The sequence below is a fragment of the Ranitomeya variabilis genome, chromosome 1 (assembly GCF_051348905.1).
Source record: "Ranitomeya variabilis isolate aRanVar5 chromosome 1, aRanVar5.hap1, whole genome shotgun sequence".
In the NCBI taxonomy this organism is placed as follows: Eukaryota; Metazoa; Chordata; class Amphibia; order Anura; family Dendrobatidae; genus Ranitomeya; species Ranitomeya variabilis.
In genome coordinates this window covers 681555205-681843562 of record NC_135232.1, presented here as the reverse complement: position 1 = coordinate 681843562, position 288358 = coordinate 681555205, and the positions used below count along the sequence as shown (strand labels likewise).

Genomic DNA, 288358 nt, shown 5'->3' with positions numbered 1-288358 from the left:
ATTTTCTATTGGACTTGGCAGATTGGCTGCTGGGTTGCCATGGCTTCTTGTCAATCAGTGTCAGCCTTTGCCAATCAAAGGAGAGGGAGAGGGAGATGTTCCAGCACCTCCCAGTGCAGCGCAGGGAATGCACATCACCTCCATGCTGGCTGCTCGGCCCGTCTCTGCGACCCACACACACACATTGTATATGGAGAGAAGATTAGACAAAAACACCCAGAGCATTTCCCAACTGGCATCCAATTAGAGAGGTGACTGTACAGATCCAAGTCCTGAGGATGCAGTGACACTGGATGCTTCATGTAACCCTATGCCTCATCCTGCGCTGTAAGGAAGTGCTACAACGCAGGCTTGGAAGAGTTAATCTGCGATCGCCCACGGCATATATATATCCCTTACTGATACATTGTCATCGCGTAAATATTTATCAGACTCATGTTCAAAATGTGCAGCAAAAAAAAGCAAAACCGAGAAGAGCTGCAGAGGGTGAGAAGTCATTTGTAGGTCATCGTGCACAGAGAGGAGCAGGCAGGAATCAGACCCTTTAACCCTTCCTTATACTGCCTGACACATTATTATTATTATTATTATTATTTATTTATATAGCACCATTGGTTCCAATGCTGTACATGAGAAGGGGTTACATACAAATTACAGATATCACTTACAGTAAGCAAAGTAACAATGACAGACTGATACAGAGGGGTGAGGACCCTGCTTTTGCGGGCTTACATTCTAAATCAAAGGGATATTATATTAACCATTTCTGCGTAAATAAAGGCCATCATCCAGCCATGTGAACATGTGAAGGCTGGATATTCTTTACACGGTCTATTTGTAATTATGCTCATATTCATCCATATCCCCACAGAGCAGCCTATGCTTTATTGTCGCGATTGCTAAGATGATGTCAAGTCTTGTGTATGGTTAAGAGCTGTAACAAGTCTAGAAGCATCTCTCTTCTTCATTGCTACATCCCGACCTACAAAAGGAAAAGGGAGGGATCTCAGGCTATATTATTATTATTGTTATTAGTAGCATCCGATATGCATTAGGCTGCTTGGGGTTTTTTTTTTTTCAAATGCATTATGTCAAGAATATTCTTCATTCTGTCTGGTAGGTCTGGGCTTTTTTTTCCCCCCATAAAGATAAAACAACTGAAAACAATTGCTGATAAGAGAAGAGATGAAGAAGAGAATCATCTATCCTCCCCCTCATCTCTCGGTCTCCCTTTCGCTGTGGATGAAGCAGCATTAAGCAGTGAGGTATGCAAGCGTCTTTTATTTAGTATCAAGAACAATTTGTCTTTTGCTCGTGAAGATTTGGTAAATAAGAAGGCAGATAGATACCGCAGATGGTTGGAGGTGTCGGGTCGGATTAGGATACGCCTCAGTACAGTGCTAAGCTCATTCTGACGGAAAACCCTGATATTATTTTCACAGATCCACGCAGTTCACTTGAAAAAAAACCCTCCGAGCCATTTACATCATTTATGGGAGGCTCAGAGCTGGCGGGATGAGAAGGCTTTCAGTACTGCTCATTTTCATAGAATCAGACAGCAAAACCACAAGATCCCAGCCGGATTTCATATTAATTATTGAATCAAGGATCTCCTCTTAACCTTTGTAGCAAGCAGACTTATTATTTGTCTCATATTGAAGGGGGGATATTATATGTTAATGAAGCTGGGGGGGGGGGATTATCTATCTATCTATCTATCTATCTATCTATCTATCTATCTATCTATCTATCCCATATCTACCTACCTATCCCATATCTATCTATCTATCTATCTATCTATCTATCTATCTATCTATCTATCTCTCTATCTCTCTCTCTCTCTCTCTCTCTCTCTCTCTATCTCTCTATCTACCCTTTAATTATATAGATACTTGGATAGATATAACTGTGTATATACATAAAGTAATAAGGTAATAGAACAATTTCCCAAACACAAAATTCACCTTTTTGTATACTGTGTGAACATTAATTATATGTAGCCGAAAATTCACATTTAATCATATCCTTAGATAAGTGTACGTGCGGCTTCTTAGTAATCGATATCCTTGTACTTTGTTGCAAAATCCGATGCGGTAACTGGATTAAAAATAAAATCAGTGGAGAAGTAAAGTACAATACTACCGAATTGTGCATATTTTTAGTGGATGCCTTGGATATTTCAATCCACATCATGCCCATATTATTTTGCTATATCTGGGCTTAGATATTGCGATTCTTATAGATGCATGTAAGAAACTGCATGTGCAACAGAGAAGCGTTATTTTTTTTATAAGCCTTCCTAGGTGACCTGATTAAATACTGCACATTTCGGGACATTGCTTGTTAGAGGGCATAACACATAATGATAGTGACTGATTTGCTGATATGATTAGAGAATATATTTGCTGCAGAAATGAGATTTCTTTAATTGAGTCCTTATTGCTCCTCTAATTCTGCACAATTCTACTATAACTTCTGCATAACAGGACACAGACGGTGAGCAGAGCTAAGGATTCGCCGTATTTCGTTTTATTTGCCACTAAATCTAGTGATGGCATTGCTCTAAGAAATGATACATAACTTTAATGCCAAAAAAAAATAATATTTCTATTGTATACATTTGGTTTTTTTTTAGGTTTAGGCTATTTGTTTAAACCAGAGTTAATAACAAAAGAGCGATTTTTTTTTTTTTTTAACTTATGCCATAAATATATTTAGAGTGGTTATTTTGTTTCCTATACACTGGGGTAGAGTTTTATAGTTTATGCCAGGAACAACATGTTAAGCCCAAGAATGTAAAAATCAATAAAAATATGTATAAATATATATTGCAGCTATATGAAAATAACATTAGATTTCAGGAGGTGAGACATTAGCAATCAGGTTTACAATGGTGCAAAGTGCAAGGCTGCAATTCCATTCAATGGCCACAGGTTGTCTGGATTTGTTAAACTGCTGTGCCAGAGAATCAGTGACCTCTCTGCTGTATGTGAGGATGGTAAATGTAGGGCAGGACACAACACTGGGTTGGCAAAGGTCCACTTAGTTTCTTTGGATGGTTGCTGAAATGCTAGGTCAGACTATTACGTCTATAAATTACAATTATCCAGCTAATCTTTCCTTTTCCATCCCTATATAGCTAAGAAGATTTATTTCACACTTAGAACCTCAAGGCACAGACAATTCTTTACATCATTGTGGATTGTACATAGATAAATAACAAAAAAAAGTAGAATGCCAATTTCTAACATATTTTCTATAGTCTGCACATATGCACCGCTGACAACTAATCTGAATAGTCTCAAACTAACTTATGTGTTTATAAACATTTTTTTATTTTGTGTATTTTTCTAAATTAGTGGAAACAAATAACTTAAAATAAATAGTTACATATTGTTTTATCTCTCAGCATTAATCTGCACATTCTTAGGCCTAATAAGTTCAGAATTAAATTTATATTTTGAAAGCTACTTGAATGAATAACCATAGATATAATTAGCAAGTAAAATAACATAAATGTGGCATTTTATAGTGCAAATAAGATGTCACGTGTATCATAATAAAAAAGTATAAACTTGAGTACCCAAGCCCATCTACTTAAAACCTCTGAGTAAGTGCAAGGGGGAATAAATGCATTCATTGCCTATGAAAAGCATACAATCATTTTATACACAAACAACAACACAATGGCGGGTGCACATTTTCATAATTTTTATTTATTTATTCATTTAATTACTTGGCATACCTTAAGCAAGACATGGAAGGGAAAACCTAAAATGTCTCCACTTTTACCCTATAAAACTGGTGCTTAGTAAGAAGACAAACACTTTGCAGCTATGACTCACTGAACACCTTGAACGTTAAAATACATTTTCCGTTGATTTGCCTGCAAATAATATTTGTACAATCACCACATTCTGATGCCAGTACCTGAGGATTACTCACAGATGAGATGGCATTTGGAAATCATGTTTTTTGGGCTCTGCAGACACTTAGGATGCCGTCACACTAGCAGTATTTGGTCAGTATTTTACATCAGTATTTGTAAGCTAAAACCAGGAGTAGGTGATAAATACAGAAGTGGTGCATATGTTTCTATTATACTTTTCCTCTAATTGTTCCACTCCTGGTTTTGGCTTACAAATACTGATGTAAAAAACTGACCAAATACTGCTAGTGTGATGGCAGCCTTAGAGAACAATTAATCATGGAAGATTTCAGCTCTAAAGTCAGCAGAGTTCTGAATGCAGCACTCGACTATGCATGCAAAAGCCAGGCCTACTGTATCCTTATTGTTTTAGGACAGCTATGTGTATATGCTGCTATAGAGATTATGTATAGAGGCAGCAGTCTGTATATTCTATGCACAGACTATGGCTGTGCTATTATATACTGTAGTATATGAGATCTATGCAACAGTGGATATAAATAGTCTATTTATCATCTATTTATCTATGTATCACAACTTGTAGAAAAGTTTCCCCGTGTCACTTTCTATAGGGGAAAATAGAAGCTACTGATATTCCCATGCTCTCATGAATACTTACAATTGCATGTTGCTATTGAGATGCTTGCATTATTTTCAGATTGTAATGTTCATGTAAAAACACAAATGAATAAGAATAGCCTCAGCCCTGTGGTGTTACAGCATTAGCCCATGTTCAATATCTGGTCAGTATTTTACATCAGTATTTGTAAGCCAAAACCAATTAGAAACACGTCACCACTTTTGTATTACTCACCCCCTCCTGGTTCTGGCTTACAAATACTGATGTAAAATACTGACCAAATATTGACTGTGTGAACGTGGCCTTAAATTGCACCTATGATAACCATTTTATATACTGTATGGAGAAATTAGAGTGACTTTACAATACAAGTTACTTAATGTACATTTGCAATTATCGTACATTGTAATCTGTGTTATATCCCAGAGCTACATTCACAGTTCAGCTGGATGTTTTTGGAAGTTGGTGAACCACAGTACTGAAATGGGAGGGAACCACTACAGTAGGAATATTTGGACTTGGTGCCTACAGAATTTTACTTAACCTCTTTATCTCTATTTGGTGTCCAAAATGGCGTACCTGACAAAGCTTGTGCTAAACACACATTGGGATCCTACACATAAGTTCAGTTTAACAATTTGGTAGATAATTATTGCTGTGATTTTTGGACATTTGCATTGTAGATAAAGGTGTACTTTATGGAATTTAGGACTAATTAGCCCCCATAATGTATTTACTGTGGATATTGATTAATTTACTATGACGTCTTATTCTGTATCCTGCACTGTCTGATATCTTATTTTTAATGTCATGTTTTTCCATTTTTTTTTGCAAAATAAAAATGGCTGAAGCGTTATGCCTTGTATATATGATTACCTATGGTTTCATTGTCATATTATAGGTTTAGTGACTTTATTGCTTGGTTCCCTAACCTAGGTTTGGGTGATGTTGTCCTATCCACTCTGCAGTCTTAAAATGTCACCTCCACCTTTAAGATGTTTTTATAAAATAGGGTAAGCAAGGGCTCACGCAGTTCACTGCTCAAAAGACTATTCATTTATAATACATAATAGTGACTGGAGAATAGGGTGAATAAGGGTCCAAAAAGTCAGAACTAAAGATTAACTACTGATTGGTGGTCACTTAATAGCCTGTTTAATAACCCATTCTGCGGCACATAGGCTGCCAATGTTCTCGGAAGCCCAGGTCCTGTTTACACATGACGATGCATTGCTGGGAAAGATGATTCCTAGGGCAAACCAAAAAATCATTTTAGCCAACAAATGAATGTTTGGCTCGTTCTTCGGCAACTAATTTATGTTCAATCACCCAACAAGGCCATGTATGACGGTACATGGATTAAGAAATTAAAAGCACCATATTCACCTCTAGAATACAATTGGACATGTTTATCAATACTGTCATATTCTTAGTGCAAAATTAGACTACAGAATCTTAAATTGAGAACTTAGGGAGCATTATCACGTTCAGTGGGATATTGAAAGGGCATTATTACTCATGGGTTATAATTAATTGTTAAGAGGGCACTGAGGGGGAATTAATATCCATTAGGGGTTCTCAGAGAATAATTGTGTAAAGTGGGCTCTTAAGGTGCATTAATACTTATAGGAGCATTTGGGGTATTATAACTATTAAGGGGGCACACATGGGACAATATTACTTTTTTTTTTGGGGGGGGGGCAAAAAGAGGGCACTAATACTTTGTAGAGTACTCACAGGTGGCATTAATATTTTCTAATGAGGTGTTTTTTGCCTATATAGAGGGCATTATTGCCATGTAAGGGGTATAGTGGTGGGCATTATTGCTACGTGGGGCAGTAAGAGGAGCACTGTTTCCGCACAGCAGGTGCAGTAACAGGGAGATATGGGCCAAAAGCAGGCTCAGCATTGGGATGTCAGCAGAAAAGTGAATAGTTTATGCAGGTTTGCAGTAGATGGGGGTGTTCTAAATGTGAGTAGTCACATATGTCTTTGCGGTAAACTCTGCAGACGAGTTGTAGATGGAAGAGAAGATGGGTCCATGAGGACTGGGCTACAGCACCTATGAGAAAATGTTAAAACATAACTTTTACCGTACAATTAAAACATGGTAAGAAAAAGCAAAAAAAGATTACAAAGATTAAGGATCCATTATCTTACACGTTTCGGGTTAGCAACTCTTATTCATACAGTAGATGCTAAACCTAAACGTGGAAGTTTATTGATACTTAATCTTTTTTGTGTTTTTGTTTTTTTTTTCTTACTATGTTTTTAATTGTATAGGAAAAGTTATGTTTTAACATTTTTTCATTGGTCCTGGAGCCCAGTTCTCATGGACCCTTCTTCCATTTCTGGCCTGGATACCGGGCTGGTGTATTCCTACAAACCCCGACCAAACAAGATCTACCAGGGTTACTATGTGAATACAAGTGGTTTTCACACTGAATTGTCCTCCCTGGAAGGTGATTACCCTTTTTTCCTTCCCTACATAGCTGGAAGAAGTCGTCATGTTGGTTTCAGCCAAAAGTAAAAGACCGGGAAAAATGAAGGACCTCATTAGGAAGAACATCAGATGTAAGCCATTATACATAAAACCATATTGTAATCTCTCATATTGTCTGCAAGACTGGTATCTACCACTGTATGGTTACTTGTGTGGCAGTGGTCTTTGTATAGTGGTTTGTATTCAGTAATCTGCTGAGGTGCCCACTATAACCATGGAGTGCTTCCGCTTTTGTAAACTCGGTTACCTAGATTAAGGTCCACTCAGATGTGTTTTGCCACTACTGTGCTAAAGCCCTAGTTAGGCTAAGTTCACATTAGCATTCGGGGGCTTTGCAGAGGGCTGCGTACGTCCTCCGCTAAGCCCCGCCTACTTCCGCATATGTCTGCATGGGTCCTGCGTACCCATCTTTAACATTGGGTACGCAGGACACGCGGATGTATGCAGATTCATTGTTTTGACTCGCCCACCGACCGCACAGGAATGCAACAAGTTGCGTTTTGTGCAGAAGAAGGGTGCATCAAAACGACGTATCCGCATACATCTGCATGTCCTGCGTACCCAATGTTAAAGATAGGTACACAGGACGCATGCAGAAGTATGTGGAAGTAGGCAGAGCTTAGCGGAGAACGTACGCAGCCCTCTGCAAAGCCCCCGAACGCTAAACTACTACCCTCATCCACAAAGCACTCCATGGCTCAGCACCACCCTACATCTCCTCTCTGGTCTCAGTCTACCACCCTACCCGTGCCCTCCGCTCCGCTAATGACCTCAGGTTAGCATCCTCAATAATCAGAACCTCCCATTCCCGTCTCCAAGACTTTACACGTGCTGCGCCGATTCTTTGGAATGCACTACCTAGGTTAATACGATTAATCCCCAATCCCCACAGTTTTAAGCGTGCCCTAAAAACTCATTTGTTCAGACTGGCCTACCACCTCAACGCATTAACCTAACTATCCCTGTGTGGCCTATTAAAAATAGAAAAAAAAAAAAACACATAATCAGGTTCCTCTCATCATGTTCTCATACACTTTATGCAGTTAATAGCCTCTGTGTCTGTACTGCTACACACTTAGGCTGTTAACTGGTTCATGCAGCTTTACATGAACACCCGAGCCTTACACTATGGCTGGTCCGAATAACTAAAGCAATTGTTACCATCCACCTCTCGTGTCTCCCCTTTTCCTCATAGTTTGTAAGCTTGCGAGCAGGGCCCTCATTCCTCCTGGTATCTATTTTGAACTGTGATTTCTGTTATGCTGTAATGTCTATTGTCTGTACAAGTGCCCTCTATAAGTTGTAAAGCGCTGTGGAATATGTTGGCGCTATATAAATAAAAATTATTATTATTATTATTATAATGTGAACCCGTCCTTACTCCTCAGACTCACATACAACCAGAAAATCCTGTCCAAGGGGAAAATATATTACAACTAATAGTCCAGTGTTTATTCTATTCCAGGTAGCATGATAATTATGTAGTACATATTTATATCCGCAGGCTTTGTTATAAGAATTAGTGAGATCTAAATTCCCTTTTTATTCATTGCCCCCATAGAAAAGTAATAAGTCAGTGTGAGTTGATCACATCATTAAATAAATATGCAGGCCCTATTATAATCTCCATTATCGCATTGTCTGCAGAATTGAAGCACAAATCCTTGATCATTATTAGTCTGAAAAGCCAGATAATTTTGACTTTTTTTTGTTTGTTATAAACCTGACACCATTTTTTCTTGCTTAAAAACAGCCCTGACTTCCCCTAAGCGCTGCCAATACTTCCCTTAATGCATTCACTAACTCAATACAAGGTGTGCATTAAATGATTTAAAGCTTGCCCCTTTTCCTTGTAAATGATAAATGCTTTTAATGCAGAGCATGAATGTTTTAATAAAAAAAAAATCTGGTCTGTGCTTTTAAAATTCCAAAAAGGCACCTTTAATCCTCATGTTTTTAACTTTCATTATGCCGCACACTCTTTTTTTTTATCAAGCAGAATAAATATATTTTAGTAGTGTGTGCTAATGGAAGCATCAATACATGGGATAATGCGCGCTGAGGAAAATACTACAAAACATGCCAGAAACTTATCAGATTAGGGGTCAATCAAGTAAGCTAATTAAAGAGAATGACTGAGCCGAAAATATAACTATACAAAAACATGAAAGGGCATTGTTTTATAAGTATCTGAAGAAATATGCAACTAGAAAGACAATGCTGCTAAACAATGCTTCCTCCTTGTTCTTCTAGCATTCAGGGAATCTGTGCCAACAGGGTGTGAACTGCCCGCGTGATCCATGAAATGTCCAGGGACAAGGTTAGAGAGTCTTTAAATCAAATCCCGTGTTCAGGCTTCGTTTTACAATAGATGTTCATGTTGCAGAACATGTGTAATCTGCTATGTGATGAAAAATCAGCGGGTAACTATTATTTGCTGACAGCGGTCAAGCATTCACAGATAATGCATTACGTTTACACAACTCTGGGTTTATGTGCTATCTAAAATCATGGTTTTTATATGTTGTGTGGTAATGGATGCTCTTCCTGTCGTGTTACCTACATCAGGGGCGGACGCAGACAGAAGAGGACAGGGCCCCTGTGCAAGAACAATATATAGGCCCTATACAGACCACAAGATCATCATTTTACACAATACCACATTCTGTGGAGATGCTAGTGGCCCCCTGACCTCCTGGGGCCCTGGGCAGCCCTGACCCGCATGTTTAATGATGAATACATTGGCAATTAAATAATATTGAAGCAGATCATTGGAAAACATACCGTATAAAGTATTAAGGGTTAGTTGCTTAAAAGGAGTCTGTCACCACATTTGACCTATCTAAAGTATTAATATGTCCATACTGGTTATAAACTGCTGAAAAGAGTCCTACCAGTGTGCCTTATATCAGATGCCTTTTTGTTGAGAAATCATCTTTTATCTGTCATACTCATGGATTCAATCCCTTGAGTTTGTGTCAGAGGTGTAGCTAGGGTTTTGGTTCAAGGAGGTCGACACTTCTGAGTGGGCCACTAACCAGGTAACCTTGATTACAACTGGGTGACCCACCCTAATAGTGGAGGAGAACCTCAGCATATGACTGCACTGTTGCTGAAAATAATCTCTATAAAGAGTCAAGACCAATATTGATATTACTGCCATATGGTCAGTAGTAGATACCAGTTCTACAGAACATATAAGAGATCACAGCACAGTTACAGATAATGACTTACAGCTGATGTCCTTTCTGATGAAGTAGTTCACTTTTCCCATCTTTTCCATCTGGCCCAGACCGACGTGACAACTTCTTCCAGTCAGGATTCAGCTGCAGAGAATACACCAAAGACACATTTCACATCTCACATTTACAGCCATCACCATCTATTCCCAACCTGCACAAACTCCTCATACTGCTGATATCCCAATGCTGAGCAGCTGCTGCCGTATGTGTCCCTATTACTGCACCTGATACCCAATACTGAGCCGCTGCTGCCGTATGTGTCCCTATTACTGCACCTGCTGTGCGGTTCTCTGTGCCATCTAAATTCTACAGCAACCCTCTAGAATATAGTAATGCTGTATGCAAGTGCCCTAGAAAACAGTGCCCACATTTTGTCCCCTAGAAAGTAATAATGCCCTCTGTGTGACCCTTTGATAGTCACAGTAACCTGAGTTCACCTTTAACAATAAGTGTCCACTTTGCATTTAATAATGTCCCGAGTCTCCCCCTGTACTGCTCCCCTATACACATTATGATACTCTCTTATACACAGTCTAATGCCCCGTCACTGTATATATACTGACCCCTTAGTATCCCCCAAACTGTTTGATAGCACCAACACTGTAATCTCCACACCGTATGATGGCCCCCTAGATAGCCTCCATATAGTATAATGCACTATACAATCCTCAATATAGTCCTCAATATAGTATAATGCACTCCCCATAGACCTCCATATTGTATAATACACCCCTCCATAGGCAGACTCTATAGTATAATGCACTTCCTATAGGCAGACTCTATATAGTATAATGCACCCCCATAGGCAGACTCTATAGTATAATGCAGCCCTTAATATAATGCACCCCTCCATAGGCAGACTCTATAGTATAATGCACTTCCTATAGGCAGACTCTATATAGTATAATGCACCCCCATAGGCAGACTCTATAGTATAATGCAGCCCTTAATATAATGCACCCCACATAGACAGACTCTATAGCATAATGCACCCCATAGGCAGGCTCAATAGCATAATGCAGCCCCTAATATAATGCATCCCCATAGGCAGACTCTACAGCATAATGCACCTCTCCTCCTTGTTCCTCCAATGCTCTGAGTGCCCGCACATCTCCAGACCACAGACGCCGAGTAGTGATGTTATCGCAGCCCCCTGTCACTGTTGACGTCGATGACATCAGACGCTGAGAGGGGGATGATGGGAGAGGGAGCGATAACGCTCCTTCTCTCATCAATGCGGTCAGCTGTATCAGCATCCAGCCGATACAGTTGATCTTGCAACAATGGGCGGGGGTCAAATGCTGGCACCGGGTCCACCGCCTGCTCAGGGGCCCAAAGCGGCCGGGTGGCTGAGCAGGGAGATCGATTCTCTCTGCTCTGCCGCAGAATGTAACTGTATCGGCGTGCTGCACACACCAATAAAGTTACAGTAGCATAGCTCCAGGTAAGCCCCCTCAGAGCACAGGGCCCAGGGTGACCGCCACCTCTGCCCCCGGTAGCTGCGCTACTGGTGTGTGTTCTGTAGTCGTCTTTGCTTTCTGCCGAGCCACATGAGTCGCACCTTTTCTCTTGGTGCTTGGGTTCTGTTTTCTGGCTGCAGTCTGCTTAGCTTAACACAGATATTTTCATTTGTGTGCCTATCACCTTTTGGCTGCAGCTTTATAGTATGTCCCCCTACTGGCGTTTCCTGCTGGTGCTAGATTCATTTGGATGTTCTGACATTCTGTTGGTGTTTGAAGCCCTTTTCTGTTTCTTTGATATACTTTGCACCTATCTTCTGTTTATCATTAGGAAGTAGGCAGTATATTTGTTAACAGTACTTGCTTTATTCTTTGTTTGGTATTTTGTTATTTACTTTCCTCAGTTTGAGATCTTTCCTTTGTTTAGCACACTTCTCTTTTTATAGGTAATTCACACTCTGCTATGTCCTACAGTTCTTTAGGAGGAACGTGAAACAACTCTTTGGCCTTTTAGGCAGTTTAGGCCAGAGTTGCCATCTACTATTATGTGGGTGGGTCTATCTCTGCACCTGCAGGAACCACTAGGGACTACGAAGTCGGGATATCTAGTCTGTAAAGGAAACAGCAGGGTCAGTTGCAGGTTTTAGTGTATAGCCTATTTTCCCAAATGAGTTGCTACACAGGCAGAGCTATACTAGGAGCTGTTCGGAGCATTCAGGGTGAGCCGCCGTCGAGTGGGCCGCCAGCCATTGTGTTCTCAGGGTGCCACCCTCCTCGGTCAGGTAGGGACAGAACAGGGTCAGGGTAGGACTTTCATCAGTCTGAACAGGGATCTGTCAAGTTCAGGAATTTGTGACCCTGGTTTGTACATATCCTTGTGCAGTCATAACATTATCACATTGGGTAAATGAGCTCTTTCAGGCTATGGGGAGGATGGGGAGAGATTATTTTAAACAAAATAGAAGTTGCCAGTGTGTTGTAAGGGTGTGGACTTTACTGTTGCGTTCCTGCCCTAGAAGACATCAATGTGAATATTGTCATGCGTTTTATATATATGTATATATATATATATATATATATATATATACATATATATATATATATATATATATATATATATATATATATATATATATATATATATATATATATATATATACATATATATAGTGATATAATGTGAATTGTCATATAAATGTTATGCATAATGTGATTAGTGTATAGTGCAGAATACGTATACGGCAAGGCATAGATTAGGATTTAGAACAGAAGATAGTAACTGTAGTTAGATAATGACAATAGGGTAGATACAGTCAATATTTGGGACTAGCCCATAGTGGTAGGGGCTATTGCCAGTAAAAAGGACATTACTTCCTGTCTGAAGACAGTTCGTTAGCTAGAGTGATAAGGTCAAGTTAAAGGTGCAGTGGGCTGATAGTGGAAGCGAGTATTGTTCTGGGTGGTACAAGGTCTTACAAGAATACAGGTGCTATGGCGAGCACCTCAACCCTTTCCGTACAGAGAATGTTGGACGGGGAAGTACATGTGGGAAAGGTAACGGATCTCGGGTGTACTGCGGAACTGGACTGGGACTGACAAAATCAGTAAATGTAGGGATAGTCCAGCTAGAAGAGAAATAAATGCTGGAACTGTTCTGTACTATGGAAACAAGAAATGGAGAGTGTTGTGCCTGATACTGCGTGTTACAATCTGATGCACTTTAACTGTTGGGTAAACTTCTGTGTGTTGAAACAAACTGCGTGTGTGCTGATCTATGTGCAGCAGCTTCTGAAGGTGAAGACCTGGAGACTAGGGATGAGCAGTCCTGTGGATGTTTGGTTTCTGGTACCCAACCCAAATTTTATTTCAAAGTTCGGTTTGGGGACCAGAACTGTACCCGAACTTCAATCAAAACCTGAACCCCATTAAAAACAATGGGGAACCAAACTTTTGAGCTGGAAAATGCTCTTTTTCTCTGCAACGGACTTTACTCGGAACTCTGAACATCGCAACGGAGAAGTCTGTGTTTGTCAATTAGCACCAGTTACTAACTGTTCGGTACAAACCCTGAATTTTTAAGCTCTGGTTCACTCATCTCTACTAGAGACAGCTAAGGCCTGTGACCTACAAGTGAGTGTAATGCACGCTACACGTGACGTCACATTTGAACTAGGACATGATTTTTCTATAAAGTGCCAGGGCAACATGGAGCAGCAGCTTACCTACGACTACCGCTCTCTGGCACTGTACAGTGCGACAAGTAACTAATACAGAACAGGATAACTGAAATTTGTCTTCTTGCAAACACATTTTATGCTTCTCTCTGAGCTCTGCTGTACTGCAACAATATTGCAACCCTGTCTGCCTGTGAGAAGGAAGCTGAGAAGAACCTGCAGATGTGTCAGGTATAATCAAACACAGCTCTGCAGAACATCAGGAGAGCAGAGAGAGCACATCACACTGGTAATGCCCCTTTTCATGTAAAATATGTCACGCTCACGCCCTGACTGGTGGGCGTGAGCTCGGGGGGTTTGTGGCCCCACTGTGCCACAAACCAGACTACCCTGGAAGGGGCGTGACTATGACAGCTGCCTGGGTCTTCACTGGAGCCTCTGATGGTGAGGTCAGGCTTGTGCAGCAGGCAGCTGCCAGGTGCTACTCTAGGGTGGTGTCTGGCTGTGGCTGCTGATCCCACCTGGAGAACAGGAACACTAGGACAGGTGCGGGCATCAGGCAGGACTGGCAGAAGAGCACGGCTGAATCTCAGACGAGTAGGCTGGCACGGCTGAGACACAGGGCTGGGAGAGACATGGCAGAGAACAAAGGGCTGGCAGAAAACACAGGGCTGGCAGGCACGGCAGAGAACACAGGGCTGGTTGGTGTGGTGTATGAAGGAACAGGTAAGGAGTAGGACCTGTTCACACTGGAGGTGCAGGTGCGGAAACAAGCCAGAAGGAAAGGAGAATGAGGGAACAGGTTGGGACCTGTTCACACAGAAGATGCAGGTACGGAAACAAGCAGAAAAAAATGAAGTATGAAGGAACAGGTTGGAACCTGTTTACACAGGAGATGCAGGTACAGAAATAAGCAGGAAGGAATGGAGTGAGAAGGAACAGGTTGAGACCTGTTCACACAGGAAGAGAATGGCAAGGCTGCGGATAGGAGCAGAAGAGCAGCAAGAGATAGCGCAGCAACAAAAGCTAAGCAGAGCAGAACCACAAGGAATGTGGAGAGGAGCTGCAGCAAGAGGTTTCTGCAGCAGCAAAGCAGAGCAGAACAGCAAAGAATGTGGAGAGGAGCTACAGCAAGAGAATACTGCAGCAGCAGGAGCGGAGCAGAGTAGAACGGAGCAGAACCGCAGGAGTGCGGAGCAGAGGTAAAGCCACAAAGGTACAGAGCAGGCAGAGCCGCAAGAGTGCGGAGCATAAGCAGACTGAGAACACAAGGAAAGACACAGCAGGGAAGGAAGCCACAGACAAGGAGACCGAGATAAGACTAAGTTCAGACAAGGTAATGGAACAAGACAAGGAACACGAACAAAGACACAGGGACGAGGATATTCTGCCTCCTGGAGGGCGGACAACAAGATCAAGGCAAGAACACAGAGAAAAGCCTCTAGAGAGGGAGTAACACAGAGCAAGGCCTGGCAAACTCAGAAGCTAAACACAAACTGAGCTAACACATTGCACAGGCCCAGTCCACTGGGTGGAGCTGCACTAAATACTGGAGGCCTCCTGGCAATTGGTCAGGAACAGATTAGACAGATGCACCTGATTCCTATAAGAACCAGAGAGTTCAGGCGCCGCCCCCCTATGCACACAGCCAGGAAGCATGCAGAGAGCAGAGACACAGAACATGGAGCTGGCGAGAAACAGAAACCGCAACATGACCTGGAGCAATGGGTAAGATAGTGTGAGAGATGAGAGGCCATGTCGTGATGCCAGCAGAGTTGTTACAGTACCCCCCCCTTTACAGCCCCTCCTCTTCAAGCCTGCCAGAATAACTTGTAGAAGAAGGATAGGAGCACACATAGGCAGAGTCATCACAGCATTCCTCTGGTAGAATGAGGTAGATGAGACATTGGAGATCTCAGGTTGCCCAGTCTCTGAGTCCAGCAAGATCAGCTTCCCACACTGAAGATGCAAGGACCAGGACTTCTTTCACCTGGTTAACTGAAAGCAGGGACTTGGAAGCTTCTGATTTGACCTCAACATAATCCTCTTTGGAAACTGAAGACACCTTCACTGGAACCAACTTAAGCCCATCATCAGAAGAAAATTGAACCTCCTCCTTTAGACTGGTGAAAAGAAGAGATGAGAACCCTTCTGTCTTGGGATCTTCACCCAATAGCCAGATGGAAGCTGGAGGCATACATACAGGAAACATCTTCAGCCTGGTACCCTGAAAAAGCTGGACCTCCTCTTCCAGATTAGAGGATGAGTAAATGTCTTAGTATCAAGTAGCCACTTGGTAGCAGAAGGCATACATTCAGGAAGCCCCATCAGCCTGTTACTCTGACAAAACTGGACCATCTCTTCCTCTGGATTGGTGAAGAACTGAGATACAAGAGCTTCTGCTTCAAATTCTTCATTCACCTGCCACATGGAGTCTAAAGGCATCTTTACAGGAAGCATCTTCTGCCCATAGTTCAGAGAAAAACTTTTAAGTGACAGGGATGTTCCTGGGAACAGGTCACTGGTATTGTCACTGGAGGTTTGCGGAGAGGACGCCACTGCTTCCTTTACTTCAGTGAGGTCAGCACACTGGAACATGGAGCTGGCGAGACACAGAATATGGAGCTGGCCAGAAACAGAAACCGCAACATGACCTGGAGCAATGGGTAAGATATTGTGAGAGATGAGAGGCCATGTCGTGATGCCAGCAGAGTTGTTAGAAAATAATCTCTGGAGGCAGACTTATCTTCTAAGCAGCGTCTTCCCCAGAACCCGGAAGAGGTCATTTACACACGTGGTCAAAATTGATCTTTATAAGATCTAGAATGCTACAAAGACCCATATATCTTACCAACATGCAGGTGGGGGCTAAGTCCAAGTTTTGCATCGGGCCTCATTGAACTACAGTTAAAGGGTATCTGTCACCACATTTGACCTATCTAAACTATTAGGGTATGTGCACACGTTTATTTAATAAACTGAGCAGAGCATGATGCCCCAAAAGAACCAATAACCACAACACAACATGACAACTATTGTGCAAACTAGAAATTTTATTGACAAATGCAAAAATACTAAAAACAACACAGATATATGAGGGTATGGTGTATGACTACTATGAACACCATCAGGAACACGCATAAGTGCAAAAGTCACAAGGGTACAATTGTAAAGCCCTATGGCATGGTAATACAAGTAACGTTTGCAGTATAATGCACCATGTGGAAATACCACGGAGGGGGGGAGAGTGGGCACTATATTGTGTCAAATGACCAATAACTTAATGCAGGAAAATCCCACCATGCCTAACACCCGCCCCTATTGCAACTGCCCGAGAATAAATATATAGTAACTAAACCATGAACTGCCAGCTGAGCTTACCCATGTATGCGATGTCCTGTGTATGGTGTCCAAAGAAAAATGCCCCGACGCACGTTTCGCGATTGTCGCTTCTTCGGGAGGCACACGTTGCGGATTCTCTGTGGATCCGCAGCGTTTTTTGCAGTGCAGAAACGCTGCAGATCCGCAATTGATTTACAGTACAATGTAAATCAATGAGAAAAATAAAATGCTGTGCACACGTTGCGGAAAATCCGCTGCGGAAACGCTGCGGTTTAACAGAACTAGCATGTCACTTCTTTTTTGTGAATCTGCAGCGGTTTTTGTACCCATTCCATTATAGAAAACCGCAGGGGTAAAAAACACAGCAAATCCGCAAGAAAACCACAGCAAAAACGCACAAAAAAACACTGCGGAACCGCACAAAAAACTGCAGGTGCGTTTTCTGCTAGGAGAGGCAGAATCCGCACCAGAAATTCCTAAGCCTAATCCGCAACTTGTGCACATAGCCTTAATATAGGCATGCAGATTATAGAATGCTGAAAAATCATTCCTGTATGCATTATATCAGATGCCTTGTTGCTGATAAATCATCTTTTATCACTGTACAGTATATACACACGTGGTCAAAATTGTTGGTATCCCTCGTTTAATGACAGAAAAACCCTTTAACTGTAGTCCGATGAGGCCCAATGCAAAATTTGGACCTGGCCCCCACCTGCATGTTGGTAAGATAGATGGGTCTTTGTAGCATTCTAGATCCTATAAAGACATATGCATTCACCTCTTGTGTAGTAATATCCTCCGTCCTGGCACCTTCTTGTAATAATCTCCCCCATCCTGGGCCCCAAGCTACAAAATTTTCCCTCCTCCTGGGCCACTTTCTGATATAATGTGCTCATCCTGGCATAATGTCCCCCATTCTGGTATAATGTCCCCATTCTGGTATAATGTTCTGTATTCTGGTATAATGTTCACCATCCTGGTATAATGTCTCCATTCTGATAAAATGTCCCCATCCTGGTATAATGTCCCCATTCTGGTATAATGTTCCCATTCTGGTATAATGTGTAAATACAGAAGGGGGAAACAGAGCACACAATATGGTGATACCCTATGAAGGAATAGTAGGAGAGTGCTGGTTATGTTCATCTGATGGGGTTGTGACAGGCACAACTCCTATGTAAGCATGAAGAAAAATAGCTGCTGCTGCCTTGTGCTGGTGGATAAATCCTCTAGGAGATATTGGATCCAGTTGGATGGACACGTAGGTGGGCTGAGCTGCTGGAATGACTCAATTCTTCAGAAATGATGATGAGGAAAAGGCTTTTTATTCACAACGCTTTCCAACACCGTTCCAGTGTCTTTTTCAAGTAGAAAAAAACAAATTACATTTTTAGCCCGCCTATGTGTTCATCCAACTTTTTCCATTCTGGTATAATATCTTCCATCCTGGTATAATGTCCCTATTCTGGCATAATGTCCCCATCATGGTATAATATCTTGAAATCCAGCACATTTTTAAACTAAGAAATTATTCTACAAGTCATTGGCAAACTGACGTCTGCTACCTGCCTCTGATTGGCTGGTGGCGTGAATTGCAATGCAGGGAGCCGGTGGGTCTCTGTGCCACAATATGTTACATGAATGAGCGTCTGAGGATGCACATCCAGGGTGAAATTGGTGTCAGCGGGCCCCTATTACCCACTGGTCCAGTCATGGTCGCACCTTCTGTGACCGCAATTGTTATGCCCCTTTTACAGGTACATTCCCTTTATGTATGCCTGCTATTAACCTCCTGCAGCAAAAATCCCACAGCAAAATCTGCAGTGGTCAGGCTGCACATTTCACCCTTTGCATTGCTTTTCAAGTCCATCTCACCTGTCAATTTATCCTATAGATATCCTCTATAGTGTGCGCAGAGAATATCACTGCGATTTTCTAGCCATAAAATCTGTTGCCTTTGCGCCAGTGGAAAGGTACCACTAAAGCGGCTGGCCAGGCTTTTCATTAAAGTTTTCATTCACTGTTTGAGACTGCAGACTTGTGAATCCTCTCAGCACGCTGGTGCTAGCAGCTAGACTGGGTGGTCAAACGACCACAAGTATACAATATGCATATTCCCGGCTACATTCTGACTAGTCTTGAGTGGTTTTGCTCAATATACAGTAAGTGAATTGAGCGAGGCCGCTAGTAGGAAAAAATACCTGAACGCCTCGTGTTTGGCCACCAGTTAGGCTATGGTCACATGTCGAGTAATCATCAATTAGAATGGATCCAGCAGCAATTGCGAGCAAAACAAATTGTGCAGATACAACTTTTTGGTCCAGTTAAAAAAATTAACTGATTTAATCTGTATCCGTTTTTTTGTTGGCATTGAAGTCTATGGAAAACTGATCCAGTAAGCAAAAAACAGATCCTTTTCATATGAAAGAAAAACTGATGGCTATTTAACTGATCAGTTTTCTATAGACTTCAATGTTAAAATAAAGAATTTAGTTGAAATCATTTTTTTTAGCTGGATGAAAAAGTTGTGTCTGCACAACTTTTTTGCTAACGGATTTATGCTGGATCCATTCTAATGTGAACTAAGCCTTAAAAGGTCCTGCAGGAATAAATGTGTCACGGGTGTGTCAGAGGCTGCAGACAGTCACACTGCATCTGACTGCAGAAGGTCTCTGCATCTGGCTTTGCAGACACCTTGTTAACCCTTCTGACTCTTTGACCCAGTGGCAACCTTTCTCAGGGTCTAATTGACACACCTGGACCTGGGTGTTATAGACTCCAAGCCTGCTGCTGGGAGTTGCCAGTGATATTTCCATTTCCCCCTGTTGAGGCTTGGAGCTATAGCAGTCGGCTACCTTCCTCTTGGTGACCAGAAAAATGCCCACAGGAAAAAATGCCCGCAGGAAAATTGCCCACAGGAAAATTGCCCACACGGAAAATTGCCCACACGGAAAATTGCCCACACGGAAAATTGCCAATTGCAGCATCACAAAGTTTCAGATCCATGATATTTGAGGTGCAAGGTGAAGAATGCCCACAGAAAATTGCCCACAGGCTGAATCAGGCCATGTTCACACGATCCTTTTTTTTATCCTTTTTTTTTCAGGTCCCGATTTGGAAAACCCGCAGTGCAAAACTGCACTGCTGATTTTCCTGCAGTTTCTTCTGCAGATTCCTCTGCGGGTTTTCAACAGCACTTTCCTATTGGTGCCTGTTGAAAACAGGAGCTGAATCCGCAGAAAGAAGTGACATGGTACTTCTTTTTTTCTGCAGGCAAATCCGCGCGGATTTGCCTGAGAAAAAAAGGATAGTGGGCACAGCGGTTTTTGTTTTCCATAGGGTAACATTGTACTGTACCCTGCATGGAAAAAGGATGCGGATCTGCAGCCTGAAAAGCGCTACGGAACAGCAGCAAAAAAAGGATCGTGTGAACATAGCCTCATAGGTTAAATGCTCTGTAGGACAGGGGGATAGTATATGCATGTATACATGAGATGCTCTGCAGGGCAGAAGAATAATATATAATAGGTGAGATGCTCTGCAGGACAGAGAATAGCAAAGACCTATAGGTTAAATGCTCTGCAGGACAGGAGGATAGTATATGCATGTATACATGAGATGCTCTGCAGGGCAGAAGAATAATATAGAATTGTAGGTGAGATGCTCTGCGGGACAGAGAATAGCAAAGAGATATAGGTTAAATGCTCTACAGGACAGGGGGATATTATGTAGGTATACGTGAGATGCTCTGCAGGGCAGAATAATAATATAGAATTGTAGGTGAGATGCTCTGCAGGACAGAATAGCAAAGATATATAGGTTAAATGCTCTGCAGGACAGGGGGATATTATGCAGGTATACGTGAGATGCTCTGCAGGGCAGGAGAATAATATAGAATTATAGGTGAGATGCTCTGCAGGACAGAGAATAGCAAAGAGATATAGGTTAAATGCTCTGCAGGTCAAGGGGATATTATGCAGGTATACGTGAGATGCTCTGCAGGGCAGAAGAATAATAAAGAATTATAGGTGAGTTGCTCTGCAGGACAGAGAATAGCAAAGATCATAGGTTAAATGCTCTGCAGGACAGGGGGATAGTATGCAGGTATACGTGAGATGCTCTGCAGAACAGAGAATAGTATAGAATTATAGGTGAGATGCTCTGCAGCACTGAAGAATGTCGGCAAATATTGCCCACATAAAAAATTAACAACAAGATTATTAAGAACAGTTTATTAAGGTGTTTTAATAACAACAACTTAAGTTTATTAAACAATCATTGCATACCTGCAAATAATTAGCTGCCGGGTGATTGTCCTTGACTTCCATGGGCTCCATTAAAATACAATACAGCACAACACAGGCAGCAAAGAAAATGCAGAATGGATTTCAACAAAGGTCTCTGGGCCCAGTTTACTTCTCCAGGTTCTACAGGTTCGGTTCACCCATCCCTAGTCCCAGAGTACGGATTCTGTTGTTAGGAGTTGTCATTCCACTGTTCTAACAATAATTCTACTCTCATTGTGGTGTGTGTGGGCCTAGAGACCCTTAGGCTATGTTCACACGCTGCGGATTTTGCTGCGGATCCGCAGCGTTTCCGCAGCGGTTTCCCATGCGTTTACAGTACAATGTACTGTACAATGCACATGCTGCAGAAAAAAATTTGCGGAAACGCAGCGGTTTACATTCCGCAGCAAGTCAATTCTTTGTGCGGAATCCGCAGTGGTTTTACACCTGCTCCATAATAGTAAACCGCAGGTGTAAAACCGCAGTGGAATCTGCGCAAGAACCGCAGTAATTCCGCAGTAAATCCGCAATAAATCCGCAGGAAAAATGCGCAGTTATTGCCCTGCGGATTTATCAAATCCGCTGCAGAAAAATCCACAGATGATCATTCTACGTGTGCACATACCCTTTTTCAAATCCACTCTGCATTTCCTTCCATCCTATGCCTGCCTGCACCTGCAGTATATGTGTATGATACATAACTAGGTAGGGTCTGTTTACTCTTACTCTTGGTAGCCATAAGTGGACAGGGAAGGAAGTGCATGCCCCAGATTCACTGCCACTGAAGTCAATGGGAGAGCGGAGCTGCTATGGCACTTCTGCTCTTCTGACAGATTCTGACAGAATCTCACCTTTCTGCGGTGCCTTCTGGGCTTCCAGGACCATCTATCTCAGCCAGCAGCACCCTGCTTTTGGTGGGCTCCCACTGAGATGATAATGTATTAGATCTGACCTGCAGTCCCATGTAACTCCACAGATAATAGAGTGATTCTTTTGTGAGTACTGATAGCAGTGATGGCTCCTCTGGATCACACTGCTGCTGGTTCTGCATGTGCTGCTGCTCTGGGCTGGTGGGAGGAGTAAGGCAGAATCAGTGAGAGATGAGAGCAGACTAGATCTGTCTATTGCTGAGAATGACAGACTGCTACAAACCACAGATCTTCAGCATGTTTGCAGTTTTGCACTAGGTCAGCTGTAAATCACAAGTTGATCACATATCATGTGAACATCTGTTATGATCCTTAGTGGCTGAGGATCACAGAATGAACTAGCTAAGTTACTGAACATAGAACGAGCTCTAGGGAGGTGGTAACTGGACTGACCGCAAAACCTGATCCTAACCAAACACACTGAAGGTAGCCGGTGAACGTGCCTAAATTCCTGGACGTCTCGAAGCAGCCTGAGAAACTTGCTACCCCTATAGAGAAAGTAAGACCTCACTTGCCTCAGAGAAATGACCCCAAAGATATAGTAAGCCCCCAACAAATATTAACGGTGAGGTAAGGGGAAAATACAAAATGTAGAAATGAAAACAGATTCAGCAAATGAGGCCCACTAATACTAGATAGCAGAAGACAGGCAGGGAACTGTGCGGTCAGTAAAAAACCCTATACAAAATATCCACGCTGAGAATACAAGAACCCCCACACCAACTAACGGTGTGAGGGGAGAAACTCAGCCCCCTAGAGCTACCAGCAAGCAAGGAAATCACATATTAGCAAGCTGGACAAGGACAAGTAAATAACCAAACAGAAAACTTAGCTTCTCTTGGAGAGACTGATAGCGAAGGAATTCAGGAGGATCAAGATAGCACTGAATACATTGACAGCAGGCAAACACTGAAAGTCCAGGTGAGCTAAATAGGAAACCAGCTAACAGATAACGAGACAGCTGATCCGCCTCAGACCTGCAGAAAGACACAAAGAGCCACCAGAGGGAGCCCAAAGACAGCACTCACACAGTACCACTTGTGACCACAAGAGGGAGCCCAAAAACAGAGTTCACAACAGTACCCCCCCCCCTTGAGGAGGGGTCACCGAACCCTCATCAAAACCCCCAGGGCGATCAGGATGAGCCACATGGAAGGCATGAACCAAATCGGCCGCATGAACATCAGAGGCGACAACCCAGGAATTATCCTCCTGACCATAGCCCTTCCACTTAACCAAATACTGAAGCCTCCGTCTAGAAATACGAGAATCCAAGATCTTCTCCACCACGTACTCCAATTCGCCCTCAACCAGCACCGGGGCAGGGGGCTCAACAGAAGGAACCACAGGCACCACATACCTCCGCAACAAAGACCTATGGAACACGTTATGAATGGCAAACGATGCTGGGAGGTCCAAACGAAATGACACCGGGTTAAGGATTTCCAAAATCTTATAAGGACCGATGAAGCGAGGCTTGAACTTAGGAGAGGAGACCTTCATAGGAACATACAGAGAAGACAGCCATACCAAATCCCCAACACGAAGTCGGGGACCCACACCGCGACGGCGGTTGGCAAAGCGCTGAGCCTTCTCCTGTGACAACTTCAAATTGTCCACCACATGGTTCCAAATCTGCTGCAACCTATCCACCACAGAATCCACCCCAGGACAGTCAGAAGGCTCAACCTGACCCGAGGAAAAACGAGGATGGAAACCAGAATTGCAGAAAAAAGGCGAAACCAAAGTAGCACAACTAGCCCGATTATTAAGGGCAAACTCGGCCAATGGCAAAAAAGTCACCCAATCATCCTGATCAGCAGAAACAAAACATCTCAAATAAGTTTCCAAGGTCTGATTAGTTCGCTCGGTTTGGCCATTCGTCTGAGGATGGAAGGCCGACGAAAAAGACAAATCAATGCCCATCTTAGCACAAAAGATCCGCCAAAATCTGGACACAAACTGGGATCCTCTGTCAGACACAATATTTTCAGGGATGCCGTGCAAGCGAACCACATTCTGAAAAAATAGAGGAACCAAATCGGAGGAGGAAGGCAACTTAGGCAAGGGCACCAAATGGACCATTTTGGAAAAACGATCACACACCATCCAGATAACAGACATTCTCTGAGAGACTGGAAGATCCGAAATAAAATCCATGGAAATGTGCATCCAAGGCCTCTTCGGGACAGGCAAAGGCAAAAGCAAACCGCTGGCACGAGAACAGCAAGGCTTAGCCCGAGCAGAAATCCCACAGGACTGCACAAAGGAACGCACATCCCGCGACAAGGAAGGCCACCAGAAGGACCTAGCCACCAAATCTCTGGTACCAAAAATCCCAGGATGGCCTGCCAACACCGAAGAATGAACCTCGGAAATAACTCTGCTGGTCCATCTATCTGGGATAAACAGTCTCTCTGGTGGGCAACGGTCAGGTCTATCCGCCTGAAATTTCTGCAGCACTCGTCGCAAATCTGGGGAAATGGCAGACAAAATCACTCCCTCTCTGAGGATATCAGCCGGCTCTGAAACTCCCGGAGAGTCAGGCACAAAACTCCTAGAAAGAGCGTCAGCCTTCACGTTCTTCGAACCAGGCAGGTACGAGACCACGAAATCGAAACGGGAGAAAAACAACGACCAACGAGCCTGTCTAGGATTCAGCCGCTTGGCAGACTCGAGATAAATCAGATTTTTGTGATCAGTCAAGACCACCACACGATGCTTAGCTCCCTCGAGCCAATGTCGCCACTCCTCAAATGCCCACTTCATAGCCAACAACTCCCGATTACCAACATCATAATTCCACTCGGCAGGCGAAAACTTTCTTGAAAAGGAAGCACAAGGTTTCATCACAGAACAATCAGAGCTTCTCTGTGACAAAACAGCCCCTGCTCCAATCTCAGAAGCATCAACCTCGACCTGAAAAGGAAGAGAGACATCAGGCTGACACAAAACTGGAGCCGAAGAAAACCGGCGCTTCAGCTCCCGAAAGGCTTCCACGGCCGCAGGAGACCAATTAGTCACATCAGAACCTTTCTTGGTCAAATCCGTCAAGGGTTTAACCACGCCAGAAAAATTAGCAATGAAGCGACGGTAAAAATTAGCAAAACCCAAGAACTTCTGAAGACTCTTAACAGATGTAGGCTGAGTCCAGTCATGAATAGCCTGGACCTTGACTGGGTCCATCTCAATAGTAGAAGGAGAAAAAATAAAACCCAAAAAGGAAACCTTCTGTACTCCGAAGAGACATTTTGAGCCCTTCACAAATAAGGCATTAGCACGCAGGACCTGAAATACCATCCTGACCTGCTTCACATGGGACTCCCAGTCCTCAGAAAAGACCAAAATGTCATCCAGATACACAATCATAAATTTATCCAGATATTCTCGGAAGATGTCATGCATGAAGGACTGGAACACAGAAGGAGCATTAGAGAGTCCAAAAGGCATCACCAAGTACTCAAAATGGCCGTCGGGTGTATTAAATGCTGTTTTCCATTCATCCCCCTGCTTAATACGCACAAGGTTATACGCACCACGAAGATCTATCTTGGTGAACCAACTGGACCCCTTAATCCGAGCAAACAGATCAGATAATAATGGCAAAGGATACTGAAATTTGACCGTGATTTTATTTAGAAGACGATAATCTATACAAGGTCTCAGAGAACCATCCTTTTTGGCCACAAAAAAGAATCCTGCACCAAGAGGGGAGGAGGACGGGCGAATATGTCCCTTCTCTAAAGACTCCTTTATATAACTCCGCATCGCGGCATGTTCTGGTACAGACAAATTAAAAAGTCGTCCCTTAGGGAACTTACTACCAGGAATCAAATTTATAGCACAATCACAATCCCTGTGAGGAGGCAGGGCACCAGATCTGGGCTCATCAAATACATCCTGGTAGTCCGACAAAAACTCAGGAACCTCAGAAGGGGTGGAAGAAGCAATTGACACCAAAGGAGCATCGCCATGAATCCCCTGGCAACCCCAACTTGAAACAGACATAGCTTTCCAATCCAGAACTGGATTATGGGCCTGCAGCCATGGTAGACCCAAAACGACAACATCATGCAAATTATGCAGCACAAGAAAGCGAATCACCTCCTGATGTACAGGAGTCATGCACATGGTCACTTGAATCCAATACTGAGGCTTATTCTCAGCCAATGGTGTAGCATCAATTCCCCTCAGTGGAATAGGGAATTCTAAAGGCTCCAGAACAAAACCACAGCGCCTGGCAAACGACAAATCCATCAGGTTCAGGGCAGCACCTGAATCCACAAAAGCCATAACCGAGTAGGATGACAAAGAACAAATTAAAGTAACAGACAAAATGAATTTTGGCTGTATAGTACCAACAGTGACAGATTTAGCGATTTTTTTTACGCGCTTAGAGCATGCTGAGATAACATGAGTTGAATCACCACAGTAAAAGCACAACCCATTTTGACGTCTATGATTTTGCCGCTCAATTCTGGTCAGAATTCGGTCACATTGCATAGACTCAGGTCTCTGTTCAGAAAACACCGCCAGATGGTGCGCAGATTTGCACTCCCGCAAACGCCGATCAATCTGAATGGCCAAAGCCATTGAGTCATTCAGACTTGCAAGCGTGGGGAACCCCACCATAACATTCTTAATGGCTTCAGAAAGACCTTCTCTGAAATTTGCAGCCAGGGCACACTCATTCCATTGAGTAAGCACCGACCATTTCCGAAATTTTTGACAATACACCTCAGCTTCATCCTGGCCCTGAGAGAGAGCCAGCAAGGCCTTTTCTGCCTGGTTCTCAAGATTAGGTTCCTCATAAAGCAAACCAAGCGCCAGAAAAAATGCATCCACATTCAGCAATGCAGGATCTCCTGGCGCCAGGGAGAAAGCCCAATCTTGAGGGTCGCCACGTAACAGGGAGATAACAATTCTAACTTGCTGAGCGGAATCACCAGAGGAACGAGGTCTCAAAGAAATAAATAATTTACAATTATTCTTAAAATTCAGAAACCTAGATCTATCTCCAGAAAACAACTCAGGAATAGGTACTTTTGGCTCAGACATAGGACTGTGAACAACAAAATCCTGAATGCTTTGCACCCTTGCAGCAAGATGATCCACACTAGAAGTCAGACTCTGAATATCCATGTCTGCAGCTGAACTCAAAGCCACCCAGAGATTAAGGGGATGAGAGAAGCTGGACAGACTGCAGCAAAGGGAGAGGGAAAAAAAAAAAAAAATTGTACTCAGGGCTTCTTTATCCCACTTCTGCGATGCATTAAACACTTTATGGCCTGCTGTACTGTTATGATCCTTAGTGGCTGAGGATCACAGAATGAACTAGCTAAGTTACTGAACATAGAACAAGCTCTAGGGAGGTGGTAACTGGACTGACCGCAAAACCTGATCCTAACCAAACACACTGAAGGTAGCCGGTGAACGTGCCTAAATTCCTGGACGTCTCGACGCAGCCTGAGAAACTTGCTACCCCTATAGAGAAAGTAAGACCTCACTTGCCTCAGAGAAATGACCCCAAAGATATAGTAAGCCCCCAACAAATATTAACGGTGAGGTAAGGGGAAAATACAAAACGTAGAAATGAAAACAGATTCAGCAAATGAGGCCCACTAATACTAGATAGCAGAAGACAGGCAGGGAACTGTGCGGTCAGTAAAAAACCCTATACAAAATATCCACGCTGAGAATACAAGAACCCCCACACCAACTAATGGTGTGAGGGGAGAAACCCAGCCCCCTAGAGCTACCAGCAAGTAAGGAAATCACATATTAGCAAGCTGGACAAGGACAAGTAAATAACCAAACAGAAAACTTAGCTTCTCTTGGAGAGACTGATAGTGAAGGAATTCAGGAGGATCAAGATAGCACTGAATACATTGACAGCAGGCAAACACTGAAAGTCCAGGTGAGCTAAATAGGAAACCAGCTAACAGATAACGAGACAGCTGATCCGCCTCAGACCTGCAGAAAGACACAAAGAGCCACCAGAGGGAGCCCAAAGACAGCACTCACACAGTACCACTTGTGACCACAAGAGGGAGCCCAAAAACAGAGTTCACAATAAACATCCTCACCTTTCACCTCAAATATCATAGATCTGAAACTTTGTGATGCTGCAATTGGCAATTTTCCGTGTGGGCAATTTTCCGTGTGGGCAATTTTCTGTGTGGGCAAATTTCTGTATAGGCAATTTTCCATGTGGGGAATGTTCCGTGTGGGCAATTTTCCGTGTGGGCAATTTTCCTGTGGGCATTTTTCCTGTGGGCAATTTTCCTGTGGGCAATTTTCCTGTGGACAATTTTCAGGGAACCCTTCCTCTTTGGTGCTGCTGTAGGACATCTGTGTTCCATCTCTGAGTCTTTTCAAGATAAGTGTTCCCGTTTTGTCTTCCCCAGCTGTCTTTAGTGGTAGTGGGGAATGACTAGTGTGTACCCTGTCTTTCCCTATGCAGGGCTTATCACCAGAGTAAGCCAGGGATTTGGCTCCTGCTCGGTGATAGGTGCATTACCTATGTAGGGACGTTTAGGGCAGACAGGGTGAAGTTAGATCTGCCTAGGGGTCTCTACTCCCCCCTTCCCTAGTGTTGGGTTCCCCTCCCCTTATCACTTTGTGTTGCACTTAGTCCTTCCTACACTGTGCATGACCAAATGCAGGTACGGACTGGGGCTGAAATTCAGTCCTGGCATTTGAAATCACACAGGCCCATGGTGTCCTTGTCCCCAAGCACCAGATGGGATATATTACTAATATTATCCTGGATGGAGGAAAGGAAGATATACTACAAGGCCAATATTTCTAATGATACCTCCGTCACAGCTATTAACAGTATGGGTGTCTCGAGAACACCGATTCTGTGAACAACATAGCAGACAAGGTGGCCCACAACCAGACAGGCCCTTCTGGCATTTGCCAGAATTGCCAGATGGCCAGTCCGGCCCTGACCAAATGCGTCTGTTTGAAACCTAATACAACATCCATGAGCAAACCCGCATTTGTTACATCTTCATACAATGCAACCTTTATTAGGAGCCATCATCCATTACGTAAAGTTTAACAAATTTCTATTTTAGCATTTAGACATTTTAGTTTATACACTTCAAACTCTACAATTACCTTTTTTTTAACTGGAACCTAGAATATGCAAAATATGAGCATGGTAAAGGCTATTTTATATGGATCCATTAGGCAGTATTCACATCATGTTCTGCTCTCCGCTGAGTGTTGTGTCTCAGATTTCCAGTTGAATGGCAGGAATACGGTACTCAAACGTTGCCACCGATGTGGCCATTCACGTGAATGAGGCAAATCGGAATCTAAAATCTGAATTGTTGTACTTCAGTTTACCTCCTTTACGGCAGCGTCCGTCTGTTTTGCTGGGTGCAATAGCATAGTCTACACTATGCACATGGTGTGTCTTCATGCATCTCTCACCTCAATGCATGCTGTATAGCTTCTAATAGGGAATATACAGTTCTTCATGTGGCCCTATACAGTGGCACGCAGAGTGTTTAAGACTCTAAAACATAAATTTAGGGACTTGGTGCCACTGATGAAGTCTTGCCCTGTGCATAAGGCTTAAACAGAACCTGTCATGTGCCCAAATGCTGTTAACTTACAGATATGGGGTTAATTTACAGGATGATAGCTATCCCACCACCTTAAGAAAAGCGCAGATTTCAGGAGAAAATGAACTTTACTCCTCCCGGTGGCCGCGCTTTCGGTACAGCAGCTGTACAGTCATTGGCAGACACAGACAGAAAAGGGCCTCTGTGCAAGAACAATATATTGCACCTGGAGGTATAAATGGGCCCCTTTACTTCTTGGGCCCCTGTGCAGCCATACAGGTTGCAACAATGATATGTCCGCCCTTGGGTACAGTTATTAACCTGCAGATTGATCCCGCATCTGTAGGGTAACAGCGTTTGAGGACATGACAGGTTCCCTTTAAGTTTGTGTTTTTGAATTTATTAAAAATATTATCATTATTTTTCAGTCATTAAAGGAACGTGCTAAAGTGTGAACCTCATCTCACAAATTGAAGCATTCCCAACATCAAATTAGAAAACCTGCTCCATGTATAAATGTATTAAAACTCAATGTGTTTTTCCACTGTGGGTCCAGAAGACAAGCTTCACCCTGCGTAATAAAGTAAGTGCTCCAGCTCTGGATGCATCGGTTCAGATTTCATTATAGATGGAGGAAAAGCAAACAGTGAGAAACATATTATGCTGGAAATAATGCAACAAAAACAGCACTGGGAGCTGTCCATGAGACCCGATAGCTCCAGATGGCTCTTCCCTCTTCTTGACAATGCAGCCGCAGAAACAGAAAAAAAAACAAGTAAGATGAAGCCAAAAGTTATAAAACTGAAGGAGCAGAACGGCCGTCACGTGGATTATAACCATACCATGCTTTTGATCAAAACTCACTAATCAGAACACTTGTAGGTTTACTCTAGTTCACTCACTTGGAACTCTGGAGCTTAGTATTGGGGTCCATCTCATTAAAGTTTCAGTAAACCTGTTTCCTCGAGAAATGCTATTTACCTCCAGATATGGGTTAATCTGACAATAAGCAGTGTTTGAACCCTGTGTAGCCAGCTGACTGGGAGACGGAGACAGAGAGAAAATTATGTTATACTCTCCCTACCACCTCTCCTTTCCAGTCATCAGGATGGTGAACGGAATTGGTTACAGTCATCACTCACTACACAGTGAGTGCCACTGTATTCACTCCCCGGCACTTTGATTGATAGCCCACAGTGCAGATCTGGCTGTCACTCAAAGTGTCAGAGAGTGAATACAGCTGCTCTCATTGCCGATGACATGCTGATTGACAGCCGGCTCAATACTACCTAACTGCAGTGAGGCAGCTGTAAATCAGCACGACATCGGTAGTGATGTCCCGTTAAGAAAGCAGAGCAGAGCTGCTTTCTTAACGTGAGAGTCACTGCCAGAGCCGAGAGAGATCATCACAGTACATCAGACAGGTATAAGCTGTCCTGTGTGTGTACATTAGGAATAACACTATTTCTGGCCATTATATAACTTGCATCCTGTATTTTTTACAAGTTTTCTCCTATGCAGGTTGCATCTGTAATTGTCTGTAGTCTCTGAGCTGGTGGATAGAGACTAGGGATCCCTGCTCTTCTTTCTCTGTAGTATACAGATAGAAGTAGTTGCAGCATGAAAGACATTACACATCAGTACTGAGCAGTGAATCTGTGAATCCAGCACTGAATTGAAATGCATTTGTCAGAAGCTGCTGTCAGGCAGCAACAGGCTCTTCCCTCTGAGCTTTTCAGCTCACTGGACAGTTCCTTGCTAAATCAGATACTGGTACCTGTGTTGTTCCTGATGGTCTCCACCCCGAGTTCCTGATTGGCTCAACCCTGTGATCTCCTGATTGTTCATCCTACTTACACCTGTCACTGCACTTCCTTCCTTGCAAGATTATTGAACTTCCAGCATTTAGTCTAGCTTATTTCCACCTGCTGCTTTTCATCAAGATTCTACTGCTGCTCTGTGTACCCACCTCTGGCTATCTTCTGACTACGATACCTGCCTATCCTCCCAACTACACTGCTGCTCCATGTACCAACCTCTGGTTATCTCCAGACTACAATTCCTGCTTATCCTCCCAACTTCACTGCTGCTCCGTGTACCAACCTCTGGCGATTCCCTAGCTATGCTACCTGCTGGTACTCCGGATAGTGGTTGCCATATCACTACTCTAACTCAGGTCAGCCCATAACAGCTGCAGCATAATCTGCCTGTAGACCCTCCCAATGCTGAGGGCTCATCGCTTCTTCTCCCTCCTATGTGCGCTATAGGATTTAGAGGGAATACGTCAGCAGGTTTTTGCTTTGTAATTTGACAGCAGCATGAGGTTATGACACAGACCCTGATTCTAGTGATGTATCACTTTGTTTACCGGGAGCAGCTGTTTTCTCTGCAGATCATAGTGTTAACAAGTGGAGAAAATAAAGCGGATTTCTGTGATGAGATATATTACAAAGTTTCTTACATTCACTTGTAGTGTTGGTTTATGATAAGTTTGTTGAAACAAAAGTGACCATTTACAGACTTTTTGCATCTGTCAGCAAAATATTACCGTAAAATACCATAGTGCAATAAGGTAGTGTAACACCTACGGTTATGTATCACAGACTTGCGAACAGGTGGCACTTTATGGTGCATGCTACTTTCATGAAACGCTGTATTCTCCTCCTTAAAGGGGTAATTTCATCTCCAAGACCCTACCCCAATATGTAGTAGGTGTCAGAATAATATTAGCAAATACCTCCAATTAGAAATGTAGTATAGTTTTTCTGATTCACTATGTCTCTTCCCTCATGTGCAGGCATTGCAGGATCTTAGGTATCCATGGTTACGACCACAGATATACAATAGCGACAGTCAGCTAGTTGCTAATGGTCGTAACCGTGGATACCTAAGGTCCTGCAATACCCTGCTTGTGAGGAAAGACACAGCGAATCAGAAAAACTATACTACTTTTCTAATTGGAGGTTTTTGCTAATATTATTATTACACCTAGCACATACGGGATAGGATCTTAGAGATGGGAATACCCCTTTAAACCCTATTTTATCTAGAAAACAATACTTTTATGGCACCCACATCCTCAAAAGTGCCATGTACATGAGCCCTTATCTATATATATAAAATCGTCTAAGGGGCACTTCCGTCTGTTTGTCTGTCTGTCTGTCTGTCACGGAAATTCCAAGTCGCTGATTGGTCGCGGCCAGCCGGCCGTGACCAATCAGCGACGGGCACAGTCCGGCCACGAAATGGCCGCTCCCTACTCCCCTGCAGTCAATGCCCCCTCCATACTCCCCTCCCAGTCAGCGCCCGCCGCCCACATAGCATTTTAGCAGTCCGTTAAACTGACTGCGTTACATCGCAGCATAACGCGGTGTAACGCAGTCTGTTAACGCTGCTATTAACACTGTGTGACCAACTTTTTACTATTGATGCTGCCTATGCAGCATGAATAGTAAAAAGATATAATGTTAAAAAATATTAAAAAAAATTAAAAATGATACTATTCTCACCTTCCGCCGTCCACCAATGCGCGCGAGCGGCGAGGCTGCCGCCGGTCTCGCGAGACCGCTAAGTCATCTGGGTAATTTCGCAATGCATCTCTGGGAACGGAAGCTGGCGGCAGCCTCGCACACATCGGGACAACTTCGGTGGACGCCGGAGGGTGAGTATATAACTATTTTTTATTTTATTTATTTATTTTTTTTAACAGAGATCTGGTGCCCACACTGCTGTATACTACGTGGGCTGTGTTATATACTGCGTGACTGATATATACTACGTGGGCAGTGTTATATACTGCATGGGCTGTGTTATTTACTGCATGGGCTGTGCTATATACTACGTGGCTGCTATATACTACGTTGCTGCTATATACCACGTGGCTGTGCTATATACTATGTGGCTGCTATATACACTATGTGGCTGCTGTATACATTATGTGGCTGCTATATACTACGTGGCTCTGCTATATACTATGTGGCTCTGCTATATACTACGTGGCTGTCTGTGTTATATAGTACGTGGGCTGTGTTAAATACTACGTGGCTGTGCTATATACTATGCGGCTCTGCTATATACTACGTGGCTGTCTGTGTTATATAGTACATGGGCTGTTATATACTACATGGCTGTGCTATATACTACGTGGCTGTGCAATATACTACGTGGCTGTGCAATATACTACATGGCTGCTATATACTACGTGGCTGTGCTATATACTACGAGGCTGTGCTATATACTACGAGGCTGTGCTATATACTACGGGCTGTGCTATATACTATGGGCTGTGCTATATACTACGTGGCTGCTATATACTACGTGGCTGTGCTATATACTACGTGGCTACTATATACTACGTGGCTGTGCTATATACTACTTGGCTGTGCTATATACTATGTGGCTGTGCTATATACTACATACTATGTGGTTGTGCTATATCCTGCACCCGAACCCCCAACATCCAGCGCCCCGAACCCCCAACATCCTGCCACCAATCAGCGACACAGTCCAGCTGCGAATTGACTTGGGATTTAAACCATGCTTCGCTGATTGGTCGCGCACGGCCGGCCGCGACCAATAAGCGATATTGGCGCGGTATTTAAACACTGCTTCGGTCATTGGTTGTGCCCGGCCGGCCACGACCAATCAACGATATTGGCGCGGGATTTAAACACCGCTTCAGTGATTGGTAGCTCACGGCTGGCCGCGACCAATCAGCGATATTGGCGCGGTATTTAAACACCGCTTCGGTCATTGGTCGTGCTCGGCCGGCCGCGACCAATCAGCGACAGGCGCAGTCCGGCCGCGAATTGGTGCCAGATTTGAACCACGCTTCGCTGATCGGCCAGACGGGCGTGACCAATCAGCGATATTGGCACGGAATTTAACCCCCACTCACAGCGCGACGTACATACATACATATTCTAGGATACCCGATGCGTTAGAATCGGGCCACCATCTAGTTTTAATATAATACTCTGTTCACACAACTATTTCTCTTCTCAAAACAGCCAGCACCACAGCAGAACATAGCAGTCCCACACTGTAAGTCATCAGAGTCCACTGGATGTCATTGGTATCCATCTGTTCATAATGGAAGTTATCTATATATATAATTGTCTAAGGGTTTTTCCGTCTGTCTGTCTGTCTGTCTTTCTGTCTGTCCTGGAAATCCCGCGTCTCTGATTGGTCGAGGCCGCCAGGCCTCGACCAAACAGGTACGGGCACAGCATGGCGACGATGATGTCATAATGGAAATCCCGCGTCTGATTGGTCGAGGCCGCCAGGCCTCGACCAATCAGCGACGGGCACAGTATCGACGTAGATGTCATAATGGTTGCCATGGCGACAATGATGTCATAAAGGTTGCCTCGACCAATCAGCGACGGGCACAGTCTGCCGCGAATTCTGGTATCATCATTGTCCATATACTACGGGGACTAATGGATCCAGGCGGGTATATCTGGATCCACCAGGCGGGATTTCCATTATGACATCATCATCGCCATGCTGTGCCCGTCGCTGATTGGTTGAGGCCTGGCGGCCTCGACCAATCAGAGACGCAGGATTTCCAGGACAGACAGACAGACAGACAGACGGAAAAACCCTTAGACAATTATATATATAGAGTCACCAGACATGAACATCATTGAGCATGTTTGGGGTAGGATGAAAGAGGAAACTTGGAAGACAAGACCAAAGAATCTAGAAGAACTCTGGGAGGCAGTCTGGCCCGATTCTAACGCATCGGGTATTCTAGAATATGCATGTCCCCGTAGTATGTGATTCGCGGCAGACTGTGCCCGTCGCTGATTGGTCGAGGCAACCTTTATGACATCATCGTCGCCATGGCAACCATTATGACATCTAAGTCGATACTGTGCCCGTCGCTGATTGGTCGAGGCGAATTCGCGGCAGACTGTGCCCGTCGCTGATTGGTCGAGGCAATCTTTATGACATCATCATCGCCATGGCAACCATTATGACATCTACTTTGATACTGTGCCCGTCTCTGATTGGTCGAGGCCGCCAGGCCTGGCGGCCTCAACCAATCAGAGACGGGCACAGCATGGCGACGATGATGTCATAATGGAAATCCCGCGTCTCTGATTGGTCGAGGCCGCCAGGCCTCGACCAATCAGCGACGGGCACAGTCTGCCGCGAATCACATACTACGGGGACAAGCATATTCTAGAATACCCGATGCGTTAGAATCGGGCCACAGTCTGCATGTGACAGGCACAGTCTGCCGCGAATTCTGGAATCATCATTGTCCATATACTCGCAGGCCTGGACAATGCAAACAGGAGCCTGGATCCACTTGCTTGCAGTGGTGGTGAGGCGGCAGCTCTGGTGGTGGTGAGGCGGCAGCTCTGGTGGTGGTGGTGAGGTGGCAGCTCTGGTGGTGGTGAGGCGGCAGCTCTGGTGGTGGTGAGATGGCAGCTCTGGTGTTGGTGAGGCGGCAGCTCGGGTGGTTGGTGAGGTGGCAGCTCTGGTGGTGGTGAGGTGGCAGCTCTGGTGGTGGTGAGACGGCAGCTCGGGTGGTTGGTGAGGCGGCAGCTCGAGTGGTGGTGAGGCGGCAGCTCACGTGGTTGGTGAGGCGGAAGCTCTGGTGGTGGTGAGATGGCAGCTCAATTTGGTTGGTGAGGCGGCAGCTCGGGTGGTTGGTGATGCAGCAGCTCTGGCAGTGGCGACACGGCAGCTCGATGTCATAAAGATTGCCTCGACCAATCAGCGACGGGCACAGTCTGCCGCGAATTCGCCTCGACCAATCAGCGACGGGCACAGTATCGACGTAGATGTCATAATGGTTGCCATGGCGACGATGATGTCATAAAGGTTGCCTCGACCAATCAGCGACGGGGACAGTCTGCCGCGAATTCTGGAATCATCATTGTCCATATACTACGGGGACATGCATATTCTAGAATACCCAATGCGTTAGAATCGGGCCAGACTGCCTCCCAGAGTTCTTCTAGATTCTTTGGTTTTGTCTTCCAAGTTTCCTCTTTCATCCTACCCCAAACATGCTCAATGATGCTCATGTCTGGTGACTCTATATATATAATTGTCTAAGGGTTTTTCCGTCTGTCTGTCTGTCTGTCTGTCTGTCTGTCTGTCCTGGAAATCCTGCGTCTCTGATTGGTCGAGGCCGCCAGGCCTCAACCAATCAGCGACGGGCACAGCATGGCGACGATGATGTCATAATGGAAATCCCGCCTGGTGGATCCAGATATACCCGCCTGGATCCATTAGTCCCCGTAGTATATGGACAATGATGAAACATTATGTTTTGGGGGTGTTTCTCTGCTAAGGGCACAGGACTACATCACCACATCAATGGGAGAATCAATGGAGCCAAGTACTGTAAAATCCTGAGTGACAATCTCCTTCCCTCCGTCAGGACATTAAAAATGGGTCATGGCTGGGTCTTCCAGCAATACAATGACCCAAAACATACAGCCAAGGCAACAAAGGAGTGGCTCAAAAAGAAACACATTAAGGTCGGAGTGACATAGCCAGTCTCCAGACCTTAATCCCATAGAAAACTTATGGAGAGAGTTGAAGCTCTAAGTTGCCAAGTGACAGCCTCAAAATCTTAATGATTTAGAGATGATCTGCAAAGAGGAGTGAACCAAAATTCCTCCTGGCTTGCTCCATACTGTATATTGGCCGCACATGATGCTCCACACTGTATAATGGCCACACATAGCTACTCCTACACACGCGGCTATGCTCCGTACACTTTGCACACACGGCTCCGCTCCATACACCTTGCACACACACGGCTCCGCTCCATACACCTCGCACACACACGGCTCCGCTCCATACACCTCACGCACACACATGGCTCCGCTCCATACACCTCGTGCACACACATGGCTCCGCTCAATACACCTCACACACACACGGCTCCGCTCCATACACCTCACGCACACACACGGCTCTGCTCCATACACCTCATACACACACGGCTCTGCTACATCCACACTGTACACCTCCTGACCCCACACAAGGCGTTACTTACCTTATCCTGCTGCTGCAGCACCATGTAGCAAGTTGGCAACAAGCAAAGGCAGCCGAGTCCTGCAATCCACGGAGGTCCCGATCATGTGACCAGTGACTCCTCCCCTCCTGTGACCTCATCACAGGTCCTGTGCACAGAAAGCAGGCAGCCATACGGAAGGGTAAGGGCCCGGGGCATGGCTTATAAGGGGGCGTGTCGGCTGGTTCTCCTGCTGTCTGTGGGATCAGAGCGTCCCGTGCTGGACAGCGGGGCAAAGGCTGAAAACCGGGACAGTCCCGCACAATGAGGGACGGTTGGGAGCTATGTAACAATAAGTACCCACTTTACATTTAATACTGTCACGAGTCTGCCCCCTGTACAGCTCAGCCAACCCTAACCACAAGCAATCATGACCACAATACAGCAAAGCTCAGACATAGGTTGATACTAGCGCATGGCCGTGCGGTCATGCAAACCTTTAATAGCTGCAGCAGACAAAGACCTTCCTAGTGGTCCAATAGGAGCTGCTACAGGACCTGAGCATGTGACCCCAGACCTCCAATGAGAGGTCTTCACTTGGGCATGCTCCGAAGGAGAAAAGCAGGAATTAGTCCCAGAAGCGTCTGCTCGCCGCTGACCAGTGCTGGCTGCAATGGCTGAGCCTGGAAGGGTAGCAGTAACCAAGCGCATAGTTTCTGCCTGAGCCAGACGCTGGGACCGACGTCTCCACTGCAGCTGGAGAAGAATGGGGGACCTCAGCGGAGGTGGTTCGAGATTCCCCCTGTGCAGTGGCAGGAACTCGAGACATAACACTCTGTAGTAAAAGGCAGCACCCCATAGGCAGACCATGTAGGATAAGGACGCACCCCACAGGCAGACCCTGTAGTATAAGGCAGCACCCCCATAGGCAGACCCTGTAGTATAAGACAGCACCCCCATAGGCAGACCCTGTAGTATAAGACAGCATCCCCATAGGCAGACCCTGTAATATAAGGCAGCACCCTATAAGAAGACCCTGTGGTATAAGGCTGCACCCCTAGAGGCAGACCCTGTAGTATAAGACAGCACCCCCATAGGCAGACCCTGTAATATAAGGCAGCACCCCATAGGCAGACCCTGTAGTATATGGCAGCACCCTATAGGCAGACCCTGTAGTTTAAGGCAGCACCCCACAGGCAGACCCTGTAGTATATTACAGCACCCCATAGGCAGACCCTGTAGTATAAGCCAGCACCCCACAGGCAGATCCTGTAGTATAAGCCAGCACCCCACAGGCAGACCCTGTAGTATAAGACAGCACCCCCATAGGCAGACCCTGTAGTATAAGGCAGCACCCCCATAGGCAGACCCTGTACTATAAGGCAGCACCCCACAGGCAGACCCTGTAGTATAAGACAGCACCCCCATAGGCAGACCCTGTAGTATAAGGCAGCACCCCCATAGGCAGACCCTGTACTATAAGGCAGCACCCCACAGGCAGACCCTGTAGTAAAAGACAGCACCCCCATAGGCAGACTCTGTAATCTAAGGCATCACCCCATAGGCAGACCCTCTAGTATAAGGCATCACCCCATAAGCAGACCCTGTAGTAAAAGGCTTCCTGGTTCCTCCGCAGCTCTGAGCGCCCGCTGTTATGATCCTTAGTGGTTGAGGATCACAAAATACTCCAGCTAAGTAACAACACATAGGACAAGCTCTAGGGAGGTGGTAAACTGGACTGACCGCAAATCTGAACCTATCCAACACACTAGAGGTAGCCGGTGAACGTGACTAAAATCCTAGACGTCTTGAGCCAGCCTGAGGAACTAACTACCCCTAGAGAGAAAGAAAGACCTCACTTGCCTCCAGAGAAATAATCCCCAAAGATATAGAAGCCCCCAACAAATAATAACGGTGAGGTAAGAGGAAGGCACATACACAGGGGTGAAAGCAGATTCAGCAAATGAGGCCCACTAATACTAGATAGCAGAAAATAGAAAAGGGGTCTGTGCGGTCAGTAAAAAACCCTTACAAAATATCCACACTGAGATTTCAAGAACCCCCGCACCAACTAACGGTGTGGGGGGAGAAACTCAGTCCCCTAGAGCAACCAGCAAGCGAGGAAATCACATTTTAGCAAGCTGGACAAGAAACATGATGAATGCTGATAATCAAAAAATAAACAAACAAAAACTTAGCTTGTCTTGGAGAGACTGGGAGCAAGGTAGCCACAAGGAATCTGAAGAGCACTGAATACATTGAGAGCAGGCAAGGAACTGAGTATCCAGGTGAGCTAAATAGGAAACCAACCAAGGATAACGAACCAGCTGATGCTGCCAACCTGCAGAAAGACAACACTACACAGTACCGCTTGTGACCACTAGAGGGAGCCCAAAAATAGAGTTCACAACAGTACCCCCCCCTTGAGGAGGGGTCACCGAACCCTCATCAAGACCCCCAGGGCGATCAGGATGAGCCGCGTGGAAGGCACGAACCAAATCGGCCGCATGAACATCAGAGGCGACAACCCAGGAATTATCCTCCTGACCATAGCCCTTCCACTTAACCAAATACTGAAGCCTCCGTCTAGAGATACGAGAATCCAAAACCTTCTCCACCACGTACTCCAATTCGCCCTCGACCACCACCGGAGCAGGAGGCTCAACAGAAGGAACCACAGGTACCACATACCTCCGCAACAAAGACCTATGGAACACATTATGAATGGCAAACGATGCTGGGAGATCCAAACGAAAAGACACCGGGTTAAGGATTTCCAAGATCTTATAAGGACCGATGAAGCGAGGCTTGAATTTAGGAGAGGAGACCTTCATAGGAACATACCGAGAAGACAGCCACACCAAATCCCCAACACGAAGTCGGGGACCCACACCGCGGCGGCGGTTGGCAAAGTGCTGAGCCTTCTCCTGTGACAACCTCAAATTGTCCACCACATGGTTCCAAATCTGCTGCAACCTATCCACCACAGAATCCACCCCAGGACAGTCAGAAGGCTCAACCTGACCCGAGGAAAAACGAGGATGGAAACCAGAATTGCAGAAAAAAGGCGAAACCAAAGTAGCAGAACTAGCCTGATTATTAAGGGCAAACTCGGCCAATGGCAAAAAAGTCACCCAATCATCCTGATCAGCAGAAACAAAATATCTCAAATAAGTTTCCAACGTCTGATTAGTTCGCTCGGTTTGGCCATTAGTCTGAGGATGGAAGGCCGACGAAAAAGACAAATCAATGCCCATCTTAGCACAAAAAGTCCGCCAAAACCTGGACACAAACTGGGATCCTCTATCAGACACAATATTTTCAGGAATGCCGTGCAAGCGAACCACATTCTGAAAAAATAGAGGAACCAAATCGGAGGAAGAAGGCAACTTAGGCAAGGGCACCAAATGGACCATCTTGGAAAAACGATCACACACCACCCAGATGACAGACATTTTCTGAGATACTGGAAGATCCGAAATAAAATCCATGGAAATGTGCGTCCAAGGCCTTTTCGGAATAGGCAAAGGCAAAAGCAAACCGCTGGCACGAGAACAGCAAGGCTTAGCCCGAGCACAAATCCCACAAGACTGCACAAAGGAACGCACATCCCGCGACAAGGAAGGCCACCAGAAGGACCTAGCCACCAAATCTCTGGTACCAAAAATCCCAGGATGACCCGCCAACACCGAAGAATGAACCTCGGAAATAACTCTGCTGGTCCATCTATCCGGGACAAACAGTCTCTCTGGTGGACAACGGTCAGGTCCATCCGCCTGAAATTTCTGCAGCACTCGTCGCAAATCTGGGGAAATGGCAGACAAAATCACTCCCTCTCTGAGAATACCAGCCGGCTCAGAAACTCCCGGAGAGTCAGGCACAAAACTCCTAGAAAGTGCATCAGCTTTCACGTTCTTCGAACCAGGCAGGTATGAGACCACGAAGTTGAAACGGGAGAAAAACAATGACCAACGAGCCTGTCTAGGATTCAGGCGCTTGGCAGATTCAAGGTAAATCACATTTTTGTGATCAGTCAAGACCACCACACGATGTTTAGCTCCTTCGAGCCAATGTCGCCACTCCTCAAATGCCCACTTCATAGCCAACAACTCCCGATTACCAACATCATAATTCCGCTCGGCAGGTGAAAACTTTCTTGAAAAGAAAGCACATGGCTTCATCACAGAGCCATCAGAGCTTCTCTGCGACAAAACAGCCCCTGCTCCAATCTCAGAAGCATCAACCTCGACCTGGAAGGGGAGAGAGACATCTGGCTGACATAAGACTGGAGCTGAAGAAAACCGGTGCTTCAGCTCCCTAAAGGCCTCCACGGCCGCAGAAGACCAATTAGTCACATCAGAACCCTTCTTGGTCAAATCCGTCAAAGGTTTAACCACGCTAGAAAAATTAGCGATGAAACGACGGTAAAAATTAGCAAAACCCAAGAACTTCTGAAGACTCTTAACAGACGTGGGCTGAGTCCAGTCATAAATAGCCTGGACCTTGACTGGGTCCATCTCCACAGTAGAAGGAGAAAAAATAAAACCCAAAAAGGAGACCTTCTGTACTCCGAAGAGGCATTTTGAGCCCTTCACAAATAAAGCATTAGCACGCAGGACCTGAAACACCATCCTGACCTGCTTCACATGGGACTCCCAATCATCAGAAAAGACCAAAATGTCATCCAGATAAACAATCATAAATTTATCCAGATATTCTCGGAAGATGTCATGCATGAAGGACTGAAACACAGAAGGAGCATTAGAGAGTCCAAAAGGCATCACCAAGTACTCAAAATGGCCTTCAGGCGTATTAAATGCTGTTTTCCATTCATCTCCCTGCTTAATGCGCACAAGGTTATACGCACCACGGAGATCTATCTTGGTGAACCAACTGGCACCCTTAATCCGAGCAAACAAATCAGACAATAGTGGTAAAGGATACTGAAATTTGACTGTGATTTTATTCAGAAGACGATAATCTATACAAGGTCTCAAAGAACCGTCCTTCTTGGCCACAAAAAAAAATCCTGCACCAAGAGGGGAAGAGGATGGGCGAATATGTCCCTTCTCCAAAGACTCCTTTATACAGTATAACTCCGCATCGCGGCATGCTCTGGTATAGACAGATTAAAAAGTCGTCCCTTAGGGAATTTACTACCAGGAATTAAATTTATAGCACAGTCACAATCCCTATGAGGGGGCAGGGCACTGGACCTGGGCTCATCAAATACATCCTGGTAGTCAGACAAAAACTCTGGGACCTCAGAAGGAGTGGAAGAAGCAATAGACACCAACGGAGCATCGCCATGAATTCCCTGACAACCCCAACTTGACACAGACATAGCTTTCCAATCTAAAACTGGATTATGAGCCTGCAGCCATGGCAGACCCAAAACGACAACATCATGCAAATTATGCAGAACAAGAAAGCGAATCACCTCCTGATGTACGGGAGTCATGCACATGGTCATTTGCGTCCAATACTGAGGCTTATTCTCAGCCAATGGCGTAGCATCAATTCCCCTCAGAGGAATAGGAAATTCCAAAGGCTCCAGGACAAAACCACAGCGCCTGGCAAACGACAAATCCATCAGATTCAGGGCAGCACCCGAATCCACAAAAGCCATAACCGGGTAGGACGACAAAGAACAAATCAAAGTAACAGACAAAATAAATTTAGGCTGCATAGTACCAATGGTGACAGGTTTAGTGATTTTTTTTAAGCGTTTAGAGCATGCTGAGATAACATGAGTAGAATCACCACAGTAAAAGCACAACCCATTTTGACGTCTATGACTTTGTCGCTCAATTCTGGTCAGAGTTCGGTCACATTGCATAGACTCAGGTCTCTGTTCGGAAAATACCGCCAAAGGATGAGCAGATTTGCGCTCCCGCAAACGCCGATCAACCTGAATGGCTAAAGCCATAGAATCACTCAGACTAGTAGGGGTGGGAAACCCCACCATAACATTCTTAACGGCCTCAGAAAGACCTTCTCTGAAATTTGCAGCCAGGGCACACTCATTCCTTTGAGTAAGCACCGACCATTTCCGAAATTTTTGACAATACACCTCTGCTTCATCCTGACCTTGAGAGATAGCCAGCAACGCTTTTTCTGCCTGATTCTCAAGATTAGGCTCCTCATAAAGCAGTCCAAGAGCCAGAAAAAATGCATCTACATTAAGCAATGCAGGATCTCCTGGCGCCAGAAAGAAAGCCCAATCTTGAGGGTCGCCACGCAACAAGGAGATAACAATTTTAACTTGCTGAGCGGAATCACCAGAGGAACGATGTCTCAGAGATAGAAATAACTTACAATTATTCTTAAAATTTAGAAACCTAGATCTATCTCCAGAAAACAACTCAGGAATGGGTATCTTTGGTTCTGACATAGGGCTATGAATAACAAAATCCTGAATACTTTGCACCCGTGCAGCAAGATGATCCACACTAGAAGCCAGAGTCTGAACATTCATGTCTGCAGCTGAGCTCAAAACCACCCAGAGTTCAAGGGGATGAAAGAAGCTAAACAGACTGCAGCAAAGGAAAAGCGGGAGGAAAAAAAAAAAAAATGTACTCAGGTCTTCTTTTTAGCCCACTTCTGCGATGCATTAAACACTTTTTGGCCTGCTCTACTGTTATGATCCTTAGTGGTTGAGGATCACAAAATACTCCAGCTAAGTAACAACACATAGGACAAGCTCTAGGGAGGTGGTAAACTGGACTGACCGCAAATCTGAACCTATCCAACACACTAGAGGTAGCCGGTGAACGTGACTAAAATCCTAGACGTCTCGAGCCAGCCTGAGGAACTAACTACCCCTAGAGAGAAAGAAAGACCTCACTTGCCTCCAGAGAAATAATCCCCAAAGATATAGAAGCCCCCAACAAATAATAACGGTGAGGTAAGAGGAAGGCACATACACAGGGGTGAAAGCAGATTCAGCAAATGAGGCCCACTAATACTAGATAGCAGAAAATAGAAAAGGGGTCTGTGCGGTCAGTAAAAAACCCTTACAAAATATCCACACTGAGATTTCAAGAACCCCCGCACCAACTAACGGTGTGGGGGGAGAAACTCAGTCCCCTAGAGCAACCAGCAAGCGAGGAAATCACAGTTTAGCAAGCTGGACAAGAAACATGATGAATGCTGATAATCAAAAAATAAACAAACAAAAACTTAGCTTGTCTTGGAGAGACTGGGAGCAAGGTAGTCACAAGGAATCTGAAGAGCACTGAATACATTGAGAGCAGGCAAGGAACTGAGTATCCAGGTGAGCTAAATAGGAAACCAACCAAGGATAACGAACCAGCTGATGCTGCCAACCTGCAGAAAGACAACACTACACAGTACCGCTTGTGACCACTAGAGGGAGCCCAAAAATAGAGTTCACAACAGCCCGCTCATCTCCTGACAGTGGGCGCCGGGCAGTGATGTCATAGTCCTCCATATAGTATAATGCACCCCATAGCCCTCCATATTGTATACTACTCTCCCCATAGTCCTCCAAATAGTATAGTGCACTCCCCATATTGCTCCACATAGTATAATGTACTCCCCATTGTCCTACATACAGTATACTGCACTTCCCTTAGACCTCAATATAGTGTAAAGCACTCCCCATAGTCCTTTACATAGTATAATGTACTCCCCATTGTCCTCCTTATCGTATACTGCACTCCCCATAGTCCTCCATATAGTGTAAAGCAATCCTCCATATAGTATTCTGCTCTCCCCATTGCACTCCCTGAAGTGCTCCATATAGTATAATGCACCCCCAGTTGTAACACATTACCAGACTTTTATTCACTGAAAGCAAGTAGAGATCTTGAAGACCAAAAGGAGTAGATGCACAAGAATATTACAGGCCAGGGATGTTTTTTTTAAATGGAAATGGATCCAGAGCAGGCTATTTTTCCCCCAGTTGAGGAACAGAGCTAGGCACTTAAAAGGGTCGTCTACTTTATTTTTTTTTCATAAAAATGTGTTGGGGTTATGATTTTGTGTCACTTACGAATATACAAGTATTACAGATTCTCTTCCTTTGTCTTGTTAGTGACGCCATCTTTGCAGACTACACAGCTCTCTTGTCCACAAAATGGCTGCCGATAGAAGAGCTTGTGAAGAGACCTGACCATTTGCCTCCTCCAATGGAAAAACGTTTCCATGTGCAGAGCTATTCCATTGGAGGATGCTGATGGTAAGGTCCGGTCACATGTTCCTTCATCACCTGCCATTTTGTAGGTAGGAGAGCTGTGCAGTCTGTGTGGAAAGCTGCATTAAGTAGAGAAGGAAGGAAAATCTGAACTAATGATATATTAGTAGGTGTCATAAAATCATGTCCCCGACGCATCTGCTGAGATAAGGATAAAATAGACGACCCCTTTTAAGATTGGCATTGGCCTTTTCCAAGTTGATAGTCACACACCAGCCACTGAATGGGCTAAGAAATTTCAGTTTATGAGGTGTAGAGCAGTCGACAAAGAATTTATGGTCCATTTCGGCCATTAAAACAGACCTTTTAAAATTATTTTCTGCCTGATCCGGGTTGCAAACTCAGCATCTGCAGTGGGCACTGATTATTTTGGAGTGTCAGATAACCGACTTGGAGGTAAGCTAAAAAAAATAAAAATAAAAAAATAGCCAAGGGATGTATAACGTGTCCTGTCACCGAGTCCCTATGGATTTGGGGACTGTGCGACAGTAATTGAATAGTTCAGTTGTGATCGGCCTCTTACTGCAATTCTCATGGTGGACACAGGAGGGAGCACTTTCATTCCAACTTACTGAACCATCCCTGTTCTTGATTTTACTGCATGCCATGTTTCCCGCCTTTTTCGTTACCTCAGAGGAATCAGCACCCGGTTTATCCTCCACATCTGTGTAAATATGAAGTAACAAAAAAAGTGGCAGCCTGTATAATACACACAGTGAAGAGATTATTGGTTATGATGAGGTCGATATGGCAATATTATGGGGCCACCATCTTTTTTTTTTTTTTTTTGGGAGGATAGGGACATCGAAAAGGGACATAATGAAATAACATATGGCACCCCCTATTGTTTATTGGCGTGTGCCACTTTCTATTTCCTCTTTCAGACTGGCATACTGCACTCTGCCGCACCAGTCTTAAAGGGGTTGTCCCCATCTGACTTTGGGAGCAAAGAGATGTGACTACTGGCTGAGGGATATAGATGCCAAGCTAATTAATGGTACCAGTGCACAATACTCCCTAGGCATTGCTTGATTGCCTCGATAACTGTACCAACCAGTGTGCAGTTGTGTTGGTCAACATGGCATTCTTATTTGCTGGCCAGTGGCGGTCCTATCACCATCCTTTAAAATGGGGACTGCGTTTCCATTATTTAGGGTGCTCTATGGTCAAAACAGCACAGCTAGCCCTCTACAACTTGTGTTGTGAAACTACAAGTGACGGCATGTTCTGTTTATCTCAGGCATGCTGGGAGCTGTAGTTCTGCTGTGTGTATAATATATATATATATATATATATATATATATATATATATATATATATACATACACACACTAGAAATAGGCCCAATGCTATTGCATCGGGAGTGAAATGAACATCTGTGTATCCTTAGTGGTGCTAACAGGAGCAGTGGACATGTGTCACACCTTCACATCAGCGCCAAATCTGGCGCAAATCCCACTCGGCAACGCTCATTGGCTCAGCCGGCGGGGGATTTGAATGAGCCAATGTGCCATGCCAAGGGCTTGTCTCACTTTCTATGTTCAGGGAGCACCATTCTTCAGCCCCCCCACCCCCTGGCTTCCTGAAGATCGTCAGGTGGGCCCTGCGGCATGGCTGTGCTGTCAGTCTGAACTGTGCGCTCTCGGGGGCTGTGAGCACAGACCCCTTTGCCTTTGTTTTTGTGAACGGAGAGTTTGAATAAAAAGTAGCTTTTTTTATTTTGGGCTGTTTTATCCACTTAATAAGACAAAATAACACCTATATAAACCTAAAATAACACCTAAAATAACACCGTAATACAAACCTGGTAAAATATGACAAATTTGATGTGTTTTTTGACTATTGGGTGTGCACCAAATTTCATCTTTTTTATGGCAGCATTCTCTGGCGTTACGTCAATAATTGATTCCCACACAGTCTTTTTTGCATAACCCTTGTTTTGTCCGAGGTACCGGTTTGGAAATTCTGCTCTAAATTTGAGATTTTAGACCAGTTATTTTGGTTCATTGATTAAGCTGCAAGATTTTTTCCTTTAAGCACATTGCTAAGGGACTTGTCCACAACATGGACAATTCTTTTATGAATCAGCAGATGATGTTATTTAATGCCCGAGTTACTCGGAACAAGGTAAATGCTGATCCTAATCCTTATAGTAAACATTAAACACCGGAGGTTTCCGAAGATACTTCTTTGTTGCATTTACCCTTAAGCGCTGCAAACAAACACTGCAAAAACTCCGACACATTTTATATGAATATGTATATGATTATATTTTATTTTTCAATTGAAACAATTTTTTTGTTGCCCATTGACCCTTTTCATATTTTTGCAGATTTCTTGATGTCATTTAATGGTTCATTCTGTCCAAAATGAATGAAGTGGACTTCAGCGATTTTGACAAGTTTCTGTTAGAACTAGGTATGCGCTTTATGTGACGTCCGTGCACATCTCAATTTTCTTCTCTTCTAATACCCGTCCTTAGTCTTTCAGAACGAGCAAGAATCTGAGAATAAGAGAACAACCAAGGAACTAATTCAACGTAAGTTTCAATAATTGCGAATAACTAGTACTAGCAACATTCATCTTGGTGCGATTTGCAAACTCACCTATTTATGTACGCCATTAGCTGTATTTGCTCCTTTACTACTACTGCAAAAATACATCAGAAAATGACCCGATTAATAAGAAGTATAAATAAATGTCTCGGGAGACTATTGGAAGATTTATTCTTTGACACTATTTATATTTAGTAAAAGTTTGCCCAATCTTACAGAAAATAATTAGCATTGTAAGGGTATGTTTCCACGTTCAGGAAACGCTTCGTGTTTGACGCTGAATTGAGCCGCAGCGTCAAACACACAACGTCCAGATGTTACAGCATAGTGGAGGGGATTTCATGAAATCCCGTCTCCACTATGCATTAAAAGACGCAGGCGGCAGACCCACGGATACCGACATGCGGCGCGTCTTTTAAGAACACAGCATGTCCTTACAATGAGCAAAACACGCACCCCTTAGGGTATGTTTCCACCTTCAGGATGGCCGGCGGTTTGGACGGAGCGGCAAACACACTCCGCCCTAAGCCCCGCCCCCTTCTGTGACGCGATGATGCCGGATGTGTTCATTGCACACATCCGGCATCATCGCACCCACAGATAGGGCCCTGTGATATAGCGGCGTCGCAGCAAGGTACACGGACATACTGCGATCTTAAAAGACGCTCAGCATGTCCGGAATCGCAGGGCCGCCGGGTGCGTGTTACCACGCATAGTGGAGATGGGATTTGATAAAATCCCCTCCACTATGCTGTAACATCTGGACGCTGCGTGTTTGACGCTGCGGCTCTGCGCAGCGTCAAACACGCAGCGTTTCCTGCACGTGGACACATACCCTTAGGGTATGTGCACACGATGCAGATTTAGTGCAGAATTAGTGCAGTTCTGCAGCAGATTTTTCTGCTGCAGAAACGCTGCAGAACTGCACTGTGATTTACAGTACAATGTAAATCAATGTGAAAAAAAAAAAGCTGTGCACATGGTGCAGAAAAATCCACGCAGAAACGCTGCAGATTTCAAAGAAGTGCATGTCACTTCTTTTGTGCAGTTCTGCAGCGTTTCTGCACCCCTCCATTAATAGAAATCCACAGTGGTAAAATCTGCACAAAAACTGCACACAAAACGCATCAATTCCGCACAAAAAACGCATAAAATACGCACCTGCGGATTCTGCCAGGAGATGCAGATTTAGTGCAGAAAATTCTGCTTCACATTTCCTACGTGTGCACATAGCCTTAGGGTGGATTCATATTGACAGTTGGTGTATTCACCACTTAAATACCCACAGCAAAAAGTCTTGCTTGCAAATTTACCACAAAATGCTACAGAATTAACAAGGATGAAATCCACTGCAATTCTGCAGCATTTCAATATCAAATCCACATGGAAGACAAAAACAGATTTTGCAACTTTGCAATGGATTTGTTAAGGTACGTGTCCAAGTTCAGGATGGCCAGCGGTTTGGACGGAGTGGCAAACCCGCTTCACCCAAAGCTCCGCCCCCTTTTGCAGACGCGATGATGCCGGATGTGTTCATTGCACACATCCGGAATCATCGCACCTCACACGTAGGGCCCTGTGTTTTACCTTGCGGCGGCGCAGCGGCGCCGCAAGGTAAACGGACATGCTGCGATCTAAAAAGACGGAATCGCAGGGCCGCCGGATGCGTGTTACCACGCATATTGGAGACGGGATTTCATAAAATCCTCTCCACTATGCTGTAACATCTGGATGCTGCGTGTTTGACGCTGCGGCTCTACGCAGCGTCAAACACGCAGCGTTTCCTGAACGTGGAAACATACCCTAAGGGGTGGCAAAATTACAGCCTGTGTAAATTCACCCTTATGGCTCATATCCATCACCGTTAAAAAAACGACAACAAAAAATGTTCAATTTTGGTCCAGAAAAGTGGGACAAGTGTCATGCGATTTTCATTCCAGTACATTCTTATTTTTAATGCCTAGCATCAGATTTACATTCGATTTACATGTGACTGAGATCCGATTGCAATGCAGTTTTAACATTAGCTTTTACATGGATCAATTCTCTATGTCCCGGAATTTTCACATACGGTAGTTTTCCAAAGAAATATTCTTCAAGATTATATATATATTTAAGAATATTTCCTTGGAAAACTATGTGCAAATTACGGTTCATAGAGAATTGCTCTATGTAAAAGCTAATGTTAAAATTGCATATTTATAGAGAGAGGGAAATAGATAGATACAGAAAGATAGCTATAAATATATGAGTGAGATATATAATGAATGCTTTGCATGTCTAGTTTACTGTTCATGTATTATCACCAAATAAATTATTTTCTGAAAAAAATGGTGTGGGGTCCCCCAACATTTAATTAACCAGCAGACGGAAAGTGGACAGCTGGAGGCAGATGTTTATCGCCTGGGAAGGGAGTAATACCCATGGAGCTTCTCAGGCTATTAATATGAGCTCACAGCTGTATACTTAGCTTTTACTGGTTATTAAAATGGGGGACTCCCCAAAAAAATTACATATGGTCCCCTTATAATTAATAACAGGAAAGGCTAGGCAGACACCTGCAGGCTAATATTAATAGCCTAGGAAGGGGCCATGGATATTAGCCCCCTCCCAGACTAAAAACTTCATCTTTCAGGCACCCCAGAAATTTCGCATCCATAAGATGCAGGGAAAGAGGGAAGAGCAATGCTAAGTGCCAGAATTGGAGCATCTTATGGATGCCCCATTTCTAGGGTGGCTGAGAGCTGATGTTTTTAGTCTTGGGGGGGCAATATTCATGACCCCTTCCTAGGCTATTAATATCAGCCTGCAGCTGTCTGGCTAGCCTTTACTGGTTATTAATTATAAGGGGACCCTACATCATTTTTTTGGGGGGTCCCACATTTTAATTACCAGAAAACCCTAAGTATACAGCTGTGAGCTGATATTAATAGCCTGTGAAGCTCCATGGGTATTACCCACTTCCCCGGATATAAACATCTGCCCCCAGCTGTCCACTTTCTCTCTGCTGGTTAATAAAATCTAGGGGGATCCCACGTCATTTTTTTCAGAAAATAGTTTATTTATTAAAAAAATACAAGTCCAGTAAGCTTCACAAGCACTGTACTAATTATATATGTGACTAACATATTTATATTTATTTATCCTATGTGTATATATCTATTCTATCTATTCTATTTTGTCGGGGCACACTGATTTTACTGTACGCGGCTGCTGAAATGTCGGGTATTCAAGGACATGGGTGGGTAAAAATCAGGCTGCATTCACATGGTCCGAGTGCCGTGTGATTTTTTTTTTCTCACACCCAATGACATGCATTGATGAGTCTCATCCGAGATACAAGGACAATCGCAGCATGCTGTGATTTTTTTCTCAGTCCTATTTCAGCTGAGAAAAAAAATCACAGATGAGCAGAGAATCATAGATTTTTTTATTGGATTGCACTCGCCTGTTTTACTCGCAGATGAGTATGAGCTCTTAAAGAGAATCTTTCACCGGGTTTTTGCTACCCCATCAGAGAGCAGCATGAGTTCAGGACAGAGACCCTGATTTCAGCGATGTAGATCTTGCTGGGCTGCTTGCTGCAGTTTTTATAAAATCACTGTTTTATCTGCTGCAGATCTAGCAGTTCTCTGAATAACCCCGTCCACACCACTGATTGGCTATTGACTATGTACACTGTGCATAGACAGAAAGCTGCCAATCATTGGTTGGTGTGGGGTTTACAGACCTCATGAACATGGAGGACTACATGGCAGCCAGTTTTCTAGTCCTCCAGTGATAATCTCATGCTGATAAAACAGTGATTTTATCAAATTTACAGCAAGTAGCTCAGAAATTCATACATTACTGGGTCTACAGGGTCTCTTGATAATAGGGGATAATATACTGATCTTTGGGGGTCTGACTGCTGGGACCACAACTGATCCTGACAATGGGGCTCCTTTCAATAGAACGGTGTTTCAGCAGGCACACCGACAGATCTTTTTTTTTTTTTTATTCTCTATGGGACTTCCTGAGATACTGTAACTAAGTACTGCGCTTATCTTAGCAAAAGAGTCTGTTCTCAACATTGGTGGGGATCCTGATAGTGAAAACCCCAGCAATCAATAAGTTTTCCCATATTCTATCGAGAGGGGATAACTTTGTCCCAGTGGTCAGAGCCCCGTGATCAGTAAATTACACTTTATCCTGTGACTAGTTGATAACTTACCAGTCAGGTACAAAGTTAAAACCCTTTCATTGTCAGTAAACGCTTCTTAGTGTAGATGCTACATTTCCAAAATTCACCCTTATCACTGTATTTTTTTCTTACAGGATATAGAGCTAAAATTTTACATGAAAAAGAACAAGTTTTAGTCTTGAAAAAGGAAATAAGTTTAAGCGATGAAGTTATTTTGGATTTACAAAGATATGAAAGAAACAGTGACAGCCTTATGATGTAAGTACAGCAAAATATATTTCACTGCATAAAAAGGACTCTAATATACCCTCAGCTCGGTATATGGCTACTGTAGGGATTGTACTCACTCAGGTGCATCAGGAGGAAAACAGGAGGCAAGTTCCTTTCAAAGTCCATATGGGTTTATTTGTTTCATAACCCCGGAAGCACCAACAGAAAGGAAAACCAGCCTTTAGGGCAGGCAAAAACAAAGCATCAGTGTCCATAGCACAGTCCTCTAGCTCCTCTGAGAGGTATGTGGGAGTTCCTGCTCTCTCAAGACACCAACAGCCACTAACAATACACATGGTCAGGTCACATGATCCTGACCTCACACAGGTCCTGGCAGGATCCTGCTCCCTCATTCTTGTGAGCACACAGGCTGGGGTAATGTCCATCACTCAGGTTAGATCTGGAGCCACATACACAGAAAGACTTCTCCCTCTCTGCACACAGACAATGGAGGTCTCCACGCCTCCAGCCACAGCCCCTGTGCTAAACAGTCTCCAATACATAAGCTGTAACCACACCCAAAGAGGAATTATATGGGTAGCCAGAACCGCCCATCTCTCATAGCTACCCGTAACCCGGACCCAGGTGCACTAAACGACATTTTAGTGCTCTCGTGCACTAAAACAAAATACTCAGGGTTGCATCGCAGGGAGCAGCCATCTCTGTGACACATACCTCCCATCGATTATACGGCCATTAGCCTCCTTTAAACTACCCATACAACTGGGTTTCCATCATTACGTCTTCACTGGTCGCATCTCTGTGTTGTAGGTTTTGTCCCCCACAATCTGGGTTATCCTCCTTAATGTGCACAACTTACACTGAGGTTACATTGCACACACTATTAGAAGGGTTTCTTTATAATAAGCCGTTTACAAAATGCATCCCTTCTGGAACCTGAGCAAGACAGAACAGGTCCTCCAAAGCAAGAAACGTTTTTGGTTACCTGTCTTCATTCCAGCCAAGAGATGAGGATCTTAAATAGAGAATTTCCCATAACCCCTTTAATTAGTGATGAGCAAACTGTTTTACACTATCCAGGTTCTGTGTCCAGAACTCCATGAGAGCCTGCTCAGGGCACTGTAAACTCCCATATCCGGCCCTCATGATGTCATGATGTCACAGGAGCTTTATAAATGTAAGAGACACATAGGATGTCGGCATTAGAGTGCCAGTTGAGGTAATTCGCTCTGCTCTGGTCCAAATGCCATGGAAGACTGAAGTGTACATTGGATCAGTGTAATGAAAATCTTTTTGTTCATTTCTAATTTTAAACCATCAATATTTTTTTATTTGCATGTTGCAGGAAACAAGAGAAAACCCTTCAAACAATAGAAGAGCATACAAACTACATCTGCAGATAATGTCTTAGATTGGATATAGACCAAAGAACCCAATTCTGCAAAACGACAGTGCTAATTTTAAAATCCTTAAAAATTAAAATTCTGTATTTTGTCTTATTGTCTCAGATGCACATCAACATCTGCAATGCTTAAACAAGAGGAAGAATGTCTGAAAATCCAGTTGGAAAATGCTTTAAAAATATCAGAAAATGATAAGTATGGAGATTCAATGTATAATCTTATTGTACATTCACAACACATTTGTAGATTATGAATGGCAGGTCAAGGTCCATCTACTGTATGCCTCACACGCCTTTTTTCGTGCACATGCATGTGACAGAGATCTTGGCATTGTTTTCTCTTTCTTGCACATCCATGCGGTCCCACAAATTGCTATATTAAAGGGGTTGTCTAGGACTATGCACATCCTACTTTGTATGGACTTCCTGCTCAGTCTGGAATGAGCAGTCATTGCTGCCGCTAGTACTTGGCTGCAATGATCGCACATCTGTCAGCATGCAACAGAAAGTATAGAACCAGTCACTGTGCTTCCTGCTGGATCCTGAAGGACATGTGATAATTGCAACCAATCACATATTGGAAGTACAGAGACCAGCGGGAAACCCAGGCAACATTGGAATGGGAGCAGAAGGGGATCAGTATTTTAATACTTTTCAAGATTTTGAAAAGTTTTTTTTATATTTTGTAAAAACTGGAAACTGGAAAGAAAGGAGTTTTCTGGTCTTTTTTTTTTACATTGAAGTTAATATAGCGGATATAAAGGGAATGTTTTACATTTGCATCTACAGGTCCTTCTCAAAAAATTAGCATATAGTGTTAAATTTCATTATTTACCATAATGTAATGATTACAATTAAACTTTCATATACTATAGATTCATTATCCACCAACTGAAATTTGTCAGGTCTTTTATTGTTTTAATACTGATGATTTTGGCATACAACTCCTGATAACCCAAAAAACCTGTCTCAATAAATTAGCATATTTCACCCGACCAATCAAATAAAAGTGTTTTTTAATACCAAACAAAAAAACCATCAAATAATAATGTTCAGTTATGCACTCAATACTTGGTCGGGAATCCTTTGGCAGAAATGACTGCTTCAATGCGGCGTGGCATGGAGGCAATCAGCCTGTGACACTGCTGAGATGTTATGGAGGCCCAGGATGCTTCAATAGCGGCCTTAAGCTCATCCAGAGTGTTGGGTCTTGCGTCTCTCAACTTTCTCTTCACAATATCCCACAGATTCTCTATGGGGTTCAGGTCAGGAGAGTTGGCAGGCCAATTGAGCACAGTAATACCATGGTCAGTAAACCATTTACCAGTGGTTTTGGCACTGTGAGCAGGTGCCAGGTCGTGCTGAAAAATGAAATCTTCATCTCCATAAAGCATTTCAGCCGATGGAAGCATGAAGTGCTCCAAAATCTCCTGATAGCTAGCTGCATTGACCCTGCCCTTGATGAAACACAGTGGACCAACACCAGCAGCTGACATGGCACCCCACACCATCACTGACTGTGGGTACTTGACACTGGACTTCAGGCATTTTGGCATTTCCTTCTCCCCAGTCTTCCTCCAGACTTTGGCACCTTGATTTCCGAATGACATGCAAAATTTGCTTTCATCAGAAAAAAGTACTTGGGACCACTTAGCAACAGTCCAGTGCTGCTTCTCTGTAGCCCAGGTCAGGCGCTTCTGCCGCTGTTTATGGTTCAAAAGTGGCTTTACCTGGGGAATGCGGCACCTGTAGCCCATTTCCTGCACACGCCTGTGCACGGTGGCTCTGGATGTTTCCACACCAGACTCAGTCCACTGCTTCCTCAGGTTCCGGTCACCTCTTCTCGTTGTACAGCGTTTTCTGCCACATTGTTTCCTTCCAACAGACTTACCATTGAGGTGCCTTGATACAGCACTCTGGGAACAGCCTATTTGTTGAGAAATTTCTTTCTGGGTCTTACCCTCTTGCTTGAGGGTGTCAATGATGGCCTTCTTGACATCTGTCAGGTCGCTAGTCTTACCCATGATGGGGGTTTTGAGTAATGAACCAGGCAGGGAGTTTTTAAAAGCCTCAGGTATCTTTTGCATGTGTTTAGAGTTAATTAGTTGATTCAGAAGATTAGGGTAATAGGTCATTTAGAGAACCTTTTCTTGATATGCTAATTTATTGAGACAGGTTTTTTGGGTTATCAGGAGTTGTATGCCAAAATCATCAGTATTAAAACAATAAAAGACCTGACAAATTTCAGTTGGTGGATAATGAATCTATAGTATATGAAAGTTTAATTGTAATCATTACATTATGGTAAATAATGAAATTTAACACTATATGCTAATTTTTTGAGAAGGACCTGTATTATCTATTCTGTTTAAAGAAAATGGACACCTTTGTGGACAATATTTTTTTTAATCTAAATTGCATATAATTGGAGCTAAAAATCATTTTTGCAGTTGGATTTCGTTAAAAAATTTGCACCACTGGCTTTTAAAAGCTCTTTATTTCCTTGCTCGTGGCTGTCTGCAGAAAGAATTAACTCAGAGTCTCACAGTTAGCTCATTTTGTCATGAGAGTATGTCTTTTTTTTTTAGCTCCTCTTTGCTAATTTATGATCACATTAAATGGAATCTGTCACCCCAAAAATCGTATATGAGCTAAGGACACTGGCATCAGGGGCTTATCTTACCGCATTCTGTAATGCTGTAGATAAGCCCCCGATGTAACCTGAAAGAGAAGAAAAACAAGTTAGATTATACTCACCCAGGGGCGGTCTGCTGCGGTCCGGTACGATGGGTGTCGCGGTCCGAGTCCGGCGCCTCCTGTCTTCATACGATGACGTCCTCTTCTTGTCTTCCTGCCACGGCTCCGGCACAGGCGTACTTTATCTGCCCTGTTGAGGGCAGAGCAAACTACTGCAGTGCGCAGGTGCCGGGCCTCTCTGACCTTTTCCGGCACCTGCGCACTGCAGTACTTTGCTCTGCCATCAACAGGGCAGATAAAGTACGCCTGCACAGGAGCCGCGGCAGGAAGAGAAGAAGAGGACATCATTGTATGAAGATAGGAGGTGCCGGACCAGGACCGCAACGCCCATCGGACCCGAATCGAACCAGGACCGCCCCTGGGTGAGTATAATATAACTTGTTTTTCTTACCTTTCAGGTTACATCGGGGGCTTATCTGCAGCATTACAGAATGCTGTAGATAAGCCCCTGATGCCGGTGGCCTTAGCTCATATACGATTTTTGAGGTGACAGATTCCCTTCAAAGTTCATAAAATCTATCATTAGGTCTATGGACCTAAATCAGCACAAGAGGACTTAAGGAAAAGAGTTAGGTCAGTTTCACATATTCGACTGTCGAGTTCAATGTATGGATCACAATGTAAGGTCCTGGCCGCAAGTCTCGTGACTCACCCCAGCCTAAAGGAAAGGTCACACGGATGTATAACTCGGACGAGGATCGCCACGCAATGCTCTGACTGGCCGTTGGCTCAACTGACCTAAGCATGGTAGCATGTATTTCTATGCAGTTCTCATTCTTTGGTCGGTAAAGCCAATAGCCAGGCCATGCATGGACCATAAAAATAAAATGTGTGAAATCTTCCCTACAAACGGTTCCCTGAAAAATGCCCACAGGAAAATTGCCCACATGAAAAATGCCCACAGAAAAAATGCCACCAGAAAATTGCCCACACAGAAAAATGCCCACACGGAAAATTCCCCACATAAAAAATTGCCCACACGGAAAATTGCCCACACGGAAAATTCCCCACATGGAAAATTGCCCACACGGAAAATTGCCCACATGGAAAATTGCCAATTGCAGCATCACAAAGTTTCAGATCTATAATATTTGAGGTGAAAGGTGAGGATGTTCACATGATATGTGATCAACTTTTGATTTACAGCTGACCTAGTGCAAAACTGCAAGCATGCTGAAGATCTGTGGTTTGTAGCAGTCTGTCATTATCAGCAATAGATAGATCTAGTCTGCTCTCATCTCTCACTGATTCTGCCTTACTCCTCCCACCAGCCCAGAATAGCAGCACATGCAGAACCAGCAGCAGTGTGATCCAGAGGAGCCATCACTGCTATCAGTACTCACAAAAGAATCACTCTATTATCTGTGGAGTTACATGGGACTGCAGGTCAGATCTAATACATTATCATCTCAGTGGGAGCCCACCAAAAGCAGGGTGCTGCTGGCTGAGATAGATGGTCCTGGAAGCCCAGAAGGCACCGCAGAAAGGTGAGATTCTGTCAGAGGAGCGGAAGTGCCATAGCAGCTCCGCTCTCCCATTGACTTCAGTGGCAGTGAATCTGGTGCCTGCACTTCCTTCCCTATCCACTTATGACTACCAAGAGTAAGAGTGAACAGACCCTACCTAGTTATGTATCATATACATATACTGCAGGTGCAGGCAGGCATAGGATGGAAGAAAATGCAGAGTGGATTTTAGTAAGGGTATGTGCACAGATAGAATGGTCCTCTGCGTATTTTTTCCTGCGGATTTACTGCGGAATTACCGCGGTTTTTGTGCGGATTCCACTGCGGTTTTACACCTGCGGTTTTCTATTATGGAGCAGGTGTAAAACCGCTGCGGATTCCGCACAAAGAATTGACATGCTGCGGAATGTAAACCGCTGCGTTTCCGCGCGTTTTTTTCCGCAGCATGTGCATTGTACAGTACATTGTACTGTAAACGCATGGGAAACCGCTGCGGACTCGCAGCTGTGGAAACGCTGCGGATCCGCAGCAAAATCCGCAACGTGTGAACATAGCCTAAGGGTCTCTAGGCCCAGACACACCACAATGAGAGTAGAATTATTGTTAGCACAGTGGAATGACAACTCCTAAGAACAGAATCCGTACTCTGGGACTAGGGATGAGTGAACCGAACCTGTAGAATCTGCATTTTCTTTGCTGCCTGTGTTGTGCTGTATTGTATTTCAATGGAGCCCATGGAAGTCAAGGACAATCACCCGGCAGCTAATTATTTGCAGGTGTGCAATGATTGTTTAATAAACTTAAGTTATTGTTGTTATTACAACTCCTTAATAAACTGTTCTTAATAAACTTATTGGTAGTTTTTTATGTGGGCAATTTTTGCCGACATTCCACTGTGCTACAGAGCATCTCACCTATAATTCTATATTATTCTTCTGCCCTGCAGAGCATCTTACGTATACCTGCATACTATCCCCCTGTCCGGCAGAGAATTTAACCTATATCTCTTTGCTATTCTCTGTCCTGCAGAGCATCTCACCTATAATTATATATTATTCTTCTGCCTGCAGAGCATCTCATGTATACATGCATATACTATCCCCCTGTCCTGCAGAGCATTTAACCTATATCTCTTTGCTATTCTCTGTCCTGCAGAGCATCTCACCTATAATTATATATTATTCTTCTGCCCTGCAGAGCATCTCATGTATACATGCATATACTATCCCCCTGTCCTGCAGAGCATTTAACCTATATCTCTTTGCTATTCTCTGTCCTGCAGAGCATCTCACCTATAATTATATATTATTCTTCTGCCCTGCAGAGCATCTCATGTATACATGCATATACTATCCCCCTGTCCTGCAGAGCATTTAACCTATATCTCTTTGCTATTCTCTGTCCTGCAGAGCATCTCATCTATAATTATATATTATTCTTCTGCCCTGCAGAGCATCTCATGTATACATGCATATACTATCCCCCTGTCCTGCAGAGCATTTAACCTATATCTCTTTGCTATTCTCTGTCCTGCAGAGCATCTCACCTATAATTATATATTATTCTTCTGCCCTGCAGAGCATCTCATGTATACATGCATATACTATCCCCCTGTCCTGCAGAGCATTTAACCTATATCTCTTTGCTATTCTCTGTCCTGCAGAGCATCTCACCTATAATTATATATTATTCTTCTGCCCTGCAGAGCATCTCATGTATACATGCATATACTATCCCCCTGTCCTGCAGAGCATTTAACCTATATCTCTTTGCTATTCTCTGTCCTGCAGAGCATCTCACCTATAATTATATATTATTCTTCTGCCCTGCAGAGCATCTCATGTATACATGCATATACTATCCCCCTGTCCTGCAGAGCATTTAACCTATATCTCTTTGCTATTCTCTGTCCTGCAGAGCATCTCACCTATAATTATATATTATACTTCTGCCCTGCAGAGCATCTCATGTATACATGCATATACTATCCCCCTATTCTGCAGAGCATTTAACCTATATCTCTTTGCTATTCTCTGTCCTGCAGAGCATCTCACCTATCATTATATATTATTCTTCTGCCCTGCAGAGCATCTCATGTATACATGCATATACTATCCCCCTGTCCTGCAGAGCATTTAACCTATATCTCTTTGCTATTCTCTGTCCTGCAGAGCATCTCACCTATAATTATATATTATTCTTCTGCCCTGCAGAGCATCTCATGTATACATGCATATACTATCCCCCTGTCCTGCAGAGCATTTAACCTATATATCTTTGCTATTCTCTGTCCTGCATAGCATCTCACCTATAATTATATACAGGTCCTTCTCAAAAAATTAGCATATAGTGTTAAATTTCATTATTTACCATAATGTAATGATTACAATTAAACTTTCCTATATTATAGATTCATTATCCACCAACTGAAATTTGTCAGGTCTTTTATTGTTTTAATACTGATGATTTTGGCCTACAACTCCTGATAACCCAAAAAACCTGTCTCAATAAATTAGCATATCAAGAAAAGGTTCTCTAAACGACCTATTACCCTAATCTTCTGAATCAACTAATTAACTCTAAACACATGCAAAAGATACCTGAGGCTTTTAAAAACTCCCTGCCTGGTTCATTACTCAAAACCCCCATCATGGGTAAGACTAGCGACCTGACAGATGTCAAGAAGGCCATCATTGACACCCTCAAGCAAGAGGGTAAGACCCAGAAAGAAATTTCTCAACAAATAGGCTGTTCCCAGAGTGCTGTATCAAGGCACCTCAATGGTAAGTCTGTTGGAAGGAAACAATGTGGCAGAAAACGCTGTACAACGAGAAGAGGTGACCGGACCCTGAGGAAGATTGTGGAGAAGGACCGATTCCAGACCTTGGGGAACCTGAGGAAGCAGTGGACTGAGTCTGGTGTGGAAACATCCAGAGCCACCGTGCACAGGCGTGTGCAGGAAATGGGCTACAGGTGCCGCATTCCCCAGGTAAAGCCACTTTTGAACCATAAACAGCGGCAGAAGCGCCTGACCTGGGCTACAGAGAAGCAGCACTGGACTGTTGCTAAGTGGTCCCAAGTACTTTTTTCTGATGAAAGCAAATTTTGCATGTCATTCGGAAATCAAGGTGCCAGAGTCTGGAGGAAGACTGGGGAGAAGGAAATGCCAAAATGCCTGAAGTCCAGTGTCAAGTACCCAGTCAGTGATGGTGTGGGGTGCCATGTCAGCTGCTGGTGTTGGTCCACTGTGTTTCATCAAGGGCAGGGTCAATGCAGCTAGCTATCAGGAGATTTTGGAGCACTTCATGCTTCCATCGGCTGAAATGCTTTATGGAGATGAAGATTTCATTTTTCAGCACGACCTGGCACCTGCTCACAGTGCCAAAACCACTGGTAAATGGTTTACTGACCATGGTATTACTGTGCTCAATTGGCCTGCCAACTCTCCTGACCTGAACCCCATAGAGAATCTGTGGGATATTGTGAAGAGAAAGTTTAGAGACGCAAGACCCAACACTCTGGATGAGCTTAAGGCCGCTATTGAAGCATCCTGGGCCTCCATAACATCTCAGCAGTGTCACAGGCTGATTGCCTCCATTCCACGCCGCATTGAAGCAGTCATTTCTGCCAAAGGATTCCCGACCAAGTATTGAGTGCATAACTGAACATTATTATTTGATGGTTTTTTTGTTTGTTATTAAAAAACACTTTTATTTGATTGGACGGTTGAAATATGCTAATTTATTGAGACAGGTTTTTTGGGTTATCAGGAGTTGTAGGCCAAAATCATCAGTATTAAAACAATAAAAGACCTGACAAATTTCAGTTGGTGGATAATGAATCTATAATATATGAAAGTTTAATTGTAATCATTACATTATGGTAAATAATGAAATTTAACACTATATGCTAATTTTTTGAGAAGGACCTGTATTATTATTCTGCCCTGCAGAGCATCTCATGTATACATGCATATACTATCCCCCTGTCCTGCAGAGCATTTAACCTATATCTCTTTGCTATTCTCTGTCCTGAAGAGCATCTCACCTATAATTATATATTCTTCTGCCCTGCAGAGCATCTCATGTATACATGCATATACTATCCCCCTGTCCTACAGAGCATGTAACCTATAATTAAGCCTGTGGGCAATTTTCTGTGGGCCTTTTCTTCACCTTGCACCTCAAATATCATGGATCTGAAACTTTGTGATGCTGCAATTGGCAATTTTCTGTGTGGGCAATTTTCCGTGAGGCAATTTCCATGTGGGCAATTTTCCATGTGGGCAATTTTCCGTGTGGGCAATTTTCCGTGTGGGCAATTTTCCGTGTGGGCAAATTTCCGTGTGGGCAATTTTCTGTGTGGGCATTTTTCTGTGTGGGCATTTTTCCTGTGGGCATTTTTCATGTGGGCATTTTTCATGTGGGCATTTTCCTGTGGGCATTTTTCTGGTCACCAAATGGATCTATTAAAACCAGAAAGGAATTTCTGATGTTAACACAGACTAATAGATAATTATGATTGTTAGTTTGGAAATGTTTGTGACATGAACATACGCAATTTGACATATACTGTATATGCGCTGATGAGCAAGAGGATATATATTTCCCTAAAAATCAATTTTTATTTTAATGAAAACTGTAAAAAAAAAAACTATTCCCAGTGTAACATACAATAGTATAAAAAGGAAGGTCATCACCTAAGGAACAATTGTGTCCTTATACAAGTTGGGAAAGACCACTCAAAAAGATATTTCAAAGAAATAGGAATTAGTGGATGGTTTCCGTGCTGCTGAAAGTATTGAGATGAATATCCCGTTAAAAGTTGAAAAGGTGGTGGTTTATTCGACACGTGTCAAAGTACAGAGTTACTTCTTCCTCAGGAATGACCGCATCCTCGATGCATGTGGTCATTCCTGAGGTAGAAGTCTGTACTTTGAAACGCGTCGAATAAACCACCACCATTTCAACTTTCACAGGGATAAACGTCTCAATACTTTCAGTGGCGCGCAAACCGTCCACTAATTTTTTTTTCTTTCGTTGTTTAATGGTCACTTGCTGACCTGTAGATATGCTGCAGCTGACGTCTAACATTACATGCCTTCCTAGTGGATTAATCAGGCTAGTTTAATCTGAGCAAAAGCTTATTGTATCTCTCCGATAAGACCCTATTTTTGTGCTGATTTCTCCTGCATCACGTTTAAAAAGATAATGTAGACAGATATCATACTTAGCTTACCAATCTAGATAAGAATTAGTCCTAGTACTCCCTAACTTATAACCTAATGTAGTACTACCTGACAGCGGAGGCACACGTTGCAGATTTGTCTGCAGTATTTTCTGCACTGAATCTGCATCTCTTGGCAGAAAACGCAGGTAAAAATCTGCAAATTTTTTATACGTTTTTGGTGCTTTTTTTAATGCGGATTTCATGCGGATTTGTATGCGTTTTTGTAGGCTAAATAAAAATCTATTATTTAACAAAAAAAAAGAATTGTGTTGTCATTTCTTGTCCAACCTCTTCATTTACATACTTCATTGAAGAATAATGTTTACACACACAGCTAGATAGAAGATAGATAATAGATAGATAGATGATAGATAGATAGATCTATAGATACATCGACAGTGAGAATCTGGAATTGCTTGCCTGAGGAGGTGGTGATGGCGAACTCAGTTGAGGGGTTCAAGAGAGGCCTGGATGTCTTCCTGGAGCAGAACAATATTGTATCATACAATTATTAGGTTCTGTAGAAGGACGTAGATCTGGGGATTTATTATGATGGAATATAGGCTGAACTGGATGGACAAATGTCTTTTTTCGGCCTTACTAACTATGTAACTATGTAACTATAGATAGATCTATCTATCATCTATCTATTACTGTATTTATCTATCTATAGATCTATCAATCAATCTATAGATCTACAGTACAGACCAAAAGTTTGGACACACCTCATTTAAAGGGCCACTGTCACCCCCCCCCAGCCGTTAGAAACTAAAAGAGCCACCTTGTGCAGCAGTAATGCTGCAGTCTAACAAGGTGGCTCTTTTAGTTTTTGATTCATTTATTACCTCAATAAAGCGTTTTAAAAATTGGCCACAAATACCAGATATTGTATCTGGAGGCGGTCCGAATCGTCCTCTATCAATCTCCCAACTGCCGTCACTCTTCTCTTCAGGGGCGATGGTCGCCGCCCCCTGAGCGCTGTTGCTTCTTAAATCCGGCGCCTGCGCTGTGCGTGCCTGCCTGGGGCCCGCACTGTGTTATTCATTATGCACAGTGCGGGGCTGGGGTTCCTGGGCATGCGCACTGCGCTTGTCAGACGCTCCCCGGTCCCCCACCTTCCAGCATTGCCGGAATATACAGGTTTCATTGCCGACGTTTTGAACAGCCACAAAGAACAACGCTGAGAGGCGGGGGACCGGGGGAGCATCTAACAAGCGCAGTGCGCATGCCCAGGAACCCCAGCCCCGCACTGTGCATAATGAATAAAACAGTGCGGGGCGGGGATTCAGGAACAGGGTGGCCGCACTGCCCGCACAGGCGCAGTCAGGCACCCTGCGTCTGAGCTGTGACTGACAATGAAGACTGCGCCTGCCCCAGGCAGGCACGCACAGCGCAGGCGCCGGATTTAAGAAGCAACAGCGTGAAGGGGGCGGCGACCATCGCCCCTGAAGAGAAGAGTGACGGCAGTTGGGAGATTGATAGAGGACGATTCGGACCGCCTCCAGATACAATATCTGGTAATTGTGGCCAATTTTTAAAACGCTTTATTGAGGTAATAAATGAATCAAAAACTAAAAGAGCCACCTTGTTAGACTGCAGCATTACTGCTGCACAAGGTGGCTCTTTTAGTTTATAACGGCTGGGGGGGGGGTGACAGTGGCCCTTTAAAGATTTTTCTGTATTTTCATAACTATGAAAATTGTACATTCACACTGAAGGCATCAAAACTATGAATTAACACATGTGGAATTATATACTTAACAAAAAAGTGTGAAACAACTGAAGTTATGTCTTATATTCTAGGTTCTTCAAAGTAGCCACCTTTTGCTTTGATGACTGCTTTGAACACTCTTGGCATTCTCTTGATGAGCTTCAAGAAGTAGTCACTAGGAATGGTTTTCAATTCACAGGTGTGCCCTGTCAGCTTTAATAAGTGGGATTTCTTGCCTTATGAATGGGGTTGGGACCATCAGTTGTGTTATGCAGAAGTCTGGTGGATACACAGCTGATAGTCCTACTGAATAGACTGTTAGAATTTGTATTATGGCAAGAAAAAAGCAGCTAAGTAAAGAAAAACGAGTGGCCATCATTACTTTAAGAAATGAAGGTCAGTCTGAAAAGTTGGGAAAACTTTGAAAGTGTCCCCAGGTGTAGTGGCAAAAACCATCAAGCGCTACAAAGAAACTGGCTCACATGAGGACCGCCCCAGGAAAGGAAGACCAAGAGTCACCTCTGCTTCTGAGGATAAGTTTATCCGAGTCACCAGCCTCAGAAATCGCAGGTTAACAGCAGCTCAGATTAGAGCCCAGGTCAATGCCACACAGAGTTCTAGCAGCAGACACATCTCTACAACAACTGTTAAGAGAAGACTTTGTGCAGCAGGCCTTCATGGTAAAATAGCTGCATGGCTACCACTGCATCTTGCAGCAGCATGCTATTCCATCCGGTTTGCGTTTAGTTGGACCATAATTTATTTTTCAACAGGACAATGACCCCAAACACACCTCCAGGCGGTGTAAGAGCTATCTGACCAAGAAGGAGAGTGATGGGGTGCTACGCCAGATGACCTGGCCTCCACAGTCACCAGACCTGAACCCAATCGAGATGGTTTGGGGTGAGCTGGACCACAGAGTGAAGGCAAAAGGGCCAACAAGTGCTAAGCATCTCTGGGAACTCCTTCAAGATTGTTGGAAGACCATTCCTGGTGACTACCTCTTGAAGCTCATCAAGAGAATGCCAAGAGTGTGCAAAGCAGTCATCAAAGCAAAAAGTGGCTACTTTGAAGAACCTAGAATATAAGACATAATTTCAGTTGTTTCACACTTTTTTGTTAAGTATATAATTCCACATGTGTTAGTTCATAGTTTTGTTGCCTTCAGTGTGAATTTACAATTTTCATAGCCATGAAAATACAGAAAAATCTTTAAATGAGAAGGTGTGTCCAAACTTTTGGTCTGTACTGTATCTATCTATCTATTGATACAGTGCCTTGCAAAAGTATTCGGCCCTCTGGAACTTTTCAACCTTTTCCCACATATCATGCTTCAAACATATTGTAAAACAATGGAGAGACAAAGAGCGCAATAGGATCTTATCCACGTTACACAGAGGAGAATATACACCAAATTTGCTCACCTGGTTAGGATGAGATTAGAGCATGTAGATAGCGGCTGCTGCAGATCCACAGGTCTTCACCGACCAGAGAAAATAATGTCTTCAAAGGTAAATTTGTAGTTAAAATTCTGCGCTGCCGCTAAGATGAATTTCAGGAGAGTATAGTTGATTCACAGTGGCTTTATTCAATGCTTTTCAGGGGTCTCATGCCCCCTTCATCAGGTATTTCCTGATGAAGGGGGCATGAGACCCCTGAAACGCGTTGAATAAAAGCACTGTGAATCAACTATACTCTCCTGAAATTCATCTTAGCGGCAGCGCAGAATTTTAACTACAAATTTACCTTTGAAGACATGCTTCAAACATAAAGATACCAAATGTCAATTTTTGGTGAAGAATCAACAACAAGTGGAACACAATTGTGAAGTTGAACAAAATTTATTGGTTACTAGCTGTACTACCCGGCTTCGCCCGGGTTAATGACTGCTGTTAGCAAAATAGAATGTGTTAACAAAAATTTATTCTGCACACAAAAACCACAAAACAAATAGATAGAAATGTAATTATTAAAAGGCAAAAACCAAGCTAATAGAAGAATTTCACAACATATATTAGCTTTGTGATACTGAGAATGTCTTTGTTGCCTATATTAACCAATCAGAGCTCAGGTTAATTAACTGTAGCAAAATAGAAGCTGAGCTGTGATTGGTTGCTATTGGCAGCCTGATAAATCCCCAGCCAACAGGAAGCCCTCCCCCCTGGCAGTATATATTAGCTCACACATACACATAATAGACAGGTCATGTGACTGACAGCTGCCGTATTTCCTATATGGTACATTTGTTGCTCTTGTAGTTTGTCTGCTTATTAATCAGATTTTTATTTTTGAAGGACAATACCAGACTTGTGTGTGTTTTAGGGCGAGTTTCATGTGTCAAGTTGTGTGTGTTGAGTTGCGTGTGGCGACATGCATGTAGCGACTTTTGTGAGATGAGTTTTGTGTGGCGACATGCGTGTAGCAACATTTTGTGTGTCGAGTTGCATGTGACAGGTTAGTGTAGCAAGTTGTGTGCAGCAAGATTTGTGCATGGCGAGTTTTGCGCGTGGCAAGTTTCATGTGTGGTGCCTTTTGAGTATGTGCAAGTTTTGTGTGAGGCAACTTTTGCATGTGGTGCAACTTTTGTACATGTGGCAATTTTTCTGTGTGTGCAAGTTTTGCATGAGGTGAGTTTTCCATGAGGTGAGTTTTGCGCGTTGCGAGTTTTGAGTGGTGACTTTTGTGTTTCGACTTTTATGTGGCGAGGTTGGTGTGTGTGTGGTGAATTGTGTGCTGAGGGTCGTATATGTGTTCAAGCACGTGGTAGTGTGTGGTGCATTTTGTGTTTGTGTTCATATCCCCGTGTGTGGTGAGTATCCCATGTCAGGGCCCCACCTTAGCAACTGTACGGTATATACTCTTTGTCGCCATCGCTCTCATTCTTTAAGTCCTCATTGTTCACATCTGGCAGCTGTCAATTTTCCTCCAACACTTTTCCCTTCACTTTTTCCCCATTATGTAGATAGGGGCAAAATTGTTTGGTGAATTGGAACGCGCGGGGTTAAAATTTCACCTCACAACATAGCCTATGACGCTCCCGGGGTCCAGACGTGTGACTGTGCAAAATTTTGTGGCTGTAGCTGCGACGGTGCAGATGCCAATCCCGGACATACACACATACATACATACACACATTCAGCTTTATATATTAGATATACCTGTATGTAATCTCCTGTATATAGTATATATCTGTGTGTCATCTCCTCCTGTATATAGTATATACCTGTATGTCATCTCCTCCTATACATAGCATATACCTGTATGTCATCTCCTCCTGTATATACTATATACCTGTAGGTAATCTGCTCCTGTATATAGTATATACCTGTGTGTCATCTCCTCCTGTATGTAGTATGTACCTGCATGTCATCTCCTCCTCTATATAGTATATACCTGTGTGTCATCTCTCCTGTATATAGTATATATCTGTGTGTCATCTCCTCCTGTATATAGTATATACCTGTGTGTCATCTCCCCTGTAAATAGTATATACCTGTGTGTCATCTCCTCCTGTATATAGTATATAGCTGTATGTCATCTCCTCCTGTATTAGCCCTCGTTCACACGTTATTTGGTCAGTATTTTTACCTCAGTATTTTTAAGCTAAAATGGCAGCCTGATAAATCCCCAGCCAACAGTAAGCCCACCCCCTGGCAGTATATATTAGCTCACACATACACATAATAGACTGGTCATGTGACTGACAGCTGCCGGATTCCTATATGGTACATTTGTTGCTCTTGTAGTTTGTCTGCTTATTAATCAGATTTTTATTTTTGAAGGATAATACCAGACTTGTGTGTGTTTTAGGGCGAGTTTCGTGTGTCAAGTTGTGTGTGTTGAGTTGCGTGTGGCGACATGCATGTAGGGACTTTTGTGAGATGAGTTTTGTGTGGCGACATGCGTGTAGCAACTTTTTGTGTGTCGAGTTGCATGTGACAGGTTAGTGTAGCAAGTTGTGTGCAGCAAGTTTTGCGCATGGCGAGTTTTGCGCGTGGCGAGTTTTATGTGTGGTGCCTTTTGAGTATGTGCAAGTTTTGTGTGAGGCAACTTTTGCATGTGTTGCAACTTTTGTGCATGTGGCAATTTTTCTGCGTGTGCAAGATTTGCGTGTGGCGAGTTTTCCATGAGGTGAGTTTTGCACGTGTGGTGAGTTTTGCATGTGGAGAGTTTTGCGCGTGGCGAGTTTTGAGCGGCGACTTTTGTGTTTCTACTTTTATGTGGCGAGGTTGGTGTATGTGTGGTGAAATGTGCGCTGAGGGTGGTATATGTGTTTGAGCACATGGTAGTCTGTGGCGCATTTTGTGTGTGTGTTCATATCCCCGTGGTGGTGTGGCGATTATCCCATGTTGGGGCACCACCTTAGCAACTGTACAGTATATACTCTTTGGCGCCATCGCTGTCATTCTTTAAGTCCCCCTTGTTCACATCTGGCAGCTGTTAATTTGCCTCCAACACTTTTCCTTTCATTTTTTCCCCATTATGAAGATAGGGGCAAAATTGTTTGGTGAATTGGAAAGCGCGGGGTTAAAATTTCACCTCACAACATAGCTTTGACGCTCTCGGGGCCCAGACGTGTGACTGTGCAAAATTTTGTGCCTGTAGCTGCGACGCCTCCAACACTTTTCCTTTCACTTTTTCCCCATTATGTAGATAGGGGCAAAATTGTTTGGTGAATTGGAAAGCACGGGGTTAAAATTTCACCTCACAACATAGCCTATGACGCTCTCGGGGTCCAGACGTGTGACTGTGCAAAATTTTGTGGCTGTAGCTGCGACGGTTCAGATGCCAATCCCGGACATACATACATACATACATACATACACACACACACACATTCAGCTTTATATATTAGATTTTAAACTTTTGCGGAAATTCAAAAACTGAAAAGTAGAGCGTGCAATATTATTCAGCCCCTTTACTTTCAGTGCAGCAAACTCACTCCAGAAGTTCATTGTGAATCTCTGAATGATCCGATGTTGTCCTAAATGCCTAATGATGATAAATATAATCATCCTCTGTGTAATCAAGTCTCCGTATAAATGCACCTGCTCTGTGACAGTCTCAGGGTTCTGTTTGAAGCACGGAGAGCATCATGAAGACCAAAGAACACAACAGGCATGTCCATGATACTGTTGTGGAGAAGTTTAAATCCGGATTTGGATACAAAATGATTACCAAAACTTTAAACATTCCATGGAGCAATGTGCAAGTGCAGCGCCCCAGAGTCCTGGTCGTTGCAGTACTGTGGCTCCGCCACTATGGGGAGCTACGGTGCGTCCGATGGCACTGAAGGAGTTCATCTGATCAGGTATCACAGACACCAATACATTTCACAGCTGGGCCTCCGGGGGGAGCTAAGGGTTCTATTCATTAGGCCACTCCCCACCATAGTGGGTAAACTGGGGGTCAGGCAGGAAGTTAGATCAGAAAGCTGACTGGATTGGACGAAGCAACACCTGGTGGCAGAGGGTGTTGTGGAGGAAGAGACAGTAGGGTCTCTGTTAGGGGTGGGATCCTGACAGAGGCTTGGCAACTTGAAAGAACGTAACGGGTCCGCGCCAGCTCCGGGAAGCGGCGGGGCCCAAGAAAGGACTAGAAGCGAGATAGATTATGCTGAGTGAGAAATGAGATCAAGAAATAGGAGAATACCAGTAGGGGTCATGCTGTAAGACCGGAGCAACACCCTACTGAGGCGCATTACCGGTGGCCGGAACGCCGAGGGAGTATTATAACAATCAGCTTCAAGCAATACTCTAAACAGCGGCAGGACAGTCAGTTTAAGGCGGGCTGTCTAACACATATCACCTATGAAGTCTTGGGGGGCAACCTGTGGAGAGGGGCGACTCTAGGGTCCCGGAAGAGCTCCGAGCCTACCCGTCAAACGGGTGCCGTTCCAACCAGAATATCAGGGAGGGACGGAGGATTAGAAGAACATAATTTAATCGAGTTGTGAGGGAACTTAAGAAACAGACACAACGGTTGTGGGGACTTTCCGTAAGCACAGCAGGGAAGGACCGCAACACATAGCGCTAGTAGGAAGGCACCGATTTCCACCTGTGAAGGGAACTCTGGAGGTGCCATTGGACCGGCCGGACTTGCGCAGCCTGGTGAACCGTATTCCGGACTGAGGACCCAGAGATCTTCAGTAAAGAGGTAAAGAGACTGCAACCTGGTGTCCTCGTTATTTACTGCACCGCACCACCACAGCCTCACTACTACTACAGTGTCACCCCCCCACTACCGTCATCTACATCTATCATTCACTGTGCGCCCCACGGCAGGGTCACGGACCGGGGCCTAGCCGCCGTGACAACCCCCAGAGCAGAGACTCAGAGGCCCGGTACCGGGTACCCCTCGGCCCTGCGGCGGTGGGGGCGCTACAACTTGGCGTCACGAACAGGATCTACTTAAGCCTGAAGAATCAGGTCATGTGTGCCTAGGAACTGTGATTTATCGTGCTTTGACTGTACTTTGCTGCAAAGACTGTGCTGCGCCATTTACCGCCAAAAGTTCGCGCCAAAAACCGCCGCCATTGCAGCGTCACAGGGAACGCAGAGGAAGAAGAGGGGCGCGCCATGGGAGGAGATTACCAAAGCGGCGCCAGAAGTAGCGACCGCCTCCTCCAATTCCTGCTGCGAGATGACGACCTGCCCAGCAGCAGAGGAGAACTGCCCCCTGACTTGCGACGGCGGGAACGAGGTGAAGGAGGAGCTCGACCTTGGAGAAATGGCAGAGTCAGATGCAGGCAGTGCCGCCGAATGTCAGACAGCGACGATGAACAACGGCGAGGTGATCCCGGCGTGTCCTCACCCATTGGAGGAGGACCCGCGTTCGCCGCAGTGGAAGGACCTGAGTTCCTTGGGGCCGGTGGCGGGGCCGAGCCTGCCTATCTCGACCTCGGAACTAGCTGAAGAGGAACTATGGGGAGCGGAGCCGTATCCGGAGGCTGCCGAGGAGGAGTCGCGGTCCGGGCTGCAGCCGACTCCAGCGTCCTCGTCAATGGGACGGACCAACATCGGTGGAATCACATCAGACGCAGGTATAGAAAGCGTCCCCGCTCCCCTGACCGACCCCGATCCTGCGATCGATCCTCGCCCCCACAATAGCCGTTTCCTCTTGGCGGGGCTAGGGGTACTATCCCCCGGCGCAGTGGGAAGACTGATACCTCTGCCACCGACCCAGACGGGGGAGTTCGTAGATGTGAGTCCGGAGGGAGTCATTCTCCGGTGGGAGGCCCCCCGAATTGGGTTGGATGGAGTCCGACGAGAAGGTCACACCGTTGCCGTGCTGAATTGGGAACAATATAGGCGGTACTTGATCCTACAATGGAAGGACTGGAAAGAGAGGGAACAAACTACCGCCGCATCAGCCGTGGGCCAAGGGCTGAAGCCTGCACGGCCGGAAGATGTTCACCGTCAGCTGATGTCTGGCAGTCTACAGAAAGAATAAACCTCGATACCATGAATCTGTAAATAGTTACTGTTTCTTGTTGTTCTGCTAAACCCGTTCAGGGTAAACTCTTAAAGGGATCCCTTTGTTGACCCGGGATCCCTATTGTTTCCGGTTGTTTTCTATTTTTTCTACGTTATTTAAAAACTACTGAAATCATGAACAGTGCATGATCCGAACTTCTTGTATATAGTTTGCACCTTATTAAAGGCGCTCCCTACTGGTTTTACTTAAAGAAGGACTCTTTGCGAAGATACCGCATTGGAACCTTTGCTGAGTATGGACTGGTAGCTTAAGAAGATACGCTACCTCCCAGAGACTTGGTCCCCTCTTAAAGGGGATGTTCATTTGCCGCACTTCGATAGTAATATTGCTTAAGACAAGTAGCAATAATGTTGATGAGAGAAAAGTGATGATAATGTTTGTACGAGAAAGTTATATGTGTTTAATTAGTTAAATGTGAAGAAATACTGATGATGTGCTCTGAGAAGTAAAAGGTGAAAGAAAGAAGAAGGATGCAGTGGACCCGTAGAGATAGACGTGGTGTCCAGCATGCATGAAAGGAAGAAAGATAATGAGAAGGCTTAATGTTCGATAGAAAATGTTTTGGTAATGCTGATAGAAAGTTAGGATAGAAGGTAAACCCTGAGTCCTCATAGGAGTCATGTAGAGATGACTTAGTGCTCTTGAACTGAAAGTAATGTTATGTTCTATACTGTGTATAGTAGTTGAAAAGGCAGTAGGCCCTGGCTGAACAGGGCGGTCCTGTAACAGAAAGGAGAGGCAGTAGGTCTGGTGCCGATAGGACAGGCGGTCCTGCAGATTTAAAGAAGGAGAATGAGAAAGTTAAAGTGCCTTATAATGTGATTATAGGAAGGTCTTTAGTGGATTTAGAGTGTGAGTCCTTAAAGGCAATGTTAAATTATTGTTCAACAATTTTGCACTTAGTAGAATACCCGGTTGGGTAACAGGAGTTATTTATAGCCTGTAATTTATAATGTTAACCATATTTGTAACGTTCAAGTGTTCTTACCTCCCATAAAGGGAAGCCTGTTCAAGTATACTTATTGTTATTACACTCAACGAAACTGTATGTCTTTTTGCTAACTTGTATTGTTGTTTTCTTCCCAGTCCCGGAGTACTGTGTTTAACCAGGGGTGAGTGCAGCGCCCCAGAGTCCTGGTCGTTGCAGTACTGTGGCTCCGCCACTATGTGGAGCTACGGTGCGTCCGATGGCACTGAAGGAGTTCATCTGATCAGGTATCACAGACACCAATACATTTCACAGCTGGGCCTCCGGGGGGAGCTAAGGGTTCTATTCATTAGGCCACTCCCCACCATAGTGGGTAAACTGGGGGTCAGGCAGGAAGTTAGATCAGAAAGCTGACTGGATTGGACGAAGCAACACCTGGTGGCAGAGGGTGTTGTGGAGGAAGAGACAGTAGGGTCTCTGTCAGGGGTGGGATCCTGACAGAGGCTTGGCAACTTGAAAGAACGTAACGGGTCCGCGCCAGCTCCGGGAAGCGGCGGGGCCCAAGAAAGGACTAGAAGCGAGATAGATTGTGCTGAGTGAGAAACGAGATCAAGCAATAGGAGAATACCAGTAGGGGTCATGCTGTAAGACCGGAGCAACACCCTACTGAGGCGCATTACCGGTGGCCGGAACGCCGAGGGAGTATTATAACAATCAGCTTCAAGCAATACTCTAAACAGCGGCAGGACAGTCAGTTTAAGGCGGGCTGTCTAACACATATCACCTATGAAGTCTTGGGGGGCAACCTGTGGAGAGGGGCGACTCTAGGGTCCCGGAAGAGCTCCGAGCCTACCCGTCAAACGGGTGCCGTTCCAACCAGAATATCAGGGAGGGACGGAGGATTAGAAGAACATCATTTAATCGAGTTGTGAGGGAACTTAAGAAACAGACACAACGGTTGTGGGGACTTTCTGTAAGCACAGCAGGGAAGGACCGCAACACATAGCGCTAGTAGGAAGGTACCGATTTCCACCTGTGAAGGGAACTCTGGAGGTGCCATTGGACCGGCCGGACTTGCGCAGCCTGGGGAACCGTATTCCGGACTGAGGACCCAGAGATCTTCAGTAAAGAGGTAAAGAGACTGCAACCTGGTGTCCTCGTTATTTACTGCACCGCACCACCACAGCCTCACTACTACTACAGTGTCACCCCCCCACTACCGTCATCTACATCTATCATTCACTGTGCGCCCCACGGCAGGGTCACGGACCGGGGCCTAGCCGCCGTGACAACCCCCAGAGCAGAGACTCAGAGGCCCGGTACCGGGTACCCCTCGGCCCTGCGGCGGTGGGGGCGCTACACAAGCAATCATATTGAAATGGAAGAAGTATCATACCACTGCAAATCTACCAAGACCCTCTAAACTTTCATCTCAAACAAGGAGAAGACTGATCAGAGATGCAGCCAAGAGGCCCATGATCACTCTGGATGAACTGCAGAGATCTACAGCTGAGGTGGGACAGTCTGTCCATAGGACAACAATCAGTCGTACACTGTACAAATCTGGCCTTTATAGAAGAGTTGCAAGAAGAAAGCCATTTCTCAAAGATATCCATAAAAAGTGTAATTTAAAGTTTGCAACAAGCCACCTGAGAGACAAACCAAACATGTGGAAGAAGTGGCTCTGGTCAGATGAAACCAAAATCGAACATTTTGGCAACAATGCCAAACGATATGTTTGGTGTAAAGGCAACACAGCTCATCACCCTGAACACACCATCCCCACTGTCAAACATGGTGGCGGCAGCATCATGGTTTGGGCCTGCTTTTCTTCAGCAGGGACAGGGAAGATGGTTAAAATTGATGGAAAGATGGATGGAGCCAAATACAGGACCGTTCTTGAAGAAAACCTGTTGGAGTCTGCAAAAGACCTGAGACTGGGACAGAGATTTGTCTTCCAACAAGACAAAGATCCCAGACATAAAGCAAAATCTACAATGGAATGGTTCACAAATAAACGTATCCAGGTGTTAGAATGGCCAAGTCAAAGTCCAGACCTCAATCCAATCGAGAATCTGTGGAAAGAGCTGAAAACTGCTGTTCACAAATGATCTCCATCAAACCTCACTAAGCTCGAGCTGTTTGCCAAGCAAGAATGGGCAACAATTTCAGTCTCTCAATGTACAAAACTGATAGAGAGACATACTCCAAGCGACTTGCACCTGTAATCGCAGCAAATGGTGGTGCAACAAAGTATTATGTTAAAGGAGCCAAATAATATTGCACTCTCCACTTTTCAGTTTTTGAATTTCCACAAAAATTTAAAATAACCAATAAATGTTGTTCAACTTCACAATTGTGTTCCACTTGTTATTGATTCTTCACCAAAAATTTACATTTGGTATCTTTATGTTTGAAGCATGATATGTGGGAAAAGATTGAAAAGTTCCAGGGGGCCAAATACTTTTGCAAGGCACTGTATATCTATCTATAGATATATCTATCTATCCATCTATCTATAGATCTAGCTATCTATCCACAGATACAGTTATATGAAAAAGTTTGGGCACCCCTATTAATCTTAAGCTTAATGTTTTATAAAAATTGTTTTTTTTTGCAACAGCTATTTCAGTTTCATATATCTAATAACTGTTGGACACAGTAATGTTTCTGCCTTGAAATGAGGTTTATTGAACTAACAGAAAATGTGCAATCTGCATTCAAACAAAATTTGACAGGTGCATAAGTATGGGCACCCTTATCATTTTCTTGTTTTAAATACTCCTACTTACTTTTTACTGACTTACTAAAGCACTTTTTTTGGTTTTGTAACCTCATTGAGCTTTGAACTTCATAGCCAGGTGTATGCAATCATGAGAAAAGTTACTTAAAGTGGCTACTTGCAAGTTGTTCTCCTGTTTGAATCTCCTCTGAAGAGTGGCATAATGGGCTCCTCAAAACAACTGTCAAATGATCTGAAAACAAAGATTATTCAACATAGTTGTTCAGGGGAAGGATACAAAAAGCTGTCTCAGAAATTTAACCTGTCAATTTCCACTGTGAGGAACATAGTAAGGAAATGGAAGAACACAGGTACAGTTCTTGTTAAGGCCAGAAGTGGCAGGCCAAGAAAAACATCAGAAAGGAAGAGAAGAATGGTGAGATCAGTCAAGGACAATCCTCAGACCACCTCCAGAGAGCTGCAGCATCAACTTTCTGCAGATGGTGTCACTGTGCATCGGTCAACTATACAACGCACTTTGCACAAGGAGAAGCTGTATGGGAGAGTGATGCGAAAGAAGCCATTTCTGCAAGCACGCTACAAACAGAGTTGGCTGAGTTATGCAAAAGCACATTTGGAGAAGTCAATTTCTTTTTGGAAGAAGGTCCTGTGGACTGATGAAGCCAAGATTGAGTTGTTTGGTCATACAAAAAGGCGTTATGCATGGCGCCAAAAAAACACAGCATTCCAAGAAAAACACTTGCTACCCACAGTAAAATTTGGTGGAGGTTCCATCATGCTTTGGTGCTGTGTGGCCAATGCCGGCACCGGGAATCTTGTTAAAGTTGAGGGATGCATGGATTCCTCTCAGTATCAGCAGATTCTTGACAATAATGTTCATGAATCAGTGACAAAGTTGAAGTTACGCAGGGGATGGATCTTTCAGCAAGACAATGATCCAAAACACCGCTCCAAATCTACTCAGGCATTCATGCAGAGGAACAATTACACTGTTCTGGAATGGCCATCCCAGTCCCCAGACCTGAATATCATTGAACATCTGTGGGATCATTTGAAGAGGGCTGTCTATGCTCGGCGACCATCAAATTTATCTGAACTGGAATTGTTTTGTAAAGAGGAATGGTCAAAAATACCTTCGTCCAGGATCCAGGAACTCATTAAAAGCTACAGGAAGCGACTAGAGGCTGTTATTTTTGCAAAAGGAGGATCTACTAAATATTAATGTCACTTTTCTGGTGAGGTGCCCATACTTATGCACCTGTCAAATTTTGTTTGAATGCAGATAGCACATTTGCTGTTAGTACAATAAACCTCATTTCAAGGCAGAAACATTACTGTGTCCAACAGTTATTAGATACCGTATTTTTCGGACTATAGGACGCACCGGACTATAAGGCGCACCCAGGTTTTAGAGGTGGAAAATAGGGAAAAAAAATATTTGAAGCAAAAAAAATGTGGTAAAATATTTAATAACATAAATAACATACTATTATATGTGGTGTTATTACATATAATAGTATGTTATTATGTTGGAAGCTGCGGGACCAGTGTGGTGTCTGTGAAGGACTATATGAAGATGCTGGAGGGTGAGTATAAGAATGGGGGCACAGGGCTGATATTGAAAGCACCACTCCTGCACTGCAAAATAACACTGGAGTGCTGCTTTAAAATCCCATGGGAGAACTATAACTCCCAGCATGTCCTGCAGATCCTATGACATGCTGGGAGTTATAGTTCACCAAAGGAGTGGCAGAGTGCTTTATTGTGATTTGTAAAGACTAACCTCTTAATTGTGGCAGCCAGCCACTGTGGTGAGGTGATAGCATTCCATGGCTGCACACACAGAGCCCTCCCTCTTGTTGCCTCTCCACAGCACAGGTTATGAGGAAGCTGCAGATTCTAGTGGGGAGCCTGAAGGACCTGTGATGATGTCAGGAAGAGGGAGGGCTCTGAGCTGCCATGTGATACTCCAGCCCGCCCACTTCTGACATCATCACAGGTCCTGATTGTGCACAGCACTCGGCGTCCAAGCATGGCAGGCAGGTACCCAGCGATCTCCTCTCTCCTCTGGCCCCTGCTGCTACTGCTACCTCCTCCCCAGGACACACAAATCTCCCTAGCTGCTGCAGGAGTCAGCAGCTGAGGAAGCCATGTGTGTCGCTGCTTAAGTGCAGCATTCATTTGCTGCTCCTGGCTCACTGCTCAGCTGATCGGTGGGCGGGGAGCAGCTAATAAATATTCACTGCACTTAATCAGCGGGACCATGTGCTTTCCCCAGCAGCTGATTCCTGGCAGCGGGGACATCCTGAAGTGGGATAACAGTGCGATCCCACTCACTGCTGCCCCCCTCCCCACATGCTACATCCGGACCATAAGACGCACCCACACTTTCCTCCCAAATTTGGAGGAAAAAAAGTGCGTCTTATAGTCCGAAAAATACGATATATGAAACAGAAATAGCTGTTGCAAAAAAACAATTTTTATAAAACATTAAGCTTAAGATTAATAGGGGTGCCCAAACTTTTTCATATAGCTGTATATCTATCTATCCATATACCTATCTATCTATAGATATATCTATCCATCTATCTATAGATATATCTATCTATCCATAGATATATCTATCTATCAGGGGCGTAACTACCGCGGTCGCAGCGGTCGCCATTGCGACCGGGCCCCGCAGGTCAGGGGCCCGGGGCCGGCAGGTCAGAGCAGGGCCGGACTGGCCATCGGGCACTTCTGGCAAATGCCAGAAGAGCTGGTGCCAGTAGTGGGCCGCTGCACTGTTCCTCCCCCTCCCCCCGCCAGTGCCGCCGCCGCATTTAACTATACCGGCGTCTATGACACAGGTATAGTTCAATGCAATGATGGAGGAGAGAGCATCACCTGACGCTCCCTCTCCCATCATTCCCCGCTCTGCCTCTGACAGTACACTGCGGGTGCGCGATGACGTCATATCATCGTGCACCTGCTGTGTCCTGGGCAGACTGCAGCCGCCGGGAGCAGCGCGGGCAAAAGGAAAGTTGAGGAGAGTTTTCTTTTTTCTTTTTAACTGGACTGTGGGGCCATTATCGGGGGGGGGGAGATGAGATGTGGGCTGTGCTCTATATGTCCCTGTGTGGGCTGTGCTGTATATACCCCTGTGTGGGCTGTGCTCTATATACCCCTGTGCGGGCTGTGCTCTATATACCCCTGTGCGGGCTGTGCTCTATATATATACCCCTGTGCGGGCTGTGCTCTATATACCCCTGTGCGGGCTGTGCTCTATATACCCCTGTGCGGGCTGTGCTGTATATACCCCTGTGCGGGCTGTGCTGTATATATCCCTGTGCGGGCTGTGCTGTATATACCACTGTGCGGGCTGTGCTGGATATACCACTGTGAGGGCTGTGCTGGATATACCACTGTGCGGGCTGTGCTGGATATACCCCTGTGCGGGCTGTGCTGTATATACCCCTGTGCGGGCTGTGCTGTATATACCCCTGTGCGGGCTGTGCTGTATATACCCCTGTGCGGGCTGTGCTGGATATACCACTGTGCGGGCTGTGCTGGCACCCAACACCATGTTGCAGTGCAGGAGATTCCCGCAACAGTCCGAGGCGTATCTAGGGGAAGGTGGGTGGGGGGGCGGGGGGGGCCCCATTTGGAAGTTCGCACCAGGGCCCATAACTTTGTAGTTACGCCACTGCTATCTATATATGTATCTACAGTACAGACCAAAAGTTTGGACACACCTTCTCATTTAAAGATTGTTCATGACTATGAAAAATGTACATTCACACTGAAGGCATCAAAACTATGAATTAACACAAGTGGAATTATATACTTAACAAAAAAGTGTGAAACAACTGAAATTATGTCAGGTAGCTAGCTGGACGAGACAGTCTCTGAACTCTAGAACGTAGGGAATGATGGGCGTTCCGGTATCTGCAATATCTCCCTCCAATTGTTCTTTCAGAAGAATGAGAGGCCCACGGACCTTCTGCTCCCACAAAATGACTTTGTAACTAGTGTTGAGCATTCCGATACCGCAAGTATCGGGTATCGGCCGATACTTGCCGGTATCGGAATTCCGATACCGAGATCCGATACTTTTGTTGTATTGGGAATCGGTATCGGGATTAATATCAATGTGTAAAAGAAAGAATTAAAATAAAAAATAGGGATATACTCACCTCTCCGGCGCAGCCTGGACTTTACCGCCGTAACCGGGAGCCGTTGTACCTAAGAATGCGCGCTTGAAGGGCCTTAGATGAGGTCACTGCGCTCTGATTGGTCCGTAGCGGTCACATGGGCCGTCGCGACCAATCACAAAGCCGTGACGTCATCTTAAGGTCCTTCACGCGCTGATACTTAGGAAAGAAGGCTGCCGGAAAGAAGCCGAGGGTGAGTATATACCTAATAGGAATATACTCACCCTCGGACGCGCCCTGCTTCTTTCCGGCAGCCTTCCTTCCTAAGAATCAGCGCGTGAAGGACCTTAAGATGACGTCACGGCTTTGTGATTGGTCGCGACGGCCCATGTGACCGCCACGCGACCAATCACAAAGCCGTGACGTCACCTAAGGTCTTTCAAGCGCTTGAAATACCTTAGGTGACGTCACGGCTTTGTGATTGGTCGCGTAGCGGTCACGCGACCGCTACGCGACCAATCAGAAGCTGCGGACGTCTTCTAAGGTATTTCAAGCGCTTGAAAGACCTTAGGTGACGTCACGGCTTTGTGATTGGTCGCGTAGCGGTCATGCGACCGCTACGGACCAATCAGAGCGCAGTGACCTCATCTAAGGCCCTTCAAGCGTGCATTCTTAGGTACAACGGCTCCCGGTTACGGCGGTAAAGTCCAGGGTGCGTCAGAGAGGTGAGTATATCCCTATTTTTTATTTTAATTCTTTCTTTTACACATTGATATGGATCCCAGGGCCTGAAGGAGAGTTTCCTCTCCTTCAGACCCTGGGAACCATCAGGGATACCGTCCGATACTTGAGTCCCATTGACTTGTATTGGTATCGGTTATCGGATTAGATCCGATACTTTGCCGGTATCGGCCGATACTTTCCGATACCGATACTTTCAAGTATCAGACGGTATCGCTCAACACTATTTGTAACGCCCCAATGTCATTTCCAAGGAAGATATCTGCAGGAAGTCCTCCCATAACTCCAATCCAACGCAGTTTTTCTCCAAAACCATAATCCAAATGTACCAAAGCTCGCTGTATATATTTGCGGTCCCCCCCCCACCAGGACAATGGGAATTCCCAGACCCTGGTGAATTGCCTCTGGTCGAACCACACGGGGTTCAGCGATAGTCAGGAATGCCCCCGTGTCTCTAAATCCTGATACTTTGCATCCATCCATTAAGACATCCTGCAGGTGGCAATGCCGTTGCTCTGTATTTCTGATGGACAAAGACCAGAGTCTGTACACTCCAGGAGGGGTATCTATGGTGCCGTGGTCGGTGGTCCACTCTGGTGGGGGTGGTGGTAGCTCTTCCTCAGGCAGGATGGAGTGCACAAGATGTACTGGACGAGGTGGGGCTGCGTGGGGCTCCCTCCGAATCCTTGAGGGACAGCCAGACTGCAAATGTCCAGGTTGCCCACACCCATAACATCTCCTCTCTGTGATACCCCAGGTCGTGGTCAGAACTGTTGGGGCCCAGGATTGTGAGGTGTGATTGTCATCGGCATGTGACTAGGTGGAAGGGCAGATATAATCGGAGGGGGGCAGGGTGCGGGAGAAGGCCGTGGTTCATTGTCCAGAAGCCTCCTCCATTGCGCTCGGATAGTAAGGGCTTCATCGGCCAGGGCTGCAGCTCTATCCACAGTACACGGCGTGCGCTCCTAGACCCATTCCCATACCTCTGCTGGGCACTTGGCAAGAAATTGTTCTATAAGGAACGCCTGTATAACATCTTCCACATTAAAGGTGTTTTCTGCTTCCAGCCATCTCCGACATGCTTGGGACATCTTATGTGCATACATCCTAAACAATCCCCTCGTGGTGCATGAGAGGTCTCGGAACTTAACTTGGCCCTATATGAGTCTGGGGTGATAGCATGGTAATCCAGGATAGTCCGCTTTACAATGTTATAATCCCGGTTCTGCTGTGAGTCAATGGTTCGGTAAGCCTCCGCCATGCTACCGTTCAGGAGTCCCACTAACAAACGCATCCAGCCAGAGTGGGGCACCTCCATCACAGCACACTGCTGCTCAAAGTCATTGAAGAACCCCTCCACATCTCTGGAAACCTCATCAAATGGCTTAAAGTCTGTCCGGGTGATCCGTACAGGCTCCTGGATCGTGGGGTTTACACTGCACATTGCATTACTCCCTATTTCAATCTCCATTGCTTCTTGTCTCCGCTGTGCCCGGCGGGCAGCCTCCTCCTTGTACTTCTGAGAGACGCCTGGGCCCAGAACCGCCATCTCTTCTTCGTACCACACCACCCACTGGATTTTTGGGGTGAGGAATGGATCCCTGTCTCCTGCACTTGTCCTTCAGACATATGGGAGAGGTGGTCTGGTTAGCACCCACCAGTAGATCAATTAAGGCTTCTTTAGTCAATCCCTGGTAGTTCAGGCCCAGGTCTCCAGCTCTCTCCTGTAAATTGCTAACAGTCCAATTTCTGTACTCACTCTGTGTGTGGTTCTCCCTTAGGTTACACTCTGTTGATCCCTCTGCTTGCCACCAGTTGTCACAGGGTCCTTCTCCGATACCACACAATCAACAGAGCAAGAGAATAGTGAACAATTTAAAAGCATTATTTAGGCAAAAACACGAAAGGTATACGATCCACCACACAAAGGATAAGATAGTCCAGAAGCCGAATGCAGTTCAGTAAACGGATAAATGTCCTAGGAGATGAGAGTTCAATAATCCATCAGACAGAGGATAAAAAATGGTCCATATGCTTCCTTTTCTCTCTGATGTGCTGTGTTCACATCACCATTCCACACAAGACTGATCTGTGTCTCACCTCCCTGATATTTACAAGTCCCCCTCCTCTTCACAGGTCAGGAGGGGGAAGGTCTCAGGGGCTCATTGTTTCAACAAGCTTGGTCAACATGTCATTAGCATATGAGCAAACAGTACTGTGGGGGCTGATATCGGATGGCAGCAACAGCCATTCATCAATTAGCAAATAACTCCTTCTACAAGAGAACACCATGAAAATAAGTAAAATAGAAATATACACAAAAATGATACCCACATAGCATATCACACCATCTACAAATTCTTGAATTACAGTGATAATGCACAATGTCCTCCCTGAGATGACTCCAAATTTGACTGACTTTTCAAAGTTTAGCCGGTCATTGAGCACTTCAGCAACAAGTTTGCCGAGGTGTACAACCCCCAAAGGGACATCTGTGTGGATGAGTCCCTAATCCATTTCCATTTCAAGGGGAGGCTCAAATTCTGGCAATACCTACCAAGTAAGAGGGCCAGGTATGGAATTAAGCTGTGCAAACTGTGCGAGAGTACATCACAGTACACCCACAAGTTTAGGGTTTATGAAGGGAAGGACACCCGGATTCAAATCCTTGAATGCGCCCCTGTCCTGGGAGTGAATGGGAAAATTGTGTGGAATTTGGTGCACCCACTGCTGGATCAAGGTTTTTACCTCTATGTAGATAACTTATACCAGCATCCCAATGTTCAAGTCCCTCTCTGCGCTAGCAACCGCAGCCTGCGGTAAGGTCCGCAAAAATCAGAGAGTCCTCCCTAGGATGCATATTGGGCAGCTGCTCAGAAAGGACGAGAGAGACGAGAGCCCAATGTAGCGAAAACATACTGGTGGACAAGTACAAGAACAAGAGGGATGTCCTTTTCTTGACCACAAAACATGGTGATGGAAGCACCCCCAGCACTGTACGAGGTACCTCTACACAGGTTCACAATCCACACTGTGTACTGGGGTACAACAATAACATGGGGGGAGTTCATCTCTCTGATCAAGTCCTCCAACCATACAGTGCCATGAGAAAAGCCAAGGTGTGGTACAAGAAGCTGACCATGCCAGACATGGATTTTCCTTCAATTCCAGGAACTACTGATCAAGTCCCTAATATTTGGAAGTCAAGAAGGAGTGAGCCCCAGTACTTCCGGAACTGAAAGCGCCCGTGTCATACCAGGCCAACATTTTCCCGGTGAGGTCCCTCAAACTGCAAAGAGAGGAAGGACGCAAAAAGGTGCAAACTGTGTTACAGCAGAGGAATATGAAAGGACACCACTTATCAGTGTGACACCAGCCCTGACAAGTCTGGTATGTGTACTAAAGACAGTTTCAGAGACTATCACTCATCCACGGACTAATAAATCTATTTCTGATTTTCACAACTCACATATGCCAACCTGACGTAAACCACACCACTCATATGCCAATTCTATGCACTCTACACTACTCACACATGCCAACCTGACATACACTCAGGGCTGGCATTAGGGGCAGTCAGACTAGGAAGCTGCCTAGGGCCCCCACTCACCCAAGGGTCCCCAGCCAGTGGAGTGCCACTAATAGCAGCACACCATGCGGCTTCTTTTGGGCCTGTGAATCAGGGGGTTAGGTGCCAGCGCCGCCCCCACGCGAGCCGCATTCAACTGTATTGGCATCATAAATGCCAATACAGTTGAAAGCAATAATAGAGGAGATAGCGTCAGATGATACTCCCTGCTCATCATTCCCCTCTTGCCTCTGACATGGCTGGTGCACAATGATGTCACTTCATCGCGCACCCGCTGTGTGCCAGGCAGCTGCTGAGACCAGAGCGAAGCCGGGATTAGCGGGGGAACGAGGAGAAGAGGTGAATATTGTTATATATATATATATATATATATATATATATATATATACAGTATATATATATATATATGTATATATATATATATATCGGTGAGTGAGTATGTGGTATGTGGTAGCCATAATATTGTAGGACTGTGGGCTGGATTATATTATATGGGGGGGGCAACATTATAATCTAAGGGGGAGGCTGCATTACACCCTATGAGGGGGCTGAATTATACTCTCCCTTTGGGGGGGCTGCATTATACACTATGAGGGGGCTTCATAACATTCTATGGGGGCTGCATTATATTCTATGGTGTGGCTGTATTATACCCTATGATAGGGCTACCTTCAGCTTCGGACTGGAGCACCTTGGGCCCACCAGAGAAAATCATTCTTGGGGCCCACTATGTAGCTACATAGAAATAAATTCAAGACCATCAGTTCTGTGGTAAAACATGCTAATATCAAGGTATAATATAAGGTAGTACACATCTCAATTATGTAGTAGGGATTGGGGAAGACTAGCTCTCTCATGGAATATAAAGTAGCCCCCCTCATAGAATATAATGTAGCCTCCCTCATGGAATATAATACAGCCCTCATCATAGGGTATAATACAGCACCCCACAAAATATAATGCAACCCCCATATAAGGTAAAATGCAGCCCCACATAGAATATAATGTAGCACCCCATAAGGAAGTTGGGGTGGAGGTGGCATGGGGGGTGGGGTTAGAACAATTAATAATTTAAGAAAGAATAGAGGTACAGAGAGAAACATAAAGTGCATGTATACTAATGCCAGAAGCCTCGCCTACAAATTGGACGAATTAGAATTAATGTTGTTGGAGCATAATTATGACATGGTGGGGATATCTGAAACATGGCTGGATGAGAGCCATGACTGGGCTGTTAACTTGCAGGGCTATAGTCTGTTCAGAAATGACCGAACGGATAAGCGAGGGGGAGGTGTGTGTCTATATGTAAAATCATCCTTAAAACCCATCCTGCGTGATAATATAGGTGAATCTAATGAAAATGTAGAGTCCCTGTGGGTGGGGATAAGGGGATAGGGAAAAAACAGTAAATTACTGATAGGGGTTTGTTATAAGTGTCCAAAAATAATGGAAGCAACGGAGAATATCCTCGTAAAGCAAATAGATGAATATCATGGTTCCCAATGGCAAGGGAACGTAAAAAACACATAAGTAACGAACGAGCTCTCGGGTGATGGAAACTCGAGTTGACCGTGAGCTAAATCTACCACACAACTAACAGTAGCCAGGGAGCATACCTACGGCTTCCTATATGCCACGCGCCAGCCGGAGGACTAACTACGCCTGGTAGAGGAAGAAACAGACCTGGCTTACCTCTAGGGAAATACCCCAAAAGATGATAGCAGCCCCCCACATGTAATAACGGTGAATTAAGAGGAAAAGACATACACAGTATGAAAGTAGATTTAGCAAAGAGAGGTCCACTTACTAGATAGCAGAAGGATACAAAAGAGGACTTCACGGTCAACTGAAAACCCTTTCAAAAACCATCCTGAAATTACTTTAAGACTCCTGTGTCAACTCATGACACAGGAGTGGCAATTTCAGCCCGCAAGAGCTTCCAGCTACAGAGAATTACAAAAACTGCAAACTGGACAAAAGGTACAAAACAAAAGGACAAAGTCCACTTAGCTGATCAGCAGACTAGTAGCAGGAACATGCAACCGAAGGCTCTGGTTACAATGATGACCGGCAAGGAAATGACTGGAGAGCAAGGCTAAATAGGAAACTCCCAAACACTGATGGAAGCAGGTGAACAGAAGAAGCAAAGTGCAAACAAGTCACCAGTACCACCAGCAACCACCAGGGGAGCCAAAAAGCGGATACACAACAGTACCCTCCCCTTAAGGAGGGGGCACCGAACCCTCACAAGAACCGCCAGGGCGATCTGGATGAGCCCTATGAAAGGCACGAACCAAATCCGAGGCATGAACATCAGAGGCAGTTACCCAAGAATTATCTTCCTGACCATAGCCTTTCCATTTAACCAGATATTGAAGTCTCCGTCTGGAAATACGGGAGTCCAAGATCTTCTCCACGACGTACTCCAATTCACCCTCCACCAGCACAGGAGCAGGAGGTTCAGTAGAAGGAACCACCGGTACCTCATATCTCCGCAACAACGACCGATGGAACACATTATGGATAGCGAAAGATGCCGGGAGGTCCAAACAAAAGGAAACAAGGTTAAGAATCTCCAAAATCCTATAAGGACCGATGAACCGAGGCTTAAATTTGGGAGAAGAAACTCTCATAGGGACAAAACGGGAAGACAACCACACCAAGTCCCCAACGCGAAGGTGGGGACCAACACGACGACGACGGTTAGCAAACTGCTGAGTCCTCTCCTGGGACAATTCCAAATTATCCACCACTTGTCCCCAAATCCGATGCAACCGATCCACCACCGCATCCACTCCAGGAAAATCCGAAGATTCAACCTGACCAGATGAAAAACGCGGATGAAACCCTGAATTGCAAAAGAAAGGAGAAACCAAAGTGGCAGAACTAGCCCGATTATTAAGAGCAAACTCCGCCAACGGCAGAAAGGCAACCCAATCATCCTGATCCGCAGACACAAAACACCTCAAATAAGTCTCCAAAGTTTGATTAGTTCGCTCCGTCTGGCCATTGGTCTGAGGATGGAATGCAGACGAAAAGGACAAATCAATGCCCAACCTGGCACAGACTGCCCGCCAAAATCTAGACACGAACTGGGTACCCCTGTCAGAAACGATGTTTTCCGGAATACCATGCAAGCGAACCACATTTTGAAAAAACAGAGGGACCAACTCAGATGAGGAAGGCAACTTAGGCAATGGCACCAAATGAACCATTTTAGAAAAACGGTCACACACCACCCAGATGACAGACATCTTCTGAGAAACAGGGAGATCCGAGATAAAGTCCATAGAGATGTGCGTCCAAGGCCTCTTCGGAATAGGCAAGGGCAACAACAACCCACTAGCCCTAGAACAACAAGGCTTGGCCCGAGCACACACATCGCAAGACTGCACAAAAACACGCACATCTCGAGACAGGGAAGGCCACCAGAAGGATCTAGCCACCAAATCTCTGGTACCAAAAATTCCCGGATGACCTGCCAGAGTAGAAGAATGAACTTCCGAGATGACTCTAGTGGTCCACTCGTCAGGAACAAACCGTCTACCAGACGGACAACGATCAGGTCTATCCGCCTGAAATTCTTGCAAAGCACGTCGCAAATCTGGAGAGACAGCAGACAAAACCACTCCATCCTTAAGGACACCAGCAGGTTCAGAATTAGGAGCATGTATAACAAAATCTTGTAAATTTTGAACCTTCGTAGCAAGATTATTTAAACCTGCAGCCAAACTCTGGACATCCATGTTAAACAGCTAAGGTCAGAGCCATTCAAGGGTTAAGAGGAGGTAAGAAGCAGCTAGACAGCAATTTAGGGCTAGGCAGCAAAACTCTGAGGGAAAGAAAAAAAAAAATTTCCCTTCAACACTTCTTTTTCTCCTGCTTCAGCCCAAACAATTAACACTTTGTGGGCCGGTCATACCCCCACGAAGATCAGTCAAAACTACCACACAACTAACAGTAGCCAGGGAGCATACCTACGGCTTCCTATATGCCACGCGCCAGCCGGAGGACTAACTACGCCTGGTAGAGGAAGAAACAGACCTGGCTTACCTCTAGGGAAATACCCCAAAAGATGATAGCAGCCCCCCACATGTAATAACGGTGAATTAAGAGGAAAAGACATACACAGTATGAAAGTAGATTTAGCAAAGAGAGGTCCACTTACTAGATAGCAGAAGGATACAAAAGAGGACTTCACGGTCAACTGAAAACCCTTTCAAAAACCATCCTGAAATTACTTTAAGACTCCTGTGTCAACTCATGACACAGGAGTGGCAATTTCAGCCCGCAAGAGCTTCCAGCTACAGAGAATTACAAAAACTGCAAACTGGACAAAAGGTACAAAACAAAAGGACAAAGTCCACTTAGCTGATCAGCAGACTAGTAGCAGGAACATGCAACCGAAGGCTCTGGTTACAATGATGACCGGCAAGGAAATGACTGGAGAGCAAGGCTAAATAGGAAACTCCCAAACACTGATGGAAGCAGGTGAACAGAAGAAGCAAAGTGCAAACAAGTCACCAGTACCACCAGCAACCACCAGGGGAGCCAAAAAGCGGATACACAACAGATGAAGCTGCGACTCAAGGAGAAGTGATTATTATGGGGGACTTCAACTACCCTGAAATAGATTGGGGAACAGAAACCTGCAGTTCCAGCAAAGGTAATCGGTTTTTGACAACTATGAGAGACAATTACCTTTCACAACTGGTTCAGGACCCAACAAGGAGGGGGGCACTGCTAGACCTAATATTAACCAACAGGCCAGACCGCATATCAAATATAAGGGTTGGGGGTCACTTGGGAAATAGTGATCACAAAATAATAAGTTTTCATGTCTCCTTTAATAAGATGTGTAGTAGAGGGGTGACAAGGACACTAAACTTCAGGAGGGCAAATTTCCAACGGATGAGAGAGGATCTTGGTGCAATTAACTGGGACGATATCCTGAGACATAAAAATACACAAAGAAAATGGGAGACGTTTATTAGCATCCTGGATAGGACCTGTGCACAGTATATACCGTATGGGAATAAACATACTAGAAATAGGAGGAAACCACTATGGCTAAATAGAGCTGTAAGGGGCGCAATAAGTGACAAAAAGAAAGCATTTAGAGAATTAAAGGAAGTAGGTAGTGATGAGGCATTAAATAAATACAGCAAATTAAATAAATTCTGTAAAAAGCAAATCAAGTCAGCAAAGATTGAGACAGAGAGACTCATTGCCAGAGAGAATAAAAATAATCCCAAAATATTCTTTAACTACGTAAATAGTAAGAAACTAAAAAATGATAGTGTTGGCCCCTAAAAAATTGTCTGGGTCAAATGGTGGATGAGGATAAGGAAAAAGCCAATATGCTAAATGACTTTTTTTCATCAGTATTTACACAAGAAAATTCCATGGCAGACAATATGATCAGTGATAACAAAAATTCCCCATTAAATGTCACCTGCTTAACCCAGCAGGAAGTACGGCGGCGTCTAAAAATCACTAAAATTGACAAATCTCCGGGCCCGGATGGGATCCACCCACGAGTACTGCAGGATTTAAGTACAGTCATTGATAGACCATTATTTTTAATCTATAAAAACTCCATAATAACAGGGTCTGTACCACAGGGCCGGTGTATAGCAAATGTGGTGCCAATATTCAAAAAGGGGACAAAAACTGAACTTGGAAATTATAGGCCAGTAAGCTTTACCTCTACTGTGGGTAAAATCCTGGAGGGTATTCTAAGAGATGCTATGCTGGAGTATCTGAAGAGGAATAACCTCATGACCCAATATCAACATGGGTTTACTAGGAACCGTTCCTGTCAGACAAATCTGATCAATTTCTATGAAGAGGTAAGTTCCAGACTGGACCAAGGGAACCCAGTGGACGTACTGTATATGGACTTTTCAAAAGCTTTTGATACGGTGCCACACAAAAGGTTGATACATAAAATGAAAATAATGGGGATAGGGGAAAATATGTGTGAGTGGGTTAAGAGCTGGCTCAGGGATAGGAAACAAAGGGTGGTTATTAATGGAGCACACTCGGACTGGGTCACGGTTAGCAGTGGGGTACCACAGGGGTCAGTATTGGGCCCTCTTCTTTTTAACATATTTATTAACGACCTTGTAGGGGACATACAGAGCAGAATTTCAATATTTGCAGATGACACTAAACTGCAGGGTAATCAATACAGAGGAGGACAATTTTATATTACAGGATGATTTATGTAAACTAGAAGCTTGGGCTGATGAATGGCAAATGAGCTTTAATGGGGATAAATGTAAGGTCATGCACTTGGGTAGAAGTAATAAGATGTATAACTATGTGCTTAATTCTAAACCTCTGGGCAAAAACGTCAATGAAAAAGACCTGGGAGTATGGGTGGATGACAAACTCACATTTAGTGGCCAGTGTCAGGCAGCTGCTACAAAGGCAAATAAAATAATGGAATTCATTAAGAGGCATAGATGCTCATGAGAACATAATTTTACCTCTATAGAAGTCACTAGTTCGACCACACTTAGAATACTGTGTACAGTTCTGGTCTCCGGTGTATAAGAAAGACATAGCTGAACTAGAGCAGGTGCAGAGAAGAGCGACCAAGGTTATTAGAGGACTGGGGGGTCTGCAATACCAAGATAGATTATTACACTTGGGGCTATTTAGTTTGTAAAACCGAAGGCTAAGGGGTGATCTTATTTTAATGTATAAATATATGTGGGGATAGTACAAAGACCTTTCTGATGATCTTTTTAATCATAGACCTGAGACAGGGACAAGGGGGCATCCTCTACGTCTGGAGGATAGAAGGTTTAAGCATAATCACAGACGCGGATTCTTCACTGTAAGAGCAGTGAGACTATGGAACTCTCTGCCGTATGATGTAATGAGTGATTCATTACTTAAATTTAAGAGGGGACTGGATGCCTTTCTTGAAAAGTATAATGTTACAGGTTATATATACTAGATTCCTTGATAGGGTGTTGATCCAGGGAACTAGTCTTATTGCCGTATGTGGAGTCGGGAAGGAATTTTTTTCCCCAATGTGGAGCTTACTCTTTGCCACATGGGATTTTTTGCCTTCCTCTGGATCAACATGTTAGGGCATGTTAGGTTAGGCTACGGGTTGAACTAGATGGACTTAAAGTCTTCCTTCAACCTTAATAACTATATGGCATAATGCAGCCCCCCTCATATAGTATGATGTAGCCCCCTGAGAGAATAATGCAGCCCCCCACATATAATATAATGCAGCCCCTCCACAGAATATAATATAGCCCCCTCAGAGTATAATGCAACCCCCTCATAAGGCAGCCCCCATAGAATATACTGTAGCCCCCTCATAGGACATAATGCAGCTCCCCTCATATAGTATTATGTAGCCCCCTAGGAGAATAATGCAGCCCCCACAGAATTATAATGTATCCCCCGCATAGGGTATAATGCAGCCTCCCTGACAGGGTATAATGCAGCCCCCTCCACCATCATCATTGTTCTCCCCCTCCACCCCCATCATTCTACTCATCACCACCTCCATCATTGCCTTCTCACCCACCACCTCTATCATTGCCTCCTCCCCACCACCATTGTCCTTTCCACCACTACCATCTTTGTCCTTTACACCACAACCATCAGTGCTTTCTTCCCCACCACCCCCATCATTGCCCATTCCAACACCTCCATCATTGCCTCCACCCACCACCATCATCATTGTTCTTTCCACCACAACCATAATTGCCTTCTCCCTCACCACCCCATCATTGCCCATTCTATCACCTCCATCATTGCTTCCTCCCACCACCATTGCCTTCTCTCCCACCATCCCATCATTGCCCATTCCACCACCTCCATTATTGCCTCCCCCACCACCATCATCATTGCCTACCCACCACCATCATCATTGCCTCCCCCACCACCATCATCATTGCCTCCCCCCATTACATCATTGCCTCACCCCCACCACCATCATTGCCTTCTCCCCCACCACCCCATCACCCACATCATTACCAATCTCCAATACACACACACAGCACCACTATCACACATACAGCACCAGACACAGACAGCACCACACGACTCACACACACACAAAGCACCGCACCACATACACACACAACCGCACACACGCAGGCAGGCAGAGACACACACAGCACCCACTCACCTCTCCGCATGTTCCCAGCAGTCGCAACACTTCCCGGCAGCTTCCTCTCCGAAACAGCCACGCTGAATGATGAGGTCATCCAGCCACTCTTAGTCAGACAGGAAGTGCCGGACAGGCAGGCAGGGGCGAGGACAGAATCAGATCCCTGCAGCTTCGGTCCCAAGCTGCAGGGATCGCAATCATGGTTCACCACCTTTTTAGGGGCCCACCTCCAGGGCCCTGATTCAGCAGCACCCTTGGGCAGTGTTAGCCTCAGCCTGTGGCTAACGCTGCCCGCTATTAAAGTGAAATGGTATTCACTGCTCTCCACACCCATGTGGGCATGGGGAAGTGTGAATATTCATTTCTCTTTAGCAGCGGAGACAGACTCCTGTCTCCAACTGCTGCTCTCTGGCACGGTCAGGGACCCCATAGCAGCTGGGTGTGCCGCTATTAATGACACACCACTAGCTGAGGGGCCCCTGGAGCAGTGGGGGTCCTAGGCAGCTGCTGGCCAATATGCCAGCAGGTGTTAGTGCCTGGACCCACCGGAGAACCGCCAGTACGACCCTGGCTATATTATACCCTATGATTGGGCTGCATTATACCCTATGAGGGGGCTACATTATACTCTATGGAGTGGCTGCATTATGCTCTATTGGGTGGCTGCATTATGCTTTATTGGGGCTGAATCATACTGAGAGGGGCTGCATTATACTCTATCGGACTATGGGTAGTGCATTATACTAGATGTACTACAGTATATGGGACCTGCATTATACTGTATTGAGGACTATATGGAATACATTATACTACATGAAGAGCTATGGGGAGCATTATACTACTAGGAGTCTATTGTACTACATGGAGGCCTATGGGGTGCATTATACTATATGGAGGACTATATGGAGTGTATTGGGGGTCTGTATTATACTCTGACAGGGCTACATTATATTCTATGGGTGCTGCATTATACCCTATGAGGGGGCTGCATTATACTCTATTAGGGGCTACATTATATTCTTTTGGGGACTGCATTATACTCTAGGAGGGGGCTACATTATATTCTATGGAGGGGCTTCATTATACTCTATGGGGGCTACATTGTACCCTATGTAGGGGTTGCATTATACTCTATGGTGGGGCTACATTATATTCTATGGAGGGGGCTACATTATATTCTTTGGGAGGCTGCATTCTATTCTATGAGGGGGCTGCATTATACTATATGAGGGGGCTGCATTATATTCTATGAGAGGAATACATTATATTCTATGGAGGACTGCATTATATTCTATGGGAGGGCTACATTATATGGGGGTACATTATACTCTATGGGGTGGCTGCTTTATGCTCTATGGGGTGGCTGCACTATGCTCTATGGGGTGGCTGCATTATGCTCTATAGGGTGGCTGTATTATGCTCTATGGGGTGGCTGAATTATGCTTTATGGAAGGCTGAATTATACTGAGATGGGCTGCATTATACTATATGTACTATATGGGACCTCCATTATACTGTATTGAGGACTATGGGGAATACATTATACTATATGAAGAACTATGGGATGCATTATACTATGGGGAGTGCATTGTACTACATGGAGGACTATGAGGGTGCATTATACTATATGGAGGACTATGTGGAGTGTATTGGGGGTCTGCATTATACTCTGAGGGGGCTACATTATATTTTATTTGGGGCTGCATTATACCCTATGAGGAGGCTGTATTAGACTCTATTAGGGGGCTACATTATACTCTAGGAGGGGGCTGCATTATATTCTATGGAGGGGCTACATTATATTCTATGTGAGGGCTACATTGTACCCTATATAGGGGCTGCATTATACTCTATGGTGGGGTTACATTATATTCTATGGAGTGGCTGCATTATACTCTATGAGGGGGCTACATTATATTATTTGGGAGGCTGCATTATATTCTCTGAGGGGGCTGCATTATACTATATGAGGGGGCTGCATTATTTTCTATGAGGAATACATTATATTCTATGGAGGACTGCAATATATTCTATGGGAGGGTTACAATATAGGGTGGCTGCATTATGCTCTATGGGGTGGCTGAATTATGCTCTATAGGGTGACTGCATTATGCTCTATGGGGTGGTGTCAGTATTCCGAGTTTTCTAAATCACCTGGTGAATGATCTTGCCCTTTGTTAAGATGGAGTTTGCTGTTTTTGTCTGCCCTACTTCCTGTTCGTTTGTTTAAAACGCGGTTCAGGTGTCAGCTTTCTTGCTGGAGTATTCTGCTTCTGTTTCCCTTCAGCTCAGCTGCTTGTTCTGAGCGTGCCTCTACCCCTGGCTCTGGACATTCTCTGCATATGTAAGCTACACTCTCTATGTTATCATTAGTCTGTTGACTTTGGAACTTAACCCTTGGTTCACTCCTCCTGGTAAGAACTGTGTTTTTTTAACTATGTTTCTGGACTGTATCCTTCATTTACTGCCCCGGTGGGAGCTGTTGGAAACAACACCAGTATAATACTTTAATGTGAACCTGTTTCTGGACTTACCCGTGTTTATGCCACATCTGGGATCAACTTGTGAACTAGTTTCTGGATTTACCCGTGTTCATGCCATACCTGGGATTAACCTGTGGACTTGTTCTGGACTTACCTGTGTTTACTTCATACCTGGATTTGACCCTTTCTGCACCGACAGTGTTTTGGATTTGCACCACATCACCTGTCACTCTCACCTTATGATCACTTTCCTGAGGACTCTGTCTAAAGAACTCTGCCGTTTTGCTGTATATGTTTCAAGGACTTGTTTCATTGCAAGTCACTGTGGGTTATCAGTGTATTGCTTCGGGTGTTATTGCTGTTGTACAAATACACTATTTGCACTGAAGAAACCCATCTGTCTGTTCATTGCCCCATGCTATCAGAATCCTCGAGTTCCTACAATAGTATTACAGGTGTCTGTATTATGCTCTATGGGGTGGCTGAATTATGCTTTATGAAAGGCTGAATTATACTGAGATGGGCTGCATTATACGGTACTCTATCGGACTATGGGTAGTGCATTATACTATATGTACTATATGGGACCTGCATTGTACTGTATTGAGGACTATGGGGAATACATTATACTATATGAAGAACTATGGGATGCATTATACTATGGGGAGTGCATTGTACTACATGGAGGACTATGGGGGTGCATTATACTATATGGAGGACTATGTGGAGTGTATTGGGGGTCTGCATTATACTCTGAGGGGGCTACATTATATTCTATTTGGGGCTGAATTATACCCTTTGAGGGGGCTGAATTATACTCTATTAGGGGGCTACATTACACCCTATATAGTGGCTGCATTATACTCTATGGTGGGGCTACATTATATTCTATGGAGTGGCTGCATTATACTCTATGAGGGGGCTACATTGTATTCTTTGGGAGGCTGCATTATACTATATGAGGGGGCTGCATTATACTCAATGAGGGGGATACATTATATTCTATAGGGGACTGCATTATGCTCTATGGGGTGGCTGCATTATACTCTATGGGGTAGCTGCATTATGCTCTATGGCAGTGTTCCCTAACTACAGTCCTCAAGAGCCACCAACAGGTCTTGTTTTCAGGATTTTCTTAGTATTGCGCAGGTGATGGATTTGTTGCCTGTGCAGGTTCTGCAATTATCACCTGAGCAATATTAAGGAAATCCTGAAAACCTGACCTGTTGGTGGCTCTTGAGGATTGGAGTTGGGGAACACTGCTCTACGGGATGGTTGCATTATACTCTATGGCAGGGGTGGGGAACCTTTTTCCAGCCGAGGGCCATTTGGAAATTTCTACCATCATCCGGGGGGCCACATGAAAATGATCCCGATATATTTAGTCAAACAATTAATTACGGTGACTCACCCTTAATGTGACAGCTAGAGTTGCTTCTCTTTGGTGCAGCTGTGATGTTAGGTGATGCTGATCATGTTGCTTCTCACAGCTGTTTTTCCAGGGGTGGCACAAAGATCACAGGGGGATACAGAAATCACAGGGGGCACAAAGATCAAAGGAGGGCTCATAGCTGGGGGGCACAGAGATCACGGAGGGGCACATAGCTGGAGGGGACAGAGATCACGGGGCACAAATCACATGGGAGCACAAATATCACAGGGGTACATAGCAGGGGGCAAAGGGATAACAGGGGGGTACAAAGCTGGGAGCCACCGAGATCACGGATGACCATAGCTGGGGGCACAGAGATCACAGGGGGATATAGCTGGAGAGCACAGAAATGACGGGGCACAAAAATCAAAGGAGGGCACCTAACTGGGGGGCACAGTGATTACGGAGGCGCACATAGCTGGAGGGGACAGAGATGACAGGGGGCACAGATCACATGGGAGCACAAATATTGCAGGGGGTTACATAGCAGGGGGCACAGGGATCACGGGGGGGGGCACATAGATCACAGGGGGTACAAAGCTGGGAGCCACAGAGATCACAGGGATGCACATCGCTGGGGGGCACAGATCACAGAGGGCAATAGGTGGAGGGCACAGAAATCACAGATGGAACAGAGATCACAGGGGGTACATAGCTGGGGGCACAGAGATCACAGGGGGCACATAGTGGGGGGCACAGAGATCACAGGGGGCATATAGCTGGAGGGCACATAAATCACAGGGGGCATATAGTTGCAGGGGGCAGAGAGATCACAGGGGAACAGAGATCACTGGTGTGCACAGAAATCACATGGGGCACATAGCTGGGGGCACAGGGATCACAGAGATGACATGGGGGCACATAGCTGGGAGGCACAGAGATCAGAGGGGGTTATAGTTGGGGGAGCAAAGAGATCATATTGGGGCACATAGCTGAGGGGCACAGGGATCACAGGATGGGCACAGAGATAACATGGGGGCACATAGCTGAGAGGCACAGAGATCACAGGGGGGCATATAGCTAGAGGGCACATAAATCACAGAGGGTACATAGCTGAGGGGCACAGAGATCACAGGGGGCATATAGCCGGGGGCACAGAGATCAAAGCTGGAGGGCACAAATCACAGGGGGACAGAGATCACAGGGGGTACATAGCTGGGAGGCACAGAGACCACAGGGGGTGTATAGTTGGGGGAGCAAAGAGATCATATTGGGGCACATAGCGGGGGGCACGGATCACAGGGGGCACATAGCTGAGGGGCCCCGGGGTCACAGGAGGGTCACAGAGATGACATGTGGCACATAGCTGGGAGGCACAGAGATCACAGGGGGCATATAGTTGGGGGAGCAAAGAGATCATATTAGGGCACATAGCGGGGGGCACAGATCACAGGAGGGGCAGAGATGACATGGGGCACATAGCTGGGAGGCACAGAGATCACAGGGGGCTTATAATTGGGGGAGCAAAGAGAGCATATTGGGGCCCAGAAATCACAGGGGGCACATAGCTGAGGGGCACAGGGATCACAGGAGGGGCACAGAGATGACATGGGGGCACATAGCTGGGAGGCACAGAGATCACAGGAGGCACATAGCTGAGGGACACAGATCAACTGCAGACACAGAGCTGCCAGCACAGAAATTGCTCTCGACTCTCTGGCTGGCAGCAGCTCATCCCAGGAGGATGGGAGAGCATACCGGGGCCATGCACTTGGAGTTAAAGGGCTGGCAGGATGCGGCTGCCGCCCGGACATTAAGGACTCCAGGGACCTTCCCGCTGGCCGCATGAAAAGCCACTATGGGGGTGCATTATACTATATGGAGGACTATGAGGAGTGTATTATACTATATGGAGGACTATGGGGAGTGTATTATACTATATTGAGGACTATGGGGAGTGTATTATACTATATGGAGGACTATGGGGCACATTATATTATATGGAGGACTATGGGGCACGTTATATTATATGGAAGACTATGAGGTGTGCATTATACAATATGGAGGACTGTGGTGCACATTATACTTTATGGAGGACTGTGGGCTGCATAATGCTATGTGGAGGACTATGGGGTGCATTAGGCTATGTGGAGGACTATGGGCTGTATTATACTAAACAAGCAAAATACTGCCTATTCATCAAGTGATTGGATTGCTTGTGCCGGAACAGAGATCCTTGTTCTCGGCAGCACACCGTCTGGTGAAAACTGCAGATATGCTGCTGATAATATGATACTGCATGGGGACAGATTAATCTACTAGTAATCGTTCTGCCAAATCATTGTTCCTCAGCCGGTGTAAAAAGGCTGGCACACAAGCATCGAACGACTTCAATATTGTCAATCACACTCATTTAATGGCATAAACTTAGTGCATAAAAATACAACCAAAATGTTTCTGTGTGATGTGGCAATATGTGAGCATATGGAGCCCTACTTAAAACATTTTTGCCCAAGGCCCCACTTTGCCTATAACCATCCCTCCGTGCCCTACATAACTCATGTATGCCACCACAATATTCACATACCAGGAAAATACTCAATCACTTCCAATACAGGGTGGGGATTTCTTGTGGGGGTTTCCACTGTTTAGGCACATCAGGGGCTCTCTCTCTAATGTCTGCATTCCAAAATGTCACTCCTTCCCTTCCGAGCCCTGCCGTGCTCCCACACAGTGGTTTTCCTCCACATATGGGGCATCAGCATACTCAGGAGAAATTGCACAACAGATTTAAGGGTTCATTTTCTCCTGTTAAGGCCCCGTCTCACATAGCGATTTACCAACGATCACGACCAGCGATACGACCTGGCCGTGATCGTTGGTAAGTCGCTGTGTGGTCGCTGGGGAGCTGTCACACAGACAGCTCTCTCCAGCGACCAACGATCAGGGGAACGACTTCGGCATCGTTGAAACTGTCTTCAACGATGCTGAAGTCCCCCTGCAGCACCCGGGTAACCAGGGTAAACATCGGGTTACTAAGCGCAGGGCCGCGCTTAGTAACCCGATGTTTACCCTGGTTACCAAAAAAAACAAACAGTACATACTCGCCTTTCGGTGTCCCTTGCCGTCTGCTTCCTGCTCTGACTGAGCCGCCGTACAGTGAGAGCGCAGCGGTGACGTCACTGCTGCGCTCTGCTCTCACTGTGCGGCGGCTCAGTCAGAGCAGGAAGCAGACGGCAAGGGACACCGAAAGGCGAGTATGTACTGTTTGTTTTTTTGGGTAACCAGGGTAAACATCGGGTTACTAAGCGCGGCCCTGCGCTTAGTAACCCGATGTTTACCCTGGTTACCAGTGAAGACATCGCTGGATCGGTGTCACACACACCGATTCAGCGATGTCAGCGGGACCTCAACGACCAAAAAAAGGTCCAGGCCATTCCGACACGACCAGCGATCTCACAGCAGGGGCCTGATCGCTGGTACGTGTCACACATAGCGAGATCGCTACTGAGGTCGCTGTTGCGTCACAAAACTAGTGACTCAGCAGCGATCTCGCTATGTGAGACGGGGCCTTTACTCTTAATGAAAATAAAACATTTGTGTCTAAATATTCATTTTAGTAGAAAAATTTAATTTTTGTATTTTTGCAACTAAACATTATAATTTTCTGTGAAGCACCTGGGGCTTCAAGGTATTCACCACACATTTCGATAAATTCCTTGGGGGATCTAATTTCCAAAATGTGGTCACTGGTGAGGGGTTTCCACTGTTTCCCTTGTTTAGGCACATCTCCAAACGTGACATGATGCCTGCAGATAATTCCATCAAAGTCTGCATTCCAAAATGTCACTCCTTTCCTGCCGTGTGCCCCAAAGAGTGGTTTTCCCCTACATATGGGGTATTAGTGTACTCAAGAGAAATTGCGCAACAACTTTTGGGGTCCAATTTCTCCTGTTACCCTTGTGAAAAAAAATATTTGGTGCTAAAAGATCATTTTTGTGGAAAACATTGTTTTTATTTTTACGGCTCTACATTATAAACTTCTGTGAAGCACCTGGGGGTTCAAGGTGCTCACCACACATCTATATAAGTTCCTTGGGAGGTCTAGTTTCCACTAGGTCATTTGTGGGGGGTATCCACTGTTTAGGCACATCAGGGGCTCTCCAAACGCAACATGGCGTCCTCTAATTATTCCAGCAAATTTTGCATTCAAAATGTCAAATGACGCTCCTTCCCTTCTGAGCCCTGCCGTGCCCCCAAACAGTAGTTTTCCCCCACATATGGGGCATTGGCATGCTCAGGAGAAATTGCACAACAACTTTTGGGGTCCATTTTTTCCTGTTACCCTTGTGAATATGTAAAAAAATGGTTCTTAGTGAAAAAAGTTAAACGTTAATTTTTTTCCTTTTTCCTTCCACATTCCATTAATTCCTATGAAGCATCTAAAGTGTTAATAAACCTCTTGAATGTGATTTTGAACACTTTGAAACACCTTGAGGGGTGCAGTGTTTAGAATGATGTCACTTTTGGGTATTTTCTGTCTTATAGACCCCTCAAAGTCACTTCAAATATGATGTGATCCCCCAAAAAAATTGTTCTGTGAATTTTGTTGGAAAAATGTGAAATCGCTGGTCAACTTTTAATCCTTATACCTTCCTAATAAAAAAAAAATTCCAAAATTGTGCTGATGTAAAGTAGATATGTGGGAAATTCTATTTATTAACTATTTTGATTGACATAACTCTGATTTAATTGGGTTGAGGTCTCGTGACTATGGTGGCCAGTCCAACACAGCTACTCCATTTTCATTAAACCATTTCTCCGCTAATCTTAAAATATGCTTCGGGTCATTGTCCTGCTGGTACACTATGTCATCCTTTTCATACCTATTGTTGTCGAGTTGAAGTAATTCGTCTTGTAGGATACTCACATATAACACAGCATTGAGACCACCGTCAATCCTGGTGAAGTATCCAAAGCCTTTGGCTGTGAAACAACCTCATATCATCAGGTTTCCTTTACCAAACTTGACAGTTCCTTCAATTTCTTAATCCATCAGCCACTTTTTCTCTTGTTTCTTCCAGATCCATTTGCATCCATCAGAGTCTAGTCTAGTGACTTTCTACTCATTGCGCCAAATCACCCGTTTCCAATCTTCAGCTGTCCACTTTTCGTACTCTTTTGCAAACTCGAGCCAATGTTACGTATGAAGATATTGAAGGCGAGGTTTCTTCACCTTTTTTCGAGCCACCATTCCAGACATGTGTAATATGCATCACACTGTGCTAGCACGAATGTCTGTGATCTCACTATTACGAATCATAAGAGCCACCTCCACTGCTGTGTTTGTCGTGTGAGAACTGATAGACCTTGGCATGAGCCAACTTGTTGACGCCGAAATTTTGCCTGTACGTCCAACTCTTGGATTTTGAATGGATGGACGGACTTCATTTTGCATTCTTCCATCTGTCATGGCACTCACATGATGCAGTTTGGTCATTTTCTTGGTCGGGACTGCTATCGATGAGCTGGATGATGATGTTTCTCTTTTCTTGGGAAATCTTCTTCATGGCTGCTCCTCGATTTGAACCAGTGACCTTTCACTTGGGAATCAACCTACTGTGCTATTAGGGAATTTGATTGTCTATAAAATGATGGTAGTCTCACATTCAAAGCTGAAGTGGATGTGAGATATGGAGCCTGAAAGTCAAAAGTTCAAATCAATGTTACCATTTTGCTTATCACTGTATGTATATATATATATATATCTTGCTGGATAACTTCTGAAATTATTGTTGTAAAATACAGTACATATTTCAAACTATTAAACAAATGTTTTTCATCAATTTCAGATATGCACCGTTGCACTCTATATTATGTATAATACCAAGCAATTTAAAACTAGCTTTTTTGGTTTGGGCTGGATGAGTCTCAGGAGGTTGATTGTGGTAGAGGAATTGATGAAAACCACTTAGGAGCCTCTTCAGTATGGTACATACCTTTTCAAGTGAAAGGGAAATTGAATCCCAAGAGAGGCTGGATTTATTATTGAAAATGTATTTTTTTTCTTTGAGTGGGCTACAACATTATTGAACTCAACATTGGCAATCAACTTTGGCAAAACAGCGATTGATCCTAAAAATAATAACTGCGCAGTGCGCAACGATTGTGTACTAGGCTTGCTGTCATTTGTTCAAATAAGTAAAAAAACTGACTTAGTTACAATTTTTCAAAACTTTTCTAAAGTTTGGATTGAAATGTTAATATAAGGTCATTCAATGAATACACTATTGTTTTGGAGTGATGTAGTATTTCAACCCTGCTTTAGGCTCAGGCACAATAGGCCTGACAGGCAAGGCTCACACATTTTTGTTTCCCACTCCTCTTCACAGCAGCAGGGAATCCCATCCCAGTACCTTCCTATCTTTAGGTGCTGCTTGAAACACCCCCATTTCAGTTTTACAACCCTCCTTGCAAAATGCACCTGTGACCTCCATTGCCTCTCAGGCTCATTGAGCCTGAAGGTTCTCACTTTTGACAGTTTGTACTTTCTGGGTTTTTTCCACACAGGAACGATATATATCTTTATACTGTGTTAGCCAGTAGATAGAAAAATATTTAGACGTGAGAGTCCTCAGTGGTTACTATACCTTTTAATGGCTAACTGAAAATATGGTATCAAATTGCAATCTTTCGAGACTATGCAGGTCCCTTCATCAGGCAAAGACTAATTCAAATTCTGAAGAATCGCATACTTATACACAACACAGCACAGAGAGAAAGAAGGCAATAGATAAGACAAGTGATGTGAAGCAGAATTATCATTATGTGAGAGGGATAGACATAGATATTGGAACAGTTCATAGATAAGGAAGTCTTAATGTTTTATGGTCCTTTGAATGGGTCTGGTTCTATGTTATGATGACCCCAGAAGGTCTGAAGAGCAAATTCCTTAATTGATGTAAAAAGACATAAATCCATGCAAAACATTCATTCCTGTACTGAGTGTGTTAAAGGTCCTCATGAGTTTATACTCACAGATTCTTCTGTCTTTCTGAGATTTGAAATTACCTTTTAAAACAAGTAATTTCATGTGCATGATGCCATGACCGGGAATACAAATATGTTTTGCTACCGGTAGGTCCATTCTTTTTTCTCTTATTGTGTGGGGATGAGAATTCATCCTTGTTCTAAGTTTTTGCCCTGTCTCCCCACATGCAGACCCCCAGTTAGACATTTAGTACAAATAATTAAATATACCACATTAGATGTGATGCAGCTGAAAGTACCTTGGATCTTGTAGTCCTGATGTGAGTTGGGGATCTTTATCTTGTCCGTGGTCATTATAAATGGACAAGTTTTACGTTTTTTCTGGTTGCAAGGAAGGTTCCTGCAGGTGTTTGAGAGGACAGGGAGCTGCTGACAATGATGCTTCTTATATTTGGGGGCTGCCTAAAACACTGTGGGGGGGGGTCTGGAAAAATGGATTGTAATCGGGCATCTTTTTGTAGTAAAGGTTGTAATTTCTGTGCAGCTCCCCTTAGCACCTCCAGACTTGGATTGTAGGTGACTACTAGAGGCACCCGATTATTTTCTTCTTTAGTTTTGTAATGTAGCAGGTGATTCCTTGATATTCTGGTGGCTCTTGTAATTTGGTTTTCAATTGTTCTTGGATGGCAGCCCTGATTGAAAAAACTCTTTTTGAGGCGACCAAGGTGTTTGTCTCTATCCATTGGGTTGGAACATATACGATTGTATCTGGTGGCTTGGCTGTAGACAATAGAGTTTATGTGTTTTGGATGGAAACTGTCCCATTTAAGGTATGTTGTACAGCCGATTGGCTTCTGATACAGGGATGTCTCTATTTCATTGTTCTTTAGCTTAATGATGGTGTCCAAAAAGTTCATCTCAGTGCTGGAGTAGTTGAGTGTTAAGTTGACGGTGGGATGAAATTGATTAAACTGTTCGTGGAACGTCTTTAGCTGTTGCTCAGACTCTGTCCAGATAATTAAAATATCATCAATGTAGCAGTAGTAGGCCAGAGGCCTGATGGGACAAGAGAACAAAAACTCGCTTTCAAGCTTGGCCATGAAAAGATTTGCATACTGTGGAGCTATTTTACTTCCCATAGCTGTACCAGTCTCCTGTAGACAAATCTTGTCAAATTCAAAGTAATTGTGAGTGAGGATGAATTTTGTGAGTTTCACCACAGAATCAACATTATTCCCTGTGTTTTCCATGAAGAATTTGCAGGCATTTAATCCATCCTGGTGTGGGATATTGGAGTACAAAGATTCCACATCCATGGTGGCCAGGATGGTTCCTTCTGGTAGAGGACCTATTGCTGCTAGTTTATTCAATAAGTCAGTTGTGTCCTGAATGTAGCTGGGTGTATCCTTTACCAGGGGCTAAAGAATACACTCTACCCATCCAGATACCTGCTCAGTAAGGGTGCCCACACATGAGATAATTGGCCTCCCTGGATTTCCAGATTTGTGGATTTTGGGAAGCATGTAGAATGTCCCTATTCTTGGACTCTCTCGTATCAGGTCATCAGCTCTTATGGATTCGTCAAGCAGACAAGATACCAACTTGTTTAGTTCCTTGTAATAGCCCTGTGTAGGATCCAACTCCAATTTTTTGTAGTAGTGTGTGTCCATAAGTTGTCTGCTTGCTTCTTTCATATAGTCTGATGTGTTCATCATGACTTTTGCACTATTGCACTATTGGTTATTTTTACATCACTATTGTTTATTTTGCTTGCTTTATGAATGAATAACACAAATTTTGTGGTTATTTCATAGAAATAAGTAGGGTTTTCTTACAAATAAGAGGGGTTTGGCGATAGTTGTGAAACTTAGGTACTTTTTGTTTTATTACATTTATAGTTATTAAATGTTTTTTTTTTGCATCTGATTTTTTGTACTCTCCTTTAATACATCACTATGAAGGTCACTGATTACTTTTAGAGCCCAGAAATTTAGATGATTAGATATTATAGGCGTTTTTTTCACTTGTGTCTGTCAGGCGCACTGTACCTGAACTCGGGAGCCAGGGTTAAGAAGTATAAATATTTTTTTTTTTACTATTAATAGTTTTCATGTTTTTGGTGCATTATGGATTCATGTACATGTTATTATGGTAGCCATAGACCCTGTATGTTGAATTCCATATAAATCCCAAATAATGGCATGCTCCACCAGACACCTTAAAGGGAATTGGTCAGCAGAATTTCCCTATGTAATCTGAGAGCAGCATGATGGTAGGGCAGTGTACTTGATTCCAGCGATGTGTCACTTACTGGGATGTGTGTTGCTAGTTCAATAAATTCAGTGTTTTATCAGCAGGAGATTATCACTACAGGACTAGTTGTCTCATACCTCATGGTCTTGCCAAGCTCCCACCACTGATTTGCTGTATACATCTATACAGGAAGCTGCCATCAGGGGTGTGTGTGGGCGGTGGGGAAGGGGGTGCAGGATACAGGGCACAGCATTCAGAGCTCTGCTAGATCTGCAGCAGAGAAAACAGTGACTGTATCAAAATGACAGCAAGCAGCCCAGCAAGTGACCCATCATTGGAATCAGGGTCTCAGCCCATACATCATTCTGCTCTCAGATAACATAGCAAAAATCTTCTGACCCATTCCCTTTAACACTAAACTATCTTTCCCAAGAAGTATAGCACTGTAAGGCTTATGTGAACACAACATCTTTAATACAACATTTTGCTATTCTTTCTTTCACAAAGCTGCTGAAGCAGCTACAGCGGGAGTTTCGCGGTCTTCTTTGTAGCATCTTCGTCCTACATCTTGTATTATATAAAACCACTCAAAGAATGAAAATGTTACTTCTTTTAATTGCTCCAGAGCTTTACGTCCTTTCATTGTGGCAGTTTTGCTGCACTTTTTCAGGTGGATTCCGGGCAGCATCCTCCTGAAAACAACGTCACGTGCACATACCCCATGGTTATATTTTGTTGGCATTTCTGCCTGTGATTTTTTTTAGGTAAAAAATCTGCCCAGCAACTTTTATTTTAACTCATTTGTTTTTTCCTCACCCCCCCCCCCTTTTTTTTTTTTTCCGTCAACTTAGCTATTAACGGGTTTATTTTTTGTGAGATCAGTTGCATTTTACTAGACAATGTATTGGAAAAAAAATTCCAAGTGCGATAAAATTTCGCATTTTTTTCCCAAGTAAAAACTATCAAGAATCTGTGAACAAATGTAAAGATATATTAAAGCAACATGAAGATAAATATAGGGAATTCACATTTGCAAAGGAATACCATGCAATGAAAGAAGAGCTCGATAATGTGCTGAATGTCGTCCAAAAAAACGATGAGCAGCGAGAAAAGAAGGCCAGGATCCTTCAAGATATTTTGGGTACGTGATTTAATCTTTTTTTTTTTACCGCATTTAATTTACAAAATTATATTTTGACTTTTATGAATTCTAATGACATTTGATTTTTTCTTTTTTCTTTTGTTAGAGCCTGCTTCATTTGGATCCTATATTGACTGGAGTTTGAGGCTGTATCCATTTTGCTGCTTCAAATACTTAGTGACTGAACTGACAGAGGGATATAAGTTTAAAGGGGTTGTCCAGGCATATTATATTCATAGCCTGTGATTTGGATAATTCATCAATATCAGATCTGTGGGGGTCCGACAAATGGCACCCACACTGATCAGCTGTTATAAGCTGCTGGAAGAAACACTGAAGACTAGGGTTGAGCGAAACGGGTCGATCATTTTCAAAAGTCGCCGACTTTTGGCTAAGTCGGCGTCTCATGAAACCCGATCCGACCCCTGTGCTTGTCGGCCATGCGGTACGCGACTTTCGCGCCAAAGTCGCGTTTCAATGACGCGAAAAGCGCCATTTCTCAGCCAATGAAGGTGAACGCAGAGTGTGGGCAGCGTGATGACATAGATCCTGGTCCCCACCATCTTAGAGAAGGGCATTGCAGTGATTGGCTTGCTGTCTGCGGCGTCACAGGGGCTATAAAGGGGCGTTCCCGCCGACCGCCATCTTACTGCTGCTGATCTGAGCTTAGGGAGAGGTTGCTGCCGCTTCGTCAGAAGCAGGGATAGCGTTAGGCAGGGTCCACTAACCACCAAACCGCTTGTGCTGCAGCGATTTCCACTGTCCAACACCACCTTCGGTGTGCAGGGACTGTGGAAGCTATTTTTTTTTTTTTTTCCCCTCAGCGCTGTAGCTCATTGGGCTGCCCTAGAAGGCTCCGTGATAGCTGTATTGCTGTGTGTACGCCACTGTGGAAACCAACTGCTTTTTTCAAAGCACATATCCTCTTGTTCCTTCCTTTCTGCACAGCTATCTTTTTTGTTTGTCCACACTTTTTATTTAATTTGTGCATCAGTCCACTCCTATTGCTGCCTGCCATACCTGGCTTACATTACTGCAGGGAGATAGTAATTGTAGGACAGTCCCTGTTTTTTTTTTTTTTGTTTTTTTTGTGGGAGATTAAGATTGGCATTTCTGCTACAGTGCCATCCCTGTGTGTGCCATCTCTCACTGAGTGGGCCATAGAAAGCCTATTTATTTTTTCCGTGATTTGTGTTCTAAATTCTACCTCAACACAAAAACACTACATCAATCAGTGGGAGAAAAATATTGGCCTCAGTCAGGGCTTGTGTGCCACTGCTGTGTGTGCTATCTCTCATTCAGTGGGCTATAGCAAGCCTATTTTTTTTTTTTTTTTTTAATATTATTTGGTTTCTAAAGTCTCCCTGAAAAAAAAAAAATACCTAAAAAAACAGTGGGAGAGTAATATTGCCCTTTCAGCTTGTGTGCCAGTCTTGACTCCTGGGTGTGCCACCTCTCTCCCTCTCATTCAGTGGGCCATAGAAAGCCTATTTATTTTTTTTTTTAAATATTATTGGGTTTCTAAAGTCTCCCTTAAAAAACAAAAAATACATAAAAAAACAGTGGGAGAGTAATATTGCCCTTTCAGCTTGTGTGCCAGGCTTGACTCCTGGGTGTGCCACCTCTCTCCCTCTCATTCAGTGGGCCATAGAAAGCCTATTTATTTTTTTTTTTAAATATTATTGGGTTTCTAAAGTCTCCCTTAAAAAACAAAAAATACATAAAAAAACAGTGGGAGAGTAATATTGCCCTTTCAGCTTGTGTGCCAGTCTTGACTCCTGGGTGTGCCACCTCTCTCCCTCTCATTCAGTGGGCCATAGAAAGCCTATTTATTTTTTTAAAAAAATATTATTGGGTTTCTAAAGTCTCCCTTAAAAAACAAAAAATACATAAAAAAACAGTGGGAGAGTAATATTGCCCTTTCAGCTTGTGTGCCAGGCTTGACTCCTGGGTGTGCCACCTCTCTCCCTCTCATTCAGTGGGCCATAGAAAGCCTTTTTTATTTTTTTTTTTAAATATTATTGGGTTTCTAAAGTCTCCCTTAAAAAAAAAAAAACACATAAAAAAACAGTGGGAGAGTAATATTGCCCTTTCAGCTTGTGTGCCAGTCTTGACTCCTGGGTGTGCCACCTCTCTCTCATTCAGTGGGCCATAGAAAGCATTTTTTTTTTTTTCCTTGATTTGTGTTCTAAAATCTACCTCAACACAAAAACACTACATCAATCAGTGGGAGAAAAATATTGGCCTCAGTCAGGGCTTGTGTGCCACTGCTGTGTGTGCTATCTCTCATTCAGTGGGCTATAGAAAGCCTATTTATTTATTTATTTTTTTTCTTATTATTTGGTTTCTAAAGTCTCCCTGAAAAAAAAAAAAGAAAACATAAAAAAACAGTGGGAGAGTAATATTGCCCTTTCAGCTTGTGTGCCAGTCTTGACTCCTGGGTGTGCCACCTCTCTCCCTCTCATTCAGTGGGCCATAGAAAGCCTATTTATTTTTTTTTAAAAATATTATTGGGTTTCTAAAGTCTCCCTTAAAAAACAAAAAATACATAAAAAAACAGTGGGAGAGTAATATTGCCCTTTCAGCTTGTGTGCCAGTCTTGACTCCTGGGTGTGCCACCTCTCTCTCTCATTCAGTGGGCCATAGAAAGGCTATTTTTTTTTTGGTTTTTTTAATATTATTTGGTTTCTAAAGTCTCCCTGAAAAAAAAAAACAAAACATAAAAAAACAGTGGGAGAGTAATATTGCCCTTTCAGCTTGTGTGCCAGTCTTGACTCCTGGGTGTGCCACCTCTCTCCCTTTCATTCAGTGGGCCATAAAAAGCCTATTTATTTTTTTTAAAAAATATTATTGGGTTTCTATAGTCTCCCTTAAAAAACAAAAAATACATAAAAAAACAGTGGGAGAGTAATATTGCCCTTTCAGCTTGTGTGCCAGTCTTGACTCCTGGGTGTGCCACCTCTCTCCCTCTCATTCAGTGGGCCATAGAAAGCCTATTTATTTTTTTTTTTAAATATTATTGGGTTTCTAAAGTCTCCCTTAAAAAACAAAAAATACATAAAAAAACAGTGGGAGAGTAATATTGCCCTTTCAGCTTGTGTGCCAGGCTTGACTCCTGGGTGTGCCACCTCTCTCCCTCTCATTCAGTGGGCCATAGAAAGCCTATTTATTTTTTTTTTAAATATTATTGGGTTTCTAAAGTCTCCCTTAAAAAACAAAAAATACATAAAAAAACAGTGGGAGAGTAATATTGCCCTTTCAGCTTGTGTGCCAGTCTTGACTCCTGGGTGTGCCACCTCTCTCTCTCATTCAGTGGGCCATAGAAAGGCTATTTTTTTTTTTGGTTTTTTTAATATTATTTGGTTTCTAAAGTCTCCCTGAAATAAAAAAAAAAACTTAAAAAAATAGTGGGAGAGTAATATTGCCCTTTCAGCTTGTGCGCCAGTCTTGACTCCTGGGTGTGCCACCTCTCTCTCTCTAATTGTGGGCCATATAAAGCCTTTTTTTTTTTTTAATATTATTTGGTTTCTAAAGTCTCCCTGAGAAAAAAAAAAAAAAATTAGGTGGGAGATTAATATTGACATTAGTGCTTGAGTGACAGTCCTGCGTGTGTGTCATCTCTGTGATTTTGTGCCACAGAAAACAGAGTGTGTAACATTGTGCCTGATTTTCCTTGTGGTCTCACCAACCTGTTAAGGGATATTGAAATCATACTGAAGTTATAGCTCACCGTGTAAGTTGTTTGACAGCAACAAATAAAGTTACTTTGGTTAAGATTTTAAAACAATGAGGAAGTCTGGTGCAAGAGGTCGTCGTGGGCGTTCATTGTCAGCTGGTAATGATGGTAGTGGTAGTGGAGCATCAGGTGGTCGTGGGGATAAAAATATTCCACCTAAGTCTGGAGCTGTGGAGCCAGTTTCGTCGTCAGGCTACACAAGGCCTCGAACGCTCTCTTTTCTGGGAGTAGGAAAACCGCTTTTAAAGGCGGAGCAGCAACAGCAAGTTTTGGCTTACATTGCAGACTCAGCCTCTAGCTCTTTTGCCTCCTCTTCCGAAACTGGTAAATGTAAAAGCAGCGCGTCGCTTGTGGATGTTCACGGTCAGGGACAAGTCGCTTCCTTGTCCTCCTCAGCAAAAACTACAACAAGAGAGAAGGATGCAGCAGGTGACACAACGGGTCACTCCATGGAGCTCTTTACACATACCGTCCCTGGCTTAGAAAGTGAAACATTTAACAGGCCATGCCCATTACAAGTATATTCTGACATGGAGTGCACTGATGCACAGCCACAGCCAGAGTACTATGCTGCTCCTTTGACTCAGACCACCACATTGCCCTCTCAGGGTACAGATCCACAATCAGACCCTGATGAGACTATGTTGCCCCGCCACGAACGCTATACCACCGACCGACACAGTGACACAGACGAAGTTGCACACGAGCTCGAAGAGGAGGTAATAGATGACCCAGTTATTGACCCCGATTGGCAGCCATTGGGGGAACAGGGTGCAGGCGGCAGTAGTTCAGAAGCGGAGGTGGAGGAGGGGCCGCAGCAGGCATCAACATCGCAACAGGTTCCATCTGCCGGGCCCGTATCTGGCCCAAAACGCGTGTCAAAGCCAAAACCTGTTGGAGCACAGCGTTGCCATCCGGTTAAAGCTCAGTCTGCAATCCCTGAAAAGGGATCCGAGTCTAGGAAGAGTGCAGTCTGGCATTTTTTTAAACAACATCCAACTGATCAGCGCAAAGTCATCTGTCAAAAATGTTCAACTAGCTTAAGCAGAGGTCAGAATCTGAAAAGTCTAAATACTAGTTGCATGCATAGACACTTAACCACCATGCATTTTCAAGCCTGGACTAACTACCAAACGTCCCTCAAGGTTGTAGCACCCTCGGCCAATGAAGCTAGTCAGCAACGCAACATCCCTTCCGTCACTGTAAGGCCACCATTTTCCGCACCACCGGCAGTATCTGTGCAGGTTTCTTTGCCAGCCAAAAGCAGTCAGGGTCAGGGAATCACCAGTTTTGTAGGAGGAAATATTGCATCTAGGGCACCGGCGGAAACAATACCGTCTCCAACCGTCTCTCAGTCTGCCATGTACACCGGCACACCCGAAAGTTCCACGATCTCCAGCTCTCCAGTCCAGCTCACCCTACATGAGACTCTGGTTAGAAAAAGGAAGTACTTATCCTCGCATCCGCGTACACAGTGTTTTAACGCCCACATAGCTAGACTAATCTCGTTAGAGATGATGCCCTACCGGTTAGTTGAAAGCGAAGCTTTCAAAGCCCTGATGGAGTACGCTGAACCACGATACGAGCTACCCAGTCGACACTTTTTTTCCAGAAAAGCCATCCCAGCCCTGCACCAGCATGTTAAACAGCGCATCGTCCATGCACTCAGGCAATCTGTGAGTACAAAGGTGCACCTGACTACAGATGCATGGACCAGTAGGCATGGCCAGGGACGTTATGTGTCCATCACGGCACACTGGGTGAATGTGGTGGATGCAGGGTCCACAGGCGACATCAATTTAGGGACAGTTGTGCCTAGCCCACGGTCTAGGAAACAGTTGGCTGTAGGCGTTCGCACCCCCTCCTCCTCCTCCTCCTCGTCCTCCTGCAGAAGCTACAGCTCTTCCACAGAACGCAGTCTGCCAACCACTCCATCGGCAGATGACACTGTTGCACACCAGTTGTCCCATTATGGGCCAGCTACTGCCAAGCGTCAGCAGGCTGTATTGGCTATGAAGTGCTTGGGCGACAACAGACACACCGCGGAAGTTCTGTCCGAGTTCTTGCAACAAGAAACGCAGTCGTGGCTGGGCACAGTAGATCTTGAGGCAGGCAAGGTAGTGAGTGATAACGGAAGGAATTTCATGGCTGCCATCTCCCTTTCCCAACTGAAACACATTCCTTGCCTGGCTCACACCTTAAACCTGGTGGTGCAGTGCTTATTGAAAACTTATCCTGGGTTCTCCGACCTGCTCCTCAAAGTGCGTGCACTTTGCTCACATATCCGACGTTCGCCTGTACACGCCAGCCGTATGCAGACCTATCAGCGGTCTTTGAACCTTCCCCAGCATCGCCTAATCATAGACGTTGCAACAAGGTGGAACTCAACACTGCACATGCTTCAGAGACTGTGCGAACAGAGGCGTGCTGTTATTTATTTGTGGGAGGATACACGGGCAGGCAGTAGGATGGCAGACATGGAGTTGTCAGGTGTGCAGTGGTCTAAGATACAAGACATGTGTCAAGTCCTTCAGTGTTTTGAGGAATGCACACGGCTGGTTAGTGCAGACAACGCCGTAATAAGCATGAGCATCCCCCTAATGCGTCTGCTGATGCAAAGTTTGACGCACATAAAGGAGCAGGCGTCTGCACCAGAGGAAGAGGAAAGCCTTGATGACAGTCAGCCATTGTCTGGTCAGGGCAGTGTACAGGACGAGGTAGCGGGCGAAGAGGAGGTGGAGGACGAGGAGGATGATGGGGATGAGTATATTTTTAATGCCGAACCTTTCCCGGGGGCACAGGAAATTGGTTGCGTGTCACGGCCGGGTTCTGGTTTTTTGAGGGACACAAGTGACGTAGATTTGCCTGCAACTGCCCCTCAACCAATCACAACCGGAGATTTGACAACTGGAACTTTGGCCCACATGGCGGATTATGCCTTACGTATCCTAAAAAGGGACACACGCATTACGAAAATGATGAACGATGACGATTACTGGTTGGCCTGCCTCCTTGATCCACGCTATAAAGGCAAATTGCAAAATATTATGCCACATGAGAACTTGGAACTAATATTAGCAACCAAACAATCAACTCTTGTTGACCGTTTGCTTCAGGCATTCCCAGCACACAGCGCACGTGATCGTTCTCACACGAGCTCCAGGGGGCAGCAGACTAGGAGTGTTAGGGGTGCACACATCAGAAGTGGCGTTGGACAGAGGGGTTTTCTGACCAGGTTGTGGAGTGATTTTGCTATGACCGCAGACAGGACAGGTACTGCTGCATCAATTGAAAGTGACAGGAGACAACATTTGTCCAGTATGGTTACTAACTATTTTTCATCCCTTATCGATGTTCTCCCTCAACCGTCATTCCCATTTGATTACTGGGCCTCCAAATTAGACACCTGGCCAGAATTGGCAGAATATGCATTGCAGGAGCTTGCTTGCCCGGCAGCAAGTGTCCTATCAGAAAGAGTATTCAGTGCTGCAGGTTCAATATTAACCGAAAAAAGGACTCGTCTGGCTACCCAAAATGTTGACGATCTAACATTCATTAAAATGAACCACAACTGGATTTCGAAATCTTTTGCCCCACCTTGCCCGGCCGACACCTAGCTTTCCTATGAAAGGCTCTTGCCTGTGAATTACTTTTCTAATGTCTAATTTGCTGCAGCTGATTGTACAGCATACGACATGTTTACACCTCCCTAAATGGCCAAACTCCCCACACGGGGCCGTGGTATCGCGACTTGGCGCAAGCACCCGTGAGACTGCTGTTTGTCTGAAGAGGTGGGTGTGCTCGCTTTTGGTTGACGGCATTGCTACTGGGTCCCTCATAGTACAATGTAGTGTCTCTGGCGGTGGTGGTGCGCACCCAACGTCAGACACACCGTTGTAACATGAGGGGCCCTGGGGCGGTCCCGCCGGCCTCTAGAGAGTTCCCCCCTACGCCAGCTCAAAATGTGCTCTACCACATGCAAAATTATGTCGCACAGCTCCACCAATCTTTAGTCTATTCGCTGACATCATTCAATGTCTGGCACTGACAATACAAATTTGTAGACATCTACGATGCAACTTAAAGTAGTCTGTGTCTGTGTCCTATATTGGCACCATTAAATAGTTACTGCCAAATTACTATGTCAGAAACTCAGCAGATGAGCCCACCCCTGTACCTAAGTATGCCACCTTTTTTTTTGTTTTGGTTGTTTTGCGAGACATTAACATCTATTTATATTTTGGGAGTACTGGGACAGACACTCCTTGCACTACTCCTCCACTCACCACCAAGCTGCCCGTGTATCCATGTAACCGCTGTAAAACTGCCATGAGCCTATTGTTTGTTATTTTAGGCCTTTGAAGCCTGTCTGCGGTCCCTCCTTCCACTAGTCCTCCACTGACCAGACCACTGCTGCCCGTGTACCCCTGGAACCAATTATAAAGTGCCTACAGCCAGCCCATTTTTTTATGTTAGGCCTTTGAAGCCTGTCTGCGGTCCCTCCTTCCACTAGTCCTCCACTGGCCAGACCACTGCTGCCCGTGTACCCCTGGAACCAATTATAAAGTGCCTACAGCCAGCCCATTTTCTTATGTTAGGCCTTTGAAGCCTGTCTGCGGGCCCTACTTTTAATACTCCTCCACTGACCACCAAGCTGCCTGCCCGTGTATCCATGTAACCGCTGTAAAACTGCCATGAGCCTATTGTTTGTTATTTTAGGCCTTTGAAGCCTGTCTGCGGTCCCTCCTTCCACTAGTCCTCCACTGACCAGACCACTGCTGCCCGTGTACCCCTGGAACCAATTATAAAGTGCCTACAGCCAGCCCATTTTTTTTATGTTAGGCCTTTGAAGCCTGTCTGCGGTCCCTCCTTCCACTAGTCCTCCACTGGCCAGACCACTGCTGCCCGTGTACCCCTGGAACCAATTATAAAGTGCCTACAGCCAGCCCATTTTCTTATGTTAGGCCTTTGAAGCCTGTCTGCGGTCCCTACTTTAAATACTCCTCCACTGACCACCAAGCTGCCTGCCCGTGTATCCATGTAACCGCTGTAAAACTGCCATGAGCCTATTGTTTGTTATTTTAGGCCTTTGAAGCCTGTCTGCGGTCCCTCCTTCCACTAGTCCTCCACTGACCAGACCACTGCTGCCCGTGTACCCCTGGAACCAATTATAAAGTGCCTACAGCCAGCCCATTTTTTTATGTTAGGCCTTTGAAGCCTGTCTGCGGTCCCTCCTTCCACTAGTCCTCCACTGGCCAGACCACTGCTGCCCGTGTACCCCTGGAACCAATTATAAAGTGCCTACAGCCAGCCCATTTTCTTATGTTAGGCCTTTGAAGCCTGTCTGCGGTCCCTACTTTAAATACTCCTCCACTGACCACCAAGCTGCCTGCCCGTGTATCCATGTAACCGCTGTAAAACTGCCATGAGCCTATTGTTTGTTATTTTAGGCCTTTGAAGCCTGTCTGCGGTCCCTCCTTCCACTAGTCCTCCACTGACCAGACCACTGCTGCCCGTGTACCCCTGGAACCAATTATAAAGTGCCTACAGCCAGCCCATTTTTTTATGTTAGGCCTTTGAAGCCTGTCTGCGGTCCCTCCTTCCACTAGTCCTCCACTGGCCAGACCACTGCTGCCCGTGTACCCCTGGAACCAATTATAAAGTGCCTACAGCCAGCCCATTTTCTTATGTTAGGCCTTTGAAGCCTGTCTGCGGTCCCTACTTTAAATACTCCTCCACTGACCACCAAGCTGCCTGCCCGTGTATCCATGTAACCGCTGTAAAACTGCCATGAGCCTATTGTTTGTTATTTTAGGCCTTTGAAGCCTGTCTGCGGTCCCTCCTTCCACTAGTCCTCCACTGACCAGACCACTGCTGCCCGTGTACCCCTGGAACCAATTATAAAGTGCCTACAGCCAGCCCATTTTTTTTATGTTAGGCCTTTGAAGCCTGTCTGCGGTCCCTCCTTCCACTAGTCCTCCACTGGCCAGACCACTGCTGCCCGTGTACCCCTGGAACCAATTATAAAGTGCCTACAGCCAGCCCATTTTCTTATGTTAGGCCTTTGAAGCCTGTCTGCGGTCCCTACTTTAAATACTCCTCCACTGACCACCAAGCTGCCTGCCCGTGTATCCATGTAACCGCTGTAAAACTGCCATGAGCCTATTGTTTGTTATTTTAGGCCTTTGAAGCCTGTCTGCGGTCCCTCCTTCCACTAGTCCTCCACTGACCAGACCACTGCTGCCCGTGTACCCCTGGAACCAATTATAAAGTGCCTACAGCCAGCCCATTTTTTTATGTTAGGCCTTTGAAGCCTGTCTGCGGTCCCTCCTTCCACTAGTCCTCCACTGGCCAGACCACTGCTGCCCGTGTACCCCTGGAACCAATTATAAAGTGCCTACAGCCAGCCCATTTTCTTATGTTAGGCCTTTGAAGCCTGTCTGCGGTCCCTACTTTAAATACTCCTCCACTGACCACCAAGCTGCCTGCCCGTGTATCCATGTAACCGCTGTAAAACTGCCATGAGCCTATTGTTTGTTATGTTAGGCCTTTGATAGCCTGTCTGCGGTCCCTACTTTAAATACTCCTCCACTCACCACCAAGCTGCCTGCCCGTCTATCCATGTAACCGCTGTAAAACTGCAATGAGCCTATTGTTTGTTATTTTAGGCCTTTGATAGCCTGTCTGCGGCCCCTACTTGCAATACTCCTCCACTGACCACAATGCTGCCTGGAGTGCCTGCCTGTGTATCCATGTAACCGATGTAAAACTGCCATGACTGCCTACTGTTTGTTATTTTAGGCCTTTGATAGCCTGTCTGCAGCCCCTACTTGCAATACTCCTCCACTGACCACACCAATGCTGCCCGTGTACCCCTGGAACCTATTTAAAAGTTCATAGAGCCTAGTTATATATTTTATTTACTATTAATAAGGCCATGATGGACTACGCTGTACCACGCTACAAGCTAACCAGTCGACACTTCTTTTGCGAGAAAAGCCATCCCAACCCTCCACCAGCATGTAGAAGACCGCATTGTCCATGCACTCTGGCAATCTGTGAGTACAAAGGTGCACCTGACAACAGACGCATGGACCTGTAGGCATGGCCACGGAAGATTACGTGTCCATTACGGCGCAATGGGTTAATGTGGTGGATGCATGGTCCACAGGGGACAGCCTACTAAGTCTGTCTGCAGTCCCTAATTCAAATTGTCCTCCACTGTCTAAATCGGAGCTTCCACCTTCTGGCTTTCGGCCTATAGTATCAGAAATTAAACTGCATTTGGCCTTCAACTTTGGTTAGGGCCTACTAACGGCTTCTGCCCCTCCCTGGTGTTGCCCTCAACTAAATAAAGCTGAGCTTCAACCTTCTGCTCCAAATTACCATTTTAAAAAATGCAATAGGCTTTTCCGGCCTACTAAAGGTGTCTGTCTGTGTGCCCCTGCCTGGTGTTGTCCTCAACTAAATAAAGCTGAGCTTCAACCTTCCGGCTCTCATTAAGTGGTTTTAAAAAAAAAAAATGGTGGTTAGGGCCTACTAACGGCTTCTGCCCCTCCCTGGTGTTGCCCTCAACTAAATAAAGCTGAGCTTCAACCTTCTGCTCCAAATTACCATTTTAAAAAATGCAATAGGCTTTTCCGGCCTACTAAAGGTGTCTGCCCCTCCCTGGTGTTGTCCTCAACTGAACAAAGCTGAGCTTCCACATTCTGGCTTTCGCCCTATACTATCAGATATTAAACTGCATTTGGCCTACTAGTGTGGTTAGGCCCTTGAAACAGTGTCTGCTGCTCTTGGGTTTGCTACTCCACTGAACAAAGCAATGCCGCCTGTTTAGTCCTGTTACCAATTTTGAACTGCATGTAGCCTACTTTATTCTTTGGCCCTATATCTGTTTCCTCCTCATCCTGCCCATTGCCCAGCCACTGCTAAATGAGTCTGCTGGTACATTGACCTAGACCACTACATTCCCCTTGTACTCTACACAGCCAGAATCTGACCCTGCTGAAAGTAAGGTTCCCCTTCCCGCATGTTATACCACCTTACACAGGGACAAAGAGGAAGGTGCAGATGAAAGTGCAGGTTCCTTCATCAGGTGGGGGGGCATACTCGTTGGCGACGTCACTGGCACAGGGCCCCTCAGAGTACGCAAAAGTGTCGCTGCTGGTGGGAGGCGCCCCCGCCATGCAAACACACCGCCGTACTTTGAGGGGCCCTGTGCCAGTGGCAATGCGAACGAGTGGGCCCCCCCCTGCTTGCTCAGGATCACAGCACTTGCAACTTTTAAATACTTACCTTTCCCTGCAACACCGCCGTGACGTAGTCCGCATTTCCTGGGCCCACGAAAAACTTGAGCCAGCCCTACTCCCCCCACAACTTTCCCCCAATTCCCTATGCCCAACTATTATTATACAGTTAATTAAGATTGGCAAGCTTCAGAAACAAGAATGGATGTTTTTGGCATTAAAATGGGCACTGTAGGTGTTTTCCTGGCCTCCACTCACTGCCGACTATGCTTCCCCATTGACTTGCATTGGGTTTCGTGTTTCGGTCGATCCCCGACTTTTAGCGATAATCGGCCGACTGCACTCGACTCGACTCTGGACAAAATCGGGTTTCCCAAAACCCTACTCGATCTTAAAAAAATGAAAGTCGCTCAACCCTACTGAAGACTACAGCTCTGTTCAATGTGTAGCAGCCTCTGTCGAGAACTACACATCAGCTCTAATTTAAGAAAGTAGGAGATAATCTGCAGCACTCGGCAGCGGCTCCCTAGTTATGAGAATAGGAGCTGATCTGTAGTTCTCGGGAGCAGATGCTCCACATTGAACAGACACCCACTAATCTGATATTGTGGACTTATCCAGAGGATAGGCCACCTATATTATGTGCCCAGACAACCCTTTTAAGTGAGAGACAGAATTTAAAAGTTATCCTGGAATTTAACTTCATGGTCTTCCCTTAGAAAAGGCCATCAGTATATGATTACATGGATCCTATCCCCAAAAAGGGGCTAAGATGTAGAACTAGACACAGCCAAATAAAGCTGCAGGAGCTGGAGGATTCTGAGCTTCACATGTGTGAAAGAAATAAGCAATATATATTACAGAGCAGGGGGCGACTAGATGGGTTTAGGTTAATGAGTTTCCATAAAAAACGTATTATATTGAACGAGGGTACTGGAGTAATTTCTGAATCCCCTAACTTGGCCAACAAATTAGTTTTTGCCACTACTGCCCTATATTGGTTTGTTTTCTCTGTAGCATAAAATTATACAGTGGTTTCTTTCTAATATCATTGATTGTAGTAATTTCAGCAACAAAAACACAAAAAAACAAAAACACAAAACGTGACACTGTTTTCCAAGACCCGTAACTTTTTATCTTCTTGTCCATGGAGCTGTTTGATGGCTTATTTTTTTGCTTGCGGAGCTGACTATTTTATTCAATTTAAGGGTACATATGATATTTTGGTAAAAAAAAATTTACTATATTGTTTGGGGTGAGCAGTGACTGAATAGTGGCTATTCTGGGGTTTCAATTTTTCTTTCTTTTTGCTGTTTTAACGTATGGTTCAATAAGTTAATATGTTGATTGGACTTTTTCTGAACAATACCAAATATGTTTATTTTTTGTATTTTTTTATTTTTTTATTTTTAATAAGGGAAAAGAGGAGTCGATTTGAAGTTTTATATTTTTATTTATTTTTTTAAAAAGCTTATTTTTAGTTCTTTTGAACTTGTTATCATTTACACTATATACTGCCATACAAGGGTATTGTAGTATAGAATAATATCGTCGTTCTCCCATGAAGCTCAGCCTGTGGCTGGGCTTCACAGTAGGACCAAGATGGTAGTAATAGGAGCCTTCAGAAGGCTCCCAGCTGCCATGTTAACCCAGTGGTTCTCCACTATGTGACGTTATTTCGATGCTGCTGTCAGAGATTGACAGCAAGATTTTATTGGTTAAACTGTGGCAATCAGAGCTGCAGTTAGAGGCATAGATGTAACACAGTCGGCATCTTCCATGTGTAAAGCAGACTGAACTCCTGAGCTTCTTACATTCCTTATAGACCTGTGACAAAGATATAGATAGTTAATGGGTTAAGTTTATAAAATCGATGTGTATTGTATTGCATAGAAGGAAATGAGAAAATTGAGTTCCCTAGTAATCGCCGCACAGTTTGATTTATGTAATGACAAAATATAAGTTATTCTTTTACTTACCTTGTAAGTGCAACCCTAAGAAAAAACACCAATGAAACCATCCATCTTATTTCTCAAACTTCACATACAACATCCGAAATGATGCAGAAAATCGATCAACTTGAAGAGAAGATAAAATATATTAATGAGGTAAATTTAAATAAAAAAAGAAAAATGCATATCTTTACTTGAAACTTTGTGCTGTGTCACTCTGCCCAATGCAGGGAACCTATAAGACAGCACATTTCAGCCACAAGGCCCCTTCATATGGCCATAAACATTTGATGGCTGTTGTCAATTCTTTGGCCAATCATTCAGCTCACAACCATCTTCGCCAACTCTCCCATACACAGGAATACTTGTCCGCCAACCACTCTATGTTCTCTATGAGAAAGCTACCAGCTGTGATGTCGGCTGGCGGCTAACTCGGGGAGAACAATGTGATCAGCCGTCCAAAATCGGACATGACTGATCAACATTTTCCTCAACGATCAGTCAGCCGGTGCATCCATACACATTAGACCACCTGCCAAAACTGGTGATATCTACAGGTTTAGCCAACAATTCTGTATGTGGGCCTTAAAGGGGTATTCCCATCTCCAAGATCCTATCCCAATATGTACTAGGTGTAATATTAATGATATTAGCAAATACCTCCAATTAGAAATGCAGTATAGTTTTTCTGATTCACTAGTTTCTGAGGCACTTTCCCCATGTGCAGGCATTGCAGGATCTTAGGTATCCATGATTAACGACCCCTGATATAGTAACAGTTAGTTAGCTAGTTGTTAGTGGTCATAACCAGTCAGACTCCAGTTCAAAACACTTACTATGACATACAAAGCCATCCACACCTCCTCCATACATCTGTGACATGGTCTCCCGGTACTTACCTACACGCAACCTTCGATCCTCACAAGATCTCCTTCTCTACTCCCCTCTTATCTCTTCTTCCCCCAACCGCATCCAAGACTTCTCCCGTGCTTCCTCCCTACTCTGGAACTCTCTACCCCAACACATCAGACTCTCGCCTACCACGGAAACTTTCAAAAGGAACCTGAAGACCCACCTCTTCCGACAAGCCTACAACCTGCAGTGATCCTCAACCTACTGAACCACCGCACAACCAGCTCTACCCTCTCCTAGTGTATCCTCACCCATCCCCTGCAGACTGTTAGCCCTCGCGGGCAGGGTCCTCCCTCCTTCTGTACCTGTTAGTGCCTTATTTTTTGCTCATGTTTATTGTATTTGAATATATTTGCCCCCTTTTTCACATGTAAAGCGCTATGGAATAAATGGCGCTATAAAAATGTATAATAATAATAATAATAACCATGGATACCTAAGGTCCCGCAATGCCTGCATATGAGGAAAGAGACATAGCGAATTAGAAAAACTATACTACATTTCTAATTGGAGTTATTTGCTAATATTATTTATACTACACCTGCTATATATTGGAATAGGATCATGGAGATGTGAACACCACTTTCAGTCGTGTAGAAAGCAGGTGTACACATTTAAGTTGGTATTAAAATCATATTTAATAAGGTTAAACTTTTTTCTTTCTCCAGCATAACAAAGATATATCTGACAAGGAAAATGAAACTAGAAGAAAAGAATCTAACACAAATAACACGACTGAAGTGTGAGGTTTCCAATTAACTAATTACCGTACATAAATTTGTAGATTATTTCTAAAGTTTTATAACTGTTTTTTTTTGTGTTTCCATCATCTACCGTATATACTCGAGTATAAGCCGAGATTTTCAGCCCACTTTTTTGGGCTGAAAGTGATCCTCTCGGCTTATACTCGAGTCAGCGTCGGCGGGGGGTCGGCGGGTGAGGGGGAGCGGCGCGGTGACATACTTACCTGCTCCTGGCGCTGTCCCTGCATGTCCCATGGTCTCTGGGCAGCTCTTCCTGTGTTCAGCGGTCACGTGGTACCGCTCATTAAAGTAATGAATATGCACGCATATTCATTACTGTAATGAGCGGTACGTGACCGCTGAACACAGGAAGATGCCGCCGCCTCCCGGAGACCATCTGACAGTGAGACGCTGCCAGGGACCGCGCCGGGAGCAGGTGAGTATATCGGGGGAGGTGAACATTGTGCGATAGTCACCTTCCTCATTCCACCTCTGCGCACTGCTCTGTCTTCCATCCTCTGGCTGTGACTGTTCAGCTCAGCGGGCACGATGACGCGATTTGTGTGTGCTGCCCTCTGCCTGAACAGTCAGTGCAGAGGATGGAAGACAGAGCGGCGCGTGGAACGAGGAAGGTGACTATCGCTGGTGCCGGGGGCCTGAGCGAAGAGAGGTGAGGATGTGATTTTTTTATTTTAATCGCAGCAACAGCAAATGGGGCAAATGTGTGGAGCATCTTATGAGGCATAATGTGTGGAGCATCTCATGGGGCCATAATGTGTGGAGCATCTCATGGGACCATAATGTTTGAAGCATCTAATGGGACCTCAATGTATGGAGCATCTTATGGGGCCATAATGTGTGGAGCATCTCATGGGGCCATAATGTGTGGAGCATCTCATGGGGCCACAATGTGTGGAGCATCTCATGGGGCGATAATGTGTGGAGCATCGTATGGGGCCACAATGTGTGGAGCATCTCATGGGGCATAATGTGTGGAGCATCTCATGGGGCCATAATGTGTGGAGCATCTCATGGGGCCATAATGTGTGGAGCATCTCATGGGGCATAATGTGTGGAGCATCTCATGGGGCCATAATGTGTGGAGCATCGTATGGGGCCACAATGTGTGGAGCATCTCATGGGGCCACAATGTATGGAGCATCTAATGGGGCATCAATGTATGGAGCATCTTATGGGGCCATAATGTGTGGAGCATCTTATGGGGCCATAATGTGTGGAGCATCTTATGTGGCATAATGTGCGGAGCTTCTTATTGGGCCATAATATGTGGAGCATCTTATGGGGCCATAATGTATGGAGCATCTTATGGAGCATAATGTGTGGAGTATCTCATGGAGTATAATGTGTGGAGCATCTTATGGGGCATAATGTGCGGAGCATCTTATTGGGCCATAATATGTGGAGCATCTTATGGGGCCATTATTAACCTTTGTGCAGCATTATATGGAGCATATTTTAATATGGAGCATTATATGGGGCGTATTTTGTATGGAGCATTATATGGGGCCCATCATGAACTGGATGGAGCATTATATGGGACTCCTGATTCAATATGGATATTCAAAAACACTTAACCTACTGATATCTCAATTAATTTTACTTTTATTGGTATCTATTTTTATTTTTGACATTTACCGGTAGCTGCTGCATTTTCCACCCTAGGCTTATACTCGAGTCATTAAGTTTTCCCAGTTTTTTGTGGCAAAATTAGGGGGGTCGGCTTATACTCGGGTCGGCTTATACTCGAGTATATACGGTATTTTTGCTGCATTTTAGGAAGAAACGGTGAAACAAATAGATAAGTTATCATCTCTTGAAGTTGTCCACCTCTGGGGATATTGTTTGTATTTTTTTTCTATTTAAATGCATGTATTCGTGGCTAAAAACTATTATTGCAGTTTGGTTCCATTAAAAATGTGGCTTTTTCAGGCGCTTTGTTGCCTGCACATTCAAATTTCATGTGGTCTGTGGTCATAAATCAGCTGAGAGGAGCTAAAAAAGACCCAGACAGACACAAGAGTTACAAACTTACCCATTGGACCATCAGAACAAGCCCACTGATGGATTCTCAGTTAACTCATTCTTCAGCCATCAATAGACCGGGCAGATGGAAAAAATGGTGCAAAATTTTAAATGAATCTCAGTAACAAATGTTATTTTTAGGCAAAAATACATCTATTTACGTAAGAAGAAAATTGTCCCGAAGGTGAATAACTCCTTTAATCTCAATAAATTGAAGGTAGCTAAGAGTCTAAACCTTTTTTTTAAGAAAGCAGCAAAAATTCCATCTGGCATGGCATATCCTTTGGTTATGCTATAAATGTTTGATAGGCGGGGGAGCTGCTCATCATCACCACTAATCAGTTCTGTTAGTGGTGTATATGGAAATCATGAGTCCCCATAGCGAAACTCCAAACTGAGCACCTTTGCGTAGGAGCAGCGAGACCATCGGTGGAGTCATGGCAGGGTCATGTCCAGGGGCAAAAAATCCATTGGTGTAACCTGTACATCCCAGAGACCCAAGAGGTAAGGGAGACACTACCACCTCTAAAGCAGTAAGCAACTTTTGTCACAGACTCATTGAGGGGCCCTCTTCTCTATGTATCCACCACTGGTCATGGCACAGGGCATAGTCAAAGAAGGTTGGCCAGAAATGTCAAAAGACTTGTCTGACCACCAGCAAGCAAAGCATCTCTCTGCGGAATCTGTTGACGTGTCTGTCCACAGGGGTGCCGAGTCCCTGGGAATTGGGAACAGACTTAGAGAAGTGAGCGGACTCCAAGCAGGGGGTGAGTCCCTCCCCCAAACTCACAGACCCCAGAGCAACTGCGCAGTCTGCCTCTATTGGAGATATGCCAATGAGTCCCTTTTCTTGGCAGAAACATGGGTGAGCATTCCCGGTCACACTTTGAGACAATGCTTTGGGGAAGGTCCATTCATTGCAATAGTCATTTCCATGTGTCCCATTAATTATTATGGAGAATGGCCATATAAGGAGTCACCTATCTTCCTCTCCACCAAAAAGGCCAAAAAACATTCTCCAGATCAATAAAGAAATCTAACCCATTTAAAAATAATATTCAAAGATCTAGTTAAATCAGAAAATATATGACAATGAATACATATTTAGGAAAATCCATATTGTATTGGCAGACAACTACAAAGGGTGCACACTGAATACATATAATAGCCGGCATGTAAAAAGCAGTAAAAAATGTAAAAAATGAAATACACCAGCACAAAAATAGAAAAGTGTTAATAAATCATGTACGATCAGACATGCATCAGTTATCTTTTCCAATGTGATTTTTCTCCAAAGTCTAATGTCCTAAAAATAAATATGGTATAAATTGACTTTGCTCTCTGCATACCACTAACTTCTAGTTAATCACACTGCAGTATGCAGTAGGGTGGATTGCCGAAATGTCATTCATCTGACACAGAAGAAAATAATGGTTTGCTTTGTATTAGATCACTTCAGCAGTCCTAGCCTTATTAGATCCTGTTGAGTGCTTTTTGTGCTTTCTATATCTGGAGAATACTTAGGGATATGACTTCAGATATTTTGTGCTAGAAAGAATTACTACAAGTTCATCTTGTCCAAGCAATGTATAAATTCACTTTATATCAAGAACTGAAACCCCACATTATACCGGGCAGAATGTTCTGTGCCTGCACATCCAACGTGAAAAGGTCAGGTGTAGCAGAAAAGTAGAACATTGTGTATCTTTTAGATACAGGTTGTCATTTGTGATATGATAGAAAAGTTAACATCTTGCTATATTGCTACAGCCTTTCTATGCTTTTATAATGTAGTTGGTTGTAAGGCTTACGTAGTTGCACATTCATTGCTTTTTTTTTTTACTTTTTCCACCTTGAGATCGCTGGGTTTTTAAAGTGAAAAAGCTGTTATACATTTTATTCATTATTAGATTTCATTATACCTGTAAAAGAATCACGTTAAACTTTTGAACTTTAAACGTGTAACTTTTATTTTTAATTTGTTAATATTTTTTTCTTTTCCAAATCACGATCTGTGTTAAAACCAAAAATGTGAAAGTCTTGCCATTTTCACACTGTCCACTGGGGCTATTGTATGCTCATACTTTCTGTTATTTTAGTACATTAGCAGCAATAGACTGACTTAGCCTTTCGTTTCTATTGAAGCAATTTGTGTGTGCAAAGATCCGTGTGAAGGAGGAGGGAAGAGGTGACATAGCCTATTATGAATGGTGGAGATATATATATATATATATATATATATATATATATATAGATATATATATATATATATATATATATATATATATATATATATATATATATATATATATATATATATTTATATACACATATATCCCATATCCTGGTATATGGCAGAACTATAGAAAACGACATGGATTGCACATCCAAAAATTATACCTTGATATAAAGCAGTTACAAAAAAGTGAGAGCAGCACAAAGAAAAAACAACAAAATTAGAGTGCATGTACCAAACCTTGTCATAGAAATCCAAAAATCAGAGGCAGCACACCATTGTAGATTAGATTTTGAAGGTGTTCAAATTTAATAGCCCATCATGGCAACGTTTCGGCCCATGGAGAGCCTTTCTCAAGCAAAGTGACAGTGTACAGACATGGTATTTATGTTATACAACCAATAGAACATATTTAATCTTATTTGTGCAAAAAAAGATATAACAACTCATAAGAAGCGATGTGTATAAAGTGCATATAGTACACAGTACATGTGCAAGTATAGTAAAGTGCAGTACAGTGACATATTTCCTAAAAACGTCATACAATAGCTTATTCAATATTGATTGGTAATTTACACACAGCTGGATTTCATAAATCATTTCATGGCTCACCCCGTTCTGTAATCATGTATACACGCCGTGTTCGGCGTCCTGCTGCCTAAAGTGCGCATGTCCAAAAGAAAAAAAAAAACACAGGAGTGTTCTACAGGAAACACAAATCGACCCGCGCATGCGAGTAAGACAATTCACAAAGCCAGCGCCATCTTGGTTGCTGGAAAGCTGGCACTGAGAATCCTCGTATCATCAGAATTAACAACAACCCATATATGGGTAATGGAGTATAGATTGTAACAGCGCCATCTACTGGGCAATGGAGTAAAAAACCAAAGGAATCAAACACATTTTAAAAGGAGCATAAACACTCACAATACAACAGTATGTGTATATTCCTATTGGATAACTCCCATGGAATAGGTTCAAGACCCAACATTAAAGGAGATGGTTATAAGTAACCCAAAATGGTACGTACACCCCCCATTAGCTGGGGCTGGTTACACACCATAAAATGATCCAAGGGAGACCAATGCCCTGTGATAGACACGATCGCAGCCTCGGTAACCACAGGGAAACACCAACCAGAGCTCCATCAAAATGTGGGAAGAGAGAACCACCATGAAAGCCCATTCAGATTCCATTTTTATTTATGTGCAAAGTCAGATAACAATTTAATAAAAAAAAAAACACTTTAATGGAAAAAGCATTCCAATAGTTGACTCCATGAATAGGGTAAGTCATGAATTATGATCTTCAGAAAGAATTCTTTTCATATTTTACAATATATCTAAGAAACAAAAAATAGAAAAGAATTTATAGTTAATGCCATCAAATTGCTACATCCATAAGAGAGGCAAGATCCCAATTTAAAATATAAGGGAATATATACTGTAACCTATCATAATGTCACTTGCAATTTAAAATCCACTTTTAAACCATGTGGTTTTAATGTATACAGTTTTTCGAATCCACTTAAGTTCTCTGATCTTTAAAAGTTTAACCCTATCACCTCCCCGTCTCAGTGGGGATATATATGATCAATGATCCTGAACTTCAAATTTTTTTCTGTATGCCCATATTCCGTAAAATGTTTAGAAACTGTAAGTCAATTTTTTTCTTTCATATGGTATATCTGTGGTGATTTATACGGGTTTTAAAATCTCACGTAGTTTCACCCACGTACCATAATTTGCATTGGCATTCCAAGAGATAGATTACATAATCACTAGAGCATGTAAAAAAATTGTTAATAAAAAATTTTTCATTGGTAACCGGATGAAAAAAATGGTCACCCTTCAACATATTATTGCAATTGATACAACTAAGACAAGGATAACATCCTACTCGATTTTTTCCAGTAAGGGATGGCTGAAATGAGGATCTTCTAGGACCCATATCTGAACGAACAAGTCTATCCTTTATATTTTTGGATCGTTTGTAAGATATATGTGGTGGATTTTTATATTCAGCAATCTCAGGAAGGCAACAACCTATCATTGGCCAATGTTTTTTAACAATACCCACTACTGCATTACTCTCGTCACAATAAGTTGTGACTAATGGAATTCTTTTCATATTTTTTTCTTTTTTATCTCTGCATAAAAGGGTATCTCTATCTATATCCTTTACCTTATTCTTCCGTTTTTTTTAAAACTCTATTGCTATAGCCCCTTTGTCTAAATTTTTTAGTCATCATCTCAAGGGAATTTGCCAGATTTTTATCATCACTTACTATTTTCTTAACTCGTAAATATTGACTATAAGGTAATGCTTCTATTAATCTGTGAGGATGATGACTATCATATTTTAATAGACTATTTCTATCAGTCTATTGATCTAAAGCAACTATGGTGTGATGGTGTGCACGTCCAGGCCTCGACCCTCGCCCTGTCTCCTGTTTCAACCCTAGGCTGAAAACCTCTGCCCACCGCCCAGTGAAGATGTAATTCACCAATACCCACAGTTAGCACAGACAAGGATAAAGGAAAATATACACCACGCCGCAGACACTCAGGAATACACTATAAATGTGCAGGGCAAAATAAATACAAATATAGGAAGGAGTAAATAAGACAAAGGAAAATACACCACCAGCAACGACTCTCCAGCAACCAGCTCTCCATTCCAGACCGAGATAACAACGCACAAGACAGAAGCTATAATCGGCGACGCCCAATGATCAGGAGAGCTATTTAAAGGCAATGGGCATGGCCCAGCTTCCAATCCGAGGATCAGGTAAATTAACCCCGGAACAGCTAGATAAAATCTAGCCGACGCCAATGAGCAAATAGTGGTCAAAAGCGGAATTACCGCTGTCTGTCGAACGACCTGGTCTGAACAGCGTCTGACATGACAGTACCCCGCCTTCTACGAGGGACCCCAGGGCCCTCACGGCTTATAGGACCCGGCTTGTCTGGATGGTGACGATGAAAAAACCTGACCAGCCGATCCGCATGAATGTCCGAGGCTGGTACCCAGGACCTCTCCTCAGGCCCATAACCACGCCAGTGTACCAAGTACTGTAAAGTGCGGCGCACTACACGAGAGTCAACCACCTTGGAGACTTCAAACTCCAAATTACCATCCACCAAGACTGGAGGTGGCATAGGCGCCACATCCACAGAACCCACCACCTTCTTTAGAAGAGACCTGTGGAACACGTTGTGTATCTTATACACCGTAGGGAGCTCCAATCGGTACGCTACTGGGTTAACGATGGCGGTGACCCTAAATGGACCAATAAACCTTGGACCCAATTTAAGGGATGGTATTTTGAGTCTTATGTTTTTTGTGGATAACCACACCTAGTCATCCACACTCAGGTCCGGTGTTATGGACCTGGTGGTTAGGTGCACCTGGAATGACCTGATGGTTAAACTAAAAGACAGGACAAGCTCTGGGAAGTGGGAACTCTGCTGACCGCAAATCCTAAGCCTAACACACACACTAGAAATAGCTGTGGAGCATACCTAACTCTCCATAGACGCCCCTTCACAGCCTAAGAGCTAACTACCCCTAAAGATAGGAAAATAAGCCTTACCTTGCCTCAGAGAAATTCCCCAAAGGTAAAAGGCAGCCCCCCCCACATATATTAACTGTGAGTTAAGAGGAAAGTCACAAACACAGGGATGAAACAGGTAACAGCAAAGGAGGCCAGACTTACTAGATAGACTGAGGATAGGAAAGGGGTCTATGCAGTCAGCACAAAAAACTACAAAAAGCCACGCAGAGTGTGCAAAAAGACCCCCCCACCGACTCACGGTGCGGAGGTGCCACTCTGCAACCCAGAGCTTCCAGCTAGCAAGGCAATATCATGTTAGCAGGCTGGACTAGAACTTAGCAAGCACTAAGAAACATATTCAGTACACAATGAACAACAAATGAACCAGCAGGGACTTAGCTTATGCTGGAGTAGACAGGTCATCAGAAAGATCCAAGAGAGATCTGAACTAGTACTGATACATTGACAGCTGGCATGGAGTAACGATCTGAGTGGAGTTAAATAGAGAAGCCAGCCTAGCCGCAAACGAGGGCAGCTGAGGAAGCAACCTCAGAACCAGCAGTTCCACTCACAGCCACCAGAGGGAGTCCACGGACAGAACTCGCCGAAGTACTATTCATGACCACAGGAGGGAGTTCGAGAACGGAATTCACAACAGTACCCCCCCCTTGAGGAGGGGTCACCGAACCCTCACCAGAGCCCCCAGGCCGATCACGACGAGCCAAATGAAAGGCACGAACCAACTCAGCCGCATGGACATCGGAGGCAAAAACCCAGGAATTATCCTCCTGACCATAGCCCTTCCACTTGACCAGGTACTGAAGTTTCCGTCTCGAAATACGAGAATCCAAAATCTTCTCCACCACATACTCCAACTCCCCCTGGACCAACACCGGAGCAGGAGGGTCAACGGAGGGAACCATAGGCGCCACATATCTCCGCAACAACGACCTATGGAACACAATATGGATGGCAAAAGAAGATGGAAGGGCCAAACGAAACGACACAGGATTGAGAATTTCAGAAATCTTATAAGGACCAATGAAACGAGGCTTAAACTTAGGAGAAGAAACCTTCATAGGGACATGACGAGATGACAACCAAACCAAATCTCCAACACGAAGTCGGGGACCAACACAGCGACGGCGGTTGGCGAAACGTTGAGCCTTCTCCTGGGACAATGTCAAATTGTCCACTACATGAGTCCAAATTTGCTGCAACCTGTCCACCACAGAATCCACACCAGGACAGTCCGAAGACTCAACCTGCCCTGAAGAAAAACGAGGATGAAAACCAGAATTACAAAAAAAGGCGAAACCAAAGTAGCCAACCTGGCCCGATTATTAAGGGCGAACTCAGCCAATGGCAAGAAGGTCACCCAATCATCCTGATCAGCAGAAACAAAGCATCTCAGATAGGTCTCCAAAGTCTGATTAGTTCGCTCGGTTTGGCCATTTGTCTGAGGATGGAAAGCCGAAGAGAAAGACAAATCAATGCCCATCTTAGCACAAAAGGACCGCCAAAACCTTGAAACAAACTTGGAACCTCTGTCCGACACGATGTTCTCCGGAATGCCATGCAAACAAACCACATGCTGGAAAAATAGTGGAACCAAATCAGAGGAGGAAGGTAATTTAGGCAAGGGTACCAAATGGACCATCTTAGAGAAGTGATCACAAACCACCCAGATGACCGACATCCTTTGAGAGACAGGGAGATCTGAAATAAAATCCATGGAAACATGCGTCCAAGGCCTTTTCGGGACTGGCAAGGGCAAAAGTAACCCACTGGCACGAGAACAGCAGGACTTGGTTCGAGCACAAGTCCCACAGGACTGCACAAAAGAACGCACATCCCGTGACAAGGAAGGCCACCAAATGGACCTAGCCACCAAATCTCTGGTAACAAAAATCCCAGGATGACCAGCCAACACCGAACAATGAACCTCAGAGATAACTCTACTAGTCCATCTATCAGGGACAAACAGTTTCTCTGCTGGACAACGGTCAGGTCTATCAGCCTGAAACTCCTGCAGCGCCCGCCGCAAATCAGGTGAGATGGCAGACAGAATTACCCCCTCTTTGAGAATACCAGCCGGCTCAGGAACTCCCGGGGAATCAGGCACAAAACTCCTTGAAAGGGCATCGCCTTCACATTCTTAGAACCCGGAAGGTATGAAACCACAAAATTGAAACGGGAGAAAAACAGCGACCATCGAGCCTGTCTAGGATTCAACCGCTTAGCAGACTCGAGATAAGATTCTTGTGATCAGTTAAGACCACTACGCGATGCTTGGCTCCCTCAAGCCAATGTCGCCACTCCTCGAACGCCCACTTCATAGCCAACAACTCCCGATTGCCAACATCATAATTACGCTCAGCAGGCAAAAACTTTCTAGAAAAGAAAGCACATGGCTTCATCACAGAGCCATCAGAAGATCTTTGAGACAAAACAGCCCCTGCTCCAATCTCAGAAGCATCAACCTCGACCTGAAAAGGGAGCGAAACATCTGTCTGACACAACACAGGGGCCGAAGAGAAACGACGTTTCAACTCCCGAAAAGCCTCAACGGCCGCAGAGGACCAATTCACCACATCAGCACCTTTCTTGGTCAAATCAGTCAATGGTTTAACAATGCTAGAAAAATTAGCGATGAAGCGACGGTAAAAATTAGCAAAGCCCAGGAATTTCTGAAGGCTCTTCACAGATGTAGACTGAGTCCAATCATAAATGGCTGAAGTTTAACAGGATCCATCTCGATAGTAGAAGGGGAAAAAATGAAGCCCAAAAAGGAAACCTTGTGAACTCCGAAGAGACATTTAGACCCCTTCACAAACAAAGAATTAGCACGAAGAACCTGGAACACCATTCTGACCTGCTTCACATGGGACTCCCAATCATCCGAAAAGACCAAAATATCATCCAGATATACAATAATGAATCTATCCAAATACTTTCGGAAGATGTCATGCATAAAGGACTGAAACACAGATGGAGCATTAGAAAGCCCGAATGGCATCACCAGGTACTCAAAATGGCCCTCGGGCGTATTAAATGCTGTTTTCCATTCATCGCCTTGTTTAATGCGCACGAGATTATACGCCCCTCGAAGATCTATCTTGGTGAACCATCTAGCCCCCTTAATCCGAGCAAACAAATCAGACAGTAGGGGCAAAGGGTACTGAAATTTGACCGTGATTTTATTGAGAAGGCGGTAATCTATACAAGGTCTCAGAGAACCATCCTTCTTGGCCACAAAAAAGAACCCTGCTCCCAACGGTGACGACGACGGACGAATATGCCCTTTCTCCAAGGACTCCTTTATATAACTCCGCATAGCGGCGTGTTCCGGCACAGATAAATTGAAAAGCCGTCCCTTAGGAGATTTACTACCAGGAATCAAATTAATAGCACAATCACAATCCCTATGAGGAGGTAGGGCACTGGATTTGGGCTCATCAAATACATCTCGGTAATCCGACAAAAACTCAGGGACTTCAGAAGGAGTAGAAGGAGAAATTGACAACAACGGAACGTCACCATGTACCCCTTGACAACCCCAACTGGACACAGACATTGATTTCCAATCCAATACTGGATTATGGACCTGTAGCCATGGCAAACCCAACACGACCACATCATGCAGATTATGCAACACCAAAAAGCGAACATCTTCCTGATGTGCAGGAGCCATGCACATGGTCAACTGAGTCCAGTACTGAGGTTTATTCTTGGCCAAAGGCGTAGCATCAATTCCCCTTAATGGAATAGGATACTGCAAGGGCTCCAAGAAAAAACCACAGCGCATGGCAAACTCCAAGTCCATCAAATTCAGGGCAGCGCCTGAGTCCACAAATGCCATAACAGAGTAGGACGACAAAGAGCAAATCAGAGTAACGGACAAAAGAAATTTAGGCTGTACAGTACCAATGGTGACAGACCTAGCGAACCGCTTAGAGCGCTTAGGACAATCAGAGACAGCATGAGTGGAGTCACCACAGTAAAAACACAGCCCATTCTGACGTCTGTGTTCTTGCCGTTCAGCTCTGGTCAAAGTCCAGACCAGCAGGCGTGGGAAACCCCACCATAACATCCTTAAGGGCTTCAGAAAGACCCTTTCTGAAAATTGCTGCAAGGGCACACTCATTCCATTGAGTAAGCACAGACCACTTTCTGAACTTTCTGCATCTACATTAAGCAATGCAGGATCTCCTGGCGCAAGGGAGAATGCCCAGTCTTGTGGGTCGCCACGTAACAAAGAAATAATGATTTTTACTTGCTGAATGGGGTCACCAGAGGAGCGGGGTTTCAAAGCAAGAAACAGTTTACAATTATTTTTGAAATTCAGAAATTTAGATCTATCTCCAAAAAACAAATCAGGAATTGGAATTCTAGGCTCTAACATAGGATTCTGAACTACATAATCTTGAATGCTTTGTACCCTCGCAGTGAGGTGATCAACACAAGAGGACAGACCTTGAATGTCCATATCTACACCTGAGTCAGGAACCACCCAGAGGTTAAGGGGAAAAGAAAGACAAGACACACTGCAGAGAAAAAAAAAATGGTATCAGAACTTCTCTTATCCCTCTATTGAGATGTATTAACACTTTGCGGGCCAGCTGTACTGTTATGGACCTGGTGGTTAGGTGCACCTGGAATGACCTGATGGTTAAACTAAAAGACAGGACAAGCTCTGGGAAGTGGGAACTCTGCTGACCGCAAATCCTAAGCCAAACGAGGGCTTAGGCACATGCCTACTGTCAGCCACACGTTTGTACCTAGCACCCACACTCAACAGGCGCTGTTTAACTCTCCTCCAGACTGATGACAATTGTGCTCCTAACTGGTCCTCCTTCGGAACGCCGGAAGAGCCCCTCTGACTCAAAGTACAAAATTGAGGATGTAGCCCGTAAACACAAAAAAACGGAGACTCCCCAGATGACTCCTGGCGGTGATTATTGATGGCAAACTCAGCCAAAGGAAGAAAGGTAGACCACTCCTCCTGGTTATCAGAGACAAAGCAGCGTAAGTACTGTTCCAAATTTTGGTTCATACGCTCCGTCTGACCATTTGACTGAGGATGAAACTTGATCCTCAGCCGTGAGCAAAATGCTTTCCAAAATTTTGCCACAAACTGAGACCCCCTATCAGACACGATGTCAGACGGAACCCCATGAAGTCTGACCACCTCCTGCACAAATACCTGAGCCAGAGTCTTAGCGTTAGGCAACGAAGGCAAAGACACAAAGTGCGACATTTTAGAAAACCGGTCAACAATCACCAAGATGACCGTGTTCCCAGCTGATGAGGGCAAATCAGTGATGAAATCCATGGAGATTTCCATCCACGGCTTACTAGGTACCTCAAGAGGAAGTAGTGTGCCAACAGGACGGGAGCGGGGCCTCTTAGCCCTAGTGCACGTGGTACAAGCTGACACATATGAGACCACGTCCTGTCGGATCTTGGGCCACCAAAACCGACGTGACACCAACTCCAAGGTATCTCTAACCCCAGGGTGGCCAGCCAGGACAGCATCATGATGCTCCGCCCAAACCTTTAAGCGGAGATGAAGCGGTACAAAAGATTTGTTGATGGGAAGCTCAGATGGTACCTCCACCTGAGCCTCGTCAATCTCAGCCAAAACCTTGGTAGTGAGAGCCGAAACCACAACACCCTTTTGGAGGATGGGTACTGGATCCTCCCGAGGTTCTCCCCCCCGGAAAACACCTGGACAGAGCATCCGCCTTAGTGTTTTTAGACCCCGGTCTATAAGTGACAACAAAATTGAACCGCGTGAAAAACAATGCCCAGCGAGCCTGCCTGTGGGACAGACGCTTGGCTGACTCCAAATACAGCAGATTCTTATGATCGGTAATAACAGTTACCTGATGTACCGACCCCTCCAAGAAGTGTCGCCATTCCTCAAAGGCCAACTTAATTGCCAACAACTCCCTGTTGCCGATATCGTAGTTACGTTCAGCAGACGACAGTTTCTTGGAGAAATAGGCGCACGGACGCAAACCACTCAAAGATGAGACATTTAAGATAGTACCGCCCCCACACCAACCTCAGACGCATCGACCTCCACAACAAAGGGTTTTGATATGTCTGGCTGCACAAGAATGGGGGCTGAAACAAAACTGTTCTTAAGAAATTCATATGCGCGCACAGCAGCCTCAGGCCAAACGGAGAAATTGGTACCCTTTTTAGTCATGTCAGTTAGCGGTTTAGCAATGATGGAAAAATCCTTGATAAATTTCCTATAGTAGTTAGAAAACCCAAGGAACCGCTGAAGTGCTTTCAGGTTATCAGGACGTTCCCAATGCACCACCGCTTGCATCTTAGCGGCGTCCATTTTAAAACCAGAAGCGGACACAATATAACCCAAGAAAGGCAACTCTTGAACAGAAAATACACATTTCTCAAGTTTAGCATACAGCTTATTCTCTCTGAGAAGCTGTAACACCTGCCTGACATGATCTAAATGAGCATCACGGTCGCAAGAATATATGAGAATGTCATCTAGGTACACGATAACGAATTTCTCGAAAACATGCGAGAACACATCATTGATGAAATGTTGGAACACTGCAGGTGCGTTAGTCAACCCAAATGGCATCACCAAATTTTCAAAATGACCCTCAGGGGTATTAAAAGCCGTCTTCCACTCATCACCTTGACGGACTCTTATGAGGTTGTACGCCCCCCTGAGGTCAAGCTTGGTAAACCACTTAGCACCTGCCACCTGGTTGAACAAATCTGCTATCAGTGGCATAGGGTATGGATCACGAACCGTAATCTGGTTCAACTCCCTGAAATCCAAACACGGGCGTAATCCGCCATCTTTCTTCTTCACGAAGAAGAACCCTGCTGCCACCGGCGAGGATGACGGCCTGATGTGCCCTTTGCTCAAGCTTTCAGCAATGTAATCTTTTAACGCTTGTCTCTCCGGACCGGAGATGTTAAACATCCTTGCTTTAGGCAATTTTGCCCCTGGTTTAAACCTGATAGAACAGTCATAGGGATGATGTGGCGGCAACTCTGAACAACCCTTCTCAGAGAAAACATCCACAAAATCCAGATGTGACTCCGGAACGCTTGAAGTCACCGCAGCCACACATGTGGCCAGGCAATTCTCCTGGCAGAACTCGCTCCACTGAATTATGTCCTGAGTTTTCCAGTCAATTACCGGGTTGTGCATAGACAACCAAGGAAAACCCAAAACCACCTGAGCAGGAAAATTCCTGAGCACCTTACATGTAACCCGCTCGGAATGTAGAACCCCAATGTGGAGTTTTACCTCAGCCACAAATTCAGTAATTTCCCCCTGAGAGAGAGGAGCAGCATTGATAGTGACCACGCGGATAGGATGAGACAGTTTTTCAATCCTAAAACCTGCTGTGCGCGCAAACTCCTCATCAATGAGATTTGTGGCTGAACCACTATCCACAAAAACAGTAATTGGCAGCTCACTGCCAGCGATAAAAACCTTAGCAGGGAGCATGCATTGAGAAACCACCATGGAGGATATACATAAGCTCAGATTGCTCTCCTCCACACCCTCTGAGCTTAGAAGTTTTCCGCCGTTGCGTTTTTCTTAGACAGCAAAGGACAGATGTTAACAAAATGACCAGTTTTACCACAGTAAAAACAGGCTCCCTGCTTCCTGAGCTCAGGGACTCGATGTTTAACATGTGACACCCCTGCGATTTGCATAGGCTCCTTGGGCTCACCTGCAGCAACCTCACGTGAACCTAAACCTTTACCCACAGGCGGCGTCTCATGCTCCCCCTGACGCAAACGGCGATCAATGCGGACAACCAGACTCATAGCGGAATCTAGAGAAGTAGGAGTCTCGTACATCAGAAGGGCTTTTTTAACCCTTCCAGAAATCCCATGTATAAACTGACTCCGCAATGCTGGATCATTCCATTGTGTATCGAACGCCCAGCGACGAAATTCAGAACAGTAATCCTCTGCAACTCGCTCCCCCTGGCGAATAGTGCGTATCTTAGATTCTGCTAGAGCCATTCTGTCAGGTTCATCGTAGATTTTCCCAAGAGAGGAAAAAAAACTCTCCACAGAGTCAAATGCAGCAGAACCAGATGGCAAAGAAAACGCCCATGCTTGGAGATCCCGGCTTAACAATGACAACACCAGGCCCACACGCTGAGCCACATTACCCGAGGAGATCGGGTGCATACGGAAATATAGTTTGCAAGCTTCACGAAAAGAAACAAATTTACTGCGTTCCCCAGCAAATTTTTCAGGCAAAGGAAATTTAGGCTCAGTAACTCTTCCTGTCGCTCCAGCTTGCACATTAGATACTGCTAGTCCCTGTTGCTGTACTGCCCCCCTCAACTCAGTGACCTGTAGGGACAGCGCCTCCAACTGGCGGGTTATGGAAGTCATGGGATCCATGACAAACACAAAAAAAATAACCCCCTTTTTTTTTTTTTCGTTGGGCCGATTATAATGTCTCGGGGAGACTAGGTGAGCGAGTGCTAATAACCCGGGCCCCTGCAATTTCCCTCAGACTAGGGAAATCCTGACTGACCCTCTACCTGGAGTGATGGTGTGCATGTCCAGGCCTCGACCCTCGCCTTGTCTCCTGTTTCAACCCTAGGCTGAAAACCTTCGCCCACCGCCCAGTGAAGATGTAATTCACCAATACCCACAGTTAGCACAGACAAGGATAAAGGAAAATATACACCACGCCGCAGACACTCAGGAATACACTATGTTCAGTTTTAGAAAGCGAGTAGAAAAGATGAAATAGCAGACAGACATTGTGAGATTTTGGTCAGTAAGGAGGTGATGTTAGGTCCAGATGGGTAGATCTGTGTGTCATCGGCGTAGAGATGATACTGCAGACTGTGGGATTCTATGAGCTGTCCCAGGTCTGTTAGATAAGACGAAATCCAGGATAGGGCCAAATTTGTGATGCCAAGAGATGACAGGATTTCTAGCAAGAGGGAATGGTCAACAGTGTCAAAGGCAGAAGACAGGTCCAGGAGGAGGAGGACAGAGTAGTGTCACTACTCTGGTTTAGTTTCTTTGTCACTTACCTTCCTGGGGTTAAAAACGTCAAGGTGGATGCCTTATCCAATAGTTTCCCTGAGGGAAATAGTACTGAGGACTCTTTCTATTCTTTAACAGGAAGTGGCTATTCCTACCGTATGCTCAAATCTTGAGGATGAGGTATTGAGGGCTCAGGGGGGAACACTCCTGCTTCATCTTCTTCAGGGAAATTATTTGTGCCTTTACATTTGCATCTAAAAATTTTAGGAGAACATTATCACTCGGTGCTTGCAGGTCATCCAGGTAGTAAAGCCACTTTGGACCTCACTCCTCATCTTGTTTGATGGCCTAGGTTATATCAGAAAGTTGTTGATTTTGTGTTTACCTGCAGTAATTGTGAGCCTTCCCAGACCCCGCATACTCGTCCGTCTGGGTCTCTCCTACCATTAGCTATTCCTGTAGACCGTGGACAAATCTGTCTATGGATTTTACTACTGATCTTCCTCCATCTACTGGAAAGAGGGTGATCTTAGTGGTGGTGGACAGGTTTAGCAAGATGCATGTATCATTCCTTTTCTGGCTCTCCCGAATGCTAACACTTAGGCCCTGGTGTTTATCAGTGAGATCGTGAAGCTTAACGGGGCTCCCTCCATTGTGGTCTCAGATCGAGGGACCAAGTTTGTGTCTAAATTTTGGGGGGCTTTTTGTTCCCGCCTGGGAGTACATCTATCTTTCTCCTCGGCTTTTCATCCTCAGGCGAACGGTCAGACTGAACGTATGAACCAAAGTCTAGAGACATACCTTAGGTGTTTAGTTTCTGAGAACAAGGAAGATTGGTCATCATACTTACCTTTGGCTGCATTTGAGCTGAACAATTGTTGCCATGAGTCCATTGGTAAGTCACCTTTTTTGGTGCATTTCCATCCTTAGTTCAGTAGTTTTAGTAGGGAGAAGTCTTCGAGGGTTCCTGAGGAGGGGCATTTTTCTTTGTCGCTCTCTGTGTGGCAATGGGTTCAGAACAACTTGAAGGTGATGGGTGATAGATATAAATGTATGGCTGAAAAAAAACATATGCCAGGTCCAGATGTTTATGTGAACGACTTTGTATGGTTATCCACCAAAAACATTAAATTGAAAGTTCCTTCCTGGGAACTGGGTCCCAGGTTCATTGGTCTGTGTAAGGTAATGGCCGTCATAAATCCTTTGGCTTTTCGCCTGGAGTTACCACAAGCTCTTAAGATTCATAATGTTTTTCATAAATGTTTGCTCAAAAATATTTTGCATTGTTTGATCAGGCACCCTTACCACCGCCCCCAATCACTATGGATGGTAATTTAGAATTTCAGGTTGCTAGAATTGTTGATTCTCATTTTGTCCACTGCTCCCTTCAATACCTGATGCATTAGAAAGGTTATTGTCTGGAGGAGAGATTTGTGGGTACCAGCGTTAAAAGTGAATGCTGGTAGATTGGTTCATTCTTTCTATGTATTCCATCCAGATAAACTTGGTCCTGAGGGTCCGGAGCAGGGCCGGACTGGCCATAGGGCAGTTCTGGCAAATGCCAGAAGGGCCGATGGCAGTAGTGGGCCGCTCGAATGTGCCGCTGTCGGCACACTCCCCACGCTGTCGCGGCACACTCCCGGCCCCGCATTCAACTATACCGGCGTCATAGACGCCGGTACAGTTGAATGCAATGATGGAGGAGAGAGCGTCTGCTGACGCCCCCTCTCCCATCATTCCCCGCTCTGCCTGCCGCTGACACTGCGGGTGCGCGATGACGTCATATCATCGCGCACCTGCTGTGTGACCGGGCGGGCAGACTGCGACTGCTGAGAGTGAGACCAGAGCCAGAGCAGCGCGGGGCAGGAGGAGAGAGGTGAGTAGAGTGTTTGTTTGTTTTTTATCAATGAGTGATGACTGGATTGTGGAGCTATTGGGGGGGGCTGCCTGCCTGCATTACTTTCTATGGGGGCTGCCTGCCTGCATTACTTTCTATGGGGGCTGCCTGCCTGCATTACTTTCTATGGGGGCTGCCTGCCTGCATTACATTCTATGGGGGTTGCCTGCCTGCATTACATTCTATGGGGGCTGCCTGCCTGCATTACATTCTATGGGGGCTGCCTGCCTGCATTACTTTCTATGGGGGCTGCCTGCCTGCATTACTTTCTATGGGGGCTGCCTGCCTGCAATACATTCTATGGGGGCTGCCTGCCTGCATTACATTCTATGGGGGCTGCCTGCCTGCATTACATTCTATGGGGGCTGCCTGCCTGCATTACATTCTATGGGGGCTGCCTGCCTGCATTACATTCTATGGGGGCTGCCTGCCTGCATTACATTCTATGGGGGCTGCCTGCCTGCATTACATTCTATGGGGGCTGCCTGCCTGCATTACATTCTATGGGGGCTGTGCTGCATTATATTGTATGGTGTCTGCCTGCATTACATTCTATGGGGGCTGGCTGCATTCCATTCCATGGGCCTGTGCTGCATTATATTCTATGGGGCTGGCTGCATTCCATTACATGGGCCTGTGCTGCATTATATTCTATGGGGCTGGCTGCATTCCATTCCATGAGCCTGTGCTGCATTATATTCTATGGGGCTGGCTGCATTCCATTCTATGGGCCTGTGCTGCATTATATTCTATGGGGCTGTGCTGCATTACATTCTATGGGGCTGTGCTGCATTACATTCTATGGGGCTGTGCTGCATTACATTCTATGGGGGCTGTGCTGTATTACATTCTATGGGGCTGGCTGCATTACATTCTATGGGGGCTGTGCTGTATTACATTCTATGGGGGCTGTGCTGTATTACATTCTATGGGGGCTGTGCTGTATTACATTCTATGGGGGCTGTGCTGTATTACAGTCTATGGGGGCTGTGCTGTATTATAGTCTATGGGGGCTGTGCTGTATTACATTCTATGGGGACTGAGCTGTAATGCTGGATACAGCTGTAATTATATGTTATATAGTCGTGTTACACTCCCCTCACTTCTTGTAGCCTACAAGTGTACAAAGATATTATACAGTCACCATGTGACAAGTGGGCCTGTGTGACTTCAAATGCCAGGGCTGAATTTTAGTCCCAGTCCGGCCCTGGTCCGGAGGCCCTACTTAGAAGGAGGGGTACTGTCATAAATGTGCCACACTGTGCTGGGACCCTTGGTGCATCTGGGATTAGAAGATCACAGTGGTTAGCTGATAACAGGCCTCTTCTTCTATCTGCGTAGCCATTCATGAGTTTAGGGTTTCTCTTGGTATGGAAAGGGTTAAGAATTCCTTGTTTAAACTCTGCTGTTTTCTATTGGCACCTTTGTGGCTTGCTGGGACTACTCTCCTTTCATTGGCTTAGTGGTTAGCACTGCAGCCTTGCAGCGCTGGAGTCCTGGGTTCAAATCTCACCAAGGACAACATCTGCAAAGAGTTTGCATGCTCTCTCCGTGTTTGCGTGGGTTTCCTCTGGGCATTACAAAGACATACTGATAGGGATTTTAGATTGTGAGCCCCATTGGGGACAGCAATGATAATGTCCGTAAATAGCGCTGCGGAATATGTTAGCGCTATATAAAGATTATTATTATTATTTAAATCCTCTCTTAGATTCCTCCCATGCCAGTTATAGAGTTTCTATCCTGTGCCTTACTTACTGGAGAAGTTGTTCCTGGAGAAGCTGCTGTGTTTCTTTTGAGACATGTGGAGTTCCATTTGTGTGTTTTTCCCCTGTCTGTTTCTTTCTCAGTGCGGTCTTATCATAGTAATAAAACTAGTGTCTTGCTGCCCTTCACACTATCCAGGACTAAGGGTACCGTCACACAGTGCAATTTTGATCGCTACGACGGTACGATTCGTGACGTTCTAGCGATATCGTTACGATATCGCAGTGTCTGACACGCAGCAGCGATCAGGGATCCTGCTGAGAATCGTACGTCGTAGCAGATCGTTTGGAACTTTCTTTCGTCGCTTGATCACCCGCTGACATCGCTGGATCGTTGTGTGTGACAGCAATCCAGCGATGCGTTCGCTGGTAACCAGGGTAAACATCGGGTAACTAAGCGCAGGGCCGCGCTTAGTAACCCGATGTTTACCGTGGTTACCAGCGTAAAAGTAAAAAAAAACAAACCGTACATGTTCACCATCTGATGTCCGTCCGGTCCCTTGCCGTCCGCTTCCCGCTCTGACTGTCTGCCGGCCGGAAAGTGAGAGCAGATCACAGCGGTGACGTCACCGCTGCACTCTGCTCTCACTGTACGGCCGGATCTGTCAGAGCAGGAAGCGGACGGCAAGGGACCGGACGGACATCAGATGGTGAGCATGTACGGTTTGTTTTTTTTTACTTTTATGCTGGTAACCACGGTAAACATCGGGTTACTAAGCGCGGCCCTGCGCTTAGTAACCCGATGTTTACCCTGGTTACCCGGGGACTTCGGCATCGCTCCAGCGCCGTGATTGCAACGTGTGACCGCAGTCTACGACGCTGGAGCGATAATCATACGATCGCTGCGACGTCACGGATCGTGCCGTCGTAGCGATCAAAATTGCACTGTGTGACGGTACCCTAAGACCAGGGTCAGCCAGGGCTTAGACAATTGAGAGCACTACCTATCTAGGGTGATAGATAGCACAGGGTTAAGAATTAGGTTAGTGTTTAGGGGTCACCAACCTTTCCCTCTCCCTATCGTCAGGGCTCCCCTTTTCCTGTTTCCCCACCTCTCCTTTGCGTTTCTCACTGGCATCTCTCTGCCTTGGTGTGACACTCGGCAGGGATGTTGTTTCAAACATCTTGGAAAACTAACCACAGATTTTCTGTGTATGAGGCTTGTGCAAATCCTTCTGTGTCTTCATGTAATTCCAGACAGACTGGATGATGCTGAGATCAGGGTTCTGTGTGGCCTTGATTATCCAGGACTCCTTGTTTTTCTTTCTGCTCAAGATATTTTTTTAATGACATAACCTGTCAGCTGAAGAATAAATTGGTGTCAATCAGACTTCTCCCTGGTGGTGCTGCATGATGGATAAGTATTTGCCTGTTTCTGAGCAAACCTAGTTCTCCAGAATACAGTGAGAGTGATCAATAAGTGGAACAGGCTGCCACGAGAGGTATCGAATTCTCCTTCAATGGAAGTCTTTAAACAGAGGCTGGACAGACATCTGTCTGAGATGGTTTAGTGAATCCTGCGCTGCATTGAGCAGGGAGTTGGACACGATGACCTTTGATGTCCTTTCCAAATCTAACATTCTATGATTCTATGAAGATCTGCAATTAGTTCTCCAAGATGTTTGGAACAAACTCCCTGATGAATTCTTTGAAAAACTGTGTACAAGTCCAAGTACCTAGAAGAACTTATGCTGTCTTGAAGGCAAAGGGTGGTCACATTAAATATCGATTTGATTTAAACTTCTTGCTTGTTCATTTATTTTGCATTTTAATCATTGATAAAAAAAATAAATTAATGTTACTTATTAAGTATTTTGTGTGACATATCTCTGTGATTTAAGGGCATGAAAATTCAATATACATACAGTACAGACCAAAAGTTTGTACACACCTTCTCATTTAAAGATTTTTCTGTATTTTCATGGCTATGAAAATTGTACATTCACACTGAAGGCATCAAAACTGTGAATTAACACATGTGGAATTATATACTTAACAAAAAAGTGTGAAACAACTGAAATTATGTCTTCTAGGTTCTTCAAAGTAGCCACCTTTTGCTTTGATGACTGCTTTGCACACTCTTGGCATTCTCTTGATGAGCTTCAAGTGGTAGTCACCAGGAATGGTCTTCCAACAATCTTGAAGGATTTCCCAGAGATGCTTAGCACTTGTTGGCCCTTTTGCCTTCACTCTGCGGTCCAGCTCACCCCAAACCATTCATAGTTCATAATTCATAGTTTTGATGCCTTCAGTGTGAATGGACAATTTTCATAGTCATGAAAATACAGAAAAATCTTTAAATAAGAAGGTGTGTCCAAACTTTTGGTCTGTACTGTATATATATATATAAAACATTTTTTTTGTAAATTATTGGTACCTTTATGGCTAGCCTTTCATGAAATGAGTCAAGTGCAAGTGAAAACAGTTTCACAAAATTACATTAACACCCTATGGAAAAATCAGCTCACTGAGATTTCTTCCACAACTTGATGTAGATATTGAACATTGTTTTGTGAAGGGTGAAATCAGCTTTAAAATCTGCATGCAAATTAGCATGGCAATACACCCAGAGCTTCCAAGGACACTGCTGAAAATTCATCTGCACAGGAAAGGGTTATTCCCATCATTGAACGTTATATTTATTTATCTTCAGTATAGCTGATAACTTGACACCCATATATCCAGAGAACGAGGCTCTAAAATGCACTACTTTATGAATTGTCTGTGGGACTGCTGGAAAAAGCCAAGTGCTGTACTCCACCATCTCCAGCAATAATGCTGACAGTGAACAGAGTGGTGGTGTTCATTCATGGCCACATCTCAATTCTGATGGGCCATTTTAAAGCACTGTTCTCAGCATTGATGTCCCTAACTGATCAGAAAGTTAACTCTTATCCTTTGATTAGGTGATAACTTTCAATTTTGGGAATAACCATTTATTATTTATCTCTAAAAAACTGTTCTATTTGTTAAAATAGGCATGTCAATAAAGATGAAACAAGACTAAACCAATCAAAAGAAAAGAAATCACACTTGTTATACCTCCCAGGCTTGCCCAAAAAGTTAATGAGACAGCTTAGAGAAACTAAGTTATCTGTGCACTTCAGTGAGACAGGTATTGTTCACTTTCTTGTTATATCTTATATATTTACTGAACATTGAATAGGTGGCATCATTGTAACACATTCTGCACATACATTCTGCTTATTTTTATATCTATTGCAATCTTTTCATGCAGGAACAGACAAAGGAGGAAATGTTGGTGACCCCCAAAATAGCAACAGCGTTGTTTCAAACCAAGAGAAGAGTGTGGAAATGGACATTGAGGTCATCTTCTTATTGTTTTTACATTTATAAGACAAAAAGCTCTTTTTCTGTGGCCAAACTATGGCCCTGTTTTCCCATTCTTCTATAAGGAAGCCTGGCTGTTGGATGTGTCCATCACTCTTTGCAGTGGCTCTCTGCTCTGGCTAATACAGGGGAGACCCAAATAGTTCACCATATAACATATTATGTATAGAATAATGGTGACGAATCGATATAAGACAAATGAGAACCTATCTTTGGATCTTAGAAAATTGCATATGCAGCAATATTGTAGTACAGCCCCAATGTAGGAAGCTCTCTGTTTCTAGGAATAATGCATTTATACAGAACAATAGTCATGGGGAAACCAAATTCCTAATGCCTTGAATGCAGCACATCAGCTTGCATTAAGCAAGTTTGTGTAGGCTCTCTAAGGTACACAAAGCTCACTAACAACTTAGTATTTAAAAGCTATGCTCATCTTTCCATAGAATTATTATTGCTCTTATAGTCTTAGAGATAATATCAAAGAGGGTCAAGGGGTTGTACAGATTTCAAGTGAAGAGAGGGAAAAGTATCTACAGTCTCAGGGAAGGCAGATAAAACAGACCATAGAAAAGGAGGAAAGAACATGAAGAGGAAATAGGTGCAGGATAGAAGCTGTGCTAATATATGAGCTCATGAAGACAGAAGGACCCTGGATACACATAGACCTCATATACAGCCAATATTACTGGATGAACACTCCCACAAGTTGCATATTAGGTGATCTAAAAAATTTAGTTAGGAATGAACACTACAGACTGAAATTAAATGCAATTTTAATAATTAAAGGTAACATATTTAACAATAGTTTATCCACTTCAAATGTATTCATATCATATGAGTTTTGATATGGCAGAATTGTCACAGATTTATTGTGTGTTCCTTTGACAGTTTACAGTATGATAAATTTAGATATGTTTCTGCAAACCCCATCCACGTATAAGGCCAGTCTCACACGTCCAGATAATTCCGGTACCGGAAAAATCGGTACCGGAGTTATCCATGTCCGTGTGTCCATGTGCTCACGTGGCACATCAGTGTGGCACACATGCAGCAGCCGTGTGCCGCCCGTGTGCCGACTGAGGACCACACGGACCGTGCAGGAGACAGCGCTACAGTAAGCGCTGTCCCCCCTGCGTGTGGTGCTGAAGCCAGCATTCATTCCTTCTCCCCAGCAGCGTTCGCTGGAGAGAAGGAATGAAAAATCAATGTTTTTTTTGTGTGTTTAAAATAAAGTTCCTGGTCACCTCCCACCCCCTGTGCGCCCGCCCGTTTGCATTAAAATACTCACCCAGCTCCCGCGATGCTTCCTCTCACGTGGTACCGCTCATTACAGGGATGAATATGCGGCTCCACTCCTATGGGATTTTTCATTCCTTCTCTCCAGCGAACGCTGCTGGGGAGACGGAATGAATGCCAGCTTCAGCACCACATGCAGGGGGACAGTGCTTACTGTAGGGCTCTCTCCTGCACGGTCCGTGTGGTCCTCAGTCGGCACACGGGCAGCACACGGACGACATCCGTGTGCGGTACGTTTTGACACGCACCCATTGACTTTAATAGGTCCGTGTGATCCGTGCGCTCCCTCAAGCACTGACATGTCTCCGTGTTTTACACACGGACACACGGTCCGTGAAAACACTCTGACATGTGCAGAGACACATTGATTTTAATGTGTCTACGTGAGTCAGTGTCTCCGGTACGTGAGAAAACTGTCACCACACGTACCGGAGCCACTGACGTGTGAAACAGGCCTAACAGAAAATCTGTTCAGAACGCAGGGCACCGTGTAATTATCAAATCTGCCCCATGCTCATTGCAGAAATTTAGCTTATTTTCACATGGATTTTTCTGCAGCAAAATATGAACGAAGCACAGTAAAATAATCACTGCCTGACCTATGCCTTAATGACTTTACATATCTGCATAACATATTTGGAGTGTAAAGTTATGATTCTTTTCGTTAGGAGCCATTACTGAATAATATTAGTAAAGACTTGATTCCAGCAACTACAAATTTGCAGTGTCATGGTCAACTAAGGTAAGAGTTGTAAACATTGTGTAAGTTGGTACATATAATTATGGAGAGAATACTGCTCCCCTCACATAAAAGGTGTGGCACAAGGCCAGGAAAGTTGTGTGTATCTGTGCATTAGGGCTCATGAACACAACAGATTCTCTTGTACATGGTTTTAACAAGTCTGATTTTCCTCAGTGTGGTTTGCAGAAAAAAAAACAAACATTGGAGACTAGTCCGATTTTGATCTCAGTGGCTGATCAAAATAGGCAATGCAAGTCTACGGGTCCATGGAAAACATTTTCACAAACTAATAGACTGGAGACATTTTTTTTCCTCTCCACATCCGAGAAAAACTGATGCCAGGCCACTTTGATCAAAGTTTGATCAGAATAATTGGACCGATTTTCTCAGATGTGGAGAAATCAGTTATGTAAATCTACACCAACAACAAAGGCTATCGCTGTGTTCATACATATTAGTTGTGTCTGGTCACTCTGTTTTCTGATGGAGCAGAATGCAAACAAATGAGTAAAGATGTGCACTTTGTCCAGTGGCCAAAGCAGGGAAAAAACATTGCAGTATTTTTCAGTGTTTTTTTTAGACGTGTCGAGGGGCAGTAGCAGTGGGTGAAGTACTCATCTTCAGTGCCTGGCATATTACATGAAGATGGGGATCCTGGCTAAAGGTACCGTCACATTAAGCGACGCTGCAGCGATAGCGACAGCGATGCCGATCGCTGCAGCGTCGCTGTTTGGTCGCTGGAGAGCTGTCACACAGACCGCTCTCCAGCGACCAACGATGCCGAGGTCCCCGGGTAACCAGGGTAAGCATCGGGTTGCTAAGCGCAGGGCCGCGCTTAGTAACCCGATGTTTACCCTGGTTACCAGCGTAAAAGTTAAAAAAACAAACAGTACATGCTCACCAGCGCGTCCCCCAGCCTCTGCTTCCTGACACTGACTGAGCTCCGGCCCTAACAGCAGAGCGGTGACGTCACCGCTGTGCTTTCACTTTCAGTTTAGGGCCGGCGCTCAGTCAGTGTCAGGAAGCAGAGGCTGGGGGACGCGCTGGTGAGTATGTGCTGTTTGTTTTTTTAACTTTTACGCTGGTAACCAGGGTAAACATCGGGTTACTAAGCGCGGCCCTGCGCTTAGTAACCCGATGTTTACCCTGGTTACCAGTGTAAAATATCGCTGGTATCCTTGCTTTTGCTGTCAAACACGGCAATACACGGCGACCTAGCGACCAAATAAAGTGCAGACCTTCTAGCAGCGACCAGCAATTTCACAGCGGGATCCAGATCGCTGCTGCGTGTCAAATACAGCGATATCGCTATCCAGGTCGCTGCAACGTCACGGATCGCTGGCGATATCGCCTAGTGTGACGGTACCTTAAGTTGTTGACTTGTGCTGTGAGGGCACTACACCCATGCAGGCCGCATGTAACCGGTGGTGTGGGCTTGCCAGGACCAAGTGTTCCAGACAGTTCAATGATGGAGACCACCATTCAAAAATAAACTCTTCACTAAACAATAACTTGGTTTGGAATATATACAAGGGATAGAGGGTACAAAGTCTTATGGACGTTTCTTTTAAAGTGTAAAGCATTTTCCACACAGTATCTGTCCTCTGTAGTCTACTCCAGGGATGGTGAAGCGCACTGTTTCTCCCTTCTTCTCCACAACCCAGCTTTAAAGGGAACCTGTCACCAGTTTTGGCTGATATGGAGTAAGGCCACCACCTTTCGGGTCTGATATACAGCATTCTATAATGCTGTATATCGGCCCCCCCTACCCGACCTGTAAGAGAAGAAAAATAACTTTTATTATACTCAACTGCGGGGTGGTCCTGTCCGAGGGGTTTTGCTGATCTTGGTCTGACACCTCCCTTCTTCTTGTGGCCGTCCTCTTTCTTGGTTCTTGTGGATGATGTTTCCCTGTTTCTACTCAGCACAGCCCTCCTGCACAGGCGTACTTTTTTGCCCTGTTGAGGGCAGAGAAAGGTACTGCAGTGCGAATGCGCCGGGGCTCTTTGACCTTTCTCGATGCCTGTACACTGCAGTACTTTGCTCTGCCATCAACAGATCAGAGAAGTACGCCTGCGCAGGAGCATGATGCCGGGGAGACTATGTGGATGACATAGGGACACATCATCCACATGAAGCAAGCAGGAGGACGGCGATCATAAGAAGATTGAAGGCACAGGACCAAGAAGAGCGACACTCCTCGGACCGGACCACCCCCCAGGTGAGTATAACAAAAGTTATTTTTCTTCTCTTACAGGTCGGGTTGGTGGCAGATACACAGCATTATAGAATGATGTATGTCAGCCCCCAAAGGTGGTGGCCTTACTTCATAGCGGCCAAAACTGATGACAGGTTCCCTTTAAAGTTGGGTTGTGGAGAAGTAGGGAGAAACAGTGTGCTTCACCGTCGCTGGAGTAGACTACAGAGGATGGATACTGTGGGGAAAATGCAGGTTCCGTTTAACGCCACAGTCCTGATCTGCAAGTCTTCTTATTTGCTCAGTTGTTCCGCGTCCTCTTTCTTCCACTACTGGAACCCTGGAACCCTTGCAGTTTCCCTTCAGAGTTTTTGTACTACAACACAAAAAAACAAGCCTGAATGTTGGAAAATATGTGAGGAACCAATTATAGGATATTTTATGGAAATTCATAACTTATGTAATCTGTATGAATTGTCTACAGATCTATACTCAGATGCAAATGTTAATACTTTACAGGTTTAGTCTCATTCAAAAGCAAATCCATTCAAAGCCGAATATCAAAGAAACAGGTAATTAGGATGTTGAACCTTTTTTCTATATTTATCTTATGTTGTTTCCTATTTTAAGGGAGCTTTAAATAATTTTTCCAGTAAAAATATACATAAATCAACATTACGTAGTAAGGTACTACTAATGCATAATTTACTTAGATCGGGTGTCCCAAGCTTATGGTAGCAGCATTTTGATTTATAACCTAGCAAAAAGGTAGTACTTATTCTCTTCATTCATTTCTAGGTTTAGTATGCATATACAGTAGTATATTATATGAATAGAATAAGTTACATTTTCGTGTGTTTTTGTTCAAAAGAACAAGTCATAATACAACAGTCTCCGGAAATCCCAGATACCTCCAAAGACTCCGGTTATTTTTCTCAGGTACAGTGTTTATGTTTGATAATTTGGCAAGGACTCCGTAAATTAATTTTGCCACTATTACTGTAATTACACAATTATCCCTGTACAAAATGGACAAAATCTCCAGGGCCACAGCTACATATAGGGGGTAATTTATCAAGGATTTTTCAACAGTTTTTTTCTTCAAAATGTCACTCCTTTTTTTGCCAAAATGTTAAACTTTTTGCAATTTGATGCAGCTTTTACCACTTTTAAAAGTGGGTGTGATTAGCTATGAAACTGATGTTTAAAACCCCTTTCTGATATTAGACGTACTATCACGTCGAGGTGGTATGGGCCCATATGACCACTGATGGGATAGTACGTCTAACGCGATCAGCCGTGCTCACGGGGGGAGCGCGGCTGATCGCGGCCGGGTGTCAGCTGACTATCACAGCTGACATCTGGCGCTATGTTCCAGGAGCAGCCACGGATCCCGGAACACTGCGATCAAACATGATCGCAGCGTTCCGGCGGCATAGGGAAGCATCGCACGGGGAGGGGGCTCCCTGCGTACTTCCCTGAGATCCTCGGAGCAACGTGATGTGATCTCATTGCTCCAAGCGTCTCCTCCATCCTCCTCCCTGCAGGCCCCAGATCCAAGATGGCCATGGGGCTCCTTCCGGGGCCTGCAGGGAGGTGGCTTGCAAGTGCCGCCCGTAACGACCAGACCTATAAAACTGTCCCACTAGTTAATCTCTTCAGTGAACACCGTAGAAAAATAAAAAAAAACCTAGGCAAAAAACAATGCTTTACCATCATACCCTGGAACAAAAAGTGTAATAACACGAGATCAAAAACACAGATATAAATAAACATTGCACCGCCGAAAATGTCATCTTGTCCCACGAAAAACGAGCCACCATACAGCATCATCAGCGAAAAAATAAAAAAGTTATGCCCCTCAGAATAAAGCGATGCAAAAATAATTATTTTTTCTATAAAATAGTTTTTATTGTATAAAAGCACCAAAACATAAAAAAATGATATAAATGAGGTATCGCTGTAATCGTACTGACCCGAAGAAAAAAAACTGCCTTATCAATTTTACCAAACGCGGAACGGTATAAACGCCCCCCCCCCCCCCAACAGAAATTCACGATTTGCTGGTCTTTGTTCATTCTGCCTAACAAAAATCGGAATAAAAAGCGATCAAAAAATGTCATGTGCCTGAAAATTATGCCAATAAAAATGTCAACTCGTCCCGCAAAAAACAAGCCCTCACATGACTCTGTGGACCAAAATATGGAAAAATTATAGCTCTCAGAATGTGGTAACGCAAAAAAATACTTTTTGCAATAAAAAGCGTCTTTTAGTGTGTGACAGCTGCCAAACATAAAAATCTGCTATAAAAACCCGCTATAAATAGTAAATCAAACCCCCCATTATCACCGCCTTAGTTAGGGAAAAATAATAAAATAAAAAAATGTATTTATTTCCATTTTCCCATTAGGGTTAGGGTTAGGGTTGGGGCTAAGGTTAGGGTTGGGGCTAAAGTTAGGGTTAGAGTTGGGGCTAAAGTTAGAGTTGGGGCTAAAGTTAGGGTTGGGGCTAGAGTTGGGGTTAGGGTTTGGATTATGTTTACGGTTAGGTTAGGGGTGTGTCAGGGTTAGGGGTATGGTTAGGGTTGGAATTAAGGTTAGGGGTGTGTTGGGGTTAGGGGTGTGTTGGGGTTGGGATTAGGGTTAGGGGTGTGACATGTGAAACTGGCCTTAAACACCCCGAAACAGCTGTCTGTGGATGGATACCATGTTTTGGTTTTCCTTTATTGGATGCTGCCCTTCCCGTGGTTGTTCCTTCCCGGTGAAAGACCTGGCTATTCATTGCTTGCATTGAGAAACACATGATGGTGTCTCCGCGGCTTTTCTACATGCATTTGCTTATTTCCCTTTAGGGATGGGGGCTGTGTTCTGGATCACTGCGTTGAGAAACACGTGATGGTGTCTCCACGGTGTTGGATGTTTTGATCTCCCCGAGGTCATTCACCCTTATGTTTATATGTTTTTGAGCGACAGCATGGATCACACAGACCCATACAAGTCAATGGGTCCATGCAAATATGTACTGCACACGGATGGCGTCCGTGTGCCGTCCGTGTGCATTTTTAAAGTCATAGGGTTAAAATTGAAACAAATTTTTTCAATACATGGAAAAGGACACACGGACAGCACAGGGACAGCACATGGATGGTAAACACGGACACACGGATAGCACACGGATGTGACCAAACGGACACACGGATACACTGACACGGATATCTCCGATACCATTTTTTTCCGGTACCAGAAATATCAGGACATGTGAAACTGGCCTTAAACAGCAACTTGCTTGCTAACTTACTTATTCTTTACTCCAATTCACACAGTATTTGTATGAACAGTTGGCAGAACTGCATGTACCACTGTATGTAGCCCCAAATTAAATGGAACCTGTAAGCAGGATTTTGCTATATTATCTGACAGCTGTATGATGTAGGGACTGAGAACCTTATTCCAGCCATGTGTCACTTACTATTCTGATTTCTGTCATTTTAATACAATCACTATTTCCTCTGCTGCAGATCGAGCAGAGCTGGGAATGCTGAGCCCTGTATAACCCCACCTACACCACTGATTGCAACAAATACAGACCAACACTGGAACCATCAGTAACAAATAGCTACATAGACCAAACACCCTGTGGTGAGGTCTATAGCACATTTATATAGGACACTCCTGGTTAGAGCAATAATACAGAAAAAATGGAGTAATGTCCGCAACAGGTATTTCAGTAAAAATGTATAAATTTATTATGTATACCTCAAAATTACATTAATCAATAATACCAATAAATAACATCAAGCTTTAGAATCAGGTAGACATATGGCAGCAGTGTCCACAACAATTAAATCATCAGTATTGATATAACCTGCTTTTGCGAGTCGGAAAGATCATGAGATGACAAATCAATTACCTCCAGTGTGGTTGTTTGAGCTTTTTTGTCACCTTTGGGTGACACCATCAATTTCCTTTTAGGGTATGTGCACACGTTGCAGATTTTGATGCGGATCCGCAGCGTTTCTGCAGCTGCGGGTCTGCAGCAGTTTCCCATGAGTTTACAGTTCAATGTAAACCTATGGGAAACCGAAAACGCTGTGCACATGCTGCGGAAAAAGCCGCGCGGGAACGCAGCGGTTTACAATCCGCAGCATGTCACTTCTTTGTGTGGAATCGCGGCGATTCTGCACACGTAGGAATGCATTGATCCACTTACTTCCCGCATGGGGCTATGCCCACCATGCGGGAAGTAAGTGGATCATGTGCGGATGGTACCTGGGGAGGAGGAGAGGAGACTCTCCTCCAAGGCCCTGGGAACCATATTTGTGTAAAAAAAAAAAAGAATTAAAATAAAAAATAATGATATACTCACCTTCTGATGGCCCCTGAAGTCCTTCCGCCTCGCTGCACGCGGCCGTCCGGTCGCAGGGTTGCTATGCGAGCAGGACCTGTGATGACGTCGCGGTCACATGACCGTGACGTCACGAAGGTTCTTCTCGCATAGCATCTTTGGAACCGAACCGCCGGGTGCAGCGCCGAGGAGATCGGGATGTCGGAGGGTGAGTATAACCATTTTTTTATTATTTTTAACATTACTATTGATGCTGCATATGCAGCATCAATAGTAAAACAAGTGCAGGAGTAAACCCGCAGCGGAAACCGCAAGACAAACCGCGATAAATCTGCAGGGATAACCGCAGTGGTTTTGCCCTGCAGATTTATCAAATCCGCTGCGGGAGAACCCGCAGAGGACCCTTCCTACGTGTGCACATAGCCTTAGAGTTTCCCCTCTTCCATCGATTATCTCTACCAGAATCTCTCCTCTCCCAAAGTGATCTCACATTAGCTGGGCCTTGCGCTCCATCGTCAACCGAAGATACAGAAGAGACTGAGATTGATCTCCCACTTATATTTAAACTATGATATTATATCGATACTGATGATTTAATTGTCGCGGACACTGCTGCCACATGTCTACCTGATTCTAAAGCTTGATGTTATTTAATGGTATTATTGATTGATGTAATTTTTAGCTATACTTAATAAATGTATACATTTTTAGTGAAATACCTGTTGCGGACATTACTCCATTTTTTCTGTATTATTACACCACTGATTGGCAGCTTTCTGTGTACACTGTATATTGACAGAAAGCTGCCAATCTGTGGTGGGGACGGGGTTACACAGAACAGTTTACTAGGAGGCATGAGGCAACTAGTTCTGTATTGATAATCTCTTGTTGATAAAACACTAGTCGTATTGAAACAGCTGCACATGAGCTCAGTAAGTGACACATCGCCGGATTCAGGGTCTTAGCCCCTACTTCATGCTGCACTTAGATTACATAGCAAAAACTTGCTGACAAATTCCCTTTAAAAAGATCGATTCACGTTTGCTTAAAAATGTAAAATGTGCTTTCACCCATTGTCCATTTCAATTGCGCAGGGAAACTCTGTAAGTTTCGAAGACATGGACTGCACAGCTGTTGGAGGAACATCATCAAATGAAGTATTTGCATTACCAAGGATCCCATCACCATTCATCAAACCTGATCCTCCATCAAGCTCAACAAACACACTCATTAGAAAAAGTGAACGGAACAAAGGGAAAAAAATGAAGAACGTTGCAAAATCTACAATGGATTTGTATGTAGTGTTCAGAGCAAGAAGATGCTAATATACTTATATACTAACAAAATTATTACAAATCCATCTTTTTTGAGTTTTTAAACTATGTCTTGATATTAGCTACAATTGCCCTGTTTCTGTTGGCAAATTTTTTAAGGAACACAAACTGGAACACCATTTTTTTCAACAATGCTCCAAATACATTGCATAGATTACAGGGGTTCTGTGTTAAATTTGTAAACTTCACAGCAGAGGTTCTACTCCCCACTCCAGAGCTGCTGCTCCTACAGTCTCCGCTGGACCAAAAGTGACGACACCATGACCACCAGCCATCTGACTTTGAGGTCAGTCAGTGGCCTCAACAACCAGATCACTGATTGCTGAGACGTCATCACTCCTGGTGAAGTGTTCACAGTGGAAGCAACAGCTCTAAAGTGAAAGTGGTATCCAGTGGCAAGTAGGTTTTTTTTTTGTAAGCAAGCTGTTTTTTTTGTGAATCTTAAAAAACACCCTGAACAAACTACTCAGGGGAGCAGCGGGAATAAAATAAGAGCAGAAACTGACCACTTTTAATAAACTGGTGATCGGTCCTCTTTAAGAAAAGGATTTGAAGCATTGTTCAATTGCTATAAAAATATATTTGGAAAAATTGGTTAAGGGTGAACATTTGCCCTCATTACAGTTTGCAGGTCCCCCTGCTAGTAAGTCATGAAAATGGCTCCCATGTTAGGCCAGTCTCACACATCCAGATAATTCCGGTACCGGAAAAATCGGTACCGGAGTTATCCGTGTCCGTGTGTCCGTGAGCTCACGTGGCACATCAGTGTGGCACACGTGCGGCAGCCGTGTGCCGCCTGTGTGCCGACTGAGTACCACACGGACCGTGCAGGAGACAGCGCTACAGTAAGCGCTGACCCCAGCGTGGTGCTGAAGCCGCCATTCATCCCTTCTCTCCAGCAGTGTTCGCTGGAGGGAAGGAATGAAAAATCAATGTGTTTTTTTTGTGGTTAAAATCAAGTTCCCGGCAACCTCCCCCTTCCCACCCCCTGTGCGCCCGCCCACTGGAAATAAAATACTCACCCAGCTCCCTCGATGCTTCCTCTCAGCGCCACCTATGGGAGGTGGAGCCGCATATTCATCACTGTAATGAGCGGCACCACGTGACCGCTCATACAGTACAAGCTGCGGCGCTGAGAGGAAGCATCGAGGGAGCTGGATGAGTATTTTATTTCCAGCGGGCAGGCGGGCGCACAGGGGGTGGGAGGGGGTCGGTTGCCGGGAAGTTTATTTTAACCACAAAAAAACCCAAAAAACCTTGATTTTTCATTCCTTCTCTCCAGCGAACGCTGCTGGAGAGAAGGGATGAATGGCGGCTTCAGCACCCAAAGCAGGGGACAGCGCTTACTGTAGCGCTGTCTCCTGCACGGCACACGGACAGCACACGGACAGCACACGGATGGCACACGGACGGCATCCGTGTGCGGTACGCGTTTTACACGGACCCATTGACTTTAATGGGTCCGTGTGATCCGTGCGCTCCCACGAACACTGACATGTCTCCGTGTTTTTCAAACGGACACACGGTCCATGAAAACATGCTGACATGTGCAGAGACACATTGATTTTAATGTGTCTATGTGTGTCAGTGTCTCCGGTACGTGAGAAAACTGTCACCACACGTACCGGAGCCACTGATGTGTGAAACAGGCCTTAGGCGCTATATTCAGTTGCTATTGATGAAAGAATTGCAAACTAAATGATCACTCTCTTTGCCTCTTTAAAAAAGAAACAAAGCATGAATCGCGTGGTGTTTGTTGCTTTCAGCGGACACTAATTACTATCCTTAAAAGATGCACTTCTTTACATTTAAAAGTAAATCCTAAAAGTGAATACTAATATTTTAGGTAGCACCCAGTGAATACTAATATTTTAGTTAGCACCCACCAAGGGCTGAATTTGTATATCAGATCCCTCAGACATGCACTCTTCCAGATAATTATCTGCATTCAATTTTAGCTTTTTTTCCCTTCCATAATCCACCAATATCATCTTGCGCACTACATAATGGCCATTAGTATGTGATACACATATGATTGTCATTGGTGGCAAATTGAAGGGGTGGGGAATTATATAAAGGTCTTTTTTTCCCAAAAAACTTAAAAGCTAGATTCACAGTAATACTCGGCTCTCAGTCAAGCACTATGTCAGGGTTCCTGTCAAAATCCTTGAAAAAGTGAATTCTAACAAAAAACATTAACACATGGTTATTTTAATGGTGTTTTTGTGGATACCTGAAAAGCACAAATACTACCAGGAGGAAGGCCAGACAGTGTCCACAGCTTCATTCAAGTGAACGGCTATGTTGGGGGCCCCTTCGGGAATAAAGTTTTTTGAGGATCCTGAAAAACTCCAATGTGCTTAAAGAAGAGCACAATATTAATGTAAACCTAGCCTAACTGCTACTAAAATAAATATTTTCTTCATTTCTTAAATTATACTATTATTTCTTTCCAGATTCTCCAGAAACAAAGCACAAACATCTCCTTGTTTAAATCTTTTTAAGACCTCCACTCCTAAAACTCCGAATCTTTGCAACTTTGAATCATTTACAACAGTACGTTTTCAAGACCAGGTAAAAATTAATACGTAACTGGAACAGACAGTTATTGTTTATTTTCAACAAAGATAAAAATAACATCTATTTAAAGGGGTTGTCCCATCAGTGATGTAAAACAAAAGTTGCTTATTTAAGCAATGTCCCAAATTGCTCAGAGTAGGAACCCCTGTTTAGAGCGGCTGCATACTCTTTCTAATAGAGTGTCAGGAGTCTAGAACAAGGGACCCCTTTAAAGAAAAAAAAAATACTTGAAAATGGAAGGGATGGTTTTATACTAATTAATTAAGGCATACTGACCTTCTCGATTACCCATGGATCCAGCGCCGGCTGCTTTAATGGTTATATGATTACTTGACCACTGCAGCCAATGAAACGTCTCACGAGTCATGAGATTGAAGAACAGGATATCATCAATTTCTGTCCTGACACAGAGCAGCCAACGTGTGATCCACGGGTTTTAGATTGGGCGAGTATGCCTCAATTTATTTTGGTTTCAAACCTTCTATACCATTTGCAAGATTTTTTTTTATCTCCATGTAAGTATTTTCAACTATAACAACAGTGGGAGTTTTTAAATTCTACATAAAAGCGAGTCCAGGAAATCAGTGCTGCCAAAAGTAACCAGAAAACCCCAATGATGGGTGAATATGGCCAACACTGGCACTGTTGCCTGCTCAGGTTTTCATTTTGCATAGTGCTCACTAATTTTAATGTGAAATAATAAGTAATTAAATATTTAAGTAATATATTTTACTATTTTCTGTGTGTTTTGTACATTATATATTTTTTTCATTTTAGCAAGAAAGTTTTACTGCAGCGAATACCAATACACCATCACCTGCAACAAACATAGGTTAGTATCATTACATGCATAAGTAATGCTGAAACTCACACACTTTACCTCCTTACAACACATTATGGATGTGTTATCAATATTTGCACCAAGAATGGCACAAGATGAACAAGACTACCGAGTACTAACATGCTCCTTTTCTGGAGCACTTGGGGCTTGTATCGGTCTAGCAATTGATGACTGTACATACCAAAATACATTCAGAATATCTACTTTTTATATATAATTGTACGCTTTCCAATTAAAATAAAATCCTTTAAATCCCTTTTTTAGGAAATCTGTTCCAGAAATTGGAAGGAGATGATGATTTTGCATTTTTATTTCCTTCAACGTCTTCACAAGCTTCAGATGATGACAAAGAAGACTTTGGTTTTATGTTACCATTTGGAGAGGATGCAAGAAACTCCATGGAACTGGAATCTGCTCCAAACCAAACAGAATTTTCATTTTTTTAGGTCCATATTTCTCCTGTATTTCAATATCTCGAAATGGTCGTCTCTCAGATATACAATTTTCATTCATTTTTAATAATCTGTGTTAAACATGTTACATTTTAAATGATAAATATAATTTGACCTGTTAAACATTGTAGTAAAAAAATCCTCTAAACCCCCATCACTCCTGCGCCACCATCATGGTGGACTCCACTGGGACCTGAAGAGATGATGCCCAATCCATTTAGTCCCCTGACCTGACCACTCAGGTCACTGATTGGCTGCAGAGTCAGGTGACTGATGGACAGAACATCATCACTTCCATTGAGCTCAGTGGCCTCTGTGGTCGGGTAGGTAACTAAATGACCTGGAAGTCATCACTTTCAGTCCTGACAGAGACAACGGGATCAGTGGTGCTAGAGCTGTGGGGGTTTGGAGAGTTATTTAGCAATCTCTTTCTATATTTTAGGGCTCAGTCAGAAGACCATATAAATTGGACCGCAATGGCCACGGCTTTCCTGACTCAAGCCTGACAGTCACACTCGGATGGGGAGAGCCGCCAGCCAGTCTGTGTATTGCGGTCTAATCTCGGTGCGATTTATATGGTCGTCTGAGTAATAATGATAATGATATGATCTGTTCCCAATCTGGTTACTTTTCAAAAAGTGTTGGAAAATACCTTTAGTCAAGAGAAATACTGCACCATATTTACAAAGTTACCAAACGTTTTATGTATCTTATGCCGCTTAAAAGCAGTTACACCTTAGTTTTAATTTTTGCAATTTAGCCTTCCTTTAGATCGGAGCATGTGAGATCAAGCAGAAATATTAGTATGGGATTAAAGAAACATAGTTGCTTTGTTCCATAAACAGCACCACTTTTATTGATTCCCAGCTCTTACAAATGGGGTTCAGGGCTGACCTACAATAGTAGACAAAATCCATAAATGGAGGATAGTGGAGATAGATGCAAAGTAAGAAGGTGGGAAGGTGCACTCAACTGTTTGGCTTTACCAAGAGGTCACCAAGCAACTGTTGGTTTGAACAGTCATTTTATGCTGATAGACTCCCTTTAAAATGAACCAGACAGTAGCATTTTGCCTTTAGTCTACCACAAGCAGGCGTAAGGGTAGGTTCACTGAACTGGTGTCTCCACATCTGAGAAAAATGGTCCGATTATTCTGATCAGACCTTAATCAGATTTTGATCAGTTTTTCTCAGACATGAACAGAAAAAAAATAAAGTTTTTCCCCACTTCTCCTATCCATGAAAATCAGACTGCACTAGGATGTCATCCGAAGGTGGTCAGATTTTTTTCATGGACCCATAGAATTAAATTTCTGATTTTGATCTGACACTCGAATCAAATGCAGACATGTTTTCAATTTTTTCCGCGGACCACTCAGCCCAAGAAAAAAAAAACGGACCTGTGCATAGCCCTATAGAATAGCACAGGTACGAGTGCAATCGGTGAAAAACACAGATAGCACTCATGAAAATCGGTCATGTGCACAAGCTCTTCGGCAGAGCCAAAAAAAAAGGCAGTTGTGTAGCAGAATTTGATTGCCATGTGTTTTCCTTGCTATCAACATTGCTTCATTTCATTAAATGTAACAATTCAATAAATAGATTTTTCATAAACTGCTGTATATGCAATGTGTTTCATGTCCAGGTTCAGGTCCGCCAAATGTTTAGCATATGTGAAAGGACTGAGTATTTAATTGTTGTCTTGTTAATTGTCATTCAGTTTTGCTTGTATTTATTAATACATGATTAATAAAGATGCCTTTGTTTTGTTGATGTTCAATATTTTCAACTCTATATTGTAGATTTCTGACGATAAGACATAATGGACAATACAAACAGATCTGCATTTACATAGCAAGCAGTAAGAATTGCAGGCTGTATGATTTACTATATTTGACCATTTTTACATTTTGTGTGGAAAGAGTAACTGTGAAAATCTGATATTTTTTTTCAACTTTTTGGCCAGTTATCGAGTTTAGGTTCCCGTAAAGGTATATGCACCATAATATACCAATACCAGGCAATCACAGATTAAAGGAGTTGTCTGGCCTTGGAGTACAAGTCTGCAGTCACTCTTTGGGAGCTCTGGGCGCTGTGAGAATTCTCCACTACTAGCACTGGTCAACACTCCCATCCACAGAAAAGTTGAAGACTTGTAAATCAGTGGTGGGTTTGAATGCTGGAACCCCTACGATCTGGAGAAAGGGGCTCTGAAATACCCTGATTGCACTGGATGGTTGGGGAGCAGGTAAGCCACTGCTCAACCATTCTTGCTCTGTAGGCGATGGCAAAGTGCTGTACTTTGCTATCTCCAACAGTCCCATAGATAATGAGAAAGTTTGATGTACAGTTGTATAATATGTAACAATTCCTATGCTTCCACCCATGAGTAGGTTACAGTCTATAGTGCAGTAATCTTGTCTTTTTCTATAACAATAGTGAAACAACTACCGTTTTAATGTGCTTAAGTATTCTAGGAAAATAAATCGTAAATGCTACTTACTGCAGCAGATTGAAATGTGTAGATTTACTGAATTAGAAATTGTAATCTCCCCTCTACATGGTTGATTGCACTGGTAGTATGAGTTAGTTAATCCGCTTCGGCCAATGAAATAAAATAAGGATTAGTTTTTCATTTACTGCTACTGAGTAGGTCATTAAAACCACATAGACACTAATGAGTCTGAACAGGTGATTTGGTTCCCCTTCTACACCAACGACGTATGACCAGGAGGTTATTCATTGGATTAACTGCTACATTATCATGGTTCTTCTTTTCTCCAAAAGTAACTAAACTTATGAATGAAGACAGTTATAGTATATTTGTCAGTAATATTTTTTTTCCAGGAAAAGATATATATGTATTTAGCTAAATTGCGTGAATCGGAAACTGAACAGCTCATTTATAAACCTGTCATCTACAATTTATGGACTGCTAAAAAAACAGTCACAAGTAATCAAGAAAATTTCCTTGAACACAGGAGTCATGACCTCTTAATTATGACTCACACCGAGGTTTCTTTAAGATTAGCAGCTATTCTTTCTGATCCAACGGTTTGTGTTCTAATGGTACATACCAAGCAAGAGTGGACACAGACAGAAAAGGGTTCTTGTGCAAAAACAATATACGACCCCCTTGCCTTCCAATACCTCATCAAAATGCCCAATTCCACCTGTTTTGAAAGTTGTAGTGGCCCACTTACCAACTTGGACGTCATCTATCTCGCTCAACTCCATCATATACATAAACAATTGTCTTGGCTGGTCATTTAATTGATTGGAAAGGGGAAAAGCGAAGGAAGAAGCTGCTAGGCAGCTCTGGCAGCATCTTATCTCTTGAATACCAAATGGTTTTGGCTTTAAAATTCAAATGTTTTCTCCCCTGACATCACCTGCTGGGAGGGTCAAGGGGCCTCAATGCTCATTAGACAGTTGGCCAATTATGCTGATATCGGCCGACTTTTGTCTCTTGTTGTAGAGCAGGGGAAGCTGATCAGATTCATATACCGTATATTCTTTATGTGAAAAGTTTCAGTAAAACTTGCATTTTATTCATTTACAGTGAAACCTTGGATTTGTTCCGGGAATGTGCTCGTAATCCAAAACACTCGTATATCAAAGCAAATTTCCCATAAGAAAGAATTGAAATGCAGTCAATTCGTTACACAACACGAAAATATTTAATCATAAATAATTATTAATACAAAATAAAACATAAAACAAATTAAACTGCACTTTACCTTACAATAGAATTGTTGGTGTGAGGGATACAAGAAAGATGGCATGAGAAAGGTTATTGTGTAGCATGATTTTCACTAACTGAATCACTGCTATCTCTTGGCTCACCAGATTTTTTTTCTTTTCATGGGACTTTAATAACGAAGGACCTGCCCAATGACTGTTGCTTTTGCCTCTTTTTGAGGATTCCACAGAAATGTGACATTGCATTGTTGAACATATTCATCGCTCGCACTACTACAGCCTTATTCGGGTGGTGTTTTTCTACAAAGTCTTGCAGTTTCCCAAATTTTGCACATCTCCCGAATATCATTTGAATTGAGAGATTCCTCTGACTTGTCTTCATCCTTTTCCCCAGACAAGATCATCTCCATAACCTCCTTCTGTTGCTCACTATGCCAATCCATAGGTTCGTTGGTGGTTAGCTCCTGACCATGTTCCTCCACCTGCTCTTCAATGTTGGCCTCATTCACCTCTAGCCCCATGGACTTCCCCAAAGACACAATTTCATCGACAATTGGCTCAAACCCATCAAATGCCTCAATGTCATTTCCAAGGATGCTGTCAGATCACAGTTTGCCCCAAACAGAAGTGAGGGTTCTCTTGGTGACCTCATCCCATGCTTTATCAATGATCTTGAGACCATTCACAATGTTGAAATAATTTTTCCAAAACTGTGGCATGGTAAAGTATGTTCCTTCGGTCACTTCGAAGCATCACTGAAACAGTGCTTTGGTGTATAGCTTCTTAGAATTTGAAATGACCTTTTGATCCATAGGCTGCAGTAGTGGAGTGAAGTTGGAAGGAAGGAACTGGCCATTAATGAATTTGAATTCCTCCAGTAAGTTGTCCTCAAGGCCTTGAGGATGGGCAAAAGCATTGTCCACAACCAGCAAGACTTTGAGTGGTAGATTCCTTTCTAAAAGGTATGTCTTTACTTCCAGACAGAAGACCACGTTCATCCACTCAACAAATAAACTACAAGTGACCCAAGCCTTAAGGCCCCGTCACACATAGCGATTTACCAACGATCACAACCAGCGATACGACCTGGCCGTGATCGTTGGTAAGTCGCTGTGTGGTCGCTGGGGAGCTGTCACACAGACAGCTCTCTCCAGCGACCAACGATCAGGGGAACGACTTCGGCATCGTTGAAACTGTCTTCAACGATGCCGAAGTCCCCCTGCAGGACCCGGGTAACCAGGGTAAACATCGGGTTACTAAGCGCAGGACCGAGCTTAGTAACCCGATGTTTACCCTGGTTACCAAAAAAAACAAACAGTACATACTCACCATCTGATGTCCGTCAGGTCCCTTGCCGTCTGCTTCCTGCTCTGACTGAGATCCGGCCGTACAGTGAGAGCAGAGCGCAGCGGTGACGTCACCGCTGTGCTGTACTTTCACTTTCACTTTGCGGCGCTCAGTCAGTGTGGGAAGCAGACGGCAAGGGACCTGACGGACATCAGATGGTGAGTATGTACTGTTTGGTTTTTTTTACATTTACGCTGGTAACCAGGGTAAACATCGGGTTACTAAGTGCGGCCCTGCGCTTAGTAACCCGATGTTTACCCTGTTTACCAGTGAAGACATCGCTGGATCGGTGTCACACACAACGATCCAGCGATGTCAGCGGGACCTCAACGACCAAAAAACGGCCCAGGCCATTCCGACACGACCAGCGATCTCACAGCAGGGGCCTGGCCGCTGGTACGTGTCACACATAGCGAGATCGCTACTGAGGTCGCTGTTGCGTCACAAAACTTGTGACTCAGCAGCGATCTCGCTAGCGATCTCGCTATGTGAGACGGGGCCTTTACTTTTAAATCTCCACTTGCTTTAGCACAAAACAAGGGTGAGACGGTCCTTCATGGACCTGTGACCGGAAATTGCATTCTCTTCTTCTGTAATGCAGGTCCTCTTAGGCAGCTTTTTTTTTTTACTTTTGCAGCATCTCCATGCCTCACAACACATTGGATGCAACTTCTCTTCTTAAAGGGAACATGTCAGCAGGGTTGTGCACAGTAACCTACAGACACTGTCAGGTTATACAGATTAAAATGATACCTGGGTTCATGAAATCTGGTTGTTCAGTTTTGAGTTAATGATATAACTCCTGTTCCGGGGCGGCTGCTTAGCTATTCATAATTTTAGAACACCTCATGAGAAGAAACATCACAGTAACACTAACATTGGATAGAGTATCAAGATACTGCGATATATATGGACATTACTAGAAACTGTCGCAAAAAACCATCTCAAACGAAGAAAAAACCACGACAAAAAATTCCCATGGTAAAGATGTATAATATAAATTTTTATTAAACTAAATACAAATGACAACAGGAGGAGGGGGAGAGAGAACACGCCCGCTCACACATGTCCAGAACTGGAAGCCCACAACAATAGCAGCAAAGGTATAAGTATGTACAAAATATATAGCAAAAGTCTATTGCATACTTGCCCATATCAATCAATGCATGCACATCCCAAAAAGTTTTATAAAAAATGTAACACAGAACAGCAACAAAGGCTGACGATATTTACCGGTATAGCTGGGAAACAGTGTGGACGCCCACACTGTTTCCCAGCTATACCGGTAAATATCGTCAGCCTTTGTTGCTGTTCTGTGTTACATTTTTTATAAAACTTTTTGGGATGTGCATGCATTGATTGATATGGGCAAGTATGCAATAGACTTTTGCTATATATTTTGTACATACTTATACCTTTGCTGCTATTGTTGTGGGCTTCCAGTTCTGGACATGTGTGAGCGGGCGTGTTCTCTCTCCCCCTCCTCCTGTTGTCATTTGTATTTAGTTTAATAAAAATTTATATTATACATCTTTACCATGGGAATTTTTTGTCGTGGTTTTTTCTTCGTTTGAGTTAGCTATTCATAATGCAGACTGCTGACAGGTCACTGATCCCTCAGTGACCTGACCTCTAGTTTTTATAATGAATATTATATATACACTAGATGGTGGCCCGATTCTAACGCATCGGGTATTCTAGAGTACGCATGTCCACGTAGTATATTGCCCATTTACGTAGTATATTGCCCAGTCACGTAGTATATTGCCCAGCGACGTAGTATATTGCCCAGCTACATAGTATACAGCACAGCTACATAGTATACAGCACAGCGACGTAGGATATTGCGCAGCTACGTAGTATATTGCACAGAGCCACATAGTATATTGCACAGCTTTGTAGTATATTGCCCAGCCTTGTAGTATATTGCCCAGCCACGTATTATATTGCCCAGCCTTGTAGTATACAGCAGAGCCACGTAGGATATTGCCCAGTGACGTAGTATATTACTGAGGCACGTATAGGGCCAAAAAATAAAAAATAAACATACTCACCTAACGATCCGAGGGCCCCTTGTAGTGTATCATGCTCACCATTCTTGTCGCTGCTCTTCTGCGTCCTGCCTCTTCTCTTCCTGGGATCCTGTGCAGATGGTAGTGGTCGGCTTCAGGAAAATGGCCGCTGGATGCTGCACGTGCGCAGATCGAGATCGCGGCGGCCATTTTCCTGAAGCCGAGTTCCATTGCAAGTGCCAGGGCTGGTGGGAGCAAGACCTATGAAGACGTCGCGGTCACATGACCGTGACGTCACGGCAGGTCCTTGCCGCACACCAGCCCTGGGACGGGACCGCACCGCAAGCGGACGCTTGTAATGGAGCGGTCCGGGGAGCGTGGCGAGGAGCGAGAAAGGCGGCGGAGGGTGAGTATAGCAGGTTTTTTTTTTTATTTATTATTTTTAACATTACATTTTGTACTATTGATGCCGCATAGGCAGCTTCAATAGTACAAAGTTGGGGACACACAGGGTTAATAGCAGCGGTAACGGAGTGCGTTACCCGCGGCATAACGCGGTCCGTTACCGCCGGCATTAACCCTGTGTGAGCGGTGTATGCGGGCGCCGGCAGTGAGTGCGGGGAGTAAGCGGCCATTTTTTTCTGGACTGTGCGCGTCGCTGATTGGTCGCGGCAGCCATGACAGCCAGCTGCCGAGACCAATCAGCGAACGAATAACGGTGACAGACAGAAGGACAGACGGAAGTACCCTTAGACAATTATATAGTAGATATTGAAAAGAAAAAAAAACCTTCTGCAGGCAGGTGCCAGCCATGGCACCTGCGCTGCAGCATAAGCACATGTGTACTGTGAATATGATTAATATGTTTCAGGTTATCCTGATATTCCAAAAAAAAAAAATCCATTTTAAAATGGTGCCCACTGCACCTGCGGAGTAGCAGCGATTGGTGATTCGAAAGCTGCTACTGCACAGGCGCCTGCAGCGCCATCTTGCTCAAGATAAAAAAAAAGTCCTCTAGTGCTAGGTTCACATTGCGTTAACAGCAGCCCGTTCAACACATGCGTTAACGGGCTGCTGTTAACGCAAGTGCCGATATGTCGTCGCGCTAGAGCAGATAGAGCTAGCAGATGCTCTATCTGCGCTAGCAGTGATGGACCTGGAAACGCTGCAGCCCGCATCCCAGGGTCCGTCACTCAATGACGGCACATCGCTAGCGCACACCCATTGTGGGCGTGCGCAAGCAATGCGTCCGACATTGGACTAAATGGCGGCATTAACGGACTACGTTACACCGCGTTATGTGTTGTGGATTCTGTTTGTGGGCTCCCTCTGGTGGTTACTGCTGGTACTGGGTGACTTTGGTGGGTTGCGGCCTTTGGTTTCCACCTGTCCATCAGAGGCTGGGTGTTTCCTATTTTACCTGGCCTTTCTGTCATTCCCTTGCCGGCTATCAATGTATTCAGATGTGCTCTGTTTGGTTCCTGCCTACCTGCTCCCAGATCTTTCAGGATAAGCTAAGTGCTGATTTTCAGTTGTTTGGTTTTTTGTCCAGCTTGCTTATTATGTCTCTATGCTAGCTGGTAGCTCTAGTGGACTGAGGTTCTCCCCATGTGCCATGAGTTGGCACATGGGTTCTTGTAATCTCAGGATGGTTTTTTTGATTAGGGTTTTTTGCTGACCGCTCAGTCCCCTTTTGTATCGTTCTGCTTTCTAGTTTACAGCGGGCCTCAATTTGCTAAAACTATATATATCATCTCTATGTGTGTGCCTTCCTCTCATTTCACCGTCAATACATGTGAGGGGGCAACTATATCTTTTGGGGTTCATTCCTCTGGAGGCAAGTGAGGTCTTTATTTTCTCTGCAGTACTAGTTAGCTCTTAGGCTGGTGCGTGGCGTCTAGAACCAACGTAGGCACGCTCCCTGGCTATCTCTAGTTGCGTTTGTCAGGCGTAGGGCAGCGGTCAGCCCAGGTTCCATCACCCTAGAGCTCGTCCGTTATCTATTTGTTCTTTGCTGGTCCTGTGCTATCCCTAGCCATTGGGGATTCATGACAGTATAGCCGGCCCACAAAGTGTTAATTGTTTGGGCTGAAGCAGGAGAAAAAGAAGTGTTTAAGGGAAATTTTTTTTTTTTTTTTCCCTTCAGAGTTTTGCTGCCTAGCCCTTAATTGCTGTCTAGCTGCTTCTTACCTCCTCTTAACCCTTGAATGGCTCTGATCTTAGCTGTTTAACATGGATGTCCAGAGTTTGGCTTCCAGCCTGAGTAATCTCGCGGCAAAAGTTCAAAACATACAGGATTTTGTTGTTCACACTCCCATGTCTGAACCTAGAATTCCTATTCCAGAGTTCTTTTCTGGAGATAGATCTACCTTCCTGAATTTCAGGAACAATTGTAAATTGTTTCTTTCTTTAAAATCTCGCTCCTCTGGAGACCCTGCTCAACAGGTCAAGATTGTAATATCTTTCCTGCGGGGCGACCCTCAGAATTGGGCATTTGCATTGGCACCAGGGGATCCTGCATTGCTCAGTGTGGATGCGTTTTTTCTGGCATTGGGATTGCTCTATGAGGAACCTAACCTAGAGATTCAGGCTGAAAAGGCTTTATTAGCCCTCTCTCAGGGGCATGATGAAGCGGAAATATATTGTCAAAAATTTCGGAAATGGTCGGTGCTTACTCAGTGGAATGAGTGCGCCCTGGCTGCAAACTTCAGAAATGGTCTTTCTGAGGCCATTAAGGATATTATGGTGGGGTTCCCTACGCCTACAGGTCTGAATGAGTCTATGGCTATGGCCATTCAGATTTATCGGCGTTTACGGGAGCGCAAACCCGTGCACCAGTTGGCGGTGTCTTCTGAACAGGCACCTGAGACTATGCAATGTGATAGAATTCAGTCCAGAAGTGAACGGCAAAATTATAGGCGGAAAAATGGATTGTGTTTTTATTGTGGTGATTCAGCTCATGTTATATCAGCATGCTCTAAACGCACAAAAAGGGTTGATAAATCTTTTGCCATTGGTACTCTGCAGCCTAAGTTCATTTTGTCTGTGACTCTGATTTTTTCACTGTCTTCCATTTCCGTCGATGCCTATGTGGATTCGGGCGCTGCCCTGAGTCTTATGGATTGGTCATTTGCTAAACGCTGCGGTTTTAGTCTGGAGCCTCTGGAAGTTCCTATTCCTCTGAAGGGAATTGACTCTACACCATTGGCTATGAATAAACCGCAGTATTGGACACAAGTGACCATGCGCATGACTCCCGTTCATCAGGAGGTGATTCGCTTCCTTGTACTGTATAATTTACATGATGTACTAGTGCTTGGTCTGCCATGGTTACAAACTCATAATCCTGTCCTGGACTGGAAAACAATGTCTGTGTTAAGCTGGGGATGTCAGGGGGTTCATGATTATGCACCTCCGATTTCAATCGCTTCATCTACTCCTTCTGAGATCCCTGCGTTTTTGTCTGACTATAGGGATGTTTTTGAGGAGCCTAAGCTCAATTCGCTCCCTCCTCATAGAGAGTGTGACTGTGCTATAGAATTGATTCCTGGCAGTAAGTTCCCTAAGGGTCGTTTATTTAATCTGTCACTGCCAGAGCATACTGCTATGCGGAATTATATTAAGGAGTCCTTGGAAAAGGGACATATTCGTCCATCTTCGTCCCCTCTGGGAGCAGGTTTCTTTTTCGTGGCTAAAAAAGATGGTTCCCTGAGGCCTTGTATAGATTATCGCCTTCTGAATAAGATTACGGTCAAATACCAGTATCCATTGCCATTATTAACTGATTTGTTTGCTCGCATTAAGGGGGCTAGGTGGTTCACTAAGATAGATCTTCGCGGTGCGTATAATCTGGTGCGGATAAAACAGGGTGATGAGTGGAAAACCGCATTTAATACGCCTGAGGGCCATTTTGAGTATTTGGTAATGCCTTTTGGACTCTCCAATGCTCCGTCAGTCTTTCAGTCCTTTATGCACAATATTTTCCGTGAATATCTGGATAAGTTTATGATTGTGTATTTGGATGATATTTTGGTGTTTTCTGATGACTGGGAGTCTCATGTTCTACAGGTCAGGAAGGTGTTTCAGGTTCTGCGGGCCAATTCTCTGTTTGTGAAGGGTTCAAAGTGTCTCTTCGGAGTCCAGAAGATTTCTTTTTTGGGGTACATTTTTTCTCCTTCTACTATTGAGATGGATCCCGTCAAGGTTCAGGCTATTTGTGACTGGACACAACCTACATCTGTTAAGAGCCTTCAGAAGTTCTTGGGGTTTGCTAATTTTTATCGTCGGTTCATTGCTAATTTTTCCAGTATTGTCAAACCAGTGACTGATTTGACTAAAAAGGGTGCTGATGTTGCTGATTGGTCTCCTGCGGCCGTGGAGGCCTTTCAGGAACTTAAGCGCCGGTTTTCTTCTGCTCCTGTGTTGTGTCAACCAGATGTTTCACTTCCTTTTCAGGTTGAGGTTGATGCTTCCGAGATTGGAGCGGGGGCGGTTTTGTCACAGAGAAGTTCTAATGGCTCGGTGATGAAGCCATGTGCATTCTTCTCTAGAAAATTCTCGCCCGCCGAGCGCAATTATGATGTGGGTAATCGGGAGCTTTTGGCCATGAAGTGGGCATTTGAGGAGTGGCGTCATTGGCTTGAGGGTGCTAAACATCGTGTGGTGGTCTTGACTGATCACAAGAATCTCATTTACCTTGAGTCTGCCAGGCGTTTGAATCCTAGACAGGCTCGTTGGTCGTTGTTTTTTTCTCGTTTCAATTTCATGGTTTCATACCTGCCAGGTTCAAAGAATGTGAAGGCAGATGCTCTTTCCAGGAGTTTTGTGCCTGACTCTCCTGGAGACTCTGGGCCTACTGGTATCCTTAGGGATGGGGTAATATTGTCCGCCGTATCCCCAGACTTGCGACGTGCATTGCAGGAGTTTCAGGTGGATAAACCGGATCGTTGTCCACCAGAAAGACTGTTTGTTCCGGATGATTGGACCAGTAGAGTCATCTCCGAGGTCCATTCTTCTGTGTTGGCTGGTCATCCTGGAATATTTGGTACTAGAGACTTGGTGGCCAGGTCTTTTTGGTGGCCTTCCTTGTCTAGGGATGTGCGTACCTTTGTGCAGTCTTGTGAAGTGTGTGCTCGAGCTAAGCCTTGCTGTTCTCGGGCCAGTGGGTTGTTGTTGTCCTTGCCCATCCCGAAGAAGCCTTGGACGCACATTTCCATGGATTTTATTTCTGATCTTCCGGTTTCACAGAAAATGTCCATTATCTGGGTTGTGTGTGACCGCTTTTCTAAGATGGTTCATTTGGTGCCCTTGCCTAAGTTGCCCTCCTCCTCTGAGTTGGTCCCTTTATTTTTTCAGAACGTGGTCCGTTTGCATGGGATTCCGGAGAATATCGTTTCTGACAGGGGATCCCAGTTTGTGTCTAGATTTTGGCGGACGTTTTGTGCCAAGATGGGCATTGATTTGTCTTTCTCGTCTGCATTCCATCCTCAGACGAATGGCCAGACGGAGCGAACTAATCAGACCTTGGAAACTTATTTGAGGTGTTTTGTTTCTGCTGATCAAGATGACTGGGTTGCTTTTTTGCCACTGGCCGAATTTGCTCTTAATAATCGGGCTAGTTCTGCCACGTTGGTCTCTCCTTTTTTTTGTAATTCGGGGTTTCATCCTCGTTTTTCCTCTGGTCAGGTGGAGTCTTCGGATTGTCCTGGAGTGGACGTGGTGGTGGATAGGCTACATCAGATTTGGAATCAGGTGGTGGACAATTTGAAGTTATCTCAGGAGAAGACTCAGCAGTTTGCTAATCGCCGTCGCCGCGTGGGTCCCCGACTTCTTGTTGGGGATTTGGTGTGGTTGTCTTCTCGTTTTGTCCCTATGAAGGTCTCTTCTCCTAAGTTCAAGCCTCGGTTCATCGGTCCTTATAGGATCTCGGAGATTCTTAACCCTGTATCTTTTCGTTTGGATCTCCCAGCATCGTTTGCTATTCATAATGTGTTCCATCGGTCATTGTTGCGGAGGTATGAGGTGCCCGTTGTTCCTTCGGTTGAGCCTCCTGCTCCGGTGCTGGTGGAGGGAGAATTGGAGTATGTTGTTGAGAAGATCTTGGATTCTCGTGTTTCCAGACGCAAACTCCAGTATTTGGTTAAGTGGAAGGGTTATGGTCAGGAGGATAATTCCTGGGTGGTCGCCTCCGATGTTCATGCGACTGATTTGGTCCGCGCCTTCCATAGAGCTCACCCTGATCGCCCTGGGGGTTCTCGTGAGGGTTCGGTGACCCCTCCTCAAGGGGGGGGTACTGTTGTGGATTCTGTTTGTGGGCTCCCTCTGGTGGTTACTGCTGGTACTGGGTGACTTTGGTGGGTTGCGGCCTTTGGTTTCCACCTGTCCATCAGAGGCTGGGTGTTTCCTATTTTACCTGGCCTTTCTGTCATTCCCTTGCCGGCTATCAATGTATTCAGATGTGCTCTGTTTGGTTCCTGCCTACCTGCTCCCAGATCTTTCAGGATAAGCTAAGTGCTGATTTTCAGTTGTTTGGTTTTTTGTCCAGCTTGCTTATTATGTCTCTATGCTAGCTGGTAGCTCTAGTGGACTGAGGTTCTCCCCATGTGCCATGAGTTGGCACATGGGTTCTTGTAATCTCAGGATGGTTTTTTTGATTAGGGTTTTTTGCAGACCGCTCAGTCCCCTTTTACAGCGGGCCTCAATTTGCTAAAACTATATATATCATCACTATGTGTGTGCCTTCCTCTCATTTCACCGTCAATACATGTGAGGGGGCAACTATATCTTTTGGGGTTCATTCCTCTGGAGGCAAGTGAGGTCTTTATTTTCTCTGCAGTACTAGTTAGCTCTTAGGCTGGTGCGTGGCGTCTAGAACCAACGTAGGCACGCTCCCTGGCTATCTCTAGTTGCGTTTGTCAGGCGTAGGGCAGCGGTCAGCCCAGGTTCCATCACCCTAGAGCTCGTCCGTTATCTATTTGTTCTTTGCTGGTCCTGTGCTATCCCTAGCCATTGGGGATTCATGACAGTTATGCTGCGGTGTAACGTAGTCCATCTAACGGATGCCAAAAACGTAATGTGAACCTAGCCTAAGATGGGGCAACCGGCGCTTGCGCAGTAGCAGCTATCGGCGTTCACCAATAGCTGCTATTGCACAGGTGGTGCCATCTTGCTAGAAAAGAAAAAAAATACTCCTCGGCGCAAGCGCCGCCGGCGCCACCTTGGAGGAGTTTTTTTTTTCTAGCAAGATGGCGTCACTGGCGCCTGCACAGTACTAGCTATTGATCACCAATAGCCGCTACTGCGCGGTGGGCGCCATTTTCAAATTGATTTTTTTGGGGGGAGGGGGAATATCAGGCTAACAGCAACATTAATTCTATACACAGTACGTATGTGATTATGCTGCAATGCAGGTGCCATGGCTGGCAAAGGCCTTGTACACCGACCTCGTAAGTAAACTGCTATTTAAATCAATAGAAAACGATTAAATTCTCAGTCATAGTATCACCTGCTAGTTGCTTCACATTTATCCACACGACAAGAAACTTTTCTACATCTTCCAGAACACGTGGCCATTGCTTTGATACTCTTGTGACTCCTTTTGCGGCATCTAGCCCCTTTATTTCTTATTTCTTCTTCTTCAATATTGTGCAAATCGTTGACGTAGACTTGTTAAACAATTTTGCAATATCGGACACTTGCATACCTCGTTCTATCATTTCCTTCTTAGCTCCCATTGTAATACCCTCCTTCTTCTTACCAGTTTTATTTTCAGCCTTTTTCTTGAGGGGCCAATTGTTTCAGTACAGAAACACGTGGTTACACTGGTTACAGTACACTCTAATGATCATACAATGTTGACTGGAGAGTGAGGAACAGCAACGGAGATCCAGCATGAGCGAATAACCCACAATCCTGCAGTGAGAGAGGGAGGTAGAGGGGCGGGGAGGGCTCACGTGATGTGCGTATTGCAAAATCTTGCTCATTTATTGAGTTACAATTGTTTTAAACTGTTAGCTTGTCTTACAAAACGCTCGCAGACCAGGTTACTCGTAATCCAAGGTTTTACTGTATATCCCTGATGTTTATACGCATGATTTCAGTGGGCGGTCCTACTAGTAATTGACAGCCTTCCCTGTATGACTGTGAAGCGATGGCCAGGGGACCACCACGGTGCAGGAAGACTACCGTACCCAAGATGAGGTGCAAACAACAAAGGGTAGATTTATTGGAAGGCAAGGAATGAAGTGGATGAGAAAGATGCAAACAGGGGTATGCAATGGCAAAAGATAATTTACAAGAGTTATATTCTTTAGCTTGTCTGTAAAATAGCACGGTGCTCCAACTGTTACAGACTCAATATATGTCACACGAGTAAATGCAATCAACAAACAAAGAATGATGTTACTCTACGTATAACCTCCCTGGCCTTTACTAAGCAGGCCTCACGGCTGCTGTGTTCTGACTGTTGAAGCATACACTAGGCCCTGACATGTGCACAAAATAGGAACAAACTCACGGTCATGTTGGGGACTCAGATCCAGTCCCGGGAGGCTCCCAACAGTCTAGTACGGTGGTGCGCACGGCTTTCTGCCAGCTCCGTGAACCATAGTCTTTTCCTTGCTTCTGGGTCCTGGAGGTGCTCATGGAAACTTTAAATCGCTTTCTCTGTATCTTCGTGGCTTCTCAAACTAGCACAGGACAGCCACCCTTGCAGCAGTCTGTCAAATTTCACAAGTCCACTCTGTTACAGGCTGTGGGTCCTCTCTTGCAGCAAACAGCACAAAGTTCTCTCTCCAGCAGCTTCAGCTCACACACACTGTCCAGGCTCCACCCCTACACTCTGCATAGTCCAGTTCATTCACACAGTTTATTGCAGGGGAGAAGCAGAACATTCCATCACGCCAGACAAGGGGGTGCAGTCTCTTAAAGTGACAGCATGTTCCTTACTGTCCATAACAGCACCACCCTCCTACATGCCTCCCTTCTTAATGATGGTCGTCCTCTGCCATCACAGCATCTGGGTCAAAGTGTAATGAAGGAACATGCAATGCATAAACATCACTTATAGAGGAGGCAACAAAGTTGTAAAAACAGACAGAGCACACTGTTCTACATATCGGACTGGTAGAACCCCTGCATTAGACCTCTGGTATCTCCAAAGCTCTTGGCTGTCAGGCAAGGCTTGACTATCTTCCAGAGGAACACTTGCTGCAGGCGTCATCGTGGACTCTTGTCTGGTCTCGTCCTCACGTGGCGGTAGTGGTACATCCATGGGATTACCGTCTCTGTGCGGCTAAGGACCCCCTACTGTGTCAGGGAAAGTCCACCACTCGTCATCGATTTCACCATCAGGCATGACAGATTCAGGAAGCGGAGCAGTGCCTTCAGGTGACAATGGCGTAGAACAGACCTCAGACCGGCAGGGCCGCAGCATATTTCTGTGAAGTACTCTAGGGGCGGACGCCCCACTCTCAATCTGCACCTTGTGAACAGGGCCGTTAGCATACACTCGCTCGATTACTCTGTAAGGCTGTACTTCCCATCTCTCACTTAGTTTTCCCTTGGGGCATTTCTCTCTGACTAATATCCTGTCTCCGGGTTGGACCGGTAACTCTTGAGTTGGTTTGCAGCCCGTATGTTCTATTTCTTGCAGCTGCTGACCCGCCAACCACCGTATCATTTGTAATATTTGCCGATGCTCTTTCACCCATGAGGTGACAGTTCTCTCCATCAGCTCCTCTGGCTGTTCCAAATTCAGCTCAATGATCTCTCATCCAGCTCTTCCAAACAGCAGTAGATAGGGGGTATAACCCCTGGTGGAGTGGACTCTATTGTTGTAGGTCCAGACCAACTCTGGCAGGTATTCTGGCCAACACGCCTTCTTATCCTCCTCCAACATTCTCAGCATTTGAAGTAAGGCTCGGTTGAAGCGTTCACATGCTCTGTTGCCTTGAGGGTGGTAAGGGGTGGTCCGGGACCGCTCAATGCTATACATACAATACAGTTCTTCCATCACCTTGCCTTGGAAACATGCACCTTGGTCGGAGTGGATGCGCTTTGGGCACCCATACACCCGGATGAAGTCTTGACTGATGGCTCGCGCCGCCGATTCCACAGTCTGATCTCTAGTCGGGGTGACTACTGCAAACTTAGAGAAATGGTCGTTCATCACCAAACAGTACTGTAGCCCCCGGGCCAAGAGTCCCATGAAGAGATGGTTAATCATCAAGACTTCTAGCGGTTCCTTTGTTTGTATGGTCTGGATGGGTGCCCTCTGTTCGGTACCCTGAGGTCATATACTCAACATTGCCGGCAAACCTCTTCCACCGCAGACTCCAACCGGGGGCAATACACATACCGCTGTAACCATTAGTAGGTCTTTGTGAGGCTGAAGTGAGCTCCAAATTCGTGGGCTTCTTTAGCAATTTCTTGAGCCATTCTTCCTGGGATGACCACCTGCCACCTTACTTCCATATCTTTTGGCTGTTGTCTCTTATGATATAGCACTGACTCTCGCACTTCCAGTCTATCCCACTGGTGTAACACACACTTCATTTCAGAGTCCAGATCATCTCTCTCTTGTTTGCCAGGCTTCCGCTTCTGAGTTACCCACCATTTCATCTGTCTCAGTCCTTAGTCTTCATCCTGAACATGTCCCCATTCCTCATTGGTTCTCCCCAGGGGCCGGGGTAATGCGCAGGCCTCCCTTCTTGACTGGGCCGCAAACACTGGGGTCTTAAACTTACGAAAGTCTGGGGTTTCCTCCTCTTCGAGTTGCTCATCGAGATGCCCCGCTGGAGTCTCCACAGTCACTCTTGACAGCCCATCAGCATTTGCGTTTTCAGTAGCAGAGCGATAATGGATGGTAAAGTCTAACTTGGCTAGGCGAGCCACCCACCGTTGTTCTAAGGCCCCCAATTTAGCATTCTCAAGGTGGGCCAGGGAATTATTGCCTGTTCGAACTTGAATCTTGATCCCTGTTAGGAAGCCCGACAACTTCTCTCTCATGGCCCACACCAGGGCCAGGAGCTCTAACCGGAAGGAGTTGTAATTGTGAAGGTTTCTTTCGCTGTCTCGCAGGGACCTGCTGGCATACCCGATGACTCTCTCATGTCTATCCTGTATCTGAGAAAGTACTGCACCAAGTCCATGAAGTCTACCATCTGTGTACAACAGGAACGGTTGATCGAAATCTGCGTAGGCCAAAATCGGGGCTGAGGTAAGGGCATTCTTTATAGCCCGGAAGGCCTCGTCTTGTCTCTGGGTCTAAGAGATGTACTGGGTCTTCGGCACTCCAGCGGTCCCTCTCAGCAACTCATTGAGAGGACCCGCCACCTTCACAAAGTCTTTAACCCCTTAATCCCATTTGACGTACTATCCCGTAGAGGTGACCAGGGACTTAATTCCCAGTGACGGAATAGTACGTCATGGACGATCAGCTGCGCTCACAGCGGAGGGGGGCCGATCGCCGCCGGGTGTCAGCTGATTAATACAGCAGACATCCGGTACTATGTGCCAGGAGCGGTCACGGACCACTTCTGGCACATTAACCCCCGGAACACTGCGATCAAACATGATCGCAGCATTCCGGCAGCACAGGGAAGCATCGCGCAGGGAGGGGGCTCCCTGCGTGCTTCCCTGAGACCCTTGGTACAACGCGATGTGCTCGCGTTGTACCGAGCGTCTCCTCCCTGCAGGCCCCAGATCTAAAACGGCTGCGGGCTGCCCCTGGGGCAATGTTATAAAGTTTAAAAATATATAAATTTATATACCGTATATACTCGAGTATAAGCCGACCCGAGTATAAGCCAACCCCCCTAATTTTGCCACAAAAAACTGGGAAAACTTATTGACTCGAGTATAAGCCTAGGGTGGAAAATGCAGCAGCTACCGGTGAATTTCAAAAATAAAAATAATAGATGCTCCATACCATTCATTATTGCCCCATAGATGCTCCATATAAAGCTGTGCCATATATAATGCTCCATACCATTGATTATTGCCCCATATATTATCCATATATAGCTCTGCCATATAGAATGCTCTGCACCGTTCATTATGGCCCCATAGATGCTCCATATAAAGCTGTGCCACATATACAATGCTCTGCACCGTTCATTATGGCCCCATAGATGCTCCACATAAAGCTGTGCCATATATGCTCTGCACCGTTCATTATGGCCCCATAGATGCTCCACATAAAGCTGTGCCATATATGCTCTGCACCGTTCATTATGGCCCTATAGATGCTCCATATAAAGCTGTGCCATATATGCTCTGCACCGTTCATTATGGCCCCATAGATGCTCCTTATAAAGCTGTGCCATATATGCTCTGCACCGTTCATTATGGCCCCATAGATGCTCCTTATAAAGCTGTGCCATATATGCTCTGCACCGTTCATTATGGCCCCATAGATGCTCCTTATATAGCTGTGCCCTATATGCTCTGCACCGTTCAGTTTGGCCCCATAGATGCTCCTTATATAGCTGTGCCCTATATGCTCTGCACTGTTCATTATTGCCCCATAGATGCTCCTTATAAAGCTGTGCCATATATGCTCTGCACCGTTCAGTTTGGCCCCATAGATGCTCCTTATATAGCTGTGCCCTATATGCTCTGCAGCGTTCAGTTTGGCCCCATAGATGCTCCTTATATAGCTGTGCCCTATATGCTCTGCACTGTTCATTATTGCCCCATAGATGCTCCTTATAAAGCTGTGCCCTATATGCTCTGCACCGTTCAGTTTGGCCCCATAGATGCTCATTATAAAGCTGTGCCATATATGCTCTGCACCGTTCAGTTTGGCCCCATAGATGCTCCTTATATAGCTGTGCCCTATATGCTCTGCACCGTTCAGTTTGGCCCCATAGATGCTCCTTATAAAGCTGCCCCATATGGAATGCTCTGCAGCGTTTAGTTTGGCCCCATAGATGCTCCACATCAATCTGTGCCATATATAACGCTGGTGCTGCTGCTGCAATAAAAAAAAAACACATACTCACCTCTCTTGCTTGCAGCTCCCCAGCGTCCGGTCCCGGCGTCTCTCCGCACTGACTGATCAGGCAGTGGGCGCCACGCACACTATATGCGTCATCGCGCCCTCTGACCTGAACAGTCAGAGCGGAGAGACTCTGGGAAGACAGAGCGGTGCCCGGCGTGTGGAACGAGGACAGGTAAATATGCGATACTTACCTGCTCCCGGCATCCCGCTCCTTCCCCCGGACAGCTGGTCTCCGGGTGCCGCAGCCTCTTCCTCTATCAGCGGTCACCGGCACCGCTGATTAGAAAAATGAATATGGGGCTCCACCCCTATGGGAGTGGTGTACATATTCATAAGTTTAATGAGCGGTCCCACGTGACCGCTTCACAGAGGAAGAGCTGCGGCACCCGAAGACAGTGTGACGGGCAGGGGTAGCGTCAGGATCGCCGGGACAAGGTAAGTATGCCTCAGCACCCTCTCCCCCTCACCCGCCGACCCTGCCACAGACCGTGACTCGAGTATAAGCCGAGAGGGGCACTTTCAGCCCAAAAATTTGGGCTGAAAATCTCGGCTTATACTCGAGTATATACGGTATGTTAAAAAAAAAAAATCCTAAATAAAGAAAAAATATATATATATTGTTCCAATACATACATTTCTTTATCTAAATAATAAAAAAACAATAAAAGTACACATATTTAGTATCGTTGTGTCCGTAACAACCCGACCTATAAAACTGTCCCACTAGTTAACCCCTTCAGTGAACACCGTAAAAAAAAAAGAGGCAAAAAACAACGCTTTATTATCATACCGCTGCACAAAAAGTGGAATAACACGCGATCAAAATGACGGATATAAATAACCATGGTACCGCTAAAAACGTCATCTTGTCCTGCAAAAAATTAGCCACCACACAGCATCATCAGCGAAAAAATAAAAAAGTTATTGTCCTCAGAATAAAGCGATGCAAAAATAATTATTTTTTATTTAAAATAGTTTTTATCGTCGAAAAGTGCCAAAACATAAAAAAATGATATAAATGAGATATCGCTGTAATCGTACTGACCCAAAGAATAAAACTGCTTTATCAATTTTTACCAAACGCAGAACGGTATAAACACCACCCCCCTTCCAAAAAAAAGAAATTCATGAATAGCTGGTTTTTGGTCATTCTGCCTCACAAAAATCGGAATAAAAAGCGATCAAAAAATGTCACGTGCCTGAAACTGGTACCAATAAAAACGTCAACTCGTCCCCCAAAAAACAATACCTCACATAACTCTGTGGACCAAAATATGGAAAAATTATAGCTCTCAAAATGTGTCTTTTTGTGTGTGACAGCTGCCAATCATAAAAATCTGCTAAAAAACCCTCTATAAATAGTAAATCAAACCCCGCTTCATCACCCCCTTAGTTAGGGAAAAATAATAAAATGTAAAAAATGTATTTATTTCCATTTTCCCATTAGGGTTACGGTTAGGTTTGGGGCTAAAGTTAGGGTTAGTGCTACATTTAGGGTTGGGGCTAAAGTTAGGGTTATGGTTCGGGCTAAGTTTGGGTTAGGGTTGGGGAAAAAGTTAGGGTTAGGGCTACAGTTAGGGTTAGGGTTGGGGCTAAAGTTAGGGTTAGGGTTGGGGCTAAAGTTAGGGTTAGGGTTTGGATTACATTTACGGTTGGGATTAGGGTTAGGGGTGTGTCAGGTTTAGGGGTGTGGTTAGGGTTATGGTTGGAAATCGGGCTAGGGGTGGGTTACCCCCACATATGGGGTATCAGCGTACTCAGGACTAATTGCACAACAACTTTTGTGGTCCAATTTCTTCTGTTACTCTTGGGAAAATAAAAAATTGGGGCAAAAAGATCATTTTTGTGAAAAAATATGATTTTTTATTTTTACGACTCTGCATTATAAACTTCTGTGAAGCACTTGGTGGGTCAAAGTGCTCACCACACATCTAGATAAGTTCCTTAGGGGGTCTACTTTTCAAAATGGTGTCACTTGAGGGGGGTTTCAATGTTTAGGCACATCAGGGGCTCTCTAAATGCAACATGGCATCTGATCTCAATTCTAGTCAATTTTGCATTGAAAAGTCAAATGGCGCTCCTTCCCTTCCGAGCTCTGCCATGCACCCAAACAGTGGTTTACCCCTACATATGGGGTATCAGCGTACTCAGGACAAATTGGACAACAACTTTTGCTGTCCAATTTCTCCAGTTACCCTTGGTAAAATAAAACAAATTGGAGCTGAATTAAATTTTTTTGTGAAAAAACGTTAAATGTTCATTTTTTTTTAAACATTCCAAAACTTCTTGTGAAACACCTGAAGGGTTAATGAACTTCTTGAATATGGTTTGAGCACCTTGAGGGGTGCAGTTTTAAGAATGGTTTTACACTTGGTTATTTTCTATCATATAGACCCCTCAAAGTGACTTCAAATGTGATGTGGTCCCTAAAACAAATGGTGTTGTAAAAATGAGAAATTGCTGGTCAAAATGTAACCCTTATAACTCCCTAACAAAAAAAAATTTTGGTTCCAAAATTGTACTGATGTAAAGTTGGCATGTGCAAAATGTTACTTATGAAGTATTTTGTGTGACATATCTCTGTGATTTAAGAGCATAAAAGTTAAAATTTGGAAAATTGCAAAATTTTCAAACTTTTCGCCAAATTTCTGCTTTTTTCACAAATAAAAGCAGGTAATATCAAAGAACTTTTACAACTCTTAGGAAGTACAATATGTCATGAGAAAACATTGTCAGAATCATCAGGATCCGTTGAAGCGTTCCAGAGTTATAACCTCATAAATGGACAGTGGTCAGAATTGCAAAAATTGGCCATTGGTCATTAACGTGCAAACCACCCTTGGCGGTTAAGGGGTTAACAAACCGGCAGTAGAACCCGGCGAGCCCCAGAAAGGCCTGGCGTTCTCTCACTGTTCGAGGGACTGGCCACTTCTGGATAGCAGCCACATTTTCTGTTGAGGGTAGAACTCCATCTTGTGACATTATGTGGCCATCTCTTGAAGAGGTGGCACTTCTTTGGCTTCATCTTCAGGTTATGAGCCCACAGTATTCTGAGTACTTGTCCAAGCCGGGCAAGGTGTTCTTTTAATGAGGCCGAAAACACAATGATGTCATCCAGATAGATCAGGGTAGACTCAAAATTTAAGTCTCCCAAACACTTTTCCATCAGCCGTTGAAATGTGCCCGGAGCATTGGATAGCCCGAAGGGCATCCAGTTAAACTCGAACAGCCCCATAGGGAGGATGAAGGTGGTTTTCTCTTTGTCTTTCTCTGCCACAGTTACTTGCAAATATCCGCTTGCTAGGTCCAGGGTGGAGAAGTACTTGGCTTTCCCCAACGCTGTCAAGGATTCCTCGATGCGGGGCAATGGATACGAGTCTCAAACAGTGCAGGCATTGAGTTTCCTGTAATCTACACAGAACCGGATGGTCCCATGCTTTTTCTTGACGAGCACCACCGGGGCTGCCCAAGGGCTCTGATCACTCTGCACCACTCCTGAATCCAGCATCTGCCTCAGCAATGTTTTCACCTCTTGATACATCTTGGGCGGGATCTGCCGGTATCGTTCTCAAATTGGACGAGCTTCCCCGGTTGGTATCTCGTGCGTGATGGCTTCAGTACAGCCGAATTCCTCGGCGTGACAGGCGAATGTGGCCTGATTTTCCCACAGCATAGCTTCTATTGCTTGTACATGCTCAGGGCCCAGAGCCTTCACATCCACTTCCAGTTGATCAAGGATGACCCGTCCACTCCACTCCGGGGATGGCATCCCTTTGGTCCCCGCAGCAACTGCTAGGGTCCACCCTGAACCTTCTTTCGGCGATAAAGACATCTCCTTCTGACTCACCACTTCAACCTTATTTAGGTACACCAGGGACAGATCTGTCTCTCATGGTAAGGTGACCTCCCCGGGGCCCACATTCAAAACTCTTATGGGGATGTGTCCTCACTGGACAACAGCTATCGTACGAGCTATCATGACTTCTTGGTCCACTCCTCCGCCTACCACAGGCTGAACAATCACTTCCAACCTGTCAAGGTTGCGATGAGTCCCCACTGGAAGGTATACTATAGTTTCTCGCTCGGGAGGCAGGATTACAGTTTCTTTACCAGGAGCCCTGATGACCCCTACCATCTGATAAGATGGCACACTCTTCTGCGTCCCACAGATGCGGATCAGTTGTTGAAGCGCTTCTTGAGTAGGCTTATGTGTAGTAGCCTTCTTCCAATATCCAGGTCCCCGTTTGGTAAACATAATCTGATCAAGTTCACGTAGGATATTCATTTCCAGTACTATAGGCACATCTTCTTTGATAGGCTCAGGGACTAGCAGGATCCCTTTTCTCCCAACTTCTTGCCCACAGATTCGAACATTCATCCAGATGACCCCTGTGACCAGGATTGGTTGTTGGTTGGCAGCAAACAACTGGATCAATGTCTCTTTTTCTGGCTTGGCCAGGGCCTGGAAATGCTGCTTGAAATACGTTTCTGGCATCGTCGTCACTTGTGACCCGTTATCTATCAGGCAATCCACTAGAACTCCCTCGAATTCAGCATGTAGGATGGGAAACCCAGCAATCAAGTGTTCGTTATGATATGGAGTGGCCTCTCTCCTCGTCTCCCCTGCAGAGTGCCGCACTACTGCGTGGGTTGGTAGTTTAATGGCGGCTTCCGCTGGCCTTGAGTATAGTTCCGACACTCTCTGGCAAGGTGCCCCCGTCCTCCACATTCCCAGCATTGGATGCCTCCTCCTCGCCGTGGGGCACCTTGAGCCTGTCCTCGTGCCTCCGATGGCTGACGGGAGGGGGCTTGCTCCCACTGATCCCTTAACGATCGGGCTGAAGAATGGTTGCATGAGTACGGTGGGTCAGACCGTTGTAGTTCCCCCACTCTTCGCTTCATCTGGGTCAGTTTCTCTTGCACGTTGACAAGGGACCGCTGCAAGTCTTGCACCACCTGGACCAGCACCTCCTGATGGTTTGGGTCCCCTCTGGTATTGGCGCCCTGGACACGCATCACCCCAGACGCGTAGCTCTCTTCTTTACTTCGGGCGACTGTTTCCGCCAGGATTTGACGGAACGTTAGAGCCGGATCTGACAGGACCCATTCTAACAGTGCTCGCCTCAAGGATGTGCTGTGCAGTCCCAGAATGAATTGCTCCCGGAGTATCCGGTCTTTAGAGCCCATGCCCAAATCCATGCACCTCCTTTCTCTGCACCTACGCTAACACTTCTTGCAGTGCTGTTGCATACTGAGAAATTCCTTCTTCTTCCCGCTGCAGCCTAGAGAAAAATTTGGCGTGAAGGTGTCTGGCGCTAGCAGTCTCGCCGTAGATCTCTTCCAGGAACTTCACTAGCTCCTTCAGGGTACTGTTAGTGAGTTCTGGTTGTAGGCAGACATTTCTACGGGCTTCTCCCTCTAGGGCAGTTAAAGCAATGTCCGATTCAAGGTCTGGGCTGATGTTATAAATCTTCAGGGTGCTTTGCAGCTGGGACACCCAGTCGGAAAGTGGCATATTATTGCCGTCAATCTTTGGTAGCACACTAAATATGGTGCCCATAGGGAGTGTCCTTTCAGGGATTCCACCAATGCCCACAGCATCTCCATTAACATTAGCATTCCCGCCATTGCTGTCTGCTGCCTCCATCTTGGTTACAGTACCCTGCTCGCAGCGCCACTTGAAGCAATGACCGGAGGACCACCACGGTGCAGGAAGACTACAGTACACAAGATGAGATGCAAACAACAAAGGGTAGATTTATTGGAAGGCAAGGAATTAAGTGGATGAGGAAGATGCAATGCAAAAGATAATTTACAAGAGTTATATTCTTTAGCTTGTCCGTAAAATAGCACGGTGCTCCAACTGTTACAGACTCAATATATGTCACACAAGTAAATGCAAACAACAAAGAATGGTGCTATTCTACGTATAACCTCCCTGGCCTTTACTAAGCAGGCCTCACGGCTGCCGTGTTCTGACTATTGAAGCCTACACTAGGCCCTGACATGTGCATAAAACAGGAACAAACTCACGGTGATGGTGGGGACTCAGATCCAGTCCCAGGGGACCCCCAACAGTCTAGTACGGTGGTGCGCACGGCTTTCTGCCAGCACCATGAAGCGTGCTCTTTTCCTTGATTCTGAGTCCTGGAGGTGCTCTTGGAAACTGTTAATCCCTTTCTCGGTATCTTCGAAGCTTCTCAAACTAGCACAGGGCAGCTACCCTTGCTGCACCCGGAAAAGTCCACTCCATTACAGGCTGTGGGTCCTCTCTTGCAGCAAACAGCACAAAGTTCTCTCTCCAGCAGCTTCAGCTCACACACACTGTCCAGGCTCCACCCCTACACTCTGCACAGTCCAGTTCATTCACACAGTCTACTGCAAGGGAGAAGCAGAACAGTCCATCACGCCAGACAAGGGGGTGCAATCTCTTAAAGTGACAGCGTGTTCCTTACTGTCCATAACAGCACCACCCTCCTACAACTGTGCATGGAGAAATAGCTGTCAATCACTAATTGGACCACCCACTGAACTCAGAGTAGGACCGCCAGCTAGACTACTCATGAAAGTAGGACTCATGCATATAAACATCAGGGATATAAATTAATAAATTACAAGTGATACCAAATTTTTCCAACAAACCTATATATCATTCTGCTCAGCTTCTCCTTTTCTATACCATGTTGTACACAGATAAGGCTTCATGTACAATGTGACAGGGTCTTTTTAAGTGTTTCTATGCCACTACTCAATCCTGTGCATTCCTACATTGTATAAAACTGGCAGCTTTGGTTGGTCATTGTCAAACTGTAATAATAGACCCTACTGACTAGGGTAACATCCAGCTGTCAACTCATTTATACATATACAGGAGGAATATTAGAGGAACAGTACAACTGAATGATCCTTAATTAGTATTTCATAGGGAATAAATGAATGTACAGAAACAGACACATCAGGAGAAATGGCAGTATCTCTCTAAAATGGGTTTTCATCCTACACTCCTATGAGCAACCTATGTATCAACATTTTTCTGTGTTTGTAGATATCTAGGTGGTATTAATCCAAGTTTGTCACCTTGGGACATGTGAGACTTTCATGTGTGTTATCTGTCACATATGTGTTACCTGGTTGGTCACTTTCTGTGATAACTTTAACAAGAGATTTCTCATAGCATGGTATATACATTCAGGATTTCAGCACTCGTTATAGGGATTGCTCATAATCTCAGTAACGAGTGATAGCTGCAGGCCAATCTATAGTTATAGATAGACTTGTAAATTGCAAGCTTGGGAACTATCACAAAATATTCAATCAGCCTAATATAAACATATGGAGCTCATGAATAGAATACCATGTCTAAAATTACATGAAACTCGACATCTTATTGTTCACACATTTCATATGTTTGAGTTTTCTCAATCCCATTCCAGTTATATTTATCCAAGAATCATATTAACCAGCACTGAAAAGGATAGTCCATAATATAACATAGGGTCACATATTATGAGCACAAATATTGTTAAAACTTAGTCAAATTACACCTTGAAATGCTGCCATTGAAAGAAGCTCTAATAGACAGCGTGCAAAGAGGAGACAGTGACTGTAAGGGCTAATTTGCTTTCATAGAAAACAACTCTTCATCTTTAAGCAAAGTGCATGGATAATGTAAAAAGGAGACTTGAGGACAAAATGACTGTTCAAACCAAGCACAGGCTCTCAGTGCACCCTTGATGTGGACAAGCCGTTCAGTGCACCTTCCCACCTACTTGTTTTCTGTCTATCTCTGTACTTTTCTGGCTCATGTAAGATCCAAGCTGTCAGTTAGGAAAAAGGAAGAGTGAAAATAAATGCAAAACATGTATGTCGGAAGGTGCATTGAACGGGATTTGCTAAGAGCCTGTGCTAGAATTTAACAGTCATTTTATGCTGACAGACTCCTGTGGAGACACAACATTATATCTTAATTAACCAGACGACTATATTTAGCAAACCAAGAAGAATAGACTATTATCTGTATGTTGACTTTTGCATTTATGTGTTGGTCACGAAAACAGATTCTTGTTTGTGTAAACCAGTAATATTGACATTTCATATAACATATTGTGCTCTTATCCTTGATGACTAGTGATGTTTACTGATATGCTAATTATGCGTTGTGTAGCCCAGATAGTTTGTTGATTTTTAAAACAGAGGAGGAAAATCTATGCAAATAGATTACACAATCAAACAAGGCAACTTGGTAGTCACCTTTCTTCCCCTTATCTGTGATGCTGGACTGAAGGACACTTGTTAAATATAAAAATAAGTTACATGCATCTGTATAGAGAGACAGCCAGAGATTCTGCCAAGACATCCAAACATCCAGGGGACCCTACAGGACTGCTGCCAATACATCATGGCTCCATCATGAATGAAACAGATCTATGACTCTATAGGAAACAAACTAAGGGACCTCGGCCCTGGTTGGAAGAATACAGAACTGCTCCATTGACCATTGCTGAACCATGGATACGTTTGGAGAAATCCATTCACCTGGCTCCATGGAGATGTTCAGAGAAGCCAGGTTGTGACCCTCAGGTCAACTGGCCTTGTACTTCAATGGGCTGTCATCTTCCTAAACTTGTTGTTACCTTCTCTCTGTGTACATGCCACAGGTGGGGTAGTTGACCCTGGAAGATGAAGCCAGGTTGTGACCCTTGGGTCAACTGGCCTTGTACTTGAATACGACTGTCATCTTCCTATGCTTGTTGTTACCTCCTCTCTCTGTGCGTGTCACAGGAGGGGTAGTCGACCCTGGGAGCTCTGAAATAACAGCTGCCATTATCCCGGCAAGTCAGTGGAAGGGTGAGACTCTGTAATGTGCACCATCTTGGGGTATTTTGCTGGGACTATTCTACGTGTTATCTGCCTGTTTTGTGGTTCAATAAAGTTTTGCCACACTGTTTTACCCTCACTCTGTGCTGTCTGAGTAGCATTATGCCCATGTTAACAGGAGAGCGGGCATTCGATGGGACGATCCCTAGTCCATGCGGTTCCGGCTAGCAGACCTAGGCCACAACTTCCTTTAATCAATAGATATAAATCTTTAGTTACACCCGCTTCATGATTGAATGGGATTGGTTAGATGTGTTGTAAAATGCATTCATTAAGAGTTTGGTGGAAATTAAGCTAAATCTCTCAAAATGGTCCATTTGGGACAATATGCGTCAATCAGCCACAACATTTAAACCACCTGCCTTATATTGCATAGTCCCCTCCTCCATTGTGTCAGCAAAATACCTGTGATCCACAGAGGCATGGACTCCATGATGCATTTTCTATTCTGGCACCTATCAGCAAATAGTGCAGTAGCTTTTATTATTAGATCGGCCCTGTCTTTCCAGATCATCACTTCTCTTTAGAGTCAGCGAAGAAGCTCAATGTCAGTGCAAATTAAAAGCACTATACAGCAGAGGTCGCATACTGAGCATGTGTCAAAGTTGACAATCGGCTCATGCTCGGTAGGGCAGGGACTGACCCAGTCCATGATATAAACGTCACTGAAGATGTTTGATTTCAGGATGCGAACCACAGCCTTGGCCCCCTGTTGACGTCCTGTTTCAGTATCCCAACATGACTGGGGGATTCTCAAATGAAACATCATTGGCAGCCAAAAAGAAGAAAAAAATCTAGTGAGTGCCTTTACAACTGACAGATTTAAAGATTATTGGAAGATTATGAAGCTAATATGATGCTAGTCACTTCTCACGGCCAAGCCGTGAGTCAGAGTGGTCAAGGAGGCCAAGGTCAGAAGCCAGGAGGATACGTCATAAACAGGAGGAAGAGACAAAAGCGCAGTCAGGTAACGTTCCGAGGTCAGAGTACCGGGAAGATAACGAATCAGGGCTGAAGTGGTTAAACAGGCGGTTGGTCAGAATGAAGTCTAAAGGTCAGGCAACAGATCAAGCATACAGAACTCAAGACACAGGAGAGCACTAAGTACAAACCTCACAAGATGAATGTACGTCTGGCAGTGTTCTGGGAAATGAAAACCACAAAAAGAGGAAAAAATCCTCCAATATTCAAGAAAAAATATGATTGATATGTTTTTTTGCACGTTATATTTTTTTCAGGGTGCAGGTTGGCCCAAATGGTTCTGTAAACTGTGGCCTCTGTTCACACAGGATGCATCATAGTTAGCACTGGGCAGCCCGCCATAGCGCGTCATTAATAGGCTGAGAACCAGATGCTCTGCATTCCTTGTGTGAACATTGCCACATACAGAGTTTTTTTGTTTTTTTTTGCATTGGTGTACCACACGGCCAATCCCTGATAGAAGGCTGGCTGCTTCATTTGGTATTGCATCTGTGCAGTTGCCATTTTACTTGGGACCACTGCACCCTGGTAGTGCAATTGTATTGAGGCCCATTTAGACAGGTAAGCATCTCTGCCTGTTTTTGTTTTTTTTAGTGTTCTGGGAAACTCAGCTCAGTTAAGAAGCATGGCTATTACCTGGAATAGTGAACACATGAGACAGCCGACATTTCAGTCTCAGATTGGATATCCGAGCTGTCAATCAAAGTACTGACAGCTTCAGCACACCTCTGTTTTAGATTGGACGGCCGAGCTGTCAGTAACTGCATCCCAGACACGATAAGGGGTGGAACCGTGACAGTACCCCCTCTTCTGGGGGGGCAAGGAAATTTTGGATGGAAGGCCCTAACTAATCGATCGGCCTTCACATTTCAAGAAGGAACCCAGGATCTTTCCTTTGGTCAGTATCCCCTCCAGTGAATGAGGTACTGGAGGGAATTACGGACCCTCCTAGAATCCAGAAGCTTCTGGACCTCATACTCCAGGCTGCTGTCCACTGAAAGCGGAGGAGGAGGGGATGAGGGAGACAAAGCAGCAGGGACATACTCCTTTAATAGGGATTTATGGAATACGTTAGGGATGCGAAGGGATGGAGGAAGCTTTAATCTAAATGCCACAGGATTGACCACCTCCAGGAACTCATATGGACCAATGAATTTTGGACCCAACTTCGCCAACGGCACTTTAAGATTTGTTGTAATATACCTCGATGACATTCTAATTTACCCACTGGAACTGGTAAATTAGAATGTCATTGAGGTATATTGCAACAAATCTTAAAAACAGGACTCTCAGTTCCACCCCTCAGCATGTCTGGGATGCAGTTAATGACAGCTCGGCCGTCCAATCTGGTATAGGGGTCTGCTAAAGCTATCAGTACTTGATTGACAGCTTGACCATCCAATCTGGTGCAGGAGCATGCTGAGCTGTCAGTGTGCTGATTGACAGCTCGGCTATCCAATCTTAGACTGTGAGGCGTCAGCTGTCTCATGTGTTCACTATTCCAGTTAATGGCTATGCTTCCTAACTGAGCCGTGAGTCAGAGTGGTCAAAGAGTCCAAGGTCAGAAGCCAGGAGGGTACGTCATAAACAAAAGGAAGAGACAAAAGCATAGTCAGGTAATGTTCCGAGGTCAGAGTACCAGGAGGATAACGAATCAGAGCTGAAGGGGTTAAACAGGCAGATGGTCAGAACGAAGTCCAAGATCAGGCAATAGATCAACCATACAGAACTCAAAGCACAGAGAGCACAGCACAAACCTCACAAGATGAATGTACGTCTGGCAGTGTTCTGGGAAACTCAGCTCAGTTAAGAAGCATGGCCATTAACTGGAATAATGAACACATGAGACAGCCGATGCCTCACAGTCTCAGATTGGATAGCCGAGCTGTCAATCAACACACTGATAGCTCAGCACACCCCTGCACCAGATTATATGGTCAAGCTGTTAATCAAAGTACTGACAGCTTCAGCACACCCCTATACCAGATTGGACTGCAGAGCTGTCAGTAACTGCATCCCAGACACGCTGAGGGGTGGAACCGTCACAGTTATTCATTTTTTAAGCACTCATCTCTTAGTACTGAATAAGCATAATGGGTTATTTCTCAATCTCTGATGCTCTCGGATCTTATTTTTCTGAAATGCTTATCTTTGAGCTCAGGGGTTAAAAACATTTAAAGCAAAAGTGCATCTTTTCTTTTTTTTCCCCTTCTTCTGGGGAACTTAGTGTACATGCAAACCGTGGTATGCTGCCACCATTAGGCATCATTATTTTCCCAGATGCAATGCCGCCAAGGTATTGCCTCCGTAATGCACCACTCATTGCTGTACCCGAAAGTAAAAAAACCCCTCAATATATAATCTAAGCAAACAGAAGTGTAGTACGGGCCGAGGAGATCCTATATTCATGATCCATATGACAAGAATCTCAAATATGGTGCTGTGGATGAGGCTGTAGTAAGAAGTAAAAAATTAGCAGAGACGGAAAGAGATGCGAAAACAAGAATCTATAATATTTATGTATGTAGGGATAATTTTTTTATTCACTGGCATGAAACTTATTGATGCGATGTACATGTTGACATAGAATCAAAGATATAACAGTAATAAAATTAGATGCAAAAAAATTATTTAATAGCATCAAGAACAATTAGGAATACAATTATGTCATTCATCATATATTCCACATTTCTAAATCTTAATTATTTAATAAATTAACTGCTACTTCTGGCATTACCATTAACCTGTCCCGCTGCAACATCCAGCATCACTCTTAACAGGGGTAACCAAGCAATTAAACAGCTACTGACAGCTTCAAAAGTGTAATTAAATGTCTAATGATTTGCTTTGATTAATAGGACAATCAACATCTGCTCTGAGTAATAGGGATTAGTAATCCCAGACTGTTTTTCTCACATCAGAAATTCATTCCCGCTATTCTGGCCCGCCTATAGCAACATATGTTTACATACAAACAAAAAGCAAAAAAAAAAACAAAAAAACAAAGAACATTTGCATTAAGTTCATACTGGAATCCCGCAAGGATTTTAATTATAAAACTAAAAAAAATCTATTTTTTTTTTTAATATTGGGGCGCAGTTACATTGTATAATTAATATTAACCAATAAGAAAATTGTATGAAAAACCTGAATCAATCTTCAGAGTCTTATTACTTGATACAATAATATTGTTTTCTTCGCTGACATGTAGCATCATTTAAAAAAAAGATACATATAAGAATTCTGTCCCAGTTCTCTCCGTGCTGCTTTTTTCCTTTATTCCTCAGCAACAGTTATCCCACAGCAACAGGGAGAACAGCAAACAAATCTTCCAGGCTAATGATCTGACCTGGTACTTATCTCCTTGTTAAGGTATTGATTCTAAAGTCCTTCAGATAAAGGATAGTTGGATTCTAGAGATAATCCAATAGGATAAGAGAGATCCCCATATGGTCGGCCACCAGATTTTCCCTAAGCCAATCAATAATCACTTTGATGAAGAAAACACAAGATATTTTTCTACAGATACCACATGATTACTGCTTCTCATCCAAATAGGGGAGGATAGTACCGTATTCAATATTATTTCTAGACACGAGTCGTACCAGTCTAGCAAGTTGTTTATTGAGAGAACATTATCTAGACATATAGTGGCTTGCAAAAGTATTCACCCACTTGGCTTTTTACCTAATTTGTTACATTACAACCGGTGTTTAAACATTGTTGTAATCCGATTTGTGTGCGATGCATCAGCAATAAATAGTGAGAAGTGAAGTGAGAAAAATATAGGCATAAATTAAATTTATAGGATCAAATAACTAACAATTGGCATGTGCATATGTATTCACCCCTTTTGCACTGAAGCCCTTAAAAATTTCTAGTGCAAGCAATTCCCTTCATTAGTCACATGCTTAGTGACAAGACGCACACCTGTATGAAATCTAAGTGTCACATGTCTGTCAGTATATACCCTTTACCTTTTCTGAAAGGCCACAGAGGCTGCAACACCATTAACTAGAGGCACCATTAGCCAAATAACACTATGAAGACCAAGGAGATCTCCAAGCAAGTCAGGGACAAAGTTGTTGAGAAGTACAAGTCAGGATTGGGTTATAGAATAAAATATCCCAATCTCTGATGATCCCTTGGAGCACCAGCAAATGAAAAGAACATGGTACCACAACAAACCTGCCAATAGGTGGCTGCCCACCAAAACCCTCAGCCCGGGCAAGGAGGGCATTAATCAGAGAGACAGCACAGAGCCCAAAGGTAACCCTGAACGAAATGTAGAGTTCCAAAGCAGAGACTGGAGTATCTGTCCATAAAACCACGATAAGCTGTATACTCAGTAGAGGTGGCCTTTATGCAAGAGTGGGTAGAAAAAAGCCTTTAATTACACACAAAAATAGTATGGCTTGTTTTGAGTTTTCCAAAACACATGTAGGAGACTCTCCAAAGTATGGAGGAAGGTGCTGTGGTCAGGTGAGACCAAAATTGAACTTTTTGGCCGCCAAGGTAAACGCTATGCTTGGCACCAAACCAACACAGCTCATCACCCTAAGAACACCATCCCTACAATGAAGCATGGTGCTGGCAGCATCACGCTGTGAGAATGTTTTTCTGCAACAGGGACAGGGAAACATGGTCCAAGTCAAGGGGAAGATGGATGCTGGGAAATACAGGGATATTTTTGAGCAAAGCCTATTTCAGTCTGTCAGTGATTTGAGACTGGGACGGAGGTTCACCTACCAACAATACAATGACCCAAAGCATACTGCTAAAGTAACACTCCAGTGGTTTAAGAAGAAATGTGTAAATGTTTTGGAGTGGTCTAGTCAAAGCCCAGACCTTAATCCAATTGAGAATCTGTAGTCAGACTTGAAGATTGCTGTTCACCAGACAAAACCATCTAACTTGAAGGAGCTGGAAAGGTTTTGCCTTGAGGAATGGGCAAAAATCCCAGTGACCAGAGGTGGAAAGTTCGTAGAGCACAGAGACTTATCCAAAGGGACTTGCAGCTGTAATTGCCATAAAAGGAGGCTCTACAAAGTACTGACTTTATGGGGGTGAATAGTTATGCACACTGAAGTTTTCAGTTATTTTCTCCTATTTGTTGTTTGCTTCACATTAAAAAGAAAAGCAAATGTTCACAGTTGTAGGGTTCTTCTTTACATGATCTGATGCAAACCCTCAGAAAACAAGTGAAATTACAGGTTATGAGGTAGCAAAACATGAAAGGGGTGAATACTTTTGTGAGCCACTGTAGAAATGGTTACAAATAGACAAAAGAAACATAATAGTCCTCATAATTGAAATTGCAACCTTAACCCCTTTCTGCCATCTGACGTACTATTGCGTCCATGTGCCCTGGGCCCATCTGACCATGGACGGGATAGTACATCATAGTACATCATAGCGATCGGCCGCACACATGGGTGGTGTGTGGCCGATAGGGGCCAGATGTCAGCTGATTCTCACAGCTGACACCCGATACTAAGTGCCAGGAGCGGTCACAGACTGCTCCTGGCACTTTTTAACCCCCAAAATGACGTACACTATCGCAGCATTCCAGAGCCTGCACAGGGGCTGACAGCCCCTCTGCCTTTGGATCGGAGACCCCGCGGCACGCTGCAGGGTCCCGATAGCTGCCATGGAGGCCTGATGTCATCATGACGACATCCGGGTCTCCAGAGCTGAGAAACCTGCTGTCATGTGCAGTGCATATCAGGAAGTCTCTCAGGTTAGTGCACAGAAACTGGCTGAAAGAATTAACAAAAAGGGTGAAAGAATGAACAAGCTGCGGATTATTATTATTATTTTTTATTTATATAGCACCATTAATTTCATGGTGCTCTACATGAGAAGGGGTTAGATCAAAATTCAAATATCACTTGCAGTAAACAAAACTAACAATGACAGACTGGTACAGAAGGGAGATGACACTGCCTTTGCGGGCTTACATTCTACAGGATTATGGGGAAGAGAGGTTTTGGGAGGACCGGAGATTATGTGAGGGAAGATAGTGAGAGATTAGTTTGGAAATATACGGAGGAGAAAGGTTATGGATGGCTTTGTAGGTCAGTGTTAGTAGTTTAAACTGGATTCGCTGGGAAATTGGGAGCCAGTGAAGGGATTTGCAAAGAGAGGAAGCAGGAGTGAGAGAGCGATTAATTAGTCGGGCAGCAGAGTTAAGGACAGACTGGAGGGGTATGAGGGTGTTAGAAGGTAGGCCACAGAGGAGGATGTTGCAGTAGTCGAGGAGGGAGATGATTAGGGCATGCACGAGCATTTTGGTAGAGTGAGGGTTGAGGAAAGGACAGATTCTGGAAATATTTTTGAGCTGAAGGAGACAGGAGGTAGCGAGAGCTTGGATGTGTGGTTTGAAGGACAGGGCAGAGTCAAGGGTTACTCCGAGGCAGCGGATTTTGGGGACAGGGGAAAGTGTGATTTCATTTATTTTGATAGATAGATCAGGTAGCCAAGATATGCGAGATGGAGAAAAGAAAATATAGTTCAGATTTGTCCACATTGAGCTTGAGGAAGCGAGAGGAGAAGAAGGAGGATATGGCTGATAGACACTCTGGCATTCTGGAGAGCAGAGAGGTGACATCTGCGCCAGAGAGGTAGATCTGAGTGTCATTAGCATATAGATGGTACTGGAAGCCATAGGACCTTATGAGTCGTCCCAGGCTGAGTGTATAGATTGAGAAGAGTAAGGGCCCAAGGACAGAGCCTTGAGAGACACCAACAGAGAGGGGATGAGATGAAGAGGTAGTATGGGAGTAGGAAACGCTAAATGTGAGGTTGGTAAGGTATGAGGAGATCCAAGATAGGGCAAGGTCTTTGACATCAAAGGAAGAGAGGATCTGTAGTAGGAGGCAGTGGTCAACTGTGTCGAAGGCAGAGGACAGGTCTAGAAGGAGGAATATAGAGAATTGTCTGTTAGCTTTGGCTGTAAGTAAGTCATTAGTAATTTTGGTCAGGGCAGTCTCAGTGGAATGGTGGGGACGGAAGCCAGATTGTAGGTTGTCGAAGAGAGAGTTAGATGCAAAGTGAGAGGAAAGTTAAGCATGGACGTGCTGCTCAAGGAGTTTGGAAGGAAATGGGAGCAAAGATATGGGGCGATAGCTGGACATAGCGCTTGGGTCAAGTGATGGCTTTTTGAGAATAGGTGTGATAGTGGCATGTTTGAAAGCGGAGGGGAAGGTCTAGAAGGAGGAGTATAGAGAATTGTCTGTTAGCTTTGGCTGTAAGTAAGTCATTAGTAATTTTGGTCAGGGCAGTCTCAGTGGAATGGTGGGGACGGAAGCCAGATTGTAGGTTGTCGAAGAGAGAGTTAGATGCAAAGTGAGAGGAAAGTTAAGCATGGACGTGCTGCTCAAGGAGTTTGGAAGGAAATGGGAGCAAAGATATGGGGCGATAGCTGGACATAGCGCTTGGGTCAAGTGATGGCTTTTTGAGAATAGGTGTGATAGTGGCATGTTTGAAAGCGGAGGGGAAGGTACCAGAAGTTAGTAATAAGTTGAAGAGATGGGTTAGGGATGGGATTAGTGTGGTGGTGAGGTTGGGGAGGGGGTGGGATGGGATGGGGTCAAGTGCACAAGTGGTGAGGTGTGATTTGGAGAGAAGATGAGCAAGCTCCCCTTCAGTGATTTTGGAGAGGGAAGTTATGGGGTTTGGGCATTGGTCTGGTGTACAAAGGGGATGTGGTGGTTTGACATTAAAGACTTGCCTTGTTTGGTCTATCTTATTTTTGAAGTGCGTAGCAAAGTCCTCGGCAACGATTAGGTAACTCGGAGGGAGCAGTGGTGGGTAGAGGAGGGAGTTAAAAGTGTTGAACAACTGTTTGGGGTTGTGAAGTAGGCCTGTTTAGCAGAGGTGAGAGCTGATTTGAATGCGAGTGTTGCTTGTTTGAGTGCAGTGAAATCATCTTGCGAATGCGAGGAGTGTGGGTGAAGTGGAGGCCACCGTAACATAGTGCAGCAGGGGAGGCTGTGTCAGAGGATGTCAGCCATGTTTTGGTGATGCCCAGAAAGAAAAGATTATGAGAAGTAAAGAGGTCGTGAATCACGTGGAGTTTATTGCAGATGGAGCAGGCATTCCATAGTGATCCAGAGAGAGGGTGCAGAGGGGTGGGTGTCATGGGCACGGATTTGAGGTAGGCAAGATTTCGGGTGTTTATATTGGGTTGGAGCGATAGGAGGAGGTAGTAATGGGAGGTATGAGCTGTGGGGGTCTAGGATTGGGAGATATGTCGCCAGCAGTGAGGAGAAGCAGAGCAGGTGGGAGAAGGAGAGTGGGAGGCTTGTTTTGTGTTTTATTAGGAGAGATCTGAGGTTGAGGAGCACGTCAGCAGAGGAGGTCAGGTGGGGAGGCAAGAGGGCAGGAGAGATTATTACTTGGTTAGAGGGTGCTGGGGTTTGGGGATAGCGAAGGAGACAGAGGAGTAATGGAGCCAAAACAGTTAGAGCATATGTCAGCATGATGAAAGTAAGTATGGTGGAAGGGTAAAGAAGTTTAGTGCATTTATTAACAGTGGTTAGTCTTACCTTCTGTTCACTTCTGGCTCATTTCTGGCATATTTCTGCTGTCATCTTTGCTGTTATCCTTTTAGAGATATCCTTCTAGAGAGACCACAGTGCCTAAGATTTCAAAGTGCTTCAAAGTTGCAAATAAAAATAAGCTACATATGCATGAGATTTTTAGAAATCTCACACACAAACTTAGTTTTTCTTTCCATTGCGTTATTTTTGGACTGTGGGGCAATTAAAAAAAAAATCTGAAGCACGTCAATACTTTCGGTGTTTTTGCAGCGTTTTCCACGTCCTGCATGAGGGAACGTCACACCAGTCCTACTCCTAGGATTATGGTGTAAGGTGGCATAATGTACAGTAGCAGGACTCCATCAGTCTTCATTCCAGTTGCACTAACAGCTAACGTTACATTAATTTAGTATGGAGCCAGTGGTACAGCCAATTCTCCAGTGTTTCTGGAACGGTTTTTCAACATGACAACACCATGCACATGTTGCCCATGCTAATGTGAGCAGCTTGCATGCCCTAAATGTGTTTCCATGGCTGTAAGTGTGGGGGTTTCTGCATCTAGAGTTCAGACTCCATACTGAATAAATTGAGACGTTTTGAAAATTATGTTTCCATTTTTTCATCACTTGCATATCGTCTAACGATCCTGAGATTTCCATATTTCCACAACTTTTCTTTCTCGGTATTCTAGCAGTTTATGTAATATGATTCATATGTATAAAAATATTATGGAAAGTTACATAAGAACCAGTAGCATAGCTACCGGGGGTCAAGGGGTGTGGAAAGGTTGCCCCGGGCCCTGCGCTTGGAGGGCCCCACCCAGAGCTAAGCTACTCTTAACTATATCAGCACAGATATAATTATTTGCAGTGGAGCAATCTCCCTGCTTGATTGATCTCTTTTAAGTGACCAAAGCTCCAGTCTGCCTGTGCAGATGTCAGTATCCCTGCACGGTTATGTCATCACACCTTTATCAGGGCTCTTACGTCCTGCGTAATGACAGCGAATTGGTCCTCCCGGAGGACTCATCAGGACCTGGATTAGGTGAGTATATTTTTTTTAATTTTAGTTAAAACTTGTGGTGTGACTGTGGGGCCCATCATACATTGAAGGGGCTATTAATCAGTGTGGCAGCTAATGTGGGGGCCATTGTACAGTTTGCAGCATACACTGAGGGCCATTGTGCAGTTTTTTGGGCTACTGTGGGGACAATTATGCAGTGTAGGGGCTAATGTTAGGGCCATTATGCAGAGTGAGGACTATCGGTCATTATGCTGTGTTTTGGGGAAGCAGTGCCGTACATGTACAGCGCATGTTGTGTCTCCCCTTTGATGTGAGCTTCGGCGCTGAGCCCACATCTTTCCTGTCACATGTTAGCTGTTTTGAACAGCTAACACGTGCCTCTAACAGCCGCGGGTGGAATCGCGATCCACCCCCGGCTGTTAACCTGTTAAATGCCACTGTCAATCTCTGACAGCAGCATGTAACTCGTGCTTCTGGCAAGCGCATCGGAAATCCCGCCCATCGGTGACCCCGTCACATGATCGCGGGTCACCGATGGGTTGGCATGACAGCCAGAGGTCTCCAGCAGACCTCCATGGTTGTCATTGCCCCCTCGAAAACAACGTCACTGGTCTCTGCATGCTGGGAATTCTGACACAAAACTGATGCTGGCTGGTTAATACTGATTTAGGCCGACTAAGGACAGATATCTATCATTCTATGGTGACCGTACAGTGGTAATGTAAGTGTTGGTCTTTGTATAGTGATTTTTTGTCAGCTATAGCATTGTCATCTGCTGATGCTCCCCTATACCTACAATAAGGGTGTGACAATATAGTTGTAATCAGGGTTATCTGGTTAGGCCGGAGTCACACTAGCGTATAACACGGACGAGTGCTATGCGATAAAAAAATTTCATAGCAGTGTTAATCTATGGGGCAGCTCCCATCACCGTTCTCGGGCGTATTCTACGTGCGAGTGAAATCGCAACATGCTGCAATTTTAAACGTATATTGGCCGAGTCTCGCCAATACAAGTCTATGGTGCAATAAATAAAAAATCGGACACCACATGGACCATCAGTGTGACTTGCGAGAAATACACACACATTTTCCTCATTATGGCCCATTGAACCATTAAATTCATAGGGGAAAAGCAGTGAGAAATGTAAAGCCATACGGATGTCATACGCATGTCATACGGATGTCATACAGATACATAGATGAAAGAAAATCGCATCATCGCATTGCAAACGGATTACACACGGATGACCATACGGAGAACATTTGTGCAACTCTCGGCCGGAAGAATCGGACCTATTTTTCATACGTTAAGTGTGACGTCAGCCTTAGGGACTCACTCAGATCTTTCACCCTGCCTGAGCTGAACCCTTAGCTACGCCTCTGATTTCAGCACACATTCTGTACATATACAAAACTTTATCTGCTTATGCATTTGTATTAAATTTTTGTTCTCTTCTTGCAAAACAACAAAATAGTCTTTGCCTCTGAGTGACAATGAGGGATTATAGGGGCTGTCTGGTCTAAAATGAAATGTCTGTAGTCACTCGGTGTGACTGCAGACTTATGAATCCCCCCAGCACACACAATGTGCGCTGCAAGGATTCCCTAGGTTTCTGAGCCGGGAATGGGAGTGATGTATGCGTTATTCATACTGCCGGGAAGAAGCGGTCTAATAGGCACAGCCTTGCTCCATACACTCCTATTGAGCGAGTGCCTTGGCTGTCCACATCTATAGAGTACATGGCTTATTATTGTTGTATGGACAGATACTCCAGTTTGTGCTTGCGAACACTGCAAGCTCTTTCAGACTTGCCTTAGGTCTCTGTGCTGCCTCTCTGATTAATGCCCTCCTTTCCCAGGCTGAGAGTTTTGGTGGGCGACCCGCTCTTGGCAGGTTTGTTGTGGTAACATGTTCTTTCCATTTGATGATAATGAATAGTGATGAGCGAATATACTCGTTATTCGAGATTTTCCGAGCACGCTCGGGTGACCTCCGAGTATTTTTTAGTGCTTGGAGATTTAGTTTTCCTCACCTCAGCTGAATGATTTACATCTCTTAGCCACCTTGATTACATGTTGGGATTCCCTAGTAACCAGGCAACCCACACATGTACTTATGCTGGCTAAGGCTGGGTTCACATTACGTTAAAGCGTAACGCAAGTGCAGAAATGTGATCGCGCTAGCGCAGATAGAGCTAGCAGATGCTCTATCTGCGCTAGTGGTGACGGACCCGGAAACGCTGCAGCCCGCGTTCCAGGGTCCGTCACTCAATGACGGCACATCGCTAGCGATGCGTCCGACATAGGGCTTAACGGCGGCATTAACGGACTGCGTTACACCGCGTTATGCCGCGGTGTAACATAGTCCGTCTAACAGACTGGGGAAACGTAATGTGAACCCAGCCTAACAAATGTAAATCAATCAGCTGCGGCGATGAAAACTAAATCTCTGAGCACTAAAAAATACTCGGAGGTCACCCGAGCGTGATCGGGAAATCTCGAGTAACGAGTATATTCGCTCATCACTAATAATGAATTTGATGGTGCTCTGGGGGATCATCAGAGATTGGGATATTTTATTTTATTTTTATAACCAAACCTTGACTTGTATTTCTCAACAATTTTGTCCCTGACTTGTTTGGAGATCTCCTTCATCTTCATGGTGCTTGGTTAGTGGTGCCTCTTGCTTAATAGTATTGCAGCCTCTGTGGCCTTTCAGAAAAGGTAAAGTGTATATACTGACAGACATGTGACACTTAGATTTCACACATGTGGACGTCCTGTCACTTAGGCTACTTTCACACTTCCGTCGGTATGGGGCCGTCGCAAACCGTCAGCCCGACGTACCGACGGACGTTGTGCTAAATTTAGCACAACGTGGGCAGCGGATGCAGTTTTACAACGCATCCGCTGCCCATTGTGCTGAGCGGGGAGGAGGGGGTGGAGTTCCGGCGGTTGTGCATGTGCGGTTGGAAATGGCGGATCCGACGGACAAAAAAACGTTGCATTGAACTTTTTTTGTCACAACGGACCGCTGAAACACGACGCATCCGTTGCACGACGGATGCGACGTGTGGCCATCCGTCGCAATCCGTCGTCCATTAAAGTGTGTGGCAAAAAAACGGATCCTGTGGGCACATTTGCAGGATCCGTTTTTTTGCCGTAACGACGGATTGCGATGGAGACAAAAAGACGGAAGTGTGAAAGTAGGCTAAGCATGTGACTTATGAAGGTAAATTTCTTGCACCAGAAAGTTTTAGGGGCTTCATAACAGAAAGGGTGAATACATAAGCACATGCCAATTTTTAGTTCTTTGACCCCATAAATTTAATTTATGCCTATATTTTTCTCACTTCACCAGCTTAGACTATTTAGTACTGATGCATCACACACAAATTGGATTACAAAAATATTTAAACACAGGTTGTAATGTAACAAAATAGGTAAAAAGTCAAGGTGAACACCTTTGCAATCCACTGTATGTATATATACAGTACAGCTCTGGTAAAAATTAAGAGACCACTGCAAAATGTTCAGTTTGTCTGATTTTTCTTTTTATAGGTATATTTTTGAGTAAAATGTAAATTGTTCTTTTATTCTATAAACTTCTGACAACATGTCTCCGAATTTGCAAGCAATAATTGTCGTATTTGTCTTGTTGACAAAGAAAAATGGTCAAAATAAGAAAAAAAAGGCTTTCAGACCTCAAATAATGCAAAGAAAACAAGTTCATAATCATTTAGAAACAACTATATATATATATATATATATATATATATATATATATATATATAGCTCAAAAAAATAAAGGGCTCACTTAAATACCACATCCTAGATATCACATAATGAAATATTTTAGTTGCAAATCTTTATTCATTACATAGTGCAATGTGTTGAGAACAATAAAACATATAAATGATCAATGTAAATCAAAATTAATATCCTATAGAGGTCTGGATTTGGAATGATACTCAGAATCAAAGTGGAAAATCAAATTACAGGCTGGTCCAACCTCAGTGGAAATGCCTCAAGACAAGGAAATTATGTTCTGTTGTGTGTGTGTGTGGCCTCCACGTGCCTGTATGACCTCCCCACAATGCCTGGACATGCTCCTGATGAGGCAGATGGTCTCCTGAAGGATCTCCTCCCAGACCTGGACTAAAGCATCCACCAACTCCTGGACAGTCTGTGGTGTAACGTGACGTTGGTGGATGGTGCGAGACATGATGTCCCAGATGTTTACAATCGGATTCAGGTCTGGAGAATGGGAGGGCCAGTCCATAGCTTTAATGCTTTTAAGCTTTCATCTTGCAGGAACTGCTGACATACTCAAGCCACATGAGGTCTTGCATTGTCCTGCATTAGGAGGAACCCAGGGCCAACCGCACCAGCATATGGTCTCACAAGGGGTCTGAGGATCTCATCTCGGTACCTAATGGCAGTCAGGCTACCTCTGACGAGCACATGGAGGGCTGTGCGGCCCTCCAAAGAAATGCCACCCCACACCATTACTGACCCACTGCCAAATCGGTCATGCTGAAGGATGTTGCAGGCAGCAGATCGCTCTCCACGGCGTCTCCAGACTCTGTCTTGTCTGTCACATGTGCTCAGTGTGAACCTGCTTTCATCTGTGAAGAGCACAGGGCACCAGTGGCAAATTTACCAATCCTGGTGTTCTGTGACAAATGCTAAGCGTCCTGCACAGTGTTGGGCTGTGAGCACAACCCCCATCTGTGGACGTCGGGCACTCAGACCATCCTCATGGAGTCGGATTCTAACCGTTTGTGCAGACACATGCACATTTGCAGAGCTCTGGCATTGCTCCTCCTTGCACAAAGGCTGAGATAGCGGTCCTGCTGCTGGGTTGTTGCCCTCCTACGGCCCCCTCCATCTCTCCTGGTGTACTGGCCTGTCTCCTGGTAGCGTCTCCAGCCTCTGGACACTACACTGACAGACACAGCAAACCTTCTTGCCAGAGCTTGCATTCATGTGCCATCCTGGATGAGCTGCACTACCTGAGCCACTTGTGTGGGTTGTAGAGTCCGTCTCATGCTACCATGAGTGTGAAAGCACAACCAACATTCAAAAGTGAGACGTGGTCTGTGGTCCCCACCTGCAGAACCACTCCTTTATTGAGTGTGTCTTGATAATTGCTAATAATTTCCATCTGTTGTCTATTCCATTTGCACAACAGCATGTGAAATTGATTGTCAAACAGTGTTTCTTCCTAAGTGGACAGTTTGATTTCACAGAAGTTTGATTTACTTGGAGTTATATTCTGCTGTTTAAGTGTTCCCTTAATTTTTTTGAGCAGTGTATACAACCCGTGGCAAAAATTATGCAATCACCGCCGGCCTTGGAGGATGTTCATTCAGTTGTTTAATTTTATAGAAAAAAAAGCAGATCACAGACATGGCACAAAACTAAAGTAGTTTCAAATGGCAACTTTCTGGCTTTAACAAACACTAAAAGAAATCAAGAACAAAAAATGTGGTAGTCAGTAATGGTTACTTTTTTAACCAAGCATAGGGGAAAATTATGGAATCACTCAATTCTGAGGAAAAAATTATGGAATCATGAAAAACAAACAAACAAAAAAACAGTATTTTGTTGCACCACCTCTGGGTTTTATAACAGCTTGCAGTCTCTGAGGCATGGAGTGTCAAACAGTACTCTTCATCAATCTGGCTCCAACTTTCTCTGATTGCTGTTGCCAGATCAGCTTTGCAAGTTGGAGCCTTGTCATGCACCATTTTCTTCAACTTCCACCAAAGATTTTCAATTGGATTGGGATCCGGACTATTTGCAGGCCATGACATTGACCTTGTGTCTTTATTCAAGGAATGTTTTCACAGTTTTTGCTCTATGGCAGGATGCATTATCATCTTGAAAAATGATTACATCATCCCCAACATCATTTCAATTGATGGGATAAGAAAAGTGTCCAAAATATCAACATAAACTTGTGCATTTATTGAAGATGTAATGACAGCCATCTGCCCAGTGCCTTTACCTGTCATGCAGCCCCATATCATCAATGACTGTGGGAATTTGCATGTTCTCTTCAGGCAGTCATATTTATAAATCTCATTGGAACGGCACCAAACAAAAGTTCCAGCATCATCACCTTGCCCAATGCAGATTCGTGATTCATCACTGAATATGACTTTCATCCAGTCATCCACAGTCCACGATTGCTTTTCCTTAGCCCATTGTAACCTTGTTTTTTTCTGTTTAGGTGTTAATGACGGCTTTCGTTTAGCTTTTCGTTTAGGCGGTTTCTTACAATTCGGTCACAGACATTGACTCCAGTTTTCCAGTTTCCACCCATTTGTTCCTCATTTGTTTTGTTGTGCATTTCCTGTTTTGGAGACATATTGCTTGAAATTTCCGGTCTTGATGCTTTGATGTCTTCCTTGGTCTACCAGTATGTTTGCCTTTAACAACCTTCCCATGTTGTTTGTATTTGGTCCAGATTTTAGACACAGCTGACTGAACAACCAACATCTTCTGCAACATTGCGTGATAATTTACCCTCTTTTAAGAGTTTGATAATCCTCTCCTTTGTTTCAATTGACATCTCTCATGTTGGAGCCATGATTCATGTCAGTCCACTTGGTGCAACAGCTCTCCAAGGTGTGATCACTCCTTTTTAGATGCAGACTAACAAGCAGATCTAATTTAATGCAGGTGTTATTTTTGGATATGTAAATTTACAGGGTGATTCCATAATTTTTTCCTCAGAATTTAGTGATTCCATAATTTTTCTCCTATGCTTGGTTAAAAAAAAGTAACCATTACTGACTACCACATTTTTTGTTCTTGATTTCCTTTAGTGTTTCTTAAAGCCAGAAAGTTGCCATTTGAAATTACTTTAGTTTTGTGCCATGTCTGTGATCTGCTTTTTTTCTACAAAATTAAACAACTGAATGAACATCCTCCAAGGCCGGTGATGCCATAATTTTTGCCAGGGGTTGTATATGTATATATAATGTTCTCTCCTGAAATGGCTAGCCCTTGTTAATCTTCTTCCTCCCAGTATGTTTTGTTACTGTCACACTTCAAAATCAATTAAATGGGTTGCCATATAAATTACCTATCCACAAGATGCATGATCTATGTATGATCACTGGGGATTCAGCTGATCATAACTTCGACCAATCATGAGTACAGGGGTCTCAAAAGTCCCCTGTGTGTAGGCAGTGGCAGTGACCATGTGCCACCCCCGCTCCTTTCACTGCCTAAAAGCGTAGTAATCACAAAAACTCACTACCACACCATTGACAAAGACTAATTCAGGTCCCCCATTTAATGGATCGGTGATGATCTCAGTGGTCAGACCCCCCCAATCATCCATTCTTTAATAAGTTATATATTGGGACTCCACTTTGAAAGGAAACTTGTTTTTCATAATATAAATTAAAGCTGCCATCTTTGACTCCTCTTGTACTGCAGTCGATCTAAGAGACACTAACTGCTCTTGCATTTCCCCAAAAATGCCTTTTATAAGTCTCCTGTGCCATACGCTAATCAACACGGTCTTGTCTGATGGACGTCGCTGGTCTGCTCTATCAGCAGAATTGCTGTCCTTTTGCATTGATTGATGTTGATAATGCATGCTACGTCATTCACAGATTGCTGCAAATCTTGCACAGGCACACTTTGCTCTGCACTAATAGGTCAATGGCAAAGTTTTGTAATGCACATGAGCAGGCGCCGATTTCACACCTGGTTAAAAGGGCACTGGCGCATTATAGACCTTTGTTGTACCCTTAGAAGAGCTGAGCTAAATCCGCCTGCACTTTAACTGCATTGGCGCAGAATTAGCATACCTGTGGATGACACAGAACACGTTATCCACATCAATCAAGGCAGGAGGACAGCCATTCTGCTGATAGAGTTGGCACAGACTAGCGATGCCCATCAGACTGGACCATACTAATTAGCACATAATTTTTGGGATCTGCAGAGGGAGTTAGTGGCTTTTATACAGATTGATAGACTGTGGTAATAGACGAGGTGCCAATCAGTCCTCCCCTCTCTGGTCCAATGCAGAATATATTGTGCCAATATTGAAAACAGAGAAGTAAAATTCCCAAGAATGCCAGATGAGTGCCAGTTTGATATTTACATCACCGCAAAGCGGGATGATACATTTCCTGGACTGTATATAGGATTCCTATTAGATTTCCTATTGTCAGGTTATAGGGATTTGCAGCTGGTTGCAAAGATTTCAAGATTGTTTCTTCATCCTATTACAAGGCAGCATTATTATGGCGAGTGAATCACTGAGCACGGTGTAAAGGTCACCGCTGACAGAAGAGCTGGGCTATTAGACTCAACTGTGTGCTAAAGTTAAGTAACAAGGTTTTAAGGTCTTTATATTCAGAAGGTCGTCATGATCTTCATTAATGTGCTAGAACAGGTTCAACAACTGATAAATCCATTAAAACCGTAATGTCACGTTGGCAATAACACCCACTGTTATAAAGAATTGTGCTCAATGTCGGTTAATTTTGAAATTTTGAAATAATATATATATATATATATATATATATATATATATATATATATATATATATTATACAGACAAAGCTATAACAGTTTGTACCGGGTAAAAGCATTATATATACTTACAGTATATAGAGGGAGAACGAGAGCGCACTATTCTGTGTGTACGCTGAGAAGCATGACCTTTATCTCAAGCAAAAGACTTAAGTGGTTGTCAGTATGCATTCAGTCCAGACATAATTGCTAAATGTAATATATGACAAATGAAAAATAAAAATGAGCACTTTAAACACTTTTATGATTATTGCAGACATATTTTGCAAACTTTGGTGTTGTAGCAAAATTACTAAGATGAAAAAATGGAAAAATACATCCAGGATCGATTTTTAATTTTGATTTAAAGCAGATGCATTATGGTAATTTTACCGACTCCAATTTTCCTTTTTTACTGTGCCGTGCAATGCAAAATGTACGGCTGGAGTCACACGATTGTATAAAAAATGGCTCCGAGTTGTCCGAGTGAAATTCATTTTTTATTGCTTATGCAATGCGAGTACAATCTGAGTATGGGATTGTTTTCCTCACATGCATGCAGGGCCGGACTGGCCATCTGGCAATTCTGGCAGAAGGGCCTGTCTGGTTGTGGGCTGCCTTGTCTGCTACATTGTTTGCAGAATCTGTGTTCTCAAGATACCCATACTGTTAAGAGTTGTGACAGAGCACAAAGTCGCTGACTCCGTCACTTACCCTAGCAGGTCACATGTATCATTAGAAATATTGGCCTTGTAGTAAATCTTGCTTTCCACCATCCAAGGTAATATTAGTAATATATCCCATCTGGTGCTCGGGGGCGGGGACACCATAGGCCTGTGTGATTTCAAATGCCAGGGCTGAATTTCAGCCCCAGTCCATACCTGCATGCATGGCATATGCCATCTATATACAATGTGTTTTTAACATGACCTTTTACATACTGTATGTGAATTTAAGCTATTTTCCAAAAAAATAATGCAATCTTGTATAAAGATATAGATATGAAGATGATAGATGGTATAGATATATATATATCCTGTTGCTATTTAATGTTACAAACCCCTACATGTAATAAACTAGCACCATTTAGTGCCTTTTATTGTGGCGCTAAAGGGTGTCTAACCTTATTTAAACAAATAAATAATTAAAAAAAATTAAGTGGAGTCCCTCTATTTTTGATCACCAGCCAAGATGAAGCAGACAGCAGCAAGTTTTTATTATCAGGCTGGGAAAGTCCCTGGTTATTGGGCCCTGCCCAGCCTAAAAATACCAGAATGCAGCCACTCCAATATTGACACATCACATGAGATATGCCGAATCAGGCCCTTTGTCTGGCTCTTCCCGGTTGCCCAAGTGCTGTGGCAATCTGGGTAATGGTTTATGGGGTTGATAGCAGCTGTGATTTGTCACAATTCACCAATGGCATCAAGCCCTGGGGTTAGTAATAAAGAGGTATCTATCAGACACCCACATTACTAACTCAGTATTTAAAAATAAAAAGAAACACACAGAAAAAAAAAGTTTATTTGAAAAAAAGACTACCCCACTCATTCGCTGGTTCATCAATTTATAAAAAAAAACAAAAAAAACAAAACAAATAAAACAATGAAGGTTTGCCATAGTACGGGCACTCCGCTGTAGTCTACCGAATCTGCCAGTCCACAAATCGATACCTAAAAGACATAAAAAGGGAGAAAAATAAACAATACTCTCTCACTCATTCACCAATTTATTGCCAAAAACGTTGCCACGCAGATCTGACGTAATCCAGGGTTCTTTGAATCTGGTGCTGGCGTCTATAAATTACAAAAACGATATACTGCCATTCAGCTAGCAGCATCAGTATACACCACTAACTGGCAGCATGAGTATACACCACTAACTGGCAGCGTCAGTATACACCACTAACTGGCAACGTCAGTACAAACCACTAACTGGCAGCGTCAGTATACACTACTAACTGGCAGAGTCAGTATACACCACTAACTGGCAGAGTCAGTATACATCACTAACGGGCAGCATCAGTATACACGACTAACTGTCAGCGTCGGTATATACCACTGACTGGCAGCGTCAGTATACACCACTAACTGGCAGAGTCAGTATACACCAATAACTGGCAGCGGCAGTATACAGCACTAACTGGCAGAAACAGTATACACCACTAACTGGCAGAGTCAGTATACACCACTAACTGGCAGAGTCAGTATACACCACTAACTGGCAGCGTCAGTATACACCACTAACTGGCAGAGTCAGTATACACCACTAACTTGCAGCGTCAGTATACACCACTAACTGGCAGCATCATTATACACCACTAACTGGCAGAGACAGTATACACCACTAACTGGCAGCGTCAGTATACACCACTAACTGGCAGCGTCAGTATACACCACTAACTGGCAGCGTCCGTATACACCACTAACTGGCACAGTCAGTATACACCACTAACTGGCACAGTCAGTATACACCACTTAATGGCAGCGTCAGTATACATCATTAACTAGTAGAGTCAGTATACACCACTAACTGGCAACGTCAGTATACACCACTAACTGGAAGCGTCAGTATACACCACTAACTGGCAGCGTCCGTATACACCACTAACTGGCACAGTCAGTATACACCACTAACTGGCAGCGTCAGTATACACCACTAACTGGCAACGTCAGTATATACCACAAACTGGCAGTGTCAGTATACACCACTAACTGGCAGAGTCAGTATACACTACTAACTGGCAGTGGCAGTATGCACCACTAACTGACAGCGTCAGTATACACCACTAACTGGCAGAGTCAGTGTACACCACTAGCTGGCAGAGTGAGTGTACACCACTAACTTGCAGATTCAGTGTACACCACTAACTGGCAGCGTCAGTAAACACCATTAACTGGCAGCGTCAGTATACACCACTAACTGGCAGAGTCAGTATACACCACTAACTGGCAGAGTCAGTATACACCACTAACTGGAAGCGGCAGTATACACCAATAACTGGCAGAGTCAGTATACACCACTAACTGGCAGAGTCAGTATACACCACTAACTGGCAGAGTCAGTATACACCACTAACTGACAGCGTCAGTATACACCACTAACTGGCAGAGTCAGTGTACACCACTAGCTGGCAGAGTGAGTGTACACCACTAACTTGCAGAGTCAGTGTACACCACTAACTGGCAGCGTCAGTAAACACCATTAACTGGCAGCGTCAGTATACACCACTAACTGGCAGAGTCAGTATACACCACTAACTGGCAGAGTCAGTATACACCACTAACTGGAAGCGGCAGTATACACCAATAACTGGCAGAGTCAGTATACACCACTAACTGGCAGAGTCAGTATACACCACTAACTGGAAGCGGCAGTATACACCACTAACTGGCAGCGTCAGTATACACCACTAACTGGCAGAGTCAGTATGCACCACTAACTGGCAGCGTCAGTATACACCACTAACTGGCAGAGTCAGTATACACCACTAACTGGCAGCGTCAGTATACAACACTAACTGGCAGAGTCAGTATACACCACTAACTGGCAGAGTCGGTATACACCACTAACTGGCAGAGTCAGTATACACCACTAACTGGCAGAGTCAGTGTACACCACTAACTTGCAGCGTCAGTACACACCACTAACTGGCAGCATCAGTATACACCACTAACTGGCAGAGACAGTATACACCACTAACTGGCAGAGTCAGTATACACCACTAACTGGCAGAGTCAGTATACACCACTAACTTGCAGCGTCAGTATACACCACTAACTGGCAGAGTCAGTATACACCACTAACTGGCAGAGTCAGTATACACCACTAACTGGCAGAGTCAGTATACACCACTAACTGGTAGTGTCAGTATACACCACTAACTGGCAGAGTCAGTATACACCACTAACTGGTAGCGTCAGTATACACCACTAACTGGCAGAGTCAGTATACACCAATAACTGGCAGAGTCAGTATACACCACTAACTGGCAGAGTCAGTATACACCACTAACTGGTAGCGTCAGTGTACACCACTAACTGGCAGAGTCAGTATACACCAATAACTGGCAGAGTTAGTATACACCACTAACTGGCAGCGTCAATATACACCACTAACTGGCAGAGTCGGTGTACACCACTAGCTGGCAGAGTCAGTATACACCACTAACTGGCAGAGTCAGTATACACCACTAACTGTCAGAGTCAGTGTACACCACTAACTTGCAGCGTCAGTATACACCACTAACTGGCAGCATCAGTATACACCACTAACTGGCAGAGACAGTATACACCACTAACTGGCAGAGTCAGTATACACCACTAACTGCCAGCGTCAGTATACACCACTAACTGGCAGAGTCAGTACGCACCACTAACTGGCAGCGTCAGTATGCACCACTAACTGGCAGCGTCAGTATACACCACTAGCTGGTAGCGTCAGTATACACCACTAACTGGCAGAGTCAGTATACACCACTAACTGGAAGCGGCAGTATGCACCACTAACTGGCAGAGTCAGTATACACCACTAACTAGCAGCGTCAGTATACACCACTAACTGGCCGAGTCAGTGTACACCACTAACTCGCAGTCAGTATACACCAATAACTGGCAGCGTCAGTATACACCACTCACTGGCAGCGTCAGTATACACCACTAACTGGCAGAGTCAGTGTACACCACTAACTCGCAGAGTCAGTATACACCACTAGCTGGCAGAGTCAGTATACACCACTAACTGGCAGAGTCAGTGTACACCACTAACTGGCAGAGTCAGTATACACCACTAATTGACAGCGTCAGTATGCACCACTAACTGGCAGCGTCAGTATACACCACTGGCTGGTAGCGTCAGTATAAACCACTAACTGGCAGAGTCAGTATACACCACTAACTGCCAGAGTCAGTATACACCACTAACTGGAAGTGGCAGTATGCACCACTAACTGGCAGAGTCAGTATACACCACTAACTAGCAGCGTCAGTATACACCACTAACTGGCCGAGTCAGTGTACACCACTAACTCGCAGTCAGTATACACCAATAACTGGCAGCGTCAGCATACACCACTCACTGGCAGCGTCAGTATACACCACTAACTGGCAGAGTCAGTGTACACCACTAACTCGCAGAGTCAGTATACACCACTAGCTGGCAGAGTCAGTATACACCACTAACTGGCAGAGTCAGTGTACACCACTAACTGGCAGAGTCAGTATGCACCACTAACTGGCAGCGTCAGTATACACCACTAACTGGCAGAGTCAGTATACACCACTAACTGGCAGCCTCAGTATACACCACTAACTGGCAAAGTCAGTATACACCACTAACTGGCAGAGTCAGTATACACCACTAGCTGGCAGAGTCAGTATACACCACTAACTGGCAGAGTCAGTGTACACCACTAACTGGCAGAGTCAGTGTACACCACTAACTGGCAGAGTCAGTGTACACCACTAACTGGCCGAGTCAGTATACACCACTAGCTGGCAGAGTCAGTATACACCACTAACTGGCAGCGTCAGTATACACCACTAGCTGGTAGCGTCAGTATACACCACTAACTGGCAGAGTCAGTATACACCACTAACTGGCAGAGTCAGTATACACCACTAACTGGAAGCGGCAGTATGCACCACTAACTGGCAGAGTCAGTATACACCACTATCTAGCAGCGTCAGTATACGCCACTAACTGGCCGAGTCAGTGTACACCACTAACTCGCAGTCAGTATACACCAATAACTGGCAGCGTCAGTATACACCACTCACTGGCAGCGTCAGTATACACCACTAGCTGGCAGAGTCAGTGTACACCACTAACTCGCAGAGTCAGTATACACCACTAGCTGGTAGAGTCAGTATACACCACTAACTGGCAGAGTCAGTATACACCACTAACTGGCAGAGTCAGTATGCACCACTAAATGACAGCGTCAGTATATGTAGCGCCCCCACTGCCGCAGGGCCGAGGGGTACCCGGTACCGGGCCTCTGAGTCTCTGCTCTGGGGTTGTCGCGGTGGCTAGGCCCGATCCGTGACCCTGCCGAGGGGCGCACAGTGAATGTTGTGACGGGTGTAGATAGTGGTGATGAGGCTGTAGTGGTGCAGTGCAGCAAATAACGAGGACACCAGGTTGCAGTCTCTTTACCTCTTTACTGAAGATCTCTGGGTCCTCAGTCCAGAACACGGTTCACCAGGCTGCGCAAGTCCGGCCGGTCCGATGGCACCTCCAGAGTTCTCTTCACAGGTGGAAATCTGTGCCTTCCTTCTAGCGCTATGTGTTGCGGTCCTTCCCTGCTGTGCTTACGGAAAGTCCCCACAACTGTTGTGTCTGTTTCTTAATTTCCCTCACAACTCGATTAGATGATGTTCTGCTAATCCTCCGTCCCTCCCTGTTGTTCTGGTTGGGACGGCACCCGTTTGACGGGTAGGCTCGGAGCTCTTCCGGGACCCTAGAGTCGCCCCTCTCCACAAGTTGCCCCCCAAGACTGCATAGGTGATTTAAGTTAGACAGCCCGCCTTAAACTGACTGTCCTGCCGCTGTTTGGAGTATTGCTTGAAGCTGAATGTTATGATACTCCCTCGGCGTTCCGGCCACCGGTAGTGCGCCTCAGTAGGATGTTGCTTCGGTCTTACAGCATGACTCCTACTGGTATTTCTCCTTTTGCGTGATCTCGTTTCTCACTCAGCACAACCTATCTCGCTTCTAGTCCTTCCTTGGGCACCACCGCTACCCGGAGCAGGCACGGTCCCGTTACGTTCGTTCAAGTTGCCAAGCCTCTGTCAGGATCCCACCCCTGACAGAGACCCTACTGTATCTTCCCCTACAACACCCTCTGCCACAAGGTGTTGCCTGGTTCCAACCCAGTCAGCTTTCTCATCTAACTTCCTGCCTGACCCCCAGTTTACCCACTATGGTGGGGAGTGGCCTAGTGAATAGAACCCTTAGCTCCCCCCGGAGGCCCGACTGTGAAATGTATTGGTGTCTGTGATACCTGATCAGATGAACTCCTTCAGTGCCATCAGACGCACCATAGCTCCCCATAGTGGCGGAGCCACAGTACTGCAACGACCAGGACTCTGGGGCGCTGCATATACACCACTAACTGGCAGAGTCAGTATACACCACTAACTGGCAGCGTCAGTATACACCACTAACTGGCAGAGTCAGTATACACCACTAACTGGCAGCGTCAGTATACACCACTAACTGGCAGAGTCAGTATACACCACTAACTGGCAGCGTCAGTATACACCACTAACTGGCAGAGTCAGTATACACCACTAACTGGCAGAGTCGGTATACACCACTAGCTGGCAGAGTCAGTTTACACCACTAACTGGCAGAGTCAGTATACACCACTAACTGGCAGAGTCAGTGTACACCACTAACTTGCAGCGTCAGTATACACCACTAACTGGCAGCATCAGTATACACCACTAACTGGCAGAGACAGTATACACCACTAACTGGCAGAGTCAGTATACACCACTAACTTGCAGCGTCAGTATACACCACTAACTGTCAGAGTCAGTATACACCACTAACTGGTAGAGTCAGTATACACCACTAACTGGCAGAGTCAGTATACACCACTAACTGGCAGCATCAGTATACACCACTTACTGGCAGCGTCAGTATACACCACTAACTGGCAGCATCTCCATAAACCACTAACTGGCACAGTCAGTATACACCACTAACTGGCAGAGTCAGTATACACCACTAACTGGCAGAGTCAGTATACACTACTAACTGGCAGTGGCAGTATGCACCACTCACTGGCAGAGTCAGTATACACCACTAACTGACAGCGTCAGTATACACCACTAACTGGCAGAGTCAGTGTACACCACTAGCTGGCAGAGTGAGTGTACACCACTAACTGGCAGAGTCAGTATACACCAATAACTGGCAGAGTCATTATACACCAATAACTAGCAGAGTTAGTATACACTACTAACTGGCAGAGTCAGTAAACACCACTAACTGGCAGCGTCAGTATACACCACTAACTGGCAGCGTCAGTATACACCACTAACTGGCAGAGTCAGTACACACCACTAACTGGCAGCGTCAGTATGCACCACTAACTGGCAGCGTCAGTATACACCACTAGCTGGTAGCGTCAGTATAAACCACTAACTGGCAGAGTCAGTATACACCACTAACTGGCAGAGTCAGTATACACCACTAACTGGAAGCGGCAGTATGCACCACTAACTGGCAGAGTCAGTATACACCACTAACTAGCAGCGTCAGTATACACCACTAACTGGCCGAGTCAGTGTACACCACTAGCTGGTAGCGTCAGTATAAACCACTAACTGGCAGAGTCAGTATACACCACTAACTGGAAGCGGCAGTATGCACCACTAACTGGCAGAGTCAGTATACACCACTAACTAGCAGCGTCAGTATACACCACTAACTGGCCGAGTCAGTATACACCACTAGCTGGCAGAGTCAGTATACACCACTAACTGGCAGAGTCAGTGTACACCACTAACTGGCAGAGTCAGTATACACCACTAACTGGCAGCGTCAGTATGCACCACTAACTGGCAGCGTCAGTATACACCACTAGCTGGTAGCGTCAGTATAAACCACTAACTGGCAGAGACAGTATACACCACTAACTGCTCAGAGTCAGTATACACCACTAACTGGAAGCGGCAGTATGCACCACTAACTAGCAGCGTCAGTATACACCACTAACTGGCCGAGTCAGTGTACACCACTAACTCGCAGTCAGTATACACCAATAACTGGCAGCGTGAGTATACACCACTCACTGGCAGCGTCAGTATACACCACTAACTGGCAGAGTCAGTGTACACCACTAACTGGCAGAGTCAGTATACACCACTAGCTGGCAGAGTCAGTATACACCACTAACTGGCAGAGTCAGTGTACACCACTAACTGGCAGAGTCAGTATGCACCACTAACTGGCAGCGTCAGTATACACTACTAACTGGCAGAGTCAGTATACACCACTGCTATGTGCAAAAAGAAAAAAAAAGAGCATGAACCGCACATCCCAAAATCATACGTTGATCTAAAGCCGCTAGGCAAAAATTTAAATACTGAACATGAGGTTTTCAGTTTAACATTCTGATCAGACTGTATGAAGCCCACTGCCCCTTCACGGCAAACCTCGTAGTGGGTCCTAACGCCCTAACGGAGCGGAGCCGTGCGGCGACCACCACCGCAGCCGCCATGCACCAGCAGGGCGGACGGCCTGTTGCCCCACAGCACCCATGCTGCGAGACTGAGTCCCCAAGACTCCAGACCGCGCCACCCCACCAGCACAAAGCCACAGCAACAATGGCCGCCACACAGCACCAGCACCAAAATGAAGGGAGCATTTCAACTCACCTTCCTCCAGCTCTTCAGTGAGAGCCAAAATGGGCTAGACCCCTTACTTTGCAGTCTCCTGCTAATTAAAATCACCTGAGCCAAATGGGAGGAGTGCTGGTCCAAAAAAAGAGACAAGTACATGCTATGTGCAAAAAGAAAAAAAAGAGCATGAACCGCACATCCCAAAATCATACGTTGATCTAAAGCCGCTAGGCAAAAATTTAAATACTGAACATGAGGTTTTCAGTTTAACATTCTGATCAGACTGTATGAAGCCCACTGCCCCTTCACGGCAAACCTCTTAGTGGGTCCTAACGCCCTAACGGAGCGGAGCCGTGCGGCGACCACCGCCGCAGCGGCCATGCACCAGCAGGGCGGACGGCCTGTTGCCCCACAGCACCCATGCTGCGAGACTGAGTCCCCAAGACTCCAGACCGCGCCACCCCACCAGCACAAAGCCACAGCAACAATGGCCGCCACACAGCACCAGCACCAAAATGAAGGGAGCATTTCAACTCACCTTCCTCCAGAGTCAGTATACACCACTAACTGGCAGCGTCAGTATACACCACTAACTGGCAGAGTCAGTATGCATCACTAACTGGTACCATCAGTGTACTCCACTAACTGACAGAGACAGTATACACCAATAACTTGCAGAGTTAGTATACACTACTATCTGGCAGAGTCAGTATACACCACTAACTGGCAGAGTCAGTATACACCACTAACTGCCAGCGTCAGTATACACAACTAACTGGCAGAGTCAGTACACACCAATAACTGGCAGAGTTAGTATACACCACTAACTGGCAGCGTCAGTACACACCACTAACTGGCAGCGTCAGTATGCACCACTAACTGGCAGCGTCAGTTTACACCTCTAGCTGGTAGCGTCAGTATAAACCACTAACTGGCAGAGTCAGTATACACCACTAACTGGCAGAGTCAGTATACACCACTAACTGGAAGCGGCAGTATGCACCACTAAATGGCAGCATCAGTATACACCACTAACTGGCCGAGTCAGTGTACACCACTAACTCGCAGTCAGTATACACCAATAACTGGCAGCGTCAGTATACACCACTCACTGGCAGCGTCAGTATACACCACTAACTGGCAGAGTCAGTGTACACCACTAACTCGCAGAGTCAGTATACACCACTAGCTGGCAGAGTCAGTATACACCACTAACTGGCAGAGTCAGTGTACACCACTAACTGGCAGAGTCAGTATACACCACTAACTGGCAGCGTCAGTATGCACCACTAACTGGCAGCGTCAGTATACACCACTAGCTGGTAGCGTCAGTATAAACCACTAACTGGCAGAGTCAGTATACACCACTAACTGCTCAGAGTCAGTATACACCACTAACTGGAAGCGGCAGTATGCACCACTAACTGGCAGAGTCAGTATACACCACTAACTAGCAGCGTCAGTATACACCACTAACTGGCCGAGTCAGTGTACACCACTAACTCGCAGTCAGTATACACCAATAACTGGCAGCGTCAGTATACACCACTCACTGGCAGCGTCAGTATACACCACTAACTGGCAGAGTCAGTATACACCACTAGCTGGCAGAGTCAGTATACACCACTAACTGGCAGAGTCAGTGTACACCACTAACTGGCAGAGTCAGTATACACCACTAGCTGGCAGAGTCAGTATACACCACTAACTGGCAGAGTCAGTGTACACCACTAACTGGCAGAGTCAGTATGCACCACTAACTGGCAGCGTCAGTATACACCACTAACTGGCAGAATCAGTATACACCACTAACTGGCAGCGTCAGTATACACCACTAACTGGCAGAGTCAGTATACATCACTAACTGGTACCATCAGTGTACACCACTAACTGGCAGAGTCAGTATACACCAATAACTTGCAGAGTTAGTATACACTACTATCTGGCAGAGTCAGTATACACCACTAACTGGCAGAGTCAGTATATGCCACTAACTGCCAGCGTCAGTATACACCACTAACTGGCAGAGTCAGTACACACTACTAACTGGAAGCGGCAGTATGCACCACTAACTGGCAGAGTCAGTATACACCACTAACTAGCAGCGTCAGTATACACCACTAACTGGCCGAGTCAGTGTACACCACTAACTCGCAGTCAGTATACACCAATAACTGGCAGCGTCAGTATACACCACTCACTGGCAGCGTCAGTATACACCACTAACTGGCAGAGTCAGTGTACACCACTAACTGGCAGAGTCAGTATACACCACTAGCTGACAGAGTCAGTATACACCACTAACTGGCAGCGTCAGTGTACACCACTAACTGGCAGAGTCAGTATGCACCACTAACTGGCAGCGTCAGTATACACCACTAACTGGCAGAGTCAGTATACACCACTAACTGGCAGCGTCAGTATACACCACTAACTGGCAGAGTCAGTATACATCACTAACTGGTACCATCAGTGTACACCACTAACTGGCAGAGTCAGTATACACCAATAACTTGCAGAGTTAGTATACACTACTATCTGGCAGAGTCAGTATACACCACTAACTGGCAGAGTCAGTATACGCCACTAACTGCCAGCGTCAGTATACACCACTAACTGGCAGAGTCAGTACACACCACTAACTGGCAGCGTCAGTATGCACCACTAACTGGCCGCGTCAGTATACACCACTAACTGGCAGCGTCAGTATAAACCACTAACTGGGAGTGTCAGAATACACCACTAACTGGCAGAGTCAGTATACACCACTAACTGGAAGCGGCAGTATGCACCACTAACTGGCAGAGTCAGTATACACCACTAACTAGCAGCCTCAGTATACACCACTAACTGGCCGAGTCAGTGTACACCACTAACTCGCAGTCAGTATACACCACTAACTGGCAGCGTCAGTATACACCACTCACTGGCAGCGTCAGTATACACCACTAACTGGCAGAGTCAGTGTACACTACTAACTCGCAGAGTCAGTATACACCACTATCTGGCAGAGTCAGTATACACCACTAACTGGCAGAGTCAGTATACACCACTAACTGGCAGCGTCAGTATACACCACTAACTGGCAGAGTCAGTATACACCCCTAACTTGGCAACGTCTGTATACACCACTAACTGGCAGCGTCCGTATACACCACTAACTGGCACAGTCAGTATACACCACTAACTGGCAGAGTCAGTAAACACCACTAACTGGCAGCGTCAGTATACACCACTAACTGGCAGAATCCGTATACACCACTAACTGGCACAGTCAGTATACACCACTAACTGGCAGAGTCAGTAAACACCACTAATTGGCAGCGTCAGTAAACACCACTAACTGGCAACGTCTGTATACACCACTAACTGGCAGCGTCCGTATACACCACTAACTGGCACAGTCAGTATACACCACTAACTGGCAGAGTCAGTAAACACCACTAACTGGCAGAGTCAGTATACACCACTAACTGGCAATGTCTGTATACACCACTAACTGGCACAGTCAGTATACACCACTAACTGGCACAGTCAGTATACACCACTAACTGGCAGAGTCAGTAAACACCACTAACTGGCAGCGTCAGTAAACACTACTAACTGGCAGCGTCAGTATACACCACTAACTGGCAGAGTCAGTATACACCACTAACTGGCAGCGTCAGTATACACCACTAACTGACAGCGTCAGTATACACCACTAACTGGCAGAGTCAGTATACACCACTAACTGGCAACGTCTGTATACAACACTAACTGGCAGCGTCCGTATACACCACTAACTGGCACAGTCAGTATACACCACTAACTGGCTGAGTCAGTAAACACCACTAACTGGCAGCGTCAGCAAACACCACTAACTGGCAGCGTCAGTATACACCACTAACTGGCAGAGTCAGTATACACCACTAACTGGTAGCGTCAGTATACACCACTAACTGGCAGAGTCAGTATACACCAATAACTGGCAGAGTTAGTATATGCAGCGCCCCAGTGTCCTGGTCGTTGCAGTACTGTGGCTCCGCCACTAAGGGGAGCTATGGTACGTCTGATGGCACTGAAGGAGTTCATCTGACCAGGTATCACAGACACCAATACATTTCACAGCCGGGCCTCCAGGGGGAGCTAAGGGTTCTATTCATTAGGCCACTCCTCACATACTGGTAAAACTGGGGGTCAGGCAGGAAGTTAGAACAGAAAGCTGACTGGGTTGGAACCAGGCAACACCTTGTGGCAGAGGGTGTTTTGGGAGAAGATTCGGTAGGGTCCCTGTCAGGGGTGGGATCCTGACAGAGGCCTGGCAACTTGAGAGAACGTAACGGGACCGTGCCTGCTCAGCATAGCGGCGGTGCCCAAGGAGGGATTGGAAGCGAGATAGATTGTGCTGAGTGAGAAACGAGATCAAAGCAAGAAAGGAGAATACCAGTAGGAGTCGTGCTGTGAGACCGAGGCAACATCCTACTGAGGCGCACAACCGGCGGCCGGAACGCCGAGGGAGTATTACAATATTCAGCTTCAGGCAATACTCTAAACCAACGGCAGGACAGTCAGTCTAAGGCGGGCTGTCTCACCTAAATCACCTATGCAGTCTTGGGGGGCAACTTGTGGAGAGGGGTGACTCTAGGGTCCCGGAAGAGCTCCGAGCCTACCCGCCATACGGGTGCCGTCCTAACCGTAACATCAGGGAGGGACGGAGGATTAGCAGAACATCATCTAATCGAGTTGTGAGGGAACTTAAGAAACAGACACAACAGTTGTGGGGACTTTCCGTAAGCACAGCAGGGGAGGACCGCAACACCTAGCGCTAGAAGGAAGGCACAGATTTCCACCTGCTAAGAGAACTCTGGAGGTGCCATTGGACCGGCCGGACTTGCGCAGCCTGGTTATCCGGATTCCGGACTGAGGACCCAGAGATCTTCAGTAAAGAGGTAAAGAGACTGCAACCTGGTGTCCTCGTTATTTACTACAACCTACACTGCACCGCAACATCACCATCTACATCTATCATTGTGCGCCCCTCGGCAGGGTCACGGACCGGGTCTAGCCACCATGACCACCCCAGAGCAGAGACTCAGAGGCCCAGTACCGGGTACCCCTCGGCCCTGCGGCAGTGGGGGCGCTACAACGTGGCGTCACGAACAGGATCTACTTAAGCCTGAATAATCAGGTCATGTGTGCCTTGGAACTGTGATTTATTGTGCTTGGACTGTACTTTATTGCAAGGACTGTGCTGTGCCACTTGCCGCCAAAATCCGCCGCCATTACAGCGCTGAGGAGAGCGCAGGAGAAGAAGAGGGGCGTGGAGTAGGCGTAGACAAACTGAAGAGCGCGAAAGACAATGGCCGCCCAGTCTAAATATTTCTGCACTGTGAGGACGTGTCCGTCAGCAGCGGAGATCCGCCTCCTGATCCTCAACGGAGGGCGGAGACCGAGAAAACGACACCACCCATGAAGGAGAGAGCGGGAAAAAGACCAGGAAGCGACCCACGTGGAGGATGCCATGGTCAGCAGCTCTGAACCCGAAAGTGGGGTTGAAGCGGAAGTTTCCCCCAACTACCCGGATGAGCACAGCAGCCCGTTCTCCGTGGACAGCACCGAACTCCTGCAGGTCGAGATGGAGAGCTTGCTCGACCAGCTCCTTCAGCTGAATGTGTTATGGTTCTCAATGGCAAGAGAACATAGCCCAGCAAACACAAGCACCAGCTCTTGGAAGGATGGAAACTAAACTGACCATGAACTAAACCTGCCGCACAACTAACAGTAGCCGGGTAGCGTTGCCTACGTTTTTATCCCTAGACGCCCAGCGCCGGCCGGAGGACTAACTAATCCTGGCAGAGGAAAATATAGTCCTGGCTCACCTCTAGAGAAATTTCCCCGATAGGCAGACAGAGGCCCCCACATATATTGGCGGTGATTTTAGATGAAATGACAAACGTAGTATGAAAATAGGTTTAGCAAAATTGAGGTCCGCTTACTAGATAGCAGGAAGACAGAAAGGGCACTTTCATGGTCAGCTGAAAACCCTATCAAAATACCATCCTGAAATTACTTTAAGACTCTAGTATTAACTCATAACATCAGAGTGGCAATTTCAGATCACAAGAGCTTTCCAGACACAGAAACGAAACTACAGCTGTGAACTGGAACAAAATGCAAAAACAAACGAGGACTAAAGTCCAACTTAGCTTGGAGTTGTCTTGCAGCAGGAACATGCACAGAAAGGCTTCTGATTACAATGTTGACCGGCATGGAAGTGACAGAGGAGCAAGGTTAAATAGCGACTCCCACATCCTGATGGAAACAGGTGAACAGAGGGGATGATGCACACCAGCTCAATTCCACCAGTGGCCACCGGGGGAGCCCAAAATCCAATTTCACAACAGTACCCCCCCCTCAAGGAGGGGGCACCGAACCCTCACCAGAACCACCAGGGCGATCAGGATGAGCCCTATGAAAGGCACGGACCAGATCGGAGGCATGAACATCAGAGGCAGTCACCCAAGAATTATCCTCCTGACCGTATCCCTTCCATTTGACCAGATACTGGAGTTTCCGTCTGGAAACACGGGAGTCCAAGATTTTTTCCACAACGTACTCCAACTCGCCCTCAACCAACACCGGAGCAGGAGGCTCAACGGAAGGCACAACCGGTACCTCATACCTGCGCAACAATGACCGATGAAAAACATTATGAATAGAAAAAGATGCAGGGAGGTCCAAACGGAAGGACACAGGGTTAAGAATCTCCAATATCTTGTACGGGCCGATGAACCGAGGCTTAAACTTAGGAGAAGAAACCCTCATAGGGACAAAACGAGAAGACAACCACACCAAGTCCCCAACACAAAGCCGAGGACCAACCCGACGCCGGCGGTTGGCAAAAAGCTGAGTCTTCTCCTGGGACAACTTCAAATTGTCCACTACCTGCCCCCAAATCTGATGCAACCTCTCCACCACAGCATCCACTCCAGGACAATCCGAAGATTCCACCTGACCAGAAGAAAATCGAGGATGAAACCCCGAATTACAGAAAAAAGGAGACACCAAGGTGGCAGAGCTGGCCCGATTATTGAGGGCAAACTCCGCTAAAGGCAAAAAAGCAACCCAATCATCCTGATCTGCAGACACAAAACACCTCAAATATGTCTCCAAGGTCTGATTCGTCCGCTCGGTCTGGCCATTTGTCTGAGGATGGAAAGCAGACGAGAAAGACAAATCTATGCCCATCCTAGCACAGAATGCTCGCCAAAATCTAGACACGAATTGGGTTCCTCTGTCAGAAACGATATTCTCCGGAATACCATGCAAACGGACCACATTTTGAAAAAACAGAGGAACCAACTCGGAAGAAGAAGGCAACTTAGGCAGGGGAACCAAATGGACCATCTTAGAGAAACGGTCACACACCACCCAGATGACAGACATCTTCTGAGAAACAGGAAGATCCGAAATAAAATCCATCGAGATGTGCGTCCAGGGCCTCTTCGGGATAGGCAAGGGCAACAACAATCCACTAGCCCGAGAACAACAAGGCTTGGCCCGAGCACAAACGTCACAAGACTGCACAAAGCCTCGCACATCTCGAGACAGGGAAGGCCACCAGAAGGACCTTGCCACCAAATCCCTGGTACCAAAGATTCCAGGATGACCTGTCAACGCAGAAGAATGAACCTCAGAAATGACTTTACTGGTCCAATCATCAGGAACAAACAGTCTACCAGGTGGGCAACGATCAGGTCTATCCGCCTGAAACTCCTGCAAGGCCCGCCGCAGGTCTGGAGAAACGGCAGACAATATCACTCCATCCTTAAGGATACCTGTAGGTTCAGAGTTACCAGGGGAGTCAGGCTCAAAACTCCTAGAAAGGGCATCCGCCTTAACATTCTTAGAACCCGGCAGGTAGGACACCACAAAATTAAACCGAGAGAAAAACAACGACCAGCGCGCCTGTCTAGGATTCAGGCGTCTGGCGGACTCAAGATAAATTAGATTTTTGTGGTCAGTCAATACCACCACCTGATGTCTAGCCCCCTCAAGCCAATGACGCCACTCCTCAAAAGCCCACTTCATGGCCAAAAGCTCCCGATTCCCAACATCATAATTCCGCTCGGCGGGCGAAAATTTACGCGAGAAAAAGGCACAAGGTCTCATCACGGAACAATCGGAACTTCTCTGCGACAAAACTGCCCCAGCTCCGATTTCAGAAGCGTCGACCTCAACCTGAAAAGGAAGAGCAACATCAGGCTGACGCAACACAGGGGCGGAAGAAAAGCGGCGCTTAAGCTCCCGAAAGGCCTCCACAGCAGCAGGGGACCAATCAGCAACATCAGCACCCTTCTTAGTCAAATCAGTCAATGGTTTAACAACATCAGAAAAACCAGCAATAAATCGACGATAAAAGTTAGCAAAGCCCAAAAATTTCTGAAGACTCTTAAGAGAAGAGGGTTGCGTCCAATCACAAATAGCCTGAACCTTGACAGGATCCATCTCGATGGAAGAGGGGGAAAAAATATATCCCAAAAAGGAAATCTTTTGTACCCCAAAAACGCACTTAGAACCCTTCACACACAAGGAATTAGACCGCAAAACCTGAAAAACCCTCCTGACCTGCTGGACATGAGAGTCCCAGTCATCCGAAAAAATCAAAATATCATCCAGATACACAATCATAAATTTATCCAAATAATCACGGAAAATGTCATGCATAAAGGACTGAAAGACTGAAGGGTGTTATGACCCCAATGGCGAGGGTCTCAGAGGAACGTGGAAGTCTGCAGAATACAAAAATCCAGCTCATAGGGCAGTGGTAACTGGGTTGACCATATATCTACTCCTAACGCCAACACTAGAAGTAGCCGGGGATCATTCCTACGTTGATTCTAGATGACACGCGCCAGCCGGAGAATCTAGCTACCCCTAGTAGAGGAAAACAAAGACCTTTCTTGCCTCCAGAGAAGGGGACCCCAAAGCTGGATAGAAGCCCCCCACAAATAATGACGGTGAGGTAAGAGGAAATGACAAACACAGAAATGAACCAGGTTTAGCACAGAGAGGCCCGCTTACTGATAGCAGAATTAAGAAAGGTAACTTATATGGTCAACAAAAACCCTATCAAAATCCACACTGGAAATTCAAGAACCCCCGAACCGTCTAACGGTCCGGGGGGAGAACACCAGCCCCCTAGAGCTTCCAGCAAAGGTCAGGATATAGATTTGGAACAAGCTGGACAAAAATACAAAACCAAAACAAATAGCAAAAAGCAAAAGGCAGACTTAGCTGATATAACTGGAACCAGGATCAGTAGACAAGAGCACAGCAGACTAGCTCTGATAACTACGTTGCCAGGCATGGAACTGAAGGTCCAGGGAGCTTATATAGCAACACCCCTAACTAACGACCCAGGTGCGGATAAAAGGAATGACAGAAAAACCAGAGTCAAAAAACTAGTAACCACTAGAGGGAGCAAAAAGCAAATTCACAACAGTACCCCCCCCTTAGTGAGGGGTCACCGAACCCTCACCACGACCACCAGGGCGATCAGGATGAGCGGCATGAAAGGCACGAACTAAATCGGCCGCATGAACATCAGAGGCGACCACCCAGGAATTATCCTCCTGACCATAGCCCTTCCACTTGACCAGGTACTGAAGCCTCCGCCTGGAGAGGCGAGAATCCAAGATCTTCTCCACCACGTACTCCAACTCGCCCTCAACCAACACCGGAGCAGGAGGCTCAGCAGAAGGAACTACAGGCACAATGTACCGCCGCAACAAGGACCTATGAAATACATTGTGAATAGCAAACGACACAGGAAGATCCAGACGAAAAGATACAGGATTAAGGATTTCCAATATCTTGTAAGGCCCAATAAAACGAGGTTTAAATTTGGGAGAGGAGACCTTCATAGGAACAAAGCGGGAAGAAAGCCACACCAAATCCCCAACGCGTAGTCGGGGACCCACACCGCGGCGGCGGTTGGCAAAGCGCTGAGCCTTCTCCTGTGACAACTTCAAGTTGTCCACCACATGATTCCAGATCTGCTGCAACCTATCCACCACAGAATCCACCCCAGGACAGTCAGAAGGCTCCACATGACCCGAAGAAAAGCGAGGATGGAAACCAGAGTTGCAGAAAAAAGGCGAAACCAAGGTGGCGGAACTAGCCCGATTATTAAGGGCAAACTCAGCCAACGGCAAGAATGTCACCCAATGTCCTGATCAGCAGAGACAAAACACCTCAAATAAGCCTCCAAAGTCTGATTGGTTCGCTCCGTCTGTCCATTAGTCTGAGGATGGAAAGCAGACGAAAACGACAAATCAATGTCCATCCTACTACAAAAGGATCGCCAGAACCTGGAAACGAACTGGGATCCTCTGTCTGACACAATATTCTCAGGGATGCCGTGCAAACGAACCACGTTCTGGAAAAACACAGGAACCAGATCGGAAGAGGAAGGCAGCTTAGGCAAAGGAACCAAATGGACCATCTTGGAGAAGCGATCACATATCACCCAGATAACGGACATGCCCTGAGATAGCGGAAGATCAGAAATGAAATCCATGGAGATATGTGTCCAAGGTCTCTTCGGGACAGGCAAGGGCAAGAGCAAACCGCTGGCACGAGAACAGCAAGGCTTAGCTCGAGCACAAGTCCCACAGGACTGCACAAATGACCGCACATCCCTTGACAAGGAAGGCCACCAAAAGGACCTGGCCACCAGATCTCTGGTGCCAAAAATTCCCGGGTGACCTGCCAACACCGAGGAATGAACCTCGGAAATGACTCTGCTGGTCCACTTATCCGGGACAAACAGTCTGTCAGGTGGACAAGACTCAGGCCTATCAGCCTGAAATCTCTGCAACACACGTCGCAGATCCGGAGAAATAGCTGACAAGATAACTCCATCTTTAAGAATACCAACAGGATCAGCGACTCCAGGAGCATCAGGCACAAAGCTCCTAGAAAGAGCATCGGCCTTCACATTCTTTGAACCTGGTAAATACGAGACAACAAAATCAAAGCGGGAGAAAAACAATGACCAGCGGGCCTGTCTCGGATTAAGGCGTTTAGCAGACTCGAGATACATCAGATTTTTGTGATCAGTCAAGACCACCACACGATGCTTAGCACCCTCGAGCCAATGACGCCACTCCTCAAATGCCCATTTCATGGCCAACAACTCCCGATTGCCCACATCATAATTTCGCTCGGCAGGCGAAAATTTCCTAGAGAAAAAGGCACAAGGCTTCATAACAGAGCAACCAGGGCCTCTCTGCGACAAAACGGCCCCTGCCCCAATCTCCGAAGCATCCACCTCAACCTGAAAGGGAAGTGAGACGTCAGGCTGGCACAAAACAGGCGCCGAAGTAAACCGGCGTTTCAACTCCTGGAAAGCCTCCACGGCAGCAGGAGCCCAGTTAGCTACATCGGAGCCCTTCTTGGTCATATCCGTCAAAGGTTTCACAATGCTAGAAAAATTAGCGATAAAACGACGGTAGAAGTTAGCGAAGCCCAAGAACTTCTGAAGACTCTTAACTGACGAGGGCTGAGTCCAATCAAGAATAGCTCGGACCTTGACTGGGTCCATCTCCACAGCAGAAGGGGAAAAAATGAACCCCAAAAAGGGAACCTTCTGTACACCAAAGAGACACTTTGAGCCCTTGACAAACAAAGAATTTTCACGCAAAATTTTAAAGACCAACCTGACCTGCTCCACATGCGAATCCCAATTATCAGAAAAAACCAAAATATCATCCAGATAAACAATCAAAAATTTATCCAGATACTTCCGGAAAATGTCATGCATAAAGGACTGAAAAACTGAAGGCGCATTGGAGAGCCCAAAAGGCATCACCAAGTACTCAAAATGACCTTCGGGCGTATTGAATGCGGTTTTCCATTCATCACCTTGCTTAATGCGCACAAGGTTGTACGCACCACGAAGGTCTATCTTGGTGAACCACTTGGCACCCTTAATCCGGGCAAACAAGTCAGACAACAGCGGTAAAGGATACTGAAATTTGACAGTGATCTTATTTAAAAGCCGATAATCAATACAAGGTCTCAAAGATCCGTCCTTTTTTGCCACAAAAAAGAATCCCGCACCAAGAGGGGAAGAAGACGGACGAATATGTCCTTTTTCCAGAGACTCCTTGATATATGAACGCATAGCGGTATGTTCAGGTACCGACAGATTAAACAGTCTTCCCTTAGGAAATTTACTGCCTGGGATCAAATCTATAGCACAGTCACAGTCCCTATGAGGAGGCAGTGCACTGGACTCAGACTCACTGAAGACATCCTGATAATCAGACAAATACTCCGGAACTTCCGAAGGCGTAGAAGAAGCAATAGACACAGGCAGGGAATCCTCATGAATACCACGACAGCCCCAACTTGAGACTGACATAGCCTTCCAGTCCAGGACTGGATTATGGGTCTGTAACCATGGCAGCCCTAAAACGACCAAATCATGCATTTTATGTAAAACCAGGAAACGTATCACCTCGCGGTGTTCAGGAGTCATGCACATGGTAACCTGAGTCCAATACTGCGGTTTATTTGCTGCCAATGGTGTAGCATCAATACCCCTAAGAGGAATAGGATTTTCTAATGGTTCAAGAGTAAATCCACAGCGCTTAGCAAATGAGAGATCCATGAGACTCAGGGCAGCACCTGAATCTACAAACGCCATGACAGGATAAGATGACAGTGAGCAAATCAAAGTTACAGACAGAATAAATTTAGGTTGCAAATTACCAACGGTGACAGGACTAACAACCTTAGCTATACGTTTAGAGCATGCTGAGATAACATGTGTAGAATCACCACAGTAGTAGCACAAGCCATTCCGGCGTCTATGAATTTTCCGCTCATTTCTAGTCAGGATTCTATCACATTGCATTAAATCAGGTGTCTGTTCAGACAACACCATGAGGGAATTTGCGGTTTTTCTATCACATTGCACCGAATTAGGTGTCTGTTCAGACAACACCATGAGGGAATTTGCGGTTTTGCGCTCCCGCAACCGCCGGTCAATTTGAATAGCCAGTGCCATAGTATCATTCAGACCTGTGGGAATGGGAAAACCCACCATAACATTCTTAATGGCTTCAGAAAGGCCATTTCTAAAATTAGCGGCCAGTGCACACTCGTTCCAATGTGTCAGCACGGACCATTTCCGAAATTTTTGGCAATACACTTCAGCCTCGTCCTGCCCCTGAGACATAGACAGCAAGGCCTTTTCTGCCTGAATCTCAAGATTGGGTTCCTCATAAAGTAAACCGAGCGCCAGAAAAAACGCATCAAGATCAGCCAATGCCGGATCTCCTGGCGCCAGCGAAAAAGCCCAATCCTGAGGGTCGCCCCGTAAGAACGAAATAACAATTTTTACTTGCTGAGCAGAATCTCCTGATGAACAGGGTCTCAGGGACAAAAACAATTTACAATTATTCACGAAATTCCTAAACTTAAACCTGTCTCCGGAAAACAGTTCAGGAATCGGTATTTTAGGTTCTGACCTAGGATTTCTGATAACATAGTCTTGTATGCCCTGCACACGAGTAGCCAGCTGGTCCACACTTGTAATCAAGGTCTGGACATTCATGTCTGCAGCAAGCATAGCCACTCTGAGGTAAAGGGGAAGGAGAAAAAAAAAAAAACTCAGAATCTTCTTTCTTATAATCCCTCTTCTGCAATGCATTAAACATTTAATACTGGCCTGGCAAACTGTTATGACCCCAATGGCGAGGGTCTCAGAGGAACGTGGAAGTCTGCAGAATACAAAAATCCAGCTCATAGGGCAGTGGTAACTGGGTTGACCATATATCTACTCCTAACGCCAACACTAGAAGTAGCCGGGGATCATTCCTACGTTGATTCTAGATGACACGCGCCAGCCGGAGAATCTAGCTACCCCTAGTAGAGGAAAACAAAGACCTTTCTTGCCTCCAGAGAAGGGGACCCCAAAGCTGGATAGAAGCCCCCCACAAATAATGACGGTGAGGTAAGAGGAAATGACAAACACAGAAATGAACCAGGTTTAGCACAGAGAGGCCCGCTTACTGATAGCAGAATTAAGAAAGGTAACTTATATGGTCAACAAAAACCCTATCAAAATCCACACTGGAAATTCAAGAACCCCCGAACCGTCTAACGGTCCGGGGGGAGAACACCAGCCCCCTAGAGCTTCCAGCAAAGGTCAGGATATAGATTTGGAACAAGCTGGACAAAAATACAAAACCAAAACAAATAGCAAAAAGCAAAAGGCAGACTTAGCTGATATAACTGGAACCAGGATCAGTAGACAAGAGCACAGCAGACTAGCTCTGATAACTACGTTGCCAGGCATGGAACTGAAGGTCCAGGGAGCTTATATAGCAACACCCCTAACTAACGACCCAGGTGCGGATAAAAGGAATGACAGAAAAACCAGAGTCAAAAAACTAGTAACCACTAGAGGGAGCAAAAAGCAAATTCACAACAGAAGGGGCATTTGAAAGACCAAAAGGCATCACCAAATACTCAAAGTGGCCCTCGGGCGTATTAAATGCGGTCTTCCACTCATCCCCCTGCTTAATTCGCACCAAATTATACGCCCCACGGAGATCTATCTTAGAGAATCACTTGGCCCCCTTTATGCGAGCAAACAAATCAGTCAGCAGTGGCAACGGATATTGATATTTAACCGTGATTTTATTCAAAAGCCGATAATCAATACACGGTCTCAAATAGCCATCTTTCTTAGCCACAAAGAAAAAACCGGCTCCTAAGGGAGATGACGAAGGACGAATATGTCCCTTTTCCAAGGACTCCTTTATATATTCTCGCATAGCAGCATGTTCAGGCACAGACAGATTAAATAAACGACCCTTAGGGTATTTACTACCCGGAATCAAATCTATGGCACAATCGCAATCCCGGTGCGGAGGTAATGAACCAAGCTTAGGTTCTTCAAAAACGTCACGATATTCAGTCAAGAATTCAGGAATCTCAGAGGGAATAGATGATGAAATGGAAACCACAGGTACGTCCCCATGCGTCCCCTTACATCCCCAGCTTAACACAGACATAGCTTTCCAGTCAAGGACTGGGTTATGAGATTGCAGCCATGGCAATCCAAGCACCAACACATCATGTAGGTTATACAGCACAAGAAAGCGAATAATCTCCTGATGATCCGGATTAATCCGCATAGTTACTTGTGTCCAGTATTGTGGTTTATTACTAGCCAATGGGGTGGAGTCAATCCCCTTCAGGGGTATAGGAGTTTCAAGAGGCTCCAAATCATACCCACAGCGTTTGGCAAAGGACCAATCCATAAGACTCAAAGCGGCGCCAGAGTCGACATAGGCATCCGCGGTAATAGATGATAAAGAACAAATCAGGGTCACAGATAGAATAAACTTAGACTGTAAAGTGCCAATTGAAACAGACTTATCAAGCTTCTTAGTACGCTTAGAGCATGCTGATATAACATGAGTTGAATCACCGCAATAGAAGCACAACCCATTTTTTCGTCTTAAATTCTGCCGTTCACTTCTGGACAGAATTCTATCACATTGCATATTCTCTGGCGTCTTCTCAGTAGACACCGCCAAATGGTGCACAGGTTTGCGCTCCCGCAGACGCCTATCGATCTGGATAGCCATTGTCATGGACTCATTCAGACCCGCAGGCACAGGGAACCCCACCATAACATCCTTAATGGCATCAGAGAGACCCTCTCTGAAATTCGCCGCCAGGGCGCACTCATTCCACTGAGTAAGCACAGCCCATTTACGGAATTTCTGGCAGTATATTTCAGCTTCGTCTTGCCCCTGAGATAGGGACATCAAGGCCTTTTCCGCCTGAAGCTCTAACTGAGGTTCCTCATAAAGCAACCCCAAGGCCAGAAAAAACGCATCCACATTGAGCAACGCAGGATCCCCTGGAGCCAATGCAAAAGCCCAATCCTGAGGGTCGCCCCGGAGCAAGGAAATCACAATCCTGACCTGCTGAGCAGGATCTCCAGCAGAGCGAGATTTCAGGGACAAAAACAACTTGCAATTATTTTTGAAATTTTGAAAGCAAGATCTATTCCCCGAGAAAAATTCAGGCAAAGGAATTCTAGGTTCAGATATAGGAACATGAACAACAAAATCTTGTAAATTTTGAACTTTCGTGGTGAGATTATTCAAACCTGCAGCTAAACTCTGAATATCCATTTTAAACAGGTGAACACAGAGCCATTCCAGGATTAGAAGGAGAGAGAGAGAGAGAAAGGCTGCAATATAGGCAGACTTGCAAGAGATTCAATTACAAGCACACTCAGAACTGAAGGGAAGGGAAAAAAAAAAAAAAAAAATCTTCAGCAGACTTCTCTTTTCTCTCCTTTCTCTGTCAATTAATTTAACCCTTTCCGGCCGGTCAAACTGTTATGGTTCTCAATGGCAAGAGAACATAGCCCAGCAAACACAAGCACCAGCTCTTGGAAGGATGGAAACTAAACTGACCATGAACTAAACCTGCCGCACAACTAACAGTAGCCGGGTAGCGTTGCCTACGTTTTTATCCCTAGACGCCCAGCGCCGGCCGGAGGACTAACTAACCCTGGCAGAGGAAAATATAGTCCTGGCTCACCTCTAGAGAAATTTCCCCGATAGGCAGACAGAGGCCCCCACATATATTGGCGGTGATTTTAGATGAAATGACAAACGTAGTATGAAAATAGGTTTAGCAAAATTGAGGTCCGCTTACTAGATAGCAGGAAGACAGAAAGGGCACTTTCATGGTCAGCTGAAAACCCTATCAAAATACCATCCTGAAATTACTTTAAGACTCTAGTATTAACTCATAACATCAGAGTGGCAATTTCAGATCACAAGAGCTTTCCAGACACAGAAACGAAACTACAGCTGTGAACTGGAACAAAATGCAAAAACAAACGAGGACTAAAGTCCAACTTAGCTGGGAGTTGTCTAGCAGCAGGAACATGCACAGAAAGGCTTCTGATTACAATGTTGACCGGCATGGAAGTGACAGAGGAGCAAGGTTAAATAGCGACTCCCACATCCTGATGGAAACAGGTGAACAGAGGGGATGATGCACACCAGTTCAATTCCACCAGTGGCCACCGGGGGAGCCCAAAATCCAATTTCACAACATGAATGTAAAAGCCCAGGCTCCGCACCAGGCGGCGCCGGACCGCAGTCTCCTAGCATCAGATCCGATACTGCTGCCGGGGTCCTCGCTGACATCGCCAGAGGAACCCGCCGCGGAGGAGGAGCCCGCATCGGCTGGTGAGTCTGCCGACCCTGTCCCGCCGGCCGAGGGCTTATTAGTAGGCCCCGTTGCGGCACCCCCTCTCCCTGGGACCCATAGACTTCAGCGCCTGTTGCCATGGGAGGAGCCCACGGGTATGGAACACCGCCAGAAAGCCCCGCTTCGACCCACTGCTCTGCTGTGTGAAGTCCGTGCAGAGCGCACAGTGTGCCGCTGGGAGAACCCAGGGTCCAGCCTTATGGGGTTCCCCGGGGTGAAGACACGGGAAGGGGAGATGGTGCAGGCCCTGAGCTGGGAGGAATACCAGGCCCAGCTGGAACAGCAGTGGAAGGAGAAGGAAAAGGAGTACCAGGCCGGCTGGAGGCCTACCATCAGAAAGACTTGGCGGTCAAGGACCGGGCCCACAAAGACCCCACCGCTCACCAGGCCCCGCGCAGGCAGGGCATCATCACCACCTTCAAGCTCCGCGGAGGCTGGGGCTTCATCAAAGAGCCGGGTCTGTATGCGGAGTTGTTTGTGAACCGGAGGGATGTTGAGTCGCACCTCAGAGAGGGCCACCCAGGCCGGGATCTCTACCCGGGGGACGGGGTTAGTTACACCAGGCACTTTGGGGAAAAGGGGTGGTTTGCCCTGAACGTCCACAAGAGGCAGAACCCTGTGACGCCCCCGATTAAGGTGCCAGTGAAGCTGACCCCTGTAGCAAAGGTGCCCCCATGTGGCCAGCCCATGATCACCACCAGGACCACCGAGGTCACTCCAACGTGCACTATGGTCAAGACCACAACGTGCAGCATCGTCACCTCAACCACCATCGTGGCCAAGGAGGCACCTCCTCAGGTGGGTGGTGCCTCTGCTGCTCCAGCATCGAAGACAGTGAGTACACAAACCCCCAGATGGGACAGTACTCCACCTTACGCAGTACCAGGCGGCGGGCAATATCCTAAGGGATTGCCTCTGCCGGTGCTGCCCACTGATTGGTTTAAGTAAGACACTGCATTATTTGTAAATAGTTCTTCAAACTGTTTGTTTTCTACTACTTTGCTGCTAAAACCCGTTTAGGGTTATTCTTAAAGGGATCCCTTTGTTGACCCGGGATCCCTACTGCTTTTTGGTTATTTTTCTATTTTCTTCTTTGTTATCAAGAACTGCCGCAATCATGAACAGTGCATGATACAAACTGCATGTAAATAGTTTGCACCTTCTTAAAGGTGCTCCCTACTGGTTTTACTTAAAGAAGGACTCTTTGTGAAGATACCGCACCGGAGCCTTTGTTGAGTATGGACTGGTAGCTTGAGAAGATGTGCTACCTCATAAAGACTTGGTCCCCTCTTAAAGGGGATGTTCACTTGTTGCACTTAAAGAATGGTATTGCTTTAAGACTGATAGATAGCAATAATGTCTTGACAAAAAGAAAGTGATGATGATGCTTACATTAAAAAGTTATATGTATCCAACCAGTTGAGTGTAAGAAATGATTGATAATGTTGATAGAAAAATGAGGACAGAGAGTGAACCCGTACGGGGTTAGTCAGTGAGTCCTCTTGGGAGCTATGTAAGGATGGCTCAGTGATTTCAAACTGAAAGTAAATGTTATGTTCTATACTGTGTATAGTAGTTGAAAAGGCAGAAGGCCCGGGCTGAAAGGGGCGGTCCTGTAAAGAAAGGAGAGGCAGTAGGCCTGGAGCAGTTAGGACAGGCGGTCCTGCAGATTTAATGAAGGAGAATGAAAGAGAAAGAGTTAATTAATATTATAATGTTTTATAAGTAAAGTCTTTAGTGGATAGGGAGTATACGTCCTTAAAGGCAATGTTAACTTAATATTCAAAAGTTTGCACTAAGTAGAATACCCGGTTGGGTAACAGGAGTTATTTATAGCCTGTAATTTATAATGTTTAACCATATTTGTAACGTTCAAGTGTCCTCACCTCCCATAAAGGGAAGCTCTGTTCAAGCTTACTTATTGTTATTGCATTTTCAAAATGGTATGTCTTTTTGCTAACCTGTATTGTTGTTTTCTTCCCAGTCCAGGAGTACTGGATTTAACCGGGGGGGGAGTGCAGCGCCCCAGAGTCCTGGCCATTGCAGTACTGTGGCTCCGCCACTAAGGGGAGCTATGGTACGTCTGATGGCACTGAAGGAGTTCATCTGACCAGGTATCATAGACACCAATACATTTCACAGCCGGGCCTCCAGGGGGAGCTAAGGGTTCTATTCATTAGGCCACTCCTCACATACTGGTAAAACTGGGGGTCAGGCAGGAAGTTAGAACAGAAAGCTGACTGGGTTGGAACCAGGCAACACCTTGTGGCAGAGGGTGTTGTGGGAGAAGATTCGGTAGGGTCCCTGTCAGGGGTGGGATCCTGACAGAGGCCTGGCAACTTGAGAGAACGTAACGGGACCGTGCCTGCTCAGCATAGCGGCGGTGCCCAAGGAGGGATTGGAAGTGAGATAGATTGTGCTGAGTGAGAAACGAGATCAAAGCAAGAAAGGAGAATACCAGTAGGAGTCGTGCTGTGAGACCGAGGCAACATCCTACTGAGGCGCACAACCGGCGGCCGGAACGCCGAGGGAGTATTACAATATTCAGCTTCAGGCAATACTCTAAACCAACGGCAGGACAGTCAGTCTAAGGCGGGCTGTCTCACCTAAATCACCTATGCAGTCTTGGGGGGCAACTTGTGGAGAGGGGCGACTCTAGGGTCCCGGAAGAACTCCGAGCCTACCCGTCATACGGGTGCCGTCCTAACCGTAACATCAGGGAGGGACGGAGGATTAGCAGAACGTCATCTAATCGAGTTGTGAGGGAACTTAAGAAACAGACACAACAGTTGTGGGGACTTTCCGTAAGCACAGCAGGGGAGGACCGCAACACCTAGCGCTAGAAGGAAGGCACAGATTTCCACCTGCTAAGAGAACTCTGGAGGTGCCATTGGACCGGCCGGACTTGCGCAGCCTGGTTATCCGGATTCCGGACTGAGGACCCAGAGATCTTCAGTAAAGAGGTAAAGAGACTGCAACCTGGCGTCCTCGTTATTTACTACAACCTACACTGCACCGCAACATCACCATATACATCTATCATTGTGCGCCCCTCGGCAGGGTCACGGACCGGGTCTAGCCACCGTGACCACCCCAGAGCAGAGACTCAGAGGCCCGGTACCGGGTACCCCTCAGCCCTGCGGCAGTGGGGGCGCTACATATACACCACTAACTGGCAGAGTCAGTATACACCACTAACTGGCAGCGTCAGTATGCACCACTAACTGGCAGCGTCAGTATGCACCACTAACTGGCAACGTCAGTATACACCACTAGCTGGTAGCATCAGTATAAACCACTAACTGGGAGCGTCAGTATACACCACTAACTGGTAGAGACAGTAGACACCACTAACTAGCAGCGTCAGTATGCACCACTAACTGGCCGAGTCAGTGTACACCACTAACTCGCAGTCAGTATACACCACTAACTGGCAGCGTCAGTATACATCACTCACTGGCAGCGTCAGTATACACCACTAACTGGCAGAGTCAGTATACACCACCAACTGGCAGCGTCAGTATACACCAGTAACTGGCAGCGTCAGTATACACCACTAACTGGCAGAGTCAGTATACACCACTAACTGGCAGAGTCAGTATACACCACTAACTGGCAGAGTCAGTATACACCACTAACTGGCAGCGTCAGTATACACCACTAACTGGCAGAGTCAGTATACACCACTAACTGGCAGAGTCAGTATGCACCACTAGCTGGCAGAGTCAGTATACACCACTAACTGGCAGCATCAGTATACACCACTAACTGGCAGAGTCAGTATACACCACTAATTGGCAGCGTCAGTATACACCACTATCTGGCAGAGTCAGTATACACCACTAACTGGTAGAGTCAGTATACACCACTAACTTGCAGAGTCAGTATACACCACTAACTGGCAGAGTCAGTATACACCACTAACTGGAAGAGTCAGTATACACCACTAGCTGGCAGAGTCAGTATACACCACTATCTGGCAGAGTCAGTATACACCACTAACTGGCAGAGTCAGTATACACCAATAACTGGCAGCGTCAGTATACACCACTAACTGGCAGAGTCAGTATACACCACTAACTGGCACAGTCAGGATACACCACTAACTGGCAGAGTCAGTATACACCACTAACTGGCAGCGTCAGTATACACCACTAACTGGCAGCGTCAGTATACACCACTAACTGGCAGAGTCAGTATACACCACTAACTGGCAGAGACAGTATGCATCACTAACTGGCAGCGTCAGTATACACCACTAACTGGCAGCGTCAGTATACACCACTAACTGGCACAGTCAGGATACACCACTAACTGGCAGAGTCAGTGTACACCACTAACTGGCAACGTCAGTATACAACACTAACTGGCAGCGTCAGTAAACACCACTAACTGGCAGAGTCAGTATACACCACAAAGTGGTAGCATCTGTATACACCACTAACTGGCAGCGTCAGTATACACCACTAACTGGCAGAGTCAGTATACACCACTAACTGGCAGCGTCAGTATACACCACTAACTGGCAGAGTCAGTATACACCACTAACTGGCAGAGTCAGGATACACCACTAACTGGCAGAGTCAGTATACACCACTAACTGGCAGCGTCAGTATACACCACTAACTGGCAGCGTCAGTATACACCACTAACTGGCAGCGTCAGTATACACCACTAACTGGCAGAGACAGTATGCATCACTAACTGGCAGCGTCAGTATACACCACTAACTGGCAGCGTCAGTATACACCACTAACTGGCACAGTCAGGATACACCACTAACTGGCAGAGTCAGTGTACACCACTAACTGGCAACGTCAGTATACAACACTAACTGGCAGCGTCAGTGAACACCACTAACTGGCAGAGTCAGTATACACCACAAAGTGGTAGCGTCTGTATACACCACTAACTGGCAGCGTCAGTATACACCACTAACTGGCAGAGTCAGTATACACCACTAACTGGCAGCGTCAGTATACACCACTAACTGGCAGAGTCAGTATACACCACTAACTGGCAGAGTCAGTATACACCACTAACTGGCAGCGTCAGTATACACCACTAACTGGCAGAGTCAGTATACACCACTAACTGGCACAGTCAGGATACACCACTAACTGGCAGAGTCAGTATACACCACTAACTGGCAGCGTCAGTATACACCACTAACTGGCAGCGTCAGTATACACCACTAACTGGCAGAGTCAGTATACACCACTATCTGGCAGAGACAGTATGCATCACTAACTGGCAGCGTCAGTATACACCACTAACTGGCAGAGTCAGTATACACCACTAACTGGCAGAGTCAGGATACACCACTAACTGGCAGAGTCAGTATACACCACTAACTGGCAGCGTCAGTATACACCACTAACTGGCAGCGTCAGTATACACCACTAACTGGCAGCGTCAGTATACACCACTAACTGGCAGAGACAGTATGCATCACTAACTGGCAGCGTCAGTATACACCACTAACTGGCAGCGTCAGTATACACCACTAACTGGCACAGTCAGGATACATCACTAACTGGCAGAGTCAGTGTACACCACTAACTGGCAACGTCAGTATACAACACTAACTGGCAGCGTCAGTAAACACCACTAACTGGCAGAGTCAGTATACACCACAAAGTGGTAGCGTCTGTATACACCACTAACTGGCAGCGTCAGTATACACCACTAACTGGCAGAGTCAGTATACACCACTAACTGGCAGCGTCAGTATACACCACTAACTGGCAGAGTCAGTATACACCACTAACTGGCAGAGTCAGTATACACCACTAACTGGCAGCGTCAGTATACACCACTAACTGGCAGCGTCAGTATACACCACTAACTGGCAGAGACAGTATGCACCATTATCTGGCAGCGTCAGTATACACCACTAACTGGCAGCGTCAGTATACACCACTAACTGGCAGTCAGTATACACCACTAACTGGCAGAGTCAGTGTACACCACTAACTGGCAACGTCAGTATACAACACTAACTGGCAGCGTCAGTAAACACCACTAACTGGCAGAGTCAGTATACACCACAAAGTGGTAGCGTGTGTATACACCACTAACTGACAGCGTCAGTATACACCACTAACTGGCAGAGTCAGTATACACCACTAACTGGCAACGTCTGTATACACCACTAACTGGCAGCGTCCGTATACACCACTAACTGGCACAGTCAGTATACACCACTAACTGGCAGAGTCAGTAAACACCACTAACTGGCAGCGTCAGTAAACACCACTAACTGGCAGCGTCAGTATACACCACTAACTGGTAGCGTCAGTATACACCACTAACTGGCAGAGTCAGTATACACCAATAACTGGCAGTTAGTATACACCACTAAGTGGTAGCGTCTGTATACACCACTAACTGGCAGCGTCAGTATACACCACTAATTGGCAGAGTCAGTATACACCACTAACTGGCAGCGTCAGTGTGCTCCACTAACTGGCAGGGTCAGTATACACCACTAGCTGGTAGCATCAGTATAAACCACTAACTGGGAGCGTCAGTATACACCACTAACTGGCAGAGACGGTAGACACCACTAACTGGAAGCGGCAGTATACACCACTAACTGGCAGCGTCAGTATACACCACTAACTGGCAGAGTCAGTATACACCACTAACTGGCAGAGTCAGTATACACCACTAACTGGCAGCGTCAGTATACACCACTTACTGGCAGTGTCAGTATACACCACTTACTGGCAGCATCAGTATACATCATTAACTGGTAGAGTCAGTATACACCACTAACTGGCAACATCAGTATACACTACTAACTGGCAGCGTCAGTATACACTGTGACGGGTGTACGGCAGAGCAAGAAGGGACAACAGGCCAAGGGATGATTCCACAGATTTATTATCAAGAACGCTGGAACAACACATGCAGATAGATCTACAGAGTCCACAATTAGTCCAACGGAACAGGTTCGGGGGCACCTCCCGATAATCCTTGTGCCAGCTAACAAAATAATAGTCCACACGAGTCCAAGGGATCCCAAACAATCCCACGAATGACGAGATATGTCCTCAGCTCAAGTCTCGCTCCGTTCGCTTCCGCAGTAACAGATGGGCGTGGGGTCTTGCCTCAGCTAAGAATCCCCACTCCTTCTCCTTCCAGCATCAACTCACATCTGATCTCAAAAAATAAGAATGGATTGTCTGAGCTCCTGGGATCCGCCCATGAAGGGGGTAGGGGTCACACCTTCTATTCAATGGCTGAGTCCACCAGAAGATTCTATTCTGGTGGGCTCCACTTAGTGTACTGTCACACAGTGCCATTTTGATCGCTACGACGGCACGATCCGTGACGTCGCAGTGATCGTATGATTATCGCTCCAGCGTCGTAGACTGCGGTCACACGTTGCAATCACGGCGCTGGAGCGATGCCGAAGTCCCCGGGTAACCAGGGTAAACATCGGGTTACTAAGCGCAGGGCCGCGCTTAGTAACCCGATGTTTACCCTGGTTACCAGCGTAAACGTAAAAAAAAAAAAACAGTACATACTTACATTCCGGTGTCTGTCCCCCGGCGTCTCAGCTTCTCTGCACTGTGTAAGCACAGTGGCCGGAAAGCACAGCGGTGACGTCAGACGTCACCGCTGTGCTCGCTTTCTGGCTGGCCGGCGCTCACAGTGCAGAGAAGCTGAGACGCCGGAGGACAGACACCGGAATGTAAGTATGTACTGTTTGTTTTTTTTACGTTTACGCTGGTAACCACGGTAAACATCGGGTTACTAAGCGCGGCCCTGCGCTTAGTTACCCGATGTTTACCCTGGTTACAAGCGAACACATCGCTGGCTCGCTGTCACACACAACGATCCAGCGATGTCAGCGGGTGATCAAGCGACGAAAGAAAGTTCCAAACGATCTGCTACGACGTACGATTCTCAGCAGGGTCCCTGATCGCTGCTGCGTGTCAGACACTGCGATATCATAACGATATCGCTAGAACGTCACGAATCGTACCGTCGTAGCGATCAAAATGGCACTGTGTGACAGTACCCTAAGGGTACTGTCACACAGTACCATTTTGATCGCTACGACGGTACGATTCGTGACGTTCTAGCGATATCGTTACGATATCGCAGTGTCTGACACGCAGCAGCGATCAGGGATCCTGCTGAGAATCGTACGTCGTAGCAGATCGTGTGGAACTTTCTTTCGTCGCTTGATCACCCGCTGACATCGCTGGATCGTTGTGTGTGACAGCGATCCAGCGATGTGTTCGCTTGTAACCAGGGTAAACATCGGGTAACTAAGCGCAGGGCCGCGCTTAGTAACCCGATGTTTACCGTGGTTACCAGCGTAAAAGTAAAAAAAAAACAAACAGTACATACTCACATTCCGGTGTCTGTCCCCGGCGTCTCAGCTTCTCTCCACTGTGTGAGCGTCTGCCAGCCGGAAAGCGAGCACAGCGGTGACGTCTGACGTCACCGCTGTGCTTGCCGGCTATGGCGCTTACACAGTGGAGAGAAGCAGAACGCCGGGGACAGACACCAGAATGTAAGTATGTACTGTTTTTTTTTTTTTACTTTTACGCTGGTAACCACGGTAAACATCGGGTTACTAAGCGCGGCCCTGCGCTTAGTTACCCGATGTTTACCCTGGTTACCGGGGACTTCGGCATCGCTCCAGCGCCGTGATTGCAACGTGTGACAGCAGTCTACGACGCTGGAGCGATAATCATACGATCGCTGCGACGTCACGGATCGTGCCGTCGTAGCGATCAAAATGGTACTGTGTGACAGTACCCTTAGTCCAGGTTGTATGTACATTTGACTAGCCACCTGCTGTGAGGAAGAATGGCTATTCCTTCACTAGTGTTGACAAAGCTTAATTACATTAAAGCTTAGGGCTGCAAGTATTGGGGGAAGGAGACATTGTTACAGGTAAACTCCTAGCACAATTAAATACATAAATTACAGCTAATAGAAACCAGAGAACAGTTACATACATCAAATGGCATATTATTCAAATACAGGACAGGGCAAAAGTACAGATCATGACAATCCCTTCCCCTCCCAATTTGTGTACGTACTAGGGACCTTCACAGGTCGCTGGTTAAGTACACACAGGCATGGCTGACCAGACTCAGGGCTCCTCTTGCCTGGACAATCCATCTGCATTTTGGTGTTGGCTGCCTCTTCTATACTGTATGGTAAAGTTATAGGGCTGCAGAGCCAGGCTCCATCGTAGTAAGCGTCCATTGTCCCCAGAGACTCTGTTCAGCCAGATGAGGGGATTGTGATCAGTAACCACAGTGAATTCTCGTCCATACAGATACGGTCTTAGTTTCCTGAGGGCCCACACTACAGCCAGACATTCTTTTTCAACAGTTGCATAGGCCACTTCTCGGTCCAGCAATTTCCGTCTGAGGTAGGCAATGGGGTGCTCATCCCCAGCTGCATTCACCTGGCTGAGTACAGCTCCCAGTCCATAAGCAGAGGCGTCAGTCTGCACAATGAATCTCCTCTTGTAGTCTGGAGCAGCCAGAACAGGGTCGCAGACCAGAGCGTCCTTCAGCCTGTTAAAAGCCTCATCACAGGCTGGAGTCCAGACCACCAGCCGGGGCATCGTTTTCTTGGTCAGGTCGGTAAGAGGCTTGGCCACCGTGCTGAAATGAGAAACAAATTTTCGGTAATAACCGGCAGTGCCCAAAAAAGCCATAACTTGTTTCTTAGTTTGGGGTAAAGGCCAGTCTCTAATAGCTTGGATTTTGGCAGGTTCAGGACGGAGCTTCCCTCCTCCCACTCTATGCCCTAGGTATTGAACTTCACCCATCCCCAATTGGCATTTATCTGGTCGAATGGTTAGGCCTGCTGCAAGAAGCAGGTCAAGAATAATGGCTACTTGGTTCAGATGTTCTTCCCACGTCTGGCTGAAGATTGCGATATCATCCAAGTAGGCACAAGCAAAGTCACCACATCCCCGGAGGATCTGGTCCACCATTCTCTGGAAGGTTGCAGGGGCAGTCTTCATTCCAAAGGGCATGTTTAGAAATTCATACAGACCAAAGGGGGTTATAAAAGCGGACCGTTCTCTCCCTTCCTCCGTCAGAGGGATTTGCCAGTATCCCTTACTGAGATCCAAGGTAGTGACATATCGGGACCCAGCCAGGCGGTCTAGAAGTTCGTCAATACGGGGCATTGGGTATGGATCACTGACGGTATGGTCGTTTAGTCGTCGATAGTCCACACAAAACCGAGTACTCCCATCCTTCTTGGGTACTAACACCACAGGAGAGGCCCAAGGGCTATGGGAGGCCTGGATTACCCCAAGCTGTAACATCTCCGCCAGTTCGTGCTGCATGGTGTGTCGAACTGATTCAGGTACCCGGTAAGGAGCCTGTTGTATGGGATGGATACCCTGAGTGTCCACATGATGTTGGGTGATGGTGGTTTGACCTGGTTGGGATGAGAAAGCAGCCCGTCTCTGTTGAAGCACTCCCAGCATCTGTTTTTTCTGTAAGGAATCCAGGTGATCTCCCAGTGGAACCTGTTCCACAGTGGATGGGGCTCTCGCTGCTTCCACGAGATCAGGTAGGGAGTCCTCATCCTCTTGACCATCTTCTGAAGCCAGCTGGCAGCTTGCTATCATTGGAATGTTCCGGTCATGGTACTCCTTAATCATATTCACATGGACAGTCTTTTGTCTTAGCCCCTGATCATCTAAAGCAAGAAGATAATTGGTGTCATTTAGTTTTCGGAGAACCCGGAAGGGACCCTCCCATGTGGTCTGCAGTTTATTCTGCCGATGGGGAACAATCATTAAGACCTGTTGTCCTTCTACAAACTCCCGATAGCGTGCTTTACGGTCATACCATGTCTTCTGTCTGGTTTGAGCCATCCGCACATGACTCTGGGCAAAACTAGCAAGTTGAGCCAGGGTTTCTCGCAGCTTTAGGACATAAGGGACAACAGGGGCTCCTGTATCTTCAACTTGCCCCTCCTAGTATTCTTTGAGCAGGGTTAAGGGTCCTCGGACCTTTCTTCCATAGAGTAGTTCAAAGGGGGAAAACCCAGTGGACTCCTGGGGAACTTCCCGATAGGCAAACAAGAGATGGGGTAGGTACTTCTCCCAGTCTGAATCTCTGTCCGTGAAGGCCCGTAGCATATTCTTCAGAGTGCCATTGAATCGTTCACAAAGTCCATTTGTTTGGGGATGATACGGGGTCGTTCGGATCGCTCGTACTCCGCAAGTGCGCCACAGGCACTGGACCAGCTCTGACATGAACTGGGAGCCTTGGTCTGACAAGATCTCACTGGGGAATCCTACTCTGGTAAAGATGGTAACCAAGGCCTCGGCCACCTTGGCTGCAGAAATACTTGACAAGGCCACAGCTTCTGGATATCGGGTGGCATAGTCCACGACAGTGAGAATGTACTGCTTTCCAGATTTACTTGGTTTTGCAAGAGGTCCAATTATATCGACAGCTACTCTTTGAAAGGGTTCTTCTATTATAGGGATCGGTTGCAGGGGTGCCTTTGGGTGATCTCCGGTTCGCCCTCTACGCTGACATATGTCACAAGTTCGGCAGAAATGCGCTACTGCTTGGGAAATCCCCGGCCAATAGAAAGTTTGAGTCAATCGTCTCTCCGTGCGAGTTTTGCCTTGATGGCCAGCCGTAGGAATGTCATGAGCAAGGTGTAATAGGGGAATTCTGTACTTCTGGGGAACAATCAGCTGTTTGCTATAAGTCCAGGGCTTATCTAGGGAGTCAGCATTGGTAACCCGATATAGAAGTCCATTTTCTCTGATAATTCTTTCCCTGTTCTCCCCTAGCTGTCCTATCTCAGCTCGAGCTCTAAAACTAGCAAGGGTGGGGTCAGTCTCTACCTCTTGTCTAAACTGAACTTTATCCCAAGTAACATTCATATTATCCCCACAAGAAGAATCACTCACCGGCTGTGACGGCAGTTCTGGTGGCCTCATTTCCATGGATGGGTTGTACACGTCCACATCCGCTGCCCTCTTGGCTTGACTTCTGGTTACCGCACCGACAAAGTGGCAATGAAGATTTCCCACATCATTTCCTAGAAGAACATCTGCAGGGAGGCCGCTCATCACACCGACCATGCATTGCTTGGCCCCAAAGCCATAATCCAGGGTCACACTCGCTCTTGGAATATATCTCTGGGTGCCTCCAGCCAATTCAATGGCAATTCCTGGTCCCTTTTGAATTGCTTCTAGTTGAATTACTCGGGGATCGGCTATGGTGAGGAAAGCCCCAGTGTCACGGAAGCCAACAACTTTTTGGCCATCCAGCACGACCTCCTGTAGATGTTTGTGCTGAAGCTCAGAAGAACAGGTGGCTGGGGCTCGCACCCCATAGACTCCTGGTAGGGGATCCAGGGTATCAGAGTCACTTGGCAAGTCATCAGGGACTATATCCAGCTCTTCTCCTGGTGAGGGGGTCTGTAGATAATGAACGGGCAAAGGCGGTCTGTAGCTGTTCTGCCTCCGAACACCTGGACATTGGAATTGCAGATGCCCAGGCTGCCCACATCCATAACATCTGCGCTCTGGGATTCTTCCTCCATGTCGTATTCCCAAAGGTGGAGCAGGAGTAGTGCGAGGCACAGTCACCCGAAGGTCACCATGAATTGGTGGTCTAGTGGGATGGTAAATATTGGAGGCCGAAGGACCAGGGGCCGCCAGCGTTGGGGGGCTGGTAGTTTTTTTCTCACTGAGTAGTAGTTTTTTCCACTGAGGCTTGAAGTGAGAACCTCATCAGCTAGAGCTGCAGCTTCCTCCACAGTGGCTGGTCTCCTCTCACGCACCCATTCCCGGATCTCAGCAGGGCACTTGAAGTAAAACTGCTCTTTTAGGATAACCTGGAGAAAGGTCTCCCAGGTTAAGGCCTCCTCTGCTTCCAGCCAGCGATGACATATTTGTTTGAGTCTGTGGGCATACATCTTGAAAGACACTTCTTCATCGCAGGCTAAAGTACGGAACTGAGTCCTGTAAGTGTCTGGCGTCACAGCATAATGTTCTAGAATAGTCAGTTTAATCTCCGCATACTCACAGTTCTCTCGAGGGCCCATAGCTCTATAGGCTGCGGCAGCTCCACCCTCTAAGAGCCCCACCAGATGTCGGACTCGCTCCCTGTCCGGGACTTCCATTAATCGACACTGATGCTCAAAGTCCTGGAAGAAGCTCTCAATGTCGCCTGCAGCCTCATTAAATGGCTTGAAGTCTTTGCGGGACACTCTGGGGAGTTCCCTCATGGTGGGTGCTGGGGTTACAGTCTGTCTGGAGCTTCTAGCTGCTTCCAAAGCGATCTGCCTCTCCAGCAATGCCATCTCCTGAGCTCTGACCTCCCTCTCCTGAGCTCTGTGAATGGCCTCTCTCTTATCGTCTGTGGTGGCCTCCTCTCCCAGCAATGCCAACTCCTCCTCGTACCACACAACCCACTGACTCTTTTGGGTATTTACCTCCGGCTGCAGTCTTTCCTCCATTTGCTGTGAGGATCCTTCTTCAGCGTAATCTTGCAGGCGAACTCCTTCCAAAGCCTCAATTAGCTGCTCCTTGGAGAGCCCCTTGTAGCTGACTCCCAGTTCACGGGCCTTTGTTTGTAAGTTCACCACAGTCCAGTTCTTGTACTCTGCGGTGCTGGTTCCCGATGTTGGGCCGTTGTCCTCCATTCCTTCTGCTCTGATCCCACTGCTGCCACCAGTTTTTGACGGGGTGTACGGCAGAGCAAGAAGGGACAACAGGCCAAGGGATGATTCCACAGATTTATTATCAAGAACGCTGGAACAACACATGCAGATAGATCTACAGAGTCCACAATTAGTCCAACGGAACAGGTTCGGGGGCACCTCCCGATAATCCTTGTGCCAGCGAACAAAATAATAGTCCACACGAGTCCAAGGGATCCCAAACAATCCCACGAACGACGAGATATGTCCTCAGCTCAAGTCTCGCTCCGTTCGCTTCCGCAGTCACAGATGGGCGTGGGGTCTTGCCTCAGCTAAGAATCCCCACTCCTTCTCCTTCCAGCATCAACTCACATCTGATCTCAAAAAATAAGAATGGATTGTCTGAGCTCCTGGGATCCGCCCATGAAGGGGGTAGGGGTCACACCTTCTATTCAATGGCTGAGTCCACCAGAAGATTCTATTCTGGTGGGCTCCACTTAGTCCAGGTTGTATGTACATTTGACTAGCCACCTGCTGTGAGGAAGAATGGCTATTCCTTCACTAGTGTTGACAAAGCTTAATTACATTAAAGCTTAGGGCTGCAAGTATTGGGGGAAGGAGACATTGTTACAGGTAAACTCCTAGCACAATTAAATACATAAATTACAGCTAATAGAAACCAGAGAACAGTTACATACATCAAGTGGCATATTATTCAAATACAGGACAGGGCAAAAGTACATATCATGACAATCACCACTAACTGGCAGCGTCCGTATACACCACTAACTGGCACAGTCAGTATACACCACTAACTGACAGCATCAGTATACACCACTAACTGGCAACGTCAGTATATACCACTAACTGACAGCGTCCGTATACACCACTAACTGGCACAGTCAGTATACACTACTAACTGGCAGTGGCAGTATGCACCACTAACTGGCAGAGTCAGTATACACCACTAACTGACAGCGTCAGTATACACCACTAACTGGCAGAGTCAGTGTACACCACTAACTGGCAGCGACAGTAAACACCACTAACTGGCAGCGTCAGTATACGCCACTAACTGGCAGAGTCATTATACACCACTAACTGGTAGCGTCAGTATACACCACTAACTGGCAGAGTCAGTGTACACCACTAACTGGCAGAGTGAGTGTACACCACTAACTTGCAGAGTCAGTGTACACCAATAACTGGCAGCGGCAGTAAACACCACTAACTGGCAGCATCCGTATACACCACTAACTGGCACAGTCAGTATACACCACTATCTGGCAGCGTCAGTATACACCACTAACTGGCAACATCAGTATATACCACTAACTGGCAGCGTCAGTATACACCACTAACTGGCAGAGTCAGTATACACCACTTTCTGGCAGCGTCAGTATACACCACTAGCTGGCAGAGTCAGTAAACACCACAAACTGGTAGCGTCAGTATAAACCACTGACTGGCAGAGTCAGTATACACCACTAACTGGCAGAGTCAGTATACACCACTAACTGGCAGAGTACATATACACCACTAGCTGGCAGCGTCAGTATACACCACTAGCTGGCAGAGTCAGTATACACCACTAGTTAGCAGAGTCAGTATACACCACTAACTGGCAGTGTCAGTTTACACCACTAACTGGCAGCGTCAGTATACACCAGTAACTGGCAGAGTCAGTATACACCACTAACTGGCAGAGTCAGCATACACCACTAACAGGCAGCATCAGTATAAACCACTAACTGGCAGAGTCAGTACACACCACTAACAGGCAGCGTCAGTTTACACCACTAACTGGCAGAGTCAGTACACACCACTAACTGGCAGCGTCAGTATACACCACTAGCTGGCAGAGTCAGTATACACCACTAACTGGCAGCGTCAGTATACACCACTAGCTGGCAGAGTCAGGATACACCACTAGTTAGCAGAGTCAGTATACACCACTAACTGGCAGCGTCAGTTTACACCACTAGTTAGCAGAGTCAATATACACCACTAACTGGCAGCGTCAGTTTACACCACTAGCTGGCAGCGTCAGTATACACCAGTAACTGGCAGAGTCAGTATACACCACTAACTGGCAGAGTCAGTATACACCACTAACTGGCAGAGTCAGTATACACCACTAACAGGCAGCATCAGTATACACCAATAACTGGCAGAGTCAGTATACACCACTAACTGGCAGAGTCAGTATACACCACTAACTGGCAGAGTCAGTATACACCACTAACAGGCAGTGTCAGTATACACCACTAACTGGCAGAGTCAGTACACAACACTAACTGGCAGCCTCAGTATACACCACTAGCTGGCAGAGTCAGTATACACCACTAACTGGCAGAGTCAGCATACACCACTAACAGGCAGCATCAGTATACACCACTAACTGGCCGAGTCAGTACACACCACTAACAGGCAGCGTCAGTTTACACCACTAACTGGCAGAGTCAGTACACACCACTAACTGGCAGTGTCAGTATACACCACTAGCTGGCAGAGTCAGTATACACCACTAACTGGCAGCGTCAGTATACACCACTAGCTGGCAGAGTCAGGATACACCACTAGTTAGCAGAGTCAGTATACACCACTAACTGGCAGCGTCAGTTTACACCACTAGCTGGCAGCGTCAGTATACACCAGTAACTGGCAGAGTCAGTATACACCACTAACTGGCAGAGTCAGTATACACCACTAACTGGCAGAGTCAGTATACACCACTAACAGGCAGCGTCAGTATACACCAATAACTGGCAGAGTCAGTATACACCACTAACTGGCAGAGTCAGTATACACCACTAACTGGCAGAGTCAGTATACACCACTAACAGGCAGCGTCAGTATACACCACTAACTGGCAGAGTCAGTACACAACACTAACTGGCAGCCTCAGTATACACCACTAGCTGGCAGAGTCAGTATACACCACTAACTGGCAGCGTCAGTATACACCACTAACTGGCAGAGTCAGTATACACCACTAACTGGCAGAGTCAGTATACACCAACATCAGGCAACATCCTGTGGCAGAGGGTGTTGCAGGGGAAGATTCAGGGGGGTCCCTGTCAGGGGTGGGATCCTGGCAGAGGCCTAGCGAACAAGACAGAACGTTAAGGAACCGCGCCTGCACTATATTGCGGTGGTATCTCAAGAAAGGACAAGAAGCGAGGTTTATTGTGGAGAAGTGAGAAATGAGATCACAGCAAAAAAGGAGATAACACCAGTAGGAGTCGTGCCGTAAGACCGAGGCAACATCCTACTGAGGCGCGTAGCCGGTGATCGGGAACGCCGAGGAAGTATTGGGCTCCAAGCATTACTTCAAACAGCAGCAGGACAGTTAATTTTAACTTTTAGGTTGGCTGTCTCAACTAAATCACCTAAGCAGACATAGGGGGCAATTGTGGGAGAGGGGCGACTCTAGGGTCCCGGAAGAACTCCAGGCCTACCCGTCATACGGGTGCGTCCTATCCATATCATCTGGGGGACGGAGAAGAACATCAGAATAGATACGAGTTATGAGAGAAGAACATCAGAAACAGACACAACAGTTGTGAGGACTATCCCGTGGTGCTCAGCAGGGAGGTACTACAACACACAGGCGCTAGAAGGTAGGCACTGATTTCCACCTGAAAAGGGAACTCTGGATGTGCCTTCGGATCGGCCGGTCTCAGCCAGCCCTGTTAGCAGTACTCTGGATTGAGGATCCTGAAGCCTTCAGTAAAGAGGTAAAGAGACTGCAACCCTGTGTCCTCGTTATTCATCACGATCTGCACCACGCACCATCATCACATCTTTCATTGGACGCCCTTTAGCAGGGTCACGGACCGGGTCTAGCCACCGTGACAACCCCAGGACTGAGACAGAGAGAGGCCCGGTACCGAGTACCCCGCGGCCCAGCGTCTGGGGGCGCTCCAACTTGGCATCATGAACAGGATCTACTTAAGCCTGAAGAATTAGGTCATGTGTGCCTTGGAACTGTGTCTGAATTGTGCTTGAAGTTTGACTTATCGCAAAAACTGTGTATTGCCACTTGCCGCCAAAAATGCCCGCCAAAACCGCCGCCATTACAGTACTACGAGGAGCACAGGAGAAGAAGAAGGGCGTGGAGTGGGCGTACATGAGTTGGAGAGCGCGAAAGACAATGGCCGCCCAGTCTACATATTTCTGTATCTTGAGGACGTGTCCGTCAGCAGTTGAGACCGCCTCCTGATCTTCTATGGTGGGCGGAGACCGAAGAAACGAAACTATGACTCAGATGAGGTGGGATTGGAGACCAGAGAAGGCCTACGAAAAAGGATGGCCCCGCACTGACCCCCGGCACCGGAGGATTCCTCCGACATGCCCCCGTTGGAGGATTTGGACCCATGGGAGCCCTCGATGGGTCATCCTGTACCTGAACGGTCCCCAGTCCATACGCCTCCCTCAGGAGAGTAGAGTGGCGCCAGAGGAGTTACCTCAAGTGAAGGTACTCAGTGCCGCGACCCCCAGGGAGGATGCCTCACCTCCGCACCAGACCCGGCCGCCGCTGCGACCACTGGTGCCCCAGTGTCCCTGCCGCCTGGCCCCAAAGCACCGGGGGGGCATGATCTCGGGCCCTTCCCTTGGGGAGAGTATAGGAACCATCTGATCGCGGAGTTCCAGCGGGAAGTGGAGCGGGAGGCGCGAGGTGAGCTGCTGGAGGGGTCCCTGCCGAAATGGGGCGTTGTGATTGTCTACCAGCCCCAGGATGGGAAAGGCTTCGTCCAAGAAATTGGAGCGGCCCTGAGAGTCCGCATCACCCGGGACGAGGTGGAGCCCTGCCTGTGCGCAGATGGTGCAAAGTCCCTGAAACCTGGAGACGTGGCGACATATCGCCGGCGCCTGAAGGGAAGCAGCTGGTGGGCCTGGGACATGCAGCGCTGTATGGCTGTCCTGGCGGTATCCAGAACCGAGGGGGAGGAGCTTGCCGCTGAAGCAGCTGCCGCAGCCTCTGCCGCCGCCAGCATCATCCACCGGCCCACGCAGATGCTCATCACGGCGCACGACCTGGTCGTGCAGAAGACGCAAGCCCATGGATTGTACCTGGCATCGGGAGTAGACTTGGAGGCAAGCCTGCCTGGGCCACAGAGGGCCATCTGTTAGGTGAAGCCTCGGTGGAGGCCACCGGAACCAGAGTAAGATCTTAATGCTCTGCAAATGTACATAGTTAACTGTTTATTTCCTTGCTTTTTGCTGCTAATACCCGACCAGGTTATTCTATACGGCAACAGAAATTACTACGGACCCATGTAGGTACAATAACTCATAAATATATCGTTCATCAGGAGGATAATGAGTAAATAATATACCATAAGAAAATAATTCAAATTTAGCAATTGTTTATTTAATAACATAAATTTGTTTCCATTCAAAAATAATACATAGGTCTTATTAAAAATATGTGAATCTCACCAAAGTGTTTAAATATGACACAGGATGGAGTATGCCAGACTAGGGTTATTAGATAAATAATGGGGGATCAATAATATTTTTTATGCTAAGTGCCGACGGGTCTGCTGAACAGAGTGCATCACTAATTGTGATTGCACTCCCTTATGCTCATAACGCAGAGTTCACACCATATGCTGCAGACAGCCAAATCAAACAAACCGCCAGTTGCCAATGCAATCCCTCATGTTCTTAGCACATAGCATATACACCATCTATTGCGGTAAGCTAACCCCCTATTAATATCAAAAAGACACAACTATATTTACCCATGATAAGGTCCAATGTCCGACTCCAAACTGTGTCAGGAACCCCAACACGCGTTTCGCGTCTAAATTACGTCGCTTCCTCAGGGGGCATGGTTTAAGTGATAGTTCAGTGCAGTTTACATAGTGCGCCGTTCCGGTCATATGACCGGACGGCTGCCTATCAGTATTCAGAGTAGTGCGCATGCGCAAAGCGTCTCGTCGCCATATCAACTGGAGCCCGGCACGGACGTCCCCCTATGATCACGTGGGCGGGCCGGTGCCAGGCCTCGCACCTCGCCAGCACAGGATGGACAGCCGAACAAGGGTCAGAAGAATGGCTACCTGAGACACGATGCGCATGCGTGGTGAGAAAGTGCCGCAATGTTAAGTGCCCGTATGTAAACAATTGTTCATACTAGAACAATGTTAGAAATGTTTTACGTTTGTCAATAACAGTTGGTGGATTTGTACCACCATTTACAAATAAAGTGCAATGTGCCTAAATATATGTGCTAACTACTACTGTGATATTACAGTTGATGGATATATACCACCATTTTCAATAAAGTGCAATGTGCCTAAATATATGTGCTGTACCACAACCAAGATGTTAAAATCAAGGATGAATTACATAAAAAGACCTTAGGTATCACATATACAAACATTATGCACAAAAATTACTATTGATAAGCATATATAACAAACACTAAAGGAAGGGAAGAAGGAGAAGAAGGAGAAACAAGCAGTTGCCACAGTCCCCTCTAAATGATTAACCAAAGTCCATGTGAGGGCATAGCTTTATATCCCATACACATATTAGTACTGCCAGTCCAAATATTTCACTTGTAATGGACTCTGATTTTTGGTTAGTTACTGGTTGGTAGCAATCAGTTCTTCAATATTCATCTTTTATTTTTATTTTTCTTTTTTGCTTCCAAAGGCCAAAACATAACTTCAGATGTACTTCATGGACCAAGGGCATCCCCACTGTTTGCTCACTCACTTCACCATATCACGGACAAAGGTAAGTACTCTATAATAGGACAATATGAACAATACAAAATTAAAACCACATAAACAAAACTACACTTAAAATATAGAAGGTGCATGACAGAGCTTATGGAAAGGGATATAGGGGTCATGCATATCAATCCATTTGAATCTTTTTTTTTTTTTTTTTTGGCCATGAGGGGAGATTCAAAGGAACGACGAGAATCCCTGGCTTTCATTTAGACCTGCAGGGGTCATAGTACCAAGGAGAGTTATCCATCGGCATTCTTTTTGTGCAAGGAGACGTTGGATATTACCTCCCCTAATCCCACACTGTATATGTTCAATGCCTCTCACCAAAAAGGATTTGGGATTACATTTATGGTATTGCTTAAAATGGTGTGGGATAGTTTTTAATTGGGAGAAATCTTCCTCCGTTTCTGCTGCCATAATATCACGGACGTGTTCCCTTGTGCGTGTTCCTAGACGTCTAGAGGTCAAACCTATATACACTTTGGGGCAGCTGCATCTCGCATAATATATGACTTGTGTTGTATTGCACGTAATGTGCTGTTTTATTGAAAAATTATTTTTTCCATCAGTCGATTGAAAATCCACTGCCCGGCATATATTCTTGCAAGAGATACAGCTGCCACATTGGAAACATCCTAAGGGGCAGCCACTCGAGCCAAATACGTTTTTTCTGATTGGAGGCACATAATGACTAGACACCAAGATATCTTTCAAATTTTTGCTTCTTCTTGATGTCATCATCGGATGTTTAGATAAAATCTTAGACAATGTGGGGTCAGTTTTTAGGACATCCCAATGTCTACTGAGACAGTCCCTCATAGAAGTCCATTCCCCGTTGAAGGTTGATATAAACCGGACGGTTTCATCTTTGTTATCTTTATTTTTCTGTCTAGGGTACAGCAACGCATCACGAGGTTGAAATTTCGCTCTCAGATAACCCTTTTTGATGCATTTGTTGCTGTAGCCACGTTCCCTGAATCTCTCTCGGAGATCCAAGGCTTGGTTTTCAAACCTAGACTCAGAGGAACAGATCCGCCTCATCCTGAGGTGCTGCCCAACCGGGATGGCCCTAATAGTACTATATGGGTGACTTGAACTAGCATGCAGCAATGAATTAACAGAGGTGGACTTCCTGTACACATCAGTTTGTAAATATCCATATTTGTCCACTTCCACTTTGATATCCAGGAAGTCCACCCCTGTCCTGCTCATGCTATATGTCAGTTTGATATTGAATCTATTGTCATTCAACTGCTGCATAAATTCATGTAAATCCTTCTCAGACCCCTGCCAAATTATAAATAAATCATCTATGTAGCGCAGCCAGCACTGCACATGGTCCGCGGCCCGGGCACCCCCCCCCCCGCCAAATATCTCCCTCTCCCAATATCCGAGGAAGAGATTAGAGAAGGAGGGCGCATGGGCCGCGCCCATGGCAGTGCCGCGCTGCTGCAGATAAAAAACATCTTTGAACACAAAAAAGTTTTTGGTTAAAATGAATGACAGAAGTTCCATAACCAATCCGCACATAGGGCCATCCAGGTTGCCGGACCCCAGGAAGAAGCGGACCGCCTCCAACCCGTCATCATGACGGATGCAGGTGTATAATGATTCTATGTCTGCAGTGACAAGAATCATATCCTCATCCAGTTGAATCCCATTGATCCTGCTCAGGACATCCGATGTGTCACGTGCATATGAGGGAAGTGACTCTACCAAAGGTTTTAGATAGAAGTCCACAAATTTACACACTGGATCATTGAGTCCACCCATGCCGGACACAATCGGACGCCCGGGGGGATCAATGGGATTCTTGTGTATCTTTGGGATAAAATACAGAGTTGGTATTTTGGGAAATTTTGTGAGTAAACCCTCATATATTTTTTTGGGGATAATCCCCTGTTCAAAAGCATCCTCCAAGATGATTTCTAGTTCTAGGGTAAACTTGTGTAATGGATTATGGTCCAACCTCTGGTATGTTACCCTATCCCGGAGATGTCTCATTGCCTCTTTTTCATAGAGAGATTTTGGCCATAATACGATGTTCCCCCCTTGTCTGCTGGCTTAATCACTATATCATCATAATTCTTTAGTTCTTCAAGTGCCTGTCTCTGTTTTGACGTTAAATTGTCATGTTGACGTCTAGTTGGTATTTTCTCAAAATCCTGTATCACCAACCTGGTGAAAATTTCCACTGCTGGGCACAGAGACAAGGGGGGAAACCTTGTTGACCTAGGGTAACAAGTACTAGGAAACATACCTGTAAGGTCGAACGTTTGCTCATTCAGAAGATCCTCCAGTGCCTGCTGAGCCTCCCTCTCCACTCTATCATCGATGGACTCATGTCCATCCTTTGCATATAATTTTTTTAATTTTTTTAATTTTTTTTAATAAAATTAAATAGGATGTTTCCAATGTGGCAGCTGTATCTCTTGCAAGAATATATGCCGGGCAGTGGATTTTCAATCAACTGATGGAAAAAATAATTTTTCAATAAAACAGCACATTACGTGCAATACAACACAAGTCATATATTATGCGAGATGCAGCTGCCCCAAAGTGTATATAGGTTTGACCTCTAGACGTCTAGGAACACGCACAAGGGAACACGTCCGTGATATTATGGCAGCAGAAACGGAGGAAGATTTCTCCCAATTAAAAACTATCCCACGCCATTTTAAGCAATACCATAAATGTAATCCCAAATCCTTTTTGGTGAGAGGCATTGAACATATACAGTGTGGGATTAGGGGAGGTAATATCCAACGTCTCCTTGCACAAAAAGAATGCCGATGGATAACTCTCCTTGGTACTATGACCCCTGCAGGTCTAAATGAAAGCCAGGGATTCTCGTCGTTCCTTTGAATCTCCCCTCATGGCCAAAAAAAAAAAAAAAAGATTCAAATGGATTGATATGCATGACCCCTATATCCCTTTCCATAAGCTCTGTCATGCACCTTCTAGATTTTAAGTGTAGTTTTGTTTATGTGGTTTTAATTTTGTATTGTTCATATTGTCCTATTATAGAGTACTTACCTTTGTCCGTGATATGGTGAAGTGAGTGAGCAAACAGTGGGGATGCCCTTGGTCCATGAAGTACATCTGAAGTTATGTTTTGGCCTTTGGAAGCAAAAAATAAAAATAAAAATAAAAGATGAATATTGAAGAACTGATTGCTACCAACCAGTAACTAACCAAAAATCAGAGTCCATTACAAGTGAAATATTTGGACTGGCAGTACTAATATGTGTATGGGATATATAGCTATGCCCTCACATGGACTTTGGTTAATCATTTAGAGGGGACTGTGGCAACTGCTTGTTTCTCCTTCTTCTCCTTCTTCCCTTCCTTTAGTGTTTGTTATATATGCTTATCAATAGTAATTTTTGTGCATAATGTTTGTATATGTGATACCTAAGGTCTTTTTATGTAATTCATCCTTGATTTTAACATCTTGGTTGTGGTACAGCACATATATTTAGGCACATTGCACTTTATTGAAAATGGTGGTATATATCCATCAACTGTAATATCACAGTAGTAGTTAGCACATATATTTAGGCACATTGCACTTTATTTGTAAATGGTGGTACAAATCCACCAACTGTTATTGACAAACGTAAAGCATTTCTAACATTGTTCTAGTATGAACAATTGTTTACATACGGGCACTTAACATTGCGGCACTTTTTCACCACGCATGCGCATCGTGTCTCAGGTAGCCATTCTTCTGACCCTTGTTCGGCTGTCCATCCTGTGCTGGCGAGGTGCGAGGCCTGGCGCCGGCCCGCCCACGTGATCACTGGGGGACGTCCGTGCCGGGCTCCAGTTGATATGGCGACGAGACGCTTTGCGCATGCGCACTACTCTGAATACTGATAGGCAGCCGTACGGTCATATGACCGGAACGGCGCACTATGTAAACTGCACTGAACTATCACTTAAACCACGCCCCCTGAGGAAGCGACGTAATTTAGACGCGAAACGCGCGTTGGGGTTCCTGACACAGTTTGGAGTCGGACATTGGACCTTATCATGGGTAAATATAGTTGTGACTTTTTGATATTAATAGGGGGTTAGCTTACCGCAATAGATGGTGTATATGCTATGTGCTAAGAACATGAGGGATTGCATTGGCAACTGGCGGTTTGTTTGATTTGGCTGTCTGCAGCATATGGTGTGAACTCTGCGTTATGAGCATGAGGGAGTGCAATCACAATTAGTGATGCACTCTGTTCAGCAGACCCGTCAGCACTTAGCATAAAAAATATTATTGATCCCCCATTATTTATCTAATAACCCTAGTCTGGCATACTCCATCCTGTGTCATATTTAAACACTTTGGTGAGATTCACATATTTTTAATAAGACCTATGTATTATTTTTGAATGGAAACAAATTTATGTTATTAAATAAACAATTGCTAAATTTGAATTATTTTCTTATGGTATATTATTTACTCATTGTCCTCCTGATGAACAATAATACCCGACCAGGGTTGTTCTTAAAGGGATCCCTTCGTTTACCCGGGATCCCTAGTGCTTTTTATTTTTGCTCTTGTTTTCCTTTTGCTTTTGTTCCACAATGTTATAAAGACTGCCGAATCATGGACGGTGAATGGTTCACAAACTGCATTGTAAATAGTTCGCACCTTCTTAAAGGTGCCCCCTACTGGTTTTACAAAAAGGAGAGCTTTGCGAAGAGACCGTTCCTGAGTACAGCATGGAAGCTCTTGCCTTAACTGGACTTGCAGATAGAGAGAGTCTGCATTACCTCAAAGAGACTTGGTTCCCTCTTAAAGGGAAGGTTCATTAGTTGCACTTAATGTATAATGTTGCCTTAAAAGAAAGTGAATAATAATAACGTTTTACATAGCAATTTATATGTAGCCAGCTAGTTAGTTATAGAAAATGTTTGATAATGTCGCTAGAGATTGAGGACAGGAAGTAGACCCGTAGGGGTTAGTGAGAGAGTCCTCCTAGGAGCCATAGAGAGATGGCTCAGTGATCCTGTACTAAGAAAAGAGGCAGTAGGCCTGGGCAGATAGACAGGCGGTCCTGCATATGAACAATCAGAGAGTAAAAAGGAGAGTATTGCACTTATAAGAGAAAAATAAAGAAAAAGTTAATTTATATTTTAGAAGTTTTATAGTAAGCCTTTAGTGGGTTCAGCTTATACGCCCTTAAAGGAAAAGTTAAATTATTGTTCAGAGTTTGCACTAAGTAGCATACCCGGCTGGGTAATAGAAGTTATTTATAGTATGTTATTTAAAATATTTAACCATGTTTTGTTTGTAACATTCAAGAGTCCTCAACTCCCATAAAGGGAAGCACTGTTATAATTATTTGTTCATAGCATTTTCAAAATTTGTATGTCTTTTGCTGACAGGTATTGTTGTTTTCTTCCCAGTCCGGGAGTACTGGATTTAACCAGGGGGGAGTGCAGCGCCCCAGAGTCCAGGTCATTGCAGTACTGTTGCTCCGCCACTAAGGGGAGTGATGGTACATCCGATTGCACTGAAGGAGTTCACCTGACCAGGTATCACAGGCACCAATACACTTCATAGTCTGGCCTCCAGGGGGAGCAAAGGGCACTATGTATTAGGCCACTCCTCACAATCTGGTAAAACTGGGGGTTGGATAGAAAGTTAGAGAGAAGCTGACTGGGTTGGAACCAGGCAACATCCTGTGGCAGAGGGTGTTGCAGGGGAAGATTCAGGGGGGTCCCTGTCAGGGGTGGGATCCTGACAGAGGCCTAGCGAACAAGACAGAACGTTAGGGAACCGCGCCTGCACTACATTGCGGCGGTATCTCAAGAAAGGACAAGAAGCGAGGTTTATTGTGGAGAAGTGAGAAACGAGATCACAGCAAAAAAGGAGATAACACCAGTAGGAGTCGTGCCGTAAGACCGAGGCAACATCCTACTGAGGCGCGTAGCCGATGATCGGAACGCCGAGGAAGTATTGGGCTCCAAGCATTACTTCAAACAGCAGCAGGACAGTTAATTTTAGGTTGGCTGTCTCACCTAAATCACCTAAGCAGACATAGGGGGCAATTGTGGGAGAGGGGCGACTCTAGGGTCCCGGAAGAACTCCAGGCCTACCCGTCATACGGGTGCGTCCTATCCATATCATCTGGGGGACGGAGAAGAACATCAGAATAGATACGAGTTGTGAGAGAAGAACATCAGAAACAGACACAACAGTTGTGAGGACTATCCCGTGGTGCTCAGCAGGGAGGTACCACAACACACAGGCACTAGAAGGTAGGCACTGATTTCCACCTGCAAAGGGATCTCTGGATGTGCCTTCAGACCGGCCGGCCTCAGCCAGCCCTGTTAGCAGTACTCTGGATTGAGGATCCTGAAGCCTTCAGTAAAGAGGTAAAGAGACTGCAACCCTGTGTCCTCGTTATTCATCGCGATCTGCACCACGCACCATCATCACATCTTTCATTGGACGCCCCTTAGCAGGGTCACGGACCGGGTCTAGCCACCGTAACAACCCCAGGACTGAGACAGAGAGAGGCCCGGCACCGAGTACCCCGTGGCCCTGCGTCTGGGGGCGCTCCATATACACCACTAGCTTCCAGCGTCAGTATACACCACTAGCTGGCAGAGTCAGTATACACCACTAGCTGGCAGAGTCAGTATACACCACTAACTGGCAGCGTCAGTTTACACCACTAACTGGCAGAGTCCGTATACACCACTAACTGGCAGAGTCAGTATACACCACTAGCTGGCACAGTCAGTATACACCACTAACTGGCAGCGTCAGTTTACACCACCAACTGGCAGCGTCAGTATACACCAGTAACTGGCAGCGTCAGTATACACCAGTAACTGGCAGCGTCAGTTTACACCACCAACTGGCAGCGTCAGTTTACACCACTAACTGGCAGAGTCAGTATACACCACTAACTGGCAGAGTCAGTATACACCACTAACTGGCAGAGTCATGAATATGAAAATAAGGAGAACAAATGGGAAGTTTTTTAGAAAATTTAAAAACAAACTTTATTAACAGTATCAAATGGGTAAAAACACAAGCCACTGTCACATGATAACAGTGCCATGGACATACAAAGTGCAAAAAGAAGGACACCGGACATGCAAGTCCACCAAACACTAGGTATAATATATAAACTAACAACACTGAGTCTGTACTCAAGGTGCAAGCAGCATGTATGTAAATATTTAACCATATGCCCTAATGACTTTGATCCCATGAGGGATAACCCATGTATGTAACTAACAAATAGTCCATATTTATATATCAAGGCAGTGTGCCTAAGTTATACACAGTTATTTAGTGAGGATTACTACATGGGTATGGAATTTCCCTGGATAGGGGACCAAGACCATACCTGGTACCCCATATCAAATGTCAGAATTATAAAGGGTAAAAAGGTATAGCATACTTCACCTGAAGGTTGGAGGACGAATTGCACATACCCCGACGCGCGTTTCGCCACTATTCGCCGTGCTTTCTCAAGGGGAATGTGATTTCTATTGCCTATACAGCGTTTTAAATACTATCACCCAGTCACCAAATCAGTCACATGGCCATCACAGCTGTGAGCAAGCGGCGCGTGCGCACACCGCCGCGCCGGGTCCGCCCACCCCCACCCGGACCTGACCAGCGCCGGGGCCAGACGGGCACCAATGGGTCCCGTCTGTACCAGACGCAGGAAGTCGCCGGAGGGAGGAGAGCGGAGCCGCGAGGCTAGTGCGCGCACGCGCACCACAGCCGGAACCAAATATGCATGCCGCAGAAAAGGAGGAAGAAAAGGGAGTGAACCCATGGTGATCCAGGGCGCAGGCGCACCACAGAGCGTGGAGTCTATCTAAGCGCCGCACATCAATCAAGAAAGGGGCGGTACTAGGAACTGCACAGAGCGTGGAATCTGTCTAAGCCCCACCTATTAAGCAAAAAGAGGGGCATAACCGGGGGCTGGACCCGTGAGAGTGCTGTGCGCAGGTACACTTTAAATCACGAAACATGGAGTCTATCTAGGCCCCACATGTCGATCAAAGGAGGGGCCATACTACGTTAAGATAAATGTACACACGCATGATCATACACCACAGGCGTAGCCTATTATGAGTCAAAAAATATGATGCACTGAATAATCACTGTAGCCGCTACTATGAAGACAATATCACCAATGTATACTAGCACTTCATGTTGCTAGACATTCGTCATGTACACCGATTCTCAGTATGGTCCATGATGGAATTGCTGGAGTGATAGAGAGTCTTCACATATATATGTCATGGGGCCGCATATCTTGATTTTTATATCTATCACGTTTTTTCACCCCATTGAGTCTTATTCGCATGAACACATATCTCTCCCGTATGACCAAAAAGAGGATGAGGCCATGTAGACCGGACACACGTACAAAATCACCTGGATACAAAAAACATATAAGCATTAAAAACAGATTATGTACAATAAAATACAGGGAAGAAGGGACGGGCATGCCAGAAGGGGGAGGAAGAAAAAGAATAAAAAGTAAAAGAAAAAGGAAGAGAAAAAAACAAGACCGAGAAAATATGAAAAGAGAGGGGCAAAGATAACGTGCGGCCCAGATCACGCCACACCTAACAGCATCTATAAGTAAACCCCAAAGTTCAGTGATTCATTAAGCCCATCAGGTTTCATTGTCCCAAGGGTCACTATCCACTTCAGTTCTCGTTGGGCTAGTAGTTTTTTTATATTACCACCCCTAATGCCCATATGTATAACGTCAATAGCTCTTACTTTAAAATCCTTAGGATCACAATTGTGTACCAGGCGGAAGTGTTTTGGAATCGTTTTGAGGGTTGATATATCTTCCACCGTTCGCGCTGCCGAAATATCCCTCACGTGTTCTCTGACACGTACCCTCAACTCCCGTGACGTCAGTCCCACGTATATGAGGGGGCAGCTACATGTCGCATAATATATCACATTCTGGGTACCGCATGAAATGTACTCCCGAATGTGATACATTTTCTGATCCACTGAACTGAATGTAGACGTTTGGTACATATTGGCGCATGCCAAACAGTGGCCACATTTAAAGAAACCCTTTCTAGGGTGCCTAGTACCAAAGAAGTTTGGGGTAGGTGCAACATAATGGCTTTTAACTAGTAAGTCACTAAGATTTCTAGAGCGACGAGGAGTCATAAGGGGTCTCTCGGTGAGGAAGGGTCTCAGGGAGGGCTCTGCACTGAGGACAGGCCAATATTTGTTTAAGATGTTACGCATATTATCCCACTCATGATTATACACCGATATAAAGCGTATATTCTCATCTTTCCTCTCGGTTTTTGTCTTTTGGTATAATAATACATCCCGAGACACCGACTTGGCTCTATTGTATCCATTTTTGATAGATCTTTTGCTATAGCCGCGTTGTTGAAATCTCTTTTTCAAATCTATGGCTTGCTTCTCAAATTTTTGATCCGTGGAGCAAATCCGCCTCACCCTCAGGAACTGTCCAACCGGGACGGCCCTAACCGTGGAATGGCCATGCGCAGTAGATGCATGTATTAAAGAATTGACAGATGTTTCTTTCCGATAGACATCAGTCTGGATGGTGGAGGATGAGTCCACCCCCAGACTGATGTCCAGAAAGTCAATTTGAGCTGTGTCATATCTATATGTCAATTTGATGTTATAGGTATTATCATTGAGCATAGCCATAAACCCATCCAACTGCTGCACCGTTCCCCGCCAAAAAAATAAAACGTCATCAATATAACGCAGCCAGCACAGCACATGGTCAGCGGCCCCCGCCCCCGAGTCACCAAACACCAACCTCTCCCAGAAACCTAAGAAGAGGTTGGCGTACGCGGGGGCACAGGCCGCGCCCATGGCTGCGCCGCGCTTCTGATGATAAAACTGATCTTTAAAAGTAAAAAAATTGTGCGTGAGAACAAAGTGCAGCAGCTCAAGGATGAGTTCACACAGTGGGCCGTCCAGGTTGGAGGTCCCCAGGAAGAAGCGGACCGCCCGGATCCCATCCTCGTGGCTAATGCAAGTATATAACGTTTCAACGTCTGCAGTTACCAGGATGGTTTCTTTATCCACAAGGAGGCCGTCAACCCTGGCGAGGACATCCGTCGTATCCCTCACATGGGAGGGCAAGGTCTCTACGATAGGTTTCAAATAAAAATCGATAAACTTACAAATGGGATCACAAAGTCCATCTATCCCCGATACGATCGGACGTCCGGGAGGGTTGACGGCATCCTTGTGTACTTTGGGAAGCAAGTAAAAAGTCGGCGTCTTCGGGAACTGTACTGTTAGTCCATCAAGGACTTTTTTATTTATTACACCCAAGTCAAAGGCTCTCATAAGGATTTTTTGAAGTTGGGCAGAGAAGGACACCAATGGATTGAGAGTCAGTATACACTACTAACTGGCAGAGTCAGTATACACCACTAACAGGCAGCGTCAGTATACACCACTTAGGGTCCCTTTCCACTTGCGAGATAAAAAACGGTCCGTAATCTGGACCGAAAAAACGGATGGAACGTATGCGATTTTCATGCGAGTGTCATGCGAGTACAATGCGATTTTTAATCGCATCATCCGTTTTTTATAATCGCATCATCCGTATGACATCCGTATTACTGTCCGATTTGTACGCACCGGTGTCCTTTGAAAAGCCGGCAATTCAGCGCAGTGTACAGTAAAATCACACTGACAGGTTAGAATAGACTAGATATATACACATAGAATAGGTATATATACATATATATATGTCAGTGAGACACCTATATATGTATATTTATATTTAATGCAGCGCTAGATAGCATAAAAGCCGCTAATTCAATTGCCGGCTTTTAATTTCTCCTTCCCAAACCCGACAGGATATGAGACATGGTTTACATACAGTAAACCATCTCATATCCCCCTTTTTTTTGCATATTCCACACTACTAATGTTAGTAGTGTGTATGTGCAAAATTTCAGCGCTGTAGCTATTAAATTTAAGGGTTAACTCGCGGAAAAAATTGGCGTGGGCTCCCGCGCAATTTTCTCCGCCAGAGCGGTAAAGCCAGTGACTGAGGGCAGATATTAATAGCCAGGAGAGGGTCCATGGTTATTGGCCCCCCCGTGGCTAAAAACATCTGCCCCCAGCCACCCCAGAAAAGGCACATCTGGAAGATGCGCCTATTCTGGCACTTGGCCACTCTCTTCCCACTCCCTGTAGCGGTGGGATATGGGGTAATGAAGGGTTAATGCCACCTTGCTATTGGAAGGTGACATTAAGCCAGATTAATAATGGAGAGGCGTTAATTATGACACCTATCCATTATTAATCCAATTGTAGGAAAGGGTTAAAAAACACACACACACATGATTACAAAGTAGTTTAATGAAATAAAGACAGCGGTTGTTGTAATAATTTATTGCTCTCTCAATCCATCAGGAACACCCTCGCTTGGCAACATAATAAACGCACAAGATACATACCCTCAGATGTCAGATCACGTCCCACGAGGTAATCCATCTGAAGGGGTTAACTAATATTACAGGCAGGAGCCCTGCTAAATGCAGCTGTGTGCTCCTGCTTGTAATTCCCCGGCGAATGAATGAAATGTAGGTCATTGACCTACATTTCCTTCAGTCGCGGTGATGCGCCCCCTGGTGGATGTCCTCATATGACCTGGAGCGTGGGAAAAAGTTCCCAGGCTGCAGTTTATGAGAACATCCACCAGAGGGCGCATCACCGCGACTCAATGTAAGTACAGATCCTGCTTTCCTTTCAGCACCCGGGGGATTACAGGCACCAGTGAGTGGTTTATCGCAGCTCGTGCCTGTAATATTAGTTAACCCCTTCAGATGGATTACCTCGTGGGACATGATCGGACATCAGAAGGTATGTATCTTGTGCGGTTATTATTTTGCCAAGCGAGGGTTTCCTGATGGATTGAGAGAACAATAAATTATTACAACAACCGCTGTGTTTATTTCATTAAACTACTTTTAAATCATGTGTGTGTGTTTTTTAACCCTTTCCTACAATTGGATTAATAATGGATAGATGTCATAATTGACGCCTCTCCATTATTAATCTGGCTTAATGTCACCTTACAATAGCAAGGTGGCATTAACCCTTCATTACCCCATATCCCACCGCTACAGGGGAGTGGGAAGAGAGTGGCCAAGTGCCAGAATAGACGCATCTTCCAGATGTGCCTTTTCTGGGGTGGCTGGGGGCAGATGTTTTTAGCCACGGGGGGGCCAATAACCATGGACCCTCTCTAGGCTATTAATATCTGCCCTCAGTCACTGGCTTTACCACTCTGGCGGAGAAAATTGCGCGGGAGCCCACGCCAATTTTTTCCGCCATTTAACCCTTTATTTCAGCAGCTACAGCGCTGAAATTTTGCACATACACACTACTAACATTAGTAGTGTGGAATATGCAAAAAAAAGGGGATATGAGATGGTTTACTGTATGTAAACCATGTCTCATATCCTGTCGGGTTTGTGCAGGAGAAATGAGAAGCCGGCAATTGAATTAGCGGCTTTAATGCTATCTAGTGCTGCATTAAATATAAATATACATATATAGGTGTCTCACTGACATATATATATGTATATAGACACATTCTATGTGTATATATCTAGTCTATTCTAACCTGTCAGTGTGATTTTACTGTACACCGCGCTGAATTACCGGCTTTTCAAAGGACACCGGTGCGTAAAAATCGGACAGAACTCGCATGGTGCGAGTGCTGTGCGATTTTTTTCTCGCACCCATTGACTTGCATTGGCGAGTCTCGTCCGAGAATCGCAGCAATACGCAGCATGCTGCGATTTTTTTCTCAGCCGATCCAGATTTTTCTCAGTCCGATTTCGGCTGAGAAAAAAATCGCAAATCAAAAGACACCTATTAACTAACATTGGTCCGAGTGCAATCCGATTTTTTATCGGATTGCACGCGTCCGTTTTCCTCGCAAGTGGAAAGGGACCCTAACTGGCAGAGTCAGTATACACCACTAACTGGCAGAGTCAGTATACACCACTAACTGGCAGCGTCAGTATACACCACTAACTGGCAGAGTCAGTATACACCACTAACTGGTAGCGTCAGTATACACCACTAACTGGCAGTATCAGTATACACCACTAACTGGCAGAGTCAGTATACACCACTAACTGGTCACAACTACTACACACACTTGGCTGGTCCATACCTGTGTTGGGCAGTGATGCTGGCATTGTTGCCATCACCATTGTCAGGACCGCCAGCAGAGTAAATGCAGCGATGGCTGGCGACAGCGGCAGATGTTGCTGGAGCAGAGTCATGTAAGGATATAAGACAGAATATGCAAAATTATGTGTTTTTGGAGCAGTGTGTTAGGGATTTTGAAGGGTACAACAGGGAGCACAACAGGTGTAGATTCCTGCAGAGGGTCGCCCTAATCAGGGCAGAGGCTCTGTACTGTATATCACAAAAGTGTCTGCAGGGACAGGATGGGGAACAGAGAATTTCAACACCCAATCCTTTTGTTTTCAGGGGAGATAAGCCGCTGCCGAGCACTCATAGGAGTCATAGCATATGGGAATCAGGAAAGATACATTCTAGTGATGAGCGAACGTGCTGGGATAAGGTGTTATCTGAGCATGCTCGTGTGCTAACCTAGTGTCTTTGGCATGCTCGAATAATATGTTTGAGTCCTCACGGCTGCATGTCTCGCAGGATGTTCGACAGCCACAACACATGCAGGAATTGCCTGTTTGTTAGACAATGCCTGCATGTGTTGCAGCTGTCAAACAGCCACGTGACATGCAGCCACGGGGACTCGAACATATTATTCGAGCACGCCGAAGATAACTAGCACACGAGCACATTCGCTCATCACTACTACTTACTGTTGAACGAACATATATGGCCAGATTTAGTGCGCCATCTATCCTTATTTCATATTCAAGTCTGGTATTCCTACCTATAGCACCAATTAATTGTTTCTTATACGTTATTATATCAATGACCGGCCTTATTTTCTACTTTTTTTATGTTTATTTAAATTTATTTTTAGGAATTTACTATGATTGCAACATTAGTACATTGTTTCTGAATTTGGTGAAAAAAAAAAAGTTTACTGCTAATAACGTCCCACGCAAATCCAATCTTATAGCAGCAGAACCATTTACTTTTTTCCAATAAAATGATGCACGATTTCCATAATGCCCAGAGAATGGTATGGATGTCCAGCCCTCACGATCAACAATCACTCCATAAAATTGGGAGGGAAAACCTTACTAACGTGTATCACTTATCCTATGGAATATTGATAAATGTTGATTGTTGAAAAATCTATTTAAAAAATGAAAACCGTACTATATTAGGGGACATCTGTAATAAAATAAAAAATTTTGTGCTCATATCTTTATTTTTTTCTTTTAATGTACTTTTAAAAGGGGAAAGGAACCGTAGTTAGCCATTATAAAATCTACAGACTTATCAAGGCTCGATTAGTAATCCAGCAGTCAAAAATCATTAGTAGAAACTACTCTCGCTTCCCATCTCTGTGTATTTCCGACAGTCTTGCGATCCCTCCATGCTTCCCCATAACTGTACCCCATGCACTGTGGACGCTAGCACCGCAAACCCTTCATCTGAACGAATTATGTTCATGGTTACAAGGTTTATGGGGTATATTTAAAAAGCTTAGTGATTCATACGTCACTGTACAACAAAGATCAATTTTAGTTTGCGGCAAACTTACAAAACTGTGGAAATGTCTTAATAAATGTTGCAAATTTTGGCACTGCCTAAAAGCCAGAAAATAAAATCTCATCCTATTATGGGCTTCTGTTAATTTCCAGCTTTCACTGTAATAAATGTATCTTTAAAGGGAATCAGTCATCAAATTTAACCCATGTAAAGCATTAACACGGGCATATGGGTCATCAAATGATGAACCAAGAGACATCTTTATGTCTTTCATCTGATGCGTTGTTGTAGAGAAATCCTCTTTTAACTTGCTTGTTCCAAACTATAGGCAGGACATTGGCCTTTAGATAATCTGCCTCCACGCTCCAGTTACATATTTTGTACCTCCCAAGATCCCTTCTCTGGTCTTACAATATGCAAAAAACACAGTGCTCTTCCAGGAGACTCAAAAAATACAAAGCAATAATTTCTTGAGCTATACAGATAGTTAATTCAACGTTTTGACCTTTTATGAAGCTCCTCCTTCCCTGTTCCTATGACTTCCGACACTGCTGAGGAAATCTTGGGCTTATGCAGAAATCTCCTCCTTGCATATACAGAGTAGCTCTTTTCTATAGGCAAAGGCTTCAGGTGCCAATTCGAGGAGAGGAGATTTGTGAGCATGTGCGAGATTTCCTCTGTAGCAGCTGATGGTCAGGGGAACGGACAAGGGACAATGGGAGGCACAAAATATGGAAATGGAGGGTGGAGGCAGACTTATCTACCTGCCGATGTTCTGCCCATAGTTCGGAACAAGTCATTTACATAGCAAGATAAAAGAGGATTTCTCTGCAGCAATGTATTGGATAAAAGACAAAAAGGTATCACTTTATTCATCATTATTTGACCTGTATACCAATGTAAATGGGTTAAATCTGATGACAGATTCCCCTAAACATAGAAGCCAGTCCTTGTCATTGAGATTATACCCTCCCTTTAAATTTTTGGTGGTTGTGCTGTAAAAAGTGAAACTTTTAATGCAGTTTTGGCAGATGTGATCAGTGTAAATTTTTAGCTCAGACTTGGTCAACACCTGGCACAAATACATTGATAAATATTGGCCATGGTCTTTTCATATGGAATATGGTCTCACCTAGTTAACAGACTGTAAAGTAAGGGTGTATGTATGTAGTCTATGGAGACCGTGGAGAGTGGGGACTTAAGCCTGGTTAAGAAGATTCCCTTTGCTATCGGTAGGTGAAGGAAAACTGGCTCAAGGAGTACCAAAATCAGGAGCCAAGTTTCATCTTTGCTATGGAGCCATATTTTTTCTTTGCAACTTACAGGATAAATGGGAGCAATGGATATAATGAAAAGCGTGGATGCAAATAAGGAAAAAAAGGTCACAAAACCTCACTCCCATCAATCAAGATTTCCTACCAATGTCCATGTCTTGTAGGCAATAAGTGGTTTGAACTCAACCTTTCCTTATATAACAGGATGAGACTCCAGGACATTAATGTTAGTTCCCCCTTGATAATGTTAGGCAGGCTGTGTGAACCTTGTATGTATGTCTATGAGAACCTCTGAATGAGATGAGAGGTGAGTAAATGAGTAAATGAGTATAAGGGATAAATAAATAAATAATGGGATCCAGAACCGCTATGCAGATTGAAAAAGGAAGCAGTGAAAGATGTGGGACCAATATTGAAAAAGGCAAAAGTGCCAGTGTGTGGATGTTTGGATGTACAAAAAGGCACAGACAAGGGAGGAAAATTGCAAGTGAATAAATGGTGTCTGAGAGAGTGCAGCAGGACGGAAGTAAGGTGTATTATGAATGTTTTGATGCTCAAAAGTCTGACTATGACCGACACATTACTGCTATGGTCATACCTTTGTATAACCAGAGACCCAGACAAGACAGATGGACTTGTAAACACTGTGGTCAGACAAACCCAGACTGGATAAATACTTGTATGATCTGTGCTGCAACCCGACCTAAGTGAATTGCACTGAATCCTGTCCAGACAAGATCACATGTAGTGACACAAGAAACTGACACAGGATAGTGGTTAGTGAGTAGTGGGGACATTGACTTTTTGGGAGTAAGCTGACAGTAATCCTTTTGGGAAGGAGCTGTAGACCAACATGTCATGTCACCCCCAACTGGTCATCTAGTCACCCCCACCACCAAAGAACCAACCACATCAGGTAGGGTAAGACAGATACAGGAGTATTATCCCTGGAGGCCCTCTGACTAGCTAGCTACGCTAAAACAATTGGCTGACCCTGAGAACCAACCTTTCCCATTTTACAGACAAATAAAGACAATATGATGGACGTATAAGTGCACTTGGGCAGACTTAGAGAGTTGGTGAGCACAAAAGCAGGTGGCGTACTAGGATGCAAATTAAGACTTTTACAGATGTGACTAAAGGAGAGAGTGTAGAGATGTACTTTGGATGGTTACAGCTGAATTGGGCAGACATGGGGTACAGTCCCATAAACCCACTCAATGTTAAAATATTGGTAAATACATTCATTGACGGTATGACCAAAGGCTTACGAGACGCAGTACAGACAGCCAGACCTGAATGGAGAAATGTAGATCCAAAAGACCTCCTGAGGGTTGCTAAAGGAGTTGAACAAACTAGGACAATAAGACGACGTGTCATGTATCCTGGAGTACAAGGAAAACAGTAGAGACGTAGTAAGGGACCTAAGGACTTAGAAACAGTGAAGTGCTGGAATTGTGGAGAAAATGGACACTCAGACCAATCTTCCACCTCCTTCACCTTCAGACTAGCAAACTGACAACCCAGTGACAAATTTGTGCCCTGTTCTTGTCCCCTCCGGTCATGGTCCTGCCTTGATGACCACCATACCAATGCCGGGAGGGAAAGAGACAGAATTCTTGATTGACACTAGGGCAGCCAGAACTGTGGTACACAAAGACATGATAATGCCAGACATGATTACTGACGAGACTGTGGAATGCGTGAGGGACAAGCGACTGAAGCCCCTATGACTAAACAAATAAGACTAGAATCACGAGACAGCCAAGAGGTGCTTACAAACTTATTGTTAGTGACTATAATACCCCTATGAATTTGCTGGGAGCAGAGTTGAGTGCTGTCTAGGCCACTATACAGTACTCTCCTGAGGGTATTACAGTCACAAGTCCCCTTTCATATAAACACTTGGGGCAGAGGGACGCCAGGGTCTTCCACGTGCACATTATACCACAGGTAAATCATGCCCTATTATAGTTACACTTATTTCCATTCATTTGCCAGTTTAGTAGTTTCCTTACACAAGATGGTATAGTTACCGTGTATTTCTAGGTTGTCTTCATATGATACATAGGGTTTTTTTTTTAGCCATTCATTATATTGGCTCAAACCATTAGTCACTGTTTATTTGTCTTTTCCACTTCTTACACCTTATCGCAAGCAACTGGGATTGATATTTGGTATTTTTCAAATCCCTTCTTTTTGTATTTGAAACTGTTAGTTATGGATTTATATAGGGCTGCTACTTTCTTAGAATAAGCTTGTGCTTTGCTGTGCCAGTGGCATTGTGCTCCCCCATTTTATGACTCAGCACATTTCGTAATTATATATATTTTAATATATATAATTTTCTTTTGGTAACATATTTTTTGAATCAAATTTAGTTCTTTAAGGGGTACTCTACCCAATCAAATACGGGTATAAATAATATTTGGACATTAATGTGTGACTTATATAAACACTTGTGTAATATTGCAGAAATGGTGTATATGGCAAGAGTAGTGAAAGTAACACCTGACACCAGAATGTCTGAGGACAGGGAAAAGAGTCAGGTACCAGACACCGTTTTGGCAAGGGGAAAATCTGATGTGGGTCAGCTGCCCATTCCCCCTGTCATGATTAAATTAAAAGAAGTAACCACTCCTCTTTGGTTAAAGCAATACCCCTTTGAGCCTAGTCAAATCAATGGCCCTGAGCAGGGATGTTAAAAAGTATGTTAAGGCAGGGGTTCTAGTGCAGAGATCTTCACCCTGCACCACCCCTTTGTATCCCATTAAGAAGAAAAAGGACCCAAAGGTTCCCCTGACACTTACAGAATAGTTCATGACTTACAGGCTATTAATGATGTTACAGTGAGTGTGACCTCAACTGTCCCTAATACACACACCGTACGGTCACAGATCCCAGCCACGTCAAAATGTTTCACAATCACTGGTTTGGCAAATGCATTCTTCACCTCATCCACAGATTGTACTATTACAATACATGGATGACCTTCTGCTCTGTTGCCCGGACCAGATGTCCTTGCTGTGGTTTTTGGCAGAAAAGGGTTGCAAAGTCTCACGTGACAAACTACAGTATTGCAAACAAAAGGTGACATTTTTAAGCCACAATATTGCTAAAGGTAAAAGACGCCTGATTAAAGAAGAAAACAGGCAGTGCTGACACAACAGCATGGAGGAAAACAGAGACCGATAGCTTACTACTCAGCACAATTAGACCCCGTGATTAGAGGGTCTCCTATGTGTGTCCATGCTGTAAGAGCTGCTGTATTACTGCTAGGCATGTGAGCTCACACTGACTTTTTCTTTTGACAATTTGTTCCCCACATGAAATTAATGCCATACTCGTACAAGTTCAACCAAAACACCTGTCTATGGCTAGACAGATCAGACTTGAATGTGCTCTAATACTAATTCCTGATTACGTCACCCTCAAAAGACAATGTTCTGAATCCAGCAACTCATCTGCCTGTGGATTCAGAAAAGGGGGAATTGGTGACAGCATTGGCAGGTAAGAGAAAAAAAAAGAGTACTCTGGTACGTTGACATGACGCACGAAGATGACTGCATAGGAACTGATGAGTCAGGAGACAGTGGGTTTTACATATGTTCATGGAAAAAAAACTGTTCCTAATGCATATTTTGAGGTTTTTATTTTTGTAGATGGCTCCAGATACCACCAGGATGGGCGGTTCTACACTGGATATGCAGTAGTATCCTCACATGAGGTAATCCGAGCTGAACCACTCCCTCCTCATATGTCGGTGCAGGAGGCAGAGTTGAAGGCACTCACTGAGGCGTGTAGAGCTGCTGCAGGTAAAGTCACTAATATTTACACAGATTTGAATTGTGCATGGGGAATATCCCATGATTATTGCCCTATCTGGAGAAGCAGAATGTTTCTTACATCAGCTGGTAAGCCCATTAAAAATGCAGAGCTGGTGAAACAATTAATGGAGGCATTGATGTTACCAGTCCAGGTTGGCATTGTCAAGGTAAAAGCACACACGAACGGTGACTCTGTGGAGGTAGAGGGCAACAGAAGGGCGGACGAGGCTGCTAAAGTAGCAGCAAGGCGGCCTAGGGAGCAGTGGACGGTGGCAGGGAGTCAGTGTATTCCAGCCACACTAAGCCTAGATGTCCTGAAATCCCTCCAGCTGCCCAAACAGAGAAGGAACACTGTGGAAGAATGCGAGCTGAGCTGAACTCAGAAGGAGTATGGGAGAATAAAGATAAATTGTATATACCAAGGTCCATGTTCCTAATTATGGCGCAAGCAACACATGGCCCCACTCACACCTCAAAATGTCACATGTGTCCATGGTAGATGCCTTCTGGATCGCTCCTGGTTTCAGTTAGGCAGCCGCAAAGCTCGTACAGTCATGCCTCATCTGTGCACAGCACAACCCAGGTGAAACAGTAAAAGCCCATAAGAAAGCGACACCCAGGCCTCTCTACCCATTTCAGAGACTGCAGACTGACTACATACAGCTACCCAAGGTAGGAGTGTGTGAAAAATATCCTAGTATGTGTAGATCTCTTCTCTGGTTCGCTGGAAGCCTATCCGGTAAAGTGTGCAAATGCTAAAGTGACTGCAGACAAACTGATGAAAGAACTGATCTGCAGGTATGGTGTCCCAAAAACCATAGAGAGCGATAGGGGTACACACTTCACGGGAGAAATAAAGAGGGAAGTCATGCAGGCCCTGGGAGTACAGCAAGCATATCATGCACCATATAGACCACAAAGTAGTGGGAAAGTGGAGAGACTAAACAGGACACAAACTGAAAATTCAAAGTCCATGGCAGACACAGGAAAGAACTGGGTAGAGTACTTGTCTCTTGCACTCTTTTCAGTCAGACACACTCCAAATAGAAAGACAGGCTTGTCCCTTTTTGAAGTCCTGTTTGGCAGTTTGCCAAAGGCTGGTCTGTACTTCCCACAAGTGCTACAAATGCAACACTGTGCTATGACAGTCCATGTCCAGGCCTTGCAGAAAAGACTTAATGTGGTGCATAAACATGTGTTTTCATCCATTCCCGATCCTAATGCCAGTGCAGATGTACATTAGCTGAATCCAGGTGATTGGGTGGTCATACACAGACATGTGAGAAGGAGCCTAGACCCACGGTTTGACGGCCCGTTTTAAAGTCCAGCTGACGACATTCACCTCAGTGAAACTTGAAGGAAAGCCCACCTGGATCCTTGCCAGTCACTGCAAAAAGATCTTTTCACCAGCAGAATGACTGTTCTCCTAATCACCTTGCTGGCAGTGGTAGGATTTTTGCACCCTACAGAGACACTGGATAAACTTTTAAATGTTGACAAGGACAACAACTTATTCAACATCATGCTTTTTTTTTATAAAAGACGCGGAAGGACAAAAACTTTTGGACTGTTGGATCTGTACACACAACCCAGTATCTGCAAGGACTATGCTGTACTTAGCTTTACCCCTGGAGCCAAGGAAGGTATTAACACAATACTGCATACACAATGAGACTTGGACTCAGATTTTCTTGGTTCCTTAAGGCTCTTAATGAGAATAATACAATATAGAGACTCCTTTTTAAATCCAGCCAATTGGCTTAGCAGCCTAGAGGGATGGATTATTTTTGGTATTTTACAGACTTGTATGCAAATTTTGTTGCTTTGCTTTTTGTTTTATGTAGCCGTAAAAGCGCTAATATATGTATTACCTAAGCTATTGAAGAGTGTATGTTTAAGGAAGGAATCTAAGGCTGTGCCATCCATAGTGTATCATAGACCCCAGATAACGACTGCTGACTGAGGAAGTGAGTGTCCACACTGAGGGTGGATGGGTGAAGCAGGTAGAAAGCCCCCTTGTGGGTACTAGACCCATGAGACAGTAGCTCCTTTGTGGACATCAGCTGACCCGGTGGCAGAGGTTATACCATTTACAAAAGGGGGAAATTGATATAGAAGGGTTAATAGTTTGCCTTTAAGTGCCTTTTGCCTTTAATTGCTAGAATTACTAGAATCTGTTGACGCAGTAGTCTGATGGTCTCCTCTTCAAGGAGACTACACTTCTTATCATGTATGTTCTCAATAGTCAGCCACAACATGCTCTGGGTACGTGAGAATTAGAGGTCAGTATGACCCCGGGGTAACGGGGGAGGGCTACATGAATTACATTGAGAGTTACATTTGTTGTAAATGGTATAAAATACTGCATCTTGCTGCAATACATCAGATAAAAGTGACTTGCTCACAGAACATGTGTGCGGTGTCTTTTGTCTCCAAGCGCGCTTGTAAATGATGGGCGTAACCTCCTGATTTGGCCTCACTGGCGATCTGGCATATCTGACATTGGGTCAGAACGAAAACAGCTACAACAGTTGTGAAATACTTCAATGTGAAATTAAATCTATTACCTTACATCTTTAATTTTAAATGAAGAAAACAGCCATTCTTTTATATCTTCTGTCTTCACAGGCCTCTTATGCATCTTCTAAACGACTTCGAGAGATTATTTTCTTTAGCATACATACTTGTAACTCCCAATCTTCATCATCTCAATTATGACTTCTAACAATTAACATTAAACTTATGGATTTTTTTTTTTTGCTGAGACTAAAATGGAAATTCTATACTTGACTAACAATGATAGCAAAATGAACTTGGTGGGAAAGTGAAGGGATTGTAAATGGGTTTTTGTGAAAAACACATTGATTGTTTTTGCTTAGGATAGGCAGTCATTGTATGAAATTGGGGGAGAAGGGGGTGTTAGACCGTTATGATTATCAAATTAGGAGAATGCCGAAGGCATGACTTTTGCAAAGAAGCTTCATGGCACTGTTTAGGTGCCTAGGGGTTCCGGATTTTCTTGATAGGTCTCCTGCTGCCAATTTTGCATAAGAAAAACGTTCTAATATACATTATTTCAGACACATATTATAGAGCCAGGTTGGGAACAGAAGGTACATAGTCCCCCCTAAATGATCATACTGAGTAAACGGTAAAGTACTCCCATAATATAAATATACCCAAAAGACCAAACCAGAATGGAGTAAACAAAAGACCACCAACCAAAGAATAAATAAAATCACCTTTTATTAAAGGGAACCTGTCACCCCCAAAATCGAAGGTGAGCTAAGCCCACCAGCATCAGGGGCTTAACTACAGCATTCTGCAATGCTGTAGATAACCCCCGATGTATCCTGAAAGATGGGAAAAGAGGTTAGAATGTACTCACCCAGGGGCGGTCCCGCTGCGGTCCGGTCTGATGGGTGTCGCGGTCCGGTCCAGCGCCTCCCATCTTGTTACGATGACGTCCTCTTCTTGTCTTCACACTCCTGTGCAGGCGTACTTTGTCCTGTTGAGGGCAGAGAAAAGTACTGCAGTGCGAAGGTGCCGGGAAAGGTCAGAGAGGCCCGGCACATGCGCACTGCAGTTGTTTGCTCTGCCCTCAACAGGGCAAAGTACGCCTTCGCCGAAGCTGCAGCGTGAAGACAAGAAGAGGACGTCATTGTATGAAGATGGGAGGCGCTGGACCGGATCAGACCACCTGCCCAGGTGAGTATAATATATATATAATATATATTATATGTTATAATATAACCTCTTTTTCTCATCTTTCAGGTTACATTGGGGGCTTATCTACAGCATTCCAGAATGCTGTAGATCAGAGGTGTCAAACTGCATTCCTCGAGGGCCGCCAACAGGTCATGTTTTCAGGATTTCCTTAGCATTCCACAAGGTGCTGGAATCATTCTGTGCAGGTGATTAAATTATCACCTGTGCAATACAAGGAAATCCTGAAAACATGACCTGTTGGTGGCCCTCGAGGAATGCTGTTTGACACCTCTGCTGTAGATAAGCCCTTGATGCCAGTGGGCTTAGCTCACCTTCGATTTTGGGGGTGACAGGTTCTCTTTAACTATATTTTAATACACAGCCTAAGAACAAAAAAAAACCCACTGCATCGCTGCTTTTCTTTCAAGCAAATCACAAATGGAGTAGCCATTGTTTTTTTACCCCGCAATCACAAGTGAACTGACGTAACCCAATCAGACCTGCACCACGTACAGAAAGCTCTGATAAGACAGTTTGACCAACAAAAGTTTTAACTGAAGTGTGGAATTTTTTTTTGACTCACCTTCGTACATCCAGAAAGAATTCTCAATCTATTTTAAATTGGTAACATGTTATTGTCCCATTTAGTTGTAACTTTTATCATCAATTTAAATATAAAATTACGTTAATCACCCCAAAATTATAATAAAAGAAACATGAAAAAATATTTACGACCGATAGATACAACACAAATTCCAACATTTACAATGTAGAAATGTAAACTTTGAAGTTATCCCCACATGAATGCAGGGAAATGACCCCCAAATACCCACTTTTGGGAGCTGCTTTGCCAAGCCTTGCTCCTTCAGCGGGCCGGTTTGGTTTACAGGACTGTGGCAAGTATGATAAAGCTTCCATGCGTGTAATCTTTTATGATCAAACACGATTGTCTCATTACTCAGGTACAGAATGCTCACTAACGGAGTTGCCCATTATCCCCCTAGTCAACCAGGCTTTTCCCTTTTTAAAAAAATTTATTCTATAATATGGAAAGAGCCACCATTTATCTATGTCTGTTCTTGAGAGAAAAAATGGTAGCATATAATTAAATATAGTTAATTTAAAAAATAACTTTTTTACCCTTTAGCCCACCAGGCTTTTTCACATTTTTTTTAAAATTCCACAATACCTAGAGAACCCCCCAAATCTGGCCTTTAGATGCAATATAGTAACATACATTGATATTTATTTAACTAAAAAAAAGAACATATTTCCCTCTAGCAAACCAGGTTTTGTTTTTTTATTCCACAATACCTAGAGAACCCTCCCAAATCTAGCCTTTAGAAACAACATAGTAACATATATTTATCTTTATTAAACTTAAAAAAATAACATTTTCCATCAAGGCCTCAAGTTGTTTTTTTTATTCCATACTACCCTTTTGTTTTAATTCTATGATACGTAGAGAATCCCCCAACGCTGGTCTTTAGAAACAACATAGGAACATATGTTGATATTTATTAAACAAAAAAAATTGCATATTTCCCACTAGCCCACCAGGCTTTATTTTTTCATTCCACAATACCTAGAGAATCTCCCCAACAACATAGGAACATATATTGATTTTTTTAAATTAAACAATATCGACTTTCGCTCTAGGACACCCATCTATTTTTTTCATGAAAAGCATAAAATGTATTAAATTAAAAAAGGACCAAACTTAAACAAGGTGGGCAAACCTAAGCCTGGCAAATTTTGCAATCCTGACTCATGATTTCCCTGGGCTTGCACAGAAGAAAAACAACAACTTACTACATACATGGATACCAGTTGTTACTGTACTACTTACTGTGGCTGTGATTGGTCCATCTGGCCCCCGATCACTATAGGGGTAGATGCTGTATAAAACATTGTACTACTGTTTTGCTTAATCCGAGTAAGAGTAGAGAAGAAAAAATGATGCATGGAATTAACAGAGTTAATTAAAGATACAGATTAAAAAAAAAAAAAAGCAAGATTGAGCAGTGGGGAAAAAAGGACAGAATAACCTCCGGCATGGAGACACGGACATGCAGCAGTTGTCAGTCACCTAGCAACAAGTTTCCTATCCCCGCTGTGCTGTTTAATTCAGCAAATCTGCTCAGGATGTTGGGCTGTTCTCCTGACAAAAAGCATTATGTAGTAGACTGAAGGATACAAAAATCCACTGTACACAACACTCTGCTCCCTATTGACCACTGATCCTTTCTCTCAACCCACAAAAGAGCCTGGCACAATGCACTGAAAGGGAAAAAGTCTCAACAGAGAAAACATTAGCTTGTAATGGAGATTGACGACATAATGAAAATGATGTTCTTTTTTAAATTCTGCTTGTTGAAGCCACACTTTTTTGTCTACTGGCACTCAACCAACATCCCTGCTGGGAAAAGGGGCAAATATTGAAAAAACTCAAAACTGTGCTTTTTATTTTCATTGAAAACACACATTTTGTAACAAGATGTCTGCATTTGTCAATCCAGAACTTAAACAAGTAAAAAAAAAAAAAAAGCAATACAGGGGGAACAAAAAAAACTTGCATAGAAGACATTTAGAAATAGGCTTGTTTAAAGAGAGAGGCCGACAGCAACGTATAAAGTCATTCATTGCCCGGACAATGGGCACAGACAAGTCTTGCCAGTCGTGCACACACATAACGTTGCAGCTGCCACTTGCAATCTTGGCAATCAACAGCACAGAGCAAAGGTAAATTACAAAGAGTCATGTCTTATGTTGTATAGTTTAAAACTGTGACCCCCAATTTAAAAAAAAAAAAAAAAGTTAGGACCCTGTGTAACAAGTAAAGAAAGCAAGAATAATGATTTGGAAATCTCTTATCGCCTTATTTTATTCACATATTAGAAGATGAGCGTCGGACATTTTTCCATGCCGACATCTATGCGTCATGTCTCCCACATGCCTCATCTTTCCTTTGACCCTGATGAAGCACTATCTACAATGGGGAAACGTGTTGAGGCCGTGGTGAACGGGTGGCTATAAGAGGTCCCTGACAGTGTTTTGAGTTTCGTTTATTGTGCTGATATATCATATATTATCAGATCTTTATCTTTATGCATTTATCTACATATCGCCTGTCCATTATCCTATGGATGTGGTTTTCTGTCTTACTTTCAATTAGGAGTGTTCGTTCCACTGAGTCACAGCAGTTATAGGGCTCCCTAGAGTGAGCCTACATTAAGCGCGTGTGCCCATCTTGCTTGGTTTGTTAGGGTACCAACCTTTGCGTGCTAAGGTAGGGCAACTCTTTTGCTTGCACCCTGAAAATACTGTATGGGCGATTTGTGACCCCTGTGTAGCCACTTAGATCACACAACACTTCTCTTTTATATGGAGATTTTTTTTGTATATGTTAAGAGTCTATAATCCTCCAAATGTATCCATATTTTTTGTTAGCCATTTTTCCCTTCCATTTGAAAGAGTAACAAATAAAGAAATTGATGGCTGCGAGACGTCTCAAAATAGTTGGTCATGGACCACGTCTACCATTGTGCAGCATCCCCTTTTTTTATAACAGTCTGTAAACAACTGGGAAGTGAGGAGACAATTGTTGGAGCTTTTTTTACTCCAATAATTTTTATTGTTTTTAATTTTAATAGGGAAGGACATGAGTACAACATTTCTAAATAAGAGGCAAAGGAGGGGAAGGAAAAAAGGAGGGAAGGGAGATAAGTAAAAGGTTAACAGGATATCAAAAATGGGAAGGGGAACAAACAAAGGGAAAGTGGTTAAGAAGATATAATAAAAGAAGACGAATCGTTAACTAAAATGCCATTAGTTTATGCATGCATGTATTATTGGAGCTTTGGGAGAGGAACGTTGTCTTATTATTGTCTGATGTAGTATTCTTGTTGCTCCACAGTCCGGGATTTTTGCAAAATTTTAATTTCATAATGTGCCAAACGTTTTCTTTTGGTGAAAGGGCTGGACTGCAGGCTGCCGTTTCATCACCTGAACTCTTCTTCACTGAATCCATGCTGTTGTCATCGATGCAGTATATGGTTTAGCCTTGTCTTGTTGTATTATACAAGGCCTTCTCTGAAATAGACATTGTCTGGATGGAGGACATGTTGCTTTAAAAGCTCTATATAATGCTATGTCTTGATATTGCAGTGCCTTTACAGATGTGTAAACTGCCCATCACATAGCTACTAATGTAGCTCCATACCATGAAAAATGCAGGAACTGAGCGCTGATAATAAGCTGGATGGTCCCTCTCTTCGATAACAAGCTGGATGGTCCCTCTCCTCTTGAGCGTGATTCATCTGCCCACAAAATGTTTTTCTATTTTGCCTCAGTCTATCATAAATGAGCTTTGGCCTAAAAAAGTCAACAGCGTTTCTGGATTGTATTGATATACTCTTATGATATTAACTTACATTTGTGAATTGTACAATGAACTGTGTTCACAGACGATTATTTCTGGAGTACTCCTGAACCCACACAGTGATTTACATAACTGAATTATGCCTGCTTTTAAAGCAGTGTCACCTCAGAACCTGTAGATCATGAGCATCCAATATTGACAGTTGGCCTTGTCCCTCATGCCCATGGATTTCTCCAGAATCTCTAAATCTTTTGATGATATCATGTGCTGCAGATGGAGAGATATTAAAAGTCTTTGAAATTTTACATTGAGGAACATTTTTTGAAAATTGTTACACAATTCTAGATGCAGTTGTTCACTGATTAGTGAACCTCTGACAATCTTTGCTTCTGAGAGACTTCCCCTCTCTAAGGGTATGTTTCCATGGGCAGAAACCGGCAGCGCTTTGGACGCAGCACATGTCCGCTCTGTCCAAAGCGCTGCCAACTTTTGAATGCCGGTGACTCTGCATGTGTTCATTGAACCAGGCGGAATCACTGCATCCTATACATTGCACGTAGCATCTCCGCAAGATAAATAGACATGCTGCGGTCTGGAAAGACGCGCCGTATGTCCGTTTTTTCAGGGAAGTCAGAGGCGTTCCTGCATGCATAGTGGAGATGGGATTTCTTCAAATCCTATCCACCATGCTGTAACATCTGGCTGCTGCGAATTTGACGCTGCGGATGAACGCAGCATCAAACCCGCAGCGTTTACTGACCGTCGAAACATACCCTTACATACTCGTCTTATTCACAGTCAAGTGGCTTAATTTAAAATTCACCCTCCAGCTCCTTTTCATTAGCACCACTTACTTTTCCTGCCTTTTGTTAACTCTGACACAACCGTTTTTGAGATGTGCTGCTGACATATATTTCTAAATGAGCTTTTATTTCTTTTTTAAAAATTAAATAGAAACATTGTCAAGTTTTCCAATTTTCACCTTCTAATATTTAACCTATGTTCTGTTGTGAAAAATCTGGCTATACAAAATTTCAAAATTATTGCATTCTTGTTTTCTTTACATTTTACACAGTGTCCAAACTTTTTTTGGAATTGGTGTCGTAAAATCACAATATACAGGTGCATCTCACAAAATTAGAATATCATCAAAAAGTTAATTTATTTCAGTTCTTCAATACAAAAAGTGAAACTCATATTAGATAGAGTCATTACAAACAGAGTGATCTATTTCAAGTGTTTATTTCTGTTAATATCGATGATTATGGTTTACAGCCAACGAAAACCCAAAAGTCATTATCTCCGTAAATTAGAATAATTTATAAAACCAGCTTGAAAAAATTATTTTAAAATCTGAAATGTTGGCCTACTGAAATGTATGTTCAGTAAATGCACTCAATACTTGGTCAGGGTCCTTTTGCATCAATAACTGCATCATTGCAGCGTGCAATGGAAGCGATCAGCCTGTGGCACTGCTGAGGTGTTATTTTAGCCCAGGTTGCTTTGATAGCAGCTTTCAGCTCATCTGCATTGTTTGGTCTGGTGTCTCATCTTCTTCTTGACAATACCCCAGAGATTCTCTATAGGGTTAATGTCAGAGGAGTTTGCTGGCCAATCAAGTACAGTGATATTGTTATTTTTAACCCCTTCCCGACCTGTGACGTCACGTAGGCATCATGAAAGTCGGTGCCAATCCGACCTGTGACGCCTATGTGGCATCATGGAGGGATCGCGTCCCTGAAGATCGGGTGAAAGGGTTAACTCCAATTTCACCCGGTCTGCAGGGACAGGGGGAGTGGTACTTCAGCCCAGGGGGGTGGCTTTGCCCCCACGTGGCTACGATCGCTCTGATTGGCTGTTGAAAGTGCAACAGCCAATCAGAGCAATTTGTAATATTTCACCTATGAAAAGTGATGAAATATTACAATCCAGCCATGGCCGATGCTGCAATATCATCGGCCATGGCTGGAAACCCTGATTTGCCCCCCCACCGCCACCAATCTCCTCCCCAGTCCTCCGTTCTGTGCTCCGCTCCCCTCCGTCCACCTGTCCGCTCCCCCGTCCTCCTGTCCGCTCCCCCGTGCTCCGATCCCACCCCCGTGCTCCGATCACCCCCCCTGTGCTTTGATCCCCCCCTCATACTTACCGAGCCTCCCGGTGTCCATCTGTCTGCTCCATGGGTGCCACCATCTTCCAAAATGGCGGGCGCATGCGCAGTGCGCCCGCTGAATCTGCCGGTCGGCAGATTCGTTCCATGTAATAATAAATAATAATAATCTTTATTTATATAGCGCCAACATATTCTGCAGCGCTTTAAAGTTTAACAGTTTCAAACAACAATCATAGGTAACAATGTTAGCAATACAATAATAAAGCAAAATAAGGTTACCTTGCCCGTGAGAGCTTACAATCTACAATGAGGTGGGTGAGATACAAAGTACAGGTGTGTATTTACAATGATGTATTTACAATGATGGTCCAGCTATCTTCAGGGGGTGGGGGATAGATGGAGATGTATGGGAGATGTATGGGAGATAGATGTACATTTTGATCACTGTGATAAAACCTATCACAGTGATCAAAATAAAAAAAATAGTAAATGAACCCCCCCTTTATCACCCCCCATAGGTAGGGACAATAATAAAATGAAGAAAATATATTTACTTTTATTTTTCCACTAGGGTTAGTGTTAGAACTAGCGTTAGGGTTAGGGCTAGGGTTAGAATTAGGGTAAGGCTATGTGCACACGTATTCTGGTCCTCTGCGGATTTTTCCGAAGCGGATTTGATAAATCCGCAGTGCAAAACTGCTGCGGATTTATCGCGGATTTACCGCGGTTTTTCTGCAGATTTCACTGCAATTTTACAACTGCGGTTTTCTATAGGAGCAGCTGTAAAACCGCTGTGGAATCCGCAGAAAGAAGTGACATGCTGCGGAATGTAAACCGCTCAGTTTTTTCCGCAGCATGTGCACAGCGTTTTTTGTTTCCCATAGGTTTACATTGAATTGTAAACTCATGGGAAACTGCTGCGGACCCGCAGCTGCAGAAACGCTGTGGATCCGCATCGTTTTCCGCAGCATGTGCACATACCCTTAGAATTAGGCTATGTGCACACGGTGCGGATTTGGCTGCGGATCCGCAGCGGATTGGCCGCTGCGGATTCGTAGCAGTTTTCCATCAGGTTTACAGTACCATGTAAACCTATGGAAAACCAAATTCGCTGTGCCCATGGTGCAGAAAATACTGCTGCGTTGTATTTTCAGCAGTATGTCAATTCTTTGTGCGGATTCCACAGCATTTTACACCTGTTCCTCAATAGGAATTCGCAGGTGAAATACGCACAAAAAACACTGGAAATCCACAGTGCCTTTTACCTGTGGATTTTTCAAAAATGCTGCGTAAAAATCTCACACGAATCCGCAACGTGGGCACATAGCCTTAGGGTTAGGGTTGGAATTAGAGTTAGGGTTGGATTTAGGGCTAGGGTTGGAAATAGGGTTAAGATTAGGCTTGTGGTTAGGGTTATGGCTAGGGTTAGGGGTGTGTTGGGGTTAGGGTTGTGGTTAGGGGTGTGTTGGGGTTAGGGTTGTGGTTAGGGTTGGGTTAGGGTTGCAATTAGGGTTAGGGGTGTGTTGGGGTTAGGGTTGTGGTTAGGGGTGTGTTAGGGTTAGGGTTGTGATTAGGGTTATGGCTAGAGTTGGGATTAGGGTTAGGGGTGTGTTTGGGTTAGTGTTGGAGTTAGAATTGAGGGGTTTCCACTTTTTAGGCACATCAGGGGTCTCCAAACGCAACATGGCGCCACCATTGATTCCAGCCAATCTTGCGTTCAAAAAGTCAAATGGTGCTCCCTCCCTTCTGAGTCCTGACGTGCGCCCAAACAGTGGTTTACCCCCACATATGGGGTACCAGCATACTCAGGACAAACTGGGCAACAAATATTGGGGTCCAATTTCTCCTGTTACCCTTGTGAAAATAAAAAAATTGCTTGCTAAAACATCATTTTTGAGGAAAGAAAAATGATTTTTTATTTTCACGGCTCTGTGTTGTAAACTTCTGTGAAGCACTTGGGCGTTCAAAGTGCTCACCACATATCTAGATAAGTTCCTTGGGGGGTCTAGTTTCCAAAATAGGGTCACTTGTGGGGGGTTTCTACTGTTTAGGCACATCAGGGGCTCTGCAAACGTAACATGATGCCCGCAGACCATTCCATCAAAGTCTGCATTCCAAAATGTCACTACTTCCCTTCCGAGCCCCGATGTGTACCCAAACAGTGGCTTCCCCCCACATATGGGGTATCTCAGGACAAACTGGACAACAACTTTTGGGGTCCAATTTCTCCAG

The 288358-nt window shown here is 44.9% G+C and overlaps 1 protein-coding gene and 1 long non-coding RNA gene across 4 annotated transcripts; one reads left to right on the top strand and one right to left on the bottom strand.

Annotated features, from left to right (window-relative positions):
• The first annotated feature begins 46269 nt into the window (after positions 1–46269).
• Positions 46270–162772, top strand: C1H14orf39 (chromosome 1 C14orf39 homolog). Of its 3 annotated transcripts, none has more exons than XM_077265449.1 (18): positions 46270–46622; positions 48559–48644; positions 48709–48765; positions 53099–53222; positions 54704–54793; positions 107589–107776; positions 107883–107925; positions 121746–121866; positions 123291–123364; positions 146866–147002; positions 147126–147214; positions 149206–149279; positions 151996–152048; positions 152348–152415; positions 156915–157114; positions 159611–159728; positions 160512–160566; positions 160840–162772. In XM_077265449.1, the coding sequence occupies exons 2-18, from the start codon at positions 48596–48598 to the stop codon at positions 161019–161021; spliced, it is 1722 nt and encodes a 573-aa protein (XP_077121564.1). In that variant the 5' UTR covers positions 46270–46622; positions 48559–48595; the 3' UTR covers positions 161022–162772. The 3 variants fall into 3 exon arrangements, with proteins under 3 accessions (XP_077121564.1, XP_077121554.1, XP_077121571.1); XM_077265439.1 differs by having other exon boundaries at positions 46270–46894; XM_077265456.1 differs by lacking the exon at positions 46270–46622 and adding an exon at positions 46921–46967.
• LOC143776272 (uncharacterized) lies at positions 48511–53530 on the bottom strand. The gene is made up of 3 exons (XR_013215799.1): positions 53312–53530; positions 48833–48875; positions 48511–48729 (listed from the first exon to the last, which is right to left on the bottom strand). It is a non-coding gene; the product is annotated as an uncharacterized LOC143776272 (long non-coding RNA).
• Positions 162773–288358: the final 125586 nt, after the last annotated feature.

Excerpts from the sequence above, each read along its gene's own strand:
- C1H14orf39 (XM_077265449.1), top strand. The coding sequence starts at position 48,596 with ATGAATGAAGTGGACTTCAGCGATTTTGACAAGTTTCTGTTAGAACTA. Across the intron at positions 147,215-149,205 it reads GTGTGGAAATGGACATTGAG|GAGCCATTACTGAATAATAT; the intron begins GTCATCTTCTTA and ends TCTTTTCGTTAG. Across the intron at positions 152,049-152,347 it reads GCCGAATATCAAAGAAACAG|AACAAGTCATAATACAACAG; the intron begins GTAATTAGGATG and ends TTTGTTCAAAAG.